Genomic DNA, 288358 nt, shown 5'->3' with positions numbered 1-288358 from the left:
TGTTCTCTCCCTCCTGGTCATTCGTTCAGGAGCTTCAAAAGCTTTCTTCAGCCCAAATATCACAGTGACCGATGCCAATGGACATCGGCACACTTAGAGTTCCACAGAGTCTTCGCAGTTTGTGTAACAGCAACTCAGCATTTTGGCTAATCTACTTTATTTACATATAAACACACATGGAGCACTGCAACATGGCTCTCTCTCTCTCTCTCTCTCTCTCTCTCTCTCTCTCTCTCTCTCTCTCTCTAGCATCAGACAGCAAAGAGAAAGAACAAAGGATAGTAGTCCCACTTCATGGAACACAGTAACACAAACATCCTGTTTCCGTCACTTCACACTCTGTGGTGTCAAAACATACACCGTCATGTGATAGACAACAATCCCATGACTGCAATCATGGAGCAGGAATTCTAACAAGAAGTATCCCCAGTCTAGGGAACTGCTCGCTAACATTGAATTTCAGTTTATTGGTTCTCATCCAGCCCATTACCAAGGCAAGACAACAGTCCAACACATCCACAGCCACACCTGCAGATGTAAAAGAGAAGTAGAGCTGTGTGTCATCCACAGATCTCTGACAACGTACAGTCGTATCTTGGAAGTCGAACACAATCTATTCTGGAAATCCATCCAACTTCCAAAACATTTGGAAACCAAAGCGCGGCTTCCAATTGGCTGCAGGGAGCTCCTGCAGCCAATCGGAAGCCATGGAAGCCCCATCGGATGTTCGGCTTCCAAAAATAGTTCACAAACTGGAACAGTCACTTTTGAGTTTGCGGCATTTGGGAGCCAAAACGTTCAAGAACTAAGCTGTTTGAAAACCAAAGTACGACTCTGAAACTCTGGATGACATTACTCAGCTGTTTCATGTAGATTTTAAACAGCACAGAGGATGAAACCAAACCCTGAGAAACCCCACACTTAACGCTCCACTGGGCTGAAGAGCACTCCCCAAGCATCACCCTCTGGAAAAGACCATCCAAGTAGGACCAGGACCACCGCAAAGCAGTGCCACCCAGCTGCTCCAGAAGGATACCATGTCCAATGGTATCAAAAGCAGAATATGTGGCCTCCTCTTAAAACGCTTTCATGGGGCCGTATGGGTTACCCTGCAGAAGTCAGCCTTCACATCTTCTCTTGAGACATGAGGCATTAAAAAATATGTCTCAGAGGCTCTTGTGAGCTTAGGCCTGGGCACATACTCAAGGTAAAAGAGGCAGTAGGAAGTCTGAAATCTCATGTTGTACTGCTCGAAAAAATAATATCTCGTATACACCATATTTTTTGCTCCATAAGACGCACCTGACCATAAGACGCACCTAGTTTTTAGAGGGGGAATGCAAGAAAAAAAATATTCTTTAAAGGGAGCGCTGAGCAGAGCCTGTATGCACCCCAGGCGCTGCTCAGCGCGCCCTTTCATGAGCCGCGTGGAGCATGTGTGCGGCGCTTGCAGGCTTTTCCCCGAGGAGCGTGACACTTGGGGGCTTTTCTGGGAGGTGGGGGAAGGGACTGAGGGGCTGCCCTTCTCCCTCCTCTGGGAAAAGCCCCCAAGAGCCACATACACACTCCACGCGACCCTTTAAAGGGAGCGCTGAGCAGAGCCTCCCACCTGCATTCGCTCCATAAGACACACACACATTTCCCCTTACTTTTTAGGAGGGGAAAAGTGCGTCTTATGGAGGAAAAATACGGTACTTGAAGAACAGACGATAGATACATAATTTAGCAGATTTATCCTTGGAGGTGGGACAAGTGTTGGGGAAAACCCGGGTAATCTGGACATTAAACAAGCAGGACTGTCCCTGAGAAATCGCTTTCCGTATTGCATAATGATCTAACATATATATCTGTATTATAGAGCTCCCCAAGGGAAGGCAAACTTTATAGTTGCCCTTGGAAGATCCTAATAAAAGTGCTGAAAAGACATCAAACCACGTCCGAGTCCTTTCCGTTCCCTCTTTCCTTTTCCCTTCTAAGTGAGCTGAAATAAACACTGATAATACATAAAATTCTAACTTGAGCAGAGGTGCTTTTGATGCAAAGATGCCACCATGTTAACATTCCAAAATTTGCAGAAATGTGTGATAATGTTATAATCCAGCCACACAAAAATCATGTTATGCAAAACTCTGCATTCTTGACAAAAAAGTCCGACTTCTCCATTGCAGGTATGACAAAGCATAGTGTGGTCTCTGTCTGGAATACATTTCATAAATATTCTTAATGCATAAAATGGGAGCATTAATTTTAAAGTAGCAACACTGTAGCTTCCTGTAAGCCAGGGATCAGCAAACTTTTTCAGCAGGGGGCCAGTCCACTGTCCCCCAGACCTTGTGGGGGACTGGACTATATTTTGGAAAAGAAAAAAAAAGAATGAATTCCTATGCCCCACAAATAACCCAGAGATGCATTTTAAATAAAAGCACAAATGTAGAAACACCAGGCAGGCCCCACAAATAACCCAGAGATGCATTTTAAATAAAAGGGCACATTCTACTCATGTAAAAACACGCTGATTCCCAGACTGTCCGTGGGCCGTATTATGAAGGTGATTGGGCTGGATCTGGCCCCCGGGCCTTAGTTTGCCTACCCATGCTGTAAGCAGTGTTCCAAAACCATGCAAATGCAGATTTTCAGTGGCTGTATAAATGGAATAACATCCTTCCTGGGAGCAATTAGTAGTTTCCTTTTATTTTAAAGTACTCTTAACTACTGCACCACTGAGCTGACAAACTCCTTCCATTTCAAATTGGTGTTTTTGAGTCCCTCAGGTCAGAAGGCGTCCAACATGCTACTGAGGAAGAGCGGAGGACAAGTACAAGTAGATTCAGAGCTGATGAAGCAGCTGGGCCAAAGCTGAAAGGTCGCTCAGTTGCGGATGTGCCTGGAAGTGAAAGGAAAGTCCAATGCTGTAAAGAGAAGCTACCAGCATGAGTTTGACCAAACTGCGGGAGGCAGTGGAAGACAGGAGTGCCTGGCGTGCTCTGGTCCATGGGGTCACGAAGAGTCAGACACGACTAAACAACTAAACAACAACAACAAACCACATTTCTGATCTCAAACTGAGCGTACATCTACCAGGTTATCTGGAAACAACAGGATAAAATGAGAAGCCATAGATGATTAAGCCATCACAGGAGTGGGGCTGCCATAAAAAATAGCCAGTCCTATAGGGAAGTCTTCTGTGACATTGTGCTGGGCTGCTCTCTTTAAACACATATCGAGGGGGCTGAATACACCTCTGCCCCCTAGAGTTGGCGAACCTGGTCCAAACCAATTTTCAGCTCAGCTGACCTTTCTTGCTATAAATATAGGAGTGAGAGGAAATGCCTTCTGAAAGGACGATCCTTAATCCAGCGTTGGAGCAAACACTTTGCATGCAGATGGCCCAAATTCATTCTGTGTCAGCTCCAGATTTTAAAAAGGGGTCAGACAGTGGGGCTGGAAGATAGCAAGTGATAGAAAAGATCTGCCTGAGAACCTGGAGCATCACTTTCAGTGGCCAGTCAGAAGAAGAAGAGTTTGGATTTGATATCCCGCTTTATCACTACCCGAAGGAGTCTCAAAGCGGCTAACATTCTCCTTTCCCTTCCTCCCCCACAACAAACACTCTGTGAGGTGAGTGGGGCTGAGAGACTTCAAAGAAGTGTGACTGGCCCAAGGTCACCCAGCAGCTGCATGTGGAGGAGCGGGGACGCGAACCCAGTTCACCAGATTACGAGTCTATTGCTCTTAACCACTATACCACACTGGCTCTCAGACATTACTGGGTTGGGAGAATCCTGGTAACTGTCATTTGTTATGGGTGCTGAGAGGTATTAAGACACAGCATACCCTTTGCAGAGCTACACTTCTTAGAGTTGTTTAATAATCAATTCCTCTTCCCAGGGGACTCTGGGAATTATAGCTCTGTGCTGATGGCCAACAGGTTAGCGAAAGTTGCACCAGGGTATTAATATTTTACCCTTCTCCTTAAAAAGCCAATTGCTGCTGTCAAGTCTGCCCTTTTATTACTGCTACATATTCTGGAAAGAATAGCTAATCAAAAAAGTCTACCTAGGTACTTAATCAGCCTTTTTCCCCCCTTCAAAAAAGTGACCTAATGTTTTGGTTTTGTAACTGCTGGCAGCTCATGCTGGGTGGAAATTTAGTACTGTCGGCATTTAATTATTATTTTATCAGAGATTTCTTTACCTTCCAACAGTGAAGAAATAGCTAGGATTGAAAAAAAAGCAGCAGTGTGCAGCTTTTAAAGCCATAAGATAGTGTCTTCATTAGTCACCTGAATTGGTTTGAGAGATACATATTTCCCCTTTTCTTTTCTTTTTAAGGGAATTTATTATTGTGGTGAATGTTGTGGTTGCACCTGTGAAACTCCATTGCAGCCTGATGCTTTGCTGAAGCCTCACAATATAAATGTTTTGAGGAAAGAACTAGATGCGCTCTTGGGAGATAGATGGCAAGAGTCTTTAGACAAAACTAATTATAGGGAGGCCACCTTACTTCAAAAGGTGTTCTTTATCTTTGGAGGCTAGAAGCCAGGAACAGATCCAAAACAATCAGTGGTTCTCATGGCCTTCTAAAGCCTCCTGTTGTTTTGAGCATGGGCTTGCTGGTGGAGACAACATTACAGTCAACTTGAGGACATGAGAAGAACTCTAGTAGAGCAGATTAAAGGCCTACTTAGTCCAGAATCCTGTTTCCATCTAGGAAGCCCTCAGTCAGGACACGAAAACCATGGCTCCTCCCTCATTTGTGATCGCAACCAAATGGTATTGCAGGCCTTTATTTCCATCCATATTTCCTCATCTTGATCTTGAATTCCATTTCTTCTTTAATGGATCTCTTCTGCTCAGATGGCAATATAGGTTCATTGCTATGCCACTGCTTATTTCTCATGCATACCTTCAAGCGCCGTAGAAACACCTATGTCAACGTAGCTTCAAGTATTTCTATTAAAGGCTGCCTCGTGAAGAATACAAAATACAAATAATACAGCACTTTTAATTTCTTTTTTTAAAACAAAACAAAACACCACCACATCTTTTTTATTAGCTTTTCAAATTTTGCAAATTATTTTAAACAACCATCAGAACATATATATCGTATCGGTTGACTTCCCATCCTCCCTTCCATGGCGTTCTTTTCTTATCTTATAAAGCTCCTGTATTATTTCTATTTTGGTCATTATATACTTATAATTATAAATTATTAAATTACCACTTCTCATCAGCTGCTATACTTCAAATCCTGCATATGTTTTAACTATGTTTTCCCCCCCAAATATTCTACAAAATATTTCAATTCTTCAAGAAATTTCAACACGTCCAAATTTCAAATAGTAAGCTGTTTATGGAATGTTTATGGAATGAATTCTGATTCTGATTATTTGGTTTTAGGGCAAGGCTTGGAGCACAAGGAAGGCCTATCAAATACACTTTCTAATTCTAAAACTGATTCAGATTCCATTTCTTTTTTCTGTGCATGTTGCTCATAATCTAACACTGGATCCTCCTAAAATTGGGCACTATTAAGAGCCAAAGAGAAACCAACAAAGTTTATGCTTTGTATCCCTTAATTTAATTCAAAATGGTTTGCATTCATCTATAAATAAACATGCACTGAAGAGCCAGGAATCTCTGCATTAAAAGATTATCCTTTGGACATTTCCATCCATTACTTGTTATGTCTGCTGAACAGTTTCAATGTGGGTTAAATTAGGGGTGAGCAGTGAAGTAGCCATGTTTGCTGTGGATGTCAAATTATTATTCAGGGTGGCAAAAGCAGAAAGGGATCACAAAGAGCTCTGGAAAGATCTACTGAAAATGGGTGGTAAAATGGCAAACACAGTTCAATGAAAGAAAGTAAGTGTAAGGAGATGCATGTACCTGCTGGGGCAAAACATTCTAACTTCCCACGCATCATCATCATCATCATCATCATCATCATCATCATCATCTTACCCTGCCCATCTGGCCGGGCCTCCCCAGCCACCCCAGGTGGCCCACAGTATATATAAAAACACAACAAAACACTAAGCATTAAAAACTTTCTGATGCAGAGCTGCCTTCAGATGTCTTCCCACACACATGGGCTCAGAGTTGGCAATGACTGACCAGGGGAGGGATCTTGGGTTTCTGGTGAATACTCAGTGTGTAAAGGTAAAGGGACCCCTGGCCATTAGGTCCAGTCGTGGCCGACTCTGGGGTTGCGGCGCTCATCTCGTTTTATTGACCGAGGGAGCCGGCATACAGCTTCCGGGTCATGTGGCCAGCATGACTAAGCCGCTTCTGGCGAACCAGAGCAGCGCACGGAAACGCCGTTTACCTTCCCGCCAGAGCGGTACCTATTTATCTACTTGCACTTTGACATGCTTTCGAACTGCTAGGTTGGCAGGAGCAGGGACTGAGCAACGGGAGCTCACCCCGTCGTGGGGATTCAAACCGCCGACCTTCTGATCGGCAAGTCCTAGTCTCTGTGGTTTAACCCACAGCGCCACCCATGTCCCTTTACTCAGTGTGTAGCAGTTGGGAAATTTCATGTTAGGAATCATTAGGAAAAGAACTGAAAATAAAACTGTGAATATCACAATTCTTTTGCAGAAATCTATGGTGTGACCCCTCTTGGAATACTGTGTACCATTCTGGTTGTTGCATCTCCAAAAGGATGAGTCTCAGAAAGGGTGTAGAAAAGGAGAACCCAAATGATCATGGTGCTGCAACAAATCCCCTACAAGGAAAGACTATTTTGGCCTTTTCGCTTTTGAAAAAGGGCCAGTAAGCACAACAAGATTGATACATGCAGTTATTCATGCCATGGAGAAAGTGGAGAAAGAAAAGTTTCTCTCTGATGAAGCTGAGTGGTGGGATATTCAGGGCAAACAAAAGGAAACAAAAATAATTTATTATAATAATTTATTATTTATACCCCGTCCATCCGGCAGGGTTTCCCTAGCCACTCTGGGCGGTTCCTAACAGAATATTAAAAAAACAATAAAACATCAAACATTAAAAACTTCCCTAAACAGGGTTGCCTTCAGATGTCTTCTAAAAGTCAGATAGTTGTTTATTTCCTTGACGTCTGATGGAAGGGCATTCCATAGGGCTGGTGCCACTACTGAGAAGGCCCTCTGCAATTCTCCACATATTATATAGTTAAATGATGGCATTCACTGCCGCAGGGTGTGGTAGTGATGATCACCACCAACTTAGACATTCTTTTAAAAGGAATTTAACAAGCCAATAGAAGATAAAGCCATCAATGGCTACTAATGTTGGTTACACACCACCTTCCATGCATCAGCTATTTGGGTACGTGAGTGGAAGAGGAATGTTACACTCAAACCTCTGGGCTTTCCATAGGCACCACCACAGTTGGACTAGATGGGCCTTTGGTCTGATCAAAGTGCGCCAACCCCTAGGGGCCAAGGAAGCTTCACCCCCCAAAGTATTTTCTTAGAGGGCTGAGCCCCTCAATATTCAGGGGTGTTGAATATTGACTAATTTATATGAACCTTGCTTGATCAGACCAGGGGCGCCATCTTCTTAATAGGATTGAGGAGGCCTGTGTGGGACTCAATGTCCTGAAGTCTTGTGAGTGATGCTCTGTGATGTCATGCGAGCGGTGCCACGAGGAGCCAGGGGTGGAGCCAAACACCCCTGAATATTGAGGGGTGAGCTGTCGTTTCCTGGTAGATACCGTATTTCAAAAACAGGCACATGCTTAAACCCAATCCAGCATTTAACTTCAGAATGCAACTCTGAACAGAGAGGCAGTTTGGGGAGAAATAAAGGGGGATGAGAATGGACACCCTGCAAATTCTACTTACAAACAGCCGCTGAACAGCCTCAATGTTCTTTGGCTGTCTGCAAAAGCAGGCTGCTTATCAAAGCTCTAGCAGAGGAATGGGAGGGAAAGTCACAGAAGTCGCTGATCACGTCAAAGAAAACACAGTTCATATCTCCATGTTTCCCCTCTCTCTGCTTGCTTATCTGGGTTCCAGCAGGGAAGAGAACAGCCACTGTAGCGCTCAAAGCAAGCAATTTCAGCAAAAACAGAGTCAAAATCCTCACACTTTCCCATCAATGGACCTTGTCAACGGGTTTCACACACGGCAGGAGATACCAGCTGCAGAATACAGCCCCAACCATTTGTGGTGACTATGCATTTCTGTTTGTGGCAAAGTATTGTTAAGAACCTGTTTCTGCTAGATACAGAAAAGGCGAGCTTGTCTCAACGGAAGTTATTCTCCCTCCTGCCTTCATGTAGCTTTCTGTAAGCAGTCTTCCAAAACCATGGAATTGCAGGTTTTGGGTGGCTGTAGAAACTGAGTAATATCATTCTTGAGAACAATTAGTAGTTTCCTTTCACTTTTAAGTAATTACTGGGCAGTGGCAGACTTTGGCCTTTCGAATTTCAGCAGTGCCCTGTGTTATACCAAAATTTGCACCACCGCCTCTCGCCTTCCATTGTACATCAATTTTTCAGTACCCTCTTAGCTCAGCACCCAGTACAAGAGAACTGGCTGTTGTTGTTGTTGTTTAGTCATTTAGTCGTGTCTGACTCTTCGTGACCCCATGGACCAGAGCACGCCAGGCACTCCTGTCTTCCACTGCCTCCCGCAGTTTAGTCAAACTCATTCTGGTAGCTCCGAGAACACTATCCAACCATCTCATCCTCTGTCGTCCCCTTCTCCTTGTGCCCTCCATCTTTCCCAGCATCAGGGTCTTTTCCAGGGAGCCTTCTCTTCTCATGAGGTGGCCAAAGTATTGGAGTCTCAGCTTCACGATCTGTCCTTCCATTGAGCACTCGGGGCTGATTTCCTTGAGAATGGATAGGTTTGATCTTCTTGCAGTCCATGGGACTCTCAAGAGTCTCCTCCAGCACCATAATTCAAAAGCATCAATTCTTCGGCCATCAGCCTTCTTTATGGTCCAGCTCTCACTTCCATACATCACTACTGGGAAAACCATAGCTTTAACTATACGGACCTTTGTTGGCAAGGTGATGTCTCTGGCTATGCGCCTCTAAATCCTCCTTTGTACTGAGCCACTGAGCAGACAGAAGTTTTCAATTTCAAGTTTGTGTTTTCCTAACCACATTTCTGATGTCAAACTGAGCCCACATCTACCAAGGTACCAGTAAGCAACTGATTAAAATGGAAAGCCACTGATCAGGGGCTCCCAAACTTTGGTATGTGGATCACTGGTGAGTGGTCCATGATCTCTTTTTTTGATAATTTTTTATATTTTTTTTCTCATAACAAATATCCAGTCTCATTACTTAACATTCATTTTCCAATCCCCCCCCCTCCCTGTGACTTCCCCCAGCTTCCATTTCTGGTTTATTACATCAAATGTTACATTATGCTGTTTATACATAATACTATGTTATCACCTGTTATATTTCTTGTTCTCTGTAAATAAAATTGTAAATGTTTATTTAACTCCTGCCAATGAGTCCATGTTTTTTTTATTTCTGCAAATACGTTGTAAAGGGTTCCCATTCTTTTCCAAAGTCACTATTGTCCTTTTCACGCATTTTATCCGTTAACTTTGCTAACTCTGCATAGTTTACCAACTTTACTTGCTATTGTTCTTTTGATGGTATTTCTCCAGTCTTCCAATTCTGTGCTATTAAAATTCTTCCTGCTGTTGTAGCATACATAAATAATGTCCAATTTTCTTTCAGGAATTCTTGCCCTAAAATATCCAAGAGAAAGGCTTCTGGCTTTTTAAAACAAAGGTTATTTTAATCATTTTTTTTCAGTTCATTGTATATCATTTCCCTTTTTTTATGATCTCGCAATCCCATCACATATGGTAAAATGTACCTTCCCCTTCTTTACATCTCCAACAATTCTTTTGTTCTGTTTTCTACATTTTGCCAGTTTTAATGGTGTAATATATCACCTATACATCATTTTCATGTAATTCTCTTTCAACAATATGCAATCCGTAAATTTCAAATTCACTTTCCAAAGCCTTATGCAATTGTATGTTGTGACCTAAATCCTGTGCCCACTTAATCATTACTGATTTGACTTCCTCGTCTTTAGTTTCCCATTCCAACAGAATATTATACGCCTTCTTCAATAATTTGGAATTATCATCTATGATATCCTTTTGGAATTTGGAAACTGTGTAAGTGAATCCTCTCTTATTATCTTCTTTAAAGATTTCATTTAATTGTCTGTAGTAGAACCAGCTCTGAAAGTGTTCCTTTATCTCATCATAATCTTTCAGTTTCAACTTTCCTTTTTGTTCTATTAGTAAATCTCTATATGTTGGCCATGTTCCTTTCATTTGTTGACGTTTTAAACGATAATGTGTCAATGGGTGATAAGCCACCACGGGGTTTTGGATTCCAATGATTCAAGTGGTCCATGATCTTAACTCAGGTGGTCCATGGCATGCCTGTGGATTTGTGGTTGGAGACGGGAGACATCCATTGCATTAAATATCCATACTGATTTCTAATTGTATTTTTTTATTGCTTCTTTAATCTCTTGCAGTTTTGTCTCTATTACACTTTGAAATATATGGAATTACAATTGCTACGACAGGCAATAAATAAATAAATAAACATGAAGTGGTCCACCAAGACCCTCAGCATTTTTCACATGGTTCAAGGAGGGAACCATGTGACTCTTTAAAGTTGTGGGGTGTGCTGAAATTGACAGAGAGGTCCAGGGGTGATGATGGCGGCAGACATATCAAAAGCAATTGATAAAAAGCACTCCTAACCCATCACTGCTGCCTGAGCATCCAAGACCACAGGGAGATGAAGTACCACTCCTAAGTTGTACACTTGACTTTTCAAAGGAATTGTGATCCTGTCCCAGAAAGGTTTATGTACCTCCGCCAGATTACATAGGTCTCCCAGCATCATCTGTTAAGTCCTGACTGAATTCAATTTCAGTTTATTTATTTATGATCTTCCAATTTAGATTTTTACTGAATTTCAAAAAAAAATATTATATATTAGTTTCAACTTTGATATTAATTCCCTTTGGCATTTTGACTTCCCACCCTTACCTCCGTGCTGTTTTTGTTCCCACCCTTATTCCTACTGCATTATACAGTACATTATACATTTCTCCAAGACATCGCCTCTATTACATTTATTAGCATTTCAGCTTGTTCAAACTCACTCAGTTTATCACTGGTTAGGTCACCAACCAATGCACTCAGATGATATGTACAAAAAATTAAATTTAGAACTTGGTGTCATCAGTCTCTCCCATCAAGGTACATGAAATAAATTCGGAGGCATGATAGCACCTTGCAGTGGTCCATAGAGCCATTCCCCACAAGGAACAAAAGAGTCTTAGCACCAGCAAGGGCCTTCTCTCTGTTGACATCCTAACTGCAGATTGGCCTTCGCTTTTATATACATCTGGCAGCAATTCTTTTTTCTTTGTTAGTTTTGGTATCAGCTAGAAACATAGTTTGTTCGGTGTGTGTTTTTAGCTGCTCAGTTCAGGTACATTTTAAAGGTTTTTGGAAAGCATTTCTTTCTTTCATTTGCTCTCTTAGTTGTTGATTTTTGAAATTGTTGTATTTTAAATGGAATGCCTGCGATCCTTTATGATGAAAGGTGAGTTAAATATGTTGCATATAAATGAATAAACTTCTAGTGCCAACCAGAAACTCAGCACTTAAACATCTCTGTGTTTACTCAGAAACAAGCCCTGCTATATTCCATGGGGGTTAATCCCTACTAACAGTATTATCTTATGCTGTTGTATTCAGAAGCAAGGACTTACTCCTAAATAAGTGTTATAAGACTGCGCCCCCTGGCACTCAAGATGTCATGACTAATGATGATGAAAAATGCCCCACAGATGTCCAGGAGTAACAAATCCTATCAGTTTCTGAATGGTGACTGTCTACAAATCCATGAGTTTTTAATTCCACATCCCTGACCATATCGGGCAACACTGCAGAATTATACTTGGGGGGGGGAGCCTTGATGTCATGCAGTCAGTCATTAGAATCCTACAAATCCATCTCATAATGAATACAGTGGTACCTTGGTTCCCGCACAGCTTAGTTGTCGAACAAATTGGCTCCTGAACGCTGCAAACCTGGAAGTAAGTGTTCTGGTTTGTGAATGTTTTCCAAAACCAAATGTCCGAAGTCGCTTCTGCCTGAGTGCAGGAAGCTCCTGCAGCCAATCGGAAGCAGGACCTTGGTTTTTGAACAGTTTTGGGAGTCAAACGGACTCACGGAACAGATTAAGTTTGAGAACTAAGGTTCCACTGTACTCACTCCTTGTGCTTCATTCGTTTATGGAATGCAGGCTTACAAACTTATGATAATAAATACGTAATATCTTTGGAACTTTTCCCAAGTTCAGTTCTCTATTTTCTTTCAGTACATTTAGATGCTACATTTCTTCCATCATTGAGTTCAAAGTGCATACATGGGATTCCTTGATTGTCTCCCATGCAGGCACTGACCAGACCCAGACCTGCTTAACTTTGGCATGGTGGCGGCTTCTTGTGCCTTTGGGACCATTCAGAACCAGTTTTTTCTCTTCCTTCCTTTTCTCTGTATATGTAAGCATACATAAAATCTATAGTTTCATGTCTGCACATTCAGGAGTTGAGATATTCATCTTTCATTGGCACAGAACTGTGGTTGTTTCAGTGCAAAATTTATATATTTTAAGCACAGAATATATGCCAAATTCAATTTCTGACATTTTGCATCCAGAGTTTTATTTAGAATAATTAGGCAACTGAAATTGGGGACACTCAGGTGACAAATTATATTTCTATGTCTTCTTGCAAGCTGGCAGAGAGTATTGTTGTTCTCCTGTCTAGGAAAATGAAACCGATGGGAAAGGGAATGTGTGTGATAGGAGCCCAGTCAGCTCATATAAGTGAATTTTGACTGCTAAAGACAACTCCTTTAGATGGCTGTTCAAAGTGGATGTTATGCTTGCATTGCACTGAACCAAGCTGTCTCTGCACAGGTATAAGTGTTTGTGTGAAAGAGTGTACACTTGCTGACTTTTACAGATCAGCTGTTGTGTATATAAGTGCACAGACCCTACACTTGTTGAAAGCTACAGGTGAATAACAGGTGAACAGCTCAGCTGTTGCATATGAAAATTTATATTGTATTTGAATGTAATATGTGGACACCCCTTTTAATTCCCTTTTAACTCATTCCATCAGCAAGAGGATTTTCACTGGGGCAACAGAACTCCCCCGCTTCCTCTGCATGCCCCCTAAATTTGTTCTAACCCTCCAGAGCAGATTTGGAGAGGGCCCTGGACAAGTCTGAGGAGAGGTGGCAGAAATCCTTGCCCTAATGGAAGCAGTTAGTTGAATGCCACCATTGGTTTGCAAAATTATTCTTAGCTACCTGTTGCAAAAAAAGGGGGGGGAAAGGTGAGCTTATGAGAAATCCATCTTTGGTTATTGGGGCCTCTTGAATATTGTTTTTTAAGTCTTCACACAGTTTCGACACAGCTACTGGAGGAAATTAAAAGTGATAACTGATTATGCTTTGATTTTACATAAACTACCTGGGGAAAGGTGCTGATCCTGAGGTATTTCAGAAAAAGGAGAAATAGATTATGAAAAGCAGATACGAGAAACTGATTCTGCAGGAAGATTATAAGGGTTTAAAACACAGAGTGCATAACACAAGCCGATATATCACAATGCCTAATAGAGGGACTAACACCACAATCCTATGAATTTGAATTCAATGGGTTTTGTCCCAAAAGTACTACTATTGGTACCTCCCTAACTTGACTGGGGACCATATTCCACAAACACAACCCCATCACTGAGAAGGTCACTCACAACCTTTCTCACCTCTGAAGGGAGGGCTGTGTTCTTCATCTACAAATCATATTTCCTTCAGGTGGGCTGAGCCTGTAGTCTGTTCACACCGGCATGGACACCTCTATGTCTCAGGCAATGAAGGAGGTGTCAGCACCAGCTCTGAGCCAGACTGATTGGTGGACACATCGTTGAAGGCTGAGCCAGTGCTGGGAGTGGAGGTGAGGTGATACCCAGAGTGCCTGGGTGACATGGGTGCAGATGGGACATACTCCTGGGACTCTCCCCCAGGATCCAAATCCCCACCTGTTACCTCCTCCCTGGGTTGCTCCTCTGTTTCTCATGACCCTTGACACAGCCTATCCCAACCAGCTTGGTCCCACCCTGAGGAAGTCCAAGGGTAACCCTTCCAACTCATCCCATCCCTCATCCTGATCCGACCAGCCCCTCCAAGGCATCCCCTCAGGACTCATGTCAAGGTGCCTAGAGAAGGGCCTCTTCTGTAGATCTTCATGACTAAGTCTTCCCAATCTTTACAAACGGCACAGAAAGATATCATGGTCAATAAGCTGAAAGGCAACCGAGGGACCCACAAAAACCAATAGGTCATGATCCTGCATCTCTCAGTGCAAGTTGCCAGCTAGGGCAGCCTTGGACTTTGGCTCATGGACCATAGCCTGAAGCCAAATTAAAATACACCCAGGTAATCCATCACATCCCAAACTGCTTGAAGATATACCAATGTCGGCTTGACCAATTCGGCCAGGAATGGCAAATTTGAAAGAAATAAAAAAAGGAAATTCCCCAATAGTCCTAACTAGCAGCTGGGCAGCTGGTTGGCAAGGCTGTCCTATTGCAATAGCTCTGATAAACTGGGTTCCTACAGGATGTTGAGATGGTTGTTGTTCTCTTGCCTCCGTGTTTTATTTAAAGGCGTTCCCTCAGCTGGGTAAGAACAAGGTGGTGTAGAAGTAAATTCTTACCACATAGACAATACTAGATGGATTAATGATCTGGCTGGTTAAACAGACCCAGGTGGTCAAACAGTCAGATAACCATCAACTTCTCTAGATCCTAAGAACCCAGGAACTCATCACTATATATTCTTAAACATTGGTGAGAAGGTCCTCACAAGCAAATAAGGGGATTATTTATTATCCCTTCAAGTGCATTCAGGCCTTACTGTCTTTAGTCTTAGAAAGGACACAGCACATTTTCAAACATTTAGGCCAGGATTGAGGAAGCTGACATGGTTAGATTCCAGTTCCCATCAGTCCTAGCCAGTTTGACCAAAGATCAGGGATGATAGGAGTTGTAGTCTAGCAACTTCTGGAGGGACACAGGTCCTCCCAAACACCTTAGACCAGAGCACCCTGCTGTGCCTTTGGGATTAAGCAATGAGCAATTTCAATTGACAAATTGATAAATATAATGACATTTGGAATGTGTTTATGCAGAATATATTAGGCTACTGCTAAATATATTTATATTAGGGTAATAAGACTGTCCCCTTCATGGATCACTGCCTTGCCGTGGCGAAGGGGCTTGAAGAACTCAGAGAAGCTATGAACTACGCCGAGCAGGGCACACAAGATGAACAGGTCATAGTGGAGAGTTTTGACCAAACGTGATCCACCTGGAGTAGGAATCGGCAAGCCACTCCAGTATCCCTGCCAAGAAAACTCCATGGACAAAGACAACAGGCATATAAAAGTTATGACACTGGAAGATGAGCCCCTCAGGTCGGAAGGTGTCCAACATGCTACTGGGGAAGAGCGGAGGACAAGTACAAGTAGATCCAGAGCTGATGAAGCGGCTGGGCCAAAGCCGAAAGGACGCTCAGTTGTGGATATGCATGGAAGCGAAAGGAAAGTCCAATGCTGTAAAGAAAAATATTGCATAGGAACCTGGAATGTAAGAACCATGAACCTGGGTAAGTTGGATGTGGTCAAAAATGAGATGGCAAGAATAAATATTGACATCCTGGGCATCAGTGAGCTAAAATGGACGGGAATGGGCGAATTCAGTTCGGATGACTACCATATCTACTACTGTGGGCAAGAAACCCGTAAGAGAAATGGAGTGGCCCTCATAGTCAACAAAAGAGTGGCGAAAGCTGTACTGGGATGCAGTCTCAAAAATGATAGAATGATCTCGATACGAATCCAAGGCAGACCTTTTAACATCACACTAATCCAAGTTTATGCACCAACTACTGGTGCTGAAGAAACTGAAATTGACCAGTTCTATGAAGACTTACAAAACCTTATCGAAGTGACACCAAAGAAGGATGTTCTGCTCATTATAGGGGATTGGAATGCTAAAGTAGGGAATCAAGAGATAAAAGGAACAACTGGCAAGTTTGGCCTTGGAGATCAAAACGAAGCAGGGCAAAGGCTAATAGAGTTCTGTCAAGAGAACAAGCTGGTCATCACAAACACGCTTTTTCAACAACACAAGAGACGACTCTACACATGGACATCCCCAGATGGGCAACATCGAAATCAGATTGATTATATTCTCTGCAGCCAAAGATGGAGAAGCTCTATACAGTCAGCAAAAACAAGACCTGGAGCTGACTGTGGCTCAGATCATCAGCTCCTTATAGCAAAATTCAAGCTTAAACTGAAGAAAGTAGGAAAAACCACTGGACAGGTAAGATACAATCTAAACCAAATCCCTTATGAATACACAGTGGAAGTGAGGAACAGGTTTAAGGATTTAGATTTGCTGGACAGAGTGCCTGAAGAACTATGGATGGAGGCTCGCAACATTATACAGGAGGCAGCAACTAAAACCATCCCAATGAAAAAGAAATGCAAGAAAGCAAAGTGGCTGTCTAACGAGGCCTTACAAATAGCGGAGGAGAGAAGGCAAGCAAAATGCGAGGGAGATAGTGAAAGATACAGGAAATTGAATGCAGATTTCCAAAGAACAGCAAGGAGAGACAAGAAGGCCTTCTTAAACGAGCAATGCAAAGAAATAGAGGAAAGCAACAGAATGGGAAGAACCAGAGATCTGTTCAAGAAAATCGGAAATATGAAAGGAACATTTCGTACAAAGATTACCATAATAAAGGACAAAAGTGGTAAAGATCTAACTGAAGCAGAAGACATCAAGAAGAGGTGGCAAGAATACACAGAGGAATTATACCAGAAAGATATGGATGTCTCGTACACCCCAGGTAGTGTGGTTGCTGACCTTGAGCCAGACATCCTGGAGAGTGAAGTCAAATGGGCCTTAGAAAGCACTGCAAATAACAAGGCCAGTGGAAGTGATGGTATTCCAGCTGAACTGTTTAAAATTTTAAAAGATGATGCTGTTAAGGTGCTACACTCAATATGCCAGCAAGTTTGGAAAACTCAGCAGTGGCCAGAGGATTGGAGAAGATCAGTCTACATTCCAATCCCAAAGAAAGGCAGTGCCAAAGAATGCTCCAACTACCGCACAATTTCACTCATTTCACATGCTAGCAAGGTTATGCTTAAAATTCTACAAGGAAGGCTCAAGCAGTATGTGGACCGAGAACTCCCAGAAGTGCAAGCTGGATTTAGAAGAGGCAGAGGAACCAGAGACCAAATTGCAAACATGCGCTGGATTATGGAGAAAGCCAGAGAGTTCCAGAAAGACATCTACTTCTGCTTCATTGACTATGCAAAAGCCTTTGACTGTGTTGACCACAGCAAACTATGGCAAGTTCTTAAAGAAATGGGAGTGCCTGATCACCTCATCTGTCTCCTGCGAAATCTCTATGTGGGACAAGAAGCTACAGTTAGAACTGGATATGGAACAACTGATTGGTTCCAAATTGGGAAAGGAGTACGGCAAGGCTGTATATTGTCTCCCTGCTTATTTAACTTATATGCAGAATTCATCATGCGAAAGGCTGGGCTGGATGAATCCCAAGCCGGAATTAAGATTGCCGGAAGAAATATCAACAACCTCAGATATGCAGATGACACAACCTTGATGGCAGAAAGTGAAGAGGAATTAAAGAACCTTTTAATGAGGGTGAAAGAGGAGAGCGCAAAATATGGTCTGAAGCTCAACATCAAAAAAACGAAGATCATGGCCACTGGGCCCATCACCTCCTGGCAAATAGATGGGGAAGAAATGGAGGCAGTGAGAGATTTTACTTTCTTGGGCTCCATGATCACTGCAGATGGTGACAGCAGTTACGAAATTAAAAGACGCCTGCTCCTTGGGAGAAAGGCGATGGCAAACCTAGACAACATCTTAAAAAGCAGAGACATCACCTTGCCAACAAAGGTCCGTATAGTAAAAGCCATGGTTTTCCCAGTAGTGATGTATGGAAGTGAGAGCTGGACCATAAAGAAGGCTGATCGCCGAAGAATTGATGCTTTTGAATTATGGTGCTGGAGGAGACTCTTGAGAGTCCCATGGACTGCAAGAAGATCAAACCTCTCCATTCTGAAGGAAATCAGCCCTGAGTGCTCACTGGAAGGACAGATCGTGAAGCTGAGGCTCCAATACTTTGGCCACCTCATGAGAAGAGAGGACTCCCTGGAAAAGACCCTGATGTTGGGAAAGATGGAGGGCACAAGGAGAAGGGGACGACAGAGAATGAGATGGTTGGATGGTGTTCTTGAAGCTACTAGCATGAGTTTGATCAAACTGCGGGAGGCAGTGGAGGACAGAAGTGCCTGGCGTGCTCTGGTCCATGGGGTCACGAAGAGTCGGACACGACTAAACGACTAAACAACAACAACAAATAAGACTGTACTAATGTATGGAAATGTGACTATTTTCACTTTTTCACTCTCATTCACTTTTTTTTTACTTACTTTTTTGGGTCAGTTATCTTTTTATAATTGAAATTCTTCTCATAAAATATAAATGTCAAAGACAAGCTGAGTACTGCAAGCTCAATATCTGAAGTAACTACAGCATAAAACTGTGCAGCCAAGTGTATTTCTGCATATAGAAGGATTTATTCCTACATGACTTCTAATGGGATATGTGCATTAGTCATGCAAGTAGCATAATGGGATTTGTTGTGTGGCCCATGGGAGAAGCCAACTGGTTTCAGTACGGCTAACATCTTCTCCTGTGGTTTTAGAGGCATAATTTTTTGTTGCTTCTTTTGGGGGGGGGATTGCTCTTGGCATTGCTGACTTTTCATTGGTGATCCCTGTCCTGCTCTGTGGCAAGGCGGAATTCAGGGTGGATGAAGAATGAGATTCAGTCTGGACCTAAGGCCAACTGAGTCAATGTAGGGACAGGTTCAGGCTGAATGTCCTGGACTGGCTGGAAGCAGAGCAGTGGTGGGAGGCAGCAACTGGGGAACCCGCAGGGGAAGAAGGCTCAGAGCCAGGGGACTGACGGTGGGATGACCATGAATGGTCAGAGGAAGAAAAGGGGACAGACTGGGAGGAGGAGGTGTTAGAAGCTGAAAAGGCAACATGGTTTAGTGGGCAGGAGGGAACTTAGCCAGACAGCAGCCCAGAATCAGAGACTGTAGGGGGGAGCAGGAACAGAAGACAGAGAAGAGGCAGGCTGCTGAAGAATCCCCCTCCTGCTGTGACCAGCTCCTCTCCCACCTCATTTTCATCTTTGAACCAAAGCCTGTCTTCACATGCAGGGGGAGTCCCTAACTCACTGACAGGGATCGTGCTGAGCAGGGCTGCACTGAGGAGGAATGGCAGGAGTCTCCCTCTGCTCCTGATCAGGATCCTGCATCTTCCCAAGAGCAGTGGGACAGTATAGATTTGGAACAGTGGTTTGCAGAGGGACGTAGTTCAGAAGACAGAAGTTGGGAAGAACTGGGTGGTGAAGAACTAGGAGAAGAAGAACCGGGAGAGAGAGAGTTTACAGACTCTCTTTCGCTGGAAAGCATCCATCTGCTCAGCCCAAGGTCAAGGAGAGCAGATAAGGTGGCAGCACAGAAAGCAAAGTGGTTGCGAGATCAGGTTGTGAGTGATGTGGATGACAATGTGGGAAAGTGGGTGGAATCCTTAATTGGGAGCACCTTTATTCATCGAAATGGATTCTTTGTTCTCTTGCTGTGCTCGTTAAATTTTCTAACTGGTAAGAGACTCCTTTCGCTTTGTTCTGCTTATCTACTGCTGGGGGGGGGGAGCTGAGTCCTTGAAGCCTGACACTCACCCAGGGTTTGAGACCCATTGGCTACCCTCACCTGGTTCAGCCAGCCAGTTCCCAGACTGTTATGTCACATGCTAACAGCTTCTAAGAGCCCCAGGTGAGAGCTGAGTGTGGGGTGGGGACCAAAGGTGGATAAACAATCCCAGAAGGAGCATGATGTGTGTCCCCCACCATAAGGACCAACCCTCCTCTAACACCCCATATACACCTAATAACAAAAAATAACTATCTGAATAAATAATAGCTATTAGTACAACCCACCTTGGAATATTTATTCCAGGTGAGGCCAAGTGTGTGGCTTGGGCTTGTCCCATACACCACATCATACTCCAGGTTAGACTGTAGCATCTGATTTGGAAGATTCTGCCTACATTTATCTGAACATGGAATCTCCCTGGCACTTGGGATCCAAATTCTGGTGCCCACATTCAAATAAAACACAGAATCTTTCAGTTCACGGAATATATATACTTTGCATGGCGAGAGGATGGGATCAGAGATTCAGGAGCCCAAGAGGCCTTCCTAATCTCACCCTGCACATAGAGCTTGTGGGAGGTGATTGTGGATGAGAATGGTACCCCCTCACATCAAGTACACTTTCTCCTTTGCCGCCATTTCCACACTTGCATTTTATACACCGCCGGCACCAATGGTCGGTGGAGGAATCAGCACCGTGCTCCACAAAGGTAGCTCTTAAAGTAATCTCCCCTCTCTCCTACTCAGAAGATAGCAACGCTAAGCAAAATCAAGCACACTTATGCCTCCTTGCACAGAAGTGTTTCTTCTGTTTGCAAATCACCATTTTCTTACAACAGCCAAGACGACACTTAATCAGCCGAGCCACATTTCAAAGGTAGTGGAAGTCCTTATTCATTATGGAGGGGCTAAACACAGTAATCAAGGCGCTCAGGTAGCGACTTGCACCACTCACCCTTTCCTAATGATCATCAACAACCTCTTCTCGCCTGTGCTTTGCAACAAAGACGCACAAGGCTCTTGCTTGCGTGAAGTGGAGCTCTTGTGCTGAGTGCATGTTCCCATATAAAGCATGTTCTAAGCCTAATCCAAACACAAATAACTTTTCATTACTGCATGCAAGGGCTGAGATAGATGGTCATCGTGTTGACTCGTGGTCTGTACTGCTACAGAAATAAAAGAGAAGCAAGAATAGGGATCATTTCATCAAATCCACATGTCCCTTCCCTCCATCCTGATCCAAAGTATCCACAAATAAAGCTATTGATGTAATGTTCTGTACCCCATCCAGTCTGCTTGCACTATGCACTCATAAGTCTCCATATGCACTCACAAGTCTCCAGTTGTGTCAAATATTTGCATGATTGAGACACAACAATCTAAGGGATCATCCAGACTTCTGCTTGCCCCACTGCTTTCCCGGGGGGGGGGGGGACAACGACTTGATCTTCACCCCTGAATCGAAGCAAACAGCAATCAGGTTTTCTGTGGATTAACGTTTGCTCTGATTCAGCACCAAAGAACAGGTTTTTCAGGGAAAGAAGCAGGACAAATGGAAAACCACTGGGATTTGTACCTAGAAAGCACAGGACAAGTAGAAAACCACCGAGCCCTGTGCTTTCTAGGCATGGGACAAGCATAAGTATAAACAAGTCTTCTGAATGCTATTAAGTGTTGGCTCCAAGTTTTTGAGGGCCCTTGCACTAAACGCCATCCATGCTCCCCTCCCTCAGTGAGTCTACCTCCTCACTGCGGCTGGTCCAGGGAGTTCTTCTCAGTGGGCACCATCTTGAGTATGGACCCCCAGCAGATGTTCAGCTACAACCAAAACCCAACACCTCAACCTTAAGGGATGTATTAATCATCCCTTCTAGAATGGTCCTATGGCACATTTTTGAGGTCTGCAAGTGATAATTAAAATTTTAAGAATTTAATTAAATCAATTTTTATATGGAAAATATCCATCCCTCCTGCTTGCAGAGAGAATATTGACAAATGGAGAGCACTGAGCTGTCTCCTAGGGACACAGGTGGTGCTGTGGTGTAAACCACTGAGCCTCTTAGGTTTGCCGATAAGAAGGTCAGCAGTTCAAATTTCCGCGACTGGGTGAGCTCCTGTTGGTCTGTCCCAGTTTCTGCCAACCTAGCAGTTCAAAAGCACACCAGTGCAAGTAGATAAATAGGTACCACTGTGGTGGAAAGGTAAACAGCATTTCCATGGGCTCTGGCTTCCATCAAGGTGTTCCATTGCACCAGAAGCTGTTTAGTCATGCTGGCCACATGGCCCGGAAAACCTTTCTGTGGACAAACGCTGGCTCCCTCAGTTTGAAAGTGAGATGAGTGCCACAACCGCTTCATTGCCTTTGACTGGACTTGACCATACAGAGGTCCTTTACCTTTTACCTTTACGTACTCAAAGTAAACTCATTGAAAGTGATGGACCTATGTCAGTCACACCCATTAATTTATATGGGTCTACTCTGTGTAGGGGACATGGGTGATGCTGTGGGTTAAACCACAGAGCCTAGGACCATCGATCAGAAGGTCGATGGTTTGAATCCCCGCGACGGGGTGAGCTCCCATTGCTCGGTCCCTGCTCCTGCCAACCTAGCAGTTCGAAAGCACTTCAAAGTGCAAGTAGATAAATAGGTACCGCTCCGACGGGAAGGTAAATGGCGTTTCCGTGCACTGCTCTGGTTCACCAGAAGCAGCTTAGTCATGCTGGCCCCATGACCCAGAAGCTGTACGCCGGCTCCCTCGGCCAATAAAGCGAGATGAGCGCCGCAACCCCAGAGTCAGCCATGACTGGACCTAATGGTCAGGGGTCCCTTTACCTTTACTCTGTGTAGGACTAGTGTGGGCTACAACCCACTGTATTTGAAAGGCTGTGAATTAAAATATCCAAGATACACACCTTTGTTATATCATTCACCCCAAATGTCAGACCTTTAAACTCTTTTGATAGCTGGGGCCATGATGTCATATATTTATTTTAAAGCAGTCACATTTTGGGCCAGCAACGCCAAAGCTCAAAGACCCAGCTGGTGACAAGGAACTTGTCTGCCACCAACGGAGAGGCATCTGCTACATGAATGCAAATTACTTGCAGGGATAATATGCCATTTGGAGGGTGACTCTCTGACTCATGGCTGGATTGCTCCTGAACTTGCGCCTCCAGCCAAACATCACCACGTCAGCCACCAGAGCACAACCGACACATTATCTCCTGCTGACCTCCCCATTCGATATAGCAGTTTTAGTTTCATAGCCAAGAAGATATAGTCAATAATACTAATATTGACGCTGTTCCCTCAATACTCCTTTCAGAAGCACTCAAGGTTCTTAAAGCTACTTCAAATATTATGTCTTGCAATATATATACCGGTATATGTAAAATATCTTAATTACACACCTGTAACATGTGAATACAGTGGTACCTTGGGTTAAGAACTTAATTCGTTCTGGAGGTCCTTTCTTAACCTGAAACTATTCTTAACCTGAGGTGCCACTTTAGCTAATGGGGCCTCCAACTGCTGCTGCGCGATTTCTGTTCTCATCCTGAGGTAAAGTTCTTTACCCGAGGTACTATTTCTGGGTTAGCGGAGTCTGTAACCTGAAGCGTCTGTAACCCGAGGTACCACTGTACAGCAAACATTCATGAATACAACCAACATACAGATATGTATGCAAGAGTATACACTTCAGGGCGGTGGGTCTAGTTTTCTGTTGAGTGTACAACCCCTGGCAAAATTCAGTTTTCTATTGCACAGTAGGGGGGATGATGGGTGGAAGAAACTGAGTTTGCATGTTCCCTCTCGAACAGTTCCTTCAGTTATTTCTAGCAGATCCCCCGATTCCTTCTATCCATCTTGTTACAGCGCAACAAGATTATTTGTCCTCTGTTAGCTACATTTTCAGCATTTGTTCTCTAACCTTGCTCTAATCTCTTTCTAAGGTATACATAGTATTTGTCCAGACTAACTAGTACATCTTAACCATTATCACAAACCAGCTTTTGAAACTCTATTATGCCCCTTAAAAAAAATGGAAGAAGTTAAAATTAATTTTCTGTGAGATGGAGTCTCTCTTTGCACAGGACATTGCTGCCCGGATGAAATAATAAATCTTTATTGGGTCAGCTTGCTGTTGAGAAAGGGTGTAATCTTTCAATCCTGTCAAAGGTTTTCTTTTGCTGAAGAAAAAACTGCATGAAATTCAAATGATAGCAATATTTCCCCCTCAGAATCTGCTGGCCGCTAGTACATCTTATGTGTCTCTAGTCAATTTTTTCACCTTTTTTATGCTCCAGTACAGCCTTTCCCAGCCTGGTACAGTGGTACCTCAGGTTAAGTACTTAATTTGTTCCGGAGGTCCGTACTTAACCTGAAACTGTTCTTAATCTGAAGCACCACTTTAGGTAATGGGGCCTCCTGCTGCTGCCACGCCGCCGGAGCCCGATTTCTGTTCTTATCCTGAGGTAAAGTTCTTAACCCGAGGTACTATTTCTGGGTTAGCGGAGTCTGTAACCTTAAGCGTATGTAACCCGAGGTACCACTGTATTCTTCAGGTGTTTGGGGCAACAACTCCTATCATCCCTGGGACTAATGAGAGTTGGAGTCTAAAACATCCAGATTGAGAAAGGCTGCACTGGTGTTTGGGGGGGGGGACGACCCTAAGGCAAGGGTGTTACATTTCCCAGGGGCACAGGAAAGTCTGAACCAAGAAAACTCCTGCATTTTATATCTGTGGTATCAGTTTCTGGTAGCTTTATTTATTGTTTTACACAGAAAAATAACAATCAGCATTTCTTTACTTTTTTCATTTTCAAGGAGGTAAAGCGATGAAGCAATTAGGTCACTGATTAGTATATTTAGTAGATTGTACATGCATTGTTAGAGTAGTAAAAAACAAAAAACAAAAAGGAATGAAATCTTTATTATCCTAAGCATATTCAGTTGAATGCAATTTCTTTTGAAATCAGAATTAACAATGACCTAAGAACTAAATAACTACTAAATAACTTTCCAGAAAGTACATCTAGATGCAGCTTGGTCATCTTCCAAGCTCTTGAGCTCCCCTTGCTTTCCTTTCCCCTTTGTTCCAGAACCCTTAGCCTACTTGCATGGGCCAACATCTTCCCTTGGTGGTGGATGTGGTGTAACCAGCCTCATTTAACCACTATGTTGAAGTCTAATTAATGCATGAAGGGGTTAATACCATAGAGTAAGCTGTCCTGCCAGGCTTAGCTATGCCCACTTCCCTTACCTTGGGAGGAAATGGGCAATCAAGCCTATAGTGTTGGTTGCTCCAGGTTAGCTGCATGGCTCTCACAAGCCATGATGATACCAATCATTTAGGAACTATCACCACTTTGTAACGAAGCTAAGTTTTACTGACTCTGCAACTTTCCTGAAGCAAGTGGATCTTACCTTCGGAGAGTTTGTAAGTAAACAATTTTTAACTTCCCAAATGTGCAGTCTTTTCATATGCCGGGGGAAGAGAGAAATTTTGGAACTCACTTTAAAGGGCATATTTTAAAGGTCTAAGCCCATATTTCCAAACTTTACTTTACATATTTTGTGATTTTAAATCTCTGCTGGCATTCTCACACCAAAGAGTACTTGTCCCAAACTTGGATCTTGGCATCCAGGAATTCTCCTTTCCACATTATGAATTGAGAAACGCCTATTCCAGTTAATTTCCTTCCCTTTGTAAAAACAAGCCAGTGATTGACTTCCTCCTTGTGAACTTCCTTCTAGATAAGAAACTCCCTTTTGCTGTCGGGCCTGGCATCCTTCATTTTATGTTAAATGTAAGTAAAAAAAACTTTTGGCTCAGTGAATATGTGGACTGAAATCTACAGTTTTGTGTATCTCAGTAACTTTGCCCAAACTGCGGGTGAATCACCATTAGCACTGTAGAATGAGCTTACTTGAGTGAGACCTGCAAAAAGTTGTAGTGTGGAATGCCATGGTTCATGATTCCACCCAGTCATAGGATACTCCAATCCATTCGCTCCTGCCCCCGCAAAAATTGCTTCCTCCTTTTTCTTTCTCAGCAAGGACTCCTTTGCAATTTAATACACACATGCATAAATAAGTATGTAAGTAAATAGCATTCAACGGCCACCGGGCATCCTCAGTCTTCAGAGTTTCCACTCTCCCTCTCCCAGAAAGCTTTTAAAAAATACTTCTGCAAACCTTTTTCTGCCCTCAAGCTTGCTGATACCTCCCTCACATGTGCTGGGAGTGCTGTGTTAGCTACACAAGGAGAACAAGTTTATTATGAATGTATTGGATTGATCCGGAAGACTCTTTGTCAAGGTCACATGTAAAAGTGCTTTCAGTTGGAGGAGAATTAGGCCCTTGGTTGTCAGATGCTGAGGGACCAATTCTTTGTTGTTGTTTAGTTGTGTCCGACTCTTCGTGACCTCATGGACCAGAGCACGCCAGGCACTCCTGTCTTCCACTGCCTCCCACAGTTTGGTCAAATTCATGCTGGTAGCTTCGAGAACACTCTCCAACCATCTTGTCCGCTGTTGTCCCCTTCTCCTTGTACCCTCCATCTTTCCCAATATCAGGGTCTTTTCCAGTGAGTCTTCTCTTCTCATGAGGTGGCCAAAGTATTGGAGCCTCAGCTTCACGATCTGTCCTTCCAGTGAGCACTCGGGGCTGATTTCCTTCAGAATGGATAGGTTTGATCTTCTTGCAGTCCATGGGACTCTCAAGAGTCTCCTCCAGCACCATAATTCAAAAGCATCAATTCTTCGGCGATCAGCCTTCTTTATGGTCCAGCTCTCACTTCCATACATCACTACTGGGAAAACCATAGCTTTAACTATACGGGCCTTTGTTGGCAAGGTCCAATTCTAGAAGGAGCTAATTTCTCCTGTGTGGCATGAGCATCAAAAAGTTTTTAGTGTGGTCAGCTAGTTCCTTAGAAAACCACACACAACTGGAAAGAATGGAGAATTCAAAGGTCAAAGAGTTTATTTCCCAAGCAGACTCAATAGAACATGATAGGATTTTAATATTTTGTTTCAGCTATGTACTTGCTGTAACCTGACCGTGCGACAAAGGGTGGAATTTAAGTTGAAGAAATAAATTAAATACAGTTTAATACTGTATGTTGTTAAATATGTCAGTAAATCACACTGATGACATACAGGCTGACCCCATAACTCACTCCACAATGTGTACTCATTACAACATTCCCCTCTTCAGTAGATCCTGAACTGGTGATCTGAGGGTTGTTGGGCAGAGATATGGCCATCTATCACCCTGCAGCAAAAAAGAGAGAAGAAAAACAAGAGCCCAACACGGAGACCAGCCTCAGTCATGAAACAGGCTTGCTGTCCCATCTGTTGAGAAGGAGGTTTTAGAAAGGAAACATCACTCTGATATAACAACTTTGCAACTCAAAAACCAGGCAGAAGGCCTTCTCAGTGGTGGCACCGCCCTGTGGAACGCCCTCCCGTCAGATGTCAAGGAAATAAACAACAATCTGACTTTTAGAAGACATCTGAAGGCAGCCCTGTTGAGGGAAGTTTTTAATGTTTGATGTTTTATCGTGTTTCAATATTCTGTTGGGAGCCGCCCAGAGTGGCTGGGGAAACCCAACCAGATGGGCGGGGTATAAATACCGTATTGGCCTGAATATAAACTTCACATTTTTCCCAAATTCCGACTGTGAAAAGTTAAAATGCGGCTTAAATTTACGACCTTACAAAAACTGGCTTTTATGATATTGCTGCTGAAATAGACATACGGTAAAAGAGAATAGGTGTGAGTGACTGCGGAATTTTAAGGGAGCGGCTTATATTCGGGTATTGTCTTTTTTTCTTTCCCCCCCCCCCTTGAATTTTAAAGGCATATATTCGGATGCGGCTTATATTCGGGCCAATACGGTAATAAATTATTATTATATTATTATAAAATATTGCATTTGTGATCCTTAGCAATTCTCTCGCATTTCCTATGACTCTTTACAATATACCCCTATGAGGTAGGCCAGATTTTCTCCACAGAAGGAGCTGAGCTCGACTGAACGGTGGCTGGCCTAAAACCGATTATGGAACGGAGGCAGGATTTGAACTGTGAACCTCAGCCTTCTACGCTTGACCAGCTCTCAGTTAAATCCATGTGACATCTCACTAGATACCCTCCCTGCCTTTCAGCCGAAGGGGATCCATCAGCAAAAAGAGGCCCAGACCTTCAGCCACTGAGCATGCCAGAGAGTTCAGGGCTGCAGCTTTGACTGACAGGAGCCTCTTGTGGGAATCTATGGGAGTTTTGCCTGACTAAAGACAAAGCTATTTCTCTGCCCTCTTTGTTCTTTGCAGACCTATGCGGTAATACCTACCGCTGAACTGTACTAGACAGACTCTGGCTGGGTTCCCCCGCCCCCCTTCAGCCGTGAAATGGCCTTGATTTGACAGGCAACCTTCTCAGGTTTCAACAGATGCCGTGTGGAAAAGGCAACAGAAGCCAAAGCTTTCTGCCGGCATTTGTGATGACATGCAACCCTCCCCACTTCCCTGCTCCAAATGAAAAGGGAGAGTGCTCTTCTCAGTTTCCATGACAACAGGGTCTCCTCTGTCTCTTATTAGATGCCATCAGCTTCCTGTGTCTAAATTTCTAAGCCAATCAGAGGAGTCTTCCAAAGGTTTGCCAGTTTCTGAGGACTTTCCCACTCCAGAGCTACTCCAGTGACGTGAAATAACGAGAGATTGAAGACCTTAAAAGGGCTTTTTGTTTTCTCCCGTTGGAAACGGCTTGACAATTTTTTTTGCTATGAATAAATCTCACCTTCTGAAATAAAAACGGAGGCCTTTTTGAATGGTAGAGATTGCTAGCAGATACTGTCTGGTTTAGAAAAAAACCCAATCAATCACAAACTCCTTTCCACGATTTGTACTTTTTAAATGTACTTTCCATTCACTCCATTGTTTGGAAGAAATATTTAGTGATATAACCATTCTCAGACAGAGTCGTCGTTCACACCTAAAGACAGTGGCATCATCTCACAGCTTGCTGCGATTAAAGTTTCCATAATGCAGTGTACATGAGCAACAACATCAACAATTATGACAGTATCCTGCTAATGCAAAACTTAAATTCCTTCTTGGACCCATGACTAGACTGGAGGAGGGGCTAAAAGCAGTCTATTTTATCCAAAAAGAAAGAAAATATGCATCACTACCAACTAAAATATCCAGGGCAAAGTTCAGGTAAATTAGAAATCAGTATTTCAGGAAGTGGGAGAAAACAGGAAAATATCTCTCAATTGTTCTGCTATCAATATCTGAATGTAACAGAAAAATTCTTCTGCATGCGTTTGTGTGCTTGTACATATTTCAATAACTGAACACAGCGATCTTAAGTCAGGGGACAGACACACACAAACATGTTGTCACTTATATGTTAACCCAAAAGAAACTGCCCACTGACTAGAATGCCACACTTGTGACAACCTTCATAGGATAGGTGCAATGACATACTCCTCTCAAACCTTTGCTTATACTCGGGTTACATACACTTCAGGTTACAGACTCCGCTAACCCAGAAATAGTACCTCGGGTTAAGAACTTTGCTTCAGGATGAGAACAGAAATTGTGCTCCAGTGACGCAGTGGCAGCAGGAGGCCCCATTAGCTAAAGTGGTGCTTCAGGTTAAGAACAGTTTCAGGTTAAGTACAGACCTCCGGAACGAATCAAGTACTTAACCCAAGGTACCACTGTATAGCCATATAGCTGAAATGTTATGAAATCCAGTTTAAATGAAGAACTGTAAATCTGACTACTTCCAAAACTACGCATAATTCTAAACACAATACTCAGCAAGACGTAATCCTGTGAGGTGCTGAGTGACTGTAACTTGGTTGAGAATGAGTATGGAGGTTCAAATCTCCACTTTGCCATAAAGCTCGCTTGGTCACCTTAAGCCAGCCACTGTCTCTCAACCTAACTTACCTCCCAGGATTGTTTTTAGGATAAAATGAAGAGGGGAAAACCGTGTATACAACCTGGAGCTCTTTGGAATTATAGTGGGATACAACTGTAACAATACTTTATAATAATAGGAGTGATATTTCACAGCAAATATCAGAGTACTGTAGGGTAGAATTTGACTTTTTTTTTAAAGGATTCTCTCTTTTTAAAAGTACAGTATCTTAATTTAAAAAGGGACACAGCAAAGCAGCACATCTACTTTAGATGCACTTGCTATGACCACTGCACACTTTTGGTGCATCTTTATCACGAAATATCCAGATCCAAACAACGCAACAAAAAACCGAGCAGCCTGTGAGAGTCTTTCTTGTATATCAGGATTGAACAATCTCTAGACACATCAAAAAAGTGATTCAGTTAAATGCATTGTAAACTTTATGCAGGGAAATCCCGTTGGCGAAAAACGGGACTCCACAACGCCATCTGGTGTCACAGTGTTATAACGCATATAAAGCACTTTCTGTTTACAAATGTAGCTGAGTCCCATGTTATTTGCTAGAATTAACTTGAAAAGGTGTTACTGGGTCTGTGTCAACTAAATGGCAAAAGTTAGTATGTTGGGCATTTCTAGAATAAGTTTAGCACCAGTTTGTTTGTTTGCTTTAAAAAACAAAGGACAACAGCATTCGCCCACAGAGTTGTGGCTCCACAAAAAAGTTTTGCCCCTGTTTCCAAATGAACTTCTGCAACTGAGCAGGATGAGATCAATACTCCTCCCGCAATCACCATGAGCTGCACGCAGTTGTCAGCTTAAAAACCAAGGGAATGTCAGGAAAACAGTCTCTGCCGACACAGAAACTTCAAACTCCAAGTGTTCACAAATGCAGCTGCTGGATGTTTTATAAGCTTCTAATGACAATGCTAAATCCTGAGCCAAAGATTAAAAGACAGGAAATGAGAACCATTTTAGTTACCTTTTAATCTTTGTATGTGCAGGTTTCCCAACCCCCACTCGCTGCCTCCTGCATTAGTTGCTTTTGCAGTTTTTATTATATTCACACAGTTAATCCCTTCATTCTGGTCTTGTTCAGCATTTGGAATGATCCCTCCAGACAGAACGCAGCCCTAGCCCAGACTCCATGCACACTGAGACTTAGCCTTGTGTCAGAGGTACTGGAAAATCACAGAAAAGGAGGGACCTTCCTGCTGGGTCCTAGTGCACATGTGTGCATGGGAGTCCCACAAACCATTTTGCATTACTACAGCAGCAATTATTTCAATAAACTCATCCCCTCTGTTTAAAACCCTCGGAAATGTTGTCTCCATATCATTATGGACATACAGTGGTACCTCAGGTTAAGTACTTAATTCGTTCCGGAGGTCCGTACTTAACCTGAAACTGTTCTTAACCTGAAGCACCACTTTAGCTAATGGGGCCTCCTGCTGCTGCCACACCGCCGGAGCCCGATTTCTGTTCTCATCCTGAAGCAAAGTTCTTAACCTGAAGCACTATTTCTGGGTTAGCGGAATCTGTAACCTGAAGCGTATGTAACCTGAGGTACCACTGTATGGTTCAGCTGAAGTTAAGGGTGTTTTAAGATCATTTGATTTGAAGGTGAGAATTCAGTGGCTGTTAAAGTTTCTCCCACTGAAATCAACTCAAACCAGTCCCCATGGGCACAACTTTTGGGAGCAAAGGCCAAGCTACATGGGGTGCTAAATGCATCTTTCTTTACATTCAATGTGCTGGGTTTTCATGCATATTTTAAAATCAGAATGAGAGCAGGCATTCCACAGATATGTTTAAACTCCAGAAGAGCACATACACACAACTATGGAAATGAGAAGCATTTGGGAACTTGGAACATCAGTCTGTGCACCATTTTCTTAAAATAAAATAAAAATCCATTTTGCCCTTGCGTATGGATTCTTTTGGCTCCCCCAACCCCCATCCCCACCCCCACCTGTTGCAACCCTAAAGGAAATCCTTTCTCTTAAACTAGGATTTGTGTAGAGATTAAACCAGTTGGGTAACGTCAAATTTTGAAGGTGATCTTTATGACAGCCTGCATAGCTACAACAGCTGTGTTGATCCATATATATTGTTGTATGGGTAGCCCAGGACTGCCTCCATACACACTGCCTAGGCCTGCTCCCCAGGGAGGTCACTTTGGCACTGCTAATGCAGTGGTTTGACTTCACCCCTGTAGTTTTTTAATATATAGTTTTAATTCTATTAATGTTTTATCTGTAAGTTGCCTTTTGTTCCTATAAGGGAAAAAGGCATGGTATAAACATAAATAAAAAAGGTAAAGGGACCCCTGATTGTTAGGTCCAGTCACGGACGACTCTGGGGTTGCACGCTCATCTCGCTCTATAGGCCAAGGGAGCTGGCATTTGTTTCCGTGTCATGTGGCCAGCATGACTAAGCCACTTCTGGTGAACCAGAGCAGCACACGGAAACACCGTTTACCTTCCCGCTGGAGCGGTACCTATTTATCTACTTGCACTTGACGTGCTTTCGAACTGCTAGGTTGGCAGGAGCAGGGACCGAGCAACGGGAGCTCACCCCGTTGCGGGGATTCGAACCGCCAACCTTCTGATCAGCAAGCCCTAGGCTTGGTGAATTAGACCATGGCGCCACCTGCGTCCCTTATATAAACATAAATAAATAAACAGAAGGCTGCCAACAAAACAAAACGCACACATCACCAAAGAGCAGCAGTGCATAGCATAATATCCATTTATTAAGATCAGTTGACAGTTATGGAATAGAGAGTTAGTAGAAGTGTGGTGTAGTGGAGATTTGAGTCTACATCCCTGATCAGCTAAAAGGTTTACTGGGTGACCCTGAGTCTACCTATCTAAAGGAACATCTGCCAGGCCAGAGACGTCCTCCAAGGCCTAAGCTTATTCTAGTGACAAGTGCTTCTCCCAAAGATGCGGTCATTGTTCCTGCTGAGAGAAAAAGTGTTAAAGTTGCACTGTTCCCACCACACTTCTGTTCCACTTTAACACTGAAGGAAGCCCCACCACACACATAAAACAATCTCCCCCATAAGCAAGTACCAGCTTCCCAAAAGAGATTTTTCTCAGTTCCACAGGCAAGGAAGTTTAAATTGCTTCTCCATGCCCCCTCACCAGCTGATAAAACACCTACATGTGTAAGGTGTAGTTGTGACTCTTTTAAACCACTTTCAGTTCCTAAAAATGATTGTCTGCCTCTACCTTTAAGGATTCATCTTGACAACGGTGGAAATCTCCTCCTCTCAGCAACAGTTCACTTGCAATAAGGGTAATTTTATATCAGAGTTAAAGGTATTGAGGTGTCTCTCTCACAAAAGTATATATATATTCACAGACTTGACTTTCAAGAAGAGTACGTTTTGCCATGTCTGTCTTTCATGGCTTCTTCAGTCTAGTTCACCGAGTGCAAAACAGGATCAATGCACGGAAACTCCTGTTCTCCTGGGGCATCTCCTCTCACTTCATTTTTAACTGCTCATTATTCTTCCTGAGTTACATTTGGAGCCAAGAGGTACACACTCCAGAAGAGTTCCTAGTCCCAGTTCCAAATTTAATTATGGCCAGTGGGGAGTAGCTATAAATTTAGCAATAATAATAATAATAATAATAATAATAATAATAATAATTTTTTATTATTATTTGTACCCCGCCCTTCTGGCTGGGTTTCCCCAGCCACTCTGGGCGGCTTCCAACAAAGATGAAAAATACATTAAAATGTCACACATTAAAAACTTCCCTGAACAGGGCTGCCTTCAGATGTCTTCTAAATGTCAGGTAGTTGTTTATCTGTTTGACAACTGATGAGAAGGCGTTCCACAGGGCTGGTGCCACTACCAAGAAGGCCCTCTGCCTGGTTCCCTGTAGCTATGCTTCTCGCAGTGAGGGAACCGCCAGAAGGCCCTCGGCGCTGGACCTCAGTGTCATGGTAGAACGATGGGGGTAGAGGCGCTTCTTCAGGTATACTGGGCCAAGGCCGTTTAGGGCTTTAAAGGTCAACACGAACACTTTGAATTGTGCTCAGAAACATACTGGGAGCCAATGTAGGTCTTTCAAGACAGGTGTTATGTGGTTTCGGCAGCTGCCCCCAGTCACCAGTCTAGCTGCCGCATTCTGGATTTGTTGTAGTTTCCAGGTCCCCTTCAAAGATAGCCCCACGTAGAGTACATTGCAGTAGTCCAAGCAGGAGATAACTAGAGCATGCGCCACTCTGGTGAGACAGTCCACAGGCAGGTAGCCTGCGTATGAGATGGAGCTGGTAGACACACTACAGACTACATATCTCCTGATCCAGGACTAGATTGCACAAAAACAAGCAAACAAACAATATATTTGATGACATGAAATGGGATTGCTCACCACATGAAGAGGAACACAGACCGTATTATACGAAGCCATCACTGTGAAGGAGAATATGCTCATCTGTGGAACTGCCATAAATTTTGCTGTTTTCTTCCGCTACTTGCTGTTGATTCATCTTAGGACTTCCCTCCTTGTGCCTTATTAGTGTGAGAGTCTATCTTTCTATGCTTGTAGAAGAGATTATAATACAGGATTGTCAAGCTAGCTGAATACTACCCATAAATTTTTTTTTGTATGCTTGCGTAACCAGACCGCAGTTGTTACACGTTCCAAAATTGGTTTCTGGTTTCAGTGACGATGTTTATGGTTATTGTTTTATTACCACTTTGCTTCAGCATTATTATGAACCTTGCAGTGCAGAGTAGAGAAGCACGCTATAACTTTTTAAAATATAGTGGACGCTCAGGTTGCGAACATGATCCGTGCGGGATGCACGTTCACAACCCGCAGGATTCGCAACCCGCAGTGACGCATCTGCACACGCGTGGGTTGTGGTTTGGCGCTTCTGTGCATGTGCAAAGTGTGATTTTAGCACTTCTGCGCATGTGCGATCACCAGAACCCAGAAGTAACCCTTTCCGGTATTTCCGGGTTTTGGTGGTCCATAACCCAAAAAAAAACGTAAACTGAAGCATCTGTAACCTGAGGTATGACTGTACAAACAAATAATAATAATAATAAGCGGGGACGAAACCATCATTTTGCTCAGCAGCCCCCATTAGCTTTGCACGGCTATCTGTCATGTATGATCTAATTGAGCTCCCTGCCTTGTGCTAGATGACACTCGGGGTCCCTTCCAACTCTACAATTCTATGATTCTGTAACCAAAGTATCCATATGCAGGGAAATGCAAAGCGTCGTTTATGTGCCAGAGCACACACATACAAAAACGGCATGACTAGCAGAGGTTAAAGAGGAGCCTTGTCTCCTTTTGGTTTTGTGAAAGACCAAAGAGTAAATTAACAGGGCTCTACTGTATATTCTTAGCTCATTCTGCTGGGAATTATGCACTTAACTCCCATTAACGCTCTTCAGCATGGAGATGATACTATATCCCTTAGTCTCAATCACTGTCAGCGGAGTCCCTGCAGAGAGATGATAGGCCTGAATAAAAGAAAGCAGGAATCTGAAGAGGGGAAGCCTTTTGTATCAAGAGAGAGGAATGAAAGGAGAAGGGTTGGGAGAGGGAGCCAGAGCATCCTCCGCTATAAAGAGCACACAAGAGGAGTGCTACTTGTCAGGCCACTACACTAAACACATTGCGTCTTTATTTCTGAGGGAACTGAGCAGAATGTTTCCAAGTAATACCATCAAAGGAAAATGGATGGGATCAAATCTATTTCCAGGGTCGAGCAACTCCAGCAGAGATGAGCTCAGCTGCTGGTGCTTTAAAAATAAATAAATAAATAAAATCCCTCCCCCTCTCTCTTTTTTTGAAAACTCATTTCACAGCACTCGGGACTGCTCTCTGTGTTCAGCAAGTGACTCCCGCACCAGTGTAGTGTAGTGGTTAAGAGCGGTAGACTCGTAATCTGGGGAACCGGGTTTGCATCTCCGCTCCTCCACATGCAGCTGCTGGGTGATCTTGGGCCAGTCACACTTCTTTGAAGTCTCTCAGCCCCACTCACCTCACAGAGTGTTTGTTGTGGGGCAGGACGGGAAAGGAGATTGTTAGCCGCTTTGAGACTCCTGAAGGGGAATGAAAGGCGGGATATCAAATCCAAACTCTTCTTCTTCTTCTACCACTGCTTACGGTTTATAAGCTAAACATGGACCAATGGTATCAAATAGTATGGGAAACAGCCTTACAGTGGTACCTCGGGTTACAGATGCTTCAGGTTACAGACTCTGCTAACCGAGAAATAGTACCTCGGGTTAAGAACTTTGCTTCAGGATGAGAACAGAAATCGTGCGGTGGCAGTGGGAAGCCCCATTAGCTAAAGTAGTACCTCAGGTTAAGAACAACAGTTTCAGGTTAAGAATGAACCTCCAAAACAAATTAAGTTCTTAATCCGAGGTACCACTGTATTAGAAAAACTAACCAATAAACTGAAACTGACACAGGGACAAACAGAAGAAGACGCATTTACCCCAGTATGGCTCTCTTTTATGACATACACAGTCCAACAAAACAACAAGAATCTGCCGACAACATACAAATCAATCAGGCTAACCTGATAATAAAAAACACCACTCACACACACACAAAAATCTCACTACAGCCAACCAAAGACAACCAACCACACCCTAGACCTCCCCCAACCTCTTTTACCACCAAGGAAATACAACAAGCGAATAGTAAGAGAACCCACACAAGTGATGCTGACACAAAACCCCACACATAAACTAAGTAAAAAAATAGAGGCATTGCCGCCTGACCCCACCAAACTCACCATTCACCCCTCCCCCCTCTTCCCCCCTCTTTTATTCCTAACCTAACACTGTATATAACACACTAATGTCTCACGACACTAATGTCTGTAGAAAATGCAACTTGAAAAAAGAGACAATGCACGTATTTTTGTAAACTAAGAAGTCTTTAATAAAAATGTAAAATAGAAGCTGAACGCCCACCGTGATGGTGTGTCAGGGAGGAAAGGCACGGCAGGAGGGAGGCCTTGCAGATGGCTCAGGATTCCTCTGCCCACAGAGATATATCTTTCACCTTCTCCTAGATAAAGATGCTTTGAGTAGAGACTAGTGAGTCATCCAGTGACACGGACAGAGGACGTGTTTTTCTTCTACTCTGATGGTATCCCCTCTATTACGTTTATTTATATTTTGATTTGAAGTATTTGTAGTCCACCCTTTCACTCAAGAGTCCCAGGGTAGCAAACAACAGTGTTAAAATCGCACTTAACAATATTGCTTGAAATGACAATTAAAAATCACAACTTAAAACTTAATCAGCACCATGAAATAGGTCACGTGCATGACTTTCCCCAGAAAATCCCGAAAACTGTAGTTTACTCCTCACAGAGCTATGTTTCCCAGCAACCTTGACAAACTGCATTCCCAGGATGCTCTGGGGAAAGTCATGTGTTTGAAATGTATGCTGTGTCCGCAGCCACATTTATTTTCAATTTATAATAAATATAAATGTATATTTATTATTGTAAATGGCATTTACCCCAGATATATTGTGCTCAAAGTGGTTCACAGGATCGGCAACTTAAGTACAGTAACCAGAATTATAACACATTACAATATAACACTACCAATTCAAACAATGCAAAAATATCAAAAGTTTAAGTGAATGTAAATCATACCAGCATATTATTTAGCAATGTGTGGTGTAGTGGTTAAGAGCGGTGGACTCGTAATCTGGGGGACTGGGTTTGCGTCTCCGCTCCTCCACATGCAGCTGCTGGGTGACCTTGGGCTAGTCACACTTCTCTGAAGTCTCTCAGCCTCACTCACCTCACAGAAAGTTTGTTGTGGGGGAGGAAGGGAAAGGAGATTGTTAGCCGCTTTGAGACTCCTTAGGGTAGTGATAAAGCGGGATATCAAATCCAAACTCTTCCTCTTCTTCTTCTACTTATAATAATATCAATATTATACCCACGTGAAGCTATTAATTCAGCAGTTGAATGAACTAAAAGGTTGTTCACACATTACACTGAACTCACGTACAAGCTGCATCTATACATGTACAAGTGTTTGTGTGAAAGGGTTTGTGCTTCTTGACTAGCACAGCTCTACTGTGTGTACCCTGTAAGATATCTAGCAATAAGGTACCTCGCCCACATCCAACTAACAGAAAAAGTGGAGCTGATCAAGCAAAATAACCATGTGGAACTTCAGAAAGTCCATTCTCAGGAAACTGAAAGAGACCCTCTCCTCACCAGGGTCCCATGTCCTGTGCCAAGAAAGGATACTCTCATCCTTATGCCAACTCCCTTCGTGGTTACCTGCAGAGCCCCTGAGATCAGACCATGGGTGTGCGTACACCACAACACACATTTCAAGCATTCTCCCCTCAAAGAATCCTGGGAATTGTAGTTTACACATTGCCATAATTCTTAGCACCCTTCACAAACTACCGTTCCCACAACTCTTTGTATGGCGTGTACACAGCCCATATTGTGGCAGGAAAGGCTGTGACCCAGGCTAATGCTTAAGGCCGATTTACAGGATCATGTGCCGGTTTTCTTACGCAGGTGTGATACCTGCACTTCAATGAAGCATCTCTTTATGAGTGTGACGGGTGGCCCTTGCAACAATGGCTGCTTCGCTCCCATTGATGTCCCTCAATTAGCTACCACTTTGAAGAGGATGACTTGGGGAGCAAACACTTAAGGACGGCTCCCTTTGATGCAAGTGCGATGCCAACCAGGCTCTAAAGGAAACACTTTAACTTGAGGAAGAAGGTCTGATTCAGGAGCGCCAACACCTAGCGGGTTATTGTTGCGCTTTGTTGGGTTTCAAACAAAACTTGGCTGGGTGTATTCAGATCATTAAAAGAGGCTTCTCTGAAGCACAAATTCTAAGATCCTTGGCAGCCACAATCAGCTTGTCATCACCAGGTCTCTTTGTTTTGTTTTCCTTTCGTCTCTCTCTGCACAGGAAAGAGGAGGGAGAGAGAGATTCAGATTGCCTCTGCAGGAGAAATTGTGTTGCCAGGATGCCAAGGCGGAACAGATGCAGCTCACCTAGCTTCAGCGCACTCCCCCCCCCTTCCGCAGAGAGAACAGACTGTAGCAACCCAAATAAACACCTACGTGAGTCAGGCTTCTGGGGGATTGAAGACTGCCGTTTGAGCATACTTAATAACTAGGTTGGCTTTTACAGTTCGGTGCCACACATCTATGAAAGAGGCACTATTAATTTTGTTTAAAAATATCTGTTGAAACTTGCTTCCCCTGACATAAATGAAAAGAAGCCCTTCCCTTTTTTTCTTTCTCCTTTTCATATTAAAAAAAAAAACCCTGAACATGTGGCAATGATTTCACAGAGATGCTAAGGGGTGCTGTGCACTCCCAGGGTGTGAAGGGGTCTGTTCAAAGGGCTGTCAGAGGACACATCCTCTGCTGGGAAGGGCAGTTTCTCGGGGAAACGCCACAAGAAGGGAGAGCAGCAGACGCCTTGAAGATGCCCACCAACAGATTGCACCTGAATAGCAAGGCTGAGCAGGCACATAAGTCAGCTGCTCACAGTCTTCCCCCACGATGGTGAGATGCACTGTATTGCCGCTGAAATTACAGCAAGGTTTTCTAAACTTGCATCAATACTTAAAAAAACCCCAACAACAACACATACGCAAATGTTATTCAAATCTTGCTCCCTTAGTGGTCCATTTCTTCTCTTTTTTTTGTGATGTGTAAGTGAGCATCCTAGGGACGCGGGTGGCGCTGTGGGTTAAACCACAGAGCCTAGGACTTGTCGATCAGAAGGTTGGCGGTTCGAATCCCCGTGACGGGGTGAGCTCCCGTTGCTCAGTCCCTGCTCCTGCCAACCTAGGAGTTTGAAAGCACGTCAAAGTACAAATAGATAAATAGGTACCGCTCCAGCGGGAAGGTAAACGGCGTTTCCGTGCGCTGTTCTGGCTCTCCAGAAGCGGCTTAGTCATGCTGGCCACATGACCTGGAAGCTATACACTGGCTCCCTTGGCCAATAAAGCGAGATGAGCGCCGCAACCCCAGAGTCAGCCACGACTGGACCTAATGGTTAGGGGTCCCTTTACCCTTTAAGTTACCATCCTACCAGGTAAATTTGTCTCGTAACAACCTACCCGAATTATGGGTATGTTATGAAACTTTCCTTTCTGATAGGATTAAGAACATAGGGAGATAAGAGGAACCATCAGGCCGGTGGCCCAACCAGATACTTGTGGGAAGCCTGCAAGCTGGTGGGTTAGTTGTTGTCACCAAGATAAGGCCTGGGTGACTGGGGATCCTCCTAGATGATAACTATAGGATAACTATAGGAGGAGTTACACTAGCAAGCTTTTGTGTTCATCCACTCGATGAATCAGAAGTCATGAAAAGCTCCAGACTGTATTTCCACACCCATCCACCCCATCTTCACTTGGGTCGGCAGGAAAAGACTCCATTGGATGCTTCTGTGTCTGTGAGCTGTTCTCAATACATTAACATCAATAATCCAGGCATTCATAACTGTGTTCATGGAGGTGAATGTACCCCTTTCCTTTGCTCCTTCTCCAGTTGATAAGAGTTTCTGGCTAACATTTTCCCACTGGGACACCAGCAGCAAAACTGAGAGTAGAAGTGTGTCTCCCTTCTCCCAAGAGAATATAAAGCAATTTTGTCATATTGTGCCGGATGCCCAAGAGTTCACTACTGAAAGACAATGCTTGAAAGAATGGCTAGGGCAATACAGCTTTACAGAAGTGGTGGTGGTGGTGGTGTGTGTGGGGTGTGTGTGTGTGTGTGTGTGTGTGTGTGTGTAGCCTGCTAGAGTACCTACTTCTGGCAATGTATTTCAGGGGTGAAGAAGAAGAAGGAGGAGGAGGAGAAGAAGAAGAACCTCTTGGTTCATGTGGGAACCAATGACACTGCAAGCAATAGCCTCCAGAAGATCAAAAGAGACTACGAGGCTCTGGGCAGGAAACTGAAGCAATTAAATGCACAAATTGTCATCTCATCTGTCCTCCCAGTTGAACGACGTGGCCCAGGGAGAGAGGGAAAAATAGTGGAAGTGAACAGCTGGCTTCGCAAATGGTGTAAACAGGAACGGTTTGGATTCTTAGATCACGGACTGCAGTTTCTTGAAGATGGACTTCTGGCAAGCGATGGGCTGCACCTCACAACGGTTGGGAGGAATGATTTTGCCAAAAATCTCAGAAACCTCATCAGGAGGGCTTTAAACTGACTAATGTGGGGGAGGGAGACAGTGCTCCTGAAGGTAGGAGTCTATCAATTGATGAAGATGATCATCCAAATGTCATAGACCAAATGGAGCAAACAGCACGCAGACCTAGTGGTGGGAGGAAAAAATCCTTAAATAAGAGACACGGGGGAATGATTAATGGACTTCAATGTCTGTACACTAATGCGCAAAGCATGGGAAATAAACAAGATGAGCTTGAGCTCTTGGTACAGCAAACTAAATATGACATAATAGGCATCACTGAAACCTGGTGGGATAAGTCCACCGATTGGAATGTAATAATGGAGGGATACAATCTATTTCAGAGAAACAGACCAGACAAGAAAGGAGGAGGAGTGGCGTTATATGTCAGGGATGTGTATACCTGTGAAGAGATCCAAGATTTAGAACCTCAAAGCCAAAGTGAGAGCATTTGGGTCAAAATTAAGGGAGAGAAGAATAACAGAGACCTCATTGTGGGAGTTTACTATAGATCCCCAAGCCAAACGGAGGACATAGATGATGCCTTCCTGGAACAGATGGCCAAGCATGCAAAAGGAAGGGAGATAGTAGTATTGGGGGACTTCAATTACCCAGATATTTGTTGGATGTCAAACTCAGCCAAGAGCATAAAGTCAAACAGATTCCTCACTGGCCTTGCAGACAACTTCATTGTCCAGAAAGTGGGAGAAGCAACAAGAGGAACAGCCATTTTAGATCTGGTCCTAACCAATGTTGTTAGTGGGGTAGAAGTGGAAGGATCATTAGGCGTGAGTGATCATGCTCTTCCGAAGTTTACTATACAGCGGAAAGGAGCAGCCAAGCATACTAGGACTCAATTTCTTGACTTTAAGAAAGCCGACTTCATAAAACTTAGGGAAGTGCTGGGTGAGATCCCATGGACAACAATACTAAAAGGAAAGGGAGTTCATGATGGCTGGGAGTTTGTTAAGAGGGAGATAGTAAAAGCACAACTTCAAGCAATACCAATGAGATGGAAACATGGAAGGTGCCTAAAGAAGCCAGGGTGGCTATCTAAAGAACTTTTAACTGAGTTAAGATTTAAAAAGGATGTGTACAAAAAATGGAAAGGGGGGGAAACCACCAAAGAGGAATTCAAACAAATAGCCAGCACATGTAGACACAAAGTCAGAAAAGCTAAAGCACAGAATGAACTCAGGCTTGCTAGAGAGGTTAAAAGCAACAAAAAAGGCTTTTATGGGTATGTCCGTAGCAAAAGGAAGAACAAAGAAACAGTGGGGTCACTCAGAGGAGAAGATGGTGAAATGCAAACAGGGGACACAGAAAGGGCTGAACTCAATGCCTTCTTTGCCTCATTCTTCTCCGATAAAGAAAACAATTGCCCGACCTGAAGAATTTGGAGCAAATGATTCAGCAGAGGAAACTAAGCCCAGAATAACTAAGGAGATAGTACAAGAATACTTGGCTAGTTTAGATGTATTCAAGTCTCCAGGGCCAGATGAACTGCATCCAAGAGTATTAAAAGAACTGGCAGATGTGATCTCAGAACCACTGGCAGTCATCTTTGAGAATTCCTGGAGAACAGGTGAAGTCCCGGCAGACTGGAGGAGGGCAAATGTTGACCCTATTTTCATAAAGGGGAAAAGAGAGGACCCAAATAATCATCGCCCAGTCAGTCTGACATCAATACCAGGGAAGATTCTGGAGTAGATCATTAAGCAAACAGTCTGTGAGCACCTAGAAAGGAATGCTGTGATCACCAATAGTCAGCATTGATTTCTGAAAAATAAGTCATGTCAGACTAACCTGATCTCGTTTTTTGACAGAATTACAAGCCTGGTAGATGAAGGGAACGCAGTGGATGTAGCCTACCTTGATTTCAGCAAGGCATTTGACAAGGTGCCCCATGATATTCTTGTAAAGAAGCTGGTAAAATGCGGTCTTGACTATGCTACCACTCAGTGGATTTGTAACTGGCTGACTGACCGAACCCAAAGGGTGCTCATCAATGGTTCCTCTTCATCCTGGAGAAGAGTGACTAGTGGGATGCCACAGGGTTCTGTCTTGGGCCCGGTCTTATTCAACATCTTTATCAACGACTTGGATGATGGACTCAAGGGCATCCTGATCAAATTTGCAGATGACACCAAACTGGGAGGGGTGGCTAACACCCCAGAGGACAGGATCACACTTCAAAACGACCTTGACAGATTAGAGAACTGGGCCAAAACAAACAAGATGAACTTTAACAGGGAGAAATGTAAAGTATTGCACTTGGGCAAAAAAAATGAGAGGCACAAATACAAGATGGGTGACACTTGGCTTGAGAGCAGTACATGTGAAAAGGATCTAGGAGTCTTGGTTGACCACAAACTTGACATGAGCCAACAGTGTGACGCGGCAGCTAAAAAAGCCAATGCAATTCTGGGCTGCATCAATAGGAGTATAGCATCTACATCAAGGGAAGTAATAGTGCCACTGTATTCTGCTCTGGTCAGACCTCACCTGGAGTACTGTGTCCAGTTCTGGGCACCACAGTTCAAGAAGGACACTGACAAACTGGAACGTGTCCAGAGGAGGGCAACCAAAATGGTCAAAGGCCTGGAAACGATGCCTTATGAGGAACGGCTAAGGGAGCTGGGCATGTTTAGCCTGGAGAAGAGGAGGTTAAGGGGTGATATGATAGCCATGTTCAAATATATAAAAGGATGTCATATAGAGGAGGGAGAAAGGTTGTTTTCTGCTGCTCCAGAGAAGCGGACACGGAGCAATGGATCCAAACTACAAGAAAGAAGATTCCACCTAAACATTAGGAAGAACTTCCTGACAGTAAGAGCTGTTTGACAGTGGAATTTGCTGCCAAGGAGTGTGGTGGAGTCTCCTACTTTGGAGGTCTTTAAGCAGAGGCTTGACAACCATATGTCAGGAGTGCTCTGATGGTGTTTCCTGCTTGGCAGGGGGTTGGACTCGATGGCCCTTGTGGTCTGTTCCAACTCTATGATTCTATTCTGTGATTCTAAGAAGAAGAAGAAGAATGGATGGCCATCTGACATAAATGCTTTAGTTGAGATTCCTGCAAAACTACTACACAAAAGGTTCACCTAATACTGAGGTAAAGTAGCTTCTAGTGCAGGCATAGGCAAACTCAGCCTCCAGATGTTTTGAGACTACAATTCCCATCATCCCTGACCACTGGTCCTGTTAGCTAGGGATGATGGGAGTTGTAGTCCCAAAACATCTGAAGGGCTGAGTTTGCCTATGCCTGTTCTAGTGTACAACAACCACAAGTCTCCAACTTAGCCACCGACTATCTGGGTGCTTCCTTAGTCCCTAACCTGTGCTACCTGAATATTATAAACCAGTCTTCCCCAACCCAGTACTTTCAAAATGCTGTTGAACTACAATATCTGTGAGCCCCAGCCAACATGGACTACTGTCAGGGATGATGGCCAACAATTCTGGAGGGCACCAGCTTGGGAAAGGCTGTTGTAAACAAACAGATTTTACAAAAACCCTGCCCTTCAGCACTCAAGAGGACCAGACTATGTATAAAACAACCCTGGAAGTTTCGGCTACTCCGTAGGGAATGTGGAGCAATATGTTATGGAGAAAGACTGGGCAGGAGTTTTAACGCACTTGGAGGTGGCTGAAGAGGATGAAACAAAAGCGATCCCCCTCAAGGCATGTTGATATAATGTCAGCTGAATCTCCTATTCTTTCCTGAACACACCATCGGGAGACCCTGTGTTTATTGTTCAGATGAAAAGGGAGGGAAGCTTGCATCTTGTGGTACCATCTGTGATTGTCATATTTCAGCCAAAACAATTCTCCTCAATAGAACCCAGCAGTGACATTCACTCATGTTTTGGCAAGTAGAAAAGGAAGGATCCGTAACTCTACCATAAGTCAGAGTGTTAGTAAGTTGTTATACCGCTGACTGTGAAAACACAGAACTTTCCTAATTTTGATGTGCTAAACATTGCAAGCCTCTCATAATGTATTGCACACCCCCTTGATATATACTTTTTTTAAAAAAGAAAAGGGAGTAAAATAAATATTCCAATCACATTCCCCCTACTCTAGGATGGCCAGGTAAAAAATGCTAACAGGAATCAGGAAGCTGCTTTATACTGTGTCACACCATTGGCTCATCTAACTCAGAATGGTCTACACTGACCAGAAGTGGCCATCCAGCATTTCAGGCAAAGCTCTTCCCCAGACCTGCTTGGAAATGTTGAGGACTGAGCCTGGGACTTTCTGCATGCAAGGCAGATTCTCTGCCAATGAGCTACAGCCATACAGTGCTCCTGCACCTTTAATAGAGGGAATTCCAGCAGGTGTAGCTTGCCTGAAGACTTAAAGGTAAAGGGACCCCTGACCATTAGGTCCAGTCGTGACCGACTCTGGGGTTGCGCACTCATCTCGCTATATAGGCTGAGGGAGCCGTTGTTTGTCTGCAGACAGCTTCTGGGTCATGTGGCCAGCATGACTAAGCTGCTTCTGGCAAACCAGAGCAGCACATGGAAACGCCGTTTACCTTCCCGCCGGAGCTGTACCTATTTATCTACTTGAACTTTGACGTGCTTTCGAACTGCTAGTTTGGCAGGAGCAGGGACCGAGCAACGGGAGCTCACCCCGTTGCGGGGATTCAAACCGCGACCTTCTATTGACAAGTCCTAGGCTCCACCCGCATCCTGCCTGAAGACTTACACTTGCTGAAATTTCTGCCGTGTCCAACTGGATGATCATGAGCATAGCTGGCAGCAATTTCCAGGAACGAGGCAGCTGGAAAAAGTGCTGCTGTGGTCAGAGGTCGGTGTTACTTGACCAAGGCTGCAAACACACCAGACCTTTAAAGCACATTCCCACCCACTACTGGCAACCAGTGGCGTAGCGTGGGTTGTCAGCACCCGGGGCAAGGCAAGTAATTTGCGCTCCTAACGCGGGGCAAGGCAAGTAATTTGCGCCCCCTAACGCGGGGCAAGGCAAGTAATTTGCGCCCCCTAACCCGGGGCAAGGCAAGTAATTTGCGCCCCCTAACCTGCCGCCGCTGCCAGCTTCTTCTTGCTGCTGCCTGGTCTGGTCTGGTGTGGTTCTCTCCCACGCTCAGCGCTGCGCTGGGCAGCCGCTGCACTGTCCCTCCCCCAGATAGTCCCTCGCTCTCTCTCCGCACCGCACGCCTGGCACCCACCCCCTCCACAGTGGGCGGCGACCCAGCGGCTCGGATCGGATTCGCACAGCCAGCACTGCAGTGAGAGAGAGTGAGCCAGGTAGGGGCAGAGAGCTGCGAGTGCGAGCACCCCCCCATGTTGCGCCCGGTGCGGCCGGCCCCCCCTGCAACCCCCACGCTACGCCACTGCTGGGAACTGTAGTTTCTTGAGGGCGCTGGCAGCTGTAGTTCCCAGAATGGCAGGTGGGACAGCAATGTGCTTTGAAGGTGCTTTAAAGGCCTGATGCGTACACAGCCCAAGTGGAGGGGGAGGGTTGGACAGAGATACAAAAACTGCACACATGCCTTCCCTTCTTCAGGTTGCCATATGTCCTCTATTTCCAGGACACGTCCTCTTTTTCATGGGTATGCCTAGTTAAAAGTGGAAGTCCTCCTTTATGCTCTTCAAAATATGGCAACCCTAAGACTGTACACATGACCTTGTGCATAGATAAAAGGCGTTGGTTTGGGGGTTTTTGAAATGTGTATCTTGTACACTGCTTTGGATGCCTTGAAAGCAAGGAAAATGGGATACAAGTGTTCTAAACTAGCTAACTAAATAAGGAGGTCAGTTGGAAGAGAAGGTTGCTGTGCCCTCTGGCAGCCTTCTCCAACCTGGTGGCCTCCGGATGGTTTGCTCTACAAATCCAAACAGACCCACCGGGAATGGCTATACTGGCCAAAGCCAATGGGAGCTATAGTCTGCATCAAAGCTGTGTCAGAGAGGGGAGGGTCAAGCGCATTTGACTGTACCAGCTCTTTGCCACTGACTTTTCAGAGAGAATTTTTCTATATAAATATTTTAAGTTCCCCCCTGCCCCATCTAAGAACAAGGCTGGGCCCCAATAGCTTTGATTCAACGATATCCGCCTTTCCCCTTTCTTACTTAAGCAACGCTCCGTGCACTTTTCAAAACGTCTTCCGTAGGCAGCCCTTTCCTGCAGATTAAAACGCGCTGAGTGATATTCTGCCTTCCCGCAATGGCTCCAAAGAACAGAGCGAAGCGGCGGAGGCAAAAAGGCAAAGTGACAGTTGCCTGTTTTATGCACTTGACTGTGTGAGCCGCTGTTTTCAACATGTGCCAATAAAACGCTGCAGGAGCACAGGTAGCAGGTGCGCATGAAAGCTGGTCAAAAGTATACAAAAGATCTCTTGCAAACGACAAAGCTGGAGAGGGCTTTGTTAGAGATTGTTTACAACTCCTACAGATACCGCCTGTCAGACATCTTGGCCCAGTCTGGCCTCACTGTGTGTATTTGGGGGGTGCACATCTAATAGAGGGGGGTGTGGGGCCTTCTGTTTGTAATGTGAATTAGCAAATGTTAAAGAGAATTCTGGACTTGGGCCATATCCTTGCACAGCCAAGAGGTTCGCTGGGTGGTCTTGGGCAAATCGCTCACTCTCTTTCTCTGCCTGATTTGCTGATTTGATGGTTGTTAGGAGGACCAAACTAAATATCCCAATATGTGTTACCTTGAGCTCGCTGGAGGAGGGTAGGCTACAAATACACTGCTGCTTCTTCCTCCTCTTCCTCTTCGTCCTCCTCCTCTTCTTCTTCCTAAATGGCTTCTGTTTCACTCTGAGAACTCTTGTTCTTTACTGCTCCAGAAGGCAAGGCAAAGCTTAAATGAGCATAAAGCCACATCCATAGCATACATTTACTACTAATAATATAATAATTTATTATTTATACCCCGCCTATCTGACTGGGCTTCCCAAGCCACTCTGGGCGGCTCCCAAAAGAATATTAAAAACATGATAAAAGCGCTATTATACCAATTTAACAGTAAAATCCTGGAAGTTGTGTTTTGTTAACGGCACTGAGAGTTGTTAGGAGACCCCAATCTCCTCCCAGAGCTACAATTCCCAGAGTGGTTTAATAATCAATCCTGCTTCCCTGGGAACCGTAGCTCAGGGTGAGTAATAGGAGTCTCTTAACTACTCCCAGGACCCTTAGTAAACTACAACTCCCAGAATTCTTGGGTGGGAGAGCCGTGAGTGGCATAAATGTGCTTTAAATGTACGATGAATGCATGGGCCCTAGTTACAAGAGGGCAGATTTCAGCAGAGCATTAGGATAAATTTCTTTATGGTAAGAGCACTTGGGCAATGAAGCCATTACCCAAGGAGCTGGTGGGCTCTGCCAGTGTGGTGTAGTGGTTAAGAGCGGTAGTCACGTAATCTGGGAAACCGGGTTCGTGTCTCCGCTCCTCCACCTGCAGCTGCTGGGTGACCTTGGGCCAGTCACACTTCCTTGAAGTCTCTCAGCCCCACGCACCTCACAGAGTGTTTGTTATGGGGGAGGAAGGGAAAGGAGAATGTTAGCCGCTTTGAGACTCCTGAAGGGGAGTGAAAGGCGGGATATCAAATCCAAACTCCTCCTCCTCCTCTTCTTCTTCTTCTTCTTCTTCTTCTTCTTCTTCACTGGTGGTCTTCAAGCAGAACTTGCAGCCATCTATTATGGAGGCTCTAGCTCTGCCTTTCTTGCATCAAGCAGGGATTTGGACTAGAAGGCTCCCCAAGACCCTTCCGGCTCTGTGATTCCATGGACAGAGATCAGATAGCAAACAGAGTGTTCTCCTTCCTTCAGAACCCTGCCCCTGCACTTTCCCCAAGGGCAATTAATTAAGCATGGTCCTAAACATGTTTACTGAGTTCAAAGAAATTGCACTCCTGACCGCAGTGCACCCTAAATGTAAGACCACTGCAAAGATGTAGTTAAACAGGACATAACCCCCCACCAGGGAAGCGGGTGGCACTGTGGGTTAAACCACAGAGCCTAGGACTTGCCGATCAGAAGGTCAGCAGTTTGAATCCCTGCGACGGGGTGAGCTCCCATTGCTCGGTCCCTGCTCCTGCCAACCTAGCAGTTTGAAAGCGTCAAAGTGCAAGTAGATAAATAGGTACCGCTCCGGCAGGAAGGTAAATGGTGTTTCCGTGTGCTGCTCTGGTTCGCCAGAAGGGGCTTAGTCATGCTGGCCACATGACCCGGAAGCTGTACGTCGGCTCCCTTGGCCAATAAAGTGAGATGAGCGCCACAATCCCAAAGTCGGCCACAACTGGACCTAATGGTCAGGGGCCCTTTACCTTTACCTTTAAACATGTTTACTGAGTTCAAAGAAATTGCACTCCTGACTACAGTATACCCTAAATATAGGACCACTGCAACATGACATAACTCCCCCCCCCCCCGTGTGTGTGATTCAGTCTACAAATTAAGGTGGCAACTTGCACATCGCAAAAGTGAGGACTCAGATTTGCAAACCATTTGCATTTGTCTCCCCTTTCTCATTACTATGATTTAAATAGAAATATAATACATCTCGCCATAGTAGGGAATACTATGACCAACAGACCTAGGTGCTGGTTCAATCTATTCCGAGGAGCTGGTGGTGGGCTGAACTGCTGATGGGCAGCAAATGGTATTCAGAGGCATTCTGCCTTTATGCTGGAGATACAGTAGCGTGGCTAGTAGCTACTGAAACCCCAATGCTATTTTACTAGAAAATGAGGTGTTGGAATTCGCCATGAACGCCTCTCTTGTTCTCTTAGGATGGCAATGGTGCCCACCTGAGAGGTACCGGAACTGAGTTCTGGCGAGTTCCAGCTCCATGGAAACAAATCAGGAAAACAACTGGGGGATACATATTTCTGTTCCTGATATACATTGGGAAGCAGCTGTTCTTTACAGTTAAGTTTACCTAACAGGAGGAAGTGACGTCAGATTGGATACCCTGGCCTGTCCTAAGAATCAGAAGCAGTTTCTAAAGCAATTGTGAAAGGCAAGCTGTCATAATGTCAAACTGCAGCCCCACCTAACTTTCTCAGCTTCCATTACTGTTAGGTTTGGAATGCACGGACTTAAAGGATTAATGCATTTCCCTTCCATAATTTATGGGATGGGAAACTGAACCATCAAGGCTCCCCACTATTGTTCCTGAGAAATTTCGAAGTTGTGAATGCGTTCAATGGGCAGATAGCAAAAAAGAAATATTTGAATTGAGCAAGAAGAATTGCATGTCTAAGTATCCCAACAAATGCATACAATGAGAAGAGGGAATTTTTTTTTCTCCTCCTCCTCGCCCGCTCTCCAGCAGCTGCTACGAGCTGCCCAAGGGAGGAGGCGGGCGGTGGTGGCGATGGCAATAGAAAGGCAATGGGATGCTCCCTCTCAGCTGCCACTGCACCTCAGGGCAAGTGCCAGCTCATCCTTCTCCCTGCCACGGTCTGGTCCACGGGCGATCGAAGTCCTGGCAGGGGACGTCAGGACCAGGGGCAAGATGGTGGGGTGGGAGCAGGAACAGGGGTCCAGGGTCCAGAAGCCAGGAGTCAGGAAGAAGAGGAGTTTGGATTTGATATCCCGCTTTATCACTATCCGAAGGAGTCTCAAAGTGGCTAATATTCTCCTTTTCCTTCCTCCCCCACAACAAAAACTCTGTGAGGTGAGTGAGGCTGAGAGACTTCAAAGAAGTGTGACTGGCCCAAGGTCACCCAGCAGCTGCATGTGGAGGAGCGGAGACACGAACCCAGTTCCCCAGATTACAAGTCTACCGCTCTTAACCACTACACCACACTGGCCAAGAGTCCAAGGATCAGAGAGCCGGGAGTCAAGAAGCCAAGGGTCTGAGGGTCAGGAAGCAAGGAGTCACAAGGTCAGGGGTCCGAGGATCAAGAAGCAAGGAGTCAAGAAGCTGAGGTTCAAGGATCAAGAAGCCAAATGTAGCAAGGCAGGAAGCGTGTTGCTGTGGCAAAGAGACGAAGGGAAATGCTAACCTTATATCCCTTCCCATCTCTTGCCACCAGGTGCTGTGAGTTACCAATCGGCCTCACCTGTGAGGCCGCGCCTTGCCTCTTCGGAACAAACTTAGGAAGGCCCCAGTCCTGCAAAGTCCTATTGGTCACAGGGCTTGGCTCCTGCATGCACACCTGACGCTCTCTGAACTTGGTGATGTTAGCACTAGAGGGGGAAATAGGGACATTCTGGGATCAAATCAGAAGCTGGGATGGCTTTGTAATTCTGGGACTGTCCCCGGAAAAGATGGATACTTGGAGGGTATGCACTTGCACAACTCAGCAGGAGGGAGACAAAAGTAGACTTAGTTGGTTCTGCTCGTGACTGGCTCTTGTTCCTACTGTTGGCCTCTAGCTTTTGGTCTGATCCAGCAGGTCTCTTTTGTTCTTACTGGCCAACACTGATTGGGGTTGGAGTCCAATATTATCTGGGGGGCATCATGTTGGCCATCGCTGCTGGCAGTAACCTTTCCTAATGGGATCACAGCTGACAGGCAGCAGAGCAGGACAGACTAATATACGGTGTCACATATGTGCACCTGTTGTAGGAATGCATTTCTATAGCAGTGTGTGAGCGACAGCCTCATATATCAACACTGTATATTGGAAATTAGGGGGCAGGACTGCAGGTCAAAGGATATGTCCCAAAACTCTTTTAAGAAATTACATGCTGAAGTTTGTTTAGCTCAACCCTAAGACGGTTACAAGACTGTCTGTGACCTAGGATCCTCTGGCTGAAAATTAAGTCCTAAATGAATTTTTGTGGACTTAACTCTTTCCCCCCTTCCCTCCAACCTTCTTTTCTTTTCTTTTCTTTTCTTTTCTTTTCTTTTCTTTTCTTTTCTTTTCTTTTCGAGATATGGTATCTCAAAAGGTCCTCAGCAGCATTCATGTCCAATGAGAAATCCAAGAATAACACTTGGTTCTATTTTTTCATGCTAATCGACCGATTTCATGGCATATCTCTAAACCCAAATCTCCAAAGGATCAATTCAAATTAGCATTATGATTATCCCCCCAAGAATCTGTTTCATTATGATACAGAACTGGAGCATGCAACTTGGTAAGCACAACATGCAAGTTAACGGATCCAAACTAAAACCTCTTTTAATCAGAAGACAAATAAAGCTCTGGTGCCGCTTTGCAAATGACAGCTCTAAAAATACTTTGTCCTTGCCAGCAGATTAACAATGGGCAAGTCACATTTTGTGTAGCAGGGTATCCAAAGACAGGTGGTCCTATTGCCAAAGAGAATGAAGAAGTTACAGGAGGCAGAAAACCTGGCTATTAAAAGTTTAGCAGGGGATTTAAACATTTCTAATAATAGATGGGGGGGTGGGAATCTATAATTGCTCCTCCCCCTTCTGAATTTTCTATCATCATCATTTAAAAAACAGAATTAACTGCACGTTAAGGTGATATTTTGGAAGGGTCCCTTACACTCATTCTCTCACAACTGAGATGAATAAAGGTATTGCATGTATTATGATGTGTTTTTAGGATGCAGTCCTGTACTTAAGGTAACCAGGTGAGAGGTTATATTTGGAAGAAGCTTCACTGCCTCAATATACTAGTGGAACCAGATATGCCACTTATCCTTATGAGGGGCTGAATAATAGGGGAAAGGAAGGAAAGTGGCAGCGGGGGTTAACAAGGGAAAAATATATAATTATTTCAGTAATATACTGCAATCCTATTCTGATGCTGCAAGCCCTGTTGAGTTCCGTAAGTCTCAGTGAGTATACATAGAATTTCTACCTGAGGCATGGTGACCAGAGGGTTGTGCCAAAGGCTAGTAAGAACACGGTGCTCCTGAGCATGTCCAGAGTGCCTTTACATCACCAAGTAAACACAGTCTCCTCTACATGTGGCATTGGTAGAGATGCTAGCTCAAAGCCAAAGCTTTCAGGCTGGCTTCAATCCTAGGCCTTTGCTTCTTATAAACGAGTTGCTGGCTTCCTGAATTCTATCAGAGGCAATTCACAGGCATTTTGTGAGAGACAGTGTGGAACAAGCGGTGAGACAGTTGTGCATGAATCAAGGTGATTTGTGTTCAAATCCCTCCTCTGTCACAAAATTGTCTGGGAAGCCTTGAGTCTAGCTCACTTCACATGGTTGTTGTGAGGATTAAATGGGGGGAAAGCACAAATAAGCCACACTGGAGTTCCTTCTGAGAAGTGTGGTATGCAAATAGTGTGTAAATAGTATATATATAAAATGTTTGTCCAGTAAGTTAACATTAATGAGACTTATGGTTTTTATATATGTTTTTGTCTCCTGCACAGACTATTTCCCCCCACCCTTAAATATTTTTATTTCATTTTTATCAATAAGAAAAACAAACACCACTTTTCCTAAATAAGAGCTGTAAAACACCAAAATGGGAATTTCCATAACATACACAGTTACTGATTTGGGTTTAGCCAACATAACATACAAAATCTATTCTGTTGCATATTCCACGGAGAGGTACTTTATTTTTCTGACTGCAAAAGACCATTCTCCTAGGCACTAGAAGGCTGAATACTCTGACTAGTGTACCTTTTAGATTTCTGCCTGGACATTCACCTTGCTTCACGTCCAGAAAGGTAAAGGGGACCCCTTAGCAAAATCTAACTAGGAATGCATCCCCTGTGTTACAAAACATAACATCAGTTCCTCTGCAGAGAATGCTTTTAAAATGTTATCACTCGGGCCACCTTAATACTCATTTAATTATTCATTTTGTTTATTTACAGTGGAGCTATTACACATAATATGGTGCAAATCCCCAGCAGCCTCAAACACCAGATGCTAGTTTTCTATCTGCGATCCCACAAGGCAAACCAAAGCATCATCAGGAGGATTTTAAAAATAAGCCCAATTACATTTGTGCTAGCATGTTAATTTGCCTAAAATAAAACTCAGCAAATAAGCAATGTGTTTCTAGCTACTGCCGATTCCATCTTGGAGGGGGGAATACATGTAGGGAACATAGGAAGCTGACGTTCACCAAGTCAGACCATTCGTGCATCAAGCTCAGTATTGTCTACACAGACTGGCAGCCTCTGGCCAGAGTTTCCAGCGGGATTCTCTCACAGCCCTACCTGGAGATGGCAGAGATTGAAGCTGGGGCCTTCTAAAGTAAAGGTAAAGGGACCCCTGACCGTTATCCCCAGTCGTGGATGACTCTGGGGTTGCGGCGCTCATCTTGCTTTACTGGCTGAGGGAGCCGGCGTACAGCTTCCAGGTCATGTGGCCAGCATGACTAAGCTGCTTCTGGGAAACCAGAGCAGCGCACGGAAATGCTGTTTACCTTCCCACCGGAGCGGTACCTATTTATCTACTTGCACTTTGACGTGCTTTAGAACTGCTAGGTTGGCACGAGCAGGGACCGAACAACAGGAGCTCACCCCGTTGCAGGGATTCGAACCGCCAATAGAATACTATATGTTTTGGGAAATGGTTTGTCCATTTGTCTTCTATAGGTTCGGCCGCCTTTGTCGATGTTTGGACACCACCTGTACCTCTAAATCAAGATGGCGGACTGAAACGTTGCTTTCACATGACTTCACTCATTTTGGGGCATAGGTTCAGCTGCCTCTCAAGATATTGCTGCCAAACTTGGCACAAGGTTTCCTGAGTTGGGGCCGGTGGACTTAATCACCGTTTGGACACCATTTTGAATCAAGATGGATGGACCAAACCATGGCTTTTGTGTGACTTTTTTTAGGTGTGGGTTCAGTCACCTCTCAATGTGCAATCATCAAACTCAGCACAAGTGTTCCCAAGATGAGGGTGGTGGTCTATGTCAACATTTGGCCATTTTGAATTAAGATTGCAGACCAAAACATGACTTAGGCATGACTTTCCAGTTTTTTGGTATAGGTTTGGCCAGCTGTTGAGAATACTGGACCAAAACATGACTTTGCACTGACTTCACCCAATTTTTGGTGCGACACGTCCAAACTCACAAATTACACTGTCCATTAAAAATCACAATAAGTTTTGTTTTCTACAGATACCTGGCCATTTCTGGGCACTCCCTACTAGCAATAATATAGAATGAGGCTGATAGAGGCATGATTTGAATCTAGGCGTACCTAATCCAAATTTCACTATCTGTTCACTGAACTACATGGTTTTTCTTTCCTCTCTTCATTTTAAGGACAAGAAAACTAGGGAAATCAAGGGACAGATGTGCTCCTACTAGGTAGAACTCCTGGTTTTGCTATTTATTTAAATTTAAATGTGGTTGACTGTTTATGCACCCACCCTCCCCATTACAAACCACTTTACAACCAGCCATTGCCTTCATAATGACCATTGTGGGTTGCTTCTCTGAGCTTGAGATTGCTAGGACAGAGTACTGCCACAATTAGGGATAAGGAATCTGCAGCACCTCATATGATATTGGATCCCAGCTCCCATCAGCATGGTCACAGATTCCCTGTCCCTCAGTGTTTGAGTCTAGAAGGCATCTGCACCTCTGGTCAAAATAATATGGTATCTGTAGTATAGGAAAGGCGATTATGGCCCGGAGTCCCCAACATGGCGTCCACAGGTTGCAGATATATGCCTCTGCCACTGAAATTAGACTTTAAAAACCATTTGATTACAGTCAATAAGAGTAGGCGTCAATGTGTGCTTGGCTGCATATGTCTGTGTGTGTGTTTCTCCTTTGCAAATGTGCCCATAAACCCACAAAGACTGGCAACCCCTGGAGTACCCCACAAATTAATGCTTCAGAGTTTGATATCTGAAGAAGTGTGCATGCACACGAAAGCTCATACCAAGAACTAACTCAGTTGGTCTTTAAGGTGCTACTGGAAGGGTTTTTTTTATTCAGAGTTTGATACTTCAACATATTGACTTGTTATTCTGTATTGAGCTGTTTTGCTTTGGTATTGTTTTATTGAGACCTTGTTTGATAATATAAATATCACCACCATATTAAGCAGCATGTACATAAATGCACTTATAATGAAGAACTTTTTATTATCAGAAACAAATCAAAATAAACTTCCTGGCAGGATAGCATGCATCCAGACACTTCTAATATGAAAATATTTTGCCTAAGGAAAGGAAAACTAAATGAGAGGAGGCATCCCCACAGGTGAACATCAGGTGTGGTCCTAGGTCTTTCAATGTCTCTTTTCAACCCATGCTCAGATTTTTGAAACATTTCTATTCAGACAGACAGCAACCGTTCTTGCACTTGAGGGCCAGCCTAACCTCAGAAGTGAGTTGAAAAGAAGCTAGCTTTCAAATGTCTGGATTTGGTGTTTGCTTTTCTGATGGGTCTGCTGTTCTTATGGGGCTGAAAGATGAAGCAAAGGTACTTTTTCTCAGTTTTTTATCTGTGATATTTCTCATTATGTGTACTGAGACCTTTCCATGTGCTGAAAAGTTAAAAAAAAAAAATAGTAGTGGTAGCTGTAAGCTACAGTTTGAAGACCTCCATCTGAAACCATACTGCAAGAGAAATAGTATAAGCAAGTCACTCAAGTGAGAGATGGCAGATTGCCATTTCAATGAGAAGTGATGTCATTCAGATCCAGACGTAACAATAATCTTCAGAAATCTGAGTTGCTCTGAAGTGCAACAGTGCAATGTCATAGCAATTCCTGTTTAACTATGGAGGCCTTCTGACAAGTGCTGAATCTTTAATGTCCTCGTTCTTCTTTGGATATCTTCATTTGGTGTCAAACTTCACATCTCATTTATGAGTAAAGAACTGTGAAGTTTTGCTTGAACTGTCTGTCAAGACAATACTACACAGAACACAGTTGCAGCAAGCAATGTTGTTTTTCTGCCAAACTCTCTCAGTGAAGAGCTGATTTGCTCTCTCCAGCTGCAGGCATGTTTGCTGGTGGGAGCATGTGTGTCCTCTTCACACTTGACATCTCCAAACATGCAACAAAGATGAACCTGGCAACTACGATATACAACGGCATGCAGGTGTTGTCCACGTTTGTCTATGGATGATTGGACACAACTTTCCCTCCAATGCTAAAGTAAATGACAAGAGGTGTGACATTCTTTCATACCATTTCAGAATGTCAGAGAACAAAATACTATTAGAAATTGACTGATGAACCAGTGAATAATGGCATTGGGTTCTATCTAGCAGGCCATCCTTAAACGTTATATTTAGTTGGGATAAGGCAATATTGGTGCCGTGCAGATGGTTTGCATCACATCAGCCTCAGCCAGCATGGGAGTTGTAGTTCAAAGCAACAGGAGAGTACCCAGCTGGGGAAAGCGGACCTAGAGCAGTTTGGTTCATGCAGATAGCTGTTCCCTAATTCCAGGAAAGCCATGAAGGCTGCACTGATTTGCTTGTGCAGCAACCCATTCATGGAGCCATTATGCTGTGACCAAGGTCAAGGGTCAAGTGCAAACATACCAGCACCAACAGCTGCTGCCATGCCAGCCCAGAAGACGGGTTTTGGCTTCAAAACAAGGAACTCAAGTTGTGCTGGACTTATGCTATGTATTATTACGGCAGATGACAACAAAAACAAGTGCAGTCCTTTGCCTAATGTATGGGTCTGAATGTGGGAAACCCGGGTTTACATCCGCTGTGAAGCTCTAGGAATGTCATTGGGTGAGTGAGTCTCTTTAACCCGCCACTCAGGTTTATTTGCAAGCCTAGCAGTGCAGCTTTCTCCCGACTGAAGTGCAGAGTGTTTGAGGACCGGACATTCGCAGGGAAACCAAAATGCTTGTTTACAAAGCTATTGTACTACCAACCTTACTGTATGCTTGTGAAACATGGACCACTTATAAACGCCATCTCCAACTCCTCGAAAGATTCCATCTCAGAAAAAATTTACACATCACTTGGGAAGACAGGCGAACTAATGTCAGTGTACTGGAAGAAGCAAAGACCACCAGTGTCAAAGCAAAGATTCTTCAACATCAACTTCGTTGGACTGGTCATGTTGTTTGGATGCCTGATTATCATCTTCCAAAGCAGCTACTCCATTCTGAACTTAAAAATGGAAAGTGCAATGCTGGTGGGCCAACAAGAGGTTCAAAGACTCTCTCAAGGCAAATCTAAAAAAATGTAGTATAAACACCGACAACTGGCCTATGAGCGCTCCAATTGGAGAACAGCCTTTACCAAAGGTGTTGTGGGTTTTGAAGACGCTCAAACTCAGGACGAAAGGGAAAAACACGCTAAGAGGAAGGCACGCTTGACAAACCTTCACCATGATCAACTCCCACCCGGAAACCTATGTCCCCACTGTGGAAGGACGTGTGGATCCAGAATTGGCCTCCACAGTCACTTACAGACTCACTGTTAAAACTGTGTTCATGGAAGACAATCTTACTCAGCTATGAGTCATCACCAAAGAAGCAACAGCAATCTTACACATGTGTATTTGGAAGCAAGGGCTTCTGATTTCATTGGAACTTACTCCCCTGTATAGGATCACTACCTAAAAAGCTTGTTGAGATGAAAGGTGGCACACAAAGGGCCACACAAGTATATTTTTTTGGACAACCATGCCAAACCCCAGACTACAGATTATGTGCTCATAGTATGTATTTTTTTCTGTAAAGTGTTTTGAAAATGCTTGAAAACAGATGTACATTTATGTATAATAAATAAAAACCTAAACAGATAATTCCACAGACCCCCTTCCTGAGTTGCATGTGGTTATTCTATATCAGGGGCGCACAAACTGCAGCCCTCCAGATGTTTCTGGACTAAAACTCACATCTTCACTGATCACTGGCTAGGCTGGCTGAAGCTGATGGGAGTTGTAGTCCAGCAACATCTGGAGGGCTGCAAGTTGTGCACCCCTGTTCTATATAGATGGATTCATTCACGGTATAAAAAACTGCCCCCTTTCACTTCCAAACAAATCAGCTTTATCGGCTGGCTTTGCTCATATTAACAATATTCATGAAGAGGAAAATCAGCAAATGTAAAGGAAGCAGAAGTCAAAAAACAATTTATTGGAAAAACAGAATATATGTTTAAAGACACAATACATTCCATAGAAGGTTCAAAAGACAGCTTGTTCATGGCAGCATATCTACCTTGATTTGTTTAAAAAAGATTCTGAAGGAAAATGTTTTGTAGATTTTAGAAAACCTTGGCTATGGAGTTCTTTGGCTGCTTTCATTAGATGAGAGGAAGTGCTGACAAATTATCCTGTCCATAGTTCATTGCCGATTCAAAGTCTTTGAAGCTAATATGGCCATCAGAATCCTGATCAACTTCCCTACAAAAGAAAAACATTGACACTTAGAACTATCACTACACCATTCTTTCTTATTGTGGATCTCTGGTTATACATGGTGAAGGCAAAGGCAACAACATCTGACTATGCCATCCGTTTTGTGAAAAGTTAATATGGCTTCCATAACAAGGAACCTAGAACTATTAAGAGTGTGCTATGCTGTATGCATTTGCCAACACACTTGCTCCTTACTAAACTCTTTATCTGCCAGGGAGCCAGACCAGGGTATAAAACAGGGATGGCAACCTGTGGCCCTATGTTGTTTGGTCTCCACCAGTATGACCAATAATTAGGGAGGAAGGGAGCTGTGGCCCAGCAACTTCTGCAGAGCCACAGAACAGCCATTCCTCATATAAAAATGGAAGCAGGGTAGCGATACCGTTCCAATATCCCACCTATTTTGGCATGCTTTGATGTCACATGAGAGGAAAAACAAAGTTGCTGTCAGTCTCTTGCTCTTAAGGATATTCCTCAGAGGTACTATCACAAAGGAGCTCATCATAAGGAGGAGCATTCTGGCCTTATAAAAGCCGTCCTCTAGTTCCTTCATCAATTTTCAGTCCATGGACTGTTTAGGAGATATTGGTCAGGCACATTCCCAAAGGGGACTACTGTGACTAATTGAAAAGAGTATCTTAAATTATCAGATTCCCCAGGATAATACTAAACAGGATGCTTGTTCTTCACCTGGATAAAAATATGCTGATGAAAAGCTCAGACATTTTCTCCAAAAAATATTTCAGCATGGCAAGAATGAAATCAAACAGGCTTTCAGAACAGATCCTTTTCTGAATAGTTTTCATATGCCATTGATAACAAGTTTTTAACTCTTGCTGTGGAGCCTGATCAAACCTTTGACATTTTCTCCAAATATGTGTGACTAAACTGACTGTTAGGTTTCCACAAGCTCACTTAACGTAATCATTTAACATGCTTCAACAACTGTTTTGCAGTTAAAAAAAAAAACCTTGGTTAAAGTACGGTTAAAGCATTCTCACTCTTCTGAACGTTCAATGGACGGCATTTTCAATCCATATTGGAGCACTTGAGTCCAAAAGAAAGGCGAGAATCAATAGGAGGCTGTAATAATGGACTTTTCCATGTGCTTTAGAAGAGTGGTAAATAAAAGACAGTTTCAACTACTTAACACAATAGTTAAACAGTTGGCTAATCCATATTAAATGATACTGTGGTTTAAGGTGTAGAGTGGCAATTCAACATCTCCTTAGTGATTGTGAATCAGGTTATTTATACAAAGCAAGGCTGGGCTCATTTTTTCTGTTGAGAGCTGTATTCCCTTTGTAATGTGTTGAGGGCCGTGTGCAGGTAGTGGAAGGATTGAGGACAATTGGAGCCAGAGACAAAAGTGTCCTGGGTTAACTAGTCCAGAATAAAGAGGGTCTGGCTTTAATCTTCAGCATGATTAGCATTCCCAGTTCTATGAAGATCTACTTAGAAGTAAGCCCCCTGGAGTCAGGCTCAGAGGATTTTATTTTATTTGGTACCACATACCAATAAAGCTACTATTCTAGAATGCAAACAAAAGCAATTCCTTTCTGACTTTAGTGTGCTACACTATAACAGAGTAAATGATATTCAGTTTGATTATACAGTGGTACTTCTGGTTAAGAACTTAATTCGTTCCGGAGGTCCGTTCTTAACCTGAAATTGTTCTTAACCCGAGGTACTACTTCTGGGTTAGCGGAGTCTGTAACCCGAAGTGTTTGTAACCTGAGGTACCACTGTACATTGTTTGTAACGGTTCATCTGACCAAGGTCTAACATTTTTTATTTATCATACTCAATCAAATAAAGTTAATAATGAAAAAGAGTTTTAGGGTGCAAAAATATGCTCGGGAACCACTGAATAAGGTGCCATAGGATTTGATGGAAGCCCTGCCGTGCTAGCAGTATGTGAAATTTGCTACTGTCATGACAGATATGCAAGTGAAACACTGCTGGTGGAGCTGATCCGCTGAAGATATGCCAGAGGTGTGATTAAAACAGGGAGGAGGCATGGATGGCACAGGGATGGCATGCACGGAATGCATTTATGCAGTATCTAATACTAATACTAATAATTTATTTCATGTTCTCTACCCATCTGACAGGGCTGCCCCAGCCACTCTGGGCACTTTCCAACAGAATATAAAAGAACACAACCAAACATCAAACATTAAAAGCTTCCTGAAAGTGGGCTGCCTTCAGATGTCTGCAAAAAGTAATGTAATTGTTTCTCTCTTTAGACATCTGATGGGAGGGCATTCCACAAGGAGGGCACAACTACCAAGAAGGCTGGTTCCCGGTAACATCATTTCTCACAATAAGGGAACTGCCAGAAGGCCCTTGGAGCTGGACCTCCAAGTCTGGGCTGAACGATGGGGGTTGAGGTGCTCCTGGTATATACAGGGCTATGCACCTTGAATCAATGGTTGTGTCTCCATTGACTGCACATTTACATCAGCTCCAAACTTGATGCGCACAGAGAATAGTATCAGTTGATAATTGCATGGTCCAGGTTATTTCATGTGAGGAGAAGCAATCTTTGAGGTATTGGTGTCCTGAGTTGTACAGATATGGTGCAAGTCAGCATCTGCCATTTTAAAATTCCAAAACAGTGAGATCGTAACTCGTAAGACAGAACATGCAGCATATATCTCTGTTTCCTTGTCACGCACAGTGATAGTGGGGGAACAGTGTCTCCTCCACACAAGGGGTTTAGTTGTGGAAATTCATCCCCAGAAACAGGTAAACACCCTACCAACCATCGCCCCTGCTGGCCAAACGCAGTGCTTTTGCCTTGTAATATTCCTGGATGCATCATAAAAGTGAAGAGTCATAATGAAGGCAACACCTCCATCTTAACTCACACTTGTAGCAAATGAAATACTTACCTTTTTGATTCAATAAACAAAATATACAAATTTGTAGTCTAGAGTAACTACATTTTAGAGTACATTATTCATTAACTTTCTACACTGGAAAAACCTAAGTGTAGATTTTGTGGCACTTGGTACCCAAGGCTGATCTTTTACTGGAACTGTAGAAGTAATTAGTATCACAACTTAACTCACTGTAGAATATAAATTACCCTCTTATTAAATTAGATAATTAAGATCTCCTAAAGCTGGTTAAGTTCCCTCCCACATCTGTGGTAAGGAACCTCTCCAGCTGGAATATTTTAAATCTCAATGTACTGTGCAAGTAGATACTTGAAAAAGGAAGATATTCAGTGTGTTGCCTGCAGTGTTGCTCTTAAAAAAAAAAGTTCTGCACACTCCAAATATGCCCCCCATGAACAGTACAAACCTACTGAGATGCAGAGCCACCCATAAAAGCCATGATAGTCTTCTCTTTTCTCACCAGGATGCTGCTTTGTCACACTGCAGCATCATGGTTAGACCATTCATTCCAAAGGGAGATGCTTCTCTACATCTCAAAGTAGCACTCAAGTGACTTGTTCACCTTGAGACCACAGAATGAAAGGCCTGCTTGCCATGCAACATGCCCAGTATGCCCTGAGATGAATGCAGAGCCAAGAGCAGTGGGAGACTGCTCAAAAAGGAAGCTCTGCATACCTGTGATGTCCTACCAATGTGTTGTCCAATGGCAAAATAAATTCCATGTCAGAGGTCCACGTAGCCAACCAGAAATTTACCAACACACTAGTTCCACCTCCCTAAGGACTATGAATGTACATTACAAAAGGTGTGGCCAATTCAGACTACCGAGCTATTGTAGAAAAGAGCTTAACTCGATAATGTGCATTTAAGGACAATACAGTGGAAAGTTATCCATTCAGGGTCAACTTGAAATATACTCAGAGTCGCAAAGTGATTTCATGCTCTTTATTCAGCTCATAGTGGTGAGGAGGAATGAATGAAAGTCCCCTCACAGTATCTGCTTTATATACATTATTTACACAATGGGCTGCACATGATTGGCTAATTCCGGAATTCTACTGTAAGCCAATCAGGTTGTGGATTCACTTCTATCTGGAGCAGGATTGGGTGGATCCTGCCAACCAATCATACTGCTGCATTGTTCTAGGACCAATCAGACTGCTGCAGTTTGGATCCTATTCAACTCAGTACATAACACAACTGAAGAGGATAGTGTAAGAACGTAAAAAGAGGCTGCTGGATCAGGCCAATGGCCAACCAGATGCCTGTGGGAAACCAGCAAGCAGGTTTTGAGCGCTAAAGCCCTCTCCCCTCTTCTGCTTTCCAGTAACTGGTATTCAGAAGCATTGCTGCATCCAACTGAGGACAGCCACCATGGTTAGCACCTTCCCCTCCATGACTTTTCACCTTTAAGTCATCCAAATTGGTAGCCATGACTGTCCCCCTATGGAAACTGGTTCCATAATTTAACTATGCGCTGCATGAGGAAATACTTTTTTTTATCTCTCCTGAATCTTCCAATGTTCAGCTTCATTGGATGTCTATTAACTCCCAAAACATGCTAGGAGGCACATCTGAGCTACATCAGAAGATGGGGTATGTCACAAGGATCAACCAAAATGTTTGCAAAATAACCCTGCCTTTTCTGTGTTAGCTCAGCCCTGATTTTAATTAGAGGAGCTTTATACTTGGTATACTGCTCTAGCAGGGTAGGGACTGCTAGATTAAAGATACCTAGCTGCAGATATCCTATATAGGACGTAGCTCAGTCAGTAGAGCATGAGACTCTTAGGCTGGATCGACATTGATCTGTAAAAACATCATTAAATATAACGCTATATCATTCTCAGTGCAATTTTCCATTACTGAAGGCTCGCTGCTCTACAGCGCCCTGTAGTGTCACATTTTAATAACACATTTTAAACATTATAGACAACTACAGTGGTGCCCCGCAAGACGAATGCCTCGCAAGATGGAAAACCCGCTAGACGAAAGGGTTTCCGTTTTGGAGGTGCTTCGCAAAACGAATTTCCTATGGGCTTGCTTCGCAAGACGAAAATGTCTTGCGAGTTCCTGCAGGTTTTTCCCCCCCTTTCCCCCCTTGTCCCCAAGCCGCTAAGCCGCTTATCAGCTGATCCTAAGCCACTAAGCCGCTTAACAGCTGATCCGCTAAGCCACTTATCAGCTGATCCGCTAAACCGCTTAACAGCTGATCCGCTAAGCCGCTTATCAGCTGATCCGCTAAGCCTGCTAAAGCGCTAATAGCGCTAAGCCGCTAATGGGCTTGCTTCGCAAGACGATAAAATCGCAAGACGAAGAGACTCGCAGAACGGATTCTTTTCGTCTTGCGAGGCACCACTGTAGTGTAGATCCGTTCTTAATCTCAGGATTGTGGGTTCGACCCCCACATTGGGCAAGAGATTCCTGCATTGCAGGGGGTTGAACAAGATGACCCCTGTGGTCTCTTCCAACTCTACAATTCTATGATACTATGATCCTAGATTGGATGAGCAAAATATTCCTTGAATTAGACATATTGCCCTGCTTCACGTAATGCTAAACTTTTATGTGTGCTATCTGGCTTCTCCCCTCCCTCCTCTCTCTTATACAGCTGCAAGGAAGAGATCTAAAGCCTGAAGTGGAAACTATGGTATGTCTTCACTATGGTTTATTTGAACAAGCCAGGATCATAAACTAGTCTAAAGTTCATATGTTTGGACAAAATATACAAAAACTAACCAGAGTCTGTCCCTGTTGGGACATAACAAGAAGCCATGGGCTAGTGGAAAACAGAAGCAACATCTCAGAGCAACACCTGAGAAGGCTGTGTGGCCCAAGGCTTATTCACATAGTACCAAATCACAATTTAGTGTTACACACAAATGCAGTCAACGTATATCATTCTAATATAATTTATGTACTAGTTAAATGCAAGGACAGTTGGTCGATTATTAGTACTCACGACATACAAAGTTCTATCTCTGTATCCAGTGCTCAAGGATTCTATGATAAAATAGGCAAACAAACCAGGATAGGTACCACCACTTTGTTCCAGATTGTGAACCTCCTTTGGGCTTCCAATCACCTAATGTTTGATTCCATGTTTCTAAATTACATGGAAAGATTCCTTTTGTTCCTAAAGTGTAGAAATTGTATATTTGATTGTCAGACTCCTCACACTAGACTTACTACTGTTGGAAAGTTATACTGTTCCTATTTTGGTATTATAGCACACACTATTTCCCAGAATGTTAGGAATAGAAGTGAATTTTAAAAGGTCATCTAATCTATTTCTACTGCCCTTTTCCAATCGGAAGAGTAGGTTGACAAATGTGCAAGCCTTTTGTCCTTATGTGGTGGGGATATATTTATACTGGCCGCTATTACTATTTCTCCAGAAACATACTGATTATCCCTTTTGGACTCTTTGTAGACAATGAAGTGCCCCCTGTAAGGAACACAGCAATGTCATATGTTTAATTACAGACACTCAGCTGATGGCTTGTCACACTCTGGGATTAATAATGACTTTCACTTGCCTGTGTGGTCTTAAAACAGGTGAATGTTTCTCCTGGGAAATCGAGAATGTTTCTCCAGCGTCTTTGTATTGACAGTTATTCCAGACTTCATGCTGCCATTTATAATGGTGCACATGAAAGCAGAATTAAGAATATAACTTTGGATCAATGATTACCTACAGTCGATGGGTCTCATAAATTCTTTGTCTCCCAACGCTGACCCTTATTGTACAAAGATGCAAGACAGGTTTCTTAAAAAAAAAAAAAAAAGTTCTCCTGGTGCCACCATCCAGTTCAGATAATGTTTTCACCAATACAGAACAACAAACCCGTGTTGCAAACTTAACACAACAAACAACACAAGCAACACGAAGACCAGTATACTAGATAGCACTGTAGTTCTTATTGCATAATATGTTAGGGTGTGAAACCTAAGACGCTGGCAAGTTAGCAATGTCATGTGACTTTAAGTAGTCAAGCTCGTTAAGTTGTTAAGTTGCTCAGTATATAAAGAGTGTTTGTTTTCTCTGCCTGTGGGGCGTGAAGCAAAAATGTCCGAAAGCTCCGGAGGTGTTTCTGTTATCTTTCTGCAATAAACCTGTCTTTGGAAAGACAGGCTTCCCTGTGTCCTTATTTCTTTGCTGCTGAGACTCTGAAGCTTGTACTGCAACAAGAATCTCTGCACTGGACTTAATTAATACTCTGCAAAGAGAGCTGTTGCTGGTGGCGCAGCGGAAGTGTTTACTGGACCAGTACACAAACTCTCTTAGGTTATGGACTCCTTCTACGTTTCTACAGCTGTATTGTGTGCAGAGAAAGTGAAAGCAGCATTCGGATGAGAGACCGGCTTGGTCGTAAATCCAGCTCTTAAAGGAACTGGGAGGCTTCAGAGGAGGCTGGAGGCGTCTGAAAAGTGAGTAAGACAAATCCCAAGGGGAAAGAGAAGAAAGGGCACACAGAGGGAGTAGCAGCAGACCCCAACAATGGCAGGGGAAAATTTCCAGGTTCCCTTTACAAAGTTGAACTCTGCTAATTACGTGCAGTGGTCTAAGAGGGCTCAAGTCTGGTTGGAAGCCAAAGAAGTGTGGGCTGACTATGTCCAGAGGCGAAAGCCATTTGTGGCTGTTGCATCAGATGCCACAGCAGAGCAACAGGCTGCTGCACATGCCCAGAACAGGGAACATGATAAAATGGACACTAAAGCTAGATGCATGTTGATGGTATCGATAGACGATTCCCAATTACCTCATGTGGAAAATTTAAGGTCTGCATTTGAAATTTGGGAAGCTCTTAGACGAATTCACCATAGAGCCACGCCCGGAGAGAAGGTGAACATTATACGTGCTTTGTATGAGTTGAAACTGAAGCCAGGGGATAGTGTGGTTGAACACACGTCACAGATGACTGAGTATTTCAACCAACTGTCTTCTTTAGGTGTGAATTTTCCTGAAAATATTAAAGTTTATACTCTGCTTAGCAGCCTGCATGCAGGGTTTGAAAACTTAGTACTAACTTTACAAGTTTTGCCAGAGGACCAGCTGAATATGAATTATGTGACTGGTAGATTGTGTGAACAAGAATATCAACATCATCGAAAACCTATTGATAATTCAACTACCCCAAAGGTTGGATGTTCAGATAATTCCCAGCGTGGGGAAACTAGCAGGCAGAGCTATAAGGAAGCCTCACAAGTGTCTGCTATGGCCAGCAAGTCATGTTTTCGATGTGGCAGCAGTTTTCATTTGATAGCAAAGTGTCCAGAAAAGCAACAGGAATTTCAACAGTCCAAGGCCAGTTTCCAGAGTTACAGGGGAAGACGACGTGAGAGCTACAAGAATCAACGATCCAGAAGGGGAGCAGGTGCTGATAAGGGACTATCTGCAATGGCAGCACAACAGAGTCCTAAAAGGAGCCAACAAACCTTGAAGTGGATAATTGACAGTGGAGCAAGTCACAGTTTAGTTCCAGTGACATCTAGTGGCCACTTGATGAACTGCAAGACATTGCCAGTTGCAAAAACCGTGACTATAGCAGACAATAGTAAACGAGAAATGAACCTTAAAGGCACAATTTATGTTAACTGTTTGCAAACTAACCTTCCTGTTTTTGTTCTTCCAGGAATGAAGAATGGACTTTTGAGTGTGTCATGCCTGGTAAAAAGTGGTTTTAAGGTTGAGTTTGAAAATGATGTGTGCACCATTTCGAAACAGGGGAAGGAGCTAGTTAAAATTCCCTGTGAGGATGGGCTTTTTGTTTTGGATGAAGAGCAGTTAGCAGCAGGTAGATGTTCAACAGGTGAAGCACAAGCTAAGTGTGTAAATAAGGCTCCTCATACAGGTTGTGCACATCTACTACACAGAAGGTTGGCTCATATATGCTTTAAGTATGTAAGCAAGATGCCAGATTTAGCTGAGGGGTGTAACATTAAACCCTGTCCAAATTTTCTGGATTGTTGTGCTTGTAAACATGCTAAGGTTAAGACGTGTAACTATCCTAGATCTGATAGAGTAAGCAAGAAACCCTTTGAACTTGTGCACACAGACGTGTGTGGCCCTATGCCAGTCAAATCGCTTGGAGGTGCGAGATTTATGCAAATTTTGGTGGATGACTTTTCAAGGGCTAGTTGGGTTTTCTTTCTGAAAGAAAAATCACAAGCAGCTTCCATCCTGATGGATTGGATTGAAGAAGTCGAATGTAAATTTGACACCAGGGTACGTAAAATACAATCAGATCGTGGTGGGGAATATGTGAACCACACGCTGGAGACGTGGTTAAAAAGGAAAGGTATAGTTCATAGACTTACCAATCCCTATTCACCACAGGAGAATGCAGTTGCCGAAAGAAAATTTTGAACATTACAGGAAGCCATTGCTGCTTTGCTGTTTGATTCTGGACTTCCACAGTGTTTTTGGGCTGAGGCTGCACTGTATGCGAATTATACTTTTAATAGAGTGTACAATAGCACAGTAGGCAACACTCCTTACTTCATGCTATTTGGGAAAAAACCAAAAATTGATCATCTAAGAGTTTTTGGATGTCGTGCTTATGTGCTGGTGCCTAGGGCACAATGTAGGAAAGGCGATCCTAGGTCTAAAGAAATGTTTTTCTGTGGTTATCAAGCAAACACAAAAGGTTGGAGATTTGTGAATGTAGAAGGCAATCAAACGAAAATCACAATCAGCAGAAGTGCGGAATTTTGTGAACAGGATGGTTGGAATAAAATTCATGGAAATCCTGACATACTATTTGATGTGGTGAACAGTAGCAATGAAACTCAGGCCCCAGGGCAGGTATTAGTTCCAGAACAGACTGAGAAATTTGAGTCTGAGGACGAGGGTGAGAAATCGTCTAGTTCACCCAAGTCTGTAAAGTCAGAATCTTCTAGCTCTAAAAGTTCACCTGTACAGCAAGAGAGACGTGTAAAGTCAGAATCAGAAATTTCTTCAACTACTAGTGACAAACAGGTGACGACTAGTGATTCTGGGTCAGAGGGGGAAACTGAAGGAACATCGCAGGAACTGTTAAGGCGTTCTCAGCGTACCAACAAAGGTAAACCTCCTGAAAGGTACCAAGCTATTAGTGTTTGGGCTGGTTTGGCAAATTGCGAACCTGAAAGTTTTGAGGAGGTTGAGCAATTACCCCAGGAGGAGGCCAATAGGTGGCGTGAGGCCATGCAAAAGGAGTTGAATTCTATGAAAGAACTGGGTGTGTTTTCCATCACCAAACTGCCAGAAGGTACCAAGGCAGTAAGTTGTAGGTGGGTGTACAGGATAAAGACAACAGCGATGGGGAAACCAGAGTACAAAGCAAGGCTTGTAGCTCGAGGTTTTACGCAAAGAAAGGGGTTACATTATTCCGAAGTCTATGCACCCACTTCAAGGAGTGAAACCCTTCGGGCACTATTAGCAGTTGCTGCTCAGAAAGGGTTAAAAGTGAATCAATTTGATGTCTCTACAGCTTATCTTCATTCAGACTTGGCTGAAGAGCTCTATATGGAGCTACCGCCAGGATTGAAAGCTGGTAAATCAAATCAGGTATGGAAACTACATAAATCTATTTATGGACTGAAGCAATCTGCTCATAATTGGAATGAGTGTTTGAATGACGTTTTGGTAGGCATTGGTTTTAGCAGGAGCAAGGCTGACAATTGCTTATATTTCAGAAGTTCAGGAGATGCTCAAGAATCTTTGCTTGTTTATGTAGATGACCTGATTTATACTTCAAAAACACAAGAACAAGTAAAAAAAACTAGCCAAAGAGTTAAATAAACACTTCAAAGTTAAGAATCTTGGTGATGTGAAGGTCTATCTTGGTGTTCAGATAGATAGGACCAAAAATGGCAGTTTTCTACTGAATCAAAAAGGCAAGATATTGCAAATGTTGAAAAAATTTAACATGATGGAGTGTGCAGGTGTTAGAACACCAATGGAAATGGGTTTTGTAAAAGACAATGAGTTCAAGGATAGTGCTGAATTCAAGCGTGCTGAGATCTTTCAGTCAGCACTGGGAAGCTTACTTCATCTTTTGCAATGGAGTAGACCAGATATTGCTTACGCTGTTAACTTACTCAGCAGAGAAGCTTCGAAACCTAGTGTAAATGCATGGAAAGGAATTCAAAGAGTGTTAAGATATTTACAATACACCAAAGATTTTTGCCTTGAATTATCTTCGGAAGGACAAGCACAGATTACTTGTTGGGCAGATAGTGATTGGGCAAATTTAAAGGATAGAAAATCAGTGTCTGGCTGTGTAATAAAATTTGGTAACTCTCTGATTGGGTGGAGATCCAAGAAACAGAACCTGATTGCTTTGTCGTCAACAGAAGCTGAGTTCTGTGCCTTGTCTGAGTTATGTAGAGATCTAGAATTTTACAAATGCTTGGCACAAGAGATGTATGAAAAGGCCATCACTCCAATCACTGTATGGGGTGATAATCAACCGTGTCTTAAGTTAGCACAAAATGGGCAGTTTGAAGGTCGTACAAAACATTTGGATATCCGTTTTCAAAATGTTTGTCAAACGGTAAAAGCAGGAATTGTTAAATTAAATTACTGTCCCAGTCATGAAAATCAAGCTGATGGTTTTACAAAACCGCTTGGGTTTCAGCGGCATGAAAACTTTTGTGAAGAAATGGGTCTGAAGTAATTTTGTTTTTTGTATTGCCAGCGAGAGGGGGTGTTAGGGTGTGAAACCTAAGACGCTGGCAAGTTAGCAATGTCATGTGACTTTAAGTAGTCAAGCTCGTTAAGTTGTTAAGTTGCTCAGTATATAAAGAGTGTTTGTTTTCTCTGCCTGTGGGGCGTGAAGCAAAAATGTCCGAAAGCTCCGGAGGTGTTTCTGTTATCTTTCTGCAATAAACCTGTCTTTGGAAAGACAGGCTTCCCTGTGTCCTTATTTCTTTGCTGCTGAGACTCTGAAGCTTGTACTGCAACAAGAATCTCTGCACTGGACTTAATTAATACTCTGCAAAGAGAGCTGTTGCTGGTGGCGCAGCGGAAGTGTTTACTGGACCAGTACACAAACTCTCTTATAATATACATGATTTAGTACAACAAAAACAAAATGTGTACACTTGTAAATTCTCTAATATATTTGAAAACAAATGAACACACGTCTGTTAATCTTTGGAAGTCCGTAAAAGTATAATAAGTCTATGGTTGAAACCAAGTAATAGATGTTATCCTGTGGGCTAAGTGGTAAAACTTTTTAGGCGTTCATGGTGCCGAAGTAGTAAGTGAATAACAACGTTGGACAGTGATCCCGGATAATCTGACTGTTTCGCTGGAATCTTCTTCAGCACAACTACAAAAGAATTCAAATATGAAACAATGACCTGTGTACATAAAAGCTATATAAACTTCACACATTACAATCCATATGCTATAACTACAATAAGGACAAAGGTACATACCCTATAGATTAGAAAAATGCACAAGGAGCAGTGGTCATGAGGATATATAACCACTGCTACCAGTTGCATGAAACCTGAAGCATAAGTAACCATTCCCAGGTGGCGCTCATTACAGGGAGACTGAATTGCAGTAATTCAATTTAAAGGCACAGAGCAATATAACAGCAATAGAAAGACATCAAATAAAACGGACTTTCAAGTTCAGATGATGTTTTCAAGCAGTTAGGGAGGTCTCTTTCTAAACAATTGGGCTGAATCCAATGCTGCAGCTCCACTGATACAATGGACTTTGTGTGCACAGGAATGTGTCCTTTTCCTCTCTACTGGCAATATCCAGTGCTAGACATAGTCTAAGTAGACACATTAAGATTAATGGATCTTAGTAGGAGAAGTCCATTGATTTCAATGGAACTGCTCAGACTATGACTGGCATTAAGTTATATTAACCCAACCTATGGGTTGATAAACCAAACAATATTGGCTTGCTTACACGCTTCCTATCTGGTAAGTTAGAGTACCGAAACAACAGTCTCATGAATAATGTCTCCTGATATAGACACACTCTTCAAAAATGCCTCTATCTTTAAGGATTAGAAAGCATATCTTTCAAAGAACACAAAGGAAAAATCAGTTGCATTGTTCTCTTCAAATCTTAACACCCATATAATTGCCATATTAAGTCAGAAGTCTCGCAAGGCAAAAAACCCCCCTAGGAATCTAAGCAGAGCTCTTCTGATCAGGTCAAAGGTCTATCTAGATCAGCATCCTTTCCTCACAGTGGCTAACCAAATGCCTGTGGGAAGCCTGAAAGCAGGACCCTCAGGAGTAAAAGTGCTCTCCCCACGTGTGATGCCTGATATCCAACAGAATACTCTCTCTGACAGCGGACGTAGAACAGGACCATCATGGCTAGAAGCCACAGACAGCTTTACCCTCCATTACTTTGTTGAACCCTCTTTTAAAACTATCCAAATTGCCTGGCATCACTACGTATTGTGGGGGCTAATTCCATAGTGTAACTATGCCCTGTGTGAAGAAATACTTCCATGTGTGCTGAATCGCACAACTTTCAGCTTCCTCGAATGGCCCCAAGTTCTAGAATTATTCCATCTCCCTGTGCACTTTCTGTACACCATGTATACTTGTATATATCTCCATCATGTCACCTTTTACTTGCCATTTATCTAGTTCTAGCCCTCCTTTATTTAAATAACTATAGACAACTCCTCTGTCATCCCTGTCACGGTCCGGTTCACAGGCGATCAAAGTCCTGGCTGGGGATGTCGGGACCGGGGGCAAGATGGCGGGGTGGGAGCAGGAGCGGGAGTCCAGAAGCCAGGAGCCAAGAGTCTGAGGGTCAGAGAGCCGGGAGTCAAGAAGCCAAGGATCAGGAAGCAAAAAGTCACGAAGTCAGGGGTCCGAGGATCAAGAAGCAAGGAGTCAAACACAGCAAGGCAGGGAACGTGTTGCTGTGACAAGGAGCTGAAGGGAAAATGCTGACCTTATATCCCTTCCCGGCTCTTGCTACCAGGTGCTGTGAGTTACTAGCCAGCCTCACCTGTGAGGCCACACCTTGCCTCTTCAGAACAAACTTAGGAAGGCCCCAGTCCTGCAGAGTCCTAATGGTCACAGGGCTTAGCTCCTGTACGCACACCTGACAATCCCTGGGGGAATTCTTCCGAACTAGATGCTTCTCATCTGCTCTCAGCCTTACCCCGGCAATCAGTTTAAAAGGTGCTCTGTCACATTTTTGGTTTTAATCACCAACAATCTGGTTCCATCTTGGTTCAAGTAGAACCTAAACCTTTTGTACTGGCCTGGCTTGTTCGAAAACATCCCCAGTGCCTAACACAGCCAACTCCCCACCATCTCATTCACATATTGAGACTATAAAGCTCTGCCTATCTGCATGTGGAACATTTCAGAGAAAGCCACTTTGAAGGCCCCGGCTTTCAACACATCCTACCTAGAGCTACACCTTCAAATTCTTTCTACCCAGTTAATATGCTTCAATTTTTACATTCAGCCTCACTCCCCCCCACTCCGGTTTCTGCTTCACTTTACGTTATCTTCCACATTTTTAATCTGGAAAGAGAAAAGACTCTTTGGAGCAAAGGCTTTCCTTTGTCTAATGCTTGTTCTGCATCCATTACAACACCATTATTCTCTGCTGAAAGAAACGGTTTGGGACTGCTGTTCAGCAAATGACCACAACAAAAGACCATCCACATGATTATCTAAACACTCAAGATTTCTAATCATTTCCACTAATCTGTTGGGCAAGCAATATGAGCTGCCTGGAAGCTCCAAACTATGAATAATGTTTGGCTGGCGTTAGAATTTAAAAAGCTAATGACATATAATTCCAGAGTAGAAACATTTAGATGGCTCAATTCTTGTGCTCAGCAACTGAGATGAGCAAGGCATGCTGGGAATGCACATGGAAATAACTCCTGCCAAGGCTGTACCCTGAGTGAGCTTTATTAACTACGAACCCTGAAATTTGGCATCTGCTCCAAACCAGTGTCAAAGCTTTGCAGTTGTTTTGCAGTGAAAACCCTGTGTTTTGCATTGCCCCCTCCCCTGAGAAATTGCTACATTAAGCCAGGGTTCATAGTTAACACCCAACACTGTCTGATTCACTCCAAACCAGTTCCAACGTTTTGCAGCAAAAACCCCATGTTTGGACAATGAATCGGACAATGTTGGGTTTGGGGGTGATAGTTATGGCAATAGTAACAATTACTCAGCTTGGGAGCACTGTCAAACATTGGGTTTCCACTGCAAAACGACTGCAAAACTTTGGCACCAGTTTGGAGGGGATCCCAAATTTTGAGGTTAGTAGTTAAAGAAGCTCCATGAGTAGATGGAAGAGTGCTAACCCCAAAATCTCCTCCCAGAAGGCTTTGCACCACTAGTCTTCCCCATGCTGCTTCTCACTCTCTGAATCCTTGACTATACCACTTCCTCTTTTGAACTTACCCAGTTCTCCCTTCCTCTTTTTCTTTCAGTTCCCTTTCACTTTTATTTATCAATAGCTCATTCCTGTAGCCATGTTGGCAAGATAACCATCATATATGATCAGGGACAGGTTAAAGTCTTAGTAGGCCCTGGGCATCTCATAATCTCAGCCCCCCCCAACAGATCTATAAATATTTACATTGCTTATTTCCTATAATCAAAGATCTATACACGAGACTGCTATTCAGTGCCTAGTTACAGTTTCCAGCATAGTCTGTGAGAGAGGAGACATGCGATTCTTTACCTCTGTGAACAAGTTAGAAGACAAGGAGATACTTTGTGGGGCTTAGAGATAAAAAGACAAAATGAATAAATCACAGGCTGTCTGTGTATGAATATGAGATGAGATACAGATGTAAGAGAAATTAAATTCAGTCCACATTTTAAAACTTACATAAATCAAACTCCTCAAATCAATACATGAACCAAAACATAGTCCTCTTCCAAAATTCACAGTTCTCTAACTTTTGCAATGCAGTTCTCCAGCCAAGTAATATGTACAAAAACATATATACTTGGGTAAAGTGCACTTTTAAAAAAAAATCATATATTAGTGAGGGTCACATACAAAAATGCATTGTATTAGGGAAAACTGCTTTGCAAAAATGGGTATATTAGGCAGAGGTGCATATAAACATGTGTCACTGCAGGCACTAAAATGATGGTGAATTCTCACAAGGGCTTTCTAAAAACTGTAAACTGATGTGGAAATATAGAGAACTGAACATAAGACTGGAAAAATAAGAAACCAACCATGACAGATTTGTCCAGCCCTAAGATGAAAGGGCAGAGCTTTTTGATAATTTTTATTTTTTTTCATGAGGTGCTTGTTTCATGAAGACAGAAATCAATGACAGCTGAGTGTGCTTACTGTCCTAATGCCAGCCATGCAACCATGCCAATGTGCAGGCCTCTGTAGATGTATATCTACAGATAGACAGATATTCCCCATCAGTGTAGGTCTCCTTAACTCTCTCTTTCATTCTGTATCCTTCCCTCCAAATCTCTATCTAGGCATCTCCCTTAAAATCATTCAAGCCTAGCTCCCTGCCCTGCCCAATTTTTCTTTGGCATACTAGACCCCTACTCCTATTTCTCTTTCTCATGTTCTGCATTTGGCTTCTTCTTCCCACCAAAGTATCAATCCAGGTCTTGCCCCCACCCCAAATATTGGTGCTTGGAAACCTTATCCCCATCTTAGCCCAGTGCATGGCCCTTTGGAAATCTAAACAATGGTTGCTTCTCCTCCAGCTGTTCTAAATGGTTAGTAACTGAGTCCATCCCATGACATTGTGAATACTTTTGTATAGTAAAAACAAGCATGAACAAAATAATGGCAAAAGGACTCCTACCATCCAACTACCAAGAGACTACACAATGTAAACAACTGAGAATCCTTTTTTTAAATAAAAAGTTGGCATGGATATTAATGACACACATTTGAGTGCCAGTGACAATTTCTGCACACAGCCCTTCTATTCTGTAATGGACAAGCTTATCACTGAGAAGAGCAGAGAGAGAGAGAGCAACATACGCCACACTAAAGGAAAAGCTTAGTTTTTGTGTTGATAGGTCCAGTGGTGAAATGGCCTCTAGAACAAGGGCATTAATAGACACCTAGCCATCAGATCTTGAACATGCATTCACAGATGCATTTTTATTACTTTTCTCTATGTATGCAGGCAAGCAGGTAATCTCTGGCTGAAATTGTCTTTGCACAAATAATGGACAAATTGCTGACAAGCTTTCCAAATGTCAACACTGCTTTTAGAATGCATCTTGCTATTTTTGGAAGAGCCTGTAGCACCCCTTTTCAAAGTTGAAATGTATGAGCAACTGTCTTAGGGCAACCCTAGACAGAAACAAATACCTTCAGTTGCTCTGCTTTCGTGGATATGTGAAATAGAACTGGCCCAAAAAGCTTTTTTATAATAGCAATTGTACAGTCAGATATTGGAAAGTTATGAAAAAATTCATGTCCTCATGCATTTCAATAGGAATCTAAACTGCTACTGCAGTACAGGCAGAAGTGCCGTACTGATTGAGCATAGAGAGTAAAGATGAGACTTCATGCATTGAGTCCCTGCTGAGGATGAAATGACCCACCAATTGAAGATTCGAGGATGACAGCTTCTGCAGGAAACTGCCTTTTCCTTTAATAAATCAGTCAGCCCTTTCTTCTTCTAATGCTTGTTACTTTGTTGATCAGCTTCCTGCAGCGTGCTGCAGTTTAGGTAACAACATGTGTATTAATTTCACTTCTTAGAAGACACAGACGTTAAGAAAACCTAGCTAAATACTTAATAAATATAGAAGAATTGTAAAGAGGATTACTGTAGTTTTGTCAACTAAAATAGTACAGATCTGATAGGATTACTTGCAGTCAAAATCCCTATTTTGAGTGATGGAGCCCTTAAGGAACCATTTAAGTTGTCATAATATCATCAAGATCTGTAGGTACTTACCCCCTGAAATAGTGTGGAGTGCTCTCCGGTTTTTTAGATGATGGGATTAAATCACAAACTAGTTTAAAATGATGGGATTAAATATAAAAGGCAATACATTGTGGTAAGAAAATTGAAGGATTCAAAAACTGAACAGGAATGACTTCTTTTTTTAAACCTGATGCTGGTTTCTTTCTATTGTGACAGCAGTATTCAAACAATATATTTAAGGAAACTCAATGTCTGAATTATTCTGGGCAACTAATAAAACAAGGTGGGAACAAAAAAATACAGAGTTCACTCCCAATGAAACCTGAACTTAAGAGAAAATGCAAGCATTCTTTTAAAAGTATACCCATTTATCATCACACAAGTAAATGCAAAACATGGCACACAGAATATGTTTTCAGTCACTTGTCATGATTAAAAGGAGTGCTATTTTTTTTAGAAAAAGAGGTGCCGAAACTCACCAACATCTCCCTCGTTCTCTTAGAAGAGCAATGTTGCCCATTTGAGAGGTGCAAGAATTGAGTTCTGGTGAGTTTTGGTTGGAAAAAAGCCCTGACTCAAGGGATTGCATTCAATAGGGAGTTCTCTTTCTTCAGACAGATGCAGTCTAAGGTCAAATATGGAGCGCAGGAGAAAGGTAAGGAAATGATGGTGAACTGGTTCTGTAGGAACGAAGCCACTCTCACCAGTATCAGTGGAAATATCATGCAGCTGGTGCACATGAGACGAAGACCAGCAGCAAAACACAATAGTCAGCATTAAACTTCTCTGAGAAATCCCAGAAGGGTCAAAAGTTAGTGGTACCAACTCAAGTGGGAATGAGCATCATGTGAATCACAAGGAAGCAAGAAGTGATAATACGGGGGGGGGGGGACGACGACACACCTGCTAATGTGATTCAGTTCCTGGTAGTGTTCAACTAACTTTTAGAACATAGGAATCTGAGCCAAGCCACTAGTCCATTAACTTCAGTATTGCCTCCACTGTGTGGCAGCAATTTTCCAGGGTTTCAGGCAAGGGTCTTTCTCATCCTGTCCTGGAAATGCAAGGGTTGAACCTGCAAAGTATGCCCTCCACCATGAACTATAAACCTTCTGGCTTACTGTGGTATCTGAGCAGAACAGCGGAGGGCATCTGTTGCATTTGAGGGTGAGTCAGCCACTTAGTACTAGTACGCGTTAGTGGTACAAGCTGCTTGTTATTGACCCAAACATTCTGATGTCAGAGAGAGCCGTATGCAAATTGATTGGTTCTGGGAATGTGAGAAAACCTTTTGATTCTGACTGTAATCTATGAGCAATATCAGGGTAAATTAAGCAGCATAGAACATATTAGCATACTGCAAATGGTACCCGAACAGGTGCTGAAAACTCGTGGAGACTTTTAGCCAAAAGACACAACTTAGGAGAGGATTGTTATGGCTATCAAGCAAATGACATTTCAGTTCTGAGATTAGCTAAATGATTTGTGTTGTAAAGCAGTTTAAAGCATGTGATCTTGCTACAAAACAGTGGATGGAGCAAGTGTATGTGTGTTACACGTACAGGCAGAGAATTCTGTAAATGATATTATCTCCTGACAGTTCATGCCATTATTAGAAAAAACTAACTTGAGTACAATTTGCATCCTACAGAGCTAGCCAGCTAGTGTTTGAAGTGAAATTCCTATTATTCAATTCCTGAGTGAACCAATTTCCTTACTTTATGCCTACATATTGTGAGTGCACTTCAATTATTCTGAAAGATACTATTAGCAGCAGTGTAAATAAAAAAGCTTGAAATTTCCCCTGCAGCACATGTCCCTATTAGACTGAAGTACCCTTTAAGCACAAATATATCTAAGTAGAAAGCTATAAAGCACTACAAATATATTCAGCATTAAAGAGAAAGAAACGAGTCTTCTCTAAATGCTGCGATACCTAAGTAGAGATCAAATAATTTCTATTTCAAATATATAATCACTCTAACAGAGCCATCTAGTGCCATCTTAAGCTTGATTATGAGATAAGAGAAATGGGACAGGAATGGTCATCATTTAATCCTCTAACATCAGCTACTGAAGAGCTTTTCACTTCATTCAGCAGTGTTCTGGCATGTTACAATCTAGCTAGAACAAATGCATATCAAGGAGGGAAATTATGCTTCCAGCCACATGGACTTTTACCATAGCAAGGCCTTCCAAAAAAAGAAACCAAATATATAATCGCCACGCTCATTTTAACAGGTAGGGACGAGAGAGGGAGACAGACCAAGGAGATCAATGCGTAAGGTCTTTGCCTCTTGGCTGAACCATTATGTTTCTGATAGCAACGCAGCAAACATTCTAAGGATGTACAAGACGATTTGGACAGCAAAGTGTATAAAAAAATATAATGTGTAAGAAAGGCTGAACTTGCCACAATTTGGTTGCTTGCTTATTAAGTCACCATATGCTGATTAATACATGCAGATATAAGCCTGAGTCAGGGCTGACTTAAGTATATCTGGCGCCGTGGTGCAAAGATCCCTCCGCCCCCCCGCAACTCCAAAATGAGGGAGGGGGAGGTGGGAAATGTCCTCTGCCTCCCCCACCACCCCGATTCCTGGCGTGGTGGCAGCGATCAAGCAGGAAAACGTGCTGGCTGACATGCTCTCCGGCATTGGGGCGCCTGAGAAGGCAGCTCGGGAAGGCTGCGTGCTTCCAGGAAGCAGGAAGAGGACAACGACTGGGAGCAGGGCCATCTTTAGCAGATGCAGAAATTGCTCTCCTCCAGCTGAGACTTGGGAAGGAAGCTGCACGCCTGCCAGCCATATATCGTATTTTTCGCCCTATAGGGCGCACCGGCCCATAGGGCGCACCTAGTTTGGGGGGGAGGAAACAAAGGGGAAAAAATTATTCCCCCCCCATGCGCGGGGCTGGGGAAGCCCAAGCTTCCCCCGACCCCAGAACAGGCTGCTATCCGCAAGTTTTGGGAGCCCGGCGGGAACTCCCGCCGGGCTCCCCAGGCTTGCGGATATCTGCCGGAAGCCCAGGGCGCGCTCCGCTGCGCTCCCCGGGTTTCAGGCTGCAGGCTGATGTCCGCAAGCCTTGGGAGCCCGGTGGGAACTCCCGTGGGCTCCCAAGGCTTGTGGATAGCTTCCTGAAGCCTGGAGAGCGAGAGGGGTCAGTGTGCACCGACCCCTCTCGCTCTCCAGGCTTCAGCGAAAGCCTGCATTCACCCCATAGGACGCACACACATTTCCCCTTCATTTTTGGAGGGGGGGAAAGTGCGTCCTATAGGGCGAAAAATACGGTAGTTGGCGGGGTGCAGCTGGTGGGCATGCAGGGAAAGAGGAGGCTGCCAGCAAAGCCACACAGCTCCCCCACTCGCTAGGGCACCCCTGAGAGGCAGGCACCCTGGCACAACGAACCACTAAGACCAATGGGAAAGATGGCTATGCCCTTAGTATTAAAGATGGTCAAATTATTATTATGATTTTTTCTTTTGTGAGCTGTCCAGAGAACTTCTGTTACAAAGCAGCTATATGAATGGAGTTAAACAGTAACAGTAAAATGCATATCATTAGGCAGAAGTTGCCATCTACTATTGGACTTGTTAATCTAAATTCCAGAAACATTTAAGAAAGAATATAAATGCTGGGTTTTAAAATTGAAACACTTTGCATTTTTACAACAAATGAATTCCAGACTCAAAAAACGCAACTCTTCTGAAATTCTAAGGAGGCTTCTCTGCATGGTGGTTGTATTATTTTGGTTGGCCAGTGTCAAATGCTTATGGTGGTCCATGGCAGATTTGTGCCTAAGAGTATGGTGTGCAACAACTTTGGCTGATCTCCTCCCCCCCCCCCAAAAAAAAGCTCTATAATTTTGTGCTCTCCTAAAAAAAAACCATCAGCTTTGGGTGATTGGTAGGGGTTGCAGTGGCTGGAATGCCTGCAGCATGGTATGGACTGCTTCTCCTTGTATCCTACTTCTGGTCTCATCCAATTTCAGTAATTCATAGCTGTTACTACTCACAAGAAGTGGTAAAAGGTAAAGGTAAAGGTACCCCTGCCCATCAGGGCCAGTCGTGACCGACTCTAGGCTTGCGTGCTCATCTCGCTCAAGAGGCTGGGAGCCGGCGCTGTCTGAAGACACTTCCAGGTCACATGGCCAGCGTGACTAAGCTGCATCTGGTGAGCCAGCACCAGCGCCGCACACGGAAACGCCGTTTACCTTCCCGCTAGAAAGCGGTCCCTATTTATCTACTTGCACTTAGGGGTGCTTTCGAACTGCTAGGTAGGCAGGAGCTGGGACCGAACGACGGGAGCTCACCCCGCCGGGATTTGAACCGCCGACCTTTCGATCGGCAGGTCCTAGGCTCTGTGGTTTAACCCACAGCGCCACCTGCATCCCACATGAAGTGATAGCTGCTGCTAATAGAGCTACATTCCTCAACCTTGCATCAAAATTACGACCCCTATCAAGCACCCGCACCTGAATGATACATCCCATTCAACACTTCATTGATGTAGCAGTTCTTAGGTTCAAGCTGTATATGCATCTTCTACAAAACATTTAGGTCAAAATAGTGTTAGACCTATAATGGATTGTTTTAAAAATCTATGCTTATGCTTTCCTAGTGAACATTATTTCCTAACTCCTTATCGATTAGATTCATCCATCTGTTTAAGTATAAAATAACACATTAGGATTTCATCAGGCTAGATAATATAGATTGCTACCATAGCTGTCTTAGTAAGAACAGATGGAGCAACAGAACATTATATTTAGCATATGCAGTTCCACAAAATTTGCAGCTTTTATAAACAGTGGCATGCTCTAATGTTTATTAAAGGAAAATTGTGCCAGGCAGCTACAAACCAGAAAATTGATAGAAATTGCTCTGCATTAATCTACACTTCCAACATCTGCCTGAACTATTGATTAAAATCTCAGTTTATTCCATATTGCAACAACTCAAATGTAGGCATGTTTTCTCGATAGAAAAATTGGCACTACCATTCAAGCACTTTTAAATTCCTTAACTTCAATAAAATGTTTTGGGTGGGCTCCTTTCTCTACTACTGGAATCAATGAACTTAAAAGAGCTTAGCTTTGCCTGAACTGGGGTTTTAGTTTGGCTCACTGAAATATTCAGATTTTTTAAATAAAAAATGAATTTCTGAAACCTACCATCATTCTCAGTATGTGAGTGGAAAGCACTTTTGCTCATGGATGAGAGAAGGGGACAAGAGCTTCACATACCCAATGGGGTTCTGATCCAAAAGCCCAGGAGGCTATTTGAAACCACCATAAGAATATTGCTTAAAGGTGGAGTTTAGAAGCTCCCAAATGCAAGTGGTAAACCTGCTTCCACCAGTCTAAATAACTGGCTGCAGAACCAATTTTGACAGTGTACTATTCCTATATAAATTAGTTTTTTGTGAATGAACTAGTTCATTTTTGCTTGTTGCAGTGGAATGTCAAATTTTCTTCATGAAAACTGGTGGCTATCTGCTTTGACGGTAATTCCAAAAATTTAGGGGGAATTCCTACATGTGATATAAAGCTTGCATTTTTTTACTTAGAGTCTAAATAAAGAAATGCAAGCTTTGTACCACTTGTTGAAGAAGTGTTCATTTACCATTATAGGAAACTGATAAATCAAAGAATACATTTTGGTGAAAAGTGTATGCTGCAATTCAACATACGATTAGAAATGTTATGAAAATGTTTGTTATTAACCCAATTTCAGGCTTGTTTAGAAACAGAGTTATGTACCAATTTATGAATATCAGTTCAACTGACACATTTGAATCACACACTCATTGACAAACAGAATTTGTTGTCTGTGCTATTAAGAAGCTGTTTAAAAGGAAAAACAAACAAAAACCATGTTAAATGCTGCACTTCATAATAGATTTTGAAGACTATCGATTATATTCTTACTTAACAGTATGTAAGGCGGTATATCTTTTAACAAGTCATAGAAGACAAAGATTTTTGATCAAACAGAAGGGTCTGCTATTGCTGTGGTATAAGTAAGCCTTGCAAAATTAGAACTGGATTGGATACAGAGCCTAATCCATCCTCTGAGCTGAAATAGCTTTTCCTTTTCCTTTATCCTTCTAAGTCAACAATAATCTATGGAAAGCAAAATAAAGAAACAAAGGGATTGTCATAATGGCCAAATCAGTGATCTCTCAGGTCTAAGTATCTCCTCTCCAGCAGTATTCAATAAGCAGATATGTCACAGATATGTCACCCATTATAGAATAGGCTGTTTCTAATAGAAGTTTATTCCTAGCTCTCTCTTTTTTTTTTTTTTAAAAAAAAGATATTACTTTTAAAAGTTACAAAAAAGTAGAAGAAAGAGAGAAAAGACAAAAAAGAAAAAAGAGGGGGGAAACAAGAAAAAAGAAAAACAAAAACAATACAATATATAAACAATACAAACCCACCCTAAACCCATTAAACTAAACACATAAAGAAAGCAAAACCAAAACAATTTAAAAACACCCCTCCTTTTCCATACTCTGTCCTTCATTCCTCGACTTCCTCACACCTCCCCTTTTGTGTCCCACTTCTAGTACTTGTTTCAGCAAATCCTTTCCATCTTTCTCTATTTTCTGTCATATTATAAATAACATATTCTTTAACCTTATTTCCCATTAAAGGTAAATTACTTATATAGACCCAACTTCTTATAGCATTTCTGCTAAATCCATAAAATATCATTCCACCATTTTTCTAACAGTCATTACTTTAACAATATTTCTAAATAAACACTTTAAATTTTCCAGTAATCTTCCACTATCTCCTCTCCCTGGCTTCAGATTCTGCCAGTCCTTTCAACCTGGTAATCTTATATCAGAGGCTCTTAAATCTCTTCCAAGTCCCTTCTGCAGGTTTTCTTCATATTCTTTGATGCTCAGGAGCCAATCTCGGGAAAACTCCAGCCTAGGAATACTTTTGTTCCTTCTGGACAGTTCAGCCATATTTCCAAAATTAAAAATAAAGTCCATAGAGTGTTTCATAACGTATTTCAGGATTCCTCCAACTCTAGCGACCCCCAAAACTTCAGGCTCCTCCAAACCCAAGTCCATGTCCCAAAAGTCAGTCAATCCCTGGATAAAGGGTTCTTTCCAACTTTCCTTCTTCAATCCAAGCCGGGATCCTAACCTCAAAATTTGACTTTTGCTAGATTCAGTCATGAAAGACCTCAATTTACAATCCTCAATTTGCTTCTGAGAAATTAAGGATCCCGCTTGTACTACTTTTAGTTTCACATCATCAGCTTTCTCCTTTTCCTCCACCATTTTCACATCATCAGCTTTCTCCTTTTCCTCCACCATTTGTCCAACCAAGATATGTTCCTGTACCAACTCCTGAATTGTTTCTGTATTGGCACTCACTTTTTGACTCAAATTTGTCACATTCCGTTTCAAGTTGTCAATTTTAGAGATCGTGTCATCTGTCTTTTTATGGAGCTGTTCTAGCGAGTAGTTTATCTTGTATAATACAGTCACAATAGCTTCTCCTATCAACATTTTGAATGGTCCAAGGTCAGACTCTAGTTTTCAGAATCTTTATCTTGCAGCTGGAGATCTCCCTGTTGCACTCCTCTAACAGTTTCACATGCTCCCTCTAGAGGGAAACAGTCTCTATTTGTATCAATTCTTTCAAGCACAACTTGAGCAAATAACAATAGTTTCAATTTTTGGTTACTTTTTCCTCCATTTTTAAATGCAGGAGAGGACAATGGAAACAGTGCCTTTCTTTTTTTTTTTTAAAAAAAATGATATTTATTAAAGTTTCAGAAAAGATTACAAAAGTAAGAAAAAAGGGGGGAAAGGAAAAAAGAAAATACAAAATACAGAAAAATAAATACAATTAAAAACAAATCAATCTTTCCATGTCTTGTCTTTCATTTACTTGTTTCCCTGACCTCCTCACACCTCCCTTTTTTGTATTCTAGTTCAGTTAGTTATTTTAACAAATCCTTTCCCTCTTTGTTTTTATCTTAATCCTTTATCTTAATATATTATAACTTTAGATTCTCACCTATTAACAATCCATTTTTACATATTCCTTTGTAACATTGCTGCTAAAACCACTTAACTTCATTCCAACGGAAACAGTGCCTTTCTTATTTTAGCTAGCTGTCAAATCTGTTCTGTCAATAAACATTCCCCGAACGTCATCTGGCAGCCCTTTTCCAGGTTCAGAGCAGTGGCAATTTGATTTTCACTCTCTTCTGCAGGCACACTAGATCCAAAACTTTTCCCCTCTTCTTTTGCTTCCAAGAGGGGTTATATATTTTTGTCCGGTGGGAATTTAATCCTTTATCAAAAGCTTTCAAAGACTTTAGCTTGTAACGTCTTTGCTTCAATCTATTTACAAAAACGGGAGGCGGACTTCCTGTTTAGAGCCTTCCCGCTTTGGCACCAAATTAAAGTGTTTCAAGATCCAATTTTCAGTTCTACTCACGGGTAGTCTTTAAATCCAATTGTCCACAGGAAAAAGTCAGCGCTCTCCGGCAACAGCAATGCAGCTTCACTTCATGAAAGAAGCGGTCGATCCAAAGCACCACGCCGCTCACCCCACGTCGCTCCGGATCCCCAAAACAGGGTTTCCCCGCGAGTAGGGGAGGCGCAAAGGGTGCCAGCCGAATCCCAAGTTCACAGGCTTCTCCCGCCTGTGATTTCTATGGGTCTCCGCCTTCACCGTGGTGGTCAGACCCTGCTTTTCACAGAGCAAGTTCCTCCCGATCGGAGGAGCTCCGCCATTGCCGGAGGCGCCAACCCGGAAGTCCGAAGTTTATTCCTAGCTCTCATCAGTTAGAGGTTGATATGTACGTAAAAATACATTTATATTCTTTCAAGCTTTATATTTCCAAATATTTCTCTGTTCCAACTAACATTTTGGATCTGCAAATATTAATTTCTTGCCAAGAAATAAGTTGTGCAATCTGTCATAATTTCTTCACCTTAGGTATCAAAAATTAAAATTAAAAAGATTAAATTTCTTCATTTCACTCCCCTTCTTCTTTTCTAAGTAAATATGACCAATATTTTCAATTCTCCTTAGTATAAGTCTCTTAGTGTCTGTTAAAGCATTATTATTATTATTATTATTATTATTATTATTATTATTAGAGTTTTCAGGAGGGTGGACACAGACCACGTAGGAAAAACTAAAAGCACCTCTTTCCTTTCTCTTTCCATCCTAATTTTATCCTTTTTTCCAATTCTGAAGACTACTCAGATTTACAAAATGGTACTCTTGTGTTCTGTATTGACAATAATAATAAATGCTGGGGTCTGTATATAGCTTGCCAGTAAATTTTCTTTATGAATTTCTTCTCCCATTATAATGTCCAATCATTTTGCTGGTTTAGGTTGCCATGGCATAGTTCCATATTTAAACATTAGATAGAAACATGCTGATGTTGAATATTACCTTTACTAAAAGAACTTGCTAGGCTCCGGAATAGCTTGAAGTTGACCTTGATTTTCTCCCCAACTCCTCAATAATATCTTACATTCCCACAGAATGATATCCCAGGAGAAAAAGTAGAGCTCTGCTTGGCATACATCAATGTGAACAACATACCTAATAGAAAGCAAACTATCTTCATGTGGCAAAGGGAAATTGACTACTTGACCTAATATAACTTTTCTATCTCAAGATTTTATTATCCCATTATTTATAAATTCTCTTTTTAGAATTATATTTTCCCCAATGATTGAAAATATTTTAAACTCCAAGACCATACCCATATTCCATTTCAGACTAAAGTACTTTAAGCAAATCTGTCGACAATGATAAAAGCAAAATGCAAAGATAAATAAAAGAAGACAGCCCAGGAAGTAATATTTCCTATGCAGAGACTGCATTCTTTAGAATGAAAATGTGTGGATACTTAAAAAATAAAGTGCTTTTTTGTTTTTGTTGAGGATTCTTACTGCAATATGTTACTCACACACTTATTCAAGAGTGCTATCAAACAATTTTTATTTCTTTATACTTATCTATATCTCACCCTTTTCCCTGACAGGGACTCGGGGCATCTTACAACTAAAATGGAAACAGCTAAAAATTGGGGGGGGGGGAGCAATCATTTAAAAACATTAATACTGTAGAATTGAAATAAAATTAACAGAGGATGCCCTCCTCAGTTAAAGAACTGGAGTGTAAAATTAATTATAATTTAACTGAAGTTCTAGAGTGCCACACTAGTAAAATGTTAAATGCATCAGTCTGAACTTGGGAGTGGTCCCATATGAAGAAAACAGAATCAACAGAATGCTATGACTTTAGGCTGAGAACTGCAGCATAAGTTTGCAAGGCCGATTCCTGTCTCAAATTATTTCCAATAACAGCTTCTGAAACATGGGAGAAAATGAGTGGAAACAAACCTCCAGTCACCAAATACTCTATGAGTTTAGACCAATGTGGTACCCTTCCAGAAGTTTTGAACTACCAGCAAGCACAGTTAATGATGGGAGCTGAACTCCAAAACATCTGGGGGCATGAGATTGGGAAAAGCTGGTTTGGATTCAACATTTCCGTTAAGGGATTGGTATGACTGCCACTTCTCAAGTTCCCATGCCATGGCACTTTAGGTAAATGGCAGATACACCACATGAGAAGAACCACATATGCAAGGGCTGGCAATATGGGGCAGTCTTCTGAGCAGGTTTAATGAAATTCTGGGCTGGTCCTGACACAGAGGTGGTAGGTGCATGATAAATCAAATTCATTGCAAAGAAAGCCATATCTGCTAAGGAACACAAGTGTGTATGTGTTCCCCAGTGGGCTTCTCTTCCTTTCACCCACATTCAATTCTATGTGCATTTATATGTCGGCAAAGCCCCAACGGGACTGGGACAAAGCACTGGGTTATAAATGCTTTTGTGGGATTGTCTAGAGCAGGAGACAAGACATAGAAGGTGGGAGAAAGGAAGAAGGTGGCTTGCACCACCTGAACGTAATATTATATTGGGTAGTGGAGCTCTCACTGAACATTCACCAAGTCTACAGATTTTGTTTCTTTCTACCCCATCCCACAAAACAATGCACTTAATATTTCTTCCATAAAATAAAAAAATCTTTTGTGAGGAAATGAGTAGACCTGGATATCAATTTAATGTTCTCTCACTCTCTGAATGGTGCGTCTGCAAAGTTATTCACAGTATTGTCCCCAAGACATTTCTTTCTATTAATGCTATAAATAAATTTTGAGCTCAAGGTTATTATCGTACCTTGCAGACAAAAGCACTGAATGAAGGCTTTTCTCTTATTGCTCCAGCTTTCCATACTACTCAAGAACGTAACTGTTTCTATCTCATATTCTGCAACCTTCTTTAAGCCCATTAACTTCTCAAGTTCCGAGCAAAATGCCTAAGGGCTGTTACTTTAACAACTTGGTAATAAAGGGGTATGATTGCACACAATGGACATTTCATTCATGCAGCATTAATTGAAATGAAATTGTTGATGGATAAGTTACTACTTGGTTAAAAAGAACTGAGGGTTGTATCCCATGCTGCAGTGCCGTCCGAGCAACACGCTTCCATGTGTACAACAGAAATTCCCCTTACTCTCCTGCTGCCTACAGCCCCCTGTGTGTATTCAAAATCTTCCTGAGTATTGGGGGACCATCCGGAGCGGTTTTATTTTGGGGAGGGGAGAGGAAAGGACATTCTGCTGCACAAGCAGAAACCCACTTATACAGCATTGGACACAATCCTGAAGCCACATGGGCTAAAACTCTGACATGAACAAGGCATATGAAAGCAGAGAACAGAGATTTACAAATTCAGGAAAAAAATACTCCAAAGAGAAGGAACTACTGTAATTATGTACTTATGAATGATTTTGAAACAATTGTAGCTTAAGAATTTTCCTTCCTAAGAAACAATCTCCCTGTTGTAAATCCCCACACCGATGCCCCAATTCCCCTGAATCTTGTAGAAGTTTGGAGGTTTAGTGCAAGAAGGAAAACTCACTAAAAAGCAACAGAAACAAGTTGGTATCAAAGGCAGTTTCCCTATCAGCAACTTTTACAACCCACAAGCTATTTTTTAAAAAATGTTGGGTTGTTTAGAAACAGCAAACTGGCAAAGATCCACTAATAGGGAGCTGCTTAAAACCAACTATATTGGAGTCCATGTCTTACTGGTTTAAAATGTTATTATTTTTAAAACATCACAATCCCTTCAGTAACACTAGTTGACTGTCCATACTCAGAAGAGAACATAATACAAGAGCTGGAAAACTTTAAGCGGGATCCACAGTGGAGCCTATTTACATTTTCTTGAACCTTTCATCCATTTAATCCCATGCATTTTATCTCTTAATCACATCCAATAATAGTTCAGTTCACTTTTCAAGTCATCTTCTTAGATACTTGCAAGTCCTAGAACATTACTTTTATTTGTCCTATCACTTGCAGAGAACTAATAGCATTACATCATATCCTGATACTTCAGGCCAGGAAACTTGTGACATATCCTTTACAATTTCAGTGGAACACCTTCAAATCATCTTCTCCGCTTGTTTCACACATGCATTCTGAGATTATTATTTTAGGATTTTTCTTTGCAGCATTTGCAGATTCCAGAGGTTTGGAACACTGGAAGAGGGCTGCAGAATTAAACCTCAGAATACCACCCTGCCCTGTGTGTAGAATTCATTTTATAGCACTCTGAATCCTGGCAAGCGGTTCCAAAAGGCAAAGGAAACAACATACGTAACTGTCATCAATCAACTTGAGAAACAGGTATTTCTCTGCAAGGACATAAATGGGGCAAAGAACTACCATATTTTTCACTCTATAGGATGCACCGCATCATAGGATGCACCTTGTTTTAGAGGGGGAGAACAGGGGGAAAAAATCTCCCCCTCTCTGCTCAGCGCCCCTTCAGCGAAGCGGCAGGAGAAATGGAGTCCCTTCCATTTCTCCTCCTGCTTCGCTGAAGGGGCGCTGCGCAGAGAGGGAAAACTGTGCAGTGCCTCTCCAGCAAAGCGAAGCCTGGAGAGCAAGAGGGATCAGTGTGCACCGACCCCTCTCGCTCTTCAGGCGGCTATCTGCAAGCCTTCGGAGTGCGGTGGGAACTCCCGCTGCGCTAGCTCCGGGGGCTTCAGGCGGCTTCAGCGAAAGCAACGCAAAGCCTCCGGAGCGCGGAGGGAGCGCTCCCTCTGCGCTTCAGAGGCTTCGCGTTGCTATCGCTGAAGCCAAGGAGCTTGCATTCGCTCCATAGGACGCACATACATTTCCCCTTAATTTTTGGAGGGGGAAAAGTGCGACCTACAGAACGAAAAATATGGTACAGTCGCTTTTGGGGATTGAAATAGAACCTTAGGTGGCAATGCCGTAGTTCATTAGGGTTACTTTGCCAGAGGCAAAAAATGCTTGCCAGCCATGGCAGTTTTCCTTTCCCAGCATGCCATGGTGCTAGATGGCAATTCTGCAGAATTTCTAGAAGTGCTGTTATCCAGGCACTATTCATAACTGGTAATAAATAGTATGAAATATTTCTCCTTGTGTGAACTTTCAAACTGCTGTGCAAAGCAAAATGAATCCAGTCCTTCTTAAAAGGAAGAAGAAATAGATCATTAGAGTTGCCGTGGATCTCACATGACTGTGGCTGTAAAGATGTGAAATGGCAGCAAAAAGCTAAAATTAACTTGCCATAAGGTATGTCATATATCCTAATACAAGTCTGGAAGATACTAAAACGTCTATGGTATAGAGGATAAAGAGAGGAAATGTAAGGGGGGAAATCTTGTTGTTATTGGATCCCACTGAGATACCAAGGTTGGCTGGGCTTTTGAGGTGGGCAATACTGCCAAAATATTAAGCAAATATGGCTTTGCAATTAGAAGGTCTCAAGTATTGCCCCGAAAGGGCAGTAGTAGTAATTTAAAAGAAGAAAACCTGCCCAGGGCATCCTTTTCCATGATAAGGCTTTCTCAATAGTGGTTCCCCATTTATGGAACACCACCTCTGGTGAGACAGGTACAGTCCATCTGTCTCCCTCATTCAGTATGAATTTTGAAACATGACTGTTCAGGCAGTATCTGAAAAATACTGTTCTGGGCAACCTTGAAATTATTAGCTGTGAGGATATCAGACTGTTTTGAATGTTTCTATTTATTTTATTTCTGAAAAATTGCCTTGCTTTGCTGCTTTGTTGCCACCCTGGGCTCCTTCGGGAGAAAGGGTGGAATAGAAATTTAATTAAATTACAAGAATAAAAAAAAGATAGCAGAATTTTATCAATCTATAAACTCTCCTGCTTACATCTCTTATGCACATCTCTTCTTCTTTTCTATACTCTTCATTTTTATTTTATTTTTGTTCTGCTGGTTCCAGTATTTTCATGTTCCCTTCCTTCTTTCTAACACCATTTTCCATCACGTCACATTATCCTGGAATTCCCTTGTCACCAATGCCCAAACAAATCCATCTATTTCCTCTTTCATAAATGAAAACGAAAACCCAAACCCTGCTTAAAAGTCACCTGTTCTCTCATGCCTGCTAAATGGAACATTCCTCTCCCCGCAGCACACACTTTTACTTCCTCATATCTGCTAATTCCAGTTTCCTCACTGTCTCTCCCTTACTCTGCTTGTGACTTGGGACCGCATCATGTTACTTGTTCTGCTTACAGTTTAATAAATATAGCCAGTAAAAAAAGGAAGAAAATAAAGAGCCATATCATCAGCTTTGGGGCATATTATCAGCTTTCCATCAGTTTCAGCTGGTGGCCCAGCTGAGCCCCTATCTGGACAGGGATAGCCTAACTTCTGTTGTTGATGCTCTAGTAACCTTGGCGTAGCTCACAGCAGCCCCAAACTCTTGAGCTCAAGCAATCCACTATCCTCAGCCTCCAGTTGTACCACAGTTTTGACTTATATTCAACACTGAGTTGTCACCTTACAATATCTGGATAATGAAACTGAAAAAGAAATGAACACCAGAAAAGGCTTCAATACATTATTTTCTTCATGCTTAATTATATGTTTTGGAATAGCAGATTCTTCATTGCTCACTTCTGTTAAAATGGGGAAATTATTCTTGGTTGACTCATTTTAACAGCTCTGTTGCATTAACATTAGATTTTATTATAAAAGGTCCCTGTGGATGTGGCACAGAAGGATTCCAGACTACAGATGTGAAATTGCCAAGCATGCCAATATTAAGAAAAGAGAAATGAAGGCACAGATAACAGTTAAATGGCTTCCTTGGAGGCCTGCAAAGTCTACTACCACTGCGTACAGAAATCAGGTCAGCTGTGCCTTCTCCTGAGCCAAGTCAACTATCATGTATGCATAATTGCAATAAATATGAAAAATAAGGAATCAAGAAAATGGTGAGATCTTAAGCATATATTTTAAGTCTGTAGAAAAGCAATGAATTCTTTGTCCAAATATGTTTAAATTTCTGCGTAAAGGGAATATCTTCTTCTTTGGCGATCACTCATAACCGAGTAAGTTTGTCTTCCATAAATACAGTTTTAACAATGAATCTGTAAGTGACTGTGGAAACCAATTCTGCATCCACACGTCCTTCCACAGTGGGGACATAGGTTTCTGGGCGGGAGTTGATCACGGTGTGGTTTTGCCAAGTGTGCCTTCCTCCTAGCACTTTTCTCCCTTGCGTCCTGAATTCGAGTGTCTTCAAAGCCCATGACACCTTTGGTAAAGCCTGTTCTCCAACTTGAGTGCTCACAGGCCAGTGTTCCCCAGTTGTCAGTGTTTATACTACCTTTTTTAAGATTTGCCTTGAGACAGTCTTTAAACATCTTTTGTTGACCACCAGCATTACGCTGTCCATTTTTAAGTTTGGAATAGAGTAGTTGCTTTGAAGACAATCATCAGGCATCCGCACAACATGACCAGTCCAATGAAGTTGATGTTGAAGAATCATTGCTTCGACACTGGTGATCTTTGCTTCTTCCAGTACACTGATATTAGTTCGCCTGTCTTCCCAAGTGATGTGTAAATTTTTTCTGAGATGGAATCTTTCAAGTAGTTGGAGATGGCGTTTATAAGTGGTCCATGTTTCACAAGCATATAGTAAGGTTGGTAGTACAATAGCTTTGTAAACAAGCATTTTTGTTTCCCTGCAAATGTCCCGGTCCTCAAACACTCTGCACTTCAGTCAGGAGAATGCCACATTCGCAGCGGTCAGGCGAAGCTACATTTCGGCATCAATGTTGGCCCTTGTGGAAAGATAACTGCCTAGGTAGGAGAAGTGATCGACATTAACCAACGACACACCATTGAGGTGGATTTGTGGCACTGCAGAGGGGTTATTTTGTACTTGTTCGTGTAGCACTTTGGTTTTTTGGATTTTTGGTTGAGTGATAGGCCAAGGTTTTTGTAAGCTTCTGCAGAGATATTTAGGATGGTTTGGAGGTCATCCTCTGAGCGTGGTGACACTACGTTGTCATCAGCATACTGAAGCTCTATGACGGAAGTTACAGTAACCTTACTCTTTGCTTTCAGCCTGCTCAGACTGAAGAGCCTTCCATCAGTTCGATATATGATTTCTACTCCGGTGGGGAGTTTCCCTTCAACAAAGTGTAGGATCATTGGAATGAAAATAATGAATAAAGTTGGGGCAATAACACAACCCTATTTAACACCTGATCCCACTGTGAATGGTTCACTTTGAGAGCCATTGTTATCTGCGATTGTTGCTGGCATATTATCATGGAGGAAGTAAATGATGTTTACAAATTTATCTGGGCAGCCAATTTTCACAAGGACAGTCTACAGGGCATTACGACTTACAGTGTCGAAAGCCTTAGGTCAATAAACGCCATATAAAGGGGTTGGTTTTGCTCCCTGCATTTTTCTTGAAGCTGTTGAGAGGTGAAAATCATGTCCACTGTCCCCCTAGAAGGCCGAAAACCGTTTTGGGATTCAGGAAGGGTCACCTCGGATATTGTTACGAGACAGTTTGCTAAGATCCTTGCAAGAATTTTGCCAGCCGCTGCTAAGAGAGGCCTCGATAGTTTCCACAACCAGTTCTGTCACCATTTTTAAAGAGACTGATAATTTTGGCATCTCTAAAGTCTGCTAGGATTTCTTCTCTTTCCCAGATTTTTTCGATGAGCTTGTGAAGTTGTTGTGCAAATTCAATTCCGTCTACTTTGACAATTTCGGCAGATATCCCATCAGGTCCACTGGCTTTGTTGTTTTTCATTTGGTTAATAGCTGTACACAGCTCTCCCAGATTTGGAGATATACTCAAGATTTTGCTCACGCTTTTATTTCCTATCTTACTGTAACTGGATTAACCATGGGCCATCAGCATAAAAGCATAATATAAAACCGTAAGATCACAATCCAAACAATGTTGTCATTTTGATGTTTCATTACAGAAAAGTGCTACAATGGTGCTCCAAAGATCTGTTCCTACCTTAAACCATGGAAATGTTTGAAACCAAAACCAAAATAAGTTAACGATGATCACTTTGTGGAAGAATAGAAGCCCTTTTTGGACTATTTAGGGAAATATTACAGTTTCATGAACTCGCAAGCAAGATTTGAAATATGAGCAGTGGAAAGAATTGGAGAATACAGTATTGATGCATTTGGTATAAGAAATAGAAGGCACTGTGCAGCAGAGGGGAGGAAATTAAAACACCATGGGAAATTGGGTGGGAAGTCAGGAAAAGACAAACCTATTATGTATACATGTTTAACTTTTGAAAATTAAGTAAAAAATTATTATAAAAAAGGAAAAGTTTGAAATGAGCTTAAAATATTTTTATTATACATTGTAAGTAATTTATATATTGGAAATGCTGTAATGTGAAGGGCCGTAGCTCAGTGGTACAGCATCTGCTTTGCATGCGAAAGGTCTCAGCTTTAAGTTCCAGGTAAGGCTGAAAATGTCTCCTTGTCTGAAACCTTGGAGGAGGCAATACTGAGTTAGACGGACCAACCGTCTGACGCAGTATAAGGCAACATCCTATGCTCCTATGACTAAACATAGTATTGGAATTTTCAGAAGCACACGTCAATCAAATTTTTGATATCCATTGCACTTTTCGGTAATATGAGATTTGCAAAAAGGAGCCAGTACAGCAATTAAGGATGCTGCACCGATACTAGGATATCTTGAGTTTAAATCTGCATTCAACCATGGCGCTCACTGGGTGACCATGGACCGGTCATTATCTCTTAGCCTAGTCTAAGAGTTGTTCTGTTGAAGGGGAGGTCAGAACACTGCTTTGAGCTCTTTGGAGGAAAGACAGAATATAAAATGTTACAAACAAACAAAAGTGAATGGTGTGCCGCTGTTTGAAAACCAATGACTCCCCCTGTGCCAGCTACTTTGAAGTAAAATGATGAGAGACAAGAATCTGTTCTCATATTTTTCTGCAGCTTTTTGGACACTTACTCTTTATTCTCCAGCTCTTGCTTTTAACCCCTTCCAATACTTGATTACAAGACATACATGGTTTCCCCCCTTGAATTACTTTTAACACATTAGTCCACATTTTTATTGCTTGTTGCTAAGCAACATGCATAACATTAAGATGTATGTTATCTTGGAACATTTTCTTTTTCCCATATGTACTATTCTACTTCAAACTGCTATCACAATTGAATTTACTATGCCTTCAATTTCTTGTTCCTTCCTTTGCAATATCTACACTTGCCCTCTCCACATTTTCCTCCCTAAATAATTTCTAACTACCAATAATGATTAACACACATATACATGTACATCGAGAACACAGAATCATAGAACTGTAGAGTTCGAAGGGACCCTGAGGGTCATCTAGTCCAAACCCCTGCAATGCAGGGATCTTTTGCCCAACGTGGGGCTTAAACTCATGACTCTGAAATTAACAATTATCCAAAGCTTAAAAGATACGAATAGAATCTTTTCTAGAGGTAAGAAAATTATACAAGCACAAATACTAGCATAGCAAAAGGTTTACCAAAACCTACAGCAAAATTCACTAAATTAATGACTGGATAAGTTAAGAATACATGCATAAGGATATAATTGATTTTATAAGCAGAGGCAGGCCATAAATCCTAGGGTTGCAAAATGAACAACATTCAGTTTGCATAAATGCTTAAAGGGAGAAAAAGGACAATGATGTGGAAAAATAAGAATTCTAATGTCCACTCCTAATCACACTTATGTTGAAGAGTCCCACTGATTTTGATGTAACATGCTTCCATAAAAGCGCAATTAATATTGCATCGTATCTGCATCTGTAGGACTCAAATCATTAGTTTCCCATTTTTAACTGTAAGCTTAGCTTTTGTCATCAGCTGGACAAGCCTGGGTCAAGGAACACACACAGGTTCCTTACCATTAAGTGAGTTTAATTTAGAAGCTACACACAATGACAACAAAAGGAAGTAGGAGAGAGCCACAGTGGGCTTCTTAAGAGACGGGTGTTTGGGTCACACAGAGAAGAACAGGAGCACACTTTGGGGATTTCTGAAAGCGAAAATATTTAAAGAACATACTAAACCAAATATATATTTGAAATTAGCTAAACTGTTTTATAAGATACTGACAAAATCTGAGCTATTTGAATATAAAATCTTTAGAGAATATATGAAAGTAAACAAAAGCTGAATAATGAGGCATGCAAGGGTTTTTTTTAATGGAGGGCTGAATATGGGGTGAATAAAGTAATAAGCAGGAGGAAATTAACTCCTGTTGCAGTCAAATGTGGCCTGAAATTCAAAAACAGTCTTCATATAAAAATATAAAGCAATTTACATTTAGCATGTTGAAATAAAATACTTATCTCAGGTACATTTCCCCCCAATGACCCTGTCAAATATTTTCTAGCTTGGGATCGGTTTTTAGTAATTTCTTAATGAATACCGCTATAGCAGATGGACAATCTACTTCAGGGAGGGATATAGAAGGCTGTAGGGGAAAATAAAGGAATTATTTTCTCTGCATCTTTATCCAATGTAAGCTAGTGCCCTGTTTTCATAACATGTCTACATGGTCTGTTTGGGCTAACAAAGATACATTTTGCATCTCATTCTAAAGAACCAAAATGTGAAGAACTGAACTTTTTACTATTATTATTCCAGACCCAAATAAGAGTTATGACTTAGGAGAAAAGCATGCCAGCAGATGTGTCAGCCACTAGAGACTATTCCACAAAGATGATGCTACATGTACATACAGCTGCATGCACATTTAAATATGCAGCCTGCAACACAATGGCCTAAGAAAGGACAGCAACAAAGAAAAACTACTGCAGACATCTCTAGAACTGGAATGACATTGCACTGTATACTATGTTCCCATGGCAACTAGCCATGGGAAGATGAATGTTTCATATTCACTCTGCTCTGCAGTACATGTCTAAATCAAAATTTCATAAAGAGCACAAGATCTTGACTGAAGATTATCTACACAAAACCAGGTTATTTTCATATTACTGAATAATTATAGGCCAGAAACAATGAGGTCATTTTCGAGCAGAGGAGACAAAAATATGCCAGGCATTAGTATGCCTCTAGTGTGTGATCCTATTCATCCAAGTGTAAACTAGCATAAAATGCAGAACACAATAGAATGTACTATCTGCTTCTGGTTAATGTCATCTCACATACCCTGATCCAAAGAACCATGGAAGCAGAAATAATAATCAGGTGTAGTGCAGAAGGCTGAGCCACGTAGGGATTCTTATGGGGTAAAGTATAGGATCCATGGGTTATCTCAGTGTATGAGAACGCTTTTTCAGCTAATATACTGATAGGTCTCTATACACTCATTAGAAGAAATCTGTTTGCAGAACCCTGTTTCCACAATAGGGAAACTTTATTCTCTTGTTAGAAAAGTGGATCCATGCACATTCAATGGGGAAGGAAATGGGAAAAAGACAGTCCAGGACTTGTTGTTGGCATCTGTCTGTCTCAAGAGACAATGGGGTGCACCTCTGGGGGAGTGAAGTCAAACTGCTGCCTTAGCAGCACCAAAGTGACTTCCCCGGGGTGCAAACCTGGGCAATGTGTATGGCAGTCCTAGGCTGCCCAGAAAATAGGACAGACCCCTCTCTTGGTCTTGCTGATGTGGTCCAAACAAAGGCAGAGCAATATGTTTGTCACCAGCTCAGATGCATGAGTTGCCAGAAGGAGGCATACAAGACTCCATCCAACAGCATTAGGGACTCCACTTCCGGTTTGTGTAGGCTTTACTCCTTAGCCTCTTCTTTTCTGAAGATAACCGGTATGCTGAAAGGCAGCCAAGATTTAGGACCAGAATTTTACTTCTCCTAGATCAGTGGTGGCAAACCTTTTAGAGACTGAGTGCCCAAACTGCAACCCAAAACCCACTTATTTATCACAAAGTGCCAACACGGCAATTTAACCTGAATTCTGATGTTTTAGTTTAGGAAAAAACCCTCATATGTTAGGGTTAATGTAACCCTTTCCATTGATATATAATTTTATGGTAAAATTCAGTACTTTTTTTCCTTAAAAAAATGTTTAGTGATACTCTCATTTTGACTCAAGAAAATCACCATCGGGGGAAATAGTTATAATTGGGGGAAATGAATACAGGGATTTTTTCTCTCCCGTTAAATTCACAAAATGTTTAGGGGTATGCGTCCCCCTGCGTCCCCACAGAAAAAAAGGACTGGTATTACTTCAAAAAAAGTAAGTTATGAGCCATCAAATCTTGGAAATACACTTTTTCCAGAAGGTTCACTAGAGGGCTGTACTAAGAGCCACTAAGAGCTTGGGGAAGGATTGTCCAGAGTTGTTCAGGGGTTGTTTTTTTGGGGGGGGTGTTGTATTATCAAGATTTGTTGAGCTTTTGGGGGAGGGGTTGCAGAAAACAGCTCACCAGCATCACCGGCTTACACCAATCGTCTCCACCGCAACGACAGCAAATTGAAAACAGCCCTTGTCACAGCCACCAATCACACGCACTATCGCTGCAGAGAATTTCCTGCCCATGTCTTTCAGGAGCCCCGAGGAGGCGGAGAGCGGCGTCCACCTAGATCAGGGGCGCCGCTCCTCCCTCCCAGCCCGGAACAGGAAGTGTGGTGAGCAAGTTGCACACGTGTCCCTTCCTGTGCATGCTCTCTCTCTCTTTCACCCAAACACCTGTTGTTTTCCCGCTCCCCTCCCCCCCTTCCGTGCTAGCTGGTTGGCAGGCATACAACTCCCCTTGACGCTGCTGCAGGAGGCACACATTCTATGGAGCGTTTCCCACACGCAACAGCATGGGGGGTGCAGCCGCCCACTTTGCCAAAACCCACCAACGGCCGTGCTTTGGCGGCTGCGCACGTGCCCACAGAGAGTGCTGCCTCTGGCACACATGCCATAGGTTCGCCACCACTGTCCTAGATGGACTCCTTTCCCAGGTTGATAAGGTAATAGAAGGTGTGAAACTTTCCTCCCTTTTTGGCCTGTGCTTCTTCTCATCCTTTCCATTATTATTTTTATGGGTTCACACTTATAAAACGAGCACTTCACAACAAAATATGCAAGCCTTTCTGTTAACTGGTCTCTGAATGACAACTTGTAGAGGAGATGCCCATTTTGAATTATAGCATAAACACAATACATTTTGCTGAAATACAGTGATTTATTGCCATATCATTTTTTCTGACCTGCTACATCAATTTAAACCTGAGCTAACAAAAGGAAAGTGTTGAAGTCTATGCTACCAAACAAAAACTGCCACTTGTTCCATGCTAGTAAGACATCAAGTTAGTCTATACATTAGCAACCAACAAATTGCTTTCCCTTCCCTTTCTGTCCACCACCCCAGAAAGCTGAAGTAGCCAGCAAAACACCAGGAACACTTAATATTGACAAGGTAGCCATGCACCTACCCTGGGCAAAGAGGCTCCAGGCAGGGCAAGAGTAGCACTGTCAGTACTTGTATAGCTCCAATACTATGCAGCGTAAAGATAAACTGCTTTATAGACATTATAACACTGTGACACCAGATGGCGCTGTGGAGTCCCATTTTTCACCAACAGGATTTCCCTATATGAAGTTTACAACGCGTTTAACTGAATTGTTTCTTTGATGTGTCTAGCTCCAGCCCTAGTATGCCTGCTGTTTGCTAGGCTTGGCTGACTGTTGGAATTCAGGAACAAGAGGGAGGGAAATTAATATCAGTTCAACGTAACACTTTTGCAGATTTAGCCCACATGAAGTGCCTGATGTGCATTTCAGACTTAAGATAACAGACAGCATAAAAGGAAACTGATATGTATTCACTGCTATAATAATAATGTATTTTCTACAGTCTAGACACTAGATCAAATAATGAGCTTAACAGTAACCTCAAAGTCACCTAAGACAAACGGTTACATGTGTATAACAGATTTTACCTATCTCAAGTCGGAATGATCACTGGGGAGGGAGAGCTACTTAACTCATATGTTATCTTCTATATAAGCATCCCTGAGCCAAAGTCATTTTTTATATCTTGTTTTATATATTACTCTGTACGTAAAATAATGATGCACTGTACAGTTTTATTTTTATTATTTCTAGTATGTTGACCATAAAAAATTGAATATATTACACAGATTTCAACAACATTGGTTAATATGAACATCTTGAAAAGTTACATTGAAAAACCATACTGTGCAAGATGGAAGACAATTCTGATTTCCATTAAACAATATCAAATGCATGTATTATAGTTTGTCTTTTATTACTTGCCTAGAAAAGGCTATTTAGCACCACCAAATGGTTCAACTGATCTATTAATGCATGTTTATTTTGGTGCTCCGCATTATAAAGATTTATTGTACAAGCTGGTAAAACTTTGATGGCATGTGTCCTCTTCAGAATATTCTGTTTATAACAAATTAGAAGACTTTAATCAACGGGAAGAAAAGATGTCTAAATAATAATAATAATAATAATAATTTATTATGGTCAGAGACCAGCTTGTAAAACACATAATGGGACTGCACTCCCAAAAGCAAAACAGACATTTAAAACAATATGTCTACATAAACACTGCTATTTCAAGGAACATATAAATTAATGCGTACAGTTCCATAAAAATACTATTTTCATTATATATATGCATGTGTGTGTGTAAATCGCATGAGCACATACATAAACACTCTCACTGGCTCATACAACCACCTGTGTCTTGACCCCAGCAGGCAACTATTGGATTTGTTTGTATAAGTGTGTTGTATATTCTTAAGTGCTCGGCATGTAATATACTATCTCTTAATGGCCTGTGCTCTGTACTTTAGTAGGGAATATTTTCTAACTAATGATACCCTTGAGAGTTTTTCCTGCATGTCAAAACTTTGCAACAACTGGAAATGCTTAGCAGGAATAGAAAGCAGCAACATTTAGCCGAGCACAGTTTATCTTCTCCCTTCTCAAGTCACTTGACTCATGAGATGCACATTGCTGGATTATTTTGTATGATTTTTATTTAATCTGTTCTAAAATCTGCCATATAAAACCTTACTTTTAAAAAGGGGTGCCAGTCCATGTGCTATTATGTACTCACTATAACCACAAGTTCCTCAAATGATGAACTCAGGCTTATATCACCTACATGTATTTTACTACCTTATCTGTCATATGGATGACAGTTAAAATAAAATAAATTGTATGCATTGCACTATGTCCTAATCCCTGCCCCTATCTCACATGGATGCCATTTTGAGGCACTTCTTAGGTTCTCATCTCATCTAGTTGGCTTCCAGGTTGATCCTTTTTTAATCTGAAATGCTGGGTAATTTGGGAGTGCTTTTTGCGGAGCCACCAACCAACTGCATCTGGCGCTGTTGATCGGTTACGGCAATCTGGAGAGAGCTGCACCATGAGCCTGGGTTTGGACAATCAGAGACAAACCTTGGCTTCCTTTAGGACCACAGAGGAGCAAAGGAGCTGGAAGCTCCTCTCCGAGAACCCACATGCTCACGTAGCGCTGCTAAGACACAATCTGGTTTACTGTGTTGTCCAAGCAATGCCACTGGGACATTTTCATTGAGCTATATCACTATGACCCCAATACAGTGGTACCTCGGGTTACATACACTTCAGGTTACAGACTCTGCTAACCCAGAAATATTACCTTGGGTTAAGAACTTTGCTTCAGGATGAGAACAGAAATTGTGCTCCGGCGGCCCGGCAGCAGCAGGAGGCCCCCATTAGCTAAAGTGGTGCTTCAGGTTAAGAACAGTTTCAGGTTAAGTACGGACCTCTGGAACGAATTAAGTACTTAACCTGAGGTACCACTGTATCTCTTTCCTGGGCAATCACGGCCAATTTACACCCTTTAAGCATATATACAAAGTTTGCCCCAAATGTGCGCAACTTTCTAGTTGCTTATAATTAACTGCATTGCCGTTTTAATGCCCATTCACCCAGTTAGGAGAGATCTTTTTGGAGCTCTTTGCAATACATTTTTGTTTGTCCCACCATGAGTAGTTTGATGTAAAATATATAAGATTACTTCATTTTATATAAATCTTCTGGATTATGGAATTACTTGGGCATCTTTTATCCAGAGAACAGAAGGGACAACACACATTTAACATAATCTTTAAGCGAAAAAAACTTACAATTTTTGCAAATGTAAAAGTAGCCCATATAGTATAAGGTAAAGGATAGCAGCACCATATAGTATACTACTGTATGTGCCCTAAAAATGACTAATTTCCTTTTAAACCCTCGAATCAATGCTTGCAATTTTAAATACTATACAAACTTCTAAATATATATTCATTCTCATCAAACAGTGGTTGCAATTTTTAAAAAAGGTATTAACAAGTAATAATAACAGTCACTTCCCTGGTGGTCTAGTGGTTAGGATTCAGAGCTCTCAACAAGTAATAATAACATGTGTCACAAGTACTGCATGAGATGTGTATTCCAATGCAACTCCCACTGATAGCAATGCAGTGTGAATAGAAGGCAAGGTGCTCTGGGGTGCATGATATTTGTTCGTTTAAATCACACTATATTGCTTTTCTGCCAATGAACTCAAGGTGCATATACTGAATGCCAAGACTGTGGAATGCTCTTCCAGGAGAGATTCAGCAGGCTTTGTCATTCCTAATGTTCAGGTATCTTTGGAGACTTTTCTGTATCAACAGACCTATTCAGTGGTTTCAGCATTTAAGATAAACCAGGCATTTTAATGATCAGACTGTATTGTTTTTAATGGCATTTTATCTCATTTGTAAATATTTTTGTACACTATCCTAAGATTTTGTCTGAAGGGCAGTCGAAAAAATATTTTTTTATAAAGAAATGCCACTTGTCCCTTAGATGCAGCCAGGTAGAATAGCTGCTAATGGAGAGAGTTCTCCTGCTACCATATGATCCTGGCTGACCATTAAGATGCACTGTGCTCAGAATGCCTGTACCGTCTGAAGCGGAGTAGGGCTTTCACAGTCGTGGTGCCTTGTCTTTGGAACTCCGTATCCATTCTCAGCTAAGTAGCTGCTCAGCCTTGCTGACCTTTTAATTCTCTTTGGCATTTTATGCAATCTGATTCTGCTGATTTTACTATTTGTTGCCGAGGTTGTTTTACTATTAACGGCATTTGCTTTACATGGTAATTTTTCTCCTTGGTTTTATTGTTTTCAAATATTACTAGCTGCCCTGAGCTCTGTGACAGAGGACAGGGCTATAGGAGATGTGTGCAGGACTCCCATTCTGTGTGACTGTGCTGTGTGGAGAGAAGAGGAAACATGGCTCTGCTTTCCTCTAAGTAGATCCTTTTGCTTGTAGACACAAGGCCTGCAGTGGTTTGGACTGAGCCATGTCTGCAGTTTAGAAACACAACCAAATTATTCTGTTCATCTTACCTGAAAGCTTCAACTACAGTCCTCTCTGGCAGCTTTGGGGCCACAACACTGAAAGCTTTTCTGAAATCTTCTAAAGACAAATATCCTCTACCTTGATAAAGAGGGAGAGAAAGTATACGAGGAAAGACATTTAAATATTTAGAAGAGTGGTGAATCTATAAATCAGGATTAAGACACATTTAAAGCCTGGAACCAAGGACTCCCTAAGAGTGTGAATCCCTCTTATTATTTTTTTAAAGGACGTGACGTCTCAAGTGCACATAAATTTAGATGGGATTTAGTTCCAGACCTGGTTATTGTGTTTGGGTTTAATAACTAAATAATACCAGGAAATACAAGAACCTGTATTTTCTTGACCTCTTCTTGTTCATAAATAGCTAGTGTGGTATTGCACTTTAAAGGATCAGACAAAGATTGAGGATAACCTTACTCAAACCACCTCTTGGTTATGAAGCTCTTGGATGATGTTGGGCCTGCCAGTATCTGCCATACAGTCATACCTGGATTTTCAAACAGCTTAGTTCTCAAACGTTTTGGCACTCGAATGCCACAAACCCAGAAGTGACTGTTCCGGTTTGCAAACTATTTTTGAAAGCCGAACGTCCAACAGGGCTTCCGCGGCTTCCAATTGGCTGCAGAAGCTTCCTGCAGCCAATCAGAAGCCGCACATTGGTTTCCAAACGTTTTAGAAGTCAAATGGACTTCCAGAACAGATTCTGCTCAGCTTCCAAGGTATGACTGTATTTGCTTCGCAGGCTTGTTGTGAGGATAACAGTAATGGAAAACAATAAGACTTGCGGAATGAAAGCAAAACTTACATTGCCTGTCAAAAGCAGTGAATAGCTGCCTTACTTCGCTTTGGTAAAAATGTGCAGCCTTCTTTGTACTCATAAGATTTAGAAATTCTTCAAGCGATACACCTAGAAAAATAAGAAATTTGGCATATGTCAAATGCTTATCATTATTCCTCCAAAAATTATTTGCAACACAAGCAGCATAGCACTTTTGGAGTGAATGCTCATTCAGAAGGAGGTGTCACTATTTACTCCCCAGTCAGTGTGCACAGGATTGCAGTCTTACCCTGCAATCCTATACATGTCTACTCAAAAGTAAGTACCATGTGGCAAACTCTCCAGTAAGTGGGAGGACTGCCATCTTAATATGTTAAGTAAAAGAACAATTCTTGAAATAGGGTTTTTATACTACTGCAGTTCACTTCTCTTCTACTGCACAAATAATGAGGCTTAAACATATTTACACAGTATATTCTGTTGATTTCAATGGGACTTACATGCATATATGTAGCTATAGGATTGCAGCCTAAAACAGGGTTATAGTGCTACTGCTTATAAGAATCAAATCCCCTGGTGGGAAACCAGTTGGGTATAAGCAGAAAGAGAGAAACCAGTGGGCTATAACAGGTGGCTGTTAGTATACAGTAGTTATGATTTTAAGCTGCTATACTGAACTATGTGTGACATAAATAAAAAGGATCTTATTTTTTTTAGTACCTCCTGTGATACTCCATTACAACTGATTCTGTGTTCTGCTCTGTTGATGTGTAAAACCGGGCACTGAACTAAACAACTTGGAATTGATTTGAAGTTATTCTGCCAATGATACAATTTAAAATGCAAAGTCAGAATTCTCTATTTTCTTTCGTAATTTTTTTTAAGTCAACAGAAAAATCTGATTGTGTATTTTCTTTTCAACTCCTATGCCGTGTTTTTTCCTCTAGACAGGGAGAACAGGTACAGCTGTGGTCTTGTCAAAATCAAGAACACAGTTAATGAGCATAGATAGATAATGGGGCCAGTTCAAATGTCACAATAAATCATGGGTCACTGTGAGAGAGATAAGTTGCAGCGAGCCCTGGACTCATGCACATCTCCCTCTGTGAGATTCAACATTTTTTGCTTCCATTTTTTATTAAACACAATTTAGTATTATGTCCAACCCCTCAACTGTGGTTTATATTTATATTTATATTTATATATTTATATTTATTAAATTTGCATACCACCTTTCCTATGAGGAACACAGGGCAGTTAGTTAACTATAGTTTGCTAAACAAAACTAGTTTTATAACTCATGATTTGAAGTCAACTTATTTCAAATAAACTGTATATAAAATGAATAGGTTTGTTGGGTTCAGACATTTATTTTTAAAAGTGAAGGCTTCTGAACTCATCCTTGCAGCCATGCTGGAGTTAAAAAAGGGAGCATACAAGCCCAAACCTTATTGCTCCTCACTCCCGTCATGATTTATTCAGATAATATGGAGCACTTGTGTAAGGTAAAAGGTAAAGGAACCCCTGGATGGTTAAGTCCAGTCAAAGGCGACTGGGGTTGCGGCACTCATCTCGTTTTTCAGGCCGAGGGAGCTGGTGTTTGTCCATAGCCAGCATGACTAAACCACTTCTGACGCAACGGAACACCATGACGGAAACCAGAGCACATGGAAATACCATTTACCTTCCCACTGAAGCGGTGCCTATTTATCTACTTGTACTGGTGTGCTTTCGAACTACTAGGTTGGCAGGAGCTGGGACAGAGCAGCAGGAGCTCACCCCATTGCGGGGCTTTCAAACTGCTGACCTTCTGATCGGGAAGCCCAAGAGGCTCAGTGGTTTAGACCACAGCATCATCTGCCACTCCAACATTTACAGCTCAAGAAAAAAGAATCTCAATATTTAATGTAAGAACTACAGGATTCATTCCCACATCATATCATTTACACAGGTAGGAACACCACCCTTATCTGCTACCCTATGAACTGCTTATCTGAATGTTGTTTTCCCAATTCAGTTATGGAAACATTATGGATAATATTCAATTGTGGCATTCTTCTTGTGCAATTCACTTGCACAAATGGGACTTATCCTTTCCTCTCCTCACCCCTGCAGACTTCCATGCACCCTCCAAAATCTGTTTCAGAGGGTTTGGGATGTTATCTATTTCAAGGATTTTAAGACCACACTGTCTTCAACTATCAGGTTCTGTTTATGATGTGCAAATTTTTAATAGCAGGGAATGTCTAAACATACTGTATTTGCCTGCCTGAATATCCAATTTCATTAATGCACGCTGGCTTACATTATGAAGTGACCCATGTTTAACAGACACTCATCTCCCAATATGTATTCATTGGAGCATTAGATGAAGTTAAATTCTCCAGGCCACCAGCTTGCATTTTAGTCTTATGAATGTAATATAGGGCTTAAAATGCTATGCACATAGGCCTTCTGCGCTGGTTACACACTTAGCAGATGAGAAGTGTGAAATTCTACTCTATTTCCTTTCATTCTAGGTTTCTTATGTTGTATCTTCCCTTGTTCATCTGGCTGTTTATAAATGTTTGTGCATACGAACACACACACACTGTTAGGCTACTGTGTTCATCTCTTGCCTGCGAGTTTCCCATAGGTGTTTGGTTGGCTTGAGTGGTAAACAGGGAGCTGGACTAGATTGGTCCATGGTCTGCTCCAGTTAGGGCTCTTCTTACATCGTCCGTTTAGCAGCTTAAAGGATTCACGTAATTCTGAAGTCACCTCTACACAGGGGCTTTCAAAACTGATTTGGGGATATAGGAAACGCAGGACAATTCAAAATAATGTGTGTGTAATTTCACAATACATCTAGAAGGCTCACAGAAATCAGAACACAGGATTATCCATGCCTATTGAAGAGAAACTGCACTGGCACATCATAAGATAATCCTGAGCTAGGCTGTCACTATGATCAATGCAAGGCATTCTGTCTTGCAAGCAACAAGCCCCCTTGCAAAATCTTCCAACAAACACTTAGGTCTGGAGGTGAGATCACACATGACTTCTCGTCTCAAAAATGCCGAGTCGCAGAGGAACCTTAAGCAGCATATGGTTTTCATTCATTTTTCATGAAAGATTTTGTTCGGTTTAGTAAAAGTATCTTACACCAATGTGTGTTCATTTGAACTGAAGTTTCCATTCAAGTTCAGATTCAGTTTCTCATCTTTCATCAAAGATGTTGTTAGGAATAAGATGACTGACTTCCAAGCAGAAACGGAAGGTGTGAAATGGAAGCTGGAGTGAGGAATGCCACTCAGGTACATCATGGCAGTGAAGGAAGAATGTCAGATTAAAGTAGCTAGGTTCTACCCCCAGGTCCCTTACCAATATAAACATATATTTCTGTAAGCTAAAGGACTGCTTTTGTTTTATTTTAAAAAAACCAACCTTGCTCCAAGGCAACTGGAGGGAAAATGAATTAAATCTTCTTTATAACCCCTCTCGTAAAAGGCACTTTTAAACACTATTTCTGCTGTGATAAGTACAAAGTCTAATATACATTCTTTTATCATTCTTGCCTTTTCTTTGTCTGAGTAAGCGAACCCTTTCTGGAGCATGTGAAAGTGCCTTATACCTAGTCAGGTCATTGGTCCATCTAGCTCAGGATTAAATTGATCGGCATTTATTCCCAAGAAGCATATATAACGTTTATTCCCAAACAAGACTCTGATTTAACACAGGTTAAAAATTACAGGCCAATTTCATTATTGAATAATGACTATAAAATGTTTGAAAATATTTTAGCAAATAGGATGAAAAAGGTATTAAAGGAAATGATTCATAAGGATCAAACAGGTTTCCTTCCTGGTAGGCAGATGAAAGATAACATAAGAAATATAATTAACATAATAACTTCTGTCAAACAGGAAGGATAAACAAGCGATGTTGATATCTGTGGACGCCGAGAAGGCCTTTGATAATATTTCTTGGGAATTTATGTTAAAGAATTTGGAATATATGGATATGGGTCAATCTTTCCTGAGTGGTATAAAGGCAATATATTCGGAGCAGAGAGCAAAATTAATTGTTAACAACGTTATAACAGAGAACATTGCTATAACTAAGGGTACAAGACAAGGGTGTCCTTTATCTCCGTTATTATTCATTTCGGTCCTAGAAGTCTTCCTAAGAAATAATGAAAAAATAAAAGGTGTGACAGTTGGTTGTAATGAATACAAGGTCAAAGCCTTTGCCAATGACTTGGTTATAACTATAGAAGATCCTATGCAGAGTGTTAAAGAGGTGTTAGAAGAGATAGAACATTTTGGTCAGGTGTCCGGCTTTAAGTTAAATAGGAAAAAAACTAAAATAATTGTTAAGAATATGGATCAAGAGACAATAGAAAGAATACAGCAACAAACAGAGATGAATGTGGTTAAGAAAGTTAAGTATTTAGGGATTACATTAACTCCCAGGAGTATTGACCTGTTTCAAAACAACTATGTACCAATATGGAATAAAATTAAACGTGACCTAGAGGTGTGGGGAAGAATGAAACTATCATTATGGGGAAGAATTGCAACGATAAAGATGAGCATGCTACCAAAAATGTTGTTTCTGTTTCAAACAATTCCAATAATTAAAGGTGTGACAATATTCAAAGAATGGCAAAGAATAACGTCAAGATATATCTGGCAGGGCAAGAAGCCAAGAATAAAATTTAAGATATTAACAGATGCAAAAGATAGAGGAAGCTTTGCCCTGCCAGATTTAAAGTTATATTATGAAGCTTCGTGTCTTTGCTGGGTGAAAGAATGGATAAAGTTAGAAAACACAGAATTGTTGGATTTAGAAGGTTATGATAATAGATTCGGTTGGCACGCGTATTTATGGTGTGAAAAGAATAAAGTGCATAAAGGTTTTGAAAACCACATCTTTAGAGGATTGTTGATTGAAGTCTGGAATAGGTATAAAAATTTATTAGCGTTTAAAACTCCATATTGGCTATCACCATTGGAGATAATGAGTGTGAAAAAGATCAATATGACAGGGAGATGGATTACATATGAGAATTTGATAATCAAAGAAGGTAATAAATGGAAATTGAAACCATATGAAGAAGTTAAAGAAAATGTGAATGATTGGTTGCACTATTTTCAGTTGAATGCAATGTTTAAAAAAGAGATGTCAGAAAGAGGTTTTCAGGTAAAGAAATCTAGGTTTCATCAAGAAATTCTGAATAGTGATGTTAAAATTTTATCAAAAATGTATAAATTATTACTTGAGTGGCATACAAAGGATGAAGAAGTAAAATCAGTTATGATTCAGTGGGCCTAAGATTTTGGTTATAATATACAATTTGATGAGTGGATAAAATTGTGGAAAGAAGGAATGAAATTCACTGCAAGCACTACAATAAAAGAAAATGTTATGAAAATGATATATAGATGGTATATAACACAGGTGAAACTTGGTAAGATGTATAAAGTCAGTAATAAATGTTGGAAATGTCAGGAAAAAGAAGGAACATTTTATCACATGTGGTGGGAGTGTAAGAAAGTGAAAGGTTTCTGGGAAATGATTTATAATGAGATGAAGAAAATGTTGAAATATACTTTTGTTAAGAAGCCAGAAGCATTTTTATTAGGAATATTAGGGAATGAAATTAAAAAGAAGGATGTGAAGTTATTTAGGTATGCAGTGACAGCAGCTAGAATTTTGATGGCCCAGAAATGGAAACAGGAAGAAATGCCGACGAGGGAAGAATGGAGAATGAAACTGATGGAATATGCAGAAATGGACCAATTAACCGGGGAAATTCGGAACCAACGCGATCAGAGATTCACCGAGAACTGGAATAAATTTACAGAGTATATCAAAAATGTATGTGAGGAGCAATTAACGCATGTTGGCTTTCAAGAAGCTCTGTGAAAATGATTGATAGAAATGTTGCTTAAAAGATATGATAAGATTAAGATTGTTAAAGCGCAATATAAATTTAAGAAATGTGAGTAATCGTGATAATATGGAAAATTGTCAGATAGGCTGAGGGAAGTCTAAAAGATGTATATGTTAGAAATGGATGTTAAACATGGATGGAATGTATAATGGAAATTGACTGAAACTGCCTTGGTCGCACTGGTTGATGATCTCCGGCGGGCTAGGGACAAAGGTGAGAGCTGTTTCATAGTTCTGCTGGATCTCTCAGCGGCGTTCGATACCATCAACCATAGCATCCTTCTGGACCGTCTTGAGGGGCTGGGAGCTGGGGGCACTGTTATACAGTGGTTCCGCTCCTTCCTCCTGGGCCGTGTTCAGAAAGTGGTGGTGGGGGATGAGTGTTCAGACCCCTGGGCTCTCACTTGTGAGGTGCCTCAGGGTTCTGTCCTCTCCCCCATGCTTTTCAACATCTACATGCGGCCGCTGGGAGAGATCATCAGGAGGTTTGGGCTGGGTGTTCATCAGTATGCGGATGATACCCAGCTCTACCTCTCTTTTAAATCAGAACCAGTGAAGGCGGTGAAGGTCCTGTGTGAGTGTCTGGAGGCGGTTGGAGGATGGATGGCGGCTAACAGATTGAGGTTGAATCCTGACAAGACAGAAGTACTGTTTTTGGGGGACAGGAGGCGGGCAGGTGTGGAGGATTCCCTGGTCCTGAATGGGGTAACTGTGCCCCTGAAGGACCAGGTGCGCAGCCTGGGAGTCATTTTGGACTCACAGCTGTCCATGGAGGCACAGGTCAAATCTGTGTCCAGGGCAGCTGTTTACCAGCTCCATCTGGTACGTAGGCTGAGACCCTATCTGCCTGCGGACTGTCTCGCCAGAGTGGTGCATGCTCTGGTTATCTCCCGCTTGGACTACTGCAATGCACTCTACGTGGGGCTACCTTTGAAGGTGACTCGGAAACTACAACTAATCCAGAATGCGGCAGCTAGACTGGTGACTGGGAGCGGCCGCCGAGACCATATAACACCGGTCTTGAAAGACCTGCATTGGCTCCCAGTACGTTTCCGAGCACAATTCAAAGTGTTGGTGCTCACCTTTAAAGCCCTAAACGGCCTCGGTCCAGTATACCTGAAGGAGCGTCTCCACCCCCATCATTCTGCCCGGACGCTGAGGTCCAGCGCCGAGGGCCTTCTGGCGGTTCCCTCATTGCGAGAAGCAAAGCTACAGGGAACCAGGCAGAGGGCCTTCTCGGTAGTGGCGCCCGCCCTGTGGAACACCCTTCCAGCAGATGTCAAGGCGATAAACAACTACCTGACATTCAGGAGACATCTTAAGGCAGCCCTGTTCAGGGAAGTTTTTAACGTGTGATATTTTATTGTATTTTTGGTTTTTATGGAAGCCGCCCAGAGTGGCTGGGGAGGCCCAGCCAGATGGGCGGGGTATAAATAAATTATTATTATTATTATTATTATTATTATTATTATTATTATGAATAAAAATTAATTATAAAAAAGGATTAAATTGATCAGCAGCAAACCTTCAGGGTTTCAGACAGGGGTCTTTACCAGTCCTAGCTGAAGACTGAACCTGGGACATTTTGCCCTGTCCCTTTCCTCTCTATTTCCTCTCTATTTTCCTTGATATCAGCCTAGATCCCACCTTCCCTTCCCTCTTTCTAGATAGTGAGTTTTTATATTCTGTTTTAATCAGACTTAGCTGTCTTTCTGTCACTATTGTTTCAAGAATTTATTGTTGTTTTCATCTTTATTATGTTAGCAGCTCTAAGAGGTTTTGCTTAAATAGGATAGAAATTTCTTAAATAAATAATACGTACTATGAAATGTAAGTGTGACTATGATCCAGTTTCCCATTCCCTGGAGACTTGAAACTGGAGCTCCTTACTTTCACCTCTACACCACAATAAGGGGTGGGGGATGGGGAGTGCTGTAGAGAAGATCACTTCTCCAGTTCCATTGAGCTGGGCAGCATTCAATCTGTAGTATTTAGCTCAATATTGTACACCAAAAGTGAACCTGAATGCATATTTTTCAATATATTATTTCTCACAAGTTTAGTAATTAAAGCTATTCCATACTTATTTTCTAACTCTATCATGTTTGAGCTCTGATCGCTAGTTAAAAAGAGAGAGAATATCAAAATATGATGCTTGTACATACCAGATTGATTTTGCTTCACAGAAGCCATGACTGAATCCACTTCCACCTAGAATAGACAAAAATGACACCATCAAGAAATGACTCGGTACATTTCTTTCAATTCATTGTTTCATTTGCTACCTGTACATTACCCAGTTCTGCAAAACCACTATCACAGTCTTACCCACAATTACTTTCAGTTCAGCTATTTACTTCAGATGTCAGAAAATTAAAGGCATGACCCATTTCTCTGAACTCCCATTAAGTTGAGACGCTAAACTAAATGGGCAGTGCACATGCTGGAGAGGAACATGGGATTTTTAATGCTTTAATTGTGAAATCAGAAAAGTGTTCCAACATGGGGTTACAAGTTATAAGCTGGCAGGTAACTAGAAGATGTGGATAAGCTTAGCTAATATATTGATTCAACAGTTGGCATGCCCCTCTGCTCTCCTTCTCAAGAGCAGGGTGGGCAGGACTATTTGTGAAGGTTGTGTCCCAAGTCTCTGGAATGCACAAACAAATGGGCACTCCACCACAGAGGTTAGACCAGGCATAGGCAAACTCGGCCCTTCAGATGTTTTGGGACTACAACCCCCATCATCCCTGACCACTGGTCCTATTAGCTAGGGATGATGGGAGTTGTAGTCCCAAAACATCTGGAGGGCCGAGTTTGCCCATGCCATTCATGGTTTGCTTATACTACCACTTCCACATCATTGGAGAATGAATTAGTGAAGACAGCTTGCCATTGGACTTATTCTTAGAGGTCTCCATTGAAGGAGACCTTCGCTGACGAGGGAGGGCACTGGAGCTATCTTGGTAGCTCGTAACATAGCACTTGAGGTGTCCACTATCACAGTGATGGGCCATTCCTAACAGACTAGTAGACCTGTCCCTAGAACCCAGACTTCTTGCTCAACTGGGACCTTCCTCTGGATATAACTCCTTTTGGTGTCCCAAATTCTCATCCCCAATCTCACTAGAGCCTTCCTCTGGGTCAGCCGCTTCCAACTCTCCAAGCTCCTTCCATTCCGCCTCCTCATCTGACCACACTGTCCACAACTATCATGACAGCATATTAATGACTAGTCCCAGCAGTCAATCCTTTCAGCTGTGAGGGGATTGCCCAATTACAGCTTAAAGAACCATAGGAGTATGTGAGTGGAATTGGTTTTAGAGGAAGCATACTCTTAGGCCCACATTGTCTGAGTCTAATGCTCCCCTTCCCTCATTGGTCCATGCTAAATACAATGCCACTCCAAATGTGTATGCCAACTGCATTGATTGCTCACAACAGATGCACAACTCAATAAAACAGAATTTCTTTTGTGGATATGTGCATTTTATCTTGCAGGAAGGTCAAGCTATGACCACGCCAGAACAAATAAAAATATGTTTTAGAATTAGGACCTGCAGAGCTGGGGGGGGGGGTTGGGGGGGAGAAAACAAATGGGAAATTCTGCTGTGCAAGTGGATTTCAATTGTGCAAGTAGTCAGACATCATTGGATGCCACTCGTTATGTTTTGATTGATAAACCTTATAGTTTAACCAGGTTAAGAACGAAGAGAACGATAGATGTAAATGAAAAGGGAAGCTAGGGTTGCACAGCATATCAATTATCAAATAAATTCCACATCATTCATTGTCAATCTGCATTGCAATTAGGTCATTCCAAAAATATGGATGCTCTGAGAGAAACTGGTGTACAGATGGGTCTTCATTTATAAAAGAAATAACTTCTATATAATTTTGTACTGAACAAGTCTATAACATTATACTTTTGAAAGGGAAACAAATGCCAAAAATGTATCTAAAAATTTAAGATCAGTTTTTCCTACCATTATTTGCTTTCCATACAACTCAGGCTATTTAATGATGGCAACATGTCTAGCATCTTTCTCCATAGAAAGAAAAGAAATATGACTATGTGAAAGTGAAATATAATTTCATTAATGGTCTTATTTTGAATCAGTAGCTGGACTGTAATCTAGAAGCCATTTACTCTATTAGAATTAGCAGAACAAATATGGAGCAAATGGACTGTAGACTACAGACATAAAGTACAATCCTAAACATATTTACTCAGAAGCAAATCCAACTGTGCTCAGTAAAGCTTTCTCACAGATTAGAGAACAGGTAAGTGCAGCCTCAGAATTTCTAATAAAGTCACTGAAAAATATCATAGATCAGCTACTTTCCAAATCACTATGGAAAGCATTAACAGCGACATCTCATGGTCACAAAAGGTATTACTTTGATTCACATCTTTATACATGGTAATATGAAACAAAAATCTGTTAAAACTTCATTAGGCAAATCTTTTCAAGGCTGGAAATCAATAAGCAATGTCATCCTAAGCATGTCTACTCAGAAGTAAACCCCAATGAGTTCAACAGCACTTATTTCTCAGTTAAGGCTGAAACCCTATGTATTCCTTTTCAACTTAATGAGACTTACTTCTGAGCAGACTTGTACAGCATTGTGCTGTTAATTGTCCTCGGGACTGAAGAAACAGGCTGAATTTCCCTGGTTTAGTGGCAAGCCATATTTTAGCATTACACCCTAACTGGACAAACCACGGCTTACAGAGTCTAAGATCATGAACAGCATCTGAACTAGGCTTGCAATCCTTGTTTGCTGCTAATCCAGATGTTGGAGGGGAAATCAGAGTAGAACAAGGGGAGAAGGAGGGAAGGTGTAAGCATAAGGCTTGTTCACTTAGCACCAAGCTGTGGTTTGTCATTATGTCTCAACTGACACAGTAGTTAGGAAGATCTAACTTTTAAAAACAAGTGTGCCTTGACTTAGCTCCTGTTGTCACTTGCGCAACATACTGGTTGTGAATGCAATGTTCATCTGAAATTCTTATTTTCATTTACTTATTTAACCTTTCAATAGCAGTTTCTAATTTTAATTCCCAATCTTCTTGTGCATATGTTTTTGAGATATGGTAGGATTCTATTTAGCTATTTTGCATAATTGACTGGGATGTGGGGCAACATTTGTTTGTTTAAGCAACTTTGAAGTTTAGAAGGTCAAGCCGGCTACACATTCTATTGAGAAATATCTGCTTTGATGTAGAAACAGTAGATAAAGATATATGAGTGAATTACACCATGCAACACTGATTTCTGAAGAACAAAGAAAAGCAGCTTCTATTGGCAAAATAGCTGAGGCAGACCTGCCCCATCTCAGAAACTGGAATAACCAAGGTTAGCTTTTATTTTAGCTCAAATAGAGAAACAGCCAAGTTAGCATCCCTACACTGGGTGGCTCGGTTTCGGTTATAAGGAATCCATACAACTATGCGTTTTGTAAAAAAAAAAATCCAGGAAGTTTAATTTTAAACTGAAGGTTTGGACCAGAATAAAACAGTATAGCAGACTGGAATTGTGAACAGGAGCACTCCACGCTGCAGCATTTTGTTGCTGATCTGCTCTGTCCATCATAGGTAAAGGTAAAGGGACCCCTCACCATTAGGTCCAGTCGTGACCGACTCTGGGGTTGCGGTGATCATCTCGCTTTATTGGCCAAGGGAGCCGGCGTACAGCTTCCAGGTCATGTGGCCAGCATGACTAAGCGACTTCTGGCGAACCAGAGCAGTGCACGGAAACACTGTTTACCTTCCCGCCGGAGCGGTACCTATTTATCTACTTGCACTTTGACGTGCTTTCGAACTGCTAGGTTGGCAGGAGCAGGGACCGAGCAACGGGAGCTCACCCTGTCACGGGGATTCAAACCGCGACCTTCTGATTGGCAAGTCCTAGGCTCTGTGGTTTAACCCACAGCGCCACCCGTGCTGTGATGGACATTACACTTGCAAAATCTCAGGGATACTTTATGAAGCTAGAAACAAGTGATATCTATGATGATTCTGTAGGATGCACCCACTGACTTCTATTGGGCTGGGGTGCTGTGCTTTAAGGCAGTGTTTCCCAACCTTTTTTGGGCAAAGGCACACTTGTTTGATGAAAAAAATCTTGAGGCACACCACCATTACAGCCCCATGACGTCAGCGCGCAGCGTCGCGCCGGGAGGGACACACGAAAGTGTAAGTTTCAATTTTTTTCCCTCCCCTCCTGTGTAAAGGGGAATGCACTCTGCTAAGTAAAGGCACTTGCCACAGCAGCGTCAATGTCACAGCACCCACCGGCACCCAAGAGAGAAGGGGTCTCAGCAGCCCTTTTGCCAGGAAGAGGAGCAAGAACGAGAGGAGGAGGAGGAAGAGGAAGAGAGTCCCCCCCAAAAAAACATTCTCCTTTTGATCTTCCTTATTTGCAATTCCTCATTGCAAAACAGCGGTTGATATACAGCTGATTCTTTTGTTATTACAGTCCCCACCCCCTCACCTAGAAAAACACCACCTGTCTATTATTATTATTATTATTATTATTATTATTATTATTATTATTATTATTATTCCCCGCCACTCTGGGAGGCTGAAGCCCTTTAAGGCTTCCTTCTGTCCACTCTCTGTGAATTACCTGCCCGGAGCGGGTTTCTGGGGGGGGGGCGCTGCTGCCGGTGTCCTCCCCGTCGAGTCTCGCCTTGCCCGGCGCGTGGCGGCCGCCCTTTCCCACACTCTGCCGGCTGCGCTGCCAAGCCCCGCGGCTCGGCCTGTCAGCGTTACCGGGCTTGGCGGGCGGTAATTCCCGAAGAAAGCCGGCGGCGCTTGAAGAGCTGGCAAGCCCCCATTTGCATATCTGTTTTCCGCAGCCCTTGGAGAGGATTAAGTTCCCTCCTTCCTGCCGGGGAACCTCCAAGCTTTGGGGGTGGGGGGGGGAGGAGGCAGCAAAGCGAGGCAGGAAGGAGAGCGCGGCTTGGCTGGGTGAGCTTTGGCAGGGGCAGGGAATGAGAGCTGCGAGGCGGGCGCTGCGGACAGAAGCGCTGCCCGCCGAGCTCGCAGGCAGCCAGGCAGGCAGATGGCGAGAGCCCCGCGCTGGGCGGCCTCTCCTCGCCGCCGCCGCCCCGCCTCTCGCCGCCCGAGTCGCCCGCCTCCCTCCCACGGAGGTAGGCTGGTGTGCCGTGGGAGGGAGTCGGGCGAGTCGGGCGGCGAGCACACGCGGGGCGGCAAGCGAGCTCCCTCCCACATCCCATCGCCGCTCGCTTCGGCCGGCCTACTGGGCTGTCGCAGGCGGAAGGCCTGCGCATGCGCGAGGTTTTCGCGCCTTCCTCCAGTAGGCCGGCCGAAGTGAGCGGCGATGGGATGTGGGAGCTCGCTCGCTCGCCGCCCCGCCTCTCGCCGCCCGCCTCCCTCCCACGGAACACAAGGCAACGTTCCGCGGCACACTAGTGTGCCGCGGAACACCGGTTGGGAAACACTGCTTTAAGGGACTCTCCTTTAATAATAATATCATAATAATTTTATTATTTCTACCCCACCCATCTGACTAGGTTGCCCCAGCCACACTGGGTGGCTTCCAACATATAAAAACATAATAAAACATTACACCTTAAGAGACATTTGTGTCAATTACAGGTACTTAAATACAAGAACTCACAATGGAGGTAAGGCCAACATTCACTGCCATTTCCTGCAATTTGAGAGAGAGAAAACACCCCAGTACTTTGAAGACTTTTCGTAATTCAAGAAACGTAAACTACAGAATATTTATCTGATTATTTTATGTTATATATATTATTTTATTTTAGGGTGCTTAATGAATATGCCAATCCTCAAGACAGGGTGGAAGAAAATAAACTTTACCTTTGAGGGCTTATAGCCAAACAGCATCACTACAGCCACCTTGTAGTCCTCTCTGTTTAAATATCCTTTGTGGTCTTCATCACATGCCTCAAATGCCTAAAGACAACAAGGTAATTAATGATTTTAAAACAAGAATTTCTTGAAGTATGTTTGGCAAAAAGAAAATGAGTAATCAAGTTTGATCACATTTCTGTCTAATCTTGAATTAGAATTCACTGCCCAGCTCTAGTTTGGTGTGTTTTAAAAGCCTGTGATCCTTAAAGTTTGATTTAGAATCATTCATTTTAATGACTCATGCCAGCAAAAATTGGATATTTTATTTTAAATGTGGATTTGAAAGCTTTTATTATTTCTAGATGTGATGTTTTTATTAAAGTGATATATATCTCTTCAATTAAAAAATTTTTAAAAAAAGCCCAAGCTTCTTATGCCACCACAATAAAACAGTAAAAGGGAATCAAGGTACAACACTGTTCTAGGGACCCAGAGATTATTATATTTTGCCCTTAAAATCACTGATATTATTTAGATAATTTATATACTGGGTAGCTCAGTTAATTATAGTGTAGTGCTGATAACACCAAGGTTGCAGGTTTGATCTCCATGTGGGACAGCTGCATATACCCTGCACTGAAGGAAGTTAGACTAGATGATCCTCAGAGTCTCTTCCAAGTCAATGATTCTAAGATAAACTGCTTCACTTTTTAGAGGGGGGGGGGAAACTCTCTAAGTGGTTAACGAGTTGAAATAAAATTAAATAAAAATCAGAAAATAACAAAACACGTTATAAAAATTCATCAGGTAAAAACAACAAAATAAGCAGCTGAACAGGTTAACTGTCCTAAACATCAAAAAAGGCCCAAGTCAACAAATAGGTTTTGTTGCCCCCCGCCCCCCTGCCAGCTGTTGCTCAGCAGTGGCACCTTCTTACTATTTTTGGCAAACACCTTACAGGCTCCCGATAGTTAAATATAATGAATTTAGGATCAAGAAAAGATTGCCAAAGGGTGGTGGTGGGGAACCTACAACAAAGATCCAGTTTTACAGCATCTCAGTTCCCCCCGTCACAACAACTGCTGACTTTACTTTTTAACAACCACTAAAATGTCCATCAAAGAGTAACGAAAATGCTGTCAAAAGCAATCTTGAGTTAGATAACAGCAAGACTGCAGAGATACCAGCAGTTGAGAAATAGTCTAATGTACTCTGAATGCTTGTGAAAGATAAAATGCTGAGAGAGACTAAGAATGAATCAACTAACCAGATTTCTCATTAAACACTTGGACCAGTGAATAGAAATCTCTGCTTGTTGACTTTATTATTTGTTACAGCCTCATGCAGGAACATGCTTATGAAGTAACCGAAACAGAAATGAAAAATGGCAGATTGCCTACTGATTATCAATAGAAGCACTTGGTGGAGAAAACTGTTAATGAAATGCATGAGCAAATTATCAGGTCCTGAAAACACGCCAGGACTACTTTAGACTTTTTGGATAAACACACAAAGGAGCAACTAATAGCTTTTTAAATTTTAACACCTAGATACAATCTTTTAATACAGCAGAGATGAGAAACTCTCAAACAGCAGGTGAGCAAGAAGCAATTCTCACATCCTGGACACCCACACAGCAGAAAGACAACTAGTTCTAAATGTTCACAGAAATTCTAGCACTGGTATGAGGTGAATGTGCAAAACAAAAAACAAATTTTCTAACTGTAGTAATAGTTAAACAAAGGATAAACTGCTCAGAAAAACTGCCATATTTCTTGGCACAGCATTTTTTTTAAGGTGGTGGGACAAATATCTCTTCCCAGAGTATTATAATGTGTGTTCAATTCTGTAATCCTAAGCATACTTACTAGGAGTAAAGCCCAACTGGACACATTAAGTGTTATCTCTGAGTAAACGTGCATAGGATTACTCCACAGGTCAAAAAAAATGCAATTTTTTTTGCATAGGAATGCAATTCTATTCTTAATCCCAATGTTGATGGTGGCAGCCATAGATCTCTCTTTATTATAGGTAGCAGCTGTGTCCAGGTGAGCAGTAAGGTATTACCAGTAGTTCTGCTGGTGCTAACAAACAAAAAGCCCCCAAATTGTTGTTCTACTGGTGGGGCACCAGTGGCTTTGAATATACAGGATCCAATGCTCTACTAATCCTCCAAGGGGCTCTGCTTATTCTTTTTTGTTTTGTGAAATTCCCTACAGGAGTTTGCCATTAAAAGGCCATCACCATACTGATTATAGAATCACAGAGTTGGAAGGGACCCTGAGGATCATCTTGTCCAATCCTCTGCAACGCAGGACTATGCAGCTGTCCCTAACAGGGACCAAATCTACAGCCTTGGCATTATCAGCAGTACACTCTAATCAACTTTCTCACTCACACAGCCTGGCTTGTTAGCATAAGCTAAATCCAGGGTTTTCCAAAACAGTTTAATCAAACCTTGATTCGTTCTAACTTTTAATAATTCTAAGAATTATGGGCAACTTGCACCCACAAACCCAAGACTTATAACAATAGTGTGCAAACTTCAATAATTCTTCATCAGGCTACAGATGGTAAACCAAGTGTGAGGGGATGGGGTGGGGTGGAACTGGCTGATGGTGATCTCATGATTTTGCATCTGGTAAGAGTACAAAGATGGAGTATTGGTGGGGGAGCAGATATTCAAATAAGTGCTACAGCGGACAACAGGTAAGGAGGAATATGGCTGATTCCAAGTCTCTGGAAGTACAAAATACAAAACACAGCTGTTATCCAGGTCTGTCTCTATCCTTAGGTGAAGCACACATTAAACAGGTGAATAAATCAAACTGAAGGGAAGGTCTGTAACTGTAGGACAACCACTTGTACTGCCTTTGAATAGAATAGGGCTTCTCCTTCAAGATATTTAGGTCTGCAAACATGTGCATGTTTACCTTAAGTATTTACAATTAATTCTGATATATCAGGGCAATTGTTCGTGTGATGTGAACTGTGGAATTAATACTTTTGGAAATGCAGTTACCTTTCACCAACACACTGCAGATAATTTGGCTAGTGTCTAATTATTTGGCTAGCTATGGAGGGACTAGCCAGGTGAAGCCTCCAGAGGGACACAACTGAGGTTCCCATGTGTGGGGTTTCTGTGTGTGCCAAACTGAGTCTTTGACCTGGGTGGAATGAAGCCTTGTTTCGTCTTTGGTCTAGCCCAGAGTGCAGCCTACAAGCACCCAAGCCTCTTGATAGTTTCCAAGTCATGAGAAGTAACAATTCCTCATTAGATTCATCTGGAGTAACGTGTCCAGGTCTGGGACTTCTCACTTTAAGAAGGATTTGGACCAACTAGAAGGGGACAGAAGTATAGGAAATGAAGTCCTTATGAGGAAACGTTGAACAAGCATACCCTGAAGAAGGAAAAAGACTGAGGTGGGATTATAAAAAGGTAAAGGTAAAGGACCCCTGACAGTTAAGTCCAGTCACGAACGACTCTGGGGTTGCAGCGCTCATCTCGCTTTACTGGCCGAGGGAGCTGATGTTTGGAAACGCCGTTTACCTTCCCACCAGAGCAGTACCTATTTATCTATTTGCACTTTGACATGCTCAGCAAGCCCTAGGCTCAGTGGTTTAGACCACAGCGCCACCTGCGTCCGTTTGAGGTGGGGTTATAGCACTCCTCAAATATCTTCTAATGAAGGGCTGACGCTTTAGAAGAGGGCAAAGCCTTTATCTTTTCTGCCTTAGATGGGAGGGCTATACCTAATGTCTTTACGATGGAAGAGGGTGTATTTTGATTGAACACTAGAGGAACTTAAATGCAGCCCTGTTTAGGGACGTTTTTAAGGTTTGATGTTTGATTGTGTTTTTAATATTCTGTTGGGAGCTGCCCAGAGTGCCTGGGGAAACCCAGCCAGAGGGGCGGGGTATAAATAAACTGTTTTGTGGTCGTCGTTGTAAATATTGAGGGGTTTTTTTGGGCGGGGTCGCTACTGACCTTCAAGCAAAGACTAGACATCCGAATACGGAGGATTTCCAGCATCTATGATGAAAAGTTTAGGAGTACGTATTGGGGAGACCCAGGTCCAAATCACCACTAAGCTGCCTGGGATGGTCTCGGGCCAGTCACTCCCTGGCCCACCTCACAGGGCTGTTGTAAGGACGAAAGAGAGCGGAGGAAAAATGGAACACAAATGCAACTAAAGAACACCCAACACACACACACACCACACCTCGTTACCTACTTTAACCCACCGCTTCCTGCGACTCTCTTCGCCACTTAATCCGCTCTCTGCCTCTTCACGCCAAGCGCACATCGCAGACGCCGCCTCAAACCGCCGCCAAGCTTCCCATGGCAACCCAACCGCTTTCCTTAGCAACCCCAACGCCGCCCCTCATTGGCTGGAAGCGCGAGGCGGGAAAGCTGCTATTGTCCCCACCCACTCTCTCCCCTTCTGGGCCGAAGGAATCGTCTGATTGGGTGAGGCGTCTGTCATATGGTTTCGAGGCGGGCGGTTACTCTCCCGGAACCGGAAGCTCGTTCTATAATAGGGCCGCCCCTCACGGATATGGTTCCTCCACGCTGCCTTGAACGCGCTTGGCTCAAAAGCCCCGGTTGCTTTTGAGGAGCGTCTTTCCCTGTTCCTTTCCTTCCTGAGGGAATGGCGGCCTCCGCAAAGGGATAGCTCTGCCGGGCTCCTGCCAGGACACCGTCCGCTTTCGGTTGCAAGAAGCGACCCAAACTCTTCCTCTGCCGTGTTTCTTATGTCAGCCGCTCTGAAAATAAAATAAAAAATAGGCATTTGAGTTTAGCCCCTTTTTAGCCGCCCAGTAGGTGAGCGTGCCAGCTTCACCCGGGGCAGCCCTTTAAAAAAGGTATTTTTGAAAGGTCACCCGTGGCTAACTGGCCCTTTAAGGTATAGGAAGAAAAAGCAGGTTCCGACCTGGAGGCTCACTGGTCTGAAGGGAAGAGAGTGTGGGCTGTGGAGGAGAACGTGTGAAAAAGCGAAAACAACGGAAAAGGTGAAAGGGGTTGTGATGAGGAGGTGGGCATAGTAACCCCTGAGCTCCTCCTAGGTATCACCTCTGCTCCCCACCCTGATCCACCTGGCACAATATCATGTCTCAGGAAAGTGAGCATGGGAAATGGACAGTGTCTAGTAGCGATGATGAGAGTGCAGGGGAACAAACGAACAGCCAGATGCCGTCCACCTCTTTGCTGCAGCAAACTGGGCAAGAGAAGGGTCCCCGTTACCCTTGCTCAGAGGCCAGGAAAGCTGCTCACAAAAGAAAAGCGTCTCCCCTGGAGCATAGCGATGGAAGCTTTCCGCAGGAAGTGGCCCCGGCTCAGAAACAGAAGCCCTCTCAAGAAGGTTTAGGTTGGTGCCTTTCTAGTAGTGATGATGATGAAGACGATCTGAAAGAGCGAAGGGGGAAAGGAGGTGCAGCAGCTGGAGTCGGGCAGGAAGAGAGTTGTGCTCCTAAGGGGATCCAGTCAAACCATAAACTTCCACCAAGCCACGAAACGACAGAGCCGTCTGACAGAGTACAAGATGCTTGGGATCTATTAAATGGACGAAACCCTTTCAGATTCTTCCTCACTAAAGTCAAAGGAATTAAGGCAAAGTACAATTCTGGATCCCTACACATAAAAGGTAAGTAATGGCATGCTGGAATGGGGATAAATGCATGCACATTTTGGGTGTTAGCTTTTTCTAAGAGATGGTATAAATGCTACTGCAGCTGGTATATAGAGGCATTGCAGTGTAATGTGTGAAACAAATGAAAGATTGCAGTGGTCAGAAAACTAGCTTGGGGTTCACACACATGCACACCACTTGATTTACTTATCTTTGCTGACTAGCAGTGGTTTCAATTGAAAAGCATAGCATTTTAGGTGATATTAAACAGCGGGTGGCACTGTGGTCTAAAGCACTGAGCCTAGGGCTTGCTGATCAGAAGGTCGGCAGTTTGAATCTCTGCGATGGGGTGAGCTCCCGTTGCTCGGTCCCTGCTCCTGCCAACCTAGCAGTTCAAAAGCACATCAAAGTGCAAGAAGATAAATAGGTACCGCACTGGTGGGCAGGTAAACAGTGTTTCCGTGTGCTCCTCTGGTTCGCCAAAAGCGACTTAGTCATGCTGACCACATGACCCGGAAGCTGTACGCTGGCTTCCTTGGCCAATAAAGCAAGATGAGTGCCACAACCCCAGAGTCATCCATGATTGGGCCTAATGGTCAGGGGTCCCTTTACCTTTAAAGCTCTAGCAGGTATTTTTATTCAATAAAGTCTGTGACCAAAGACTCCTGAATAAGCTTGGGGGTAAGAGGGCATGTCCTCTTAGGAATCATTAACTGGTTACAGAAGAGGATGGAGATAATAAATTGACAGTTCTCATAATGGAGGGATCTGTGAAACAGGATCACCTGAGTATTAGTATTGGGATCCCTGCTTTTACCTTTGTTCATGAATGTCCTGTAGCTGGGGGTGATCCTGAGGTTGCCTGGTTTTCTGACAACACCAAATGGTTCAGAATGGTAAGAATAAAAAAGTATGGTATAAAGCTCTGAAAAGCATCTCTTCAAAATATGTGACCAGAAATTAAAATGACACTTACACCCAGTAGGGTCTAAATGACAAACGTAAGTGGGGTGTAAAAAGGAAAATGTAAGTGTCCCATTGTAAGTGGGACAAAAAATCCTAACTCCGCATAAACACTTAGGGCCTGAACGTATGGGATAGTGGTAGATAATTTGATGAATATGTTGACACAGTGTGCAGCTTGTTAAAGAACAATTAGTAGTTTACACTTTTGTGAGGTAGGTTTGTTTTCAGTTACATGTCTCAACCCTGAATTTGACTTACGGTTAATGTTGTTAAAACAAATTTGCTGATGTTTATTTCAGTAGAAATGTTTATTTACAAAACTTTAAATTTTTATGACAGATATTTTGTCTCCCCTCTTTGGGACTCTTGTATCTTCTGCTCAGGTAACTTTATACATTCATGTTGCTATTTTAAAACACAATGCAGTATTACTTGTTCCCTTACCCATAGGATTTGCAGGGGCATTTAAAGGAGTTTTCTGAAGATGCACATAACTTTTTGGTCAGCTTGTTTGCCCTTTTGGGGGGGAAAATCAAACCCCGTCTCAGGAAATACCATTATTAGGACAAACTAAAATGTCAAAAAGCATAAAGCAAATTTTTCAGAGGAAATGGTATAGTGAACTTTGAAGCTTGCTGACTTTTGTGACATTTTAACTCGTCCTAATAAAGGTTTCGCCCCAACATAGCTTTCTGCTGAACATGATTTCTCTTCATATTTGGGAACAGGTTTCAATTTTTATTTTCCTCTTTGCACCTTTTTATGCATTTAGTTACTTTTTTGCTGTGTTGGATTAATAATTTTGCTAATGCTGCATATGCCTTGAAAATAAATGAGACAGCCTATATTCATACATTGTGTGGCAGATGAAACCTAATTAATGTGCAGCAGTAAAAACCTTAGTTAAGCATGTCCTGCATTTTAAAGGTGCTAGTTACATGGGTAAGCATTTTCTTGCTTAGTGTGTACAGTGGTGCCTCGCAAGACGAAAAGAATTCGTTCCGTGAGTCTTTTCGTCTTGCAATGTTTTTCATCTTGTGAAGCACGGTCCGTCGCAACTACGCCTCTTCAAGCGGCTTTAAAAAAAAAAGCGCAATACGTTTTCGTCTTGCGAAGCAAGCCCATAGGGAAATTCGTCTAGCGAAGCAACGCAAAAACGGAAAACCCTTTCGTCTAGCGAGTTTTTCGTCTTGCGAGGCATTCGTCTTGCGCGGCACCACTGTATGACTCCTATAATTAGGAAATAAAAATCTCTCTAAACCAACTGTTCCCCAACCTTGAGTCTCCACAAGTTGAGCTACAACATCTGGGGAATCCAAGGTCTGACGAGGCTGCTCTAAACTTTCAGTAAGTGTTACTATGGGGAAAGGTAGCACACAGGTTCTAACTATTCCTTCTTTTTCTCTTCATGACAAAGTTTAACTATTGTATAGATGTGGAGTGGCTTGTCAAACAGTATCCAAAGGAATTCAGGTATGCTTCTTTGAGATGAGCTCCCTCTTGTAGTGATTTTTTGTAGAGCATTTATTAAATTTTTATACTGCCCTTCATCCAAAGGTCTTAGGGCAGTTGACAAGATGATGAACTTTTCTTAAAGTTCAATTGAATCAAAATAAAAATGGTCTAGGTTACATACTTCTTGTGAGATTAAATTTGTTGTAATGATGTGATGTTGGTCTTTAGATATTTCATCTCCATAAATTTATCAGTGATGAGTAATGGAATCTCCATGTTCAGAGGCAATGTACCACTGAATATAAGTTGCTGGGGAATAATAGTGGGGTATTGTCTTCAACTTTTTTGGACTGAATCTGCAGGCCTTTAACATTCTTTTTTTTTTATAATAATTTTTATTACATTTTTCCAAATTACAAAAAGAACAGAAAGAAAAAGCAGAATAGAAGAAAAAAAAGGAAAGAGAACAGAAAATCACATCCATTTCAACAGCTTATTTCAAATTTCCATTGGACTTCCCCACATCTCCCGCATAATGCATTCTTGATAATAAAGTCATCAGCAAATTATACCCTTATTTCGTGTGTTTCTTTATATTTTCAGTTGCAATTTAAGTTTAGATCTCTTATTCTCCATTTACTCTAAAAATATCATTTTTACCCATTTAAACTTTGATTCTTTCACAAATGTTAGCAATTTCATAGATAATTAAATTTCATTGCTGGGGCTAACGTTCCAAATCATACGACGTCTTATGTTTCATACAGCTTATAATACTTTTGCAAATAGTCTTTAAATTTTTTCCAGTCCTCCTCCATTGCCTCTTCTCCCAGGTCTCGGATTCTTGCAGTCATCTCGGCCAGTTCCATGTAGTTCATCAATTGCGTCTGCCACTCCTCCAGTGTGGGCAAATCTTGGGTCTTCCAATGCTTGGCGATAAGAATTCTTGCTGCAGTTGTAGCATACATAAAAAAAGTTCTATTCTTTTTTAACACCTTCTGGCCGACAATGCCCAGAAGGAAGGCCTCTGGTTTCTTGGGAAAGGTGTACTTAAACACCTTTTTTAACTCGTTATAGATCATTTCCCAAAAGGCCTTCAATCTTGGACAAGTCCACCAGAGGTGAAAGAATGTCCCTTCAGCCTCCTTGCATTTCCAACATTTATTATCAGACAAATGGTATATCTTAGCGAGCTTGACTGGGGTCATGTACCACCTGTATACCATTTTCATAATGTTTTCTTTCAAGGCATTACATGCCGTAAACTTCATACCGGTGGTCCATAACCTTTCCCAGTCCTCAGACATAATATTGTAACCAATGTCTTGAGCCCATTTTATCATGGCTGATTTAACTGTCTCATCCTGAGTGTTCCATTTAAGCAGCAAGTTGTACATTCTCGATATCATCTTGGTCTTTGGTTCTAACAACTCTGTCTCAAGTTTCGATTTTTCCACCTGGAATCCTATTTTTTTATCTAGCTTAAAAACCTCATTAATTTGGGCATAATGTAGCCAATTTTGCACCTTATCCTTTAATTTTTCAAAGCTCTGCAACCTCCAATTACCTCCAATGTTTTCTATTATTTCCCAATATTTCGGCCAATATGCCTCCATATTGGATGTTTTCCGAGCTTTGGCCTCTATTGGTGAAATCCACCTCGGGGTTTTACTTTCCAATAAGTCTTTGTATTTTTTCCAGACCATAAATATTGCTTTTCTGACAATATGGTTTTTAAACATTCCATGTGTTTTCCCCTTGTCATACCACAAATACGCATGCCAACCTAACGAATTATTAAAGCCTTCCAGATCTAGGACATCAGTGTTTTCCAATAAAATCCAATCTTTCATCCAGCAGAAGGCCGCAGCTTCATAGTATAACCTTAAGTCCGGCAGGGCAAACCCCCCTCTCTCCTTTGCATCAGTTAGTATTTTAAACTTTATTCGGGGCTTTTTGCCCTGCCAGACAAATTTAGAAATGTCCTTCTGCCACTTTCCGAAGCAATCCACTCTGTCCACAATCTGCAAGGCCTGGAACAAAAACAACATTTTTGGCAAAACGTTCATTTTTATAGCTGCAATTCGGCCTAACAAGGATAGTTTCAATCTTGACCAAATTTCTAAATCTTTTTTGACTTCTGACCAACATTTTTCATAGTTATCTTTAAATAGATTCAAATTCTTAGAAGACAGATTGACCCCCAGGTATTTCACTTTTTTAACAATGTTTAGTTCTGTTTCCTTCTGAAACCCCTCTGTTTCAGTAACCGTCAAGTTTTTCCCTAACACCTTAGTTTTTTGTTTGTTCAGCTTAAAACCCGCCACCCGACCAAATTTCTGAATCAATTCCAAAACTCTTTTTGTACTAGGTTCTGGCTCCTGTAATGTTAAAACCAAGTCATCTGCAAATGCTTTCAGTTTATATTGTTTCGCTCCGACCCGTATTCCTTGTACCTGCCGATCCTCCCTTATCATATTCAGCAAAACCTCCAGGACTGAAATAAACAACAGAGGGGATAGAGGGCACCCCTGGCGTGTTCCTTTTTCAATATGAAGTTCTTCTGTCACCACATTGTTCACTATCAACTTAGCTTTTTGTTCTGAATAGATTGCCTCTATTCCATTCTCAAACCCCCTTCCCACTCCCATCCCTTCCAAGTTTTTCTTCATAAATTTCCAAGAAATGTTGTCAAAGGCCTTCTCCGCATCAATAAAAATTAACACTGCTTTGGTGTTAATATTTGTTTGTAAAAGTTCCAGAATATTGATAATGTTCCTGGTATTATCATACAAATGTCTACCTGGGAGAAAGCCTGCTTGGTCCTTATGGATTACTTCATTTAGTACTTTTTTAAATCTGTTAGCCAAAACATCCGCAAATATTTTGTAATCCACGTTTAGGAGTGAGATGGGGCGGTAGTTCTTGAGTTGAGTCTTTTCAGTTTCCACTTTAGGTATCAGTGTGATGAATGCTTCTTTCCACGTATCTGGTGCCCTCCCTCCCCCCATAATCTGGTTGCAAACCTCCATTAATGGTTGTATCAAATAGTCTTTTAAAATCCTGTAGTACTTGGAGGTGAGTCCATCAGGGCCCGGAGATTTGCCTAGTTGCATATTCTGAATGGCATCCTCGATTTCCTGTTGTGTTATTTTACAATTCAAGATTGATCTCTTCTCTTGAGATAATTTTGGTAGGCCGTTATCTTTCAAGAATTGTTCTATCTCAGTTGCTTCCTCGGATTCTTGTGTGTACAGTTTTTTAAAGTATTTCTGGAAACACCTTCTAATTTCTCCCGGTTTCTGAATGTTTTTCCCTTCAACTTCTAAGTTGGTGACATAATTTAATTTTTGTCTCTTTTTCAACTGCCAAGCGAGCAGTTTCCCACATTTGTTCGCAGATTCAAAAGATCTTTGTTTCATTTGTTTGATTTTCCATTCCACTTCTTGATTAATCAATTTCGCATATTGTGACTGGTGAAATTTGATTTCTCTTAAAGTCTCTTTTGATTTTGGATTCACTCTTAATTTTTTCTCTCCATCACTTATCTTCTCCAATATCTTGTCTTTTTTACTATTCCAAAGTTTTTTCTTGATTGTATTCTGTTGTATCAGAAACCCTCTCATAACAGCTTTGCTTGCGTCCCAGATAATTCTTTTTTCCACCGAGGTATTCAAGTTAATTTCAAAATAATCCTTTAAAGTTTTTTGGGCCTTCTTTACGATCTCTTGATCTCTTAACAGGTTGTCATTCATTTTCCATCTGAAGGAGTCGGCAGTAGTAAATCTCATTTCCATTTTCAAAGCGTTATGGTCGGAGCAAGTCTTTGGGCAGATTTCTATTTTTGTAGTCTTAGGTGCCAGCCCTCTAGTTGCCCAGATTTGGTCGATTCTTGTCCATGACAGGTGGGCCTCAGAAAAGAAAGTTCCTTCTTTACCTAGGGGGTTTCTCGTCCTCCATAAATCAATTAGGTCCATATTGTCAGTTAGTTCAAAGAAAGTTTTTGGTAGTCTTCCATCTTTAGTCAGATTCTGATTCTGTGACTTATCCATCAAAGTAGAGACGACCCCATTCATATCTCCCATCATAATGATGTTGGAATAGTCCAGATAGTCCAGTAGTGTCTCATGCAGCTTCTTATAAAATTCTGATTTCCCCTCATTTGGTGCATAGATTCCTAACATCAAAACTTTTTCTCCTTGGGTCGAAATTTCAATAGCCAGGATTCTTCCTTGTTCATCTTTAAACAAAAATTTTGGTGATAGATTCTCTTTGGCGTAAATCACCACGCCTCTCTTCTTGACTCTATCTGATGAAATAAATTCTTGGCCTAGTCTTTTATTTGTTAACACCTTCCTGTGTGACCTGGTCACATGGGTTTCTTGCAAGCAAATTATATCCAAATTCTCTTTCTTTAGGATATGGAAGATCCTTTTGCGTTTTTCTGGGGAATTCGCGCCGTTAATATTCCAACTATACAGCTGCAGAGACATCCTGTGTCAATCTGTTGTTACTCTTGTTGGGTGTCTTCTTTTTTGTCCAAATCCGAGGGTGGTAACTCTTTTCCTGACTCTGGTGGTGGCCAAATAGCTGCCGCTCCTTTCTGCAAGTCTTCTCCGTGGTCGTGTAGGAACTTCTGGCTATCCTCTTTCGTTTTGATTTTTATCTTCTTTCCTTTGTATTTGAATGAGAGGCCTTGTGGGAACTCCCACCTGTAAGGTATTCCGTTACCTCTCAAAAGTCCAGCTAGGTCAGTGTAGTTGGATCTTAGATCCAGTAATTGTTTAGGAATATCCTTGTAGATTTGTGCTCTTCTGTCCTGGATCACAAGTGCTTTATTAAAATGTAGGTCGAGTATCTTGTCTCTCTCCTGCTTAGTCCTTAAAATAATCAAACAGTCTCTAGGTCTGTCCTTCCCGGCAACCCTTCCCAATCTGAATGCAGTTGTTATTTTGAAGTCTGTATCTTCGTTTATACCCCAGAATTTAGAAAATTCTGCTGTTAAAAAGCCAATCAAGTCCTCTTTCTCAATCTCTGGGATAGAGCGTAATCTCAAATTATTTTCCCTGTTTCGCAGTTCCACCAAAGACAGATAGGCCTGCTGGTCAGTAATATGTTTATGGAGCGGCCTTACCTCTCCTTTCAATTCCTCCACTTCTTTAGTTACTGCTTCTACTTTTTCATTCGCAGCCTCGGCCAATTTTCGATTTTCGGATACCACGTCCTTTAGGTTTCCAATGTCTTGTGAATGCTTAGCCACCTGTTCAGAAAGTTTGGTAATTGAGGATGTGGCTAAGTCAATTTTTGCAGTTTGGTCATCCACTTTTTTGTTCAAAATTGCAAATTGTTGTAGCATTTCCTCTAGGAGAATGTTGGATCCCCCAGCTGCCATATCTTCACTTATTGATTGTTCTGATTCTTCAGCTGGGGTTGTTGGTAATGGTACAGCCTGTAGTACCGCAGGGACTGAAGATCTGCGGGCCTGGGAAACCAAAGTTGTTTGTACCAATTTGCCTTTCCCTGCTTTCGACGCAGCTCTTGTTTTTGGTTTACCACTCATTCCACACTCATTCCGCACCTGTCTTTGGATTCAAGGTCAAGCTGTCAAAAGTTCCATGGGAAAGACAGTGCAGGCCTTTAACATTCTTAACTGCAGCATTGTTTTATGTCTGTAACAGTGCAAACTGGGCTGTCTTGCAACCATGGTTTGCATATCTGTTTCAAACTTGTTGTGAGGGCCATCCTGGTTCTAACCATGGTTTACAGGGACATAATGTGTTCCCCTGGTTAAAGTATTTATTTCATAAAATTTATGTACCACTTGATTCAAAGAAAACCTCAAAGAAGACCGTGAAAGTGAGTGGAGGAAGATTCATGAAGGAACCTGCAGGAAGGAGGGTGAGGGGGTCCACATTACACTCCCAATCATTCAATCACATTGACTGACATGGGAAAGGGATGTAGCTCCATGCTAGAGTATTTGCTTTACATGCAGATGGTCCCAGATTCAATCCCTGACACCCCTTGTTGGGCGGGGAATGTCCCTTGTCAGAAAACACTTTTTTGAAAATCTTGAGAGGCATTTCCAGTTGGAGTTGACAATACATACTTCCAGCATAATTACACAGCTTATAGCCAGTAGTTCAGCTGGAGGTTTGTGCGGTCCTTATCACCAGTGAGTTGTCTAATGAAGTTTCCTTTGCTCTAAGGGACAAACCTTTATTAATAATCCATGGGGAGAAGCGAGAATCCAAGGCTGCACTACATGAAGAGGCACATCCTTATAAAAATGTTCGCTTATGCCAGGTAATTATTTTTATCTTGCTTGCATATTGACAAAAGATAAAGTATTCTCTTCCGTAGCCTTACCCCACCTGGTGCCCTCAAGGTGTTTTGAACTACAGCTTCTTTCAGTCCTAGTCAGCATGACCAAAGGTCAGAGATGATGGGAGCTGCTGTCCTAAACATCTGGAGGGCACCTGGTTGGGAGTGGCTGTTGATCCTCAGTCCATTAATAGTTTTCTGTAAGAAGGACTATATTTATGGCAATGTTACTTACCGATCGGGAAATATTTTTATTTGATCAGAGTTCTCCATTTCCCTGTGGTCTCTCGTATACCTCTCTTGAGTCTTCTATATTCAGCCTAAGATACTTGAAGCTATAATAGAACAATTGGCAATAGAGAACAGCATGCAAAATCTGTAGATTGACTTTTAGAATTTGAAGATGGCATGTATAGTATTGGGTGAGATGGCTATAGTGTAATATGTGTTGAGTCCACCAGGGAGCAGTAAGCCAAAGCAAAATAGAAAACTGGTCCTAAATCATTATAGGCAGTACTGTATAATGTTAAGAGTTTCTGCACTGGAAAAGACTCTTTAAAAATTGCATTCTTATTTCAGGCAAAGTTGGATATTGCCTTTGGAACACACCACACGTAAGTAAACTGTATTATACTGGGGAAAGCCAGTTATGGTCCTAACTAAGGAACTATTTCCTTAGAGAGGAAGAGGGAGGTACAAATGATTTTAAATAGATAAACAATAATAATTAAATCTCAGCATAATAGGAAAAGTTCTGACTGTTTACAACTTGGGATGTATTTGTGCTCAAAGCAAGAGGATGATTGACTCAACTTATTCTAGTGGCAGTCTCTCATGCCTCATAGAGTGCTGCTCCAGAGGGCCCCCACCCTTGGGGAAATTGCCTGCAGCTGGAAGGGAAGAACTGAAAAGCCCCTGTGTACTCACAGCACACAATGTGTGGCCTTTAGATTTGTTCAGGTAATGAAAGAAGGTAAGCAAAAGTCTTGAAAAGGAAGTGCCTGTTATGTACCTTAAATCAGCCTTGCAAATAGGTGCACAGAAGTTACTAGCCAGGGTTTTCAGATTTATAGTCTTTTCCTGATCTTGTGCCTTTAACACACAGAACCTTACTAGCAGGTGAAGCTTTCTATATGGGGGGGGGATAAAGTGTTGGGGAAATATTCACCTGCTTCATTTCTGCATATCAGTGAGGTAAGGGAGGGGACCATTAACCATATTGCTAGCCCACAGCTGTCACTGCCTAACAACTCCTCTGGCTGCCTGTTACAATTAAGTGGCTTATTTAAAAGCCTGTGCATTGTCTATATAGCCTTTTGTGTTAAATTGTGTTTTCTGTGTGCAGCAGAATAACAGCACAAAGAGTGGTCCTGATCCTTCTAACATGGATATGCTGCTAAGAAGCAGCCTACGTGTTGCCGTGTGGATGTTGCCACAAATTCTGGTTGCAAATTCTCCCCCTCTTCCATGCCGTGACATCTAGGAACACTTGCCGTGTGAGGCAGTAGCATGAATACATGACTTTCCCTACCCTTAGGCTACATTATTGGCTGTTCCCTGGGGGGGGGGGGGGACTCACAACATGATTACAGTGGTACCTCGGGTTACATATGCTTCAGGTTACATACGCTTCAGGTTACAGACTCCGCTAACCCAGAAATAGTACCTCGGGTTAAGAACTTTGCTTCAGGATGAGAACAGAAATCGTGCTACGGCAGCAGCAGGAGGCCCCAATAGCTAAAGTGGTGCTTCAGGTTAAGAACAGTTTCAGGTTAAGAACGGACCTCTGGAACGAATTAAGTACTTAACCTGAGGTACTACTGTATATACTTGAATTGCTGCACAATTGGAAAACTAAAGTAGTTTTACCACAGCATATCAATTTCATAAAATAAAAATTTGTGTTATTCAACCCACCCATCCCTTCAAACCAGGTAAAACACCAGCACCCAAAAAAGCCCCCCATAAAATGCACACCAAAGTAGCACCCACCAGAAAGAGGCAACCCACCCATGAGTGCCTTTAATGGCATCCTCACTTTGTTCAGAAGTAGTATTTCAATAGTCTTTCAGACCTTAATTGTTTGCCGTGCACTATAGCACACAGTTTGTTCAATTTATGAGTAAGCTTGTTGTTTTTCAACTTCATGTGTTCATATCATTAGCAATGCTATTATGTGTGGTCTTGGAATGAGTCAGCATTATGAGCTAGGCATATTTTTTTGCCATTTTCCTTCCCAAGTACCAGTTTCTAAGGCAACCTGGCTCTTTGAGGGGAATAAGCCAAGGCAACACATGGCATCCTTTCTGTTTAGCATTCTACTATAATTTACTTAATGAAGTTTTTGAAACAAAGGACACAGAAAATATGCTAGTTACACCAACAGGAAAGGACAGTGGTGGACCTAATTAACAATATTTCCTTTTTAAATAATAAAAGACAATGTGAGTAGATTTTTTGAGAAGGATAGGTAATTGGCTTTTTAATATAAAATTTGGGTTGGGAAGGCCTTGTGACTATTGTCCTGCTGAGCAAAAAAAGATAGTCAGTGCTTTTTAGTAAGGGTGGCTGCCAAGAATATATCCCTCTATTAAAAGCCTGCTGCAACCAAACACTCTTTCATGGCGGTTAATCAGGTCATCATTGGCTAGTAGTCATGATGACTCCAGGTTAAGGCACAGCATGCTTCTGAATGCTAGTTGTTGGGCGGGGACATCAATGGGAGAGGACTGTTGTCCTGCTTGTAGACACCTTGCTGGTATCTGGTTGGTCATTGGAATACAAGGTGCCTTCCTAGTTTGGCATTTTTATTCTTTCATGTGGAAGTGCTGGGTGCTGTTGTGTCCTCAGGAGTCACAAGGGCCAGAAAAGTTTCAAAAATAAAACCCATGTGTGACGTTTGCCCTCCTAGGTGTGTGACATCATACTGGGTTCATAAGGAAAGGGTTAACTAATTGTAAAATGACTAACCTATGGAACCCAAGGGGAGGAATTACAGTGAGAGTTGTTAAGAAGTCAGTCTGGAGTCAGAGAAGAGAGAGGGAGGATAAGTCTGTGGGTTGGGCTAGTCTGATGTGAGAGAGTGAGAGAATCTGTTAAGAGGAGTCAGTGAAACAGGTGAGATAATCAGTCAGAAGGTATTAGGAAGGTATAGGCCGGTAAAGAAACTAAGGTTAAGAAACTGACAAGAAAATTATCTGAGAAACTATAAACTTGTTAATGCTTATAAAATAAACTTGTTTATTTGGTTTAATTTTAACAGCTGTCTGGACTCAGTGTGTACCCGAGAGTAACGGGTTGGTGGCAGCTGGGAAGTGAGCACAGTGGTGGCACAGGGATCAATAGACTGTCAAACGTCCGGGGACCCTGTGTGATCGCTACACCACTTCTACTATTCTGGTCATCTAGTCTATTTGTTTTCAGGGAATAGATAGCTGTCTGTCTGTCTATCCAAGAGATGTTACAGCTGATACATGAACAGCTGCTGGTATAAATTACTTCATTGCCAGATTTAGGGTGATGTAGGTGGTTCCCCAGCACAGGGAGCCGAGCTGAGAGATCACTAAATAGTGCACTTAAGAGCATACACAGAATGGAAGGCAAGGGCACTTTTAACAAACTCTGTTCCAAAAGAATCTTTGTGTAAAAGATAAAAGGGGGGAGGGTATATTTTGTCCTCTGTTAGGCACCATATTATGAAAGTCTGCCCCTGACTTCACCCTAGCAATGTGGCCTTGGCACCTACAATAAAAACTGTATTTGTTAGTAACCACATGTTATGAATGTGCCCCTTAGGATACTGTGCAATTTCACCCAAAACTTGATGTATATCCCATTCCTAGACAGATAATCCACCCACTAGCTGTGCCTTGCTTTTATTGTTTGATCTTGTCTAATTCAGTGCTCACTCTCTAAATGCCTGTTCAGAACTCCCTCCTCTTTGCCAGACTCTAATGGAAAGAATTAGACACCCTGAATGCGCTGAAGTTGCATTTGCGCGTTTGAGCCCTCTTTCATTTTTGCAGTATTTGGTGCTCCCTTCCCGTTAATACTTATAACACTTTTGTATAGGAAAATGATGTTGTTACATTACGAAGAAGGGTTTCGCGTGGTGATACATACATCCAACCTTATTGATGATGATTGGTACCAGAAAACACAAGGGTAAGAAAGTTATTATAATATAATAATAATTTATTTGTACCCCGCCCAACTGGCTGGGTTTCCCCAGCCACTCTGGGCGGCTTCCAACAGAGATTAAAAATACATTAAAACATCAGTCCTTAAAAACTTCCCTAAAGGACTCTTGACTTCCATAGCAAATGTTAGAATATATTATTACCGTATTTTTTGCACCATAACACTCACTTTTTTCCTCCTAGAAAGTAAGGGGAAATTACTGTGCGTGTTATGCAGGAAATGCCTACAGGTGGCATGCCTACGGATTTTCCTCCTCTAAAAACTATGTGCGTGTTATGGTCTGGTGCGTGTTATAGAGCGAAAAATACGGTATTTATTAGCTTTATCTACCACCCTTCATTGTGAGATCTCATGGCAGCTCACAGAATAAAACAACATGTTGTATGACTGTCATTTGTATTGTTGGGTTTTTGAAAACCTTGTATATTGCATGTGTTTAATGTATATACGTCCAGGATTCTCAGAGGTTATGCACAACCACTCACTGTTTAGAAAGGCATTTAATATTGTGGTTTATGGCTACATGACATATGTTATTTCCTCTTTAATGGTCTCTGGGCTGCCTTATTTCCCAGAGGATCCATTGTTGGCTTGCCTCAAATGCCTTCCGTTATAAAACCCAGTAGCAAACTTCCAGTCCAGACAATGGTACAGCTAATAAGCCCCATTCCTTATCCAATGTAGAATCTAAAATAAGACAATAAAGTTACGCAGCATGAAGTATTTCAAAATAATGAATTGTAGATTTATTATTACTTTATCTGCATTTTGGCCGTAGATGGTATGATGTCCAAAACAATAAGTATGATTGATTACTGCATGATTTTTAAAGTAGAGGTCTTCTTCCATAACCCTACCAGCAAAATTCCAGGAATGTATTCCACCACTGAATAATGTCAGTAGTCAATGGGTACCACTTCACTCTGTTCATTGGTATGCCTCAAGGAGATTGTTCTAATGAATTCTATCTACAGTGAATTTTAAGATTTCAACTATTACAGGGAATTGTCAGTCTTGGACTGTTTCATATTTATAAATATGAATAGAGAACTCCTAGTTAGTTTATTGCTCTAATAACTTAAGTTTACCTTGAGACGATAGTTGCTTGGGTCAGGCTGCTCAGAAGTCATAAAATGCAGTCTTTACTTTTTATGGAGAATGTGATCCAGGTAAGTTTTATTCTTTACAAAACATACTTTCCCCCCCTACTGTATTTTTAGCAGGTGGGTAGTAAAGTGAGATTTGATTCTAAGTCAAATTTCTAGTTTCTTTCCTGATACAGAAATTATACCGATATTATTGTGAGAAACAAAGAAAATGTGTCAGTGACATTGTGGATAGACTTAAGTGATACAAGAGCTCTTTTGTTTGTTTGTTGGCAATAGACAATGCAGCTCATATTGAAAAATTGTCTACATAGCTAGGGAAGGTCCTGTCTCCTCAGTTGAACTATAATTTAATAACTATTGTTATTGGAGGTAAAAGTAGCATATTGCAAAGTTATCTACCACATAATGTTTCGCCTATTGCTACTTGCCTTTTTGTATCTGCTACTAGGATATTCAAACAAAGGACATATTTAGGCAGTTTTCAAAGCTGGCTAAATTGCTCAGCTGTCCGGAGGAGATTTAGGGAGCATTGGGAAGGAGAGGAGTAGGAAGTCCGGTTGCACGAATGAACAGCATTCCGTGCATGCAACAACTTAGCTGAATCTCGCTTCAAGATTTGAAACATTTTCCAGATAATTAAGCTTGGATATTTCCTTTAAATAAGGGCAGAATAAGCCTGTTCCCTGAGCTTTACTTTTGAAAGATGACGCACCACAATTGTAAAAAAGAAAGAAAAGAATGGAAACCTTTATTCTTTGAATTTGATAGAAATTAACTCTGCTCCATGAAAGCATTTTCTATAACACGTTAGGGCAAGATCCAGCATTAGTTGGCCATCACACTGAGTCTTTAACAAAACTGTTTGTTGTTCTAAATGCAATATAATCATTTGGTGATACATCAGCCATTCTTTTACTTCTGTCTTCCAGAATATGGCTAAGCCCTCTGTATCCAAAACTGCCACTTGGAGCTGCTGAGTCTGCTGGTGAATCTCGTACCAATTTTAAGTGTGACCTAATAAGCTATTTGAGGTCTTACGGTTCTCCTACTCTCAATGAATGGGTTGAAATAATCAAGCAGCATGATCTTTCAGAGACAAGGTACATAATCTGAGAGGGGTTACTTTTGCAACGAATTGCACTGAATTCTTATTCCTGGCTTGCTTTCCCTTTTTTTTTAGCATGTTGAGAAGGATAGAGGGAAGGGGTGCAGTGAGAATGGAGCAGTGATAAAATTAAGGTTCTAACTGGAAGCTGGTTGCATTTTTAAAAAATCATTTTCTCTTTGCATGTTGGAACAATTTAACTAGGCAGTAGCATCTTTGAGAAGACTTAATGCCTGATAATAGTGCAATTTGCAAAAGCACTGTGACCTTTACCATCATTCGGCATGCTTTCATTTGTGTCTACATCTTTTGTGTAGAGTATATCTTCTTGGGTCAACTCCAGGTCGATACCAAGGCAGTGAAAAAGAGAAATGGGGTCATCTCAGACTTAGAAAGGTACTGGATTTTTATTCCTATCCCTCTAAGCATGTATTGTTGAAGCTCTTCTTTTTCAAGGCTTGCCTCCAGTTGTTCTTTGTTGGCAGCGGAAACTGACAAGGAGAGAAAGGTGCATCTTCAGTTGGTGGCTCAGGGGTAGTAGCATGTCTCTAACTTGCTACACAAATGTAAATGGAATATCTATAAAATACTCTGTGTTAGTGTTACTCTTCCGGTACGGAGAGTTAGAGTACAACAACAGGAAGCCGCCTTCTGTGCTGAACACTGAGGGAATTGTGCAGTTTGAGAAACTATCTTGATAACTGGGCTATTTGGTGGTACGCATAATATAAGGTAGTGGCAGGTTACATTCAGCAAAAAGAATTGCAGAGAAGACCAGAGAAGTGTGTGGCCAGAGAAGACCATACCTCCTGATATAGCATAGAGATGAGAATCTTTAGCTTTCTGGGTACAATAGAGACATTGATCATAGTGAGGTATTGAGGCATAAGCTTTTGTGAGTTGGAATGTTCTTGGTCCTATGTTCCATTGATTTCTGAATTGTCATTGGTGTTCTCATATGACACCCCCCCCAAAAAAAAATCCTTTGGGTCTGTGTAAAATGGAAGAAGAGGGCACTGTTGGTAGGTGATGGCACAAATCATACTGGAGAAATTGGGAGCAGATTACACTTTTAACTAGATCCTGTGGGTTCATAAAACTAGGTGTCTTTTCCCCGCTTAGCCCAGTGTGTGCCCAAGTATACGTAGGAGGAGACTGAGAGGAGATACGATAGTCATCTTCAAATATCTGAAGGCCTGTCACATGGAAGATGGAGAAAGCTTGTTTTCTCCTGCTCCAGAAGGGAGGACTCAAACTAGTGGTTTAAAGTTACAAGAAAGGAGATTCCAACTAAACATCAGGAAGAACTTTCTGACAGTAAGATATGTTCAACAGTGGTCTCCTCAGGAGGTTGTAGATGTTCCTTCATTGGAGGTTTTAAAGCGCAGGATGGATGGTTTAGTTGAGATTCCTGCATTACAAAGAGTTGGACTAGATCAGGGGTCCCCAAACCAAGGCCCGCAGGCCAGATAAGGTCTGAGGGAATTGTTTATCCGGCCCGCACCGCCGCCCGCTCTTACCGGCACTGCGCTGCACAGCTGCCCACTTCCGGGTCGGAGGAGCATCAGAAGTAGCTTAAGCGCAAGCATTATTTGCACAAGTGCAAGCGTTATTTCCGGTGCACATCTGGGTTGGAGGAGGCCCGTGCACATGTGCACAAGCTATTTCCGGTGCTCCTCTTGCCAGAAATAGCATGTGTGCATGCATATGGGCATGTGCTCCCCCACCCTCTGGCCCGCCACGCAATCGGCGCTGGAGACTCCAGCCCGAGGCGTGGTAAGTTTGCTGACCCCTGGACTACATGATCCTTGGGGTCCTTTCCAACTCTGCAATTCTATGGTTCTTCGTACCTACCAGCTTACCAGACCATGCAGTTGTGAGACTTAATTCATGGAAGCTTATGCCAGGAGCATCTTAAGCTCAGAGTCGTGGGTTTGAGTCCACATTGGGCAAAATATTCCTGCATTGCAGAGGGTTGGACTAGATGACCCTCGCAGTCCCTTCCAACTTTGATTCTGTGATTCCGTAAGGTACACAAGGATTTGGCCATTTTTGCTGTTAACATAATAACACGACTTTCCTACTGTTTTTAAACAATGAGGGAACTCTGTCATGGTATTTTTTTAGGGAGAAACTAAGCATTCAGCACAGATACCTATTATGAATCCATTGGTGGTGAAGGAGGGTTGGATGAGATGCTGGCTGAGTAGCTAATCAGATTAATGACGTCCTTCATAATAAGCAATCCCTTTGTCATACTTCAGCTGATCAAGTGACTTTGTTCAGTACAACTTGAATTGCCAAAGGTGGTGATGTTTTGTTCTTGTATCCAATTTCTCCCCAACAGCTTTTGAAAGAGCATGCAACCCAGGTACCTGATCAGCATTCTTGGCCTGTAATAGGACAGTTCTCGAGCATTGGATCTTTGGGAGCTGATCAGTCCAAATGGCTGTGTTCAGAGTTTAGAGACAGTTTGATCTCTCTGGGAAACAACACAAAGACTCTGACAAATCATGATGTTCCTGTTCACCTGGTATTGCTTACTTATTACTTACTGCTTTTTTAAAATAAATAAAAAAACCACACATTTTCCTTCAAAACTTCAACTAGTGGGTAATCTTCCAAATCCTTTTGACGTTCTTAGAGTTGAATGCAGCAAAAGACTAATGTTTAAGCCTCATTGAACTCAATAGACTTTGTGCATTTAAAAGTTCTCCTGAGTTAATGTATAACACCATACACGTGTTGTATGCAAAAACTCACTGCTCACTTTTATTTTTAAAAAAAGATTTTGAATTCTGAGAGTCTTACTTATTTCTGCAGACCTTTTTCCAAGTAGGGCTGTGGCGTAAGCTGTTTGCTACCATGTTACTTGGCACGAATGGCTTAATTGTGCTTCAATAGAGTATAGCTGTCAACTCAGTTACAATTTATTATAGCTAACTAGTTATTACAATTTGTTACTTTAGGTTTACCCATCAGTGGACAACGTGAGACAGAGTTTAGAAGGTTATCCAGGTAAAAACATATGCCTTTGGGTGCAGTGTAGAAAGGGGGTATTATAAAGTTGGGGAAAAACAACAGAAGGAGTTTCTAGAAGTTTCATGGTATTATAAAACTTCTTTTAAAAAACATTTTTCTCTATTCATTCTTTCAACCCTCATAATGGCTCCTGAGGCAGATCACCCTCGAAAGTTAATTATGTAATAAAATATAAAGAGCCTAAGAATATAAGAATATAGGATCAACACATTATGAAAAAGACTGAGTGGGAGGTGAGAATCAACACAAACCAAACGCCCATCAGAATATAACTGTCTTGGCCTTGATATTTTCATAACTAAATACATTTATCAAACATGAAAGACATATTGCATAGTTAATTTATGCTCTACTAATGTGAACTAGCAAGTTATTGCTAGCATTTTCCATGTCATTCCAATGGACTCTTCCATCTTGATGTTTATTTTATGTACTGCAGGTTCCATATCACATAATTGAAAATCTGCATATAGAGTATTCTTTAAAGAGGCTGGAGTGTAAATTGCTTTTTAAAATCCTACTAAATCTGTAAAATTTGTGAATAATTCATTATTCTATTGTGAGAAACCATTTCAATGCCACACTTAACTATGAGTAATGGGTATTTTCTTTCTCTCTAAGCTGGTGGTTCTCTTCCGTACAGTATACAAACAGCACAGAAACAGCTTTGGCTGCACTCTTACTTCCAGTAAGTAAAATTATCTCCTCTTGATTTAATGACATTTTGGGTTTGTTTGTTTTTAAAAAAAGATCTGTTACATTTGCAGGAGAAATAGGCATATAAACAAGCAAATCAGAGAAGCCTTGGAAAGTTCATTTTTTAAACTCATTGGATTGTGATGTACATTGAGTTTTCCTATATAATCTTTAAGCTTTCTCAGAAACTGAGGTGGCCTGATCCAACAAATGTTATTTTATGTCTTGACTGCAAAAAAAGAACTTCTGTAGACAGTGATGAGCAGCAACTATGTGCTCTTCCTTCTTTGAATTTTTTGTAAACGTATATACATTCCTTGGTTTAAGTCAAGTGTAATTTGAATCCAGTGAATCTGTACATTGAAGGGTAAAAGGTTTAGTTAAATGTGACTGGAATCTAAATGCACTGTGCCCATTGACAGTGCTTGCATGTGAGAGTGCTGGTGGGGTGCTTAGCAATGAGGCTAAACCTGCACAGTTGATCATTATCAGGTCATATGCTCTAGGAATGGTTGCAGAATGCTGCTTTGCACAATACGAGTAATAAGGGCATAAACCATGTTTGAAGACTTTTCCTGTGTATACTGAAAATAGATGTGGATAGCGACTTCAAACTTTGTACACTCTTATCTATAACATGGGGATTGGCCTTTATTTGAAGCTTGGCAGAAGCGCTTGGGAACGATGTGAATTTGAAAACATCTTAGTTAAGGTTTAACCTAAAACTTCCCTTTTCATTTTTTAATACTTGAGCAAGTGGTCAGCAGAGACGTCAGGTCGTAGCCACGCAATGCCTCACATTAAGACTTACATGAGATCATCTCCAGACTTCCAGAAGATTGCATGGTTTCTAGTTACAAGGCAAGTCTTTGACTTCTTTTGTATTTCCTCTGGAACAGCTGCTTTGATTATCATTTGGCCCCTCTGCTCTCTTTTAATTAAAATAGGCAGCAATTTTGGTGTTTTTCTTTCTTTTTTGTGAGTCTCAGAAATGGGCGGTCCCTCTTTCATTGAGTTTTTCTCTCTCTAGTGCCAATCTTTCTAAGGCTGCTTGGGGAGTGTTTGAGAAAAATGGCACGCAGATGATGATCCGATCATATGAGCTAGGAGTCCTCTTCCTGCCATCAGAATTTGTGAGTTTATCTAATTCCATATAATTCTTCATTTAGTGAATGCAATCAAGTCTTTTTATGTATTCATAAATACATAAATACCATTATGACATCAGTTCATCAGGCAATGTGCATCTGTATCACAGTTCCAAAAAGTTGTGAAACTGCCCTTCTGAGGTCTTGCGCAGTTTGGAACAAGACATTTACAAAGCTAATAAAATGTCTGTTTCTTTAGTTTGGGTCAGCTATTTAACATCTAGCCAAGTTCTAATCGGAGTAGACCCATTTAAATGAATGGACCTAAGTTACTCAGGCCCTTTCATTTCAATGTGTCTACTCCCAGTATGACTAACGCTGGATACAGGACTATATGTTGTAGCTGCTAACCAGGGAAGAAGGAAATGTAAGCAGAATATATGTTTGCAAGCCTCATGGATATTTTCTGATGAAAGGAAGTGAAGTGATGGATTGAATGTAACATCACTTCTCTCTCTGTGTGTGCACTTTTCACAGGGCTTGGATGCAGGCTACTTCCAAGTGAAGGAAAACATGTTTTCTGATGAGCCGGTGTTAGCGTTTCCTGTACCTTATGATCTGCCCCCAGAGAAGTATGAAAGCAAAGGTAAGATGTCCTCCTCAAATATGGGGGGAAAGGACAAGTATCACACTTGAGCAAAAGACCTTTTTATTCTTTGACACTTGGCGGGGGAATAACTATAATTGTTGATGGGAGCTAAGGGAGATGATATCTAGAAAGTGAGACTAACCCAAAAGAGAGCAATGGAAGTAATTTTTAAAGTATCAGAATTGTCTGGCTCTTAAACGCCACTCATCAAAAGAACTAGATCCTCCACATAAGACTAGCTGTGGCAACTAGTGCTTCACGTCTGGGGATGAGACTTAACAGCCAAGCTTTGGAAATCCTGCTTGGCTCTAAAACCCTCAAGTAGGTCATTATGGATCTGCCCAAGTGTTGTTACAATATGGGCTGAGCTTGGAAGAAGAATGGGACACAAATAGCAACAAATAGAATAGCCTTTCAATCTTTGATAGGCTGGTCCTATGCTTCTGTTTGTGCCAAGTAGCTTATATGCCGAAATTGGGCTTTCAGAAATGTATGCCATTCCCCACCCTTGCATACCTGTGTGGGTGCCTTGCAAATTCATTTACAAGAATGTGACATTGGGCTTCCAGGTGGGTGTTTGTCTCTGATGTATCTATGAGGGGTCTTAAAGGTAAAGGGACCAGTCGCAAACGACTCTGGGGTTGCGGCGCTCATCTTGCTTTACTGGCCGAGGGAGCCGGCGTACAGCTTCCGGGTCATGTGGCCAGCATGACTAAGCCGCTTCTGATGAACCAGAGCAGCACACGGAAAAGCCATTTACCTTCCCACCGGAGTGGTACCTATTTATCTACTTGCACTTTGACGTGCTTTAGAACTTCTAGGTTGGCAGGAGCAGGGACCGAGCAACGGGAGCTCACCCCGTCGCGGGGATTCGAACCGCCGACCTTGTGATCGGCAAGCCCTAGGCTCTGTGGTTTACACCACAGCACAACCCGTGTCCTTAAGGGGTCTTAAGAAAGCATAATACTTTTGTCCTTCCTGTATTTGTTTGCCTTGGCTTGCTGTTTGTACAAAATGTTACCTTTCCACTACGCCCCCTTCCATCATGTTATCTTATCAGAAAATCCCACATGTGTCACCCGAGGTCTCTGGAATTGTGAAGAGAGAGAGTGCTGTTAGCAAGCTGTATTTCCTTGTTTGGACTTCTATTTTCCTGATGGTGATATGATTAGCTGCAGCATCGATAGGGTTCTTTTCCTCCCATCATGAGGTGGTGTGTCTGGGATCTTCACTGGCTCTAGAGTGCTTCAATTTATGCATCCTCTTATTCAGGTGTAACATTTTGCTGGGACTAGTCCCAAGTGAGCTTAGCATTTCAACCTCTTCCTGCTTCTTGCTCAGCTCTGCCTAGTTTCTGCTCTTCTGCTAGCAAATCCTGCTGTACAGAGAGAAAGACTTCTATACCTCCTGATGTGATCCTGAGATGCTGCTGTGATGGAATGTTGGGGGTTTTTTTTTTTGGCAAGTATAACTTTGTGCTCCACCAGCCCAAAGGGAGAAAATGTGTGCAAGTCGAGGAAAGGAATGTACTGGAAGTTTCATTTGCTGTTATCACGCAGTTTACCTCTTTGGTCCACTGATGCAGGCTGCCAGCCTTGGTCCCATTTATTGAACAGTCTCGCTTATGGAGAACTCTAGATTCTTCATTTCCTGACTTTGAGAGGAGCTGACTAGCCTCCGTTTTCTTCTTGGCAGTGAAAAACGTCGTAAATCCACAGGTTCAGAAATTGACCTGCTATATGACATTGTCTCTCTTTAAATCATTGCAAATTGCTGCATTTGCAGGAGACATAATTTCATGGCTTCCTATTATGTGCAGTTTGAGAGGAGTGTTTTATTCTGGCTGATACAATCAAAGGTTGCTTTGTTCATTGTGCAGTAGATTAATATACTTAAGATGAAATGCTATTTTTTTTTACAAATGGGTATCATCACTTTGCGCAGAAGGAACAAGAAAATGTGAAGCATTGTTGCTGTCCCTTCTGAGTTTTTAGCATGTCTTTGTGTGCATTAGAATTCTGCCAGTGGGGTAGCTTTTCAAAGGTTGGTACATAGAATTGCAAAACCCCTGAGGGTCTCTGAGAGGATTCTTTTCAAAGAAAGGCTTTGAAATTGTCTTTTCCCTTCTTCTCCACCCTCCTCTGGTTTCCAGTAAGCAAAATCATGCACAGCTGCCAAAGGGCTGCAAGATTTTATCCAGTGAAGTATCCCAAGAAACCTGAAGTGCTAAGTCCTAGCAGAGCACAATGTTTTCAATGTAAGGTGTTCCTGTTGACAGCCCTTTAGGAGACGTTGGGAAAGGTACCTAAGGAATGCTGCCTAAGTTAAGTTGACAACGCAGTTATGCAACTCTATCAGTCTACATCCTGTGGAGAAGTATTATTGAAAGAAATCGGACAGGACTTTAAGCTGTAAACTCAGCTCTGCAAAATCTTCATTGTTTTCTTGTGGACCAGAGCTGTACAACTCAGGACTACCATGAAAAAAGAAAGCAGGGGATATACCAATATGTGGGGTCTCCCTTTGGAATGGTTAAATATATGTCTGCATACTTTGCTTCTTCCTCCGTGTCTTTCCCCTGCATATCTGTTACCCTTTTGCTTCCTTTCCTGTGAAAACATAGGGTTTGAAGTGTGACACCACTTTGTAAAGCTCTATGAATAACTAGTGGGAAGTCTAAAAGTGTTAAAAACAGCAACACAACTTTGAGGAAAAGTAGGCAGAAATAAAGCCCTTCTGTAGACCTGTTAGACAGGCCTAACTAAACACTAATTTTTCTAAGGTGCCATCTCACACTCGTTGTTAAGGCAGTATAAATAAATGTTAATGGATTGTTTTAACATTCTTCAATTCAGTAACTTTGTCTAAATCTTCAGAGAAAGTTGTATTGGTCTTATTTTATTGTACAGTGGTACCTCGGGTTAAGTCTTAATTCATTCTAGAGGTCCGTTTTTAACCTGAAACTGTTCCTAATCTGAAGCACCACTTTAGCTAATGGGGCCTCCTGCTGCTGCTGTGCTGCCGAAGCACGATTTCTGTTCTCATCCTGAAGCAAAGTTCTTAACCTGAGGTACTATTTCTGGGTTAGCAGAGTCTGTAACCTGAAGCATATGTAATCTGAAGCATGTGTAACCCGAGGTACCACTGTATGTTAAAATAAGGCCATTTTTCATTAGCAAATGATAAGACCATAGAAGGCTATAGTTTGTACCCTAACTAGAATGAATGCAGTTTTCTAGCTTTGCTCTGCTGTACATAATGTACTGCTGCTGTATGTACTGCTGTGTGAGGTTTCCAAATTGCTTTGTCGTTATTATTTTTTGCAGCACACATTGCCTATTGTTACACAGCGTATCCAAGGTATTAATTGTTAGCAATGACCTTGGCATCACTCAGATACTGTAACTTGGCTTGTATTGGACAGCCCTTTTGATAGGTAATCAACCTCCTGAAGCTTCGCCAGAGGAAGAATCTTTGTTGCAAACAAACTCCCAACGCCCTGGACTGTACGTAGGCTTTGAGGAAGGCCTGCAATGGGGACCTTGCTGGTTATTTAGATGACATGCTCCTTCAGCCTCTGCTTGGTCATCTTTGTTTTTTAAACATTGTCTCTCTCCCTGCCTCGTAGTGGCTCTGTAGAAGATGAGTAGAAACATGGCAGGCATCCTTGGTTAGCAAAGCTGCACACACTTAAATAGATTCTATAACGTCTGTAAAGATTCTGCATTATTGGACGTTTTATTTTGGGTTTCTCCAGTCTGTGTATTGTGCCAACCACCAAAATGACATGCAGACTGCTGAGAGAATCGGAACTGCAAAATTGCACTGGAATAGAAGGGAACGTGCCATAGCTGCAAATTACACTGTAGAGACCTGTTTCCTTCTAGCTCAGCCACCTAAAAAACCCCTGCTGGATCAGGCCAATGGCCAGCATCCTAGTAGCCGTAGATAGGTTTATCCTCCATGAATTTGTTTAATACCATTTTAAAGCCACCCAAGTTGGTGTCAACCATTGCCTCCTGTGGGAGAGAGTTCCATAGTCCAACTATGCAACTGTGTGAAGACGTAGTCTCTCTTGTCGGTCCTGATTCTTTTAGCATTCAGCTTCATTGAATGTCCACGAGTTGTAGCATTACAGAAGAGGGAGAAAAGCGTTTCTATGCCCACTTCCTCCCTCCATACATAATTTCATAAACTCATATCATGTCACCTTTTCTCTAAACTAGGAAGTCCCAAATGCTGCAATTTTCCTCAACCTTGATCATTTTGGCCCCTCTTTCTTCCCTTTCTACCTGGGTTTATTATTTATCCCATTTACTTTATTGATTTATTTCCTACCTTTCAAGGTAACACATTTCTGAGGAACCTTGCAACACGAATAAAAACAATAGTATGGAGCAATTAAAAGTACATCTATCGTCAGAAAGCTTTTAAAATGTTATGTTAAAATGTTATGTGACAGCTTAGAGCACTAAGAGTTATTGATAGGAAGCCTGATGGAACCAAAAAGTCTTGGCAGTACTTCCAAAGACATCCCCTATGTAAAATTGAGAGTAAATTGGTAATTTCATGTAGAAATCCTAGTCAATAAAAAAAAATTCAAGGGAATGAATAGCAGTTGAAATCAAAACTGCACAAAATCAGTAAAACCAGAGGAGAAAACTGCAAAACAATTATATGAGCTACAATAAAAGCCTGTCTATATACTGTATATACTCGTGTATAAGCCAACCCTAGTATAAGCCGAGGCACCTAATTTTAGCACAAAAAACTGGGAAAGCTTATTGACTTGAGTATAATCCGGTTCACCACACCACAAACCTGGTGGCAGCAGCAGCAGCAGCGGAGGAAGAACAAGCAGCCCAAAGGGGCTGCTTTCGGGCTGCTCATTCCTCCGCCAACAGTTGCAAAGGCGGAGGAGGAGGAACGAGCAGCCCAAATGCCCAAGAGCAGCCACTCACCCATCTGCTGTCGCCTCCTGCTCACAAGAGCAGGCAGAGGAGCCACAGCTGGGTGAGGCACAGTGCAGCGCCTCTCCCAACCGCGGCTCCTGTGCCTGCCCTTGTGAGAGGCGGGTGGTGGCGGCGGGACCAGCAGTGAGAAAGGGCTCCTTTCGGGCCGCTCGTCCTTCCGCTGCCGCCACCTGCCTCACTCGAGTATAAGATGAGGGGGCCTTTTTCAGCATTAGAAATGTGCTGAAAAAGTTGGCTTATACTCGAGTATATACGGTAGACATATTTTTTAAATAGTGTTGGTTATAAGTCCCTGCCCTTCTATGAAGCCCTCTGAGTTGCCTTGGTTAACTAACTTTACAGGATTATTGCGAGGAAGGGCTGGGTACAAATATATTTCTAAAAATCATAGTTGAGAAATCTGTGCACTTGTGGAAATTTCAGGTAAGAATCCTGCTGCTATTACATCAATCAAATTGTACCCTGGTATTCCTTCTGTAATGTGTCATGCAGTTCTGACCTTTCTTTACAAATGAAATAATGTTCTCTGTTGTAGGGATATCGCGGAGTAGGGAGTGGGGTCCAGAGGGAGCACACTTCCCCACCAGCAGGCAGCCACATCTGTCTGGACGCATGACCTTGGGGTGCAGGGAAAACCCTCCCCCCAGACAAGCCACAGCTGCCTGTACATCGTTCCACCTGTGTCTGACCTTTTGCGGTCTCAGCAGTCAGCAGTGTCCTGTCTGTAACTTTTTCCTTAGAGACCATTTGTCTCCATTCGTCATACACTGTGCAAGGGGAAAATGACGCTGTGGAACAGGTGCCAAAATAGCTTTGTACCACCCCACGATCTCGGGACGGAAGATGTGTAAAGGTCACAGCCCAAAAATGTATTTGCCTGGCTTGCATATTTGTCTCAATAAAAGGAGGCTCCACAGGAATGGCAGCAGCTCGCTATAGCCCACCTGTGCGCAGCTCACATGATGATCAACACCTGTCTTGGGCCTTCACTTCACTCTGTACCTGGTTTTACAAAACTATCCCAACCCCTGAACTTCCCTGCTCCTCCTTTTGAAGTGTAGAAGCATTCTTTGTGCATTCCAGTTTCTCCCCTATGCTGTAATAATAATAATAATAATAATAATAATAATAATAATAATAATTTATTATTTGTACCCCGCCCATCTGGCTGGGTTTCCCCAGCCACTCTGGGCGGCTTCCATAGAAACCAAAAAACACTAAAATATCATACATTAAAAACTTCCCTGAACAGGGCTGCCTTAAGATGTCTTCTGAATGTCAGGTAGTTGTTTATCGTTTTGACATCTGATGGGAGGGCGTTCCACAGGGCGGGTGCCACTACCGAAAAGGCCCTCTGCCTGGTTCCCTGTAGCTTTGCTTCTCGCAATGAGGGAACCGCCAGAAGGCCCTCGGCGCTGGACCTCAGCGTCCGGGCAGAACGATGGGGGTGCAGACGCTCCTTCAGGTATACTGGGCCGGTTGGTTGGTTTCAAGTAGGGTATTAATAGGGCTCTAAAAGTATCCCCCATTGTCTGAGTTCTGTAACAGTAAATGGATTTGGTAAGTATTGCTTAGGTGGATTGTGTCTTACAGCCCATTAACCATTCCTAGCATCTAAGATAAAGCTAAGCTGAAGATGAAATATTGCAGATTCTGACAAAGCAAATTGGCATATACATATTCAATATATTGATTAATGCTCCAGTTAGTGCCCTTGGCTATACGCCCCAACATTAAACTTTGCTATAAGAGGGTGATGCTTCTTGGGACGAACTACTTGTGTGTTTTGTTGTGTGGTTATAAAGATCAAAGCTTAATCATACCTCAAAGATTTCATCGCCAAACCTGACACAAGGCTTCTCAAAGTAAGGGCGGTAGATTTCATTTCTGTTTGGATGATGGGCGCCATTCTGAATCACGATAATGGACAAAAACTTCATTTTGACGTGACTTTGTTTTTTGACATAGATTGTGTCTCCTCTTGAGACATCAATGCCAAACATGGCACAAGGGTTTGCAAGGTGGGAACAGTGGTCTTGTCTGGATGCCAGGTGCCATTTTGAATCAAGATGGCAGGTGAAAACTTGACCTTGGATTGACTTCACCCAGAGTTTGGTGCGACAGGTTCAAACCCACAGATTGGACTGTCCATTTAAAAAACACAATATTTTTTGGTTTCTAAAAATAACTGGGCAGCGCTGGGCACTCCCCACCAACGAAGCTATAAAGGTCAAAGCTAATCATACCTCAAACAAGTTTCTGAGTAGCGAAACCTCATTTCTAAAGGTTAATAGCTGGTGAAAAAATGAAATGGCTGTGAAACATCTAACTCCTATCAAAATCTAGGAATGGAAGGTCTAATTTAATTTTCTCAGTTGGCTCATCATGTTTTGTATCTGTGGTGTAAATCTGTCCATTTCTTCTTCCTTGCAGATCGCCCATGGATTTGGAATATTCCCTACACCAAAGCGCCTGATACACATGGAAATATGTGGGTCCCTAAATGAATAGCCTAAGTTCACCCTGAAACTTCAGCATCGTTAAATATGAGCCGATTCATATACCTGTGGGACTTGCTGGTTTTAAGAACATTTACACAGGATGTAAACTAACTTTTCTTTTTTAAAGAAGTACATTTTCTATAGATTGAAAACATTTTGAATAAAATAATGGGCATATAGATGAACATTGCTAGAGCTTATGATAATGCAGTGCTTTTAAAATTGAATTTATAAACATCATTGCTGTTTTTTTTGAAATGACCATGGCAGTTGGGTCAGACTATCTTTGTACTGAGCCTGAACATTTTTAGCCCTGTTCCTTCTTTATCCTGGAAACAGTGGCCCTGATGAAGGAGAAATTTGTGCAGAATTGAAATAAAGTGAATAAAAGTTATTGGTTTCTTCAGTCATCGAAGTATGAGCTTAGGCTTTTCCTTTTTTCCTGACACTGTCTTGTGCTCACAAATAAGAGTTTATTCCCCCACAGATGCTATTCACTGTACAATGCTTTTCAGCTGAGGCATTATATATATGACAAAATTATATATACTGACAAAGACCACTTGACAACTGAGTTACAGAATCTCTCAAATGTGTTAATCGCCAATGGATACCAGAAAAACAGGGTTACGAAGCTAATCCAAAAAGAAACACCCCCCAAAAACCAAGACACAGAAGAAAACAATGGCATGGCCCTCCTTCCTTATATCAAGGGCACTACAGACAAAATCAGCAAAATCCTCCATAAACACAATATCAAAACAGCCTTCTGCACCAACCAAAAAATAGCCAATATCCTCAGAAACCCAAAAGACAAAATCCAGCTGGAAAACCAAGGGGTCTATGAAATACCCTGCAAAGTCTGCCCAGCCACGTACATTGGACAAACAAACAGACGAATAAATGCACGTATCGCAGAACACAAGAATGCCGTCAAAAAAGAAGAAAAAACTTCCTCTCTTTTCCAACACATGAAAGAAACAGGACACGAAATTAATTTTGCAGATTCCAAATTGCTCTTTAACATGGAACATCACCACAAGAGAATAATCATGGAAGCCATCGAGATAGAGAAACACCCTCACAACATGAACAAGCGTGACGACACGTCCCGCCTGCCAGACATCTGGAAATTAGCCCTCCCCACAAAAACCGACACCAGAACCAGAGGCACACAGAACGCCGTCACCAATCAACCACACCAGACCCAAACCCAGACCCTCTCCACAGACATATTACAGACTCCATCCAGTAGCCAAACTATAGTGGCACCTCCGGATGCTGCACCCCCCTGCAATCCCTACACAGATCTGGCTGGCACAAGGCACAAAACCACAGCTCGCCCCTATACACGAAGCCAAGCCAGAGCACAACTAAATGCAGCACAGCCATCTTCTCAGAAAAACTCTTCACAAGCTCAAGAGGTCAAGACACGAAAGCTTTAGCAACTAATCTACACTTAATGACCCACCCAGTGGTATTCAGAATATCACTCATGAAATCACCCAAGATATCCCTCAAGTAATTAAGGAACAAAAGAAGAAAAGGCACACTAATCTAGGAACTTCCTCTCTGCCCAGAACGTTGGAGGCTATACACCACACCCCTCAACAGTATTTATAGGAACTCAAACACCAGACTCTGCTCTGTTCCAGTAACAAGAAGCCGAAAGCACCAGCCTGAAGATGACGAGTGAGACCTCGTCGAAACGTCGCACAGACACCCCGACTCTTACACGGGAAGACACCCGAAGACACCAAAACCTGCATTCCTGTACCCGTGAAAATCTACGAAAGCAAATATCTCACCTCTACGGGGAGGAAACCTTCCAGCTGACAAGAACCTACGAGAAACTAGAAATCCGAAGAGCCACCATCTTATGTGATCTCCTGTTCCTACGCAACTGCCGAGACAACAACTTAACTCCCACATGCTTCCAACTTAAATTCCACTCTAAAACCCCAGCTACCGAAAGGATCCTGAAACGAACTGAACTATCCCTAATCAGAAACGAAATACATAAGAAAAGATACCTACTAAACCAAACCAACAAAGAGCTGCTCACTCTTCACCTCAAACTATGTAACAAAATCCACCATGCACTCTGGGACAAATGCAAACAACTAGCCGTCTGGAGAGCTGAAACTGAGACCTCACATAAGACAGACAGACACACCAACAAACTCTACAAACTAGAGAAACGCCAGAAGCCCAGCCACCCTCCACAACAACCCATGAAACAAACAGTACATAACATATCAGACAGGATCCTCACCCCAACTGAAACCAAAGTACTCTCCAAAGGTTTCAACTTTGCAGTCGCCCCGAGACGCATCCCCACGGAAAACATCATATGCGGAGTCGAAGCTAGCCTGACCAAAATCGACCCAGATGAAGCCAATAAAATCAGACTTGAAGTCACCAACATCCTCTGCTCCAGCAAACCACCCAGAAGCAATTTACACAAAGAAGAACAGAAAGCACTCACCAACCTGAGGAAAGACAACAACATAATCATTCTCCCAGCAGACAAAGGCAACGCCACTGTTGTGATGAACACATCGGACTACCAAGCAAAACTATCAAATCTACTCCAAGACCCTACCTACCAACCTATAAAAACAGATCCCACCACCTACCTGGAAAAAACCACCAAATCCAAAATAAAAGCCTCTCCTATCAGTGAAGAAATCCAGCTAAGAATCATCCCCAGAGAAAAATCATCCAGATGCCCCAAACTCTACGGTCTCCCCAAGATACACAAAGAAGGAACACCACTCAGACCAATAGTCAGCTCCATAGGCTCACCTCTACAAAATCTCGCTAAATTTCTCGCTAAGCAACTTCAGCCCTATGCAGAATCCATCGCTTCACACGTTACTAACTCCTTCCAGTTCATAGAAACAATAAAGAAACAATACCTACATCCCGATGACCTACTTGTGAGCTTCGATGTTGTATCTCTCTTCACTCAAGTGCCCATTAATGAAGCCTTGACAGCCATTCAAAACAAATACAACCCCCCCAAATACATCCTGGACCTGACCAACCACTGCCTAACCAACACGTACTTCATCCACAATGGACAAAGATACAAACAGATAGAAGGAGCACCTATGGGATCACCCCTCTCACCGGTCATCGCAAATTTGTACATGGAACACTTTGAAACCAATGCTTTAGACAAGTCAGAACACAAACCCAAACTTTGGCTCAGATATGTTGACGACACCTTTGTAATTTGGCCACACGGGAAAGAAAAACTAGATAGCTTCCTCACACATCTCAACAGCCTACACCCCAAAATACAATTCACTATGGAAATAGAAGACAACAACCAACTCCCCTTTCTTGACGTCCTAATCTACAAAAAACCTGATGGCTCCCTAGGACACACTATCTACCGGAAAAAAACACACACCAACCGCTACTTACATGCACAATCACACCACCACCCTGCACAAATAAACTCCGTAGCCAAGACTCTCATCTCCAGAACCAAACGCCTGGCTGACAAAGACCACTTGACAACTGAGTTACAGAATCTCTCAAATGTGTTAATCACCAATGGATACCAGAAAAACAGGGTTACGAAGCTAATCCAAAAAGAAACACCCCCCAAAAACCAAGACACAGAAGAAAACAATGGCATGGCCCTCCTTCCTTATATCAAGGGCACTACAGACAAAATCAGCAAAATCCTCCATAAACACAATATCAAAACAGCCTTCTGCACCAACCAAAAAATAGCCAATATCCTCAGAAACCCAAAAGACAAAATCCAGCTGGAAAACCAAGGGGTCTATGAAATACCCTGCAAAGTCTGCCCAGCCACGTACATTGGACAAACAAACAGACGAATAAATGCACGTATCGCAGAACACAAGAATGCCGTCAAAAAAGAAGAAAAAACTTCCTCTCTTTTCCAACACATGAAAGAAACAGGACACGAAATTAATTTTGCAGATTCCAAATTGCTCTTTAACATGGAACATCACCACAAGAGAATAATCATGGAAGCCATCGAGATAGAGAAACACCCTCACAACATGAACAAGCGTGACGACACGTCCCGCCTGCCAGACATCTGGAAATTAGCCCTCCCCACAAAAACCGACACCAGAACCAGAGGCACACAGAACGCCGTCACCAATCAACCACACCAGACCCAAACCCAGACCCTCTCCACAGACATATTACAGACTCCATCCAGTAGCCAAACTATAGTGGCACCTCCGGATGCTGCACCCCCCTGCAATCCCTACACAGATCTGGCTGGCACAAGGCACAAAACCACAGCTCGCCCCTATACACGAAGCCAAGCCAGAGCACAACTAAATGCAGCACAGCCATCTTCTCAGAAAAACTCTTCACAAGCTCAAGAGGTCAAGACACGAAAGCTTTAGCAACTAATCTACACTTAATGACCCACCCAGTGGTATTCAGAATATCACTCATGAAATCACCCAAGATATCCCTCAAGTAATTAAGGAACAAAAGAAGAAAAGGCACACTAATCTAGGAACTTCCTCTCTGCCCAGAACGTTGGAGGCTATACACCACACCCCTCAACAGTATTTATAGGAACTCAAACACCAGACTCTGCTCTGTTCCAGTAACAAGAAGCCGAAAGCACCAGCCTGAAGATGACGAGTGAGACCTCGTCGAAACGTCGCACAGACACCCCGACTCTTACACGGGAAGATACCCGAAGACACCAAAACCTGCATTCCTGTACCCGTGAAAATCTACGAAAGCATATATATATATATATATATATATATATATATATATATATATATATATATATATATATATAAATTATTTTTGCATATTTTTATAATGATGAAATTAGGATAAAAGCATATGCTGTCGATAAAGTAGTTTGTTGCTATGGCAGTAGTCTAAGATAGTTAGGCTTCCTATTTCATCTTTAAAAGTAGGGAGCAATAACTAATTGTGTATGGGCAACATCTAGCCTATAAAATGACACCATCTCCTGTTCAGCTCCCACTCCTAAATAAGACCCACTGAACTAACCGGCAGTGACTTTTGTGTAAACATGTACAGAACCAAGCTCTTGTGTTGACAGATGTTGTATATAATGCTGTAGAAATAATAATCCATTGGTTTCTAAGCAATAACCGATCATTCACTATGAGATGAGATACTGAAGTGGACCCTGAGCTTCAGGTTTAACTGATGGTTTAAAAATATTGGGAAGCGAAATAGGAGTGGTTTTTGAAGCCCAAGTCTCATCGATTCCAATAGGGCTTAATTGGAAGCATGCATCTTTAGGATTGAAACAATAGATTGGTTCAGTCTTAAGCTGTGGTTTGGTTTTATGAGTGAGCCTTGAGGTTGCATGCAATTTTTGGGAAGCTGTTCATGCCTGGGAACAAGCCACAAAATTGTTCAGAGCTAATTTGCCGTTGGAAATGAAAACAAATTACGGTACCATCTCCATTCTGGCTCTAGTTAATTGGAGACAGAATGGCAATAGTGTAGGCAAAGTGCAAATTTACTTCATCGAGAAAATTGTAGGGTTCTACTCTTAATAGCTCAAGTATATGGTGTTTACACCTAACAGTTTTTGTGAAGGCGGGTCTCTGCAGAAGAGCATAAAAAGTAGTGAATCAGGCCAAAGGCCTATCTAGTGCAACACTGTCTTTTCCTAACAGTCAGGCAGATGCTTATGGGAAGTCCAGAAGCAGGACATAGTCAAATTTTGGGTACTCCTCAAGCTTTCCAAAGAACAATGGTTGGGTTACCTAGATAGGCACTGGTTTTCGGTCCTAGCATATTGCATTCTGGATATCCTTTCTAGCACAGTGGTACCTCAGGTTACATACGCTTCAGGTTACAATTGCTTCAGGTTACAGACTCCGCTAACCCAGAAATAGTACCTTGGGTTAAGAACTTTGCTTCAGGATGAGAAGAGAAATTGTGCTCTGGCGGCACGGCGGCAGCTGGAGGCCCCATTAGCTAAAGTGGTGCTTCAGGTCAAGAACAGTTTCAGGTTAAGAATGGACCTCCGGAACGAATTAAGTACTTAACCCGAGGTACCACTGTTTATCACAGCCCCTCACTCAACTTTTTCAACCTGAAGGAGCTGAAATGAATGCAAATGATAATAATAATAATAATAATAATAATAATAATAATAATAATAATAATAATAATTTATTATTTGTACCCCGCCCATCTGGCTGGGTTTCCCCAGCCACTCTGGACGGCTTCCACAGAAACCAAAAATACACTAAAATCATACATTAAAAACTTCCCTGAACAGGGCTGCCTTAAGATGTCTTCTGAATGTCAGGTAGTTGTTTATCGCTTTGACATCTGATGGGAGGGCGTTCCACAGGGCGGGCGCCACTACCGAGAAGGCCCAGTATGAAAGAAGTACATTCATACTAGTGGTTCATTACCAATACAGGTGTGAAGTGAAAACAGGTAAACCTCAAATATGCAAAGGAACAAGAGTATAGAGTTTATGAAAGCCTTGCAGTAATCAAGAACTCTGTTGAGGAAAATATTATGAAAAGGTATTCATAACCATGCATTATTTCCAGCAATGGTGATGTTTGGACTTCTTAATGTAGCTTGATAGCTGAAAATAAAATGCATAGGTCTACCCTCTGACTTCAGTTACATGCATATAAAAATTTAGGAATGTTCACAAAAATTGCACTAAACAAGGAATAATGTCAGCTATTCTGCTTTTGTTTTCAGTGTCATGAACAGTAATTAGACTGCCTCCCATTTGAGCCATTTGACTGAGTAGATATAAAGAATTAAGGTTCTCTGTAGTAGTGGCATTGTATATAGGCAATCTCCCAGTACTAAAGATGTTGCCTAGTAACTGTATATTAAGCATTTTGCTTCCTCCTCTAAATTATATTTCTCCCAATATCTATTGTTTTTTACAATAAATTACAGCTTGGATCCAAATAACTGCTTCTGAAAGCAAAAGGACTTCTTCTGTTTGTGGAAGGGCTTTCGATGTACATACATAAATAATTTTATTTGTATGTCTGCCTTTTCATAGCTAAAACCATGCTCAAAGCCGCTAACAGCATGAGAAATATCACATAATTACAAACATAACAAAAGTAGTCTGAACAATAAATTGTACACAACAAAATTAAACTATTTCCACATAAATCATAATGAGATCTAAAATAAATATACAACATAATATCTAAAACAGCAACAACCCCCGCAAAACAATACCCCAATCCAAGAGTCTTCAGCAGTCTCAGCTTTTGTAGTTGGAGTCAGTCATGGCCCCAGCCTCCTAGGCCAGGTGGGAAAAGGCCTGCAAGGTAGGGATCAGGTCTTCCAGGACTCACAGCCAAGATGATCTACTGGCAGGAGGGAGACAATTTTTGTATTCCCCCGCTCTCATCTGGATGTGGCAGCAATTACCCCATCATCTGAAGTAGCTTTCTAGGGGACCCAAGGGGCTGCAGAGGGAAGCTGGCAAAAATTCCCCCTCTTTTGCTGTTGGTAATATTTTGTAACCAGGAGTTCTGCTGACAGAGAATTAAGGCCAATGTTTTAAAACTCTTATTTATTGAAATGTATCCGCCACTCTTCCATCCCCTGGTGAGGAAATACGGTAGTGGGCCATGTTCACAATATGAGTCCCCTCTTCTGGTATGTAAAGGAATTTCATATTATTAAATGTAGCTATCTCTTATCCCATTTCTATAATAAAAAACCCAAAGTACTGGCGCAGGAAGTTTGTATATGCAGTCCTGAAAAGCTTTGTATTCCTGCAACTTTGCAGACAGCTGACATTTGTGAAAAGTCTCTCATAACACATGCTGTGTTCCAAACAGGATGGTGAAGAAGAGAAGAAGATAGATTTGGAATAATAGTTACATAACTTCATGGCAAAGTTTGGACCAGAATTTTGCTTATTCCCTCCCTGTCGCTGCTGCTTTTCATATCATTTGTATTGGCATGCAAAGCACTACTTTTGTCTATAAACCACCTTTTGTGCACTGATAGAAAAGCAGAATTATAAGTGTGGTTACTAAATAATTCTTAAATTACCAGTCGTTGCTTTTGTGAATAGTCACTGCTTATTTTGCATACACTTAATCTTTAATGTAATTGTCCCAAGCTGTTATTTTCCGCATTTCACTCCCATTTAACTTCACTATTTACAGTCCGTTCTCTACACCCATGTGCATATAGAGCTACTAATTGAGGATAACAACTAGGTAATTTTATTCCCTGGATTTAGCTACATAAAGGATCTTGATAAGGCCATTATGTGTTCTTTAGCTGTAAAGCCCACAGCTAACATTTTTCACCTCCTACCTCTCCATTATCATTCTATGCTTTATAACTGCTTCTACATTCCTGATACATAGAGCAAAAGCAACAGCCCACAAACCAGTTTGCAAAAATATCGCAGGACTATTATAACTATAGTGATCCAATGAGGGTTTACATCTTGCTGCCCTGATGGCAGCGTAAGCAATGGCATAAGCAACACTTCATTGCAGGAAAAAAGTATTTAAAGTAAAAATAATAAAATGAGCATCCGCAGCCATGGATGTGCCTGGCTCATTGCCCTCTTCCTATAAAAGGTTTTTGAAAATTAAAAAAACAACTTGGTGGGTCCCTGCACTTTGACCTCAAAGTCTAGCACCACCAATTTTGTGCATCTGGTAAGAGTGGCCTTGAGTCCACAAAAGCTTATGCCACAATAAATACTTTGAATAGTGAGAGACTCCAGGCGTGCCAGAGCTTTTCCAAGGTTTGCTTTCCTTGGAATGAAGACCAGTGGAGACTGTGGTGTCTTTAGGGTATATGGTTTTATTTGCACATATATACACCATGAGTATACGATTGCCCAGTTGGGGGGGGGGGCGGCTCACAGCATTAACACCACCAAATAGCTTATTTATCCATTAGTCACAGCTTTGGATCCAGCACAAAGCGAGCATGTAAAAGACTGCATTCAAAATTAGGGATAACGGAATATGTAATCCAGCCTTGGTCCTGCATACTTGACGGAGCATCTCCGCTTCGCTTGGCACTGAGGTCCAGCTCCGAGGGCCTTCTGGCAGTTCCCTCACTGCGGAAAGTGAAGTGACAGGGAACCAGGCAGAGGGCCTTGTCGGTAGTGGCACCCGCCCTGTGGAACGCCCTCCCGTCAGATGTCAAAGAGATAAACAATTATGTGACTTTCTGAAGGCAGCCCTGTATGGGGAAGCTTTTAATGGTCTGATGTTTTGCTGTGTTTTTATATTCTGTTGGAAGCTGCCCAGAATGGCTGGGACAACTCAGTCAGATGGGCTGTGTATAGGTAATAAGTTGTTGTTGTTGTTGTTGTTGTTGTTGTTGTTGTTGTTGTTGTAAGAGCTACTGGTTCCTCATCATTGGTTGGCTTCCAGGTTTATCATGTTGTGAGTGCAAAACCGTGGTAGGGAGGCCACCTTGAGACCCTTGGAGGAAAGTTGGGCTAGAAATGGCAATAACGCATCAAGCAGAGACAGGCAGAAGGCAGAGAGTCTAGCGACCTTTAAAACTGGAGCGTGTCAGCGGCTGAATACAGCAATCTCCCGACTAACTACTGTATTTGTTACATCGTTAAATGAATCGCAGTCCTCCGTCTCCAAGCTGCTGGGAGGCTGGAGGATCGCGGGACTTTACTGGGGAAGAGAACCAGGGGCTGGGAGGCACCTGCTCCTGCAGCCAATCTCAACTCAAAAGACCCTTTCGGGCGTAACAGAGGCGCCACGCAGAAATCTCTCGCGGCCGAATCAGGACCGATCCAGAGACAAGCTGGTCCCCTCGGGGCTCTAGCAGCGCGGAGGCGGAGGCAGGATCCTGCAAACCTTGTTTTGCCCGCGAGGACCGGCTGCAAAGCAGGGACGAGATCGCGCCTGGCTGGCCGCGAGTAGCACAGTCCTGCTTGCCTGGGCTTCCGAAGAGGAGCATCTCATCTGGGCATCTCCTTAGGAACATCCCCGACAGGTGTGAAATGGCACAGACAACAATCTTCTCCCTCCATCCGCGCGGGACCACGGTCAGTCCCCGGAGTCTTTCCCTGCCGCCGCCTGAGTCCAAACAGGGCGAGAAAGGGGTCCGCTTCCTTCCCCAACCCCTCGCCTGCCCCTAGCGTTGCGCGCTCGGAAGAGCAAGGAGCTCGGCGTCCGACTTTTCAAGTAGAAGAGGTGGGAAGGCGCAAGGGGGCGAAGCTCTTCCCAGCCAACGCCCCGCGCCCGGATCAGGTCCTTAGAGGAGTTGGCCGCAAGTTCAAGGTCTTGGGAAGGCTGAGCTCCGAGAGCGGCGTCGGAGGGCGGAGCTGCCCTTGCCTTAAACCTCGGCGCAGGTCTTTGCCTTAGAGGGCTGGAGAGGAACACAGGAGGAGGGGAAGAGAAAAAACCCGTCGTGGATTCAGGGTGAGACCAAATAAAAGATGCCGGGGCTGAAACCGTCCCTGATCTACGCTTGGGATAGGGCAGCGCGGGCTGTGTTGGCTCGCTGGAGAGAGAGAAATGCACTCTGCACATGATCAGAGAAACATTCCCTTGTTCCTTTTGAATCACGTCGCGTTTGGCGAGGCTCTCTGCAGAAAGCAGGCTCCGGCGCCGGGCGCACGACGGCTCCCAAAAAAGCTGAACTTCGGGGCGGAGTTCGGGTTTTTCCAATCGCGAGCCGGGCCACGTGCTCCATAGATCCCGGCGGAAAAAGAAACTGGCGGGCGGACCGCGACGAGAACTACTTCTCCAAGGTCTGAGGAGCGGAGGTTGGGACTGCGAGAGCCCTCGACTGCGAGCGGGCGGTACTACTCGGGAGCAAGCCTCCCACCCCACGGGTACGGTGTGTACCCGTCTCTGCCTCGGGTGACCATTGAACTCCATCCAAGGCCGGCTCCACGGACGGGACCCCTGCGATGCCCTCGTGGCCTTTCGCTTCGGCGCCCTGCTCTGCAACAGTCGCCTCGGGGGCTCCGCTCGCCGTCGAGGATCGTGTGGTTTGTTGTTGCCGCCGCCAGGCTCTGAGAACCGGCGGCCAGCCAGACCGCCCAACGTGCTTCCTGCGGCGGATCGAGTGAGATGGGCGGCCGAGGGGCGCGCCGGTAGGGCGCGCCGTCGGGCGGCGATGGGGTGCCGCGGGGTGTGCTGCTGCCCCGCGCCCGGCCTGTACGCCTTCAACGAGGACAACGCCCGCTTCGCGCTCCTGGCCGTCCTGATCGTCTCGTACCTGCTGTGCGGCGCGGCCGTCTTCTCCGCCCTCGAGCGGCCCACGGAGCTGCGAGCGCAGGAGAAGTGGCTGGAGAGGCTGGAGAACTTCTCGCACAGGTTCAACCTCACTCCGGGCGAGCTGCAGGAGCTGCTGCGCGAGTACGAGGGCGCCTACGTGGCCGGGATCCGCATCAACAACACGCTGCCCCGCTGGGATTTCCCGGGGGCTTTTTATTTCGTGAGCACCGTGGTCTCCACCATAGGTAAGCGAGAGAAAGCCGCGGAGGGGAGCGCACTGTCGCGCCTCTTCTCTGCCCGCCTCTCCCTTTTCTCTTCCTCCATCACCAAGAAGGGGCATCTCTCTCACGCCTTGGGTTACTTGCGAGCACTTTTCCAAATCGGAAAACACTGCCATGTACGAAGGGTGGGGGGCGAGTAAAAAGCACATGTGCGTTTCACAGTTCCGTGTTGGAAGCTGTGATGGACTGGGTATGCTCCTCTAAAATACATGCCTGTGCTATTGTCATATCTACATGGAGGGTTTTGTGCTTAGAAAAGCATCTCACTTGCATCTTGCTAGGGCAAAGTAAGTCTCACTTTGGGAAGTCCAATTTTAATGCCTCTGCATTGGCAATGCAAGTGAATTTTCCAGTAACTCTTTCTTCCTTCCTTCCTTCCTTCCTTCCTTCCTTCCTTCTTTCTCTCTAGGCTCTGTCCACCTGCTGTATGTTTTGCTTTTTTATAGTATTTCCCTGAAGTACCACCAAGCTCCTTTATTCCTTTATTAACTGTACATTAGCAATGACTGGTTTGATCCGTTTTCATTGTTGGTTCTGGTTTTGCCTTTGTGCATGAACTTTAGTTCAGCTGCCCAGAGGTGTGAAACCTGTGAAAGAGTCTGGGGAGGGGGGGAGGTGTTACATGAGAAATGGATTTGTTCAGATGTTTATAACTACATTTTATTTTTGCATATTGAGACTGTATGTGAAGAGGCCCAGGATTTAAACCCTCCAAAATATATTTCCCATCCCAAGCATTTGAAAATGTTTTTCCTTGACAAGCTATGTTATGATATAACAAGCTTTGACGTTAACCAAACTGACAAGTCTCTGTAATAATAGCATTTAGCAGATCAGATTGACTTTTAAAGTATCCCAGCTGTGCGGTTTTCTGCTTTTGACAGTGAGCTCCACAGGTTGTTTTATGCACAGCACACCTTTTCTTTCATAGCTTGGGTTATTTACAGTCTGGTGTGCGTAAGTGATGTCTTTGAGACATCACACTTAGGCTGCTGGTGTATTGGGGCTACTTTTCACTCATGACACTGACAGCGCTTTTCCTTTTCCTGCATTTGAGGGGAGGTGTGAATGTAAAAACCTACTTAATGGCTGGATTCAGTATGGAAAGTGAATTATACAAACTCCTGTGGGAAAGCCCTGTCAATGGCTATTGGCAATGAAAAGCGGGACCTTCTTATCTGGAGAGGTCCTGTTCAGAATTCTAGCCAGCCAGCCTTGCCCTTTTCCAGGATAGTCCATTCTCCCCTCTGCAATCTACAAGCATTCAATATCCACTGAGCATGGTCAGTCCTCACTGAAAGATCTCCCCTTTGTTTTCCTTCCTAAAATTGATTTATTTATAGCTTACTTCTTCAAACTTCTGGGTTTCCCTGAGCCAGCTGGTACCTCCCTCTTGTGAATGGATTGTGCCATTTTGGCTGCATAAGGATCTGCACTGGGAGAATGGACTCATGAATTTCATATAGTAGGGATGGGGAATGTGTGGCTGTTCTGGTGTCGCTGAACTACTGCTCCCATCATCCCTGGTCATTGGTCCCATGCAAGCTGGTGCTGATGGGAGTCGTAAATGACAACATGGGGTGCTGCTGCTGCTGCTGTTGGGTTTCCCTATCCCTGTTTTATATAAGATGGATAAACTGTTTCTGACAGCATACCACCGAACACCAATTGCTACAACAGGGGGAGGCTGCTTGCCTTCAAGTTCTGCTTGTAAGTTCCTAAGAAGCATCTTAGCTTGGACCTTTGATCCTGCAGGAGGAATCTAAGAAACTGCTTTATACCATGTTAGACCATTGGGCAGAGGTGTACCTAGGGGTTGGCGAAACCAGCCCCCGCCAGGGGTGTAGGCCTGAGGCGGGGTGCAGCAATCACCTATCAGGTGTTGGGAATCTTCCCAAGACACCTGGAGCTCCTTCTCCCTCAGCTCAGGGAATCCGCCAGGATCTCCAGCAGGAAAAGCTGCTGCTGCTGGAGGGGACAAAAGGACTCACTGGAATGACTTCTAGGCAGGAAGAATGTTCCTCCTATCCAGGCAACCTTGCCTGCTTCTTTCTTTCGGCCTGTGGGAGGGATGCCAGTACAGCTCTTTGCCAAGGCCACAAGGGACCCTGAGTACACCTCTGCCATTGGGACATCTAGCTTATAACTGGGGATACTGACTTACAAAGGGTATCAGGCAGAGGGCATTTCTAGCTCTTGAGAGCCAGTGTGGTGTAGTGGTTAAGAGCAGTAGTCTCGTAATCTGGGGAACCGGGTTCGCGTCTCCGCTCCTCCACATGCAGCTGCTGGGTGACCTTGGGCTAGTCACACTTCTCTAAAGTCTCTCAGCCTCACTCACCTTATAGAGTGTTTGTTGTGGGGGAGGAAGGGAAAGGAGAATGTGAGCCGCTTTGTTACTCCTTCAGGTAGTGATAAAGTCGGATATCAAATCCAAACTCTTCTTCTCCACCTAGAGATGCCTGGGATTGAACTTTGGAACCTTTTCCATGCAAAGTGTTTGCTCTAACACTGAGCTACAGCCCTTCTTGTGTTCCTAAATGGCGCTGCTTTTCAGCTTTTCACATTCAAGAGATGTTGGCCAGTGCTTGTAAGGGCTCATCAACACTCATTTCCCACCATGCTTTTCCGGTTTGTATCAGGGTTCTCTTCACACCCACCCACACCCGGCTACTTTCCTCGTGGAAACAAGCTCTTTAACGCTCATGGCAATCCTCAGAAACCCAGATTGTCGTTTGTTCCGATTCAGCATTAGAGAGTGCATTTTCCTGGGGAAAGCGGGGGGGGGGGAGAGTGCTTACACCGGGACTAGGAAACACAGGTCTGAGCATGGAAAGCATAGGGTGGAAGCCTAGTGTGGATGAGCCTTTCGTGTCATTCATGGAAATGAACATCAAGAGATGATGTGTCAGTGTAGACAGGACAGCTTCTCGAGAGGTCTGCAGGTGCCACATCTGAGGTTAAAATAAGAAAACCTGAAGCTTTACTGGTTTTCCAGTTGGCAACCAACACACATTCCATCACAAACCTTCTGAGTTTTTGCAGTGAAGGCTAAGCCAGCTTCTTATTCTTCACCCCTTCAGCAATGACTTACACCGTCTGCTGCTGCTTGCGGTGGCTGCTGCTCCCAGTTATCTTAGGGTCTGGAGTGCTATCACAAGCAACTTACGCAGTCAAGTGGTGGTCCCCAGGGCTGGTAGCAAAGTCATGAACTGGCCCACTCCACAGTTGTTGTTGTTTAAATAGACTCTAGAAGACAATTGCAGAATTTGAATTTGCTGCAAAACGGAGAAGACAGCAAGCACACTTACATAAGGTTTTTGTTTTTTTTTAATGTCATACAGGGACTAATGTATTTGTAATTTGAGACATTTCAATGAAATTGGCCACCAGGCATCTCATTTCCTGTGTAGAATAGTCATCAGTGAATGATGGCATCTCTAGAACACTGCTTTGCAGGGATTCAGACTTAATGCTGAGTCTCTGTAGGTTGCTTTTGATTGTTTGGAGTACTTTTTTTGAAGCTGGGTACTGGGTAGAAATCTCTTTTATGCGGGCTGAGGTATATGTTACATACACATCTGAACCAGGGGACCGGTTTAATCTTTTACTCCAAACCACAACGTGAGATGCAGATGAGATTGTATAAAGCATGGCTTACCAAGGGGATGCAAGTGGTGTTGTGGTCTAAATCACTGAGCCTCTTGGGCTTGCTGATCGGAAGGTCGGTGGTTCGAATCCCCGCGACAGGGTGAGCTCCCGTTGCTCTGTCCCAGCTTCTGCCAACCTAGCAGTTCGAAAGCACACCAGTGCAAGTGTATAAATAGGTACCACTGCGGTGTGAAGGTAAGTGGTGCTTCAGTGCATTCTGGCATTTGTCACGGTGTCCCGTTGTACCAGTAGCGGTTTAGTCACGTTGGCCCCATGATCCAGAAAGCTGTCTGCAGGCAAATGCTGGCTCCCTCAGCCTGAAAAGTGAGATGAGCACCGCACCCCATAGTTGCCTTTGACTGGACTTAGCAGTCCAGGGGTCCTTTACCTTTACCTGTTTTTACCTGCTATGCCCAAACCAGTCCACTTAATAAGACTACACAATTTAAGTGATTAACAAACCTCTCCTTAAAATTTTAAATTAGTTCCAAGACACGATCTGAAGGCACACGGTATAGCAATCTTACTTAAAGCTAAATGGGGCTGATATGGATTTATTTGATTTAACATTTGTATTCTGCTTTTCCAAATGTTGAGCTCACAGTAATCATAGTAGCATTGAAAACACTAATAATATCAAACATATAAGTAAAACAAACACAACAAATTCATCAAAACAATTAATACAATTGAATGCCTGGATAGGAGACCATCTGGGAAGCCAATATATGCTGGTTTGAGTTCCCTGGAAGAAAACGGAATATAAATCAAATTGTTCAACTACTTAATGAGAAGTAGTGACAACCAAATCAATCAAAACACTCTAGAACAGCCTTCCCCAAACTGCTGTTTTCAAGATGTTTGGACTGCAACACCTGACACCAGTGGCTTAGCTAGCCACTCGGGTGCCCGGTGTGGCATGAGGCACGTCCTGCAGCCGGGGGAGGGGCAAGCTGCTCATGGGGGTGGGGCAAGCAAAGGCAGGGCACGTTGCGTGGAGCCTCTCTGCTGCCTCCCCCTCAGCTGTAGGGCAGCTGAGGCAGTGGGCAGAAGCAGCATGGAGCTTGCAAGCAGTCTGCCCACCGCCTCCCCCGCAGGAGAGACGTGTGGCTCTGGCACTCTGCAGGCCCCGTGGTGTGACGCCCAGTGCCCCCCGCCTCACCTAGCTACCAGTGATGTAGGAAAGGGAGTGCAGGAGTTATTTTTTTTAAAAAAAAAGTGTTGTGAGCCAGTTTATTTTTTTGGAAAAAACCACACATTTTTGCCATTTTGTCACCCCCCCCCCCCTCAGTGATGACACCCAGGGCGGCCTGCACCTGCCACACACCCCTTCCTACGCCACTGCCTGTCACCCCTTGCGATTGGCCATGCTGGTTGGGGGTGATGGACGTTGGCATCCAAAAGTTCTGGAGGGGACACTGCCGTAGTACAACTAAGTGTCCCTCATTCCAGTCCTAAATAGGCATAAGTAGGATTTCTTAGGTATGGTTTGCCTTCAGTCTACCACACACTCATGGATATAAAGCTTGCTTGTTTTTTCTGCCTTTGAATTGATCTTTCTTGGCTTATTTGTAGTGATACGCAGCCATGAGCTGAAAATCAGTAGTGCTGAAGATCTTCAAAAGAGACATGGACTCTATGTTCCCAGTGATAAGTAGTTTTTCAGGAACAGGCTTTCTTAAGACACATTTCTATTAATAATAAAACTCCTTCGTCACTAGTACACCTTGATATGGGAGGAGGCCATGGCCTCTGGCTGCTTCAGTTTGTTTAGTTGATAATAGATGAAACAAAGTCATAGATTTGTCAGAATATCCACCTGAAAACCACTGAGCTACTACTGCTACGTTTCCGATTATCCAAGCCCCAGATTGGACTCTCATCATCACCTCATTATGGGCAAGAGTAATTAATTATTATGAAACGTAACTCTTTTAAAGACAAATGCAAGAAATTGTGATAATGAAAACTATCCTCCGTAGTTTATCTAAGTTGGTAAGAACATAAGGAGACATCCTGCTCCCCACAGTGACCAACCAGTTGCCCATGGAAAGCTCACAAGCAAGACACAACAACACACTCCGGCTTGCATTTGCCAGCAACCAGTATTCAGAGACATGCTGCCTCTGACATTTACTTTCCACCTTTCCCAATGAGACAAGAACATAAGAATAGTGTGCTGGTCCCATGGGTTACCCGAGAGGTGAGGTCCAAGTCCGGTCCATGGTCAAAGGTGCAACGTGGAGGTAGTCCGTAGTAGCTGAAGCTGGGTGCAGGGCAGGGAGTCGGGTGAAGTCAGGAACAGGCGTGCAAGCAGGGAGCCAGGGCAGGTCAGGAGCTCTGGCAGAAAAGCAGGACAGGGGGCAGTCAGGAACTGGCTACCAACAATGTTGCTCCCGCAACTTGGGACTGGGGCTGGGTGGCTTTTATCTGCCCCGAGGCACAGGGCAGCCCCGATCCTCAGGTGACTCGCCTCTCCTGGCCTGGAGGCGAGCACTCCTCCTGTGGGAACTTAGTTCCCTCCGCCTCTCTGCCCTGAGCTCTGCAGCTCAGGAGAGGCTGGAGGGTTACTGGACCCAGAGGCAACCTTAGCTTCCCCTGACGGGGCTGAGAGTGGAGCACCTGCAGGCAATGGGTCCTCCATCACCTCAGAAGCCAGAGCAGACTCAGCTGATGCCTGCACCTGAGGATCCATCACAGGTGAGGACCCTTCAGGCTCATGCCCCAGCCCCGGTTCAGCTGGTTCTGGAGGCGGGGGATCCTGTGCAGGCCGGGATCCCTCAGGGTCAGCATCCGAGTCTGAATCCCAGGCCATCACAAATAGTACTGCTGGATCAGATCAAAGGCCGATCTAGTCCAGCAGTCTGTTCTCACAGTGGCCAACCAGATGCCTATGGGAAGACCGCAAGCAGCACAACACTCACAATTCACAGCCACTGGAGCTCAGAAGCAAATCACCTTTGATACTGAAGACAGCACACAGCCATCATGACAGCTGCTGCTGTTATTGTTGTTATTTATTCATCACCTTCTGCATATGTGATGTAGAGAAAACAGTTACAAAACAGCTCAAAAAATAACAGAAGCTGAGGTTAAGAACCATATAAAACAAGACATCTGCGGCAGATTCATCTAGCTAGGAAAACCATTGATGGTCACATTCCCCATGAATTTTTTTTCTGCTATTTTAAGACAAGTGTTAAATGAATAGGGCAAAACAGCCGCAAAACCAAGCCTATCTTTGTGTGTGTGTGTGTGTGTGTGTGTAGTATTAATGCAGTGGCGCCGAATTGCACCCAACATGCGCGGGGGGGGGTCCATCGTGCATCATTCTAAATTAAAACACTTTACATTCTATTTATTTTAGTAGCAGAAATTTGCACATGTACCTGTTTTGCATGGGTCTTTTGTCTGGATTATGGTCCAACTATGCTCCCTAGAATAAAGTTCTCTTTCCTATCAGATGCCCAAACTAACTTTTTGAACCTGTTGCCTCCCACACACCTGCATCTGTTTCTATTAATTAACTGTGCGCTTCTGATTTGAAAATACTGGAATAAAGGTCTCCTGAAATATATCTGATGGCAAATTTCCACAAGTTTTTCCTCTTGATGTCAAAATGTGTTTCCATGGCTTATCTAACTAGAACAGGAACAAAGGGGAACCACTTCCATTTGCTTTGCACTGTTTAGAAAGATAACAAATCGTGATGGGGAATATACAGTTTATGCTGATATTCTTCCCCTTCTATTCTCAGTTGGTAAGACCCTGTAGGCAATATAATTCTTAAGTCTTCCTGTCAACTTGCAAAAGTAGTTTAACTCTGTGTAAAGCAGACGGGGACCAGGGCTTCTGAAAACTATAAATATGCATCTGAAATAAATTGTGCAGAAGTGTTGTCTTCATCATTCTTTGCTCATGAAAGCCACACATATATAGAGGGCTGCAAAGATACCCACCTGGGTTCACAAGCAAAGTTGAATCCTCAACTTGAAAGAGCCGTGTGACACAAAGGCCCAAGGACCTTTTATCAACAGACTAATGGAGTTAGGCATTTGTTCTCTCTGCCATTCTGCATTTCTCTATGTGGGTGAATGACAAAAAAATATGTGGACAAAGCTGCTCTTCTTGAATCCCATCATCTATGAACATTGTGCTAAGTCATCCTTCAACAACCTGGTGCCCTCAAATACTGCTTTGGGGGTATTAGCCTGGGCAAATCGGTAGGTGGGTTGTGTTTTATAGTTTTCTTCTGAGCCATAAAAACGCCCTACAGTCTATTTTTAATGCATTTCCCCCTCAGCCAGGCTCAGAGGCTGTAAATAAATCACTTTGGGAGAGGTGGCAAGGTAGTGATATGGTGGCTGTTTGTAGCAGGGATTGAAAGCCTTTGGGGGGGGGGGCTAACCTTCCAGTGTTGGGTGTGGTCATTCACATTCTACATATGCTGGTTTGCACATACACCACAGACACGGGGTTTATTCTAAGCTCCCCACTATCCCATGCGCAAGCAGCCAACATACTCCCCACCCCTCACCCTTTTGTAGTGTCCTGCTGTATGCTAGAATAATAATAATAATAATAATAATAATAATAATAATAATAATAATAATAATAATTTTTATTTATACCCCGCCCTCCCCAGCCAAGGCCAGGCTCAGGGCAGCTAACAAGCAATAATAAAAACAAGTTGAATGAATACAACTTAAAAACAAGATTAAAATACAACATTAAAATATTGAAACAGTAAAATATTAAATGCAGCCTCATCACAGGAGGAGAAAGGAAAAAGGAAAAAGAAAGAGGGGGAGGGAATCAAATTGGCTCCAAGCCAAAGGCCAGGCGGAACAACTCTGTCTTACAGGCCCTGTGGAAAGAAATCAGATCCTGCAGAATAAGCCCTGCATACAGAACATAGGTAAAGGTAAAGGGACCCCTGACCGTCAAGTCCAGTCGCGGACGACTCTGGGGTTGCGGCACTCATCTTGCTTTACTGGCTGAGGGAACCAGTGTTTGTCCGCAGACAAGCATGACTAAATAGGTAGATAAATAGGTACCACCAGAGCGGTACCTATTTATCTACTTGCACTTTGATGTGCTTTCGAACTGCTAGGTTGGCAGGAGCAGGGACCGAGCAACGGGAGTTCACCCCATCAAGGGGATTCGAACCTCCAACCTTCTGATCGGCAAGCCCAGAAAAGTTGAGACAGGTTGGCAGCCACTAGGGAAAGCTTGGTGAGCCGGTTCAGGCCTGTGGGCCAGTGGTTTTCTCATTGTCAGTGGTGTGTGGTGAATTTTTCACGGGAACAGTTAGGGCCAGAGCTGCTGGCATGGCGGGGCGGGTCGATGTTATGCATGTGATGTCCTGACGTCACGCATGCGAGCTTCGTGCCTCCCTCCCTAAGCTGGGCAGAAGCTTCCCGGGCTTTGCGAAGGAGGTGCCAGGGCTCTGGCGGGATGCTGAAGACCTCCTGTCTCCTTCCAAAAGCTGGGTGGGCTTTGGGAAGATGGCAGGGCGGATCTTGGACCCATCAGAGCCTCGTGGCTCCCTTCCTAAGCCGGGCAGAAGCTTCCCGGGCTGTGTGAAGGAGGCGCCAGGGGAACATTTAGAGTCAAAGCTAGCCCCCTTAGTCCAGGGGTCAGCAACCTTTTTCAGCCATGGGCTGGTCCACCGTCCCTCAGACCTTGTGGGGCGCCAGACTATATATTTTTTGGGAGGGGGGGATGAACGAAATCCTGTGTCCCACAAGTAACCCAGAGATGCATTTTAAATAAAAGCACACATTCTACTCATGTAAAAACACGCTGATTCCCGGACCGTTCATGGGCCTGATTGAGAAGGTGATTGGGCCGCATCCAGCCCCTGGGCCTTAGTTTGCCTACCCCTGCCTTAGTCCAATGACCACACAACACTGCTCATTGTGTTACGTTGGGCAAATTCATGTGTTCGGGGGGGGGATATCTAAAAAGAGTATGAACTGTGTAGACCAGGGGTGGAGGACCTCCAAGTCTCTCTAGCTGGTTCTGATAATTCTCCTCAGGCTGCTCACCTTCTTCCAACACCACAGACACTGGCTCTGCTTTGCGCCCTGTTTTTGCCTGCCTGGAGTGCATCCTTGAACTCTGATCATTTCACTTGTTCTCCTAGGTGGAGCAGAGAGGTGTGTGCGCAGAAACCAGCCTTCTGTAAATTTGTCCATTTTGTTGCTCTGCTTGTGCTTTGTTTTATTAATTCCCAGCTCATCTCAAACAGCGCTTCTCCTCCTTCCCTCCCCCGGGAAAAGTTTTTTCGCTATAAGTAAGGCATTTAGAATTGTTCCCCGATTCAGCACACAGCAATCTTTTGTCTTATGTATCGTCCTCAGGCTCTTCTTACCAAGTTACGTTTCCCAGGCTTGGACTGTGAAATTTGTAACATTGCAGAACATGTGAAGGCCATTTGCTTGATTAATAATAAAGTAAAAATGGTGCTTATTTTAAAGAAAAGAAACAAAAATGTTTCTCTGCCTCCTCTCCCTCCCACACCCAGTTATGCTGGCATCTTGTTGGTTACGGTAATTGCCAACAGGGAACCAAAAAAGCTAAAGAGATTCAAAATGGCTCCTTGATGAAGCATGACACTGGTTGGAAAGACTCTTTAAGACTTATTTAAAAATTAACTTTTGATGAACTTGTTTAAGCTTAAAGATAAGACAGTGTATTTTATTATTGTATATGTGTGTGGTTGCTTTTTAATTTCATTATTTATCCTTTGAGCTTTTAGGGTTGGACAGGCTCTATACTAAAGAACACAATAAAAGTTAGCTATTTCCTAGTCATTGCCATTTGCATTTTCATGCTGCTGTTAGAGTTGCTTTTTATCTATCTAGATCCATCCTAATCACAATGGTTCCTAGTACATTGCCAAAATGTGACATGTTCTGTTAAAAGATCTGGCACCCTGGGACTGAACAATACACTGCATAGATGACTCTTTCCAAATAGTTTGTTCAGTGCATGTTGACCTGGAAAACTAAGCACTGTGACTTCCATTATTTTGCCTAAACCTACAACAACAACCATCATCTTCTGAGCTGAATGCATGCTGAGTAGCATTCTGCAATCTACATTGGAGGCTAATATAACATAATGGAATATATACTAATAAGACAACAGTGTTTTGTTTGGACATACATGGTGCCAAGCACCCCCAATTTAATGTTGAGAAAATTGCTTTTGTAATTGAAGGTAATTGCCAAATTTGCTGAGAACATTAGACATGCTGAGTGATTTGGGACACATGTGCACACACAAAGGTACAAGGAGAGGGGGAAATGGCAAGTTAATTATAGTACTGTTGTGTTGCAGTATATATTTTAACTTGGAAACTGTCACCGTCTAATTGTACAGGATTTTGGAAGTGGGGGACTTTAGGGGAGTGATACAGGAAACTTGAAATATGAAACATGGGAAAAGTTTTGGTGGTGTTGCAACACCTAGAACAGTGTTTCACAAACTTGGGTCTCCAGCTCTTTTTTGACTACAACTCCCATCATCCTTAGCTAGTAAGACCAGTGGTCAAGGATGATGGGAATTGTGGTCTGAAAACAGCTGGAGACCGAAGCTTGGGAAACAATGACCTAGATAGAGCCTCCTTGTGTCACCAGGATCCTGACAAAGTCTGTGGATGCAGCAGAAATATACTGTGGCAATTTTCGCAGGGCAGGCAAACATGACCTTTGCTCCCACATCACAACAATAATATCTGAAGCTTCACATTGTGATTTGATTTTGTGCTGGTCATTCGTTCTGCATCTTGTAATTTTACAATGTTTCTTCCCCCCAATTTTTTTAAATTGATTTTTCACACGCACAAAAAATAAAAAACAGAGCAGAACACGCAACAAAGACAATAAACTAAACACAAAAGAAAATTATTACTTCAAATACCTAAATCTCTTAACATTGATAACTGACTTCCTCGAATCCCCTCTATCTGAATTTCATTATATCACCTGTATAACAGTTCTCCAACTTCATATTTCTAAAAATATTAACTCCTTTCATTAACTAACCTCTTCTCCTTTATTATTCTTCCAATCCTTAATATTTACTACCACATATTCTTATTCTACCCCTTAGCTTATTTGTTACTTCCAAGAATTTTCTATTTATCTGTAATTTTACGATGTTTTAATGTTTTTATCACACAGTGGTACCTCGGTTCTCAAACGTAATCCGTTCCGGAAGACCATTCGAGTTCCAAAATGTTCGAAAATCGAGGCGTGAAAGGTTGTCTGCAAATTCAGTTGAGAAAATTGAAAAACACTCAGCGTAATTCGTTTTACTTCCAAGGCGCATTTGGAAACAGAAGCATTTACTTCCGGGTTTTCGGTGTTCAGGTTCGGAAACGTTTTTCAACGGAGACGTTTGAGAACCGAAGTACCACTGTATAGCATCATTGTATGTTTTTTATGCATCGACAGTTTGTAAACACTGTTGAAAAATACATAAATGGTAGCGTTCCCACACCTGCATTCTTCCTATATCATAACATCTGTGGGCCACCAGTTGTTGGATAGCTTCAAGCAGCATGGCCAGCAGTAAGGGTTGCTGGGAGTTGTGGACCAGCAACAGCTGGAGGCCCACAGGCTCCCCAACCCTGTTCCATGTTAATGCTGCTGCTGTCATGGGGATTACTGGGAAATACTGGGTTTCCCCAGCCACTCTAGGCGGCTTCCAACAGAATATTAAAATACAATAGTTTATTCAACATTAAAAGCTTCCCTAAACAGGGCTGCCTTCAGATGTCTTCTAAAAGTCTGGTAGTTGTTTTTCTCTTTGACATCTGGTGGGAGAATATTCCACAGGGCGGGTGCCACTACCAAGAAGGCCCTCTGCCTGGTTCCCTGTAACTTGGCTTCTCGCAGTGAGGGAACCGCCAGAAGGCCCTTGGCACTGGACCTCAGTGTCCGGGCAGAACAATGGGTATGGAGACACTCCTTCAGGTATAATAATAATAATAATAATAATAATAATAATAATAATAATAATAAATTTTATTTATATCCCGCCCTCCCCAGCCGAAGCTGGGCTCAGGGCGGTTAACAACAATCAAAATAGTTCAACATTCTAAAACATTCATTATAAAATTAATTAAATCAAATTAAAATCAAATTAATGGCAACCATCAAGCAAAATTTTGTGCAGATTGCCAGAGGAGGGGGTCAGGCTGCGCCCTGACAAAAGGCCTGGTGGAACAGCTCTGTCTTGCATACTGGACTGAGGCCATTTAGGGCTTTAAAGGTCAGCACCAACACTTTGAATTGTGCTCAGAAACGTACTGGGAGCCAGTGTAGGTCTTTCAAGACCGGTGTTATGTGGTCTCGGCGGCCACTCCCAGTCACTAGTCTAGCTGCCGCATTCTGGATTAGTTGTAGTTTCTGGGTCACCTTCAAAGGTAGCCCCACATAGAGCGCATTGCAGTAGTCCAAGCGGGAGATAACTAGAGCATGCACCACTCTGGTGAGACAGTCTGCGGGTAGGTAGGGTCTCATCCTGCGTACCAGATGGAGCTGGTAAACAGCTGCCCTGGACACAGAATTGACCTGTGCCTCCATGGACAGCTGTGAGTCCAAAATGACTCCCAGGCTGCGCACCTGGTCCTTCAGGGGCACAGTTACCCCATTCAGGACCAGGGAGTCCTCCACACCTGCCCGCCTCCTGTCCCCCAAAAACAGTACTTCTGTCTTGTCAGGATTCAACCTCATTGGGCAAGATGCTGGACTTCTGGCACAACTGATAGTGTAGGAACCAAGCAGCAGCGGCAGCACCGCAGAGGTATCATGCACAGGACTCTAGCTAGCAGCATGCCATGCAGAAGAGGGATGTTTGGTGACCCTAAAGTTAAAAAAAAACATGCCATCTGCAGAATAGAGACTGCTGTGGGTTAGTTGAGCTATCAGTATGTCTTGGAAGCTCCTCTGAAAACGAATGACAACTAGTCTCTGTTGAAAGCTTTAAGCTGTAAACCAGGACACTTGAACTATCCAGTATAATTACTGGTAGACACCATGTTCCAATAAGAAATTTACTTGGAATCAGCAAAATGGAAAGATTTTCTAAGGAGTGCTTGCACTCTGCATTCCCCCCCCCCCTTAGAGCTGTATTTCTGATAAAATTATGTTATTTTAGAACTCTTCTTCTTTTTGTAGTCTTCTGTTCTTGGAACGAAGAGTGCCATTGTTACATTCTTCACACCTTCTATGGTGGTGCTATCTTTTATAAGGACTCTCTGATCTTGTAACAGTCTATAACCTCTCCTTTTTTTCTTTTTCTTTTTTAGAATGTGCTAACGTAACATTGCCAGCATGCTTTATTTTATTAGTAAAGAGAAGTCTTGTTACCTAGGGTTGGTGCATGTGTTTTATTTTGTTCTGTCTTTATCCCTTTTCCAGAATAACTCTTCAAATGAGATTGGGTTTTTTCCCTCCCAAGAGCTGAAGAGCATCACAGTAGCTACAGCTGTAATCTTCCTGATTTCCTAAACACATCCATTAGAAAATATGCAGGTATTAATCCTATAGCAAATAATGACTTTAATTAAACCCCCATGAATTCTTCAAGGGGAAGACTCTTAATCTGTCATTTGGACCAGAGTAATCATGGGATTATGTGAAATATTAAAAATGATTGGGATGGAATTTTATGAGGATTAAAGTTTTCATGAAACACTGATAGTGGTTTGAATTATTCCTTGACAATGTGCTTCTTATGCCGATTTTATTGGCATGTTTTGGGTATAAGATGGCCAGGAGCAAAAGAGAGCAGGGCTCCTGCATGTTTAATAGTTGTGTAGAAGGAATTTCAACCGTTGTAGTGTGGGAATGTTCAGGGTGGCAGAAGAGGATATATTGTTTATTAATATCCTTCCCAACTTGCGCTAGCAAGTTCTTTCATGTAGCAGAGTTACATTCCCCTTTCTTCCCTGCACAGCAGATAGCTTGTTGCAGGCTCGTGTAAGCCTTCTCACTATTATACAGTTCAGTCTGTTTCAAATCGAATTGAACATTCCTGGTAAGTTCCCTTTAATCCCTCTTAAAAGAATAAAGACATGACAATCTTGTTGAAAGTCAAGAAAAGAAGTTTACTCACATCAGTTCACAGTTGGATTCCTGAAGGCAGACTTTGTTACAAATATGTACATGTGGCTCTACCTCATATGGGGAAATAATCCCAGTGCTTCTGCTAGCTGAGAGCCAGCAGAGCATTCCTAGCTAGAAAGCTGGTCCAACAAAGAAGGAAGTGAAAAAGAAAGAGAGCGCTGCGTGACTCCTCCTTTTGTTACCTGGATACGTAAAGTCACACCCACCTCTAGTCACATGCAAGGGAAGGGTGCTCCAGCCCAGTTTCAACTGGCTAGACCAAAATCCCCCGGCGTGTCCATTCTAGGAAAACAAGGAATGTTGTATTTGACTGCTCCCAGTGGATTACATCCCACATGTAGCTGGCTCCCTCTTCTACACAACTATTAAAAGTGCAGGAGCACAGTCCTCTGGCTACCCTATTTGCCAATAATGCCTTAGCAGGGAGCCAAACTAAACAAATAATGTGGTGTCAGAAGTGCATTCACTACTCTATCAAATGGACATATGAAATTGTGTCCAGTTGTCTGTCTGTCCAAGTATTATTCTGCTCTGACCACCACCAGCTTTCTGGGGTCTCTGGGAAAGGTCTTTCTCATCACCTTACTTCCAGAGATCATTTTTGCTAGAGAGGCCAGATTTTGCATGAAAAAAATATGTATTCTATGAGCCTGCTACTATCCTCTCCTCATGTTAATTTCACATGAAGCTGCCTTACACTGAGTCAGATCATAGGTCAATGGTATTAGCTCTGTGCTAGCTCTTCATCTGTGGTAGCTCTCCAGATCTTCATTCAGAAGCCTTCCTCCCAGAGATCTAGACATGCCATGGACCTTCTGCATCAGTGGTGACATTGGGGCCGAGGTCCAGGGCCCCACTCAGAAGACTGTGCAGGAGACCCCCTCAAACCCAGGAAGACTGGCTTTCCAAAGAGCTCCTACCCTGTTAGACCAGAGTCGAAAATTACCTAACTGCACCACTGTTCTGCATATAAATCCCCTGCCCAGCCATATATCATATTAGTGCAAAGATTTCTGTTAGCAGAATGGAACTTCCGCCCTCACCCCACAGGAACCCCCTAAATCAGTTCCAGAGGTTCCGCCAACCTTCCAGTATGGATTTTGGAAGTGTGCTTGGTGTGCTTGGTGCTCGTGGGGGGGGGGAGTTCCGTTGCACAGTAATAAAACCTTGCACTAATGGAACACAGGCCTTGCATACCACCTGTTCTGCTGTCCTTTATAGAATCATAGAATCATAGAATCATAGAATCATAGAGTTGGAAGAGACCACAAGGGCCATCGAGTCCAACCCCCTGCCAAGCAGGAAACACCATCAGAGCACTCCTGACATATGGTTGTCAAGCCTCTGCTTAAAGACCTCCAAAGAAGGAGACTCCACCACACTCCTTGGCAGCAAATTCCTCTGTCGAACAGCTCTTACTGTCAGGAAGTTCTTCCTAATGTTTAGGTGGAATCTTCTTTCTTGTAGTTTGGATCCATTGCTCCGTGTCCGCTTCTCCGGAGCAGCAGAAAACAACCTTTCTCCCTCCTCTATGTGACATCCTTTTATATATTTGAACATGGCTATCATATCACCCCTTAACCTCCTCTTCTCCAGGCTAAACATGCCCAGCTCCCTTAGCCGTTCCTCATAAGGCATCGCTTCCAGGCCTTTGACCATTTTGGTTGCCCTCCTCTGGACACGTTCCAGTTTGTCAGTGTCCTTCTTGAATTGTGGTGCCCAGAACTGGACACAGTACTCCAGGTGTGGTCTGACCAGAGCAGAATACAGTGACACTATTACTTCCCTTGATCTAGATGCTATACTCCTATTGATGCAGCCCAGAATTGCATTGGCTTTTTTAGCTGCCGCGTCACACTGTTGGCTCATGTCAAGTTTGTGGTCAACCAAGACTCCTAGATCCTTTTCACATGTACTGCTCTCAAGCCAAGTGTCCCCCACCTTGTATTTGTGCCTCTCATTTTTTTTTGCCCAAGTGCAATACTTTACATTTCTCCCTGTTAAAGTTCATCTTGTTTGTTTTGGCCCAGTTCTCTAATCTGTCAAGAACTTGGCCTTGGATGCAGAGCCTATCTCAATAGCAAGTGTTTCTTCTTCAAATGTAGCACAAAAGAGCCTGAAATAGACATAGAACAAAACTGTGCGGCACAGATCTCAACAGGATCAATGCTTTTGCTGCTGTAACTCTTCACTGCATGGGAGTATGTAATTAATGCAGAACCATGCAACTCTGTCTACTTTGCCAATGCTAGTAGGTCTGAGATCTGGACCCAGTGAAACATGTGTATTTTTCCCTACTGCCTTTCCACCTAGGGGTCCATAAGGGGGCTTTGTTCCTGGATGACTCTTCCAGCAGAGTCCCAGTAAGATTACAAGATGCATCAATAAAGATGAGCGCCATTCAACACATTATGCAAAGTTAAACCTGGCTTTGCCATCCAGTGTGCACACTCAGGAGGTAGCTGCAGCCAATCACGATGCGTGTGTATACAAATGTCTCTTTGCCACATTCAAATGTCACATTTTTAGGAGCATAACTAAAATAAAATCTCTCAAAGTAGAGTGTATGCAGTAGCACTAAATTAACTTGACCTGATGGCTTTAAGAATGCATATCAAGGATGGGGAATGAGTGACCCTCCAGAGGAAGTTGGATTCCAACTCCCACGGGCCCAGGCTACTATGGCCAATGATCAAGGATGATGGGAGTTGTAGTACAACAACATCTGGAGGGCCACAGGTACCGTATCCTTGGCATATAGCCATACCTTACTTGCCTATCCAAATACTAGGATTGGCATGAGATGCCTCTCTTATTTCAAAGGGTTCTCCTTAGTGTCAGGTTTTCTTTGAAAAATGGCAATTCAGATTAGAAGTGTCTAAAGTGGTACCTCAGGTTACAGACACTTCAGGTTACAGACGCTTCAAGTTACAGAAACTTCAGGTTACAGACACTTCAGGTTACAGACTCCGCTAACCCAGAAATAAGTACCTTGGGTTAAGAACTTTGCTTCAGGATGAGAACAGAAATCGTGCAGTGGCAGCGGGAGCCCCTATTAGCTAAAGTGGTACCTCAGGTTAAGAACAGTTTCAGGTTAAGAACGGACCTCCAGAACGAATTAAGTTCTTAACCCGAGGTACCACGGTATCTCTAGCCAATTAATGACCAAAAAATGGTGAAGAATGACAGCCCAAATCTTTTAAAGACTAAATGGTTGCCCTGATTAATGGTATTCCAGATTACTTGTTTACTCCGCATTCATCCTGATTTGCTTGCAAAAAGCATACAGTGATACCTCGGGTTACAAACATTTTGGGTTACAAACTCCACTAACCTGGAAGTAGTACCTCGGGATGAAAACTTTGCCCCAGGAAAAGGGTGGATTTGCCCTGCCAGACTTTAAACTTTATTATGAATCAGCAACTTTTTGCTGGTTGAAAGAATGGCTGCTTCTTGAAAATACAGACATTTTGGATTTAGAAGGTTTTAACAACGTATTTGGATGGCATGCATATCTGTGGTATGATAAGGTAAAAGCACATAAAGCATTCAAGAATCATATTGTCAGGAAAGCATTGTTTAATGTCTAGATAAGATATAAGGATTTATTGGAAAACAAAACCCCAAGGTGGTTGTCACCGATGGAAGCAAAAGCACAGAAAAAGCTTAATATGGAGGCCAAGTGGCCGAAATATTGGGAAATTCTGGAACAAGAGGGAGATAGACTGAAATTGCAGAGTTTTGAGAAACTAAAAAACAAAGTGCGAGATTGGCTTCATTATTATCAGATAATGGAGGCATATAATTCGGACAAGAAAGTTGGTTTCCAGGTGGAAAAATCAAAATTAGAAACAGAACTGTTAGAACCCAAAACTAAGATTTTGTCAAAGATGTATAACTTGCTGTTGAAATGGAATACTCAGGACGAAACGGTGAAATCTGCTATGATTAAATGGGCACAAGATGTTGGACATAACATAATAATGGCATAATAATGGCTGACTGGGAACAGTTATGGACCACAGGTATGAAGTTTACGGCATGTAATGCCTTAAGAGATAATATTATGAAAATGGTATACAGGTGGTACATGACCCCAGTCAAGCTTGCAAAAATCTATCATCTGCCCGATAATAAATGTAAAGAAACTGAAGGTACATTCTTTCACCTTTGGTGGACGTGCCCAAGGATTAAGGCTTTCTGGGAGACGATATATAATGAATTGAAAAAGGTATTTAAATATACCTTCTTGAAGAAACCAGAGGCCTTTCTCCTGGGCATAGTCGGCCAATTGGTGCCAAAGAAGGACAGAACTTTTTTTATGTATGCCACAACAGCAGCAAGAATACTCATTGCAAAGTATTGGAAGACACAAGATCTACCCACCCTGGAAGAATGGCAGATGAAGGTGATGGACTACATGGAACTGGCAGAAATGACTGGCAGAATCCGAGACCAGGGAGAAGAGTCGGTGGAAGAAGATTGGAAGAAATTTAAAGACTATTTACAGAAATATTGTAAAATTAATGAATGTTAGAATGATGTTGGATAGAAATTAAGGGGTTTTCAGCTGTAATACTATAAAGGAATATGAAAAATGGATTATTAAATAGGTAAAAATTTAATGTTACAATAGCTTAAGATTAAAGACTAGGATAAATAAAGAGGGTAAGGATTTGCTGAACCAACAAACTGAACTGGAATACAAAAAAGGGAGGCGTGAGGAGGTCCGGGAAATAAGCTAATGAAAAATAAGTAATGGAAAGAATGAGTTGTTTTTAACTATTTTTATTTTGTATTTTCTTACTTTTTATTTTTATTTTGTAACATTTTGAAAATCTTAATAAATATCTTATATAAAAAAAGAAAACTTTGCCCCAGGATGAGAATGGAAATCGCACGCCGGCAGCAGTGGGAGGCCGATTAGCAAAAGCACACCTCAGGTTAAGAACAGTTTCAGGTTACGAACGAACCTCCGGAAAGAATTAAGTTTGTAACCCGCGGTACCACTGTACATAGTTTAGAATCACCATGTCCAATCTTCCATTTGTTCCAGTTTGTTTATGGGGCAATTTTACAACCGTCAGGGTTCATTCTACATTTGGCCTGATTTGTTTTTATGGTATTTGTCCATCTTCCTGCTAGCTGTTTGCTCATCCCACACTTTGAGAGCAAAGGCAGGATATAAATTCAATAAATAACGAAGAAGAAGAATTCTGTTTCACTTGTACTACATTTTCTCGGATGCCTCCTCTCAGGAACACACTAACACCATCTCGTTATTTTCCATGAATGAATCCTTCCAACTTTCTGGTTAGAAATTGCTGCTCTGAAAAGGTCAACCAGCGCTTTATTTCTGCACCCAGAGACTTCTTCTATTTCTAGCTCAAAGTTAACAGCTAATTATTACCAGTGCTGAAGACACAGAGGAGGAGGAGAATGCCTCATCTTTGGTGCATAGGAGAGGGGGCTCCCCTGGCCCCCATAAAATGGGATAATTGTTATTGCAAAGGCAAAAGAACTGTAAGAGACGAGAACCTACTCACTCCATCCACCCCTCCATTGATGAGATTTCACACTTCTAATTTTACTTAAAAACCTGTTTGAAAGATACTGCTGTTATGAGGTTCTCCTTGGTCGATGGAACTGCTGTGTTTTTAATCTCTGCAGCATTTCACATGAGCCCAAGGCTGGGCTGGTAATGCTGCCATACTCCTCACAAAAGCACCACAGGAATCACCAGGAGCTTCAAAGGACTGGGTGATAACTGTCATACCATGTGCAAATTAGTGCTGAAAAATCAGCCCTGAGGTGGTTCCAGGACCATGCCAGTCCTTAGTCAGCCAGCCACTTCCAACTGGTGTTTGATTAGCTCTGAGTGGGGGAAACAGGGCAGTGTATGAGACCTCTGGACAGAGCAAAATAAGGCGAAGACAGACTTGTCTGGCTGCTGCATTTTCCCAGGAGAAGATAAGCACAACGCCATGGCTGGCCTTCCTGCCTGACAGCCTGCCCTGCAGGATCCCTATGTCACCAGAAATGTAGCTAGATTTTGTGCAATAGCCAGAAGTCAAAGGAAGGAAAAGATTATACAGCTCCACAAAGAGTCATAAATTGACACAGATCACAGTCAAATTCTTTTTTTAAAAAAAAACCTTTAATGTAGTTTATATTTCCTTGACTACACATTTTAAATCTATTTAATTAGTATATTGATTGTCAGTGCTATTTTTATAAAAAAAAAGAGGTGCTGGAACTCACTATGAACACCTCCCTCATTTGCTTTGAATGGTACCCACCAGAGAGGTGCTGGACCTGAGCTTCTGTGAGTTGATTTTTAAATTCCACTTTGACCATTTTAATGTTTATGTAAAAAGTATGCTGAAAGTCTGGTTTTACTATGCTGGCTGTTTAGCTGTAATGATAAACATTCATTCATTCAAACATTCACACCCTGCAGGATCCGTGCCTCCACTGAGCAAAGACATCAATTCTGTTGGGTGCAGCTGCTTTGCAATCAGCTTTCCTTGAAAAGCAGCGCCACACAGGGTTGGATATGATTCTGCACAGTGCCAGTTGCTGCTCTTTAACAAACAATTTGCTTCCGTCGCATGCAGAAAAGCAACTTACTTGGGAGCAGTGACTGGCGCTGCGCAGGATCGGTTCCGCCTACTTAGAAGTTCAGTAGGAAGATTAGTGTACTGCCAATGCTCAACCCCTCCAACCTTTTTTAAAAAACTTATTTTAAAATAGAGTTTTAAAACCCATTAAAAATCCTTAGTCCTACCTCCGAATTATTTTGGGGACAGATCTAGGTTTAGGTGGTAGCTTTCGGGGCAGAACAGGCTGAATTGGCCTGGTGTGGGAGCCACAGAGAAGATCTAGGGGTCTGCATGCAGCCCTAGTGAGAAGGGAGAACAACAAAGGCAAGACAGGCAACAGAGGACAAAAAGTGCAAGAATGTTAGAAAATTTTTAATAAAAATTTGCTGCTGCTGCTGCTGTTTACAAAAGAAGGTTAGGGGGAAAGACAGGGGGCAGCAGCAGGTGACAAGGGAAGGAAGGGATGAAATTCAAAGAAAGTGAGAGAAGAGATAGTTGAATCCTTTTGGATGCCATGGATGCTTTTTGGGGTAAAAATAAATAAAATAAATGCAAACATAATAGTGATGATGACTTGTTCAACATCAAAGACAGCCTTCACTGAAGAGAAAAACCCTGGAAAGCAAAGAGAGGACCCAGCTACTAAAAGGGAATGAAATGTACTGGGAATAAAACAGAGACCTAGAAGCAGATTCAGCCACCCTGACCTTCTCTCCCTCTCCTCCCTCCAGCTTACTACTGTGATAAAGGTAAAGGGACCCCTGACCATTAGGTCCAGTCGTGGCCGACTCTGGGGTTGCGGCGCTCACCTCGCTTTACTGGCCGAGGGAGCCGGCGTACAGCTTCCGGGTCATGTGACCAGCATGACTAAGCCACTTCCGGCAAACCAGAGCAGCGTACGGAAACGCTGTTTACCTTCCCACCGGAGCAGTACCTATTTATCTACTTGCACTTTGACATGCTTTTGAACTGCTAGGTTGGCAGGAGCTGGGACCGAGCAACGGGAGCTCACCCCATCACAGGGATTCGAACCACCAACCTTCTGATCAGCAAGTCCTAGGCTCTGTGGTTTAACCCCTAATGGTCAGGGGTCCCTTTATCCTTTACCTTTAAGGATTTCAATGACTACTAACCATGTTCTACATCCACTGGTGGAAGTAGTAAACTTCTGAATAGCAGTTGCAGGAGGGGAGTGTGCTGTTGCACTCAGATCCTGCTTGTGGTATTCCCATGGGTATCTGATCAGCCTCTGTGAGAATAGCGTACCGGACTAAATGGGCCATTGGCCTGATCCAGCAGAGCTCTTATATTCTTATGTAGTGGCAATATTCATTGGCAGGGTGTGGCCTGGATGACGTTTCAGTTCCCATCCAACAATGTGACTCTACGTGTGATATGACTTGAAGGTTTCTTGGTGTAGAGCATATTTCTTGCACTACATTAATGCCTATTGGTTGTAGCCCTGCTTAATTGCTTTCATAAAAAAATTAACAAGGCAGGTCTAGAGATATGCCTGTGTTTTCTTTTGGGACAGAATTTTGCTTACGGCTCCAAATTTCTGCCCCTCTTGGTTCGATACACCCTTGATTTCTCTCTTCATTTTGAATGGAACTTCTAAAAGAGAAATGTCGCATTCAGCATTTCATTAGTACTATTTGGCTTATTTATTCCTGCACCGGGGGACTTGAAGTAAGTGCATTTGCAATGCTGTTGGGCAAAGAGAAGGAAAACCAATTTGAGGTTCCCATTGGAGACAAAGTGGAAATGAAATACAGGGAGGAATTCAACACCGCATAGGGCGATTGCTCCATCACAGCTAGAATTTCAGCTTGCCAGATCAAACGATTTCACCTCTTCTCCTCCTGTGTGTTGGGGGGCCAATTGCAGGGAGCTCCCCCAAGCCAATTGCAGGAAGCCCACAGGGAAAATTTGAGATAGCTTCAAAAGCCAGGCATTAATTGAAACAGTGTATGTTTCTTACACTTTTCACCTCCTGGGCACCCTGAGTGACAGTGATACAGTTGTATTGGAAGGGAAGGTTGACATCAGTTCACCCTTGTGAACCTCTCCTGGTACCTTGAGAGTACAAAAGGGGGAGGACGTATTATCCATATATTCTTATAGAAAGCCAGCCAACGGCATAATGCCACTCTAGATCAGCGGTGGGGAACCTGCACTACAGCTCCCATCGCCCTTGCCCACTGGCCATGCTGGCTGGGGCTGATGGGAGTTGGAGTCCAACAAAATCTGGAGGCCACAGGCTCCCCACAACTGCTCTAGATCAGCATTTGGAGACAAGGCAATTATCATACAGCCCTGTTTTCTTTGGGCACATGCGGGTGGTGCTGTGGGTTAAACCACAGAGCCTAGGGCTTGCCAATCAGAAGGTGGGCGGTTCGAATCCCCACTACCGAGTGAGCTCCCGTTGCTCGGTCCCAGCTCCTGCCAACCTAGCAGTTCGAAAGCGCATCAAAGTTCAAGTAGATAAATAGGTACCACTCCAGTGGGAAGGTAAACGGCGTTTCCGTGCGCTGCTCTGGTTCGCCAGAAGCGGCTTAGTCGTGCTGGCCACATGACCAGCTGTACGCCGGCTCCCTCGGCCAATAAAGTGAGATGAGTGCCGCAACCCCCAGAGTCATCCGCAACTGGACCTAATGGTCAGGGGTCCCTTTACCTTTACCTATAATGCATCATAAGGGAGCTGTTTCCAGAGGAAGAACTGGGGTTAGGTGGGGTAGAAGACCCTGTTGTTGGCCAGCAGGTACTGGGTTTTTCTACCTGCCTTGCCCCATCCTCCAGCCCTAGAAGCCTTCAGAAGGGAGTGTTTCCAGAGGAAGAAGTGTGAGGGGAGAGAGACTCTGTTTGACATCAGGGGACAGTTGGTTTTACCTGTGCTGCCCCACCTCCAGCCCGAGGAAGTTGCTGTTTTGTTAATGTTGATAATATTGTTTTACAGAGTACAAATGCTCTATTGATTTATTAATCCCATAATGCGACTTTTGCTGTACCAGCTTTTTTAAATTTTATCTAGCTGTTGCTTTGTTAATGGTGTTTTATAGATTGCAATTGTTTCACTGAATAGTCATTGATTATTCTATATGATTTATGCTGTGTTTGTGATATTCTAGTATGTTCTATCATGCTATATTGACATTTATTGTTTGTAAGCCACTTTGGAATTCATTTGAATTTAAAGCGGTGTAGAAATATAAATCAACCAATCCATCATGAACAAAGTTGTTCCGGTGCTGTTAAATAGACAGTGATAGGATAACATGAAGATTTCTCAACCCTTTGAGCGTCAGTCACCAAGTCTGTGATTTGTAACCAGGAACTGCTAGACAGGCCACACCATTTGGCCCCTGATGTCTGTCATCTAGGTTTATATTACAGCACTCGGCTGAAGGCAGGCGGGTGCCTAGGGACAGCTTGGCACTTCTCATCTGTCAGCCATTTCCCACTAACCTCCATTCCCTTTTATTTAGCTTGCAGGAAAATACAGTCTTGCTTCTCTCCCCTTGTTCCTCTGAATATGCACAGATTTAAACATTGGCCTGTTTGATAGTGTTTCCTCAATTCTTCCTTTGCTGTAAAATTTCAGTTTGCTTGTCTAATTATTCTTTTGGTTGCAACAACTAGGAAGTTTGTTTATTGTGTGGAGCAAGTGGGTAGAATCCCTTTATACCATCCTTCCTTCTGATTTGTTCAACGAAATCCCAATGTGTTTGAAGTACACAAGTGTTGAGGATCTGGCTGCTGGAGCCACTGTATTATTATTATTATTATTATTATTATTATTATTATTATTATTATTATTATTATATTTTTATTTTATTTTATTTTTAATTGAATTTCTATACCGCCCTATACCTGGAGGTCTCAGGGCACTTGTAGTCCCCAGATAAAAAAAAGGTAAGGTAAAAACGTAAGGTAAGGTAAGGGATGCAGGTGGCACTGTGGTCTGAACCACCGAGCCTCTTGGGCTTGCTGATTGGAAGGTCAACGGTTCAAATCTGTGCGATGGAGTGAGCTCCCATTGCTCTGTCCCAGCTTCTGCCAACCTAGCGGTTCGAAAGCATACCAATTCAAGTAGATAAATAGATATCACTGTGGCAGGAAGGTAAACAGCATTTCTGTATGTTCCAGCTTACATCACGGTGTTCCGTTGCGCCAGAAGCTGTTTAGTCATGCTGGCCACATGACCCGGAAAGCTGCCTCTGGACCAAAGCTGGCTCTCTCAGCCTGAAAGCAAGATGAGCGTCACAACCCCATAGTCGCCTTTGACTGGACTTAACCATCCAGGGGTCCTTTACCCTTACCTAATCCCCAGAGCTCACCTGAGGCACACTAGATCGCACCTTCTGCCCGAATATGAACCAGAAATGGGTGAATAAATACTTACTGGAATGACCTTATAAGAAAAGGCTCCAGAAGCTTTTTCAGCATCAGCCCAGATGTATTGAAAATAGAGCTACTCAGGAAACACCAGCAATTTTACTACCAAAAATAATTAGGGGGAGGGGTTGCACTATTGGCCGCAGGATGTTGGTGACCCTCAGGCACAGCGGTCTCAGTGTGCCCCCCTAATCTAGCAAGGTGTGGGAAATGCAAACTGAGAATTCTCACGGGCTGCATCTGATTTTGGACTCCTTGTGCAAAGTGGAAATGTTAGGGCAGTTTTAGGATCCTGGCAAATGCTACCCTCTGGAGGTGGCCCTGGGCGGTTGCCACTGATTCAAGTGTGTTGTGGGTCCAAGGAATGATTTAGATAGGTCAAGGTGCTTCTCATATGCATATACAGTGGTGCGGTCAGCGGGAAGGGAGAGAGCTTTTCTATGCATAACAAAATTAGGAGCATCTTTCATTTAACTAGGCAATAGGCTAAGTTGGTGGAATGACTGAATCAAAGAGAGAGAAAATACATTGGGTGTTAAGAAGTTTGAATAGAAATCTAGAGTGGCTCTGTCAAGGAGTGTTGGAAAGTTTTGATTTAATCATATTTGAATAGACAATATAGACATCTGGAGACTGGTTTATATCAGGGATAGCGAACTTTTTGCCTTCCAGATGTTGTACTCCCTACTCCTTTCAGCCCATCCACTGTGGCCAATGGTCAGGGCTGGTGAGAGGGCCACAATCTCGATGTACACAATACACAATTATGAAGCTTATTTCTGGTCATAAGAGGCTCAATAGGAATGCAACAGAGATAGCTAAACAAGGCATGTACATCCTCAGCTTTTCTTGAAATGGTTTGCTTGCCGTATTTTTGAAGTTTTTCACAAAGGCAATTTGGTGCCATATGGATAAAGTGTGATAACAGCCACATGTCCCATTTCTAGTTATAGGATTTACAGAACTATTGTGCTTTTCTCATAGAATAAATTGTATTTATGGATTCTGTATAATTCTTCTTCAGGTTTCTTTTAATTAAGATTCCATATGCTGCCAAATAAATTAAGATGATTCCTCTGAGAGTTGTTGTAATGATGTAGGTTTTTAAAGCAAATTAACTCTTCTTTGCAGCATTTTGCAACCATGCTATTGGCGCGTTCTGCCTGTGCATGAAATGGAATGAGAATTCAGCTGATTCCACCACTATTTCTGTTGTGCACTGGCAGAAAAGCAGCACATGCAGGAGAGCATTTGACTGCAGATTTTTAAATGTTAACATGGTGAGTAAAAATGCAGTGTCCCAGATAGTGCCCTCAGTCAGATGGGGTCACAGACCAAGTGGGAGGGAGGGTCTCTAGACAAGAGCATCCGTTCAAGAAATACAAGGCAAAGTTCTATTTGCAGACCAAATTTATTTATTTATTGTTGTTTTTTAGTCGTTTAGTGGTGTCCGACTCTTCATGACCTCATGGACCAGAGCATGCCAGGCACTCCTGTCTTCCACTGCCTCCCGCAGTTTGGTCAGACTCATGTTTGTAGCTTCGAGAACACTGTCCAACCATCTCATCCTCTGTCGTCCCCTTCTCCTTGTTCCCTCCATCTTTCCCAACATCAGGGTCTTTTCCAGGGAATCTTCTCTTCTCATGAGATGGCCAAAGTATTGGAGCCTCAGCTTCACAATCTGTCCTTCCAGTGAGCACTCAGGGCTGATTTCCTTAAGAATGGATAGGTTTGATCTTCTTGCAGTCCATGGGACTCTCAAGAGTCTCCTCCAGCACCATAATTCAAAAGCATCAGTTCTTCGGCGATCAGCCTTCTTTATGGTCCAGCTCTCACTTCCATACATCACTACTGGGAAAACCATAGCTTTAACTATACAGACCTTTGTCGGCAAGGTGATGCCTCTACTTTTTAAGATGCTGTCTAGGTTTGTCATCGCCTTTCTCCCAAGAAGCAGGCGCCTTTTAATTTTGTGACTGCTGTCACCATCTGCAGTGATCATGGAGCCCAAGAAAGTAAAATCTCTCACTGCCTCCATTTCTTCCCCTTCTATTTGCCAGGAGGTGATGGGACCAGTGGCCATGATCTTCGTTTTTTTTGATGTTGAGCTTCAGACCATATTTTGTGCTCTCCTCTTTCACCCTCATTAAAAGGTTCTTTAATTCATCCTCACTTTCTGCCATCAAGGTTGTGTCATCTGCATATCTGAGGTTGTTGATATTTCTTCCAGCAATCTTAATTCCGGCTTGGGATTTATCCAGTCCAGCCTTTTGCATGATGAATTCTGCATATGAGTTAAATAAGCAGGGAGACAATATACAGCTTTGTCGTACTCCATTCCCAATTTTGAACCAATCAGTTGTTCCATATCCAGTTCTAACTGTAGCTTACCTCCTGGAAAAAGAGAGGTAATCTAATTTATTTATTACAGTTACTTATATCCCACCTTTCAAGATTACCTCTCTTTTTGCAGGAGGTATATTTTTTCTTCTGCTTTAGCATTGCTGATGCTTAAAGTCCTGGTCTTTACATGTATTCTTATCCTTTTGTGACATATCTGTTAGTCTAATAGATATGTAGCATAACCTACACTTTGGAACTCCTTACCTATTGATATCAGGCAGGCACCTTCACTGTACTTTCCAGCACCCATTTAAAACAGGCCTCTCCACACAAAATCCCATGCCTGGTTTTCCTCCAATGTTTCTTTGATTTAACAATCTAACTTGGACATGGGGCAGAGAGCCTTTGTTGTTGTTGTAACTTTCAGATCTCCTGCAATTCAGCCAGATATCTCCACAAGTAGGTCCTGCCTTCCTCCCTCCCCGCGGCCCATAGTAAAACGCTACGCGCTACAAAAGGGATCAGCAAAATCCACTTGCTGAATTAAAAGTCCCTGACGCCCTTTCAGTGCGTCACTGGTACGCATAATGAACATTGTTCCGGAGATAATTAGATGTTTGCATACTCCTCTGAACGTCTTTGCTTGGAATGGATTTCATCTCTTGATGGCAGAGAAGGCTTAGAAAGTGGAGTTCATTCGGTGGTCTTACTGTGCTGCCTACACGGGCAGAACATCACTGCTGCCATCACTGCAGGCATACTCAAGTAGGCGTTGCCACAGGCAACAGGCAACAGAATGCTGGCACTCGAAGCTGAGAGAACCACAGGGATGAAAACAGAAACAGCAGCTCAGCAGGACCCGGTCTCTTAACAGTTAGTGGAAAAATCAGCACCTCCTATCACATTTCGTTCTGGCTAACAGATCCTGGCTTGCATTACAAACATTATGCAGTGGTCTTTTTGATATTTCCTGATGCGCATCCCCCGCCCCCAAGGGTGTTCATCAACTGAAAGCGGAAAGAGAAGTTTGAAACAAAAGGCTATGGGTGACATCCAGTGACGTCCACACCAATGCACAGCAGATTTCTGCTCACACATCAGAACAGTCCCCTTTTCCCCATCATGTAAGGCACTGGGCACCTCTAGACCCCATCATATGGGGAGGGTGGATTTTATTCCATCCTGGCAAGGTCTTTTCTGCTGCAGCCCCATTGCTGTGGAACAATCATCTGAGTAAAAAGTTCACACCACCACCTTCTTCTAGACAGCCTTTCAAAGGCAAGTATAACTCTGGATGTTTTTCAGTTAGCCATTGCAAATGGGACTCCTTTATCTGTTGCTTTGTTGTAGAGGGGGGGGCTTGGGGGGGCTTTGTCCTGGTTCCAATTTTATTGAATTGGTTTTACTATTTTATTTTAGTTTTGTAAGCCACTGTTAATAAATATCAATCTTTTAAAAATAAAAAAATAAGTGAATAAACTTCAAAGGACAGTGAAGACATGCTGTTGTATTACAGTTCTGCGTGCCTCCTTTTTATTGCTGTCCTTGGCAATAAACTGGATTTTGGATATACAGTACAGAATGGTTAGTATGAGTTTGAGTCTTTACATTGTCATGCACCTATCAGTATATAGTTCCTCCTGCCCCTCAGGTCGGTGTTCCCCCCTGGCTTTCATGGAGTGCAGGTAAATAGTATGCTAAAAGAGATGAATAACTTTCTACCAGAAGTCTCTTGAAAGTTTACTTTCATCTCTAGAGCATCACAGTGCAGTAGAAGCTAATAAGCACAGGGCCATTATGGGAAAGGGCCATAAGTTCAATGGTAGAAGGAGCATCTTATACCTGGAGTATGTCCACCCCCATTGTTCAGCCTGAACACTGAGGTCCTGCTCCATGGACCTTCTGGCAGTTCCCTCCTTGCAAGAGGTGAGGTTACAGGGAACCAGGCAGAGGGCCTTCTCAGTAGTGGTGCCCACCCTGTGGAACGTCCTCCCAGCAAATGTCAAACACATAAACAGTTATGTGATTTCTACAAGACATCTGAAGGCAGCTGTCAGGGGCTGGATTGAGGAGGAAAGGTGGGAGCCACTCTCTCCTCTCTCTGCACCTTCCTGGGAAGAGGCAGACAGTACAGTGGTACCTCGGGTTAAGTACTTAATTTGTTCCGGAGGTCCGTTCTTAACCTGAAACTGTTCTTAATCTGAAGCACCACTTTAGCTAATGGGGCCTCCTGCAAAGTTCTTAACCCGAGGTACTATTTCTGGGTTAGCGGAGTCTGTAACCTGAAGCGTATGTAACCTGAAGCGTATGTAACCTGAGGTACCACTGTATAGATTTAGAACAGCAGTTTGCCAAAGGGCATAGTTCAGAGGCTGATGAAGTAAAAAGCTGGGATATATTGGGGGAGGAGCAGGAAGGAGAAGCATGGGGGTCAGGAAGAGAGAGAGAGACAGTTAACAGACTCAGTGTCTCTTGAAAGCATTCCTGATTCCCCCCTCTCCCAAAACCAGACGGGATGTGTGAGTAGCACAGAAGTGAGTAGAACAGAAATCTCAGAGGCAGAAATCACTGACCAACCGGCACAGGGGTGACATAGATTAGGAAGAACTAAAGGTATGGGACTTACTTGGAGCAACACCATTATTATAGAGACAGTGTTCCTTTGTCTCTCTTTGTGAAGACTGAATAAATTAAGTAAGAACTCTTTTTGGTTATCTGCCTTTGACTGCCACCGGGGGAGGAATCATCATTCCCTGAAGCCTTGACAGAGCCTTGACAGCAGCCCTGTTCAGGGAAGTTTTTAGTGTGCGATGTTGAATTGTGGTTTTAGTATTTTTTGTCGGGAGACACCCAGAGTGGCTGAGGCAACACAGTCAGATGGGCGACGTATAAATAATAAATTGTTGTTGTTGTTGTTAGCATTTCCTTTGCATTCAGAAGATGTTTAATCCCACCTTCTCCGGATAGGGCTGGGACAGACTCCTGCCTGAACTGTTGAGAACTGCTGCCAGTCAAGTGTGTAGTGGGCAATACTGAGCTAAGTGGACCACTAGTCTAATTCAGCATCGGGCAGCTTCCTCTGTTCCTGTGTTCATCTCCCAGTGCCACAGCTTGGCAAAAGAGAAGCCATAGTTTTGTAGCACCTCTTTGGAGATTACAGGAAGTAGCAAATCGAAAGATACACCGCCTGTTTCTGCAGTATGTTCCTGGTGGCGTGGGGGGGGGGGCTTTGTGAATATGCACGAGTCCTCCCCACATCTGAAGCACATGCAGCTTCCGGGTGGGAAGAAATACGCTCCTCTTGGCCTTGTGGAAGTGTGAAAACAGAAAGTGTGGCTCTTGCACTTCCTCTTTCATTGGTTCTTGTAAAATGCACAGAAGGGGGAGCAAGTTGCCTGAACAGATTCCCCCCCCCCCCGCCCACCTTCCCATCACCTGAAAACAAATGAGCAGATGTTTGCTAAAGGAAAGCTGCTCATAGTGACAAATTGCATATTGCCTCCTGCAAGTCTGTCTGGAGACAATTAAATTTGTTTTGTTTTGTCTCACAGGGGACATTTGGTTTGGGGTAATTTTTATTTTATTTTTCTAAGACACTTCCAACTGATGGTGACACGGGATAGATTAAGCAGTGGATTCATCTGCTGAGGGGGAAAGGGTAAGGAAAACAGCACATCCATTAATGTGACCCATGCTTTGCCTTGATTCCCCCCCCCCCAAAAAAAAGGCAGCATGTACCTTTCTGAACAAAATAATATTTTCAGTGGTGTCAGGTTACCCCATTCAGTTCATTTTTTTTGCTGGTTTTGTGTAATCTGCTGGACTGCAATTGCCTCATTAACACACACTGTCATTTTTCCATAGTCAAAATGTTCTGGTGTGAACCAGTGCTATCTACTCATAGCGAACTCCCTTCTCTGCGTGTCGCTACTGAGGTAGTCAGGAATGGCACACCAGCCACACACAGTCAGGAGGTATCAGCAGGTATCAGCTTGAGGGACATACAGTGGTACCTCAGGTTAAGAACTTAATTCATTCTGGAGGTCCGTTCTATTTTATTATTATTTTTATTCAAAGTTGTAACAAGACATATTATCCAAAAACATATCCTTATTTCCCCCCCATCCCTCCCCCCACAGAACCCTCACCCCACCCCCCAACTTCCCTCAGTTCCAGTCTTTGGTTTCTCCAATAATGCTGTTTTCTGCATTTTACAAAGTTGTCTAGATCCTCAAACTGTTTAGCTGATTATTATCAGTAAAAAAATTGGGAATGTTTATTCAAAACCTTCCAAGGAGTCCAGTTCGCTTTGTTGAGTCTTCAGATACTTTGTGAAAGGTTCCCATTCATCCTTAAAGTCACAGTTATCCTTGTCCCATAGCTTATATGAGACTCTTGAGAGTGCCATGGACTGCAAGAAGATCAAACGTATCCATTCTTAAGGAAATCAGCCCTGAGTGCTCACTGGAAGGACAGATCCTGAAGCTGAGGCTCCAATACTTTGGTCACCTCATGAGAAGAGAAGACTCCCTGGAAAAGACCCTGATGTTGGGAAAGATGGAGGGCACAAGAAGAAGGGGACGACAGAGAACGAGATGGTTGGACAGTGTTCTCGAAGCTACAAACATGAGTCTGACCAAACTGCGGGAGGCAGTGGAAGACAGAAGTGCCTGGCGTGCTCTGGTTCATTGGGTCACAAAAGAGTCGGACACGACTAAACAACAACATAGCTTATATGTCAATTTTGAGGTCCGTTCTTAACCTGAAACTGTGCTTAATCTGAAGCACCACTTTAGCTAATGGGGCCTTCCGCTGCCACCGCACCGCCAGAGCACGATTTCTGTTCTCACACTGAAGCAAAGTTCTTAACCCGAGGTGCTATTTCTGGGTTAGCGGAGTCTGTAACCTGAAGCGTCTGTAACCTGAAGCATATGTAACCCGAGGTACCACTGTACAGCCTACAGGCATACAAAAAATTGCCAGAAAGAAAACAGAAGGGGAGTTGGAGGCGGGGCAAAAGTCCTTTATAAAAAGCCCAGTGAGGGCTAATGTGCTCAGGTGCCAGTAAGGGCTTTAGTTTGTGGGGAGGGAGCACTCCATACTGTAAAAAAATAAAAATGAATATGCAGGTCACACTGAACATAGCATGAGTACAGAATGATGTGAGGGGTATATTATGTGTACATAATATATCCCTCACAGAGTTACAGCTCCCAGCAACCTTTAACAAACTCTTAACAAACTACAGTGCCCACAATGATGGTGGCCGGGGGCCTGGGAGAGAAAAATGTGTTTCACATGTGCTTTAAAGGTATAATGTGTTCCCAGCCTTTGATGGCTTCCAAATCCTCTTGGGATGGAGGAAGATATTTCAGCCCATCCTTGAGCACATTTTCAGTTAGCTACTGTTTTGCATTACGACTAGACCTAACCTGTGATTGATCTTAATTGTTGTTTATTGAAGCAAGCAAGCCTCATAAACCACAGGCTGAAGTTGGCTTCTTCATCTTTGGATGAAAGGCAGAATATAAATTTAATAAATAAAATAGATAATTAAAACTGTCCACAGTTTGTCTGACCACGTAACGGCAAACTGCGGTTAGCTAAAGATGGAAGCAAAATTTTCCAGTCTTCTTCTCATGTCACTAGGCTCATTCATATAGCAGTATTTTATTTACTTTATTTAAAGCAATCAGCTACACTTAATCTTGTTTGTAAATATCTCTAAATGATGTGCAGTCTAAAACAGAAATACAACGTAAGACCAGTAAAACAGTAGTGTGTTTGTGTGGCTCATTAGTCTGTAATTTATACAGTGGTACCTTAGGTTAAGAACTTAATTCGTTCTGGAGGTCCGTTCTCAGCTTGAAACTGTTCTTAACCTGAGGTACCACTTTAGCTAATGGGGCCTCCCACTGCCACTGCACGATTTCTGTTATCATCCTGAGGTAAAGTTCTTAACCTGAGTATAATGGTTGGGAGTTACTCGTGCGTAATCCTGCTCCGTTTGAGCATTAGATTGCCTGGTTAAACCCTCCGGACTGCACAGCCCATCTTAGCGTGGCTGCCCTTAGTCACTCGTAGAATCTGTCTGTGGGCGTTTCTTAAAGCGTTGCCAACATAAGAGTTGTTTGACGCCCAATCGTCTCCACCTCTCACTGCGCGGGAGTCTCCTGCGCAGGGTGGGCGTGGGCAGCGGGGTGCTTGGGCTCTCCTCGCTAACTTCCAACGAAGAGTCCTGGAGCCCCTGCACCTCCCTGTCCCGTTGCTCTCCTGGATCCCTGGTGTCACACTCATTCTCTTCCCCTTTTTCCCAGCTGAATCTCCCTCTAGCGCTGGGACCTTCCCCTGCAGAATCAGAGACCCTCTCCTTCTCCCGTGCCTCTGATGGCAGTTCCCTGACATTGAGGTACTATTTCTGGGTTAACGCAGTCTCTAACCTGAAGCGTCTGTAACCTGAAGTGTCTATAACCCGAGGTACCACTGTATTGGCAAAAGCTTGATTGCAAAACAAGTTGTTCATGGCATAGTGCAGACATGTCACATCATGAAATGAGGGATAGCTCAGTCGGTAGGGCACGAGACTCTTAATCTCAGGGTTGTGGGTTCGAGCCCCATGTTGGGCGAAATATCCCTGCATTGCAGAGGGGTGGACTGGATGACCCTCGTGGTTCCTTCCAGCTCAACAATTCTATGATTCTATGTTACACTGCTGCTGAAAGAACTGCACTGGCTGCCAATTAGCTACCAGGTGTTGGTACATGTGTACAAAGCCCTATGCAGCTTGAGACCAGGATACCTAAAAGATATATAACCAACCAGTCCCTGCATTTGGCAGGATGCAGATTATTATCTCATCAGGAGGTTCGTTCTGTATGATGTCAGCATCAGGCCTTTAGATATGGTGGCATCTCCTCTTTTGAACTCCCTCCCCTGCGCTGTTTATCTTTTCAGCACCTATTAAAGATCTTCCTTTTCCAGCAAGCCTTTTAAGTAGATATTTGCATCCCGGTCCATCTGAACAGAACATGAGAATTGCTTTTATATAAGTTTTGAATGTTAATGTTTTTATTGCCAAATCACTCTGGGGTGTCTTGTGGGAATTTGGGAAGTGATTCATAAATGTAATAAATCATGCTGAAAACTGTTTTTTTCTGTGGCCTTGACAGGGAAAGCAGAGTTCTAGATAACCTGCTCATTAAGTGGTTGTCTTGTTCCTGCTCCTGGCACAACATCTCTGGTCGTGGGTTGCTATTAGTCAGGATGGAGTCCTTTTGACCATGTGCTGCAGTCAAAGTGGCAGATTCAACCTTCGTGTGCTCAGAACATAGTGTTCTCTACAGCCACATCCAAGGTGCAGGTTTTTAAATAGCCCCCTCTGCACCACCCACATAAATACAGCAGCATTTTCTTGCCAGCAGAAGAGAAGCTGTGTTTCCTGTATGCTCGGTGCGCACTTAGGCACATGCTGAAAGCAGGTGTTTGGCAACAGACATCGATCAGGAAGCCCCATATACAAAGTCTGGATATACAAAGTGCTGGGGTGGGGCATGCAGCTTGCAGGAAATAAAATGACAACAACCGGTGGGCTAACCCTTTCCTGCAACACCCGGCTGCTTTTCCCTGTGATGCCAAGAATGTTGGGGAAAGTGAAAGGCGAGGAGAGAGTTAAGCACTGACCATTCTGCCCCTGTTGCTTCTCCTGTTGCTTGTGAGAGCCAGTGTGGTGTAGTGGTTAAGAGCGATGGACTCGTAATCTGGTGAACCGGGTTCGCGTCTCCGCTCCTCCACATGCAACTCCTGGGTGACCTTGGGCCAGTCACACTTCTCTGAAGTCTCTCAGCCTCACTCACCTCACAGAGTGTTTGTTGTGGGGGAGGAAGGGAAAGGAGAATGTTAGCCGCTTTGAGACTCCTTCGGGTAGTGATAAAGCGGGATATCAAATCCAAACTCCTCCTCCTCCTCCTCCTCTTCTTCTTCTTCTTCTTCTTCTTCTCCCCTGCATCTCAGGCTCCCGTTCAGTGGTGCCAGATATATGGGGCACATGGGGCTTCAAGCCCCTCAATATTTTGAGGCAGGGGGCACAGCCCCCCCAACGGGTGCTGGCGTACCAGGCAGGAAATTTGGAGGGCAATTTTTGCCCACTGTGATTGCCAGAGTGTCCTGGCAGGTGCCTGCATGTCCCAGAAAGTAGGGCCCGATGGGGGGGGGCATCATGTGTGTGATGTCATGCACACGTGACAGCCCCCCCCCCCGATGTGGGGCCCAACTCGGCACACCTGCCTCTGTTACTGATTTGCAACTGTTTGGTGGCTCCATTATTCTCAGATTAATTAAGGTTGGGAGATAAGGCTAGTTAGGTTCCCATTTCAATGTGGACCTACCTAATTTGCATTTCCCAAAACAATATGCAATCCCAAACTCTAATACTGTATCCTATGAAATTTACTTCTCCAAATTTCACAGCGCAGATCTCCAACCAAAAAACTGTGTAAAATGCATGTATTAGGGGAAAGTATGCATAGAGTGTATACATTAGTGCCTATGGGGGGGGGGAGAGTGCATTCAGACTAATATAACTTTTGCCGTTCACAATACATTTCTTTCTAGCTTAGATGATGGATATGTTCATCATCTGACTTCTTTTTCCCCCTCCTGCTCTGGATTCAGATTACTGGAAGCAGGGAACAAGACAGCGAAATTGTCAAGAATATGAAATATGAGTGCTTTCCCCTCAGGGACTAAACTGCTGGAATAACCTATCCCTCAGCTTCGTAATGTTTGTGTGGCAGCTTCATTTTTTTTCTGGGTGAAAAAGCACCAGAAGTAGAGAGTCTCACTGGGAGAAGAAGCAGCGCAAGCAAGAACCATATTTCTAGCTGTATCGAGGCAGCATAAGTGAGATGCCACATGCATAAGTAAACATTAAGCATGGGAAAGGTATCCAGGGAGGAAAGTGGGTGGACTGTCTTACATAAATGTCTGTCGTGTGAGAAAACTGAGAGACAAAGAATCTAACTATGAGATCATTCTGGCAAGAAGCTGCCTTTGATCTATTGGATGCAGTGAACTTTCTGGAGTCAGAACTTGCCACCAGAAACAGACTGTATTATACGTTGAAATCAACACAAACCATAGTTTGGACCTAGAGAGGGAGAGAGAGAGAGAGAGAGAAGGTGTGAGAGAGATATCTATAGAATTTTGTCATGCAAAATTATGTAATACAGTACATACTGTACATGCAGTATAAAACTAGTATTGCATATGTTTTCTTTATCTCAACTGCATTCCAATAGGCTTTACAATGCAAACACTGAAAATATAAATTGTATGGGTGTCCAGCTGCAATTCAGACCAAGTTTGCATACTGCATCCATGTGAAGCTCTGCCTCTCCTGCCTTTTTCATAGCTCTAAACCTCAGTGGAAAAGCACCTGTCTTAACGTTTTTAAGGCAGCTCTTTATGTCTTTATGCCACTTGATCAGTTCATATCTGTTCAAGTCTTGGGTAAATGGAATCATTGTCTCCTATCAGCCACAAAGAGTTGTGACCCAGCAACATCTATAGGTCCACGGGTTCGATTCTATTTTTCTCCAAATTAAGAGCACACATGATTTGTCCCATCCCCGGCTTTATTCTGCTTTTGAAAAGGTTGCTAGTTTGTAGATGAGTTCAGTATCAATATTTAAGAACAGTGTTTAGAGAAAAGTACCATACTTTTTCGTGTATTAGACGAGTTTTGTTTTTTTACTGCAAAATAATGTTCGAAATCAGGGGTCATCTTATACACAGGTAGTGCAAAGCGGGGGACGGGCGATTGGTTGCAGCCATGAGCAGGAACTTTTGAGCGGCGATGGGGTTGGTGATAGGTGGCTGCAGCAAGGGCTGTTGTGGATTGGCTGCCGTTGCGACAATTGGGCGTGCAATTTCCTGCTGCTAGTTGCGAGCGGAAAACAAACCCCTGTGTTGCAATGAGAACCAATCACAGAAATATAGACGCAATACGTAGGCTAATAACTGTTAGATCATATGTAATAGAATAATGATATCATTCAAAAGGTAGAAATACATCTATTGGAGTTCATATACACAATGTAACAGACTAGTGGCGCAGAACGTCAATCCATGTGTTCAAGATAGGCGTCAAAGGTCAGTCTCACAATGGTTATTCAAAGGTTTCAACAAAAGACGTCTCAAAAGTCTAAAAAGTAAGGTTTTCTCAAATGACTTTTGACACCTATCTTGAAAATAGGGGGCGTGTTATACATGGGGGCATGTTATACACTGAAAAATACGGTAATTGGTACAGGTAATGTATAGAATCTTTTGGAGGTAATGACTGAGGTTATAACATTAGCAAAAGGAGAGAGTTGGCAGGCGGCAGCACAGGCAGTGGTGCGCAAGTAGCGCTAGGGGTTGCACAACTTCTTTTGTAAACACAAAATACAGTGGTGCCCCGCAAGACGAAATTAATTCGTTCCGCAAGTTTTGTCGTCTAGCGAATTTTTCGTCTTGCGAATCACGAAATCCCATAGGAATGCATTGAAAATCAATTAATGCGTTCCTATGGTCAAAAAAAGTCCAAACAAAGCCAAATTTGGTACAACAACAGTTTATTAACTGCTCTTTAAAGTCACACATACTGTAAAGAGCAGTTCAAAAATTGAAGGGAAAATAAATTAACTTTATAAACATGACAGAAAAACATTTAAAAATCAACAAAGTGTACAGTACATTTTCTAAGACTCTGGGGGACCACTCAAAGAAGGCTCCTCTTCCACTCTTTGCTTCTTGCTCAAGAACCTGTCCATAGTCTGCTGCTTCATCCGCCTTTTCAGCACCTCATTGAAAGGCGACATGACCCTCGTATCAAAAATGTTCCCAACGTCATGTGCCACGTGCTTCTCAGGGTGGTGCTGCTCTGCAAAAGTCTGCACCTCCTTCCACTTCAGGCAAATGTCCCTCAGTTTTTCGGAGGACAGCCGTTCCTCAGTTGCTTCCTCCTCTTCCAGTGAGGCCTGCTCCTGCGCAGCCTCTGCCTGCAGTTCGACCAGCTCCACGGTGGTCAGCTTGTCGCCGTGCTCCTCCACCAGCTCGCAGACGTCCTCCTCCGTGACCTCCAGGCCCATGGTCCTCCCCAAGGCAACAATGTCCTGCACCACTGTTGACTCTGGTGCATCAGAGTCACTTGGTGCCACACAGTCCGGCCACAGGCTGCGCCAAGCGCAATTCAAATTTCTCTGGCTGATCCCGTTCCAGGCCGTGGTGATCATCTTCAAGCAGGTGACGATGTCGAAGTGGTCCTTCCAGAATTCCCGCAGGGTGATGGTGGTGCAGTCAGTCACCTCGAAGCATCGCCTGAAAAGCTCCTTGGTGTAGAGTTTTTTGAAATTGGCGATGACCTGCTGATCCATCGGCTGGAGCAGTGGCGTGGTGTTAGGCGGCAGGAACATGATGTTGATGAAGCTGAACTCCTCCAACAAGTCCACCTCAAGGCCTTTAGGATGGGCAGGAGCATTGTCCATCAGAAGCAAAGCCTTCAGCGGCAGGTCGTTGTCCAGCAGGTACTGCTTGACAGCAGGGCCAAAAGCAAGATTGACCCAGTCCACAAACAGCACACGTGTGACCCAAGCCTTGCTGTTGGATCGCCACATGACACTCAGCCGCTGCTTGTCAATCTTGTGTCTCTTGAAGGCCCGTGGGTTCTCCGAGTGGTACACCAGCAGGGGCTTGATCTTCAGGTCACCGCTTGCGTTGGCACAGAAGAGCAGGGTCAGACGGTCCTTCATGGGCTTGTGGCCAGGCAACTTGGCCTCCTCCTGTGTGATGAAAGTCCTTTTGGGCATCCTCTTCCAAAACAGCCCGGTCTCGTCGCAGTTGAAGACCTGCTGTGGAACGTAGCCCTCCGTCTTCACAACCTCCAGGAACTCCGCTGCAAAGTCTTCAGCCGCAGGAACATCAGAACTGGCAGCCTCTCCATGCCTGACCACGCTGTGGATGCCAGATCTTGTCTTGAACCGTTCAAACCAACCTCTGCTTGCCTTGAAGACTTCTGGCTCGCCTGAGGTTCCTGGCTGTTCCCGGATGAGGTCAGCGTGCAAGGCCTTGGCCTTCTCACAAATGACGGCCTTGGCCTTCTCACAAACCACTGGCAGTCATCTTTGAGAATTCCTGGAGAACAGGCGAAGTCCCGGCAGACTGGAGGAGGGCAAATGTTGTCCCTATTTTCAAAAAGGGGAAAAGAGAGGACCCAAATAATTACCGCCCAGTCAGTCTGACATCAATACCAGGGAAGATTCTGGAACAGATCATTAAGCAAACAGTCTGTGAGCACCTAGAAAGGAATGCTGTGATCACCAATAGTCAGCATGGATTTCTGAAAAATAAGTCATGTCAGACTAACCTGATCTCGTTTTTTGACAGAATTACAAGCCTGGTAGATGAAGGGAACGCAGTGGATGTAGCCTACCTTGATTTCAGCAAGGCATTTGACAAGGTGCCCCATGATATTCTTGTAAAGAAGCTGGTAAAATGCGGTCTTGACTCTGCTACCACTCAGTGGATTTGTAACTGGCTGACTGACCGAACCCAAAGGGTGCTCATCAATGGTTCCTCTTCATCCTGGAGAAGAGTGACTAGTGGGGTGCCACAGGGTTCTGTCTTGGGCCCGGTCTTATTCAACATCTTTATCAACGACTTGGATGATGGACTCAAGGGCATCCTGATCAAATTTGCAGATGACACCAAACTGGGAGGGGTGGCTAACACCCCAGAGGACAGGATCACACTTCAAAACGACCTTGACAGATTAGAGAACTGGGCAAAAATAAACAAGATGAATTTTAACAGGGAGAAATGTAAAGTATTGCACTTGGGCAAAAAAAATGAGAGGCACAAATACAAGATGGGTGACACCTGGCTTGAGAGCAGTACATGTGAAAAGGATCTAGGAGTCTTGGTTGACCACAAACTTGACATGAGCCAACAGTGTGACGCGGCAGCTAAAAAAGCCAATGCAATTCTGGGCTGCATCAATAGGAGTATAGCATCTAGATCAAGGGAAGTAATAGTGCCACTGTATTCTGCTCTGGTCAGACCACACCTGGAGTACTGTGTCCAGTTCTGGGCACCACAATTCAAGAAGGACACTGACAAACTGGAACGTGTCCAGAGGAGGGCAACCAAAATGGTCAAAGGCTTGGAAACGATGCCTTATGAGGAACGGCTAAGGGAGCTGGGCATGTTTAGCCTGCAGAAGAGGAGGTTAAGGGGTGATATGATAGCCATGTTCAAATATATAAAAGGATGTCACATGGAGGAGGGAGAAAGGTTGTTTTCTGCTGCTCCGGAGAAGCGGACACGGAGCAATGGATCCAAACTACAAGAAAGAAGATTCCACCTAAACATTAGGAAGAACTTCCTGACAGTGAGAGCTGTTCGACAGTGGAATTTGCTGCCAAGGAGTGTGGTGGAGTCTCCTACTTTGGAGGTCTTTAAGCAGAGGCTTGACAACCATATGTCAGGAGTGCTCTGATGGTGTTTCCTGCTTGGCAGGGGGTTGGACTCGATGGCCCTTGTGGTCTCTTCCAACTCTATGATTCTATGATTCTATGATTCTATGACGGCCTCAGACACTGTGTCCCCTGCACGCTGCTTCTCTTCTATCCAGATGAGCAGCAACTTCTCGACCTCCTCCAGAACAGCTGGGCGGTTCTTCATGATCCTGGTGACTCCCTTGGCTGCATCAGTAGCCAGGATCTTCTCCCTCATCTTCAGGATGGTCCCGATGGTTGATGTATTCCTCCCGTACTCCCTGGCGATGTCCGTCACACGCATTCCGCCGTCGTGCTTCCGGATGATCTCCTTCTTCATTTCCAGCATCACCTTCTCCTTCTTCCTCTCGCCGGCCACCGCAGCAGCAGTCTTCTTGGGTCCCATGGCAGCACAGCTCAGTGATATGCTTCAAATCCAAAAAATTCAAAAGCACCCAGCCACCCACCACACAGAAATTAAAACCCAGAACCAAGTCCTTGAATCCCAAAAACCCCAACCCAAAATCCAAAATCCAAACCCCCCCCCAAAAGTTTTAAAAGTTTAACTTACCAAATGGATGCAAGAGAAGTTCTGGAAAAGCTTCAACAATCAATCACCGAAGTCTTCAGAAACCTCAAATGGCTGCAAAATAAGTTTTGGAAAAGCTTCAAAAATCACCAATGCCTTCAAAAACCTCAACTGTTCCCACAGACACCCACCCACCCACCACACAGAAATTGCAAACCCCTCCCCAACTGCTCCCCCAGCCCCTCCCCAACTGCTGCAAACCACTCCCCAACTGTTCCCCCACCCAGACAAAAAAAAATTTCAAAAAATAACAACATGGCCAGCCAGCACTCAGAAATTCAAACTCAGGAAATTTTTTTTGAAAAAAAACCACCTGGCCCAATGGTCACAGAAAATCATAAAAATTCCCAAAAAAAGCCCCACAAGCTCCCAGATTCCTGCAGAAACCTCTCCAACTGTTCCCCCAGCCAGCCAGCACTCAGAAATTCAAACTCAGGGAAAAAAATTTGAAAAAAAAAACCTGGCCCAATGGTCACAGAAAATCATAAAAATTCCCAAAAAGCCCCACAAGCTCCCAGATTCCTACAGAAACCTCTCCAACTGTTCCCTCAGCCAGCACTCAGAAATTCAAACTCAGGAAAAAAAATTTGGAAAAAAAACAACCTGGCCCAATGGTCACAGAAAATCATAAAAATTCCCAAAAAAGCCCCACAAGCTCCCAGATTATCGCAACCCCCCCCCACAACACTAAGTCCTTGAATCCCAAACACCCCAACCCAAAATCCAAACCCCCCCAAAAAAAGTTTTAAAAGTTTAACTTACCAAATGGATGCAAGAGAAGTTCTGGAAAAGTTTCGGAAAAGCTTCAAAAGTGAGCAAAGTCTGAGAAAAGGCTACAAAACCACGTGCTAACAGTTGCTCCTCGAAGTCAAGTCGCAACTGCAGCTGTTCAAGCTAAGCACCCTTTGTTTTAACGGTTTTAAGAAAAAGGAAACAAAGTCACGAGACGTTTTCGTCTTGCAAAGCAAGCCCATAGGGAAATTCGTCTTGCGAGGCAACTCGAAAACGGAAAAACCTTTCGTCTAGCGAGTTTTTTGTCTTGCGAGGCATTCGTCTTGCGAGGTACCACTGTAATGTTGGATTCAGTTCCCCTGCTATCCTAAGAACAAACGGCAGTTGTAGGAGTGCCCTGATGCCACTGGATAACGCTCTTAATGTTCATTATTGGCATAAAAATAATACTTATTTTGAAGAAAGGAACACTGTTGGACAAGCTGAAGACCGGAAGAAGGGAAGGAAGAAGATATTGGCTGAGGAAATTGCAGCACTTACATATGATTAGTAGCTTTTGTTCTAAGTGGGATTGTCTCACTGTGTAGACAAGAGACTTCGTTGGATAGTTAGACTGGATAGTTAGACAGGAAAAAACCAGTTTGGAAGTTTGAGAAGAGAGAGATTGGTGTGGGGGAATTATAAACAAAGCAGCTGCCTGAAAAGTGTCTGTACAATTGGAGTATTTCCTTTCAACCTTTCTGTTGGGCCATGTAGTTTTTTTTTATGAAGGCTCTTAATATGTACGTCAAATGTTAGAAAGCTAAAAAGAGACAAAGGAAAGGGTATCTGGACACATATATAAGTTGTAGTGCTGTTGAATGATCATTTTGAATATTGGTGTGAGGGGCAATAAGAAAATTAATGTAGTTCCATCCTGCCCACCCCCCACCCCCAGCTCCAACATATAAAAAACCCCTGTATGAATAATCTAGGATGCTTTTAGATGTTGGAATTCACACACTGCTTAAAGCAGAGATGGGGGAAATTGTCCCTCCCATCACTCTTAGCCATTGGCCATGCTGGCTGGGGCTGATGGAAGTTCAAATACAGCATATCTGGTAGTCCACAGGATCCCTATCACTGGCTCAAAGGTTGCACTGAAAGTAATTCAGTAGCAAAAAACCAAAATAACCAAGAAGGTTATGTATTGTCACCCCTGTTTCACAAAGGCATGCTTTTTTTTGGAGCCAGCACTGTATAGCTCTCGGTGTAAAATGCATCTGAGATCAGACAGAAAAGAGAGGAGGGAGAAAGAAATCGCTACTTATTAAAAAGCACAGTGGATTTCTATGTATATAACACGGAAACAGTATTTTCAGTTTTGGTATTTCGTTCCATGTAGTTTTAAGAAGCCTTAAGGGGGGGAACACCCCCTAAATTTCTCTAGCGTACAGGTGAAAAATTATGACAGCAGTAAAAATTTTAACAGTTCAAGCATCCGTCAAAGTGAGGGGACAGATCTCTTCAGGGAGCCAGGTCACTTGTCAGAGTGGTGTGTTCATAGTTGAAACACTGGAGGAATTTCCAGCATTTGTGGATCAAGTTTTGGGACTCAGCAGGGATTCCTGCAGCTCCCGGGAATAAGCTGAGCAGCCTGCTCAACCATACAGAACCATACAAAACAGCCAAGGAAGAGGGAAAGGGGCGCCTGATGCCTGCCTCTTTAAAAAACACCTAGCAGCATGGCGTGCAATTTTAGCACCAAGTTCTTCTGTTTTAAAGCATCTTCGGTATATTGTATTTGATGCGACAAATTAGCTCTCAAGCATTATAGTTTATTCCCAGGGGCCCCAGCTCCTTCTTAATCACCTGAATGGCGCTGTGGGCACAGCATATTAGTGGGCTACATAAAGTTGGTGGGGACTGCAAATGATTTAGAAAATACAGTGGTGCCTCGCAAGACGAAAACAATCCGTTCCGCGAGTCTCTTTGTCTAGCGGTTTTTTCGTCTTGCGAAGCAACCCAATTAGCGGTTTAGCGGATTAGCGCTATCAGGGAAATGCTCTGCAGCTGAAGCAGCAACATGTAATCCAGTGAAGACAAACACGTACGGGAAAGGGAGGGTGTCAGGAAGACAACTGGCAACCATTTTCATCCAACCGGGCTTAGAATAATTGCTTTTTGTCCTGTTCTAAACATTAGAAAGATATATTCAGGCCCCACAATAGGAGGGGAGGAGTATGCCCAAATCATGCTCTACCTGCATCACCTGAATTTCACGGTATTTGCACCTTTAGCTTTGGTCCCACCTACTTTTGCAGGTTAACAATGGCAGATCTCCACTTTCCCAGGGCACAGCATTTTATAGGTTAAAGGGGGAGTCTGGGCACCTGTTCTAGTTTTTGGAACTGGAGACTGCTACAGGTGCATGGAGGCTTCTATAAATGCGAAGCATTACTAGCACTCTTCCCAAGATTAAATCCTGTTAAATATGCATGAACCAGCTGAAGCTGGAATAAATTAAATGTATCACTTGACAAGTACCACTTCAAACAATTGCAGGAAATGGTCATAATTCACACCACAAATTAAATCCTGGGTGATGTTTTTCTATTTTATTTTATTTTCAATCAGCTTGTTTTTGGTCTGTGTTTGAAAATCCTGCAAACTCCATAGAGTATTAACCAGAGTGTTTAGGTTATTCTACAAAATTTCGAAAGCATCTAAAATCTAGATGCCCATTCCGTAATATTTCCCTTTCTTATCACATACATTTGTAAGTAATGTCCAGCACAAAAAGTGGGGAGGGAAGTAGCTGACTCAAAAGAATATTGTGCTGGAGTATTGTGTTCTGTTTCAGCTATCATAAGTCATGCAGAACATGAGCAAACCGGGGTGTGAAGGCAAGCAGGAAAAAATTTCTGTGCTTTACCGTACAGAAGCAGATACTGAAAAGATAAGCATTAATGACTTTGGAGCAACTGTCTTCAAACTGTCCAGGGCAGGGGAAACTTCTTCAGCCCAAGAGCTACAGTCTCTCATGGGCAATCTTCCAGGAGCTTCATATTGGTGGTGAGCAGGACCAGAGGCAAAAGTGGGCAGAGCAACTGATGTAGAGTAGGCCACATTCAGCCAGAGGTTTCTGTTTAAAGGTAAAAGGTAAAGGACTCCTGGACACTTAAGTCCAGTCAAAGGCGACTATGGGGTTTCGCCACTCATCTTGCTTTCAGGCTGAGAGAACTGACGTTTGTTCATAGACAACTTTCTGGGTCATGTGTCCAACATGACTAAACTGCGCAATGGAACACCGTGAAGGAAATCAGAGCACACAGAAACGCCGTTTACCTTCACACCGCAGTGGTACCTATTTATCTACTTGCACTGGTGTGCTTTCCAACTGCTAGGTTGGCAGAAGCTGGGACAGAGCAACGGGAGCTCACCCTCTCGCGGGGATTCGAACTGCCAACCTTCTGATCGGCAAGCCCAAGAGGCTCAGTGGCTTAGACCACAGCGCCACCCGCGTCCCCAAGCACACATCTTTCTTTGCTCTTATTTAATGCAAGGACAATAACAGTAAGCTGGCTGGCTCTGGGTTTGTTGCAGATGCCAGAAAGAGGGAGACTTAACCCATCTATTCTATACATACAATTTAGAGATCCAAGTCACCACTAATGGAAGACTATTTGATTTTTAGACTTGAACATGATAGAAAAAGGGGAAACATTTGTCAAGTTTTTTTCATGAAATGAAAACATGGTTTACAGATATAGTTTTATTTATTTATTTATTATGCAGGGTTGTTGTTGTTTTATCGTGGTGTATAAATTATATGAAATAAATAAATAAGGCAGTATACACACATTATTATTATTTATCACTTTTTGTTTATTAGATTTTAATCTCTCCTTCTGGGCAGCTTCTCCTCACAAAACCCATATAGTGAGCTTTATAATAAAGTGAGGATCGAACCTTTATCTTCAAAGTTTAGAGCCAACATTTGAACCCAACTGGATTTCAGTGCCTTGGGTTCAAACCTAGGCCGCTGGGTGTCGTATTAGGAAGATAATGTAGTGGTTTGTTAACATCCAAATACAGAGTTAATATGTAGCTGTTCCACTGATGAAATTTTCTGCTTGAATCTGCAGGAAAAACTAGAACTAATTTATTCCTCAAAGTCGAAATCAAAACTAAATATCTCTATATTCATATTATGTTGCTGTCTGACACAAATACAGAAATGCAAATATAATTGCCTTCCCATTACTCCGACTGGGTGTTTGAATTTTGTTGCATCCAATTAGAGCTAGTGTTCAACAGACGTCAAATAAATTGTGATTAAGATAAGGGGGGATGCTGCTGCATATGTTACTAATAATTTCTCAGTTGGTTTTATATCTGTTCTAAGCCATAAGGCAAGGGTCACAATTTCAAACCTGGCACCCTCAAGTGTCCTGGTACCCACAAAGGTTTTCACTGGTGCCACTGGCAGGTTTCCCAAACTCATTTTTCATTTTTTTTAAAAAAGCAAATCTCTGTCCCTCCTAGAAAGAAAGTTATGGGACAAAATGTGTGGGTAACCTCTAAGCAATTTATGTGAAATGACGAATGAGTGTGATGTACACACACACATACACACACACACACATCTGAGGAATGCTCCCAGTTAGATAGCAACACTGTGTGTGTGATCAGTATTCTGTGATCTCCACAATCAAAACATAGCTGACTTCCTGCAGTAAGCATAAATTTGTCAGAGGTGGTTGTCTCGCTCATTTTGTGTGATGCCACGTTCTCCATTGTAGCTATTTTGTGGCTGGCATCCCCACAGCTCTCCCAAAATTTGATATGTGGCCACCGGTCCCAAAATGTTGGCGACCCATGTTCTAAGGGGTGGTGATTTTTACTCCTGGGGAAACTATTTGTGCAAACAACCCTGTTATATTTTCTTTAGATCAGGTGTTCCCAAATTGATCTGTGGCTCACCAATGTTCCATGAGCTTCATTCAAGTGGTCCATGGCACGTCTGTAAAAATACAGTTAAAAATCATGCAGCACCTAGCACAGCTGTAATGGGCAGAAAAATCCTTAAGTCTTCCACCAAGATCCTCAGCAAATTTTAAGAGATCTGTGGGGAACAAATTTTGGGGATGACTATTGCTTTGGATCATATTAGAATATTTAGGCCTTGGGTGGGGGGCTGTCGGGGGCTGTCGATTTAGCCAAGGAAAAAATCTTAGTAGTAGTAGTAGTAATTATTTATTTATTTATTTATTTATTTATACCCCGCACATCTGGCTGGGTTTCCCCAGCCACTCTGGGTGACTTCCAACAGAATATTAAAATACAATAACCTATTAAACATTAAAAGCTTCCCTAAACAGGGCTGCCTTCAGATGTCTTCTAAAAGTCTGGTAGTTGTTTCTCTCTTTGACATCTGGCGTTCCACAGGGCCGGTGCCACTACCGAGAAGGCCCTCTCCCTGGTTCCCTGTAACTTGGCTTCTCGCAGCGAGGGAACTGCCAGAAGGCCCTTGGCGCTGGACCTCAGTGTCTGGGCAGAACAATGGGGATGGAGATGCTCCTTCGGGTATACAGTGGTACCTCTGGTTATGTACTTAATTCGTTCTGGAGGTCCGTTCTTAACCTGAAACTGTTCTTAACCTGAAGCACCACTTTAGCTAATGGGGCTTCCCGCTGCCACTGCATGATTTCTGTTCTCATCCTGAAGCAAAGTTATTAACCCGAGGTACTATTTCTGGGTTAGCGGAGCCTGTAACTTGAAGCATCTGTAACCTGAAGCATATGTAAGCCGAGGTACTGAACCGAAGCCGTTTAGGGCTTTAAAGGTCAGCACAACACTTTGAATTGTGCTTGGAAACGTACCACTTAGGTAGTATAAGAGACACAAATGCCCTGAGATCTACGGGTACAGGGTGGTATACAAATTTAATAAATAAACAAACAGCTAGTAGTAGTAATGGTAGTATGTTCTGCCCCAACTATTGGAGATATTGTGCCTCTGAATGTCAGTTTCTGGGAATCACAAGTGGGGGAAAAGCTGTTGCTTGTTGGCTTCCCATGGGCATCTGGTTGGTCACTGTGAGACCAGGATACTGACTAGATGGGCCATTGGCCTGATCCAGCAGGGTTGTTGCTATGTTATGAGGCCACAGCACAGTCATATTCCATGCCAGTCAAAGTGAATAGATGATTTGATGGCCACACCAAAAGTCCCTACTGGCTGCATCCAGACATTATGTCAATATCTGAGAAGCCATGGCCTAGGGACTTGTTGACTCAGTCAGGTTTTAGAGGTTATTATCTAACAGCTGTTACTGTGTAGGGACAAGCCCTGAAACTTCACAAGTCTTTGTCAACTCTTCTTGGTTATTCACAGCTTCCCGTGTTGCTGTGCAAATGTGAACTTTCCTTTCTGGTTTATACATGATCATTTGGCCAGAACTAAGAGGGGTGATGCAAGAGTATTTAGGGGTTATAATAATAATACGTGGGTGGCGCTGTGGGTTAAACCACAGAGCCTAGGACTTGCCGATCAGAAGGTCGGGGGTTCGAATCCCCGTGACGGGGTGAGCTCTTGTTGCTTGGTTCCTGCTCCTGCCAACCTAGCAGTTCGAAAGCACGTCAAAGTGCAAGTAGATAAATAGGTACCACTCCAGCGGGAAGCTAAACGGCATTTCCATGCACTGCTCTGGTTCGCCAGAAGCGGCTTAGTCATGCTGGCCACATGACCTGGAAGCTGTATGCCGGCTCCCTCAGCCAGTAAAGCGAGATGAGCGCCGCAACCCCAGAGTCGGCCACAACTGGACCTAATGGTCAGCGGTCCATTTACCTTTAATAAATAATAATAATCATTTTTTATTTATACCCCACCCTTCCCAGCCAAGACCAGGCTCAGGGCAGCTAACACCAGGTATAAAAACAATTAATTAAAATACAACTTAAAAACAAGATTAAAATACAACATTAAAATGCAGCCTCCTTTCAGTTAAAGTGGGTTCAGAGTTTCATTTTTTTACAGTGATGTAAAATGTTTTCATTTTTTACAGCCTAGTCATTTAAGGCATTTTATAAATCATAGGTATCCTAAGAGCAGCATCATGCATTGTTTATAAATGAGATTGTTATTCTCTTGATAATAACAAACATATCTTAATATGCTCTTTTTGAAGTTTTCATCTGTTTTTAGTTTATTGTAGATTTGAATTATTGTTTTGTAATTTCTTTAGTTGTTAATTTGAATGTTTGAAGGGTTTTTTGAAAACCACCCTGAGGTTCTATTTACAATCAAGTAGTAATTGCATATAGAGCATACCTGCATAAATATTAGAGAAAAAATACCTATTCTGAAAGATGACTCTACATATGATCTCTGTTAATCCAGATGGGAATAGCCTTCTATGCAACTGTCTCAAGGTGATGAAAACAGCAAAAACAACAACAGTTAACTGATATATTTAAAACAATAAAACCGTACAAAATAGCCACTCCTGGCCAAGAACCAAGTGGGAAATTCCCCCTGACCTCATGCTTTATCAACTGAGCTACCAAGGTGGATAAGAATAATATTGCATTTTATGTTCACATTTTTATCTTAACATTTTAGTGTTGTATTTAATTTCTGCTGTGTTTTTTTGGAGAGATTTTTGTTCTGGGACAGTCTATAAGCAAACAATCCACCAGAACACGGCAGGAGCAACTGTATGCCTGCAAGTCATATACCGTATGTAATCCAGTCTTAAATCAAAGTCTGAGCTCTCCATGGTCCTGATTCTTGGTTGCCTAATCTATACTTCCTACACCTGCCCACAAAACCCCTTTGGGCTCTTGCTGGAATGCTATATGGTGCTTTAAACTTGAAACGTAATGTGTTGAACATGAACATGTAATATGTTTTTAATCAAAGCGTTTGGGGAAACTGAGTTATTGAGTAGTACACTGGCATGAAGCCGCACAATTAATTTTGGAAAGGAAGTGTTTGGATAAATCATGGGTGTGTTGCATTTTCAGTTGTTGGAGTATTTTCCTGGCTTGCTACGTGCCACATAATTAATGCAGTATTTTAATAACTAATTTATAAAGCCAAACATGAGCAAAAATATTTTGTCTTTCTAATGTGGCTTTGCTCTCCACCAGTGAGCTAGATAAACAAACTACAGCTTCTTTGGAGGAAGCCATGACTGTTTAAAGTAGCATCATGGTGCTTTAAATGGTGTGTGACTGTGGCCTTATCTGGCAAATAACAAAGCAAGGAAGGAAGGAAGGAGCGTTTCGCCCATGTGGATGTGAACTAGTGCAAATGTGCTCATTTTTCTCTGAAAATGAGCACAGATTAGCAGTAATGGTTCTGTAAATGAGAAAAGGAAGGCTATCTTCACTTCATCATACTTGAGCCCATCGTCAAACACCTGATACTTTTTAGCATCCTGTATTTCCATTTCTCTGTGCTGACAGAATATTCTGATAAAGAAGCGGAGGTGTTTAATTCAGTGCGGGGGATGTTTCATATGTTACTTCTAGCAGGCATATTTTGCTTAATAATCAAGCGAAAGGGTATCCAGTTGTTTACATGTTTGTTTGTTTGTTTGTGTGCATGCATCATTTAAATTGGAGTCTTTTTTTAAAAAGCCCAGTTATTAAAAAGTGAGTGCAGTGTTCCTTTGTGTAAGAACAAAGACAAAGGAACAACTGCGCCACACAGTCGTGCATATATCATCATGTCCACCACGAGGAGAAATGGAAATGAATTGAAATAATTACATTCCGACCCTGTGACTCTGGTGTGTCTCAAAGGCTATCAAGTCCAACCTCTCTGGCTGATGCAGGAAATCCACTGAGACACAAAAGAGTTCAGTCTGGGAATGCTTGATGCTGGGTGAATGTTCTTACGAAACAGATCTGCTCCTCTTTTCGCCAAGCAGGAGAACATTCCAGGGTGTTCACAGGGTCAGCTTCCTTGTAATGGGAGAACACTAGAGATTCACATTGTCTTGCCATATCTGTTGCTGTGCAGGTTTCCAAGCAGAGCACAGAATCATAAAATCATAGAGTTGGAAGGGACCACAAGGATCATCTAGTTCAGGGGGGCCCAAACTAAGGCCCGCAGGCAGGATAAGGCCCAAGGGACTCGTTTATCCGGCTCGCGGCAAACCCCGCCATCCGCTCTTACCGGCACTGCATTGCGCGGCTGCCCACTTCCAGGTCGGAGGAGCACCAGTAACAGCTTGTGCACATGCGCAAGCATTATTTGCACATGCGTTATTTCCGGTGCACATCCAGGTCGGAGGAGGCCTGTGCACATGCACACAAGCTATTTCTGGTGCTCCTCTGACCCGGAAGTGTGCAGGAAATAGCATGTGCGAACGCGTATGGGCACGTGCTCCCCTGCCCTCTGGCCCACTGCACAATCCGTGCTGGAGACACTGACCTGAGGCAATGCATTTGTACATTGGTAAAACTTGATTGTTGCCAGAGAATGTAAGATGTTCATTTTCCCCATATGCAGTAAAGCAGGCTTCCTCAAACTCAGCCCACCAGCTGTTTTTGGCCTACAACTCCCATGAGCCATAGCTAGCAGGACCGGTGGTCAGAGATGATGGGAATTGTAGTTCAAAACATCTGGAGGGCTGAGGTTGAGGAAGCCTACAGTAAAGCCACAAAAATACTATGGTATCAGACATCCCGGGAAGAGAGATTGACTGTTAAACCACTTTGGGAATTGTAGCTCTATGTGAGGAAGGGAAAGTCCCTATGCTCCTTTAACCAACATAACACTCAGCTTTTTTAACCAACCCAGGGTTTTTAGAAGCAATTTTACTCCTAAAGCAGGCGATGTACTTGCTGATGATGCTTAAGGTTCCATATAGCACTTTTGTCCCAGTTTCAGCCAAATCCAGCTAAAACTTCTGATTCTGGCCTAATTTAGATTTGAAGGCTGAGACACCCAAAGGATAATAACAGCCTTTAAGGAAAATTGCAGCTTTTCTACCTAAAGTCCATGATCACCAGTCAGCTGTCTGGTGATAGACCCATTCACAATACTCAAGGTAGTCAAAAATCATAACATATAGTGCCTGTGCTATCTGCACATTTGACCTCTTCATTCTTCATAGGAAAGCGGAATTGGGGAGGGAGGTAATTTTGAATTTTTTGAAGGGACTTTCCAGCTACTATCAAGCTTTGTTGTTTAGTCGTTTAGTCGTGTCCGACTCTTCGTGACTTCATGGACCAAAGCACGCCAGGCACTCCTGTCTTCCACTGCCTCCTGCAGTTGGGTCAGACTCATGTTTGTAGCTTCAAGAACACTGTCCAACCATCTCGTCCTCTGTCGTCCCCTTCTCCTTGTGCCCTCCATCTTTCCCAACATCAGGGTCTTTTCCAGGGAGTCTTCTCTTCTCATGAGATGGCCAAAGTATTGGAGCCTCAGCTTCAGGATCTGTCCTTCCAGTGAGCACTCAGGGCTGATTTCCTTAAGAATGGATACGTTTGATCTTCTTGCAGTCCATGGGACTCTCAAGAGTCTCCTCCAGCACCATAATTCAAAAGCATCAATTCTTCAGCGATCAGCCTTCTTTTTGGACAATCAAACTAGTTCTCCCAATTAAATGGAATGCTTCTAAGAAGATAGAGGGCAATCAAGGTGCTGCAACAAAACACAACCCCTGCCTTCCCCCGGCATAAAAATGATTTACTTAATTATATTTACGTCCTGTCTTTCATCCAAGGAGCTCCATGTGGTTCATTGTTCTCTCTTTTCTTTTCTTTTCTTTTCTCATCCTCACAACAACCCTATGAAGTAGGTTAGGCTGAGAGACAATGACTGGTCCAAGCTCACTCAGTGAGCTTTGTGGTCCATTGGGGATTTGAACCCTGGTCTCCCAGCTCCTAGTCCAACACACTAACCACAACACCACAGTGGCTCTATGCTTCATCACCCACCAAAAATAATGAAGATACAAATTACCAGAATAAAACTGAGTGTAATAATATAAGTTGTGGTACTCTCTTGAGTATCTAATTCCTATATTAATCTAGGGATTTGTTTATTTTTGGCTAACAACACAGAACTCAAATACACTTTGCTTAGCATATCACACACCCACATGAACATTGCTGTAATTAATGGAGCACAGGAACCTTGCCAAGAGAGACCGCAGACAGGAGCTCAAAGGAAACTCCTAACACTCTTCAATGTACAGGACAAAGACATCACGTTGCAATAAGGGATGTGCTTTTTGGTGAATATTATCTACTGCCTTGTTAGTTTAGCAAAAGCGTAGGAGGCAATGACTTAGATCAAACTCTGGGAAAGTAAAGGGAGCCTAGCACTCTGTCCTCCCCAAATTACAGACTTTCAGGGTGACAAAATGTAAGATAAACTGTAACTGTCTCTTAGTATCATTATGCTCTCTTCTCTACCAATGAGGGCCTCAGTTTTGTAAAGTCCCATGTCAGTTTCTAATCTCAAAGTTGAGGGCTTGTGACACTGTGTTCCATTTCTAGGAAAAGGGGGAGAAAGAAAAATCTTATTTTCTTTGCGGATCCCAAGTTCTCCTTATGCTGGGGAGGAGACAAAAAATGGCCAGCAAGCATTTGGAAGCCGCCGAGGTAAAAAGAAGCAGCAATTCCAGGAGGAGCAACTATGTCCCGTGATATAAATGACAGTATACCAAGCAACTGTACTAGATTGAAGCAGATTTATAGCACAAACTTGACCTAAATCCAAATGCTCTGATTGAATTTAAGACAAAGGCTGCAAATCTAAAGTTACTAGGAGTGAACTGAAACAAATGTCTGCACATAGTTTTGATTGATCTGAAAGAGTCCGGTCGCCTCTGACTGATTGCTTGATTTTCACATTTATATGCTGTTATTTTGGCCCCGCGAGATATTTAAATCAACAAAAAATAACCACAGCAAGCAGCTTCAACAATAAATATGGGTAAATATATAACTGTTGCCAAATATCCAAAGAAATGGGGGGGGGGGAATGTTTTCTTCTCCTTAAAGGGCACAAGCCCAGCAAGTCTGCCTCAAGAGACAATTCACAGTAGAAAAGATACTACCGCTTACAGCCATCCACTTTACTTTAGGTACTACAGGTATGCCACCACATTCAGATGCATAGAACACAGGAAGTTACCCTGTACTGTGTCAAACCATTGGTTCATCTCGCTGACTGTTGTCTAATTTAGGGGTATCCGACACAGTGCCTTCCAGATGTTGTTGGACTACAACTCGCATCAGCCCCAGCCAGCATTCAGAGGTGATGGCGGTTATAGTCACAAAACATCTGGAGAGAACCAGATGTTCTCTCCTGGTCTAATCTGACCAACAGAGGTTCTCCAGGATTTCAGATGAGTCCCATCCCTACCTGGAAAAGCCAGGGATCAAGCCAGGGAGGCCTTTTGCACAACTGCTAACTGTGTGAGGGAGTACACACCATTAGGGCTTTTAGAACCCCTCTTGGGGGAACTATGGGGTCTGTTTTTGTTTTGTCTGGTTTTGTTTTAAATTATAGTGGAATGGATGAGTGCAGGGGATAATACCGTTCCACCTACCCTCCAAATAGTGTATGTGACCTCCAGCCCATCCTTCCTAGAAGGATGGAAAAGACCAGCAGGTAACGTACCATACTTTTCCGTATATAAGACGCCCCCCAGATCGTTTCCTGTTCTCAACAGCATTGAGGGAAGTTGCGCTCCAGCCAGCCAGCTGCCGCTGTGCGTGGGAAACGATTCAGGGAGTGTTTCCCACGCGCAGCGGCATCGGGGGAAGCTGCGCGCCGCCAGCCAGTGCCCCCAGATCGCTCCTGTCACGCAGCAGCATCCCCCCCCCATGCCACTATCAGTGTATTGGACGACCCCAGTTTTTGACATGATTTTTGTGTCAAAAAGCCTTGTCCAATGCACAGAAAAATACAGTAATAAAATGGGAAGAAACAGTACGAACAATTTAGATAAATGTGTCATTTAAAGTCATTTAAAGTTAATCTCTAAATCTCTAAGAATAGGAGGAGATGGATCCCAGTAAGTCAACCATCCACAAATGAATGACTAGACTAGAGCCTCTCAGATCTTGTTGGTGCTACCCAGCTCCAATTTACAGCTCACCCATGAACTCACTGGGTGCCATTGGGCAAACCACACTTTTTCAGACCCAGCCACCAATCTGCGAAATGGAGATAATACCCTTTGCAGGGCTGTTGTAACAAATACTAGATCAAGTTTATGAAGCACTCAAGAACGTTACATGGATGATTCTGATGATTCCTATCTGTTACTGAGATCATATCTAAAGATGACGACTATGATTTATTAAATGTGTATACTGCCCTGTTCCCACAGGTTTCAGGGTGGTTCACAACATAAAATCACAACATAAAATCACAAAAGACATAAATAAAGATTCTTATGTTAAAATGGCCTCCCTTTCCCTTTTGCCTGTTCCTCTGTGCTGCTCAGAAGTCTTGCCCACGTGACTTTTCCCTGTTGTTTTTGTCTTCCAGGTTTTGGCATGACCACACCGGCCACTGTCACAGGCAAGCTTTTCCTGATATTTTATGGCCTTATAGGCTGTGCAGGGACCATTTTGTTCTTCAACTTATTCCTGGAGCGCTTGATCACCATCATAGCCTATGTCATGAAGTCCTGCCGCGAGAGGCAACTGAGGCGGAGGGGGGGCCTTGCCCAAGACAGCCATCACACTCCTGGGACCGCCGAAGTGGACAGCTTGGCAGGATGGAAGCCGTCCGTATATTACGTCATGCTTATCTTGTGCATTGCGTCCGTCATTGTTTCCTGTTGTGCCTCTGCTCTGTACTCTCCCATGGAAGGGTGGACGTATTTGGACTCGCTTTATTTTTGCTTTGTGGCCTTCAGCACCATTGGTTTTGGCGACCTGGTGAGTGGCCAGAACACCCACTATGAGAACCGAGGCCTTTACCAATTTGGCAATTTCCTGTTCGTACTCATGGGGGTTTGTTGCATCTACTCCCTCTTTAACGTGATCTCCATTGTCATCAAACAGTCTGTGAATTGGATATTAAGGAAACTGGACAGCACGTGCCATAGGTGCCAAAGAAAACTCTTCCGGTCGCGAAGGAATGTTGTGGTGCCGGGAGTTGCCCGGAACCAACGCAACATATCCATCGAGTCGGATGGTGTCCTCGAGAGCGAGGCAGATGGGCGCAGGCTGTCCGGCGAGATGATCTCGATGAAAGACCTCTTAGCGTCTAACAAAGTGTCACTGGCCATCATGCAAAAACAGTTGTCCGACAGTGCCAATGGCTGCCCCAGAGCAAGCGTCGCTTCTAGACAAAACGGTTTTGCTGGCGGCGTAGGCGCTTTGGGCATTATGAACAACAGGCTGGCAGAGACCAGTACGGATAGAGACATCCACGCTGGGAGGGGATCACTGGGTAACAGATAATGAAGGGTCAAAAGTCATCACAGAGACAGAACTAACTGAGTGGGCCACCTCTTGAGAAGAGGTGCCTTTAGTGTTGTTGCTGGCAGTTTGGACCTCTTGCATTTTGCACTGCGCCACCGATCCACCCTTGCCCTGCAGACCCTGCCAAAGAACATCCCAGTGGTGTCATGTAGTGTAGCTGCAATTAACAAGCTTCTTTAGCATGTATTTAAGTTTAGGCCTGCGTTAGGAGCAAGGGGAAATGGAGAGAAAACATGCAGATGCGTAGCTCCCTTTGTTTTGGCTGGCACCTCAGTCCTGTAAATGCTCAGAAGAGCAAGCAGTTTAAGTTGCAGTAGTAGTCCCAATCCAGAGATGTTGTGCACCAGAAAGTGCGGTACAAGAACAACTGTGTGTGTCAGAAGGTGCAGGAAGCAACCGCTTAGGTGGATAGCTGAATAGCCCAGCAGTGACTCATCTGTGGTTTTCAGATGCTGTTGGACTCCAATTCCCATCAGCCCCAGCTGATCCCTGTGGTCAGGGATGATGGGAGTTGTAGTCCATCAACATCTGGAGAAAAACAGGTTAGGGCTCTCCCCCCCCTCCGAAATAGCCACTTGCCTTTGATTTCACTAGTGAACAGTCATTTGCTACTGGGTCCAAGAGTGACTAGCCCACCTGAGTAGTGTGCTCCATTTGGAGATGGAAAGTGGATCTCTTCTCCCTTAGCTGCCCAGACCATTTATCTTTCTGCATGCATTGGAATTCTACACTGTGTAGCATGGGTGGAAGACATAATCTGGAGATCTGCATGCAGTGGTATCATGTGTGGGTTTGTGTGCAAAAAAAGAAGTTTTATTGCACATTTTAGGATCAGTGCTATTTTTCTAGAAAAAGAGGTGCCAGAACTCACCATTATCACATCCCTTGTTCTCTTAGAATGGCAATGGTGCCCACCTGAGAGGTGGCAGAACTGAGTTCTGGCTGGAAAAAAAAGCCCTGTTTAGGATCACATGTATCTGATAGCAAAACTTTGCCTCACAAGGAAAAATATTCTACCACTGAGAGCCAGTGTGGTGTAGTGGTTAAGAGCAATAGACTCGTAATCTGGGGAACCGGGTTCGCGTCTCCGCTCCTCCACATGCAACTCCTGGGTGACCTTGGGCCAGTCACACTTCTCTGAAGTCTCTCAGTCCCACTCACCTCACGGAGTGTTTGTTGTGGGGGAGGAAGGGAAAGGAGAATGTTAGCTGCTTTGAGACTCCTTCGGGTAGTGATAAGGTGGGATATCAAATCCAAACTCTTCTTCTTCTTCTTCATAAGACACACTAGATTAAATTTAAGTTAAATCCCGTAGAGTCACCAGGCACCCAGGTTTTCAAATGCAAGTGCTCCTATTATGAAACTTGATCCATAACTGCTATCACTACCATCAATAGATCTCTGCAAAAAGGTGACTTTCCCAAAATCTACAACAGGGGTGGTAAAATGGAAAAGCATGGAAATGATCAAGAACAAACACATGTCAAAATAATTTCATAGACTTGCTGTTTACAGTCAAGCCAAAATATAATGTGCCGCTAGGAAGGAACAGGAGAAATGTAACACTGAGATTTTATTATCTAGGCTGTAGCTTTATAACTTTATAAGACCATGAGTTTGGGAAACAGAAAAGTTTCAGTTTGGAGAGGAGATGCTAGCAGAGGTCATTTGGGAACCGTATTAAGGCCTGCTTTATGAAAAATTTTTTATTAATAACCACAGGAAGAACGTGGGAGTGTGCTGTTGCAACATGAACATGACCCTAACTTAGAAGGTACTGTAATTCTCCAAAGGACTGAGAAATTACGTGGGACTAATTGGATGGCCTCATGAACTGAAATGATAGAAATGGAACGAAAATGGGCATTGCAAAATGTAAGGCCATGTATTTGGAAGTAAACAATAAAAGATGTTTGTTACCTGCCGATTAGTAGTTGAAAACAACCCGCAGAGAAAATGATTTCAGGATATTGGTTGATCACAAAATGGCAATCAGCCGCCAACACGACACAGCTGCAAGAATGGCAAGTATAATGCTTAGAAGTATTAGGTGGGGGGGGAATAGTAGTATAGAGCACTTTTAGTATAAAGCCTTGATTTTGTTTTCCTCTGTGAGGAATACAACCTATCCATTAAAACAGTTAAAACTTTCTTCTTCTTCTTCTTCTTCTTCTTCATACCCCACCCATTTGACTGGGTTGCCCTAGCCACTCTGCGTGGCTTCCAGCATATACAAAAACATAATAAAGCATTGAACATTAAAAACTTCCCTATACAGGGCAGCCTTCAGGTGTCTTCTAAAGGCTGTATAGTTACTTATCTCCTTGGCATCTGATGGGAGGGTGTTCCACAGGGCAGGCGCCACCACCGAGAAGGCCCTCTGGCTGGTTCCCTATAACCTCACTTCTCACAGGGAGGGAACCACCAGAAGGCCCTCGGAGGAGGACTTCAGTGTCCGGGAAGAACGATGGGGGTGGAGATGTTCCTTCAGGAATACTGTTATTACAGCAATCAGGAGTAACATCGAAATCCCCTCTGCTCACAAAAATGGGTTGGCTTAAGCATCTGGGAAACTGCAACAGGTAAACCAAGCTGTGTGCATACACTGTACAGTGGTACCTCAGGTTAAGTACTTAATTCATTCCGGAGGTCCGTACTTAACCTGAAACTGTTCTTAACCTGAAGCGCCACTTTAGCTAATGGGGCCTCCTGCTGCCGCTGTGCCGCCGGATCATGATTTCTGTTCTCATCCTGAAGCAAAGTTCTTAACCTGAAGCACTATTTCTGGGTTAGCGGAGTCTGTAACCTGAAGCGTATGTAACCTGAAGCGTAGGTAACCCAAGGTACCACTGCAATGCGAGCTCTTTGAGGCCTTTGGGTTGTGCCATACAGTAAATGGTTAACAACAAATGAATTTGATTTGGCACGGATTCCAGTGACAACTTCTCAAGGGTTTATCACAAGTGTCCTTGGACATGAAACGCTTTGGCAAGTTCCTTTTTAGCATTCATGTAACTTCACCCCCAACTTGGTTCACATATCTTGGTGATGATAATGACAGGGTTTTGATTAGGAAAGATGGAAACTCCTAATTCTGCTAAATGAAACTACCCAAGTGCTCATTATGAACAGGTGGGGACCTAAATGAGAATGGCTTTAATGGTGAGAGAAAGACAGGAACAGGAAATTGGGTGGATCAATATTGGCTGGAGGACATTAGAGAACAGAGATATTAAATAGAAAAGAAGTGGTTGCGGGGGAAATCAGAGCCACATTCATTTACTCCTGTGCAAAGCTATTAAAACTGATGAAGTTTGCATGGCAGTAATTGAACAAAAAAATGGATTGAAATTGAATCCAAAATGCAGTATGGGAATGGAAGGCTTTTCAGTTATGTGCTTTGGACATTGGCTTGTGAGTTCACAAAGGCAAGCAAATTCTGTATAGGATAAGCCAGAGGTTTTGTAGGAAATAGTCATTGAATAAAGAAATAGGGAGGGTTTGACTCAGTGCCTCTAAGAAGGAAGACACAAGCACTTTATGCAATAAACAAAGAGAAAGAGAACCTATCCAGTTGATGCTGACACAAAACCCCACACATACACTATGTAAAAGAATAGAAGTTTCACCACCCCTCCTCTCCCCTCTTTCTTCTTCCCCGACCTTATACTGTCCACAACACTAATGTCTCATACCAAATGTAACTGATCTGTAGAAAAGACTTTACAACCTGAAAAAAGAGACAATGCATGTACTTTTGTAAACCAGAAAAATCCCCCCAAAAAATATTTGGACTAACTCCAGAAAATGACGGGACGCGGGTGGCACTGTGGGTAAACCTCAGTGCCTAGGACTTGCTGATTATAAGGTCGGTGGTTCAAATCCCCGCGGCAGGGTGAGCTCCCGTTGCTCGGTCCCTGCTCCTGCCCACCTAGCAGTTCGAAAGCACCCCTAAGTGCAAGTAGATAAATAGGTACCGCTTTATAGCGGGAAGGTAAACAGCATTTCCGTGTGCAGCACTGGTGCTGGCTCGCCAGTTGCAGCTTCGTCACGCTGGCCGCGTGACCCGGAAGTGTTTTCAGACAGCGCCGGCTCCCGGCCTCTTGAGCGAGATGAGCGCGCAACCCTAGAGTCAGTCATGACTGGCCCATACGGGCAGGGGTACCTTTACCTTTTACCAGAAGATGACATGAAAATGAGATCAACCCTGAACAATGAATGAGCTTCTTTGGTCTTGACCCCTTTTGCCATTGGTGGTATCACCAAAAGCTAGATTTCCAACCTTGAACTTTTCGGGTTTCTACGAAGCAGCTGAGGGCAAGCTGAAGGACACTAGAGACTCATCACGTCACCACTGAACAAACCTTTGAATGAATTTTTAACACATTTCTGAATGTGTCTAAATCTTTCTCTTCTGTTATTACCAACGGGAGAGGAAACATTTTTAATGCAAACAGACACACACACACACACACACACAGCCCAGCAGGGCATAGGACAAGTCAGGAAAACCAGCTTTGTATCCACAGTGCCCTCTCCCAGTTAGCATTGTAGCCTTAGTATTTTATGTGGCGTGAGGGTACAGGGCATTTTTTAAAAAAACTCCTTTATATTACTACACCACTTAGCAATTAGCAATGCTGGGGAAGGATGCCATCTGCACCTGGTACACCTGCCCTGAAAAGATGCAGCTTTCCATGGATTGAAGTTTTTTGTGTGTTTTTGAAAGAAAAGGTCCTTAATGTATATTGTGGAAACATTAACATTCTGATCCGAGCTTCACACTTCACCTAATTCCATTAAGAGTCTTTACTGTCATGTGGCTCAAAATAGCGCAAGCAATGTTTACGGTTGCCTTCCTTCAATATTTTAACTCTACTGGATAACTTGCAGAAATTGGTGTGCAGACAGAAGCTTCAGCAGGCCACGACAAGCAGCAGTTTGTGATCTTGTTGCACAGGTGAAGTGTACAATGCAAATTACTCTGAATGGGAAAAAAACTTGGAGGCAATCAAATTATACTCCATCCATCTGAAAGTTCACTTCAAGGAGAAAGAAGCTGAGGCACCTTGAGCTTGTTCACTTACATTGCTCAGTGAAGAAACATTTAGCCTACAAACTGTCCTTACCATGTTTGCATTTCTTGATGGCAGGATTATAGCTACTGGGCGCTGCATCCCTTTAGTCATTACAACTGTTTTTGAACTGTTTATTTAATACAGGGATACTTCACATGTGCAGGGACCTCATTAGATCATGATGGTGTCTGTTTAGTTGTTGAAATTATTCAAAGTGACTTACAAACTTACAAACACAATAGACCGGTTATGAACTTAATTCGTTCCGTAGGTCCATTCTTAACCTGAAACCGTTCTTAACCTGAGGTACCACTTTAGCTAATGGGGCCTCCCGCTACTGCAGCCGTGCGATTTCTGTTCTCATCCTGAGGTAAAGTTCTTAACCCTAGGTACTACTTCCGGGTTAGCGGAATCTATAACCCAAAGTGTTTGTAACCCAAGGTGTTTGTAACCCGAGGTACCACCGTATTAAAACGTAGTACAGTGAACACAATAATCAATCAAATCCTTATTACAGTCATAGACCAGCAGAAGTAGAGTGGGGTACAGTCATTTAAAATCTGTAAAAAGGTTTTGGAAAGCTAAAATTATTAAAACAGAAGGTATATATAAAAGACTAAAAGAAGCTAAATGAAGGGTTAGGAGCATTAAATGGATGTGGAAGAGCATAATAGCTTAGTATATAAAAGGCTATGATTATCGATTTACAAAGCACTCTGATATGGGTGTTCATTAAATCTAGTTTGTGGCACAGGTCATCAACCGATGAATTTTGAATGCTGCTATGCAGAACCTGGCAACATTCTATGTTGTAGCAGGGTTGGTATCTGAATGAACACAATAAAAACCTAAAAAAAACCTACAAACATCTTTGCGGGGAATTTGGTGCCAATAGAATCCCCACGCTGCAAGTTTCAGAAGGCAGATTTGCCTCCAAAAGGGAGGAAAGGGTTCAATGTTCCCTTCATACCTGCTCTGATCTCCTTAATTATCACCCCTACTCTACCCTCTGGTGGCGCTGTGGGTAAATCCTCAGCACCTAGGACTTGCCGATCGCATGGTCGGTTGTTCGGATCCCCGTGGCGGGGTGCGCTCCCGCCGTTCGGTCCCAGCGCCTGCCCACCTAGCAGTTCAAAAGCACCCCCAGGTGCAAGTAGATAAATAGGGACCGCTTACCAGCAGGAAGGTAAACGGCGTTCCGTGTGCTGCGCTGGCTCGCCAGATGCAGCTTGTCACGCTGGCCATGTGACCCGGAAATGTCTGCGGACAGCGCTGGCTCCCGGCCTATAGAGTGAGAGGAGCGCACAACCCTAGAGTCTGGCAAGACTGGCCCGTACGGACAGGGGTACCTTTACCTTTACCTTTACTCTACCCTCAGTTGATGAAAGTTCAGAGGAAGGGCCACTTTCAGTGATACTCAGTATGTGTCTTGTGTGCAAGAAGTCCAAAATTCAGTCCGCAGCATCTTCAGGTGGGACTGGAAGAGTCTTTCTTCTGAAATGTTGGGGAGTCACTGCCTGCCAGTGCAGACAATACTGAATCAGATGCACCAATCAATGGTCTAACTTGGTGTAAGGCAGCTTCCCAGACTCCTAAAACCCTACATGTCTGTTTCAGTGATGTGTTTATGTAACGTGTACTTTGGCCCTTAGTTTTTTGCTAGGCTCACAATCCAGAAACAAATGTGGAAGCTGTTGCATTAGTCCAAAAGGATGCTGTACTAAGATGGGCCCTTTGGTCCGACTCGTCTTGCATCCTTTTGAGACCCTTTTGATGATTTTGTTTGTCTCCTGAGCAATTCTAGCACCTGGCTTGAAAGAGTTTTTCAAAGAGCAAGGCAAGGTGGAGAAAATGGGAAAAGTAAGCAGAGGGACTTGCATTAGGGAGCAATTTGTGGGATGCAAGTCCTAAGACTACTCTTGGGGTTGTCAGGGATGTGGATGGCATTAACTGCACAGTTACGGAAAATGAGAAAACGCTGTCCATTTTCAATGAATTTGCCAATGATAGAATTTACAACCCTACCTTTAATGTTCTGAAGGGTCTGACGTCAGAAATTTAACAAAGAATTCCTGTTAAGATTGACTGGATATCTTTCATCTGATCTTCAAGAAATGTTTCAGTGAGCCCATCTCTATTCTTCAAGATGCCCTTTAAAATATTATAGATGTATAATTTTTACAATGCTTTTTAAAATAACTGAATTGATCTACCCCTATCTTTTAAGCAAACTTCAGTGAGTAGCCTGCTTGTGGTCTGCAGCAGGTACACTTTAAATATCTTTCTTGCTTTTTAAACAATGATTACAATAGAGGAAATGTAACAAAGGTGACATGGTTAGAAAATCTTTCTGTTTAAATATAGCGTTCAAAACATTTCTGCAGGGGGACAAGCTGAAATGTGTTTCAAATGATGCTTGGCAGAGTTTTGTGGGGGTTTTTTGCAGCATTCAGAATGTTACAAGCTGCTGTGCTGAAGTATAACATATACAAAAGAATACTTAGAAAACATAAAAAACCATATGGGGATGTGAATTGTTTCCTTTATTTTTCCTAACAATTATGAACTTTAACTTTAATGTCCCAAATAGTGGAGTAGGAGAGCTGAAAAGAATGCCAATATATTTCACATCTGGCAACCAATGCACCAGATAGTACATAGGTAAGTAAAGGTAAAGGGACCCCTGACCATTAGGTCCAGTCGCGGACGACTCTAGGGTTGCGGCGCTCATCTCGCTTTATTGGCCAAGGGAGCCAGCGTACAGCTTCTGGGTCATGTGGCCAGCATGACTAAGCCACTTCTGGCGAACCAGAGCAGCGCACGGAAATGCCGTTTATCTTCCCGCTGGAGCGGTACCTATTTATCTACTTGCACTTTGAGGTGCTTTCAAACTGCTAGGTTGGCAGGAGCTGGGACCGAGCAATGGGAGCTCACCCTGTCACGGGGATTCGAACTGGTTTAACCCACAGCGCCACCCGCATCCCTAGTACATAGGTAGATGAGTCTAAAAAGCCTGGGACACAAATTTTCATGCCCCTCTAGCAGTTATGGTGTCTCAGTTAGCAGAAATACAGTGGTACTTCGGTTTAAGAACAGCCCTGTTTACGAACGATTCAGTTTACGAACTCTGCAAAACCGGAAGTAGTGTCCCAGTTTGCAAATTTTACCTCGGTCTAAGAATGGAATCGCAAAATATGGTCTGAAGCTCAACATCAAAAAAACGAAGATCATGGCCACTGGGCCCATCACCTCCTGGCAAATAAATGGGGAAGAAATGGAGGCAGTGAGAGATTTTACTTTCTTGGGCTCCATGATCACTGCAGATGGTGACAGCAGTCACGAAATTAAAAGACGCCTGCTCCTTGGGAGAAAGGCGATGGCAAACCTAGACAACATCTTAAAAAGCAGAGACATCACCTTGCCAACAAAGGTCCGTATAGTAAAAGCCATGGTTTTCCCAGTAGTGATGTATGGAAGTGAGAGCTGGACCATAAAGAAGGCTGATCGCCGAAGAATTGATGCTTTTGAATTATGGTGCTGGAGGAGACTCTTGAGAGTCCCATGGACTGCAAGAAGATCAAACCTCTCCATTCTGAAGGAAATCAGCCCTGAGTGCTCACTGGAAGGACAGATCGTGAAGCTGAGGCTCCAATACTTTGGCCACCTCATGAGAAGAGAGGACTCCCTGGAAAAGACCCTGATGTTGGGAAAGATGGAGGGCACAAGGAGAAGGGGACGACAGAGAATGAGATGGTTGGATGGTGTTCTTGAAGCTACTAGCATGAGTTTGATCAAACTGCGGGAGGCAGTGGAGGACAGAAGTGCCTGGCGTGCTCTGGTCCATGGGGTCACGAAGAGTCGGACACGACTAAACGACTAAACAACAACAACAACAAGAATGGAATCCGAACGGTGGAAGGGCACCAGCGGTGAGAGGCCTCATTAGGGAAAGTGCACCTCAGTTTAAGAACGGTTTCAGTTTAAGAATGGACTTCCAGAACGGATTAAGTTCATAAACCGAGGTACCACTTTCATTAACTCTGAAAGTGTATACTCGAGTCTGACTGAACCAAGCCTCCCAGAGTAAAATATATACAGCTAGAGTACTGTGAAAATTTGTTCTGGGTTTTTAAGACTCTTCTATCCATGTACAGTGGTGCCCCACAAGACGAATGCCTCGCAAGACGAAAAACTCGCTAGACGAAAGAGTTTTCCGTTTTGGAGGTGCTTCGCAAAACGAATTTCCTATGGGCTTGCTTCGCAAGACGACAATGTCTTGCGAGTTCCTGCTGGGTTTTTTTCCTCCCCCCCTTTTTCTAAGCCGCTAAGCCGCTTATCAGCTGATCCGATAAGCCGCTAAAAGCCGCTAATAGCGCTAATAGCGCTAATCCGCTAATCCGTCAATGGGCTTGCTTCGCAAGACGAAAAAACTGCTAGACAAAGAGAATCACAGAACGGATTCTTTTCGTCTTGCAAGGCACCACTGTACTGTCTGAAACCAAAGGGGCACATTGGTTACCAGATGTGAATTATTATTATTTTAGCTCTCCTACCCCATTAAAAGAATCTAAAAGGGGGGGGAGGATGTAAGAGAATGAACTTGAAGATAAGGTAGAGATTATTCCTTAATAAACTAGAAACTAGATGAACTAGAAATTCTTATTCTAGAAATCTTCATGTTCAGTTCACCTGACAGTTATAGGAACTGCTTTCAAATGTTGTTCATAAAATGTTTCATAATGCCTAGGCCCTCAGTCTTGTGCAGGTCCTTGTCTTTCAGCCTTAAGAGCGCATGAAATGCTATTGCAAAACCTGTGGTTGTCGTGACTGCCCCACTCAATCTTTCTCACTCCCCCAAACTCCCCCATTTCTCCGTGTGTGTGTGTGTGTGTGTGTGTGTGTGTGTGTGCACTTAGAAGATCAATGCACAAATAGCAGTCGGTACATTTATAGCTCAACCTTTGGGAAAGAGACCTTTACCTGCTGTGCTTGTTGCTATTTACAATTACATCTCTTTCGGCTTAGAACCAGCCAATCAATAAGGCTGCACGCTGGGTTGAGAAAAGTCTCTTCTCTGCAGGATAAGAAAGCTATGACCCATTATCTGGGTATTAGGCCCCGTCTGCACTATATACTTAAAGCAGTATCATGGAACTTTAAGCAGTCCTGGCTTCCCCACAAAGAATCATGAGAACTGTGGGTTGTGAAGGATGCCAAGAGTTGTTAGGAAACCCTTATTTTCCTCAAAGAGCTACAATTTCCAGAGATCCCTGGGAAGAGGGATTGGCTGTTAAACTACTCTGGGAATTGTAGCTCGGTTAGGGGGATAGGGAGTCTCCTAAGAACTCTGAGCACCCAGGATTTTGGGGGGGAAGCCATGAAAGTTCAAAATGGTATGATACTGCTTATCATCTATTGTGTAGATGCAGCCTTATTTTCAAAACAATGCCAGCAGAACACAAGAAGAGCCCTCCTGGATCAGACCACGGGTTCATCCAGCCTAACATCATTTTCCCAATCAGTTAGATGCTATAGCTCAGTACTGGAACATTTGCTTGGCATGTAGAAGGTCCCATATTCAATCCCTCGTTTTTCCAGGCAGGGCTGCAAATGTTTTACATATGAAACCCTGGAGAGCCCTTGCCGGTCCCTGTAGACCAAGGTTTTTCAACCTTTTGGAGTCCACAGCTCCCTTGACCAACTGCATTCCTTCTGCCCCACTTCTGTTGGGCTCAGGAGCCCAGTTGTATTACCCCTTGCCTGCAGAGCTGGCAGCCTCTCATCCTCTCACTCAGCCAGTGTGGTGTAGTGGTTAAGAGCGGTAGTCTCGTAATCTGGTGAACCGGGTTCGCGTCCCCGCTCCTCCACATGCAGCTGCTGGGTGACCTTGGGCCAGTCACACTTCTCTGAAGTCTCTCAGCCCCACTCACCTCACAGAGTGTTTGTTGTGGGGGAGGAAGGGAAAGGAGAATGTTAGCCGCTTTGAGACTCCTTCGGGTAGTGATAAAGCGGGGTATCAAATCCAAACTCTTCTTCTTTTTCAAACACCCTCCCTTGTGGAGTGTTCCTTCAGCCTCCTTGCCTCTCCCCTCTCTTTGGGAGTCCTTTGAGCTGAGCTGCCCCCTCCACCACAGAGAGAGGGGCCTCCTCACACTGCCCCACAGGGGCCTGGGAAGCACCCCCTGGCCGGCCCCAGAGGCACCATTCGCCTGGGGAGCATGTAGCCAGGGCTGCTGCAACAAACAGCTGTGCAAGCCTTTGCCTTTGGGGGGCAGAGACACAAGAGGGAATCAGATGAGGGAGGGAAGGAAAGAGAGAGAGAGAGAGAGGCCAGTGTTGCCCACAGCACACCCTGACCATCATTCGAGGCACCCCAGGGTGCCACAACACACTGGTTGAAAACCACTGCTGTAGACAATTCTCAGCTAGGTGGACCAGTGGATTGATTTGGTATAAGGCAGCTTCTTACGTCAACAATTTTCATAATTTAATCACGGGTGGTTGTTGATATGTGCAAAAGTAACATTCTTTTGTCTTTCATTATCTCAGATATGGTAAGAGTCGTTGTAATAATGCCCAACAATTTAATATCCTGATCCTAACTCCAGAGGTGAACAAAGGTGTTGTGACACCCAGGGTGGGGCGTTGCTACGTAGGGCGCATGTGCAGCGTCACTACGTATGTTGCATGCGCCGTACGTGACACTGCACATGTGCTGTACGTAGTGGTTTGCCAGCGCCGTATGGACAGTACCGGGATCCTCTGCTCGCGGCTGTAGCGCAAATGGAGGATCCTCTACATGTGGCTATAGCGGCAACGGAGGGATCCCACCATCGTCCATACAGCGCTCAAGTGGCGACGGCAGCAAACGGCTATGTACAGTGCATGTGCAGCGTCATTACGTACAGTGCATGCTTGTGACGCCGCACATGTGCTGTACATAGCAGTTTGCCACTGGGATCCTCTGCTTGCAGCTGCAGCCACGAACAGAGGATCCTCCACATGCGGCTGTGTTGCCGTGGTGACTGCTCGTGCTTCCGCAAGCCCCTGCAGGGTGCCTTCTTGTCACCCCCCAGACATGGCACCCGGGGCACACCGCCCATGCCTCTCACCCACCCCATTGCAACACCACCACTGCCTAACTCCAGTCTGACTCCAAACTAAGTCCTATTGCTCCCACTGCAATTTATCCTGATTCTATCTTCTACAGCATTAACTAACCCTCCTAGCTTGGTGTCATCTGCAAATTGCATGAGCATCCCGTCAATTCCTTCATCCAAGACATTTATAAAGACATTGAACAACAAAAGGCCCAGGACAGAACCTTGTGGCATCCCACTTGTCACTTTTTTCCAGGTTGATGATGAGGATCCATTGGTGAGCACTCTTTGGGTTTGGTCAGTGAACCAGCTACAAATCCACCTAACAGTGATGTCGTCCAGCCCACATTTGGCCAGCTTCTCCACAATTATATCACGGGGAACTTTGTCAAAAGCCTTATTGAAATCAAGATACTCTACGTCCACAGCATTCCCCTCATCCACTAAGCTTGTGACTCTATCAAAAAAAGAAATGATATTCATCTGGCATGACTTGTTTTTGAGAAACCCATACTGGGTCTTAGTAATCACATAATCTTTTTCTAAGTGCTGGCAGACTGACACTTTAATTATCTATTCTGGGACCTTTTCTGGCATTGACAACAAGATGATTGGTCAATAGTTATCTGAATCTGCCGTAATGAATGACTTGTGGTTTTTGCTTCCCAGAAGCCCATATGTAACTTAAACTAAAGAGCTTTTTGTAGTCACTGGAATGACTTAATGCTGTTCATCATCATGCCCCTACCATTAAATGCAACCTTAAGAGAAACTTCACAAAATGCCAAGCCTATATTTTGTGGAAATCAGATAAAGTAATCTGACTTAGCAGTCAGAAATACAGCTCTTGTGGTCACAGGTTACTCACTAGACATTTCAGCAGGCCACAAATGAAGTTTCCTGGCTCCATTGTTTTTAACAGAGGTTTGCTTTGTGGCATGGAACTCCACATTGCCAACACCTAAGGTCTGTGCATTGAACCAGGGGTAGTGTTAGGAGATACCCTGAGTCTTTTGTGCTTGCTCTCCTGCTTTTAAATCTTCCTTGCAGGATTGCTAGGTGTACTGAAGTGCCAGTGAAGTCCCAGCCCCAACCTTAACTTAAGGTAAAGGTAAAGGTACCCCTGCCCGAAAGGGCCAGTCTTGACAGACTCTGGGGTTTGTGCGCCCATCTCACATCTATTGGCCGGGGGCCAGCGCTGTCCGAAGACACTTCCGGGTCACGTGGCCAGCGTGACAACGCTGCTCTGGCGAGCTAGAGCCGCACACGGAACGCCGTTTACCTTCCCGCTGGTAAGCGGTACCTATTTATCTACTTGCCCCCGGGGGTGCTTTCGAACTGCTAGGTGGGCAGGCGCTGGGACCGAGCAGCGGGAGCGCACCCCGCCGCGGGGATTCGAACCGCCGACCTTTCGATCGGCAAGCCCTAGGCGCTGAGGCTTTAGCCCACAGCGCCACCCGCGTCCCACAGCGCCACCCGCGTCCCATTAACTTAGAGACCTAAATTTCCATCTCTCTCATATATGCAAATTTTTTTATTTTTTTTTATAAAATTTTTATTGGTTTTACAAGAGTTTTTATAACAAACAAACATAAAAGAAAAACAGACAAACAAACAAATATAATTTCAAAATGTCTTTTCATAAACTTCTTTCCTCGGACTTCCCCATACCTCCCCTTTCTGCATCCTCATGTCCAAATTTTATAGCAACTTATAAATGTTTTTTCCGATCCTAATTCATCATAGTCCTTTCTTAATCTAATCTTATATTACTGCAACCCTTTCTCTCTGTAGAATCTCGACATTCTAAACTTCATCAAGTTTATAATAGTTCTTAAGATAAATCTTAAATTTCTTCCAGTCTTCTTCCGCAGTCTCCTTTCCCTGGTCACGAATTCTGCTCGTCATTTCCGCCAATGTCATATAGTCAATCACTTTCATCTGCCATTCTTCCAAGGTGGGTAAATCTTGTGTCTTCCAATACTTTGCGATCAGTATTCTTGCTGCTGTTGTTGCATACATGAAAAAAGTTCTATCCTTTTTTGGCACCAGTTGGCCGACAATGCCCAAGAGAAAGGCCTCTGGTTTCTTAAGAAAGGTATATTTAAATACCTTTTTCATTTCATTATATATCATCTCCCAGAAAACCTTAATCTTCGGGCATGTCCACCAAAGATGATAAAAAGTACCTTCAGTTTCCTTACATTTCCAACATTTGTTATCAGGCAAATGGTAAATTTTTGCTAGCTTAACTGGAGTCATGTACCACCTATAGACCATTTTCATCACATTTTCCTTTAAAGCACTACATGCCGTAAATTTAATACCAGTGTTCCACAACCTTTCCCAGTCAGCAGACATAATATTATGACCAATGTCCTGTGCCCACTTAATCATAACTGATTTAACTGTTTCGTCTTGTGTATTCCATTTCAACAGCAAGTTATACATTCTTGACAAATTCTTAGTATTGGGTTCTAACAATTCTATCTCAAGTTTTGATTTTTCCACCTGGAAGCCAATTTTCCTGTCTTGTTTAAAAACCTCCATTATTTGATAATAGTGGAGCCAATCTTGTACTTTGGGTTTTAATTTTTCATGGCTCTTTAATTTCAGTTTCTCTCCATCCTGTTCTAAGATCTCACAATACTTTGGCCATCCGACCTCCATATTAACTTTCTTGTGGGCCTTAGCCTCTAAGGGTGACAACCATCTGGGGGTTTTGTTTTCCAACAGATCTTTATATCTCATCCAAACATTAAACAACGCTTTCCTTACAATATGATTTTTAAAGGCACTATGCACTTTGATTTTGTCATACCATAGATACGCATGCCAGCCAAATGCATTATTGAAACCTTCTAAGTCCAAGATATCTGTATTCTCGAGGAGCATCCACTCTTTCAGCCAGCAGAATGCTGCTGCTTCATAGTACAATTTTAGGTCCGGCAGGGCAAATCCCCCTCTTTCTTTTGCATCTGTTAAAATCTTATATTTTATTCTGGGCTTTTTGCCCTGCCAGACAAATTTCGCAATGTCTTTCTGCCACCTCTTGAAACAGTCCATCTTGTCAATAATCTGCAAAGTTTGAAATAAAAATAACATTCTAGGCAATACATTCATCTTAATCACTGCAATTCGGCCTAACATTGACAATCTCAAATTTGACCATATTTCTAAATCTTTTTTAATTTCTGACCAACATTTTTCATAATTGTCCTTATACAAATTCAAGTTTTTAGATGTTAAATTAACCCCTAGATATTTCACCTTCTTAACCACCGTCAGACCTGTCTCTTCTTGAAACTTATTCTTTTCCATATCTGTTAGGTTTTTCCCTAAGACTTTAGTTTTTTGTTTATTCAATTTAAATCCAGCTACCTGTCCAAATTGTTGGATTATTTCCAACACTCTTTTTGTACTAGTGTTTGGCTCCTGCAAGGTCAAAACAAGGTCATCTGCAAACGCTCTTAACTTATAGTGTTTGGTTCCGACCTTTACACCTTTAACCTGCTGGTCGTCTCTAATCATGTTCAGCAACACCTCCAGGACCGAAATAAAAAGCAATGGGGAAATTGGGCACCCCTGTCGTGTTCCTTTTTCTATCTTAAGTTCCTCAGTTATTACATTATTTACAATCAACTTAGCTTTTTGTTCGGAATATATTGCACCCATACCATTCTCAAATCCTTGTCCTACCCCCATCCCATGAAGATTCTTTTTCATAAAACTCCACGAAATATTGTCAAAGGCTTTCTCCGCATCCACAAATATCAAAACTGCTTTAGTATTTATGTTCACCTCTAACTTTTCCAAAATGTCTATTATATTCCTAACATTGTCTGAGAGGTGTCTTTTTGGGAGAAAGCCTGCTTGGTCTCTGTGAATCTTCTCCATCAGTACTCTTTTAAATCTTTTTGCTAAAATGTCTGCAAAAATTTTGTAATCCACATTCAGTAACGAAATTGGGCGGTAGTTCTTCAGTTGAGTCTTTTCAGTCTCTGTCTTTGGTATGAGTGAGATATATGCTTCTTTCCACGATTCGGGTGCCTTTTTTCCCTCTAAGATCTCGTTACAAACTTCCTTTAACGGTTGTATCAGCCATTCCTTTAAAGATTTGTAATATCTGGAAGTCAGTCCGTCTGGCCCTGGAGATTTGCCCAATTGCATGTCCTGAATGGCACCCTCTATCTCTTGTTCTGTTATTCTCTGGTTTAGATCCACCTTGCTATGATGAGAGATTTTTTGTAATCCATATTTATTAAGGAATTTATCTATGTCCTCTTCATTTTGTAATCCTTGGGAATAAAGTTTTTTAAAATAACTCACAAAGCAATTTCTTATCTCGTTGGGTTTAGATATATTTTTTCCATCCACTTCTAGACTTGTGACTGTATTTAATTTCTGTCTTTTCTTAAGTTGCCATGCCAGAAGTTTACCACATTTATCTGCCGACTCAAATGTCTTTTGTTTCATTTGCTTTATTTTCCATTCTATCTCTTGGTTCATCAATTCCATATATTGTGTTTGATACAACTTAATCTCCCTCAAAATCTCCTGGGACTTTGGTTTTGATCTTAATTTTTTCTCTCCTTCTTTTATCTTTTCCAAAAATTTTTCCTTTTTCTCATTCTGTTTTCTCTTCTTTATTGAATTTTGTTGAATCAAAAATCCTCGCATCACAGCTTTACTTGCGTCCCAGATCACTCTTTTTTCCACATCGCCCTTTAGATTGATTTCAAAATAGTCCTTTAGAGTTTTTTGGGCCTTCATGTGGATCTCTCTATCTCGGAATAGGGTGTCATTCATTCTCCATCTAAACTGACCAGTTGTTGTAAATTTCATTTCCATCTTCACGGCGTTATGGTCGGAACACATATATGCAAATTTTTTGTCATGGGTCTGTGTACAGGCAGCCCCACTTACATGCTTTCTACTCGCATGCAACCGTGTTTGCATGCAACGCCGTGACATAAACAAGCAAGCAAACAAACAAACAAACAACAGGCAAGCAAGCAAGCAAGCAAGCAAGCAAATAAATAAATAAATAAATTCATATCAGGAAATGGCGGGAGAGAGTTAGAGCATCCTCGTGGCTCACGAGGAGACCCTCCCCAAAGCATGAAGAGGACCTCTGCCGTAAAATGTCCTGTTTTAGTGTGAGCCAGACGCCATCTCTCAGCTTAGCCCCCTTCTACATGGTCGATGTGAGGATAGAACAGATGCAGGGGATCCTTGTGTTTTGCTCTGTGGTTCTTGGAGAAGGTGGGTGGTCTACATTTAATAAATAATCTTAATGTGCTTAAATTAAGATTATTCGTGTTTTAATTGCAGGTTTACTCCTAGTTCTGTCAATGGTTTTTGTCACCAAGTGCTATGCTAAGCTGCAGGGAGGGTTGTTTTCAATCCCTTGAATTAAAATAGAAACATGTTTTGCACTGAGCAAGCTGAAAGATCTCCTTTTTGATTATGTGAGGTTTGGGTGCTACAACACTGCATAGTGTACTTTCTGAAAGTGTTGTGGTATTTTTGCTGTCTTGGCAGACACTTATTTACAGCACTTATTTGTTAAGTGCTTATTTACGGCACTTAATGTGTCTACTTAACAGTAAGTTTGGTGAGGCTTATTAATAAGTAAGTGAGTATGGCACTGCAACCTTAACCATAATGCATCTCCCTGAAAAACAAAATGTCTCCCTTTTTGTTGTTATTTTGTTGTTGTCTTTCAGCAACTGATCGTTAAAGAGGAATGATCAGCTGTTCGCCTTGTATATTCACTCTCTGATTTTGAACTTTAATGAATGAGAAGAGGCCTGAACAAAGGCCCATCTAATCTAGCATCTTGTTTTATAGTGGCCAGCCTGTGGGAAGTCCCCAATCAGGACATGTCCTTTTTGTGGGATGTAAAACTGCAGTCAAGTACAACATTCCTACAGTGGACATATTAGGGGATGTTCTGTACCACTCAGGAGAAGACTTCCTGTGTGGTCTGTTGTACTAGCATGGAGGAACACACGGCCTCCATGTTCTGATCAGTGTGTGTTCTCCATTTTGTATGTTTGGAGAAGTGACTGCTTAGTCTCGGTCACTTGGGACTAACTTCTTTATGGAATAGTTCTAGTTGTTATGTAACCTAAGCCTGACTTCAGGGATATGTCAGTGAACCTGAAAGAATCTGTGAGTAAACTACTTTTATATTAATGTTAATCAGATTATTGTGTTTATTCTTTTTAAGAGGGATTAGAAGGGATTTTACCAGGACGGAATCTTTAATAGTAAGACTCAGATGAGTCAGCCACAAGCTGATCTCTGCATAATTTAAAAAGGAGGATGTTTGGAACTCTGCTAGAATATGGAACTTGCTAGCACAACCTAGGAAGGATATCATTAAATAATATATCCTCTCCTGCCTCCCTAATCATCCCCAAACTTTTCCTTATTCAGAATACCTTGTGCTCACTTGTTATTCAATGGTCCAGCTGCCTCCCTAGTTAGTCTCCAGCTACTAATGTGACCTGCCCAGGCATCCTCTTCGTCTTGGCGGTACCATTCCTGATCTGTGGTACGCATTTGAGTTTCTATTGTTGTGATTTTAATCATCCCCCAGCATCCTGTAGAGATTTGACCCTCTTGACTTTCCCTTTCAGCTTCCCATTTACCAATCTCCACATCTTTTAGAATATTCCTCTTTTGAAGTCCAATGCGTTGATTGTTATTGGCAATTGCGTCCTTATATAGATATTTAATCTGATAGCACCGTGATCACTGTTCCCAGTTGGTTCAACAACACTTATAACTCACAGCAGGTTTTGGGCACCACTTAAGATTTGTCCATGGTCACTGCCCCTCTGGTCAGTTCCATAATCAACTGTTCTAGGGTGTAGTCATTTAGGATATCCAGAAATTTTACCTCTTTGTCATGATCAGAATATACGTTTGCCCAGTTTTTGTAAGGGCAATTGAAATCACCTATTACTATAGCATTTGATATATTGGATTCTCCTTGACTTTATTCTCCACCTCAAGATCATCCTGGTCATTTTGGTCTTGGGTGGGGGGGAGGGACAGTATATCCCCAGCACTGGAGCCCAGTATTGCCATACACAGCAATTCTATGGCGGGGTCTTCAGGTTGTCCATGTTATGCCCGAAGGCTACTAGCATTACCAGAGGAACACCTATGGATGGTATCCCTCTCCATTTGTCTTTGGCACATGCTCTTTATCCCCTGGCACTTTTGCCTCTGAATCGCTGACAACTCCCCTTGCATTCTGTTGGCTAGTTCTTCCATCCCATTGCTATTTAGGCAATCTCCCATTAGCAATTATTTATTCCGGGCCAGAATTTTCCCTGGCACTAAATCAAGGGAGGACTGCCATGACTGGGGAATTGCCAACTGATCAGAAAAAAAGGTCTGGCCCGCTCCTATGATTTTAACTGTTGACGGATCTGTGGAAATCAGCAGGTGGAACTGCATGGAAGTCGGATCAAACTGCTGTTATAACACAAGAGCAAGGGCAAGTAAAAAGTGAACCATCTTGCCTCCTCACAACCTATACCTTATTAAACTATCGTGTTAACTCTTTGTACTTTCCCCACCCGTTATTGGTCCTCCTTCCTGACTGACTCATAGCTTTTTAATCATGCAGTGATGGTCATCACGGCAATTCAGAACTATATGTTGCTGATGAGAATAACGAGAAGTGACTTTGTAATCTAGCCGATATCATTGAGTATTGCTACGTCACCTACCCCATTCAGACACAATGGACCTTGGGCATTTAAGTCTGATGAATATTTATGGGCACTTCTGAAAATATGCCACTTGCACTCCTTTGCATTTTCTTGCAGCCTTTGCCCTCTTTCCCCCTAAGCAGACATAACCCTCACCAGTTAATTATCCGATGTGCAGTAGCCAAATGAGTTTTCACGTCTTCCTGTACCACAATGTACTTCTTGAAGATTAGCACATCTGATTGGAATCAAGATTATTATAGGTTCTGGTTTTGCCTGATTGTGTGGTACATTGAGGTCCTGAGAGTTTATTTGAATTGAATCTGAAACATGACAAGGAAGGTCTTACTTAGCTTACATGAAAAAACTTAAGTTTTTGCTTCTGTTACTTCGACTACAAGTGACATTTGCTGCTTTCTTTCCCATGGAAAACAGCAGCACAGCACTTCCTTCGCCCCTGTGCCAAAATGTTTATAATTCACAGCATCTTTCTTCTCAGATGGATTCTCCCTATCCTGTTTCATAGAGCAAGACTTCTTATGCTGCAAAATGGTTTATGCATTCAGTCAAGGCAACAAGCAACAGTGCTGGAAAAGGTGCTAAATGTCCCGGACCTCTTCGTGGAATCTGGGCGTTTCAATAAAGTACCACTGGGCACCTGGCGCTGGGTTCCTGGAACATTGCTGCATGTTGCCAAACGAATAACGTTATCCTTCTTGTGCTCTATGTGAGCTCAGTGAGAGAATAACAATCAAGAAACCTGCTGTTGTTTATGGTTAAAATGCAATGAATTTGAGGGAAGAGCCATAGCTCAGTGGTTCATCATCTGCTTTGTATACAGAAGGTTCCCAGTTCGATCCCCAGCATCTGCTGGTAAGGCTGAGAATACCAGGTACAATGCTACCTTGGTAGTTGAATGGCTTGGCTCCCAAATAAATTGGCTCCCAAACGTCGCAAACTCGGAAATGAGTGTTCCAGTTTGCGAATGTTTTTCAGAAGCCGAACATCCAACATGGCTTCCGCTGCTTCCGATTGAGTGCAGGAAGCTCCTGCAGTCAATTGGAAGCTGCGCCTTGGTTTTCAAACCTTTTTGGGAGTCGAACAGACTCCCAGAATAAATTAAATTTGAGAACCACGGTACCACTGTAGTGTGCTTGGATCCTGCTTGCAGGTTTCTTATAGGCATCTGATTGGCCCTGGTGAGAAGAAGGGTTTGGATTTGATATCCCGCTTTATCACTACCCGAAGGAGTCTCAACATTCTCCTTTCCCTTCCCCCCCCCCCCCACAGCAAACACTCTGTGAGGTGAGTGGGGCTGAGAGACTTCAAAGAAGTGTGACTGGCCCAAGGTCACCCAGCAGCTGCATGTGGAGGAGTGGGGAAGCGAACCCGGTTCACCAGATTATGAGTCCACCGCTCTTAACCACTACACCACACAGAACTAAATGCTAGACTAGATGGTCCATTGCCCTGATCCAGCAGGTTCTTTTTATGTTCTAATGTGGTGTTGCCAATCTATCATCTTTAATTGAAACCCATGTTCAATTAAATTTTGATTTTAGGAATTTGCAATGGAATAGCTGGTTGTAATGTACCTGGCTTCAGTCTGTACTGAATAGTAGTCCCTCTCCCACTGATGTCTGCTTTACCGCTTAATGAGTCAGGCCGGGTTATCCATGTAAATCTGAGATTTATGCCAAGGGCTCCCATCCCTTGTTCTCACTCAAAGCAATGTACATTTAACTTTGGGGTGGTGCTCGAATGCAGAACAAGGCATTGCCTGGGCTGCTGTGTAGTCTTAAGCAATGTCTAGACATTATGTGAGCCGATATCCTTGCCCAAGGAACCTGGGTGGGGGGGGGGGAAACATGAGGTCATGCCAACATATTGTTGCTTCCTTCAATAGTGTGGATGGGAAAGTGTGTGTGTGTGTGTGTGTGTGTTAGCTTTACAACTCCAAAGAATGAAATATCTGCCCTCTGTTAGGAAAGCATGCCTTGAAAACAGGCATATTTATTAAATAAACTGATTGTGTCTCATCTCCTATTTCCCACTTTTGTAACTCCTTGTGGGGATTTAAGCATAAGTAAATAAAGGTTTTAAATTAAACACAGCAGCATCCAGTCAGCAGATTGAAGCAAGCAGTTCATTTGGACTGCGGGTCAACCAGGGACTCGATGAGCAGGTGTGCTCAAATCACACTGACGCCCTGCATCAGTTCAGTGTACATGAAATGACAATGAGTTCTCTCACAGAGCTCTGTTGATGACAAACGAGAGCATCTGCCAAATTAGGTTGCATGCAGCTCACATCCTATGGACCAGCGGTGGTTGCAATGGTACAAGCCGTGGCTTGCAGTCCCCACAGCACTTTAAATGTGGAAATCAAAAGCACAGTCCTCCTGTTGCTCTCCCCATCACTGCCACTTCCCCAATTACACAATATAGGCAATACAGGGTTGCCCAGAATTATAAGCTGCTGCTTAAAGGCCCAGTGTGGTGTAGTGGTTAGAGTGTCAGACTAGGAGCCAGAAGACCAGGGTTCAAATCCCCACTCAGCCATCCATGAAGCTCATGGGGTGACTTGGGTCAGACACTGCATCTCAGCCTAAGCTACTTCACAGGGTTGCTGGGAAATGAGGAAGCAGAGCACCTGGAATGCGCTGGAGAAAAGAAGGTAGGGTGTAAATGCAATACATAAATAATAAAAACAATAGCTTCCTACCCAACCTCAGTGATACCAAAAAGTTGTCCTTGCATAAAACAGGGTTGGTATCACATGGCAGCGCTAGGAAGGCTCTACTTCTCTGGATTCCCTGCATTTGCAAAACAGGAAGGACCACAATGGTGGACTGAGCAGCAAGGACTGTTAAGAAGGAAGTGAAGGTCCCCGCAGTGTGTGGCTGGTTCTTCTGGGTCACAGATTAGCCGAAACAAGGGACCTGATGGGCTCCTGGTGTTATTGTTGAAGCAGCTGCAACTGGGCTTCTCCTTAATAAGGACCTGTTGAACTAGCCATAAGGTGCTTCTCAATTGTGTTGGGAAAAAGCACCAATGCAAAAGCCAGCTCCAGATGGCTGGAATGCAAAACAGGATGTTGTGGTTTGCAACTGTACTGATGGAGAAAAGGAGGAGTCTATTCTCTGTACTGAGCACCGGATGTTAGCTCAGAGTGTCATGTGACCTGTGCTGGAAGTACAGGGTGGAGAGTTGTGACTCTTCTGATGGAGTCTGAAGGGTGCAGTCACGTTTTCTATGTACTGCTGAATGACAGGAATAAAACATGTAAATAGACTCCTGTCTGTCTCATTTCCCCTCCCTGGGGAGAATGCAGGGAGGGAGAGAAGCAGAGAGAAGCAGAGGGTGTGTTCTCTTCACGTCTAATGAGGAGAATCGCCGGGTTTATGACCTTGCCTGCCGGGAGACGCAGCGGAGAGGTCATCAAGTATCCAGCTCAATTGCCCGGGGGAGGCCAGTTTACCTCTGACTGTGAGCTGAGATACTAACAAATTGATCCCTGGATTTGCTGGTTCTCAGACGCTGTAGGAAGGCAAGGCAGGATTAGTTTATCCCAGAATGACCGCTCCCCACATTAAATGGGGGGGTGCCCTTTGCGTGGTCATGTGCAGCCCCCTGGACCTTATGCTGCACCATTAGCACAGGCTCGACTTAGCCTTCCCCAGGTGGGATACCTGGAGGTCTCCACCTATCTCAGCCAATTGCCCAATCCCGCCTGGGGAGGCGTTGCCAAGGTGGTCAGACCAGGTAGGGGGAGGGACTACCTGCCCACACAATAGGGGGAGGATCTTACCTGGGAATCATCAGTTGGCTCCAGAGCTAAATGGTGACGATCAGGTGCTCAGGGGTGCTGCAGCATCCAGGATTAGCCCAAGGGAAGCCCCACATGCAACACATTGCAGGAATCCAGTCTTGAAGAGATGCATGAGTAACTAAGGAACGCAGAAACTTTGTGGCTTTTGTGCAGCTGGAATGGAGCGTACTGCAAAAAGGAAAGGGAAAGGGAAAAGGAAAAGGAAAGAGTCACATCTAATTTTGCTCACTCAGTTCTGCCTCTGGCCCCACTGGAATGCTGGCCCCAGAAGCCTCCCCATGGGCCACAGGGTCATGCAGGCATCAGACTGAAAAGGGTTCTCTTTGCCTCTGCACCAGATGAAAACATATGGTTGCTTTACAGAGGAAGTAGGAATAACAGTAGCCCTCGGTTGTTGCCATCAGTTACATGGCTCATAGGCTGCAACTGATCCACAGATTTTCTCTCTTTCTCCAGATGGGCTACATGTTAAATGCTGCTTAATTAAATAGTGAATCTGCATGAGCAATCTGAAAGCCACCAAACTACGTTAGAAGACTACGGGCCAGGCTGGCAGATGGTGTAATGTGAGATAAGCTTATTGCCATGATCTTTAACAGCTGAGGATCAACTAACAAACATGAAATACAGAGAAACAAAATCTTAAAACAAGCCAAAATACCAAGAATTTATAAAAGCAAACAGAGATGGTCCCAAAATCCCACTGTCCACTGCAGAAAAAGAACAAAGCAGTTATTCTTAATGCTTGGCTACAATATGTTTTGATGGTTTTTTATGGCTTCTGACTCATTTAAGAGCTGGTAATCATTTAGCACTTTGCCATATGTTGGCACGCAGCCCTGTTGGTCTCTCTGCATCTAATAAAATGGGTCAATACCCTGTCATTTAAGGAAAGCTTTTATTACCTGTCCCTGCCAACATTATTCCTGTCATTCAGGTGGGGCAGCTGCTCTCCAGCCGTCCAAAAACAGAAGCAAACAAACAGCCTTTGCCTCCATCACATCCATGCTTTGCTGTTCCCCCAACAAGTTTGGGGATTCCCCTTTTTATCCTTTATCCCCCTGTTTTATCCTTACAAAAACCAGGATCCAGATGATTATAACACTGCTGTAATGGTAAACTTGCTTGCCAGGCTATATGATCAGAACCTCCCTGGGTAAAAAAATTACCTCAGGTTTTTCTTTTTGGCCTTTCCCTCACACAGACCATATAACACCAGTCCTCAAAGACCTACATTGGCTCCCAGTACGTTTCCGAGCACAATTCAAAGTGTTGGTGCTCACCTTTAAAGCCCTAAATGGCCTTGGCCCAGTATACCTGAAGGAGCGTCTCCACCCCCATCGTTCTGCCCGGACACTGAGGTCCAGCGCCGAGGGCCTTCTGGCGGTTCCCTCATTGTGAGAAGCAAAGCTACAGGGAACCAGACAGAGGGCCTTCTCGGTAGTGGCGCCTGCCCTGTGGAACACCCTCCCATCAGATGGCAAAGTGATAAATAACTACCTGACATTTAGAAGACATCTTAAGGCAGCCCTGTTCAGGGAAGTTTTTAATCTGTGATATTTTACTGTATTTTTGGTTTCTATGGAATCCGCCCAGAGTGGCTGGGGAAACCCAGCCAGATGGGCGGGGTACAAATAATAAATTATTATTATTATCATTGTTGTTGTTGTTGTTGTTTTTGTTGTGAGGTCCAGTGCCAAGGGCCTTCTGGCGGTTCCCTCCTCAATACCATCTTTTGTATTTTCTATATATAAAAAAAAAGTGATACACTTCTGCTTTTCTGGTGATGTGCAACTGGCCATTCTATCCCCACCCAAACCCAAATTTCACTCTATAGAATGTGTCTGATGGGGAAAGGCAGCTTGTAAAAGCAAGAATCTACTATTAACTCAAGCAGTGAACTTTTTAGGAAAAATAAAAACCAGGTAAAACAGGAATTGGTCTTGGCTTACTTGGAGTATAATTGCAAAGCCTTCCAAAGCAGTGAATGTAATGGCTGGATGACATTGATGCTGCCTGGGCAATTTGCCTTTTTGCAAAGCACATAATGGCAGTATGTGACATGCTCTTTCATCAGAAAAGTTCAGATCTGTCTAACAAAAACATAGATGAGATGCTGGGTGCTTTTCTTATCTCAAAGAAGTCAGATATAAAGATTATCATTTAGTAGATATATTCTGTCATCAGTTCAGGGTCTCATTATTAGGACTTGAGTGGAACGTTAATGCAAAAACAAAAATTATCAACATAATCAAGTCCACAGCATTGTGAATTAGCATCCATTTCCTTGGGCCCAAATACATTAGTTATCCTACTGCCTCCCCCTTTTGTGTGTTTGTCTTTACTGATTGCAAGTGTAAAGGTTAATGTGCAACCAAATTTATTGCAGGCAAGAATATACAGATTCAGACTTCAATAGAAAGAGACACGAAAGACCATCCGTCTTTCATCAACAGAAGATCTGTGCAAAGATATCAGGCACATGCAATTAATGGCTCCAGGGCTAGTACAGGCTGCCGTTTCTGCATCTGAAAGAAAAATGCATGCATGTCCCCACTTTCTTCGGTTCTGCACCAAAGAAAACAGCCTGATCTTGCAATTAGGGAGTCCAGATTCCACACCCAATTTCCCATAATGGGCAAGTGTGGCAAGTTGGATGCCTCTGAAGATACTTCTCAACCCGTTTGGTGTGGCCATTCCAAGCTGCACCAACTTGGATGTGTCTGAAGATATCATTGCCCCATTCCGTGCATCCAAATCAACACATTTTCAAACTGTCACACCAAAATGGGCAAAGTCACATCAAATTGGCACCCAAGTCACTGCAGTTTGGACCTGCCACACCAAGCTGGACAAAGTTTCAGTCTGCCATCTTGATTCAAAATGGCATCTGGTGTCCAAATGTAGCTGAAAACCAGCTAGCTCCTCCACCTCAGGAGCCCTCATGCCAAAGTGAACAACATATCAAAAGGCACCCAAATCCATAGAGAACAGGCAGACAAACCACTTTCACAAATGCTAAGATCATGAGATTAAAATATTCTCCATCTTCGGTTTAGAACAGGAAAATGTAAGTAGAAATACAGACCAATGAATGTTAATCTCCAGTGGTAGAAGAACGATATTATGCTTTTCTGTACGTAATTAGTTTTAATAATAACATCCAATAAATTGCTAACACTTGCATCAAAGTTCAAGGGAGCTGTAAAAAGCCATTGTCAGTTGGTGTAGTGATAATTAGGAAAATTTTATGGGATTGGTTAAAATTGGAAATGTCATCCGTCTCGGGATAAATTGTATGTAGTAAAATAATAATTGTCACATTATTAAAATCCAAGTTGCAACACTAGCCTTGGGTGTGTGTGGGTGTGGGTGTGGGTGTGTTACATTTCGGTTTTGTGTTTGATTGTCATTTTTAAGAGCCTACATGAGAAACATGGGTAAAATAATTTGATTTGTAATTAGTTAGTATGGAATTATGTCATACTAATTGTTGCTCCATCAACTGGCAATGGGTTTTTACAGCTCCCTTGAATGTTAATGGGCTAAGTGAGCAGATAGTTTGCAGGAGAGCTGTGAATACTCTAACAAAAGACTGCTGGATTTCAGACAGAAAATGATTGTGCGATAAATCTATCAAATGCTGACAAAAACATAACATAGTTGCTGATTATCCTTCAGTTGAGTCTGGCTTCTTGTATTCCCCATTGTTCTGGTCATATATTTTCTAGATTTGAGGGCACTTCAGTTTAATGGTAGATGCAGAAGATCTAAGGGCCATTTTCCAGTTTCTCCAGAAAACAGAACTGGGGGAACTTTCTGCTGGAGATCTTGAAAAGCCTCTATCAACTGGAATAGGCTGAAGAAATTTGGTGAAAGGCAACTCTCTTCACAAGGGTGGCCCCGCAGCCCAAGGGTTTAGCAAATGCAGAAGGTCCAACCAGCTTCAATTTTCTAGAGAACATTTTCTCAGAGAGCAGGGCTAGGAAAGACCTTGTCTAAGACTTTCAGATCTGGGTGGGAAACCTGCAGATCTTGTTGGACTATAATTCCCATCATCTCAGGCTGGCTGGGGCTGATGGGAGCAGTCAAGAAACAATTCTGGGCCAGACGGATCAGTGTTTCTGTTCAGTATACAAGACAGCTTCATATGTTTATAATAATCTGCACTTACGTTTTAGAATGCTTGGAAAATATTTTGTCGCTTTAAATTTATTCATATGAGGGTACCCTCATGTACAAAATACACTACTCCCCATGTAACGCTCACACATGTATTATCATCACCCCTAGTTTGACACTAAGAAAGCCTGAACCATTGCTATGATTTACTTATTTTATTCAGACTATTTATATACCGCTTAATTAGAATAGTCTCTGAGCAGTGTACAAGATATGCAATACAATGGAAATTCAAACATTTGTTTAAAACTATAAAAATCAGGATTCAATTAAAACGCCTGCTGGAGAAAAATAAAAAAAATTAAAAACCCTTCAGTAGGTGCTGGAAATTTAATAGGGAGGCAGCTTCTGTAGCAAACTCCCTCATTAACGGAGGGGGCTAGGCAATGTGACCTGCTTTTGGCTCAACCAAAGTTTAGGGCTCCAGGAAACAAAAACAGACAGAAGCAGGGTTTTCAGCACCCTGGATAGAGCTCAGGGAAGAATACAGTTCTGAACGTCACACTTTTGGTGTATACCAGCAGTTTCAGGTTCTTCTCTCTTACTGAGAAGTGCAGAGCCCTAAAAGGGCAGCCCTCTGGTCTGGAGTCCAGAACTCCATAGCATCTCCATTACTTCTTGTGAACCAAATTGCCTGTGCTGGTGAGCAAGCCCAAAGAAGCGCAAGGTCTTAAGGGGTGAGAAGGCTGAACTGCCAGTGGGATAGATGAAGTACTGCTAGATGCAGCCTTGGAGAGTCTGGACTCAGGGGCCTTTGCTGTTGTGCTCAGCTTCAGTATTGAGGCTTGAAACAGGGCCACTGGGTAGAGCATCTGCTTTGCAGGAATGAAGTCTTAGGTTGTCCCTGGTGTCTCTTGGTAGGGATGGGGGAAATTTCCTGCCTGGAGAGCTGCTGGCAGTCTGAGCAAGCAATACTGAACTAAATGGACCTGTGGTTTGGCCCAGTATAATGTACTTATGTTCCTAAGTGGGAATAAATATGTGTGGTGTGTTTTTTAAGGAGAAAGGCTGCAGCACAGCACAAATTTTGAATGCAAAAGCCCCCAGATTCAATTCTGGCATCTCCAGAGCCAGTGTGGTGTAGTGGTTAAGAGCGGTAGACTCGTAATCTGGTGAACCGGGTTAGATTCCCTGCTCCTCCACATGCGGCTGCTGGGTGACCTTGGGCTAGTCACACTTCTCTGAAGTCTCTCAGCCCCACTCACCTCACGGGGTGTTTGTTGTGGGGGAGGAAGGGAAAGGAGAATGTTAGCTGCTTTGAGACTCCTTAGGGTAGTGATAAAGCGGGATATCAAATCCAAACTCTTCTTCTTCTCCAAGCAGGGCTAGGAATATCTCCTTGTCTGAAATCCTGAAGAGTTGCTGACGAATTCACTATCAGCCACAGTAACATGCAACAGGACACCATAATGAGAAAGCTATAACAGGGTTATAGTGTTCAATCACATAAGGGAAAACAACCCTTCCTCATTGCACAAGGCTATATTGCTTGGGTACTTTGCACTGCTTATCCTTACCTGATTTTATGTAAATAACAATTCCACGTTCAATTTCACAATGTACTGCGCAACTAAAACCCTTTGATTAACCTCTCAGCATCTACAGCCTGAGTTCTTCCCAGGAGGTTTGGCAGAGTATAAAATATCTGCCTCTCTTGTCTCCTCCCACCACTGTAACACTATTTCATTTCAAAAGGAGGCACGGTTTTACTTCCATTAAACATAATGGCCTGAGATTGCTATGAATGTTCCTTTCAGTTACTTATGTACTATTGCCTGTGTGTAGGGAAACCCTGTGCCTAAAAGCCTCCATTCTCTGCATTGTGCTCACTGATGGAGCCATTAAGAGGGAACGGTATTTTAGAGATATGTGGGGAGGGGGGAGATTAACCCACTGCTTATCAATTCAGCCTACACTCTTCTGCCCAGGATTATGATATGGCTTCCATATTGAATTCCTAGGGCAATTACAAAGGAGTGTAAGCAGGTCTCCCTCTCATTCTGCAAATGAGTTTAGACATTAGAGGGGGAAATGCACTTAAAAGACCTTTTGAAGATAATACATAATAACAGAGGGAATGTTGTTAATTAGCAAAATAATGCATCACAGCAATTATGGGGAGTGAAGGTACAGCTCCATAAACAATAGGAGCTAATTTTGTACAATGTCTTTTTGAGGGTAAAATATTCACATGGCAACTTTTATCTGTTTTTTGTGTGTGCAGTAACACGATGCCTTGAAAGCCTGGCCATTCAATAAGATCACAAGTTGATCGTATCCAGAAACCGCAAGTATATTAGTGTTCTTCAGAGCATGTCCTTTCACAAGACCACACCATATGTTACCCTCTCATTTTCTTCCAATATGCAACCATATTTTTCAACTGTGATTCTGAATGAAGTGTAAAGCCTTCCCATTTCCCAGCAGAAATGTTTCACCATAAGAATGTCTAGGAACCTAGGAAGTTGCTTATACTGAACCACACTAATGATCCATCTGGCTCAGTGTTGTCTACACTGGCTAGCAACAGCGGCTGCTCTCCAAGGATTCAGACAAGGAGTCTCGCCCAGCCCCATCAGAATTGCTGGGATTGAACCTGGGACCTTCTGTGTGCAAAGCAGATGCTCTACCACCGAACTATGGTCTTTCCCAAATCTAGGTAGCAACCATGAGCGAATGAGCATGAGACAGATGCAGAAGAGAACATCTCAAAGAGCTTACAAAGAACTATTGGCTTAGACTTTGATGAAGAACCTCCTAGGGGTAGGGAGATATTGGTAGACTACAAATCCCACCATCCCTGGCCAGCTGGGGCTGATGGGAGTTGGAGTTCAACAACATCTAGAGAGCAACTGGCTCTCCATCTCTCAGATCAATGGTCTGCTTGACTATAAGGCTGCCTCTTGTGTTTGTGTGTATCTGCCTTTAGGCAATAGCTTGAGGACTTGCTTGATTCCTGACGCTCAAGACCTGATTGCTGCAGCCTTGCCCACATCCATGTTCTTTCTGGAACCAGCTGACCATATATTTTTTTAAAATCTGTGTATGAAAGACATCTGTGGGGTCTAGGAAGTCAGGATTATTGTTAGTACTTTTTTCCCCAGGTGCCATTTTAATTTAAGCATGGCCTAGCCTTGCCTTTAACTTAACTTTTCAATCTGCTATTGGCAGTTCTCCTTAACTGATTATATGGCATGTCCCCTTTCCCTCATTGACATTTTGCAATTGGGTCCAGTAAAAATGTTACGGTGGTTGCTGCTGAAAAATACTTTGGTGCAGGCAAGACTCTCTTGAGCTCCTCTAATGTCTTTAATTGGCTCCCTTCAGTGGGTTGGCAGAATCACATAGTAATTCTCTAGACCAGCATCACCAGCTGCAAGGGAAGTACAGAGCTGATGAGACTTTACCATACAATTTGGCAGTAAGAGTCAAACTAGATGTGATTTTATCCATACCTTTAGTTCAAGCGCCCTTTTTTATTTTTAAGCCATGATGCAGAGAGTGAGATTTCTTGTTCTGGAGAGACTTACCACGCTGAGACTATGGGCTTGCTTTATATACTTCATAGCCATATATGTGCAAACAGCTACAACACAACTAAGGCTCTTGTATTTAGGAGATGGGATAAAACCAAAAGCTGCTGCTAGCAAACTCTCAAAACCTCCTGCAGCCAATCAGAAGCCACACCTTGGTTTCAGAATGTTTTGGAAGTTGAATGGACTTCCGGAACAGATTCCGTTCCGTTTCTGAAGTACGACTGCACATAGGAAAAGGACAACTTCCTGAAGGATGCAGGAATTCCCTGCTGCTGCCTTTGCAAGATACAATATAAGCATGGATTCTTTGCTAGATGTGATGCAGGGCTGGGAATAAAAGCAGCACCCTCAAGGAGCAATACAGCTCAGGAAAGAAAAAGCCAACAGCTGTCCCTGTTATGAAATTCTACTCATTATTGATCCAAAGTAGATTCCAATGTATAGTTAGCAGAGTAACAACTTAAACACATTGCAGGATTCCCAAAAAAATAGACCAGAGATCATTAATATTTCATCCAGCGGAGCTTTGTTGCTACTGAAGACAAATGAGCATAATGGTCACAAATCCAATACATTCAGAATTGGCACTGTACATAAGAAATCCAGTTGCAGCAGACTTAACTTAAACTTACAATAACTTCTAATAAGCCTAAACCTTAACCCTAAGTGTACTATGTACAGAACACCACACCAGAAGGAAAAGAGATAGAAAGAGAACGTGAAACCCAGGCTGCTTCTGGCCTTCCTTTTATAGTCAGCATGACCTTGACAGAAAGAGATAAGAGAACCAGTTTAAACCAGCTATACTCAGCTTCTCTGAAGGAATAACCCAAACATCATGAACCTCCTTCTTGTTTCTTTCACACAGAGAAGCTTCTAGAACCCTCTTGGATTAATTAGAATAGGAAAGATCTTTACACATCAGCTCAATACTTTCCACACTAAGAAATGCAAACTAACAGCCCAGTTGACAGTTTCCAACAAGTCCCTGCCCTAGTACTTTGTTGTTACTGATTATTTCAAATTAAAAATGGCTCTGGTGATGTAAGGTTGGGGTGTTAAATTGAGACACCAAATTAATTTTACCTTTGACCCTCTTCTTCTTCTTCGGCGATCACTCGTAGCTGCGGAAGATTGTCTTCCATAAACACGGTTTTAACAATGAGTCCGTAAGTGACTATGGAGGCCAGTTCTGGATCCACACATCCTTCCACAGTGGGGACATTGGTTTCTGGGTGGGAGTTGATCACAGTGTGGATTTGCCAAGCGTGTCTTCCTCCTAGCATGTTTCTCCCTTGTGTCCTGAGTTCGAGTGTCTTCAAAACCCATGACACCTTTGGTAAACGCTGTTCTCCAACTGGAGCACTCGCAGGCCAGTGTTTCCCAGTTGTCAGTGTTTATACTACATTTTTAAAGATTTGACTTGAGACAGTATTTAAATCTCTCTTGTTGACCACCAGCATAAGCTTTCCATTTTTAAGTTCGGAATAGAGTAGTTGCTTTGGAAGACGATCATCAGGCATCCGCACAACATGACCAATCCAACGAAGTTGATGTTGAAGAATCATTGCTTTGACACTGGTGATCTTTGCTTCTTCCAGTACACTGATATTAGTTTGCCAAACTTTGACCCTAAGACAAGGTTGGAAACTAGGCCTCCCTCTGTAAAAAATGCATCAAAGCAACTTAATTAAGTCTGATATTCAGAATCAAAGGGCGTTTGAAAACTGTGTATCAATATACTGGTAATGCTTGGTAAACACTCTGCTATCTCTCCAAGTAATTACAAAGGATGAGGTAAACATGCGCATGCAGGCACAAAGAGAGAGGTGCTTTTTTGTTCAGAAACAACAACACTTTTTATGATGGAATGTTATGTCAAGTTTTCAAATTGAATTGACTTGCTCTGTGGGTTGAGAAAAGTGTTGCATGCGGCAACATTGTTGTGAAGTACCAACACTTTATATTGTTTCACTGGTGACGTAAGAGGGAAAATGGCTATTACTCATACTTAATCTAAGCACAACCACCAGGGCTCCTGATTAGGCATTTAGCTATGCAATGTTGAATGTTATCTGTTAACTCTGTTCTATCCTGTTTCCCCTTTGCTTTTGTTTAAAGCAATTCACGAATCAAGAACTTATACATTGACCGCTAATAAGGAACCGTATGTTGTAGATACCACTGCAAATTTATTACCCTATTTTTGCGATATGCAAATGACATGAGAAGACTTGGTCTGTTTATTTGTATCGTTTATTACTCCTATGATCCTTGTTTATAAAAGCCAATAAAAAGGTTTTTTAAAGCGTTATGAAGTAAAAAAAAACCTGCCCTTTGCCCCTGATGTTTGCCTTCAGCCCAGAATCTCCTAATAGCCAAGTCTTCCATCAACTCAGAGCTGTTCTGTGCCACTTTTTCTCCTGTGAACTTTCTCTGTGCCAAAAGAGGGTGGTGAAGAAGTAAAACAACCTTGACAAATAAAAAATAATTTGCCCTCCTCTACCTAGCCACTCCCTGTCCTCTGTCCCTTCCTTCACATTGCCTTCATTCTGGATGGGAGGTGCATGTTAAGGAAGGGAGGAGAATGCGGGCACTATTGTGTCTGTTGTCAATGGCACCTGGAGGGCTACCTCCCACCTAGACCAGTTACTTCCTTGGTTGTGTCTCCACCTCCTCCACCTTCTCTGCCCCACTACACCCACTATCATCTGTGAGGGGAAGGGCAAGCAGAATTGGTACCATGGCTCATGTAGTGGCATCAACCCTTCTCTCCCACCCTTGTCATGCCATGGTCTTGCTGAAAAAAACACCCTCAAATCTGCTAGTAGCCTGGGTGTAGTGGTGCAATTAGGTAATTTGGACTCTGGACTTAATGGAACTGGGTGACTCTTTAAATGGTTATGTGTATCATTTCACTTAGTTCAAAATATGGCAAGACAGACTTGCTGTGGTTGGGGACCTTGTGGCTCATTTTGCTGAGTGAGATCCTGGGCTTCTGCCCCCAAAGTTCTGCCCTAACAGCAGCATTACCTAGAAAATAAGGGTTTTTATCATAATCATCATCATCATGTTTATTTGTATGCCATTTCCCCACAAAATTGTGCCCAAAGTGGTTTACAATATAGTAGGTGAACAATTAAATAATACAGTTAGATACATATATTTATGCTGTGGTCCATCCCGAGATCTTTGGATGAAGGGTGGTATACAACTTATATATGTGTGTGTGAAACTATTAGAAATAATAATATTAATAAGTAAATACAAGAAACCCAATTCGTACAAGTTTGTGTAAAACAATACAACTAAACCAATCTAATTTAGCAGCTTTAAACTAAACAGGAAAGAGAATAATGCCTAACAGAGAAATAAGAAATTAGTATACGAAACACCCACACACTCCAAATGCTGCATCAATTTCCAGTAGTTTGGATCAAGACGCAGTCTTCAAACATCCAGGGGCCTTACTCCACCTCTCCCTTGGGGTACTGCAGACACTCCCAGTCTAGTTCTCGCCCAGAAGGGCTTTATGTTTTCATTGTCTCCCTTTAGTTAAAAGCTCTCTATACTCCAAATATTATTTTCCATGACTAGAGTGAACTGTCTGCATCTTAACCAGTTCTACCATATTGAACGTTATTCCTCCTTGGCTGGCAAAGAAGGATCCAAAGCACTTCGCTTAACAGTCAAACAAATTACAGTAAATCTTTGGCTCTAGCTTGATGTACCTAGAACTCCTTCATAAGCAGTTCCTTTGCGCGAGCAGTGGCAGAAGTGTCACCCATGAGCATGGCATTTCACCAACAGCTGCCAAAACAGGTGTAGAGAGGATTTGTGGCTAAGGGAGGTGATGTCTGATTTGAGTAATTAAGTCAATTCATTTTGCATTATCAACAGTAAACATCATTACACCAGTTATGTCAACCCCGCTACCTCGTGATAGCGCTGCAATCAGAGGCTGATTGAAACTAAAGACGTAGTTATTCAATAATGGATGTGAATGTAGAAAGATACACACACAACATTAACTTAATTTATAATGCTGTCACGGCTGCCTCAGGTCCCAGCTCACAAAGGACCAACGCCAGTTTCTCTTTATATACAAAGGTCTTTATTGAAGTCCATTAGTTGTTCCACAGTAGCGGCGCGCAGCCGTACGTCTGTTAGCTTAGACCGTAGAAGTCCCTTCTGAGTCGGTGCCCCCCCTACACCAGCTTAAGATGCTTGCTTTGCTCCACCTCCTCCTGTCTTTCCTTTTCCGCAGGGTCTTTCTGCCCGCTGGAGTTCCGCCCCTCCTAGATTCTTCTGACGCTGAATCTCCCGATGGCTCTCCCTCCCTCCTGCGGGCTTTGGGACCTGGCTCCTCCCCCGGGCTCTCCGTTTCCCCGCGCGCTTGCACATTTGAACTTGGCGCGCGCGCCCAGCTTCCAACCCTTCTCCTGATGGTAACGTCACTCCTCTCACTGCTCCCCTCCCCTTCCGGAAGAGTGGCTTGTTCTGACCTCTCCTCCTTTCCAGCCAACAGAGCTGCTTCCCCTGACACACTGGAACTCCCCCCCCCCTTCGCTACGCTCTGGAGGGGAAGCCGGCTTCGATCTCCAGCTGCTGCTTCGGGATTCCCTGTTGGCTCTTTCCCCCTGATGAGTCCCCCCTGGGGCTCCTCTCCCCCTGGCTACAGGCGCCCATTCCTGGGAATCCCCTGATTCGCTGGAAAAGCTCATGGAGTCCCTTGGGCCACAGTCCTCCTCCTCCTTGCTGTCCTCGGACTCTGCCCAATGGTCCTCCCTCTCCTGCCTCCCATGTGCCTCTGCCCCTGAACCCCTGACAAATGCTTTGGGATGTGGTATAACAGCAGTCATTGCCTCCTATCCCTGTGGCAGAAAGAACGTTGATGGTGGTCCATGAATTGGCCTCAGTGTAACTGTGTGCATGGTCTGGGCCTTATAGCACAATCCTTATAGCAAGTTTAATTCTAAGTTCAGAGCAGAGCGCACATGTTTCCAAGGCAGTCTCCCATCCAAAAAAGGACAAGGCCCAAACTTCCTGCAGAGACTCAGGCACAAAACTACATCAAGTGGCTTCAGATAATATCTTTGGCTTGAATCAAGTAATTAAGGTTGCAATCCTAAAGTGGTGGGGATGGAAGACCAAAGGCAGACAAATCACCTCATCCAATGCCTTTGTGCTCCTTTGCCCTTTTCTGGGCTTTTCTTTAACCATTTCTCTCCCATTACAAATGATGAGAGGGAAATTCTCTCTGCCAGCTCTGGGGCTGGTGCAGCTATCTCCCTGGTTGCAGGGAGTGCTTTGGAGGCTACAGGCCCTGTGGATTCATGCTCCGCTCCAGTCCACACTTTCTGCATTCCTGATCCGTCCCAGGCCTACTGCACCAGAGCTCTGATGTTGCTAGAGCAAGGGCTACAGACCTTTCTGCAGCGGCGGAGAGGAGGGATCAGGCATCAGATTGGGCCTGAGATTGGCTTCGGCTCCGCCTTCTGTTGCCCTTGCAGCCTTCCACCCTCCCGGTCCCAATAGGTACCAGTCATCACTGGTTTCTACAGTAGTAAAGAGGAGAAATCCAACATCAGATCAACCTCTCTGGATTGGACAACACAGAGGCCAGAGGGAGGCCTGGGTCACCAGCCCAGAGGATGGCAAAGCCATAAAACCTCTCTTCTCAGTGAATTGTTATGTTCTTGACGCCCTAACTCTTCATAATAGACATTGTTACTTTGTTCACATAAAAGCTCTCTAGAGCAAGAAATGACTCTTACTCATTCGCTTGCAGTACAAAATAATTCCTAATTGCAACTTTGCTTTTCATCTGGAAGAAAAACACACATACATATCATGAGCTATCAGTAGTAATTAAATGAAGATCACGTCACACGCTCTATTAGCTGTAACATTCCTGCACTAGTCAATATAAAGTTTTATAGGCACTTTCACAATTGCTTCTCCCCAGGGATATCTCACTCAGTTACATCTCTTGTCCCTTGAGAACTGCTTGCGTGTTTGTCTCTGCAGATTTCTGATTATCTTTTTATCCTGCTGAATTTGGCAACAGAACAGCATTTGGGTAAGAATTTTAATTTTGTAGCATACTGCAAGCTCATCTTAGTTGGGGCATGCCAATCCCTTTTGCAAAGCCATCAACGCCCACAGCCTCAAATTTTGGGATGTGCTGATTGACAACAGTACACTCTTTAACTTCGACTCTCTGAAACAATTAGAGCTGGTGTTTGCAGTTTATGTGTGAGATTGAAATCAGCCCCCCAATATATTATTAAACAGAATGTAGTTGTTGTGCTGCGTGCGATGGCCCTGGGAAGATTGGTAAAGTATGGGAAGCTGGAAGATGCACAACAGAGGAAGAGGAAGGGGAAGGGGAAGGGGAAGGGGAAGGGGAAGGAGAAGGAGAAGGAGAAGGAGAAGGAGAAGGAGAAGAAGTTGAAGTTATTACTTATACCCCGCCCATCTGGCTGGGTTTCCCCAGCCACTCTGAGCAGCTTCCAACAGGAGATTAAAAATGCATCAAAACATCAGTCATTAAAAAAAAATCTTCCCTAAACAGGGCTGCCTTCAGATGTCTTCTAAATGTCAGATAGTTGTTTATCTCTTTGACATCTGATGGGAGGGCGTTCCACAGGGCGGGAGCCACTACTGAGAAGGCCTTCTGCCTGATTCCCTGTAACTTTGCTTCTCACAGTGAGGGAACCGCCAGAAGGCCCTCGGCGCTGGACCTCAGTGTCCAGGCCGAATGATGGGGGTGGAATGACACCCGGGAGTTGATGTTGCACGAACTTGGTGGATGAAATCGTTGCCTGAATCCTTGAGCAGAGCAGAGTCTCCGAGCCCTTTAGGGAACAAGGGAAATGCAGGATTGCTGACACTAGAAGGGCTGTAGCTTGGTGATAGAGCATTTATTTTGAATGTCACAGGTTCAGTCCCTGGCATCTCCAGATAGGTCTATGTTCCTTAAAGGTCTCAGAGACTCTTCGGAGGAGAAGCCCAGGGGATTGCACAGATGGACGGGTGAGCTCCTAACTACTCAGACCCAGAGTGGAAAGGCAAGATTTTTGTGCCCCCTCCCTTGGCCTGCACCCTTGGTCGGGGGACCAGCCTGAACAACCCCTAAGTCTGCCCCTGATCAGAGGAACAAAACACCCTTGCAATGCACACAAGATTTGACTATGTCTTTTTTTTATTAAAGAAAAACACCTCAGTGCTTATAATAATGTGCTTGAAGAAATAAAGGTAGAAATTAAACCTTATTTAGCCTGTTCAGTATCCTGACATGTGGTAATGAAATATTCATGAAATCCTAACAAACTGAATTCTTGTCATCAGACGCATTTGCATATTGTCTTAATAGAGCTGTGAATCAAGACATGTTACAGAGCATTAAAGCATGTCATTAAAGATAATACACCTAATATTGACTAGCTGTGCATTTTTTTAAAAAAATCTTAACTATTTCTGAGTTGCTCTGTGCTCTCTCCAATACCTAATCTGGGTTCTGAGCTGCTCAGTGTAAAATAAAGCTTTAACTTTCCCTTCTTTTGGCCAAGATGTATGAAATCCCTTCCTGCCAAATTACAAGCAAATATGCTCAGGGGCATAATTGTGTGTGAAGTGAAAGAGATTCAACTGAGCACACTATTTTTCACTATTAAGACATTTACAGTGAAATTCTGTCAATGCTTACTTTGAAATAAGTCTCATTGAGTTCCAGGAGACTCTTGAAAGTCTAGTATCATAGGTGGGTGCTGCAATCCTATGCATTAGTTCAATGGGACTTTGGATCAAGGGTAGGTCCAGCGCCGAGGACCTTCTGGCGGTTCCCTCGCTGCGAAAAGCCAAGTTACAGGGAACCAGGCAGAGGGCCTTCTCGGTAGTGGCATCCGCCCTGTGGAACGCCCTCCCACCAGATGTCAAAGAGAAAAATAACTACCAAACTTTCAGAAGACATCTGAAGGCAGCCCTGTTTAGGGAAGCTTTTAATGTTTAATAGGTTATAGTATTTTAGTGTTTTGTTGGAAGCCGCCCAGAGTGGCTGGGGAAACCCAGCCAGATGGGCGGGGTATAAATAATAAATTATTATTATTATTATTATTATTATTATTATTATTATTATTATGGAGGAAAGGTAGCTCTGCTGAATAGCTCTGCTTCCTTTCCCAAGAATCAGATATGGCGTTCTTCTAGCAGCTCCACACCATTTAGCTCTGAGGCTGTGGTCTTAATTATCCCTTTTGGAATATACGGTAATTATATTGAAATGAATGGGGAGGGTTGACAGGACCACGCCACATTGTGCAACCTGCCCACCCGCACTGGGGGGAGCCCGGCCAGCCAGCTGACCTGGCCCTTGACAGGCACATCGCCCCAACACTGACCAAGCAGCCATTCAGTGAGGGTGTTGGGGGTGCAGTGGCAAGGCCAGGCTTCAGGGCCCAGAGACCCCTGGCGGCAGGTAGGGCGGGGATCCCTGCGTGTCGGCACCTGGCTACGCCCCCTCAAAATCATGCTCCCGGCGGTATCTCAGCAAAGTATTATAAAACACTATCGCAATACCTGACACCTGTTCTAAGTGAAGTAATGAATAAAGTCTTAAGAGAAGGAAAGATGCCAAACATCTGGAAAGAAGCTTATATTACACTGATCCCGAAGAAAGAGGGGGATATATTAGATGTAAAAAATTTCAGACCAGTTTCGTTATTGAATACCGACTATAAGCTATTTGCGGATATACTAGTGAATAGACTAAAAATGGTGTTAAATAAGGTGATACACAAGGACCAAACAGGCTTTCTGCCGGGGAGGCAACTAAGGGACAACGTAAGAAACCTGATAAATATAATTGAATATCTTGAAGTCAGAAATGAGAAACAGGCAGTACTATTGTTCATAGAAAGTATTTGATAATGTTTCTTGGCATTTCATGAAAGAAAACTTAAAAGTACTAGGAATTGGTGAAATTTTTTTGAGAGGTATTGACACGATTTATTCGGACCAAAAAGCAAAGTTAATAATTAATAACAACATATCAGATAACTTTGAGATAACTAAAGGTACTAGGCAGGGATGCCCTTTGTCTCCCTTGCTATTTATTACAGTCCTAGAGGTCTTGAATAAGAAGCTAAGAGAATCATCAGAAGTCAGAGGCATTAAGGTGGGACAAAAAGAATTTAAGTTAAGAGCCTTTGCAGATGATCTAGTCTTAACGTTGGAAGAACCAAGACAAAGTGTGAAAGAGGCAATAAAAAGAATGGAAGAGTTTGGGAAGGTATCAGGGCTTAAACTTAACAAAAACAAGACGAAAATGCTAGCAAAAAATTTGAAGAAGAGATGGAAGAATTACAAGTAGACTCAGGAATCGTGATAGCTAAAAAAATAAAATATTTAGGAATCTGGATGACAACAAAATATATAAACCTGTACAAGGACAACTATGAGGTGGTATGGAAAGAGATTAAGAAAGATATGGATATATGGAGTAGACTAAAATTGTCATTATTAGGCAGAATCTCTGTGATAAAAATGAATATACTACCTAGACTGTTATTTTTATTTCAAGCAATACCAGTGGTAAAAGGGATAAGACAATTTAAGGATTGGCAAAAAAACTTAGTGAAGTTTGTCTGGCAGGGGAAAAGGCCAAGGATAAAAATGAAGATACTAGTAGATAAGAAAGAGAGAGGAGGTTTTGATTTACCAGACCTGACTTTATATTATGAAGCTTCGTGCTTGGTATGGTTAAAAGACTGGCTGACCTTAGAAAACACTGACCTATTAGATCTAGAGGGCCACGACAATAGATATGGTTGGCATTCGTACCTATGGTACAACAAAGTAAAGGTACATAAAGGTTTTCTAAACCATGTGATTAGGAAATCTTTATATGAAGTATGGGATCGGAATAAAAACCTCCTGGAAAGAAAGACACCGTGGTGGATATCACCAATTGAGGTGCTGACAACAAAAAAAGTAAACATGGAAGGGGAAAGAGTAACATATGAGGATATTACTAGGAAAACAGCCCAAGGGATAAAGCTCAAACCATATGACCAAATTGAAAATATGTTAACAGGGTGACTGCAATACCATCAGATCAGTGATTTATTAAAGGAAGGCAAAAAGAGAAATGGGTTCGATGATAAAAAATCGAAATTCCAAATCGAGTTAATAGACTGTAAAGATAAAATTTTATCAAGAATGTATAGTTTATTGCTAGAATGGTATACAAAAGACGAAGAAGTAAAGAAATCAATGATAAAATGGGCAATTGATATTGGGCATAACATTGAATTGGATGCGTGGAAAAGATTATGGAAGGAGGGTTTGAGATTCATAGGATGCATGGCTTTAAAGGAAAACTTGCTAAAAATGATATATAGATGGCATTTGACACCAGTAAAATTAGCTAAAATGTATAGGAAAAAAGAAAGAAAGTGTTGGAAATTCAAAAAGGCAGATGGGGACTATTTCCATATGTGGTGGACCTGCGATAAGGTAAAAAAAAAATTGGGAATCAATTTATAATGAACTCAAAAAAATATTTAGATATACTTTCCCCAAAAGACTGGAAGCGTGTCTATTAGGCTTAATAGGAACGGAAATTAAAATAGAAGATCAAAATTTGTTCATGTATGCTACAGCTGCCGCGAGGACCCTTCTGGCCCAAAGATGGAAAGTACAAGATATACCAACTATACAGGAGTGGCAGGTGAAGTTGACAGAATATGCAGAACTTGCCAAACTGTCAGGGAGGATCCGGGATCAGGGAGATCAAAGATAAAAAAATAACTGGAGTAAATTTATTGAATATTTAAAGAAGAATTGTAAAGAGATCAAGACACTAGCAGGATTGACATAATACCTCCAATGTATAATAGTACTAATTTGAGAATGATGTGTGTGATGGAAAGAGGATAAATATACCAGTTGTGGGGAGGGAGGGGGGCGTGACTCGGCAGAGTCAAAGGGAAAGTATGGTGCTATTACAATTTGTTGGAAAAGAATATGTAAGGAAAACAATAAAAATTCACTTGGGGGGGGGACCAAATCATGCTCCCGGGACTACGGCCCTCCTGGCCCTTTCTACACTATGCCCCTGGGCAGACACCTATAAAAAGCTCAAGTCCCTTATTAAGTTGTGGGTGGACATAGCAGTCGACACAGAGATTTCTCCAAGTGGTTCTTTATAGTAAGCTGGAACTGAACTGAACAGCAAACAGCTCAGTCGGCCTGCTTTTATAGGCAGCTGGCTGTCAACATTGTAACAGCAACACCCCAGGGTTTCCTGCCTAAATTAACTTATGTGAACCTGAGTGAAAACTATATACACAATACCCCTGGTGGCCAGGGTGAGAACTTCAATGCATAACATCCCTCTTTCTGTCTGCCTCAGGGATGAGAAACCTGTGGCCTCCCAGATGTTGTTGGATTCCAACTTTCAGCAAGAGTTTTGGAGATGTCACACTGTTTCTTTCTGAACATAGCCTGCAATGTCCTGCTGAAATCCTGTACCTTTTTATATCACGAATGTTCGGGGGGGGGTGTTCAATTTTTTCTTGCAAAGCTGCTGTTGGTAGCCTTATGCTGAGAGGCTTCACCACCACAAGCATAATATTCAATATAGGTGGGAAGCATCCAGTATCATTGTCAATCAGCATTATATTTTCAACTTTGAGCATCATTTGTTTTCCCTGCTGCTGTATTTCTAATGTATAAAGCAGATGAATATTTTACCTTGCTACAGCGCCTGTTTTTACTGTTTGCTTTGATGTTCTTGCATCTTTTGTTTTTCGCATTTTCTTTGAATTGACTCTTTTTTTCAGCAAAGGGTTGTTTTTATGAAATATTTATGTGCCTTTGGCACAGCAAAAAGGAGGGCTTAGAATCTTGATCATTTACTTTGGCTTGACTTTGTTTGATTCCAGGGGAATTTCTTTGCTTATTTCAGATCTCATCTTGCTTTCCTGTACTGTGTTCTGTTGTCAGATCTAAAAGTTTGTCTGCCTTCATTGCATTCTTGTATTTTTATATCTTTATTTCGCACACCTTCAGTTTACAACAATCCCATGTATGCACAATAAAAACCATGTATAAAATTTAAATGGTGAAATTAAAAATAAAATAAAATTAGGGATCAATTAACTACTACAGATAGTTTCTTAATTGCCTGGATAAACTTAGTGACAGAATGGTTTTCAGCTGATGTTTAAAGACTAAAACAGAAGGCACCTGATGAATTTCTGTTGGCATAACATTCCTCTGAAGCTCCTTTCTTAAGGATAGCATCCTATGAATCCAGGGGATTGCAGCTTTGTTCTTCTAGCCTTCTGTGTTTTCCTTGAAGTTCCTCAGATGAAGGGTGATATATAAACTTAATAAATAAATAAGTTCCATTGCGCACAACAAAATTTGTACACCATTCTCTTGAAACAGAAGCAACTTCTGTTTTCAGAGTTCCTAAACGTTTAGCTTTGGAGCATACAGAACAAATCCTCCTCGATATTCTTCCTGCATGCCTACTTCAGTGAGCCTAGGAACCAATCCTCACTTCCTTTCCCTCTGATTGGCTCCAATCAGCACAAAGAACTTCTCAGTGGCTAACATCATGCCGATTGGGCTCTAAGACACTGGAGTAAGGGAGTAGTAAGGGATCTTTGACCCCAGACCACTACACCTCTACCTAAGAGAGAAGTTATTATACCATACATAGGAGCCAACTCCTAGGGACTGAGGAGTCATTGCACCCCACTAAAATATTTGAGAGAGGAATGCCCCCCAAATTGATGGGCATTGCCATTCAAATGGTGTGTGTGAACCACATCATGAGATCGAATATGCGGGGTAGGGCTTACCTCCCCCCCCCATATTTTGTTCAAGTTGCAACTCCTGATACCATAGTATTAAAACAAGAGGCCATTTAGCACATTGGGTCTGGGATGCCACACCGCCACGAAAGGATGGCAAGTGTGGCTGGAAGATTCAAGGACAAAGACAATCAAAGGAACATTTAAACATTTCCGTGTGGTATAGTACAGACATATTGTGAAGAGAGATTTTCAACTCTGAAAAATATGAACGATCAGAAAAGGGAAAGGCTTCTTTGTGTTGATGAGGAGATGAGAATTTGTTTGTCTCAAATTAGACCTAATATAAAAGAGATTACCCAGCAAAAGCAAGGTCACATTGAGTTTGTATAAATATTTAAGGTACATATGTAAGAGGCTTGTTTATAATTATATTTTGAGAATGATTCATGTTCTCAAGTGGTTGTTTTATGCTTTTTGGATGTCCCACGATCATATTATAAAGTAGCTGTGTTCTAAATCAAGCAGTGCTAGGAGTTGTTTATTTTTGTTTTCCAATGTATTTCTTAAGGGAGGGAAATCGGTGTGGTGTGAGCAAATTTTTCTCCTGAAAGTGTGGCCCAGAAAAAGAAGTTCAAGAACCACACTTTTAGCACAACTCTCAAGGATAATTAATTGCCGCTCTGGCTTTGCATCCCCGCACTGATCGACCAGCAGTAAGCGGTCACAGCAGAAAGGTTATCGGCACGCTCCTTTTTTGTTGGCAGCTTAAATAAATTTCACATGTAAGACCTTAAGAAAATGCTTGACTCTTTAAAGGTTAGGTTTCATCCCTCGTTTTATATTTTAATATACCATCTCTGTCCATGTATGCTTGTATTTGCTGGTAAGTACTGCAAATGAAGTCCAACCTGTGGGAAGAATGCCTAAGGACAAATTGCAGGCACAGGAAGACTGATCAGGATCAGGATCATATAGCAAGGAGAAAGGGGCCCCTATGATAGCTGTTTCTGAAAGATATACAACATATTTAAGGGCAAATGATGTGGTTAACAGCCCAAGATATTTGGCTGGCTAAGGTGAAGGACAGGTGTAGGGAACCTTTGGGTCTCCAGATATTACTGAACTATAGCTCTTTTCAGCCCTAGCAAGTATGACCAGGGATGGTGGGAGCTATAGCTCAACAACATCTGGAGGGCCAAACAACTGGCGAAGGACAAGATGGTGCCTGTTAAGTTGTGGGTGAACTTATCAGACGACACAGCGATTCTTCAGACAGCTCTTGTTTATTCACAGACTAGAACAGAACTGGGCTGAAGGGTTCAGCCAACCTGCTTATATAGAGCTCAACTACAAAGCAACAGTAACAACTTTCTGTAACTATCCAATCACTGAAAGTCACTTTCAATTCCTTATTTGCATATGCAGACCTGAGTGAAAACTATCTACACTATCCCCCTGCTGGCTCAGGGTGAGAACTTCAGTACGTAACAGTGTCCCTCCCCATTTCACATAAAGAAGACAACTAGACTGGCAGATGAATCATAATTCAACATTGGTGTTGGTGAATCAGGTGGCTCCCTCAGTTTGCCTATTGGTAGTGCTGGCCCTAGTCAATATCATAGGTTGGCCATCAGAGCTTTGTTGGAAGGCTAAGCTATTAGACAGGAAGCAACATTTTTTTAAATCATGAACCAAAGAGCATGCCCGTCTTCATCAACAGTCCCTTGTAGTGTTCAATGCCCTTGTGGTGTCCCTGCAGGGCAAGACTAAACATGACTCTCTCTTTTTTTCCCTGCTTCCAGCCTTCTCTTAAAAAAAAAAAAAAAAAGATATTTATTAAGCATTTTAAAATTACAGAAAAAACAAAAAGACAAATAAGAAAAAAACAAACAGCAATTAAACAATACAAATCGATAAAAATCAAAAGCAAAAAGCAAAAGCAAAACACATAACACATCAAAATCAAAAAACAAAAAACAAAAGTAAACCACAAAAATTTAAAAACAGATCCAATATTCTCAAATCCTTAACTGTCATTACCTTATTTCATCGACCTCCTCACACCTCCCTTTTTTGTATTCTAGATATTAATTATCACAGCAAATCCTTCCCATTTTTCATAATATTCTGTCATTAAATTACCTTAATCTATTTTAACCTTATCTTACTATAAAAAACCCTAAAACTTAAAGCTTATTTATACCAATTTCTCATAACCATAACATATTCTTGCATAGTTCTTCTTAACATTTCTGCTAAAGCCAAATAATTTCGTTCCAACATTTTTCTAATACTCATTAATTTTACAAAACAATCCTAAATAAAAATTTTTAAAAACTTTCTTCCAATCTTCATCCAACGTCTCTTCCTCCTGGTCCCGGGTTTTGTCAGTCCTTTCTATCCCATCCATCTAGTTCATTAACCTGGTAATCTTATGTCCGAGGCCCTTAAGTCTCTTCCATGTCCCTTCCGCAGATCTTCATATTTATACCTGAACTTTACTTTGTCTCCTGGTCCTTTCACTCGTGGAAACTCCAACTTGACAGTATTTTTGTCCCTTCTCGACAGATCAGCCCCTTTTCCATAGTCCACACTGAGCTCCATGTGGTATTTAAAAGCATGTTTCAAGGTCCCTCCAGGGTTGAGGACCCCCACAACCCCAAACTCCTCACGACCCATTGCCAGACTTGAAAAGTCAAGACATCCCTGCATACGGGGGTCTATCCAGCCCCCCATCTCCAAGCCAAACAAAACTCTATCTCTCCAAATCTGGCTTTTTCCAATTTCATTTGTCAGATCCAACAACTCATGTTCCTGCTGGGCCACAGCTCCCTCCATCTCTGCCACCCGAGGTCCAGCAACAACCTCCTCCCTCATCTGATCTGTCAGAGCATACTCCTGAGTTGATTCCTGGGTGGGCTCTATATAGATACCCACTACCTGTCCAAAATTTCTAATCGCAACAGTCATCAAATCCGTCTTCTCATGTAACTGTTCCAATAAAGCACTTGTCTTGCAGAAAGCACGCACCAGAGCCTCTGAATACATTGTTATGCAAGGTCAGAAGTCTGTTCCCACGATCTTAATCTGTTTGCAGCTGTGAAGCTCCCCAGTTCAAATGTAATAACAATTTCACAAGCTCCCTCTAGGGGAAGAACTTCTATTTGTATCAATCTCTTTTCTTTCTTTTCTTTTTTTTAACAGCAGATCTAACAACAAAGTTTCCTTTTTCAGATATTTTGTCAATATTTGTTCCTTTAAAATGCGAAAGAGAACAATGGAATCACTATGTTTCTCTTCTTTTAACTGTCTGTCAAAAACATTTGTCTATAGTCAATGAACTTCCCAAAAACATCTGTCCTGACACCCCGCTCCCAGGTTCAAGACGGTGGAAAATTACTTTTCTTTACACTCTCTTCTGCAGGTTTAAACAGTCCGGAAAAAATCCCCCCTCTTCTCCTGCTTCCGAAGGGGGTTCAGTAGTTTTAGATGATGAAAGTTGATCCTTTAGAAACGATTTTCTAAACTCTAGTTTGCCATGTCTTTGCTTTAATCTATCTACAAGAAACGGAAGGCTGACTTCCTGTTTAGACCTTCCCGCTTCAGTGCCAAATTAAGAGGAATTTCTTAATCCAATTTTCCGTTCTACTCACAGATCATTGTTTAAAGTCCAATTGTCCAAATTTGATCTGCTCACGGGTAGTTGTTTTTGTAGCCAAATTGTCCCAGGAAAAAGTTAGCGCTCTCCGGCAACGGCTGTGCGGCTTCGCTCCACGGAAGAAGCAGTTGACTCTCAGCACCGCGCCACTAGCCCCTCTTCGCTCCGGAGCCCATAATTGGGTTCCTTTACGAATTGGGGGGCACGCGAAAGGTGCCCGCCGAGTCCCATGGTCACAGGCTTCATCCGCCTGTGATTTTTTAAAGGGTCCCCGCTTCGCCGTAGCAGAACAGACCCGTTTTCCGTGGAGCCAGTCCCTCCGGATCAGAGGGAATCCGCCATTACCGATGGCGCCACCCCGGAAGTCCGACTAAACATGACTCTCAGCAAGAGATCTGCTTAGTCACACAATATCCTATTAGCTTTGTCTTCCTGTAGTCATAAGGAATCAAAACTGTTTTTCCTTATCCTTCACACAGTATTTCCAGTGTGGTGTAGTGGTTAAGAGCGGTAGTCGCGTAATCTGGGAAACCGGGTTCGTGTCTCCGCTCCTCCACATGCAGCTGCTGGGTGACCTTGGGCCAGTCACACTTCTGTGAAGTCTCTCAGCCCCACTCACCTCACAGAGTGTTTGTTGTGGGGGAGGAAGGGAAAGGAGAATGTTAGCCGCTTTGAGACTCCTGAAGGGGAGTGAAAGGCGGGATATCAAATCCAAACTCTTCTTCTTCTTCTTCAGATATAAAAATTGTTACTGCCTGGCTATATTTCCTTACGGCCACCTAGCCAGTAAGCAAATATTTTCATGCCATTTTCAGATTTAGCAGGAACAGATACTGCAAAATGATGATGATGATGATGATGATGATGATGATGCAGGGCTTCCACACCAACCCTGAAGTTGGCATATATACTTTTTACCAGCAAAAATTGGCAGATTAAACAGGAAATCTCTGTTCTTCAGTAAAGAGGAGCATGGTGTAAATCATGCCTTGCCTTGTCTAAGCACATGTACTTGGAGGTAAGTCCTGTTGATGTCAGAGGAATGTGTACTTTCAAGTAAGCATGCTGAGTAACATGGTCACTCTGAAAAGGCAAAATACAACTTCTCTAGCATGTGCTCTAAATGCAAATGGTTGTGTGTGAGCATGTGTAGCTGTCCCCAGAGCTTTAGCATAATTGCCCTGATAACTCTCCTTTGGAAGAGAGTTTGGATGTTCACAAGAAGCAGGAATGTCAGGATGTAAGTGCAAAGCTTCAGTACAGGTGCACTTTAGAGATACTGAATGAAGTTACACACAAGGACCAATTTCCAGAGGGAACAAAATATTCTTTTAAAGTGGTATGTCTTCCTAATGGTAAGAGCTGCCCAACAATGGAAGTAATTGCCTTGGGAGGCTCTCTTTGGAGTGACATTTAACCAAAGATTGGACAGCCATCTGCAAGGGATGATGCAGATGCATCTGACATTGCAGATCCAGCACGTTGCAGGCAGTTGGATTAGATGACTTTCAAGTTCCTTCCAACTTTATAATTCCATGATTTTATGGAATTGTAGCCTCGCAGTTTACATTTGCTATCCTTTATTAATCAGCTATGCCAGGTAGAAAGTTGTACACTGATGGCACCATATAAATACTTCCAAGTAAATTCATAGAATCAGGCTGCAGATCATGCTTATCTCCATCAAAATAGGGGTGTGAGCAAGTCCTGAGTACCCATTTATGTAATATTGGTTGAGTTTAGTTTCTTGACTAAACTAGTCTGAGGCCATTCTGACATATCATGAAAGGCACAAATCCTCCTACTTACATAACATTTGTGGCAGAGGCATAATATTTCTTGGGTTACAACGGAGCGAAGCAGGAGTGATCTTTATTAACTACTGTGGCAATGCAGCCAATCAATAGGTTTGTGTAGTGATTATTTCTGGGGGGGGGGGACGCAGGGGTACGCATACCCCTAAACATTTTGTGAATCTAAGTTTGGCCTCATTGAGGGGCAGTATTTCAATATGAGTAGGAAAGTGAGAGTACCCCTAAACATTTTTTTAGGGGGAGGAAGCACTGGGTTGGTGAAAATCCATCCTGAATTTGGCCTCTGCTTGCAATGTATCAACTTTATGAAATTTAGTTATGCAGAGCCCTCTGCTGGCTTATTTTTTTCTCCTCCTACATTTCTGAAAGCAGTTTGTAGTATTGCAAGTACAGAGAGTTTAGATCAGGGGTCAGCAAACTTTTTCAGCAGGGGGCTGGTCCAGTGTCCCTCAGACCTTGTGGGGGAGTCGGACTATATTTTGAAAAAATAATAATGAACCAATTCCTATGCCCCACACATAACCCAGAGATGCATTTTAAATAAAAGCACACATTCTACTCATGTAAAAGCACACTGATTCCCGGACCGTCCGGGAGCCGGATTTAGAAGGTGATTGGGTCGGATCCAGCCCCGGGCCTTAGTTTGCCTACCCATGGTTTAAAGCAGACAAAAAAGGCTTGTTTTTCATATATACAAATAATAAAATTACTATTATTATTTTCTCCTTAAATTCCATGGGAGACTGTAAGAAGAACCTAGGAAGACAAGTTGTGGTAAACGAAGTATAAATCTTAAAAAGAAAAATAATGGTTTAATTAAGTAGCAACTAAGAAAACTAGGCAATAGAGAAAACTAATAGGAATTAAATATTATAATGTATGAATCAACATCAGTGTCACAGAAGGCTAAAGGACACACATTTCAGTAAGCTTGACAAATTATTTCTCTCCGGCAAGATCAGGACACTGGGAAGTCCTTACTCCACTGGGAGTATAACTAATTTTAGAGTACCCTGGTGACTAACATAGCACTAAGGCAAAGATTTCATCAGTGCAAAGATTTCTGCTTGTGCAACTGTTCTCCATCTTTCCTCTCCCCATGCACCTCGCATACCTGCTGTTCTAGGGATTTCTTCAATCCCCTGGATTGGGGGTGGGTGTATGGGTCACGCTCAGGGAAAGGAGGAGGAAAGCATAGTGTTCCCTCTGCTTCTCCTATCCTTAACCTCAAAGCTCTAACAGAATTCTAAACCTACTTGTATATCTGCAGATAATATCTGCAAATTATTCACCATTTTAATTATCAAGTTTCCCCTAATATAGTTTTGCTCCGAGATGAGGCATTTTATGTAATTAAAACTCTCTCTCTCTCTCTCTCTCTCTCTCTCTCTCTCTCTCTCTCTCTCTCTGTGTGTGTGTGTGTGTGTGTTTCCCACACCCACCCTGTGGTGGGCACCAATGCAGGCGGGGACCCACCAGAGATCACTTCGCTCCAGGGCCGTGGAAAGCGACTCAGATCAGAGGTTACTCCTGTCTTTGCATCAGAAAAAAACTACTGCATGTTCCAATCATATCGCCTTCAACCGTGCTGGCAGCAGCACGCACACATTTTTCTTCAGGTCATCAGAACATGCACTTAACATAAATCCTTTTTTTTAAACCGAAACAACAGAGCTTTTGCACATAAATCAGCACGCGTCGATCCTTTATTTATCAAAATGTTAATTCCCTTTCTCTTCCCAAACCAACGCCAAGAGTTTTTCCATTGCAACCCCTCTCTTCCAAAACGTTTCCTGTCCCTTCCAAGATCAACTCATTTAAAGCATTTTTCTTTTCTATATATACCCTCTTTGGGGGCACACTGCAACACACACAACCCGTCCTCCACCCCCAGGGAATCAAAACATCTACGACGGCGCCCTTTCTCCCGTTCCCATAGAAACAAGCGGGCGTCCTTTTCCCGGAGTCTTCTTTTTGATAGGCTCCTGCCAATCCTTGGCTCCGCCCCCTATCGGCGTCGCTCTTGCTTCGCGCATGCTTTTTGGTCCTCGCGGCGGTCCGTAGCGAGCCCGCTTCCGCTTCCGCCGCTTCAAGGGTCCGCTCAGTTTCCGGCGGCCGGCTGTGAGTGAGCAGAATGGTGAGTCGGGTTGGGGAGGCCGGAGATTCCGGGGTTTTTCGGTCTGCGGGCGCCGCAGCTGGGCCTCGCCTGGAGAAACCGAGAGGTGGCGAGGAGGAGGAGGAGGAGGAGGGAGAGGTGGACCAGGATCCTGCTGCTTCCGTCTCTCTGCGTGGGCTTCGCAGATTTAATGCGGTGTCATGGCCCGCCCCCTACCCGAGGCGGGGTGGATGGCGTGCGATGGAGACGGGGCGGGGGGGGGGGACCAGAGAGCAAGGAAGAGCGGGGCTAAAGGCCTCGAGGGCTCGTTGCGGCGGCGAAGGTGGTCGCGGAGCAATCCGGGCCCCTTCTGGGAGCTCGCTGTCAAGAGTTAGGTTGTGACGGCCTTGGCGCTCGTCGGTTGTGGTGACGCCTAAAGTGAGACTTATGTGGCCACTAGTCGCATCTGCCAATGTCAGCCTCTGGTGTGGAAAACACACACAAACACCTGCCCGTCTATCTGTACAATACAGCGGTACCTCGGGTTACACACGCTTCAGGTTACAGACTCCGCTAACCCAGAAATAGTACCTCAGGTTAAGAACTTTACCTCAGGATGAGAACAGAAATCATGTGGCGGCAGCAGGAGGCCCCATTAGCTAAAGTGGTGCTTCAGGTTAAGAACAGTTTCAGGTTAAGAACGGACCTCTAGAACTAAGTACGTAACCAGAGGTACCACTGTACTGCACAGACTTTTGTGCCCCAGAGTGGCTAGGTCAATCCTGTCAGATGGGAGGGTACAAACAATGAAATAATAATAATTGTTTTTGTTTGTGTAACTCACGAGCCTTATGCACACAAATATACAGTCATACCTCAGGTTACAGACACTTCGGGTTGCGCTATTTCGGGTTGCGCTATTTCGGGTTGTGCACCGCGCCGAACCTGGAAGTACGGGAATGGGTTACGGCTGGATTTCGGTGCATGCGCAGAAGCGCCGAATCACAATCCGCGTGTGTGCAGACACAGCGCTGCGGGTTGTGGACGCTGCGGGTTGCAGATGTGCTTCCCGCACGTATCACGTTCACAACCCGAGCATCCACTGTATTCATGCCTCACATGTATAGGTCTCTGTGTGTGGATCGCGGCTCACACGTACAGGTCTCTGTGTTTGAATTGTTTGTTTACAGAGGTTTTTGTGTCCTGTTTACCCCTGTAAAGCTGCGATTCCAAGAGACCGTTGAGTCAAAGGGTAAAACTCTTTAACCACTTGGCAGATCTAAAAAATAAAATAAAAAACGCAGTAGTAGCTTTTAACTTATAAAAGCCCACAAAGCTTCTCATTGGCAGGTTGGTTGTGCAGGGCAGTCTCATTGCTATTATCGTAAGCTGCCCTAGTGAAAGCCCATTTACTTAGTTAAGTAGTGGAGTGATTTGAATTGAGGACATCCTGCTTTTGGCCCTTAGTGCAGTTGTATACATGCTTACCTGGAAGCAACCCCACTAAACATTATAAAGCTTCCAAGTAAACATTCGTAGGATTGGACTGCACATCACTATGCTAGTGTGATTAGCTCTCCAAACACAAATGAGATTTTTTTTGTCAGTTTGGTTTTAAACTACTGCTGTTTAAAATAACTTCACTGTGAAGAATTTTTGTTGAAACTAAAAGTTATATTCTTTTCCAGTGTGGCAGATCATAGTCCGTACTTCCAGTTTCATTAAGATGCTGGAAGTTTACATCTGTTTTGCACATCTTAAGCTGCAGTCCTAAACATGCATGCAGTATGATCCTAAATATCTCAAAAGTCATTTCTGCTGAATTCATTGAGACTTGCTCCCTCAAATGTGTGGATAGGATTACAACCTTACTTGGGTGGTAGAATGGGACTTGGTTCATGGTGTAAATATTTGAATATCAATATGTTTAGTACAGGTTCCCCCCCCCCCCACTTATGTTCCGGGCCCCTGTGTACATGCGGGTTATGTTCCAGGCCCCTGTGTACATAAATGAAATCATGTAATGTGGTGAGAACCCCCATTGTAATAGGGAGAGTGTGCAGAGAGGAGAGAGACAGATTCACCCTGGAAATTGCTCGGGCCACTACCTGGACTGCCTGCCTGAGGTGAGCTAGTGTGTGCAGCTGCAGCAGCTGGCCATGGGGGGCATGGGTTGAGAATGGGGCCCAGCAGAACTGGTGCCAGGATGGCGGAGGCAAGGAGAAAGCGCCTCCTGCGCCACTGGTCAAGGGAAGGGCAATTTATTTGTTTATGATGCAGCGACTCGCGTAAATGCGATTCTGCGTGAGTGGGATGTGTGTAAGGGGAAGAGGGGAGGTTCCTGTATATTTCAAGCATGTGAAGTAGACTGACTTTTAGTATGCCACTTGATCTTCTGTTTGTTCCCATTATTAGGGTCAAAGTCAGAGTGGTGGACATGGTCCAGGAGGTGGCAAGAAGGATGACAAAGTAAGAAAATGTAAAAATGTTTTTATCAGCTGTAATTCCTTGAGAAATGCAGCAATACAATTTTGTTTAGAAAATCTGTTCTGTGCTAATTGGGGAGCATTTCCTCGGGTGTATCATTGTGTAATTGAATTTGTACTTAATCGTAAAACATTATCAGTCACCATTGTGTTACATTGACACACAGGAAAATACTGAATTTAATAATCTAGAATCCGTTAGTACTACAGTGATTATCAATAGTTTGTAATCAGAAACTTTTAAACACACGTTTTTCACCAACATAAACTTCCTCTGTCCTTTCCATAGCAGCATTTAAGTAATCTTACCAACCGCATAACTAATACATCTCATTTTGTGCCTTCTGTTGTTTGGAGCCAACTCAGTAGCAGTCCTCTTGGACAAATTGTGAGCATTGTATGCGCTGATTTGTTTCGGAGGCACACTATGTTTCTCCAGCCACCTGGATCTTGATTTTTAAGGCCATACATAGTAAGATGTGACGCATTAGCTCCAGTTGCCAAGAATCACAGCAGCATGGAAGAGGATGTGTTATCTCAGCTTGTTTGCTGGACTTGAAATTGTATATAGTGGACCTTTAGCGGTCACTTAGGACACAGTCAGGAACCTGTGGTTGTAGTTTATTGATCAGAGAGCTCTGTATTAATAACTTGCTTCCCAGATTTTGGGTAAGAGTTGCGGGTTGGAGTTGATTCAGTGTTTCTCCTTGTACTGGTCTAGGCCAGGGGTCGGAAACCTGTGGCACTCCAACTCTCATCAGCCCTATCCAGCATGAATAGTGGGCAAAGATTTTGAAAGCAGAAGTAGTTCAACAATATCTGAAGGACCATGGGTCTCCATCCCTGGTCAGCAATCATATTTCTTCACACTGCAGTGCTAATTCTTGCACAGGTTTCATTGGGGTCAATTCTTTCATCATTCTGACTCTTTCTACCTGATTCTTGAAATAAAAAAGGATAAGAAGAAGAAATATGAGCCTCCAGTTCCAACTCGAGTGGGGAAAAAGAAGAAGAAGACAAAGGGACCAGATGCTGCCAGCAAACTCCCACTGGGTAAGCGCAGCTGGTTTGTGCATATTTCAGGAAGGGACCATCACAGAGTACGTGTTACATATAGAAGAGCCCCAGTTCAGGCCTGGGCATCTCTGCTTATAAACCTCAGATAGCAAGGCCGGAAGAGGCCTCTTTGTTTGAAACTTCAGAGAGCTATTGTCAAGCCGAGTGAAAGCTAGATGGATCAACGGTTTGATTTGGCATGAGGCAACCATTTATATTTGTAACATCTGCTTACTACTGTGTCATGGAATCCAGAACTTTGAGCCTGTAGGTGTCTAGTCATTTTCAACTTTTAGAATTTATTTTATAATCTGATTACTGTGCAAATACTGGAAGCACAGAGCAGATTTTAGCCATATTAAAACAACCTTTAAAATACACCTACCTTGACTCTGAGGTCATTTTCAGAGGCCTTTCTCTGAGTGTGATCACCAAATGAGGTGTGGTGGTGGGTGATTACTGGAGAGGGGGCATTTTCAGTGGTACTGTACTGGTTGTGGAACTCCCTCTCCAGAGAGGCTTCCCTGGCACCCTGTGTTATGATCCTTTTGCTTTGAAATTAAATCTTTTAGGCTGCAGTCCTAAATTCAAATTCAGTAGGACTTCTGAGTTAGACAGAGTTAGAGTTGTGCTCTTAGTGCTTTTTAATGCTCTTTTATATGAGTTGCTGCCTCTGGTTTTATTTCTTCTAATTTTATTGTTATTATATGTTTTTAAAATCTCTTATGGGATTTGTGTGAGAACATTAAGATGTTGGGCAATATACTAACATAAGTAAATAATGAACACATTTATCCCTCAAAAATAAATAAATAAATAAATAATGGCTCCTCTATAATGTCGTATAACCTCTCCACACAAGAGTTTTGACATGAAATCTTCCTTCTCACTGCAGTTCAGAATAAGATAGCTCCCCCTACATTCACAGGAAAGTAGTAGCTAAGGGTAGAAAGCAGGAAACCCAAGGCAAATTTTAAGAGCTTAAAAATCCCATTTAGTTGGCAATCCCAAAGAATGAAGATACCAGTGTTCTCCCCAGAGCTTCACTCACAAAATTTGAATAATTTTATTCTTTGCCTTTTTCTTTATAGTAACCCCTCACACCCAGTGCAGACTCAAACTGTTGAAATTGGAAAGAATAAAAGATTACCTTTTGATGGAGGAAGAATTCATCAGGAACCAGGAACAGATGAAACCTTTGGAAGAAAAGCAAGAGGTATATGTTGAGAGGCAAATATTCTCTCTGCTTATCCATCTCCAGTTATTAACTTGCTACAGCCTGTATCTCAAGCCATTTGTTTGTATACTTTCCACCTTCTGCCTCTTCTATTCATTTAGTGAAACAGGCGTTGCCTGAGGAAATCTCATTCCACAATAAATTGTTCAGAATCGTGAATGACCTTGCCATGTTCTGAAACTGTGCTTATTATATAGAGAACAAAATGGACGTGGGTTATTTCTGCACTTTGAAAATCCACTGTAGTCCAGCAACGTTAGGAGGGCCACAGTTTTCCCCTGTCCTATTGGCTCAAGCTATGCTATGAAGCAGAATAATCATTTTTCTGTTTGAACCGTAAGAGAATAAGCCCTATAGGTGTTCTCAGGTAGTGCGTTAAAGAAACTACATTGCAGGTTTAGTATACCATAGTAGTTATTGGTCTGGCAAATAAAGATAAAGAAAGAGAGAAAGGAAGGAAGGAAAATCCAATACATCACATTTTTAGCTTGCTCTTCTATTTATAAGGTTCACAAACAAAGCTATTTAAAATGACATCCGAGGTTCTCAATACAATATACCGTAAATTTCGCTCCAAAACACGCACTTTTTTGCTCCGAGAAAGTAAGGGAAAATGCCTGTGCGTGTTAAGGAGTGAATGCACGGATCAGAGCCATGGCTGCCATCAGTCAGGCAAAGCGGGAGCCACTTACACGCTCTACGAGGCTCTCACTTTGCTTTCTTTAAAGCGACCTGGAGCCAGGAAGGAGGGAGGGAAGGAGAGCCATAGCAGCAAAGCCGGCAGCAGCCGCTTACAGGGGAGGAGGGACAGACGCTAGCAAAGGTCTGCGCGCTCTCTAAACAGAGCAATGAGGCTGCAGAGAGACGGCAGGAAAGATAAAATTTATGCAACCAGCAGCAAAATAAAACCAACCTCGAGCTGTGAGCCAGCGCAGTGAAAACCAGGAAGTAAAAAAAAAGGCTGGGGAGGGAATGAGGGAGAGGGGAAAACTTTGCAAATCCCCGCGTCTCAGCGTCTCAGCTGATCGGCTGGGACGGAGCAGCTTGTTTTCAGGCAGGATAGATTTGAGCATTGTCTGGGTCCTAGTGCCCCTACCGCTTTTGTGTGCTCCATTCTATTGCTGCTGGTGGCTGCTTATCATTCAGGCTGCAAGGAGGAGCACTTTTACACAGCTAATGGCGAATCCCCTGCAATCAAAGTCCTCCTCACTTGCTCAAATCTATTCCGCCTCAAAACAAGGAGCGAAAGGAAAAGGCTGCAAACTGTTAAATGGAAAAAAACCCAGGCACAGGGCAAATACCTTAAGTATACCTTTAAAGCAACAGTGCTCTTTCCCTCCCTCCTCCCCGCGGAAAAGCTCCTTGTCCCTTGAGTTCTTTTCCTTCCCTCCCCACTTAAAACGTGGTTATAAAGCACGGATCCACATGGATCCTCAGGATTTTTGCATTGGGCTACCTCAAACTCACTGTCAGATCACATGTCTGTGGCCACAGCATGAACCATAAAAATCATACATCCACTGTTTCATTTAGTATATTTTTTCCTCGTTTTCCTCCTCTAAAAACTACATGCGTGTTATGGTCAGATGCGTGTTATAGAGCGAAAAATACGGTAGATGTATATTGAGAAGGATGCACAGGACTCACCTGCTCTAGGTAAAGATAGGGCGGCATAAAACAAGCTTGATTACTTAGGAAGCACAAATTACTTAAGAAGCACAAACTTAAGCAGAACATATTGTCAGTTTTACATTCTTGCTATCTTGCCTATTTGCAGACTTTCTGTTCTAACATAATGGAATTAGCTTGAGGCCCTTGTTTGCAGGTAGGGACTGCCACCAAATGGGGCCCTATCAGTCCTTTCTCTACTGTAGACATAGAAGGTTGGCAGGGTGATGGTCAATCCATGCATACTTACATTTTATTTTTGTTTGCAGGAAGAGAGATCAAAGGTGGATGATCTGAGAGGGACCCCGATGTCTGTAGGGACACTGGAGGAGATTATTGATGATAATCATGCTATCGTGTCCACGTCGGTGGGATCAGAGCACTACGTCAGCATTCTCTCCTTTGTAGACAAGGATTTGCTGGAGCCAGGGTGTTCAGTTCTGCTTAATCATAAGGTAATTATTGTCATATTTAAAGATGAGTAGCCTGCCTCTGAAAGCGCGTAACATTTACTAATATTTATTTATCTTTAAAAATTGTGCCCCACTCTGAAGCTCAAAAATCTCCCAGAGCTGCAGGAGCAAGTAAGACAATCCCTGCGTGCCAGTTTTCAATCTAAAATACATGGCACAAAAGGAAAAAAAGGTTGAGGAGGAAGAAGAAAACAAACTTGGGCACCAATATTGAAAATGGAATAGAAACAGTTCAGAGAGAGAAGGAACCAAATGGAGCTAGTTCTCAGCCCAGCCTGCTTCTTGCCTTTCCCTCTGCTGCAGTCTTGAGTTTGCACCATGCACATTTTGACGACCTGCTGTAGTCTGGGCAGGACAAATTTGAAAAGGATTCAAACTTAGTGGAGAACTCGGAGGAGGGCAACAGAGATAGTAAACAGCCCTGTGTAGCGAGAGCTGATCACATGAGGTCAACTAGTTATGAGACACTAGATTCCTATTGATTTGAACAGCGCCAGGTTGTTGCTTCTTTGGATTAGAATGGAAAGGTATGAAGAAAAGCAAAAAGAAAAGAAAAGTGCCTCTTTTGATCAGCTGTGAAATCATTTTCATGAGAGGTTAATTACTTGTCATCTGCCCTGTCACTTCCCTTGGACAACTTAGTCAATGCAAAGTGGCAGACACAGACAACACCAGTTTCTTTTAATTTTTGTTGCTGGTGTTGCAGCATGGTGTAATGATGTAGCCTGAGCCATGCTTAATTGGATATGTAGCAAACCTGCCCTGTTGACCGATAGAGCTGCAGCAGTTTGGCTGAAATTCAGTTGACATTTTCATTGAAGTTACTGCTGGAATGTACCTGTGCGTAACTTAGATCACACTATTCATCTTGCATGCATTTGTATTTGTAGACATGTTTAGGGCCCAATGTGCAGCAACCAAAACCTTGACTCAGTAACTTGTATTGTGTTTGCTGTTGACGCTTCCAAGCGAGTCAGAAAACTTTATTGCTTGTGTGCTACTAATGTATTTTGTTGCTGTAACTGGCGGCTGGTGTTTCATTTTTTGTTTTCCCAATATGGCAGATGTTTTATTTGATTCCCCTCTTCTTTTTCTATGGTACAGTTTATTTATGCACCCTTTGGGTGACAAGCAACCAATAAGTTTCTTATAAGTAAACAAACAAACTTTGGCTGTGGTGTAGAGATCTGCCAGATAGCACTGTACTTTGGAGCAGGCAGCAGAGGTCGCTGCTGATTTGGGGTGGTTCTGGGCATCCTTTTGTGGTGGTGATTTTGACCAAGAGAGCTGGCCCACAGACCTATGTCAATGACATTTATGCTTTGCCTCCTTGCTAGTAATGGGACAAACACTCAACTAAACATGCTGTTTCTCTCCAACCCAGACCCAAGTGAATTACATGCAATATTACTTATTGGTGCTGCTGCCTGTTTTGATTAGGTCCACGCTGTGATAGGAGTCCTCATGGATGACACAGATCCTTTAGTGACAGTGATGAAGGTGGAGAAAGCCCCTCAAGAGACATATGCCGATATTGGAGGCTTAGATAACCAGATTCAAGAAATTAAGGTATTTATACTTTCAGCACTGATGAAAGAAGGAGCACTGATGTCACAATTTTTAAAAAAGTAATAAAAAAAGTGCTGGTATTTACTTGATTCTATTGCTCAGCAACTACTGCTGGAACTTCAACTGTATTTTGCTTAGCAGAGAGGCGGTCAGGTAATGATCTCTCTTGATGGTGCCACATGTCCCTGTGGCTTGAGAGTGTGATTGTAGTGCTGAGGCTCCAGCCCACTACAATTCTCTTCCTTTAGAAATGAAGCAACCTCCTGTTCCGTTTTTCAGTGTTTGTTGAAAAATCACCTTTTTCTGTCCCAAGCCTTTCAAAACGAGTCTATTTTATTTCTGCAGTTTTTAATCCTTGTTCATTTTTAAAAAATACTGTTTGCAGTCGTACCTTGTTTTGCGGCCGGGATCCGTTCTGGAGCCCCAGCCACTAGCCGAAAAGGACACAGGGCAAAGCGCTGCATCTGCATACGCATGCAGAACGGTTTGCGCTTCTGCGCATGCACGAAGCGCGATTTAGAGCTTCTGCGCATGTGCGAGCTGCATTGTTTTTGTATATTGTAATATTTCATGTTTCTATCATTGTAATCCACTTTGATTCCCAGATGATGGTGAAAAACATTCATATGTATGTATGTATGTATGTATGTACCGGTATGTATTATAGCACCTTGCAAAGAAATTGTGCACTTTAATCCTATAAGAGGAATTGGGCTTACAGAGAATTGCCTGGGACTATCCAAGCTCAGAGATGCTTCAAATCTCTGTTTCTCTTTTTTTTTATATATAAATTTTTTATTGATTTTACAAAAAAAATTTAAACAATACAAACATATAAAAAGACATACAAACATGTATAATTTCATAACCATTTTTTCATAAACCTCATTTCTCAGACTCCCCCATACCTCCCCTTTCTGCATCCCAATGTCCAAAATTATTTCAGCAACTTCTAAATAATTTTATCAAACACATGTCTTCCTAATCTTTCCTTCAACCTAATCTTGTATCGCTGTAATCTCCCTTTCTTTCTCAAAACCTCGGCATTTTAGCATTCGTCAACTTTATAATAGTTCTTAAGGTAGATTTTAAATTTCTTCCATTCTTCCTCCGCCGTCTCTTTCCTCTGATCGCGGATTCTGCCAGACATCTCAGCCAGTGTCATATAGTCCATCACTTTCATCTGCCATTCTTCCAGAGTGGGTAGATCTTGTGTCTTCCAATACTTTGTGATGAGTATTCTTGCTGCTGTAGTGGCGTACATAAAAAAGTTTCTATCTTTCTTTAACACCAATTGGTCGACAATGCCCAAGAGAAAGGCCTCTGGTTTCTTGGGGAAAGTACATTTAAGTACCTTTTTCATTTCATTATATATCATTTCCCAGAAGGCCTTAATCTTTGGGCACGTCCACCAAAGGTGGTAGAAAGTACCTTCAGATTCTTTACATTTCCAACACTTGTTATCAGGCAAATGGTAAATCTTTGCTAGCTTGACTGGGGTCATGTACCACCTATAGATCATTTTTATAATATTTTCCTTTAAGGCATTACATGCCGTGAATTTTATTCCGGTGTTCCACAACCATTCCCAGTCAGCAAACATAATGTTATGACCAATGTCCTGTGCCCACTTAATCATAGCTGATTTAACTGTTTCATCTTGTGTATTCCATTTCAGCAGCAAATTATACATTCTTGACAAATTCTTAGTATTGGGTTCTAACAGTTCAGTTTCTAATTTTGATTTCTCCACCTGGAAGCCAATTTTCCTGTCTTGTTTAATCTCTGTTTCTCAGGGTTCTTGTTTCTCAGCTTGAAACTCCAGCTCTTTCATCACACTGGGGTCTGTCGGAAACATTGGAGTTAACAGCATTTGTTGCTTTAAAATACTCAGTGTTAACATTCACTTTTGAAAATTCTAATTTTTATCATTAATTCACTGCCCAGTCTGTGATTTTTTTTTTTCCAGCTAGGAAGAGCTAATATACAGATAGATATGTTGTTGCTTCTTCCTGTAGGAGTCTGTGGAGCTCCCTTTGACCCATCCTGAATATTATGAAGAGATGGGTATCAAGCCACCCAAAGGAGTCATTCTGTATGGACCACCTGGCACAGGTACTACTCTTCTGTCTTTCTGGTTCTATATGTCTCTAAATGTTGACACTCCTGGCTGCACCTCTTGATTGGTACACAGCTCATAGATATTCTGCCTGGAGGCTGGAGCAATAAGGTCTTGCTAGTATCTCTGGCATTGTTCTTTATAACAGTGTGGTTCTGAAATGTGGGATGTGATAAGCTAATATTTACCCATGAGATGCTGCTGAAAATGCCATCTTCTGTGGAGGCTGGATTGGCTCCACAAGGCACATTGCCTTTTCTGCTGCAGTGCTGAAACTCTGGAAAGCTTTTTCTTCAAGGAAGCCCAAGGCTGCTACCTCCTTGGCAGGTTAAGACAGGTTGTGCCTTTGTAAGTTGAGTTTGCAAAATGTTTTTCCAGCTCTTTGTCTACTTATTAGTTTTTATTTTATATTGCCTTGGGGTTTAAACTGACTTGGATAATTTATGTATTGATTTGGTTTTTTTTGTATTGATATTGTTATTTTTTTAGAAAACATCTTCACCAAATATGGCCATGTTTTCCAGACATTCCTTTAATTGCATTCTCTGCACCAACATTCCAGTCAAGCATATTATTATTATTATTATTATTATTATTATTATTATTATTATTATATTACTTATACCCCACCCATCTGGCTGGGTTTCTCCAGCCACTCTAGGCAGCTTCCAGCAAAATATAAATATAAAGCATACCCCTCCCCCAGGAAGCATGAGTTCAAGTTGTAGGAACCTTTTTGAAGTACTTCCAAAGGCTGTAGCTGAATTGTAAGAAGAAGAAGAGTTTGGATTTCATATCCTGCCTTTCACTCCCTTTAAGGAGTCTCAAAGCGGCTAACAATCTCCTTTCCCTTCCTCCCCCACAACAAACACTCTGTGAGGTGAGTGGGGCTGAGAGACTTCAGAGAAGTGTGACTGGCCCAAGGTCACCCAGCAGCTGCATGTGGAGGAGCGGAGACGCGAACCCGGTTCCCCAGATTACGAGACTACCGCTCTTAACCACTACACCACACTGGCTAACCAGTTAATTTCTCATAGACAATATGGGTACCTTGTGGATAGTTCCAAACTGCATGCATGCATAGCATTGTAATGCAGATTAGTCACTGTTTCTGCAAGCTCTAAATTCAACTGTGTTTTGGAAATCAAACAGGTAAAACATTACTAGCCAAAGCAGTCGCAAACCAAACCTCTGCCACCTTCCTGAGAGTGGTTGGTTCTGAACTCATACAGAAGTACCTGGGAGATGGCCCAAAGCTTGTTCGAGAACTGTTTCGAGTGGCTGAGGAACATGCCCCGTCAATCGTCTTCATCGATGAAATCGATGCTATAGGTACCAAAAGGTAGGACGTTGTTGCTTTAATGTGGGATGTAACAAATGCAATTCTATGAATTGGTTTCATTTTTTCCTTTCTTTCCAGTCAATCAATGATAGGAGTTGGGACACAGGAGCTGTGTTGCATTCTGCGCTCCCCAAAGGTTACTTTGCTTTTGCTCACAGATGTTTTTGCTACAGAGCCAATGCTTGTTTCGTGTGAGGGTTCCGTTATGGACTCCTGCATCCATTGGTCAGTTCAGCTGTGCCTAAACCAGAAGTTGCCTATAATCCTGATAATCCCATCTTGCATTTTTTAAAAAAATTCTACCCCACATTGTAGGAGTAAGTTTGAAGATGCTATGAAGCTAACTTCTCATGTAATATAGGTGCCAAGAGCACTCTCAGACTATACTCTAACTGAGCCATTTGTAACACCTGTTGTAATAATTACTGGAGGCTAAAGCAGTCACTTAAAATTTCAAAGGAAGACCAGATAGAAGTTGCTGAAACGTGTGAAATCTGATGGTATTGTAAAAGCACCTGTTCCCCATCTTGAAGGCTTTTTGTGCTATTTCAACTGAGGGCAGGGGGAATGAGAAGGGGCAGAAAAGACTTGCAGCAGCTCTGTGGTGCCAAGCAAGCAAGTTCAAGCAAAGCAGTGCCATTTGTAGACCAGCTTTGAGTCCAGCCTCTTACCCATCCAGCGGAATGCGGTATCTCATCTGCTGGGTTTGGAAATTTAAAAAAAGAGGTTGGGGGAGATCTCTGTGTAACCATTCCTTGTGCCATAACTTATTTGCCTGTGATTGCTCAGTGATTTTATTTAGAGATAAAAGGAAATGTGATCTTCTGTGGAGACTGCTGCATGCAACTTACTTTCATATTATTCTCTCTCTTCCAAAGATACGATTCAAATTCGGGGGGCGAAAGGGAAATCCAACGAACAATGCTGGAGCTGCTGAACCAATTAGATGGGTTCGACTCACGTGGAGATGTAAAAGTGATCATGGCCACTAACAGAATAGAAACACTGGATCCAGCTTTAATCAGGCCAGGTGATCATTGTGTTGCAAATTATTTCCACTTGGTTTTTTTTTGCATTTGACTACTGACTATGTTGCAGTTTCTCAATAAATAAGCTAAGTGCTTCCTTTATGTAGCTTACTCTTTATTGATGTTATTACGGGACATGACACTTTTATCCAAGCAAAAATGGGCAAGTTCCTCTCCCTCAGTGGCTCATAATCTAGATTTAGAACCTGGGGAGAGAGAGGCGTGAAAAATGAGGGATGTGAGCAGTTACAGTTCTGCATGCTAGATCCCAGGGTATGGTCTGAAGACAAATAGTACAACAAACTTGTTGGAGCTGAGCAAATCAGGGTGTGGTCAGGACCTAGATGGGAGATGGCCTGGAAACCCTCAATGGGCCACCTTGAGTTCCATGGAAGAAAGGCAGGGTGTAAATGTAAGAGAAATATGTAGTTTATGAAATCTAACCTCAGGGGGTGCTTATCTCCGTTAGTCACGGGAACATATTAGCTGTGGAGTAGAAAGTGCCAAAAATGGTTTATGCTGCAGTTGCTTATTTGCTTTTCAGATGGCATGCCATCATTTCCAGAATAAAACTGTTTTTTTAAGAAGTAAACTGTTTAGTCGCAGTGTGAAGCCACCTCCCAAGGAAATCCTTCCATCTCAGTAAAAATCTAAGCTGCCTGGTTTTTGTTTTTCAATCCCCAGGACGTATTGATAGGAAGATCGAATTCCCTCTGCCCGACGAGAAAACAAAGAAGCGCATCTTTCAGATTCATACCAGCAGAATGACTTTGGCAGATGATGTCACACTGGATGAGCTGATTATGGCTAAAGATGATCTTTCTGGTGCAGATATTAAGGTAAGATCCTTGATAAACGAAGTTTCTCCTCTTAACAGTAAATCATCTCAGCCTCCTTTCCTCATATGTTTCATCCCTTCTCACAAACACCATTATTTTTATCAAATTTTAGAGGAACTGTTACCTGAACATTCTTGATTTTTGAAAGGGTTAGTTTTTTAAAAAATATGAACTGGCATCTTCCAGTTTGCCTGATAACAAATTTCCCGTGTCATGGAAGTATTTCCCATGTTAGTCAGCTATTTTGCCTCCTCCTGAGTTAGAAAGTCATTGATATTTGGAAGTGGGCCTGCCTTTGGTATGAGGGGCCAAAACTCATGAAATGAGGGTAAGAAATGCTTGAATATTTTGCCAAACTTTTGCTAGAAGCTTGTAGGAATCAGTGACACTTGCAGAATGCCTTTCGTGGGGAAGGAGGGAGCAGCTAAGGCCTTGCATTCATTGTAATCCATCTCAAGTGTTCAAGTTAAAATGATAGAACATTAAAATCACAATACGATAGATAAAATGCAACTGATAATCAAAAGGGCCCCATTAATTAATTCCTAACATTAACCAACAGAAAAGGCTTGAGTGTGTTTCATGAGGCATGCTTTAACAAGAGCTGAAATATTGCCAGCATTGACACGGGTTGGAGGAATTGATAGGAAGGGTGCTAACCCCGAATGCAGGAAAACTAAGAGGACCTCTGCAGTTGAGTATGATGCTCAGACAGGGAGGTATGGAGACACTTGCTCATATGTCTTGATAAGAGATGAGTTGCAGAGTTGAAAAGGCTCTGGCCTGTTTTGCTTCCTTGTCTTTCACTGGTGGGTGCACCATGGCTGACTCACAAGATATCCTCCATTTTCTTGCTTAAACCCATGACACTTCATTGTAAAAACTTCCATTTTGGCATTTCACTCAAATGCTGAAAAGATTCATTGGGCTCTGCTTCTGCGAGAGCAGAGTATGGAGAGGGAAAGAACCAAAAAAAGTATGTAAAGATTACTTTGTGTTACAGTCCAATTGCCTTTTTGTTTAGTTAAGATATGAACCAACCTTAACAGACTTATGCCCCGATCTTGTGCAGGTTTATCTAAAAGTAAGTCTCAGTCAGTGCTGTGCTGCTTACTCCTAAGTAAGTATGCATAGGATTGCTGCCCTAGCTGGACAATATTGCAAGTATTGCTTACTGAAAATTATTTTTTCACTGCATTGAATAAAAGTGAGATTCATAATTTTCTAACCAGAGGCTTCCATCTCTGGCAGGCTATTTGCACAGAGGCTGGCTTGATGGCTCTGCGGGAACGGAGAATGAAAGTAACAAACGAAGACTTCAAAAAATCAAAAGAGAATGTTCTTTATAAGAAACAAGAAGGCACCCCAGAGGGCCTCTATCTGTAACTTTTTACCTTTTGTTTTTTTGTCCTGGGGCAAGAGAAATTATTGGAACCTTCCTTTCAGAGCACAGGAAAAGCATGAGAAATTAAATGCCTTGGGCGGAAAGAAAAGGCTTTTGCTGCTTGAAGCATTGTTTAAGTGAATTCCTCCACATT

General features: G+C 42.9%; 4 protein-coding genes and 1 long non-coding RNA gene across 7 annotated transcripts in view; 3 read left to right on the top strand and 2 right to left on the bottom strand.

Moving 5' to 3' along the window:
- Nucleotides 1-2777: 2777 nt before the first annotated feature.
- LOC309539049 lies at nucleotides 2778-7857 on the bottom strand. Its single transcript, XR_014222619.1, has 3 exons — nucleotides 7829-7857; nucleotides 4684-4966; nucleotides 2778-2884 (listed from the first exon to the last, which is right to left on the bottom strand). It is a non-coding gene; the product is annotated as an uncharacterized lncRNA (long non-coding RNA).
- Nucleotides 7858-58963: 51106 nt separating this feature from the next.
- EFCAB11 (EF-hand calcium binding domain 11) lies at nucleotides 58964-122855 on the bottom strand. 2 transcript variants are annotated; one of them, XM_082234334.1, is made up of 7 exons: nucleotides 122697-122855; nucleotides 118468-118563; nucleotides 112778-112823; nucleotides 104703-104804; nucleotides 103885-103975; nucleotides 60279-60385; nucleotides 58964-59262 (listed from the first exon to the last, which is right to left on the bottom strand). In XM_082234334.1, the coding sequence occupies exons 1-6, from the start codon at nucleotides 122766-122768 to the stop codon at nucleotides 60307-60309; spliced, it is 486 nt and encodes a 161-aa protein (XP_082090460.1). In that variant the 5' UTR covers nucleotides 122769-122855; the 3' UTR covers nucleotides 58964-59262; nucleotides 60279-60306. The 2 variants fall into 2 exon arrangements, with proteins under 2 accessions (XP_082090460.1, XP_082090459.1); XM_082234333.1 differs by lacking the exon at nucleotides 60279-60385.
- A 120-nt stretch (nucleotides 122856-122975) lies between these two features.
- Nucleotides 122976-152593, top strand: TDP1 (tyrosyl-DNA phosphodiesterase 1). 2 transcript variants are annotated; one of them, XM_082233168.1, is made up of 15 exons: nucleotides 122985-124106; nucleotides 125397-125440; nucleotides 126475-126530; nucleotides 132722-132818; nucleotides 133416-133450; nucleotides 136908-137000; nucleotides 139075-139245; nucleotides 139568-139646; nucleotides 141598-141783; nucleotides 142220-142268; nucleotides 142914-142980; nucleotides 143742-143849; nucleotides 144019-144121; nucleotides 144614-144722; nucleotides 152132-152593. In XM_082233168.1, exons 1-15 carry the CDS (start codon nucleotides 123572-123574, stop codon nucleotides 152203-152205), a joined length of 1806 nt encoding a protein of 601 aa, XP_082089294.1. In that variant the 5' UTR covers nucleotides 122985-123571; the 3' UTR covers nucleotides 152206-152593. The 2 variants fall into 2 exon arrangements, with proteins under 2 accessions (XP_082089295.1, XP_082089294.1); XM_082233169.1 differs by lacking the exons at nucleotides 144614-144722; nucleotides 152132-152593 and having other exon boundaries at nucleotides 122976-124106; nucleotides 143746-143849.
- Nucleotides 152594-163310: 10717 nt separating this feature from the next.
- On the top strand, nucleotides 163311-223073 carry KCNK13 (potassium two pore domain channel subfamily K member 13). The gene is made up of 2 exons (XM_082233843.1): nucleotides 163311-163675; nucleotides 220203-223073. The coding sequence occupies exons 1-2, from the start codon at nucleotides 163330-163332 to the stop codon at nucleotides 221123-221125; spliced, it is 1269 nt and encodes a 422-aa protein (XP_082089969.1). The 5' UTR covers nucleotides 163311-163329; the 3' UTR covers nucleotides 221126-223073.
- Nucleotides 223074-272941: 49868 nt separating this feature from the next.
- Nucleotides 272942-288358, top strand: part of PSMC1 (proteasome 26S subunit, ATPase 1) — a 15464-nt gene continuing 47 nt past the window's right edge. The window contains exons 1-11 of the mRNA XM_082233784.1: nucleotides 272942-273045; nucleotides 275419-275472; nucleotides 276446-276542; nucleotides 277637-277761; nucleotides 279720-279905; nucleotides 281364-281492; nucleotides 283511-283607; nucleotides 284764-284953; nucleotides 285832-285983; nucleotides 286666-286820; nucleotides 288072-288358. The exon at nucleotides 288072-288358 is cut by the window's right edge and continues 47 nt beyond it. Of these exons, the coding sequence (XP_082089910.1) occupies nucleotides 273043-273045; nucleotides 275419-275472; nucleotides 276446-276542; nucleotides 277637-277761; nucleotides 279720-279905; nucleotides 281364-281492; nucleotides 283511-283607; nucleotides 284764-284953; nucleotides 285832-285983; nucleotides 286666-286820; nucleotides 288072-288206 (1323 nt within the window). The 5' untranslated portion in view covers nucleotides 272942-273042 and the 3' untranslated portion in view covers nucleotides 288207-288358. The remainder of the gene's footprint in view (nucleotides 273046-275418; nucleotides 275473-276445; nucleotides 276543-277636; nucleotides 277762-279719; nucleotides 279906-281363; nucleotides 281493-283510; nucleotides 283608-284763; nucleotides 284954-285831; nucleotides 285984-286665; nucleotides 286821-288071) is intronic.

The sequence above is a fragment of the Podarcis vaucheri genome, assembly GCF_965113315.1.
Source record: "Podarcis vaucheri genome assembly, chromosome: 1".
In the NCBI taxonomy this organism is placed as follows: Eukaryota; Metazoa; Chordata; class Lepidosauria; order Squamata; family Lacertidae; genus Podarcis; species Podarcis vaucheri.
This window is presented reverse-complemented; position numbering and strand designations above follow the sequence as displayed.

What these genes read in the sequence shown, in the direction of transcription:
- EFCAB11 (XM_082234333.1), bottom strand. Translation starts at nt 122,768, where the DNA reads ATGTGCGCTTGGCGTGAAGAGGCAGAGAGCGGATTAAGTGGCGAAGAG. An exon ending in TTGGCTATAAGCCCTCAAAG is followed by an intron (nt 112,824 to 118,467) that starts GTAAAGTTTATT and finishes TGTCTATTCTAG; the next exon opens with GTGGAAGTGGATTCAGTCAT. An exon ending in TGTGAAGCAAAATCAATCTG is followed by an intron (nt 104,805 to 112,777) that starts GTATGTACAAGC and finishes TTATTTTTCTAG; the next exon opens with GTGTATCGCTTGAAGAATTT.
- TDP1 (XM_082233168.1), top strand. Translation starts at nt 123,572, where the DNA reads ATGTCTCAGGAAAGTGAGCATGGGAAATGGACAGTGTCTAGTAGCGAT. An exon ending in CAGTATCCAAAGGAATTCAG is followed by an intron (nt 126,531 to 132,721) that starts GTATGCTTCTTT and finishes CTTTGCTCTAAG; the next exon opens with GGACAAACCTTTATTAATAA. An exon ending in AAAATGTTCGCTTATGCCAG is followed by an intron (nt 132,819 to 133,415) that starts GTAATTATTTTT and finishes TTCTTATTTCAG; the next exon opens with GCAAAGTTGGATATTGCCTT.
- KCNK13 (XM_082233843.1), top strand. Translation starts at nt 163,330, where the DNA reads ATGGGGTGCCGCGGGGTGTGCTGCTGCCCCGCGCCCGGCCTGTACGCC. An exon ending in CACCGTGGTCTCCACCATAG is followed by an intron (nt 163,676 to 220,202) that starts GTAAGCGAGAGA and finishes TTTGTCTTCCAG; the next exon opens with GTTTTGGCATGACCACACCG.